Raw genomic sequence first — 248,705 nt, 5'->3', positions numbered from 1 at the left:
CCAGGCAGGAATGCTGCCGATCCATGACAGTATTCCCCATGGACAGGGTGTGACAGACCAGCCCTGGAATCTGTTAAACTTTGGACCGATTTGGTTCTTATCTGCACTATGGAGAAATCAGCAGTTGGCTTCTGTGAACTGCCATTCGCACAATAATAATAATAATAATACTAAAAAGCCTTGCATCCCTGCCATGTTGCCTAATTTAACTCCCACCCTGTGGGAAAGGTGACCTTTTCCAGAGTTTTCCCAGCTCTGCAACACACTTCCCCATGAGGAGAGCTCCATCAAAGTCACGGGCAGCTTTCTGCAGGGCCAGAGGGGTCTCACGGGTGGGAAAAACCCCCAGAAAAGCTACCAATGTTTCCACAGTCAAGGTTACTTTAGAAGTTTAAGCTCAAACATCACACACCTACTCTTACTAACAACCTAACTCGTTTGGTCATGTCACTGCTCTGGCTTCTTCCTGCTGAGGTAACCTGTGAAGTATTATCATGTGGCAGTCAGAGATGAGGATCCAGCTATGGATCCCCAGCACGGGATGAAAAGATGACCTGTGCTTCCCTGGGTTCATCCTGTGCCTTCTACACAGCCCAGGAGGTTTTCTCTCTGCAGTTCATGGAGCTGAGCTGTAACCATGCCTTGAGTGGTGCCATCCTGGCAGAGCTCAGAGCTTGGGCCTCGTTAATTCAAACCTGGGCATGCAACTGATTTTTTTTTTTTTCCTCCACTGAAGGCCTTGGAAGTGCAATGTGGTTCTCAAAGCTTTCCTTCCATAAAATGTGACCTCTCCTATGTTGTACATGGGGACTCACTTCCTATTCCTCCCAAAGTACCTTAAGTGTCAGGTGGGGATTTCCAGTGGTGGTTCTGCTGTTCCAGTGTCACTTCAACAGGAGCAGAGGAATCCTGGGATCCTTTCCTTGGCCAGGGCTGTGTCTGTCCCCTCTGCCATCAGCTGTTTGTCACAAAACTAGCAAATGTTAGACACCAACCTCCTCACAGCACAGGCAGAGCACAAGAGAAAGCATTGGTTCAGTGCTTCACCACTGGCTCAAAAGAAGAGAATCTGAAAGAATTAAATTCTAAGCAGCATTTACTGCAAAACACAAAATACCTCTGGATTTTATGGCTTTACATTGCACTGAAACAGTTAAGAAGTTACTTTGTAATGGTTATGTAAATTCACACACACCCCAAAGACATTCCAGGTGTCCTGATTCTTGCATTAAAAAAAAAAAAAATAAAAGAAATATCAGCATTTGTAATTGAAGGTCATACTATTAAAGTTTCAATCTGTTACAAATTCACATATTCTTTTCTCAAACCAAGTATATAAAGCAAATGGCTGATGGTTTGCAAATATTGCAACATTACCTGGCCGCTGAACAGAAAAAGAAAAATATAAAACTACTTTTCACATACTTAACATATTTCTAGATTTTTCCTAACATGACATTATTCATTTCTGGGGTCTTGCAGTGCACTTTGGACCCAACATTCAATAATTCTGATATAATTTGACAAAAGTGCCTGATGTTGTATTAAACACAGAATTCTTTTTACATGATCTTTTTCTAATGGATAACTAGTGTGTCAGACATTAATTGAAATGCCAATATTTAAAAAAACCCTTTGGGATTAAATACAGTATTTCATTGTTCAGTAGTTATATGAACATTTTAATGCTTTCATTAAAAGTGTTTTTTAAAGGTCATGAAGCATACTTGGTTTCAAACTGCTTTTCAGAAAGGAACTTGCTGAACTATAAATTTTTCTAAGGTTTTTGGACACGCTGCTCACCTTTCAGTGAAAGCACTGTGATATATTGCAAGTATTAGAGCATTAACTGACAGTCTGTGCATTTGGGTCAGCATATAAAATGTGCTGTCTGCAGGATGGCTGCTACTGCTGTGCATTTTTCTTTAATATGTGCCCTATTTGATTTTATTTACTTAATTTTTAAACAACCAACATGACTTGAGCACTTTAACAAATCCATCCCAAATACATCAGTGACACATGGGACAGTCCTGTACAGCAGGTGGGTATTTAAGAGAAGAGGGGCTGCAGCTCCCATCAGCCTGGCAGGGCTGGGTCCCAGTTAGGCCAGGATCAGGTCCCCTTGTCCCCAAGGTGGGGAGAACGACCTGGACCAGGCTGCCCTCGGACACACAGAGGCACCAGGTGCCAACTGCTGCTCCCTCCCTTCTCTCTGTCCCAGGGGCACACGGGCTGTGCCTTGGCTGTCCCACAGCTGTTTGAGTCCTGTCCTAGCTCCCAGTTCTGTTGGGAAATGAGGATTTTCACTCACTGTTCCCTTCACTGAGCAGAACTGCCAGGCAGGATTTAAGCTGAGCACCTTCAAGATGTGCAGGCAGCAGATGAAGGGAAGCCTGGCAGAGCACCAGCAACTGCAGCGGTGTAGGGGACCAAAGATGCTGGCAGTCCCTGGTGGTTGAAAGTGCTGCTTTCCCAACCAAAGAATCCCACTGGAATGTTATTATCCAGAGATTCTTGAGCCAGCACTATCCCCCAAGTTCTCAAAATATTCTCAGATTGACAGAATTGATGTCTTGCTGATCCTGCTTTCGGTTTCAGAAGCCAAGAGTTTGCGGCAAATCGTGTCTTTGTGCAGCTCCATTTCACTCTGTGCAGGGCTGATCCTGTGAGAGACAAGCAAATATCATCAGGGCTGCTGACAAGAGCCCCGTGCTCCAGAGCAGGCTGGTATCACTGAACAACACATCCTTTCGAGATGAGGTAGCTCGCAGGGATCCGCAGGGATGGGAGTGCCTTGCATCACCCTGCAGATCATTCTGGATGACAGCCTTGCTGCTGGACTTGGGAGTTCAATCCAGCCTTCTTCAGGCAGAGCTTCACAGCTGAGCCACCCTCTAAAGGAGTGGAGGAAATGTGTAGGGAAGGGGCAAGGTCAGGTATCTCTGGGGCACCAACAGGGTGAGGAATCCACAAGGAGAAAATGATAAAATAATTGGTATCATTATATCATATCATTATATCATATCATTATATCATATCAGTGGTATTGGTGTCATATGAGTGAAATTTTGAAGAAGCATTTAGAAATACAAAAAATTTCTTCTGTTCCATGGCTGCACAAAAAAGGGCCTCGATTTCTTGAATTTACCAAGAGGAAGAAGGAGAAGGTTTTGCTTTTCCAGGTAGTTCTCAAAGGATTTAGTGGTGATGGACACCAGGAAATGTGTACTAACATCTTTAACCAAGTAGTGTTCATTTTCAGAAGATGGTTGTAGTTAATTTTTAGAGGTAAGGTCCCCCCCATCTTTAGAAATGGAAGAGTGTACTGGAAACTCATTCCTCAGCATGTGGAATGTGTTCAAAGCAAATCAACATTTAAGAATTACATTCCATTTATTTCTGCATATAGGTTTAATCACAGCACATTCTTTCAGCAGTAATGAGAGCTGGCTGGTATTATATCACATTCTCCCCCAGTTTCTGTGAAGGTATCAAGAAAGCAAGAGAGCTCTGCCCCTATTATGATGATTTTGTGAATTAATTAAAGGGTTAAAACTATTTTCCTGAGACACTAAAAAAAAATTAAATATCTGGATTTTATTTTCATCTACTAGCCATCATTTACTAAATTTCCCAGAGCCTGACATGGTTGACATTATAGACACCATTCCTGGAGATCATGGAGTCAAAGATGAGTTGATCAGTAGAGAACTACACCTTCATTTCTTCTTTCTCTATGATGTATTTCCATTGTATGTGCAACTGATAATGCTAAATGCCTATTTTGCCACCTAATGGTGTAGTTCTGAGAAATAAAGTACTATAACAGATTACATCTAGGCAACCCCAAACAATTTTAATTGATCAGGTTTTATTTCATCTAGAAAGAGATACATTTGAAATATTTATGAAAGTCTATTCCCTTTCTTATCACATCAGTATTTTTTTTTTTTTGGTGAAGCTCTGTTAATCTAGCCAAAAAAAAATTAGAAAAATGAAATTGTGAAGAATGATGAATGTTTCTACCAGCAGTTTTCTCTGCCTCTTTGTTAATTTGCCTGGTTAATTCATACCCTTTCAAAGCATTCATCCACACCTTTGCTTGCAAAGGACATTGTTCTCCTTGTCTGCCTCTTTGGCACAGGTTTTTCTTCTAAATCTTCCCTAAGTCAATCATAACTTCTTACTGTAGCTGAAGTGCTTCCTGAATTCATTGCAGATCCATCACATTTTTGTCCTGTTCCTGAATGGAATTCTGTCCTCCCTGAGGCTTTCTGTTACCTTCCTGCTGCTCTTCTGTGCTAAAGGAGCAAACCTTACTGCAGTCATGAATAAAACACTTCTGCATTTCAGGAATCAAGATAAGGAACAGAAAATTTCACCTTGTACAAGATTCCTTTTTTTACCTTTGCAGATGATGAAAATTGTCAGACTGGAGGATTATTTGTGTTGCTGCTGAATGGAACAACCTACATTAAAGCATTGAGATGCACATGCTTAAATATCTGGTTTTACTCTGTCTCTGCTGCTGCTCGGAGACAAAGAGAGTTAACCCAGCAGAGGAGGACAAACCTATCAGAGCTCTGGGATGAAGAAACATGTCTAGACAGGGGCTCTGGTTCTCACTAAGGCTCCCTTTGGCATGCAGAGACAATGTTTATGCAAGAGGTCAAGAATCAATCCATTTCTCAAGCTGGAGCTGGAGATGAAGCTTTTCAGGAGAAGAAACTAGGAAGGAAATCTCCACCCATGTGCTGGCTACTGCGAAAGGGGACAGCAGCTTGGAGCAGAGACACTGTGGCCCTCTGAGACAGGATGTGTCTTGGGGAAATGATGTGTCTCTGAAGGGAAATGACTGCAGCTGTGGCTACAAAAAAAATGCATGAGCTTCCATATCACAGGATTTTCCAGTGGTTAGTCACTAAGATAACTTCTAAGTCCATCCATCCAGAACAGATTAGTAACTGATGCACAGATATTCCATGCAGTTCTGTAGCCATGTTATTTTCTCATCATGTCCTGCAGGACAGCCCTATCCTAATGTGACTTTAGCAGAAGAAGAAAGTGGAGATTTTAGAGACAGGCACTGAACGTGGAATAAATAGATGTGTTGTGTTTTATTACTAGACAGGGGCTGTAAATCCACTTTCTGAGAGGGTTAAATCTGTTGTGAAAAACCATGTCCTGGTGCCTGGGCAAAAGGTTGGAAGTGACACCCATGTGCCAGCCCAGCTCCTTGTCCAGCTCATGTCACCCCTGTTCTCTGCTGCAGGATATGTCTCACAGCCCAGAATCTAGTGGCAGGTGCTGCACAGCATTTTAGGAGCACAGCACAAAGGACAGAGCCCAGCTTCACTCTTCAACCACAGTGATGTGTCTTAAGCTTAAAATCCATTCCCTGACTTGTCTTGATTCAAAATCAATGAGATTGCTACTTGAAGTAAAAAATCGGCCTTCAAAATCTTGGGCCAAAAAAAAAAAAAAATCTCTGTCTGAAGAATATTTCCTTTATTCTTCCATGATTTCCACTTATTTATCCATAGGACACTATCAATAATACAACTTCTTTTCTAGACTCTTGGACAATTGGCTTTGTCAAGTGCTCTGAGAGGTACATGCTAAATATTCCAACTGAAATGAAGGAGGTTTCCTGAAAAACCACAAGTTCCCTTGTGCAACTGCTCTGTGCAACTTTCTTGTGTTGTAAATGAAGCAACTGTAGAATCTCATCTTTAGATTTCCTTGGCTGATACAGAACAGGTTCCTAGAAGACCTTACAGAAGAAGACAGTTGGAAACAGCCTCCTCTGAGTGACATGCATCAAGAACTTAATTTACTGCTGGGCCACAACCTCTGTCTGCAGATAGGGTCTGATTCAACTTGACACCATGTGCATTGTCCCAGAGCTCAGACAAATGAGGTGTTTTGAGGAAGAATCTCTGCACAAGTAAGTATTTCAAGAGTGGACTTACAGCACTGTTTTAAAGCAGCCACATTATTTAGCCACTAAAGGAATATCAAACCTTCTCCAATCTTTCTTATTCCCTGTGACCCAGTGTCAATTTGAAGTAATTATTTTGTCATCTGCAAAAGGTGAGCTGTAAAATCTCCTATATTGAATTATGGTGGTGGTGCTGAGGGCAGGGTGCCACTGCTGGGATGCCAGGGGCTGACTCAGCCCTGCTGCTGTGAACTCACCCTCAGCCACTGGTGATCAGCAGTGAGGCACTGGCAGGTGATTGCCCTGTGAAATCAGCCCTTGGTCTGCCCAGGTAACACCCAGCTTGCACCACAACCTCTGCTTAATACTTTGAAAGAAGTAACAGATGCTCTGTGATGCAGCTTCCAGCCATGCAGCCATGGCAAGCAGAGAAGCTTTCCTGGCTCTCCAAAAGCCCTGGAACATTGTCTGATAAGCCTTGAAAATTTGGCATAATTAGCCAGTTCTCTCTGGCCATCATGACTTATCCAAATATCCAGGGATGAATGTTCCAAGCTGTACAGAATTCCACATGTCAGGGCTTATGAGGAGGTTTAAGAGGAGCAATTTATCCCATTTTAACCTGTTGCAGGGATTGTGGCTGTTAGAGACAAATGCAGCCACAGACAGGCAAGAGGCTGGCAGCAGACTCCTCTCATGTTGGCAGGGAGAGCATCTTGGGGCAGTGTAAGCCACTAAAAACAGCCCCCACCTCATAGTTCTGATCCTCTCTGTTTCTTCAAGCAAGTGGAAGTTTTTCCATGTGTGTCACTCAAGTTACTTCCAAATATTTCCATTCAAGAGAAAAGATTAATTCCAGGAAATGTATCGAGCTATAACAATATTGTCTAGTCCTACAGGTAGTTGAATGTGCAAGGTTCAAACCCAAAAATAGCTCACAAAGCCTTAACCCCATGGGATGATTATTTTCTGCCATGGGGAAGCAGGCACTAAGAGTCAGATGAGCTGTCTCAGGCTGTGCAAACCACATCTACTCACAGTTCTGGGAATTGCTGAAAGGAGCCTGGGCAGTCCAGCTTTGGAAACACTCTGCTTTGTCTTACATGAGGTCTGGAGATATTTATAAACATGCTACGTGAAAACTAAATCCATAAATAAGCTCAGTCATGACACAAAAGCATTTGCAGGTTCAATAAGCTCAACAATCCCTCTTTTTTAAAAAGAAATCTTATTCCTAAAACCTTCTGAACTGCAGAAATACCTAACCTATCCACAGGCTGTACTGGCTTCTTTTGTGCTTTCTTTTAACAAAATCACCTGCAAGTCCACTGTGAAATCAATTTGAGAGGATTTAAGATAAAGTTATCTCTAAAAATACCTCTAAAATATTTCATTTTAAAAGTTACAAAGCAAGGCTTTTATACCAGATAAGAACAGCGCAGATACTTAAGTAGGTTAGTGGGTCTAGTGAAGTGCTAAAAGTAACCTAAAGCAAAATCTGTCACCATGTATCTTGATCATTCCTTTATTCCACTCTTGAAACCCTTTAAAATAGAACTGGAGGAAAGGTAATTTTCTCCTTTTCTTTTTAGCATTAATATTGAGGGGCAACATGTCTAATTAGGCAATGTGTCTAATGAAAGATGGGAGGGCTTGGCTCTTCAGTCAGATATAATCACCCTGCAAGCAGACACATACAGCCCCTCTGTGCACATGTTCCCATTCCCTGACTGCAAAATTCAGGCTTTTTTGAGCAAATGTCATCTCTCATTTGTCCTGCAAAGCGCTGCACAGTTTGGTTGCTACAAATGTAACAAACCCTTGGATTATGTTGCTAGAAAGACATTATGTTCCAATTTGGGTCTAATACACAGTGGGTTGGCTATGAGGAACTCAGTTTACCCTTCAGTTAAAATGGTTTTTGTTGGGTTTTTTTATGTCATGTTTATTCCTGGGTTGCTTTTTTCTGTTTGTAACTACAGCACACTGAATTTTGTTGACAGCTGCAAGTCCACTGTGCAATGCAGCAGATTGAATTTTGTGTCCTGCAGCAGGGTAGGATATCTGCACGAGCTCTTGGTTGCACTGAACAGAAAAGTTTTTAAAGACAGTTTGGAAAAAAGCTGCAGGAGTGGGCTACCCTGATTTTTCTTAAGTAATTTCTAGGATCATTTGTTATTAAAATTGGATTTATTAAAAATTATTAGGTCCCCATTGTCAGTCTCCCTCAGTCCCCTCTGTTTTGCCTTTCTGAGTTAGTTTACATCTTGCAGAGTTGTTCCACTCCCCCTCTGCTTACATTTTCCTTCCCTAATCCCTGTCTGGCCCCAGACTGCAGGTGTTGATATACACTTAAGTACAGATGGGGTAATAGCTTCAGTTGAAGGAACTACATAAAACAGCATTTGTACACAGATGAAAAATTCCTGCTCCATTCAAGCCAAGTTTGCAAAGCAGTTCTTCAGAAGTGGAATGTGGCTGTCCTGCCTGTCCCATCCCCCTGCCCTGATTTCCCTAGACTGGTAATGTTCTCTCTCTTATATGTTATATGAACTGCAGCAATTGGGGTTTTTTTAGCCATTAGGGGAAAGGAAATGACATATGGAGAGAATTCAAGTCCCTCCTCATTCCTAGAGAGTCTATCCAGAAAGTCAGAGTGCTGAGCTCCATCCAAGTGTCGTTTCCTGCTCAGAATTGGGAAGGGGAGCTGGAGGTGGGAGGAGAGATGGATACGTAACATTAAATTGCTGCTTCTGATTAACAGCACATTCTGCACACGATTTCACAGTATTGCTTTGAACAGAACTGAGCCTCTGCAGCCCAAATATGTGTAGCAATCCACTGATGAAAGAGCTATTTTTACATCTGTTTCATATAGTGGGTAAAAATGAAGTGATTTGGATGGTGGAAATGTGCTTTGGAGATTACTGAGGATTTTCTGATAACTTTGTACCTCCAATCTTCCATATGCCCACAGAGCATTATTAATACTCCTGGTGGTTACAGCTATTTTACCCCTGTGAAGCTGCACACAAAGCAATCTGTTACAGAGAAAAAATTAGGCAGCTTTCCACTATTTTATATATATTAATATATAAATGGATGTATGACCCCATGATTTCTATATATATTTTAAAAAAACCTTCAAAAGATGACCCCATGATTTTCATTTCACATTGCAATGCAAATTGAGAAAGATATGAAATAAAGGAGAATGATTCCTCATTACAAGCTCAACAAAAGAGGCAGTGTAGTTGTGATCCAAACTCCCCCACAGTGAAGTCAGTGCCATTGATTTTGCTTCCAGCGTGTCAGTCAATTGAAACTCTGTTCCTGGTATGTGATTTACACATCACCTCTGGAGCTGGCCCATTGTTTTATTCAAATGATCAGCACAACATTTTAATGTGCTCGAGCAAGTTGTGCTTGGTCAGAACTAACAGGATTTTTCTCCATCCTGCTTTATTTTTTCTCTCCCTTCCTCACCCCTTGAAATCCCCACATCACTTCCCTCCCACGGGTGGCACTCCCCAGAGCAGTGGGTGAACTGCAGCCTGGAGAGGGGCCACGGCTCTTCCACGAAACCTCCCGAAATCTCCCGGCTTCAGCGGAAGAGCGTCCATTTCCTGGAGCCAGCCTGAGACAGACAGTGCTCTGCAGTCAGGAGCAGCCCTGCAATCCAGTCACCCTTCATCCATAGGAAGTGCCATGAAACTCACAGCAAATCAATTCTCCCTCAGCTGTCCACAGGCTGAGTTTCTGCCCGCCTCGTGTCAGTGCCCTTCCCTGCATCAGTGAGTTCTACAAACACAAGGGACCCCTCTGCACACTTGGAGTGGGAATGTTCTTGTGAATGGATTTTCCTGAAATTTCCAGTTTCAGGGGGTGCACCCCTCCCAGCCTAAGGTGGGGGTCCCCTAATTCCCTCTTAGCCTTTTCTCCTAATGTTCCTCTGAAGGCCAAAGGGTTAATGTGTTTCCTGTTAGGTTTTAAGTGAAAGTCCTAACATTTTCCTCTATGGGTCAAATGTAACTAAACATAATTAACCTTCATTAATTACTTCTGTTTTGACTAACAGTGCCTCTTCCCGAATTTACACACTTTCCAAAGCTTAGACCTGTACTTAAATCTACATCATACCTATCAAAACAGAGCTCCAGTACTCCTGGGATAACCCCATATTCAGCAAAAGGATAAGAGTGACCAGAGGTACCATGGGTTAACTACAGGGACAGACATCAGGATTCCCAGGCTCCAGGTGAATTCTGCCAGCAGCTTTCTGAATGCCTGTGGATAACTTTCTTGTGTCTCAGTTTGCTCTGCTGTAAAATACATTTAGAAACAGAAGAGATCTGTGAAATATTGTTGGGTTGTAGTGAATTCCTTTTCCTGCAGAACTACAGCTGCTTCTTGCTGCTGATACACCACTGTGGTTCTGTGTGCAATTTAAATCATTCTGGATAGGGTAGCAGGAAGCAGCTTTGCTTAAGAGAATAGTTCAGTCTAATTCACAGGAAAAGAAAAAAATAGATTTCTACTGATTTAACCATTCTTAACTTTCCCACAGTTTAATCTGTTTTTCCTGCAGGGGAAAGTGAACAGAACTGCATGCCTGCAAAGCCCCAGCTCTCCTTCCAGAGCCTGGCACCTTGGGGAACAGCAAATGGAACAATCAGCCAAGCAGCATCTGCTGCCATCAGAATTTCAGAGGCAGTTACGTTTGCTGAGATCTCAGACTGCAATCTTGCCATCACTCCACAGATAAAATAACATTAGCAACAACTGCATTCCAAGCCAGTTGATGTCAGCAGGGGTCTGTTATTGTTGCTCTCAGCACAGAGGAGTTGGCAGACTGACACACAGGCCACCAGACATTGATTCCAGCCCTTGTCCTGAATGAGGCATTTAACACATAAAGAGGACAAGCTCTTAAATCTGACAGGGCCATGTAAAAAAAAAAAAAAAAAATCCCCCCCAAAAAACCAAACCAAACAAACTAAAAACCAGGAGCAATAACAATTCTCCTCTTCTTTTTAGCTCCTACCACTTTTCTGAAGCTAGAGATGCATCCTCATGGGCGACTGTGATCCTAACCTCAGAAATAGTTTGCATTTTCTTAGAATAAGGAGTGACTCACCCCAGTCACTTACTCATAATCATTGTAGATTGTTGTTTGTGGAAATACATGCTGCCAACAGGGCTCACTGGTGGATAGGCTGAACACATTTTTCTTGGATAAAAACAGTCTCTGGCCCCAAAAAGTTAATTATTAAGCCACTGAGCTGTCAGGCATCTAAAGATCTTGCAGTGTTCTATTATTAACTCAATATATTGGATAAATCTGAAACAAGAAAAAAAAGAAACTGAGAGAACAGTGTTGAACAAGTGTTCTGCATTTACCATATACAGAGACACAAAAGCCAAATTACTTGCATATGCTAAAGGAGTTGTTTTGACGTAACAGCGCTTTGATTTTAAAGGGGCTTCTAAAAGGTTATATTTTATATTCGATATTTAACCTGGCTAAACCCTTGGCAGTTCGCACACGGATGCTCTGTGTGAGCACACGGGGCCCCCGCAGCCGCAGCTCGGCGCTTTCCACAGGGACAGCGGAGCGGATCCCACCTGAGCGCTCCCGCCGGGACCGTCCCGCCTCGGGCAGCGCCCTCTGCCGGCCCCGCGCCGCTCTGCAGCGGCACAAAGCCCGGGGCCCCTCGGCTCTGCCCCTGCGAACCCTCGGACAGCAACGCTGGGGAATGAACGATTCCTTCATTAAAGCTGGCTTTGCGTAATTGCTTTCATAGAAATTAATTCTTATAGTTCTCTACAGTTACACGGGAAATCAGGATTTTCTAACTGATGCTTTTAGGTCAAGGGTGGAGGTTTGGCAGTAGAGCAAAGGACAAAGAGGTTTCACTGCAGGTGCAACAAGGCCCTGTTTGGTTGCTTTTCCCCCCAGAAGAGTAAAGGCTCCAGCAGTGTAAGGCTGGTCTTTTCCCTGTGCACAGGTATGCCAACACCAGACTCTGGCCCCGGGAGCTGTGGCACCTGTGGTGGCACTGTTCTCCATAGGCCCTGGGTGCCACCTGCAGCCTCAGCTCCCCGTCCAGGGCAGGCAGGGCTGGGAACAGACCACAGGCACAGTTCAGCCTCTTTAGAGACACCCACAGAAAGGCTTAGTACGTGCTACAGCTTCTTTGCAGGTAAAGAAAAACAGTTAAAGTGGTGCAGGCCAAAGTATGAAGGTAATCGTGAATCAGTTGAGGATGGTGTGGTTTTTACAAGCCAGTCTCCTTTGTGACAGGTAGAATCTGCAACCCCTGCTGGTGCAGCAGTTGACAGGGATGTGGCACCAGGACCACGTTCTGAGCTGGATGCAGGATCTCCCACAGCCCAGCAGAACAACCATCACAGCAGTGACTCAGAGATTGCTCTGCACAAAGCATTATTGCTGCTAACAAGATGTAATAGGACTGTAAATATGGACAAATTATCTGCTGCCCTTTGTAACTTTGTCACAACCCAGCAAGACCCAAGCTCCAGAGAGGTCCCAGGGATGGATGTCATCACCAACTTCCAGTCAGGGAGGGAACCATTTGCCAGCAAGTGTGGGACAGGGAGCAGCAGACCTGCCCCACACTAATGAAAGCAAGAGTGACATCATCTACATTAGCAAGAACACATTTGAAGAGATCTTTGTTAGCAGCACACAAGAGTGAATTCTTCATGAAGCACACCTGATCTCCTGTGGATTACCAAAGAGTTACACCCAAATCCACTTTTCTACACATCTGCATTTCAAAATAAACTTGGAAGCATACAAAAGTGACTAATACAGGAGACAATACCAGATTCCATCAGGTTCACCTAGCAGAAGGATAACCCCCTTTTTTTTGTTTGAGTTTTTATTCCCCTCTACCCACAACGGTGGAAACAAAGCCAAGGGGAACTCTGGGAGAATTGCCTACATATCAGAATTTTCCCCCTACCTTTAATTAATAAAAGTGACACACTGAGGTCCAATTAAGTCACATTTATGAAACATCTATCCCTGAACTCTGACCTCTCCTACACCATCATTGGAGCTAGAGACACTCAGTAAGCTGAGACAATATAGTTATTCCATCACATTTGACTCCTGGGAGGTTCAAGTTAAATACCTCAATCCAAGTTTTTCCAAAAAAAACTGGAAAACAGAACTACAGTTCTTCCTCTCCACACAATACTCTTGCCCCCTGCAAACCCCATCCTGTACAACCCCTTTGAGGGACAAAATGGGTTCCTGTAAGTAATGACTTTAGCAATAAAGGGACAGCTGATTCCAAGACAAAACCTTCATTTTTGCTTTCAGGGACAGGCAACTGTGTCAAAGCATTTCCCGTGCTCTGTCAAAAGGGTACCTGAAGGTGTATGGAATTGCTGTACTTACCTCTCCTCCAAACTACTACTTACAGTTAAGTTGCACTACTAGTCTTTAAATATTCCTCCAAGAGGCTGAAGCTAGTTTAGCTCAGCTATGCACACACAGGGCAAGATTAATCAGATTTCTATAGGAAGTACCTGGAAAGAAGCAGCAGTTCCTTAGTCCTGTAATAGAAGGCTGCTGCATGCAGAAGTGAGAACTTGGGGTGACCAAGCTGCTTTAAATCCAACATCTTCAGCATTTAATCTCTCATGGTTTGCACCTGCATTCATGCCATTAACTATTTTTGTCTAAATTTTACTTACCCCATCAGTCAGCTTTTAAGAGAGCAAGTGACACAGTTCAATTTGATGTATGGACAACATTTTATTGAGCTTCAAGTAAGTTTTCCTTAAAAGCCTGTTGAGTGTATTTATCACTGCAACAGGTCATGTAGAAGGTAAGAGGCTAGGGGGAGGCCTGCAGAGCAGTGGCTCAATGCTTTGTGAGAGGCCTGAATTGCCCACATGCTCTCTTTCCCCAGACAAGGACAGAAACAGGAAGTATTTACAAGCATATCTCAAAGAATGAGGTTTACATTTAAAAATTCACAGATACATGTAGAGTTTGAACTGTTCAAGTATGTTTCAGTTGGACAAAGTGCTACAGAACACAGAAAAACCAGTAAAGGCAAGAGGAACTATTAAGACAAAGAGGTGGCAGTCATTTGTGTGCTAAACCACTTGTAGGTGGTTGCAGTATATGCAAGACCTAGAAGTTGAAAGAATTTGGGGTACTGTCCTGAATTTGGAAAGTGTAGCTGTCAGCAGTAGAGTCTGGTACAACATTCTGGTCTTCCTCTTCCTAGAAGGAAAGAAAAGAAGAAGGTTGGAATGGCAGTAGCATTTGAATCTAGTAGTCAGTGCTGGAATAGAAAATAAAAGTAGAAGAGATCCCTGAAGCCACTTACTTCTGCTGAGAAATATTTCTCAATGATGGTGGATGAGGCTCTGTACACTTGTTCGTTTTCATGTGACTGGAGAGCTTCAATTCTGTCTAGACCCCCACACTCCTCAATCATGAGGCAAAGCTTTTCAGTCTCATTAATTTTCTCAGCAGCCTGCAACAGGAAAGTGTGGAATTACCTCTGGAAAGCTATACAGCAGCAGCTACTGGAGAGCCATTAGCAACAACATGGACAATAATCAAGTATAACTGCATCTACATACCAAGAAGATGTTGGAAACTGCATCCAGGATAACGAGCACAGTTTTGCTGTCTTTAGTTGAGAGAAGATTCAGCAGGGGTTCAAGAACACCAGCCTGAACAAGGTACACAATCTGGTCAATTGTTCCACCACTTGTGTAGTTTGTCACAGCCCACACAGCTTCCTTCTGAGATTTGAAATCCCCCTGTGAAGGTAAAAGCAGAGTGTTTGAACACAGAGAAGTAATAGAAAAAGGCTCAACATCGTAAATATAGGCTTTATTTACCTTCCTCAGAACACCAATGAGATAAGGCACGAGACCGTGGTCTACAACTCGCTGGATCTGATCCTGACGCCCAGCAGTGATGTTGGACATTGTCCAGGCTGCTTCTTTCTGAATGTTGTTTTTATGATGAGAAAGGAGACTTGGAAAGACAGCCAGTGCTCCTGAGTCAATAACAACCTGTGTCTGCTCATCAGTACCAGTGACAATATTTCCTATGGCTCTTAGTGAAGGAGTCTGAAACAAACATGAATGGAATCCTTAGGAAAATTGTTCAAAACCGGATTAGATTATAGCAAACACAGCTACACTTGATGGCCACCCACTCTAACCTTCCCAGTTAACAGCATGACCTGCTGTATACAATTGGGGTTTGTACTCCTTGTTAGCATTCCACAGGCAGACACTCTTGTCTGCATGCAGAGACTGCACACCTTCCAAGGTCAGTCTGCAAACAACCACCCATGACAGAGCTTAGGGAAACTACCTGCTAAATACTAATGCAGTTTTATTATGCTCTAATTATAGTGTGTACAGAGCACACTTGTGAACACTGTCCCTAGAATTTGGATCTGAAACAGCAATTGAAAGGCAAGCTTTAGTGAATGTTGACTGTTGTGCTGGCCTGTGAAGTAAATTCAATGATTATATAAAGCAGCTCAATAGTCAGCAGCAGCAGCGTGTCTCATGTAAGACAGCACCCAGGCAGGAGAGAAGCTGATGTCTCACTTCACAAAAATTACAACAGGCAACTGACTCACGTATGAAAAGAGCCCTTCAGTTCCATGGACACTACTCTCCCTAACTTGCTTGATTTGAATCATGGCTAGAACTGCACAGCAGCCTGCATATCCAATCACTTACCATTATTGGCAGTTCACTACATCCCAGGAGTCTCACAAGTTGTGGCACCAATCCAGTTTTCACAACAACTTCTATCCTGTCATTGGAACCGTCTGTGAGGTAGGAAATTGCCCAGCATGTGTCTGCCAACACCTCAGGGTCATCGTGGTGCAGGAGCCGGACAAGAGTTGGAAGGATCTGCTGGATGGCTTCTATGGGAGGCGCAGGATTCTTATTGCGACACAGGTTTGAGAGGGTCCACGTAACGTTGCGTAAATATCCGGACTACAACGGTTAATAATAAAGAATAATAGTTAATAATAAAGAATAAATGGCTAGCAATAATTCAGTACTCAGTAATTGTAACTTGAATCACTCTGCACACTTACAGCCAGGGAAGAGAGGTCAGGAACAGCAAGGAGACTCAGCAGTGGCTCGATTGCACCATATTTAATAACCAGGTCTCTGTAGGCAGAACCATCCCCTGGAAAGAAACAAGAAAAAAAAGCCAGGTGAAGACCAGGAAAAAAGGAATATGTGTACACAGAATTGTTGTGTGTTAGAGGATTAATTATTCTAGTCCTTAAGAAAGGCTGGATAAAATCAGAAGGAATGAGAGGACAAAAAGACTACTGCTATGGTTCAGTCACATGACAAGCATGTTCAATCAAGCACTGAGCTTCACCTTTTGCATTGGAAGAAGAGGTAATGTAATGTAGAATGTTTTCTATGCAGCTTTTCCTAAAGCTGTATAGCTCATAACCATGCAGGGTCTTGCATGTTTCTTTGGAGACAAATCTAAGCCCTACACTAGAACAGAGCTTTCTCCACAATATGGGTTTTGAAATGCATTATAATCATCAGCTGCATGATTGGGTGCTACAGAATAAGGCTGATGGCATGTCAGAGTTTGACTGACAATTCAATTGCAGGGTATAATAAATACCATATAATTGATTTTAAAAGTCTAAGGACAAAGTTTAAGAAAACCCCAATTAAACAAGGCTTTTAAACAAGATAATAGTCTTTGTGTGAAGATTCACTGTCCTCTAGGGCACATCCATTGGGAACCATAATACAGCAGGTACAATATTTAACTATATTATTTATTTTGACCAATTTTTAAAGACTGGGTCCAACACTGGCAGATCAAGTAATCCTGAGAGAAGCATGAGAAACTTTGCTATACCAATACTTATCAGCAAGGAGCTGTTTCAAAGCAAGGAATATTGGCCATCACATACATAATTACTTGAGTCACTGCTTCCTGCCTTCCCCCTTTTAGTCAACACACAGAGCAGAGCTCATTACTGAGTCACAAAAACACTGCAATGTCTGAGAAAGGTTTGTGTTGTGGCATGATTAGAGATCAAATCCAGCAAGCCTGAGCTGAAATCTGGAAGCAGTGCCCACAATACAGCCCACAGGTTGGGCCAGGCATTGCATGAGCTCTGAAGACAAAGTTTCCTGCAGCTTGCTCTGCAATGCAGGGCATGTCATGACTGGAAAGCCATTGGGGCAGAGCTCCCAAGCAGCTCAGCACAGGGCATGGCACAGCAGGAGTGATGTCAGAGTGATGCCCTCCCACATCAGACAAGGGCACAGGTCTGACTGAATTCCAGAATTCACAGAATCACCAGGTTGGAAGAGACCTTAAAGGTCAAGTCCAACCCATGCCCTAATACCTCAACTAAACCATGGCACCCAGTGCCATATCCAGTCTTTTTTTAAACACATCAAGGGATGGTGACTCCACCACCTCCCCAGGCAGACCATTCCAGAACTTTCTGTAAAAAACTTTCCTAATAGCCAACCTAAATTTCCCTTGGTGCAGCTTGAGACTGTGTCCTCTGGTTCTGTCAGTTGCTGCTGGTGAAAGAGACCAACCCCACCTGACTATGACCTCCTATCAGGAGGATAATTAGAGCTGTGCAGTACATGGACATACCTGCAATATTCCCCAAGGCCCACACAGCCTGCTCACTGATGTGAGTGTGTGGAGAGGCCAGCAGGGAAATGAAGGCTGGAATTGCCCCTCCATCCACCACTGCCCTGGTTTGCTCTGACGTGCCAGAGGCAATGTTGGTGAGTGCCCAGGCAGATTCAAACTGGATGGGACTGCAGTCTGCTCTGCCCAGGAACGAGACAAACTTCGGAATCAAACCAGCCCGAATTATGTTGTCTATTGGGGGTTGCTTCTCTCTTGAGAGGAGTTTCCTAAGGAGGAAGACAGGAAGCATTATTTTTGCTGGCAGACATCTGAACAACAAATTAAAGTCTTAAAAGCACTATAGGTAAAAAGTTTAACATTGTCTTAACATGCAGAGAAGGCAACCAACACAGCATGAAAGAGAAATGCAGACAAGCTGGACACTGGCTTCCTAGGCCTCTGTTAACACTGGGTTTGGCATGTCTTCACTATGTGAGAGGTTCTGTTCAGACTCTGAAGTAAAGCAGACCGGCAGGAGTCATTACACATCTGAACTGCCAGAGGCTTCTCAGCAGAGAGAGGTTAGTCACTGCCAGAAGCAGCACTGCAGCAATATGCAAGCTTATTAAAGGATATTTTAGATTTGGAAGAAGAAACAAACTTGGCAGACTTCAAACCCCAGTCATCTTACTGTTCACATTATTCTAAGGTGGATTGCCACACTCATACATATCAGACCTAAGTGTTAACACAGTTTAAAAGGTACCTTACTTTGCTATAATAAAGGGTTTGCTATAATTACTCCTTCAAATCTAAGGTGACTACTATTAAATTTGCCACCACTAGAGCAAATTACTTCTTCCTACCAAAATATTCAGGCATTTTAAATATTCAAAAGCCACATGGTTTGAATAAAACTATGCCTAAGTTATGGGTACCTCAGCATGCTATATAAGATGGTGTTTGTTGAAATACTGCCTGATAAGAAAGACCTAAGCAGCCACTTAGACTCTTAAGTCAATTCTCTCACCTTGCCCAGTTATTGGCTTGCACAGCTGAGTTGGTTTCCTCTGAACTGCTTACCTGGCAGCTTGAGTAGCCTGTAGCTGAAGCTCCATGTTATTACTATTAACTCCTTTGACTATTTCTTCAACTGACCAGTGTGCCAAAACCTGTACAAGAAAATATTACATGAGTGCTTCACTGGGACTGTGTATTCCTGACCACTGAGAGCTCTTACACAACACCATGAACAGGCCCCAATTTACAGCCACTTCCCTTAGTTCCAGCACCATGAGATATTTCCAAACCTCATCAGCTACAGCTTCATCCATAGTTACCAGAACTGCTGAAAGCTTTTTTAACCAAGTGCTTCATACCAGTTATGCTAGGCTTAAAATGTAGCTGCAGCCAGTGATGCCTTGAGAAGCTAACTCGGAACAGAGGCTAAACAGAGTTAAAAAATAAGGTAAGTATTTATTAAAAGGCCTCAATGGATACAGCTTGGGCAGTACAAGAGCCTGGCAAGGGCTTCACCAAAGATGAACCCAAAATAGTCACAAAATGGACCATGGTCATAAATGGTCATGAGGTCTGACACTCTTATAAGTTTTGATCCATTTGCATATTGGAGTTAATTGCCCAATTATAGCTTCAGGTTATGAAGTTCAATCCTGTTTATTTTTCTCTCTTCAATTCATTGTTTATAATTTTTGGGCCTAGAGGTTGTAATCACTGTCCTTGGACAAGCTGGAAAAGAATTGTTTTGTCTGCCTAGCCTGTGAAGTGAACTTGCCAACACTTAATATGAAGCTCAGAATTACACACTAAAGCAGTACAGGACCTGAAAAATATGAAAGCTAAAACTTAAGGCATCCCCAGTTGTGTGTAAGAGTGCTGTCCATTAGAGGTGATAATACAGCCCTGAGTTGATAATGCAGATGTAGTAGTGCTGTCCTGCCCTTGAGAAGGGGTTCATGCTGGCCTGGCTGCAGGACCTTAGATGGTAAGACCCTCCAAGTGTGTCTGTTCTGAGCACTCACTTACCTGGTTGCCTTTGTTTTCCTGAAGGGGAGAAGTAGCATCGTCTGGTAAAGTGCTCACATTTCTTCTTTTAAGCATCTGGTCATCTTTCTTAGCTTTCCTCAGCTCCACATTGACTTCAATACGCCGCCTTCTCATCTCCTGGAGAAAAACCACTCAGAGTAAGTTCTTGGCTTTCAAAACTTAGATTTAAAGAAACAATGGCTGGCTAAAGTACTAATGGCTCCAGAGTACTCACTGTGCTGTCCTTTCCTTTGTTCTTGAATCTGTTCAATCGAGCTGATGGTGTATTGGCATTCTCATTAGTAGACATCTTGCTTGTTAGAGTTTCCAGCAGGACAGATAAAAACAAGCCTGAAAACAGAGTAAAGGCAAGTTTACTCCACAAAAGTTAAATTTTAAAAATTGGATTCATAAGAATGAGAGGCACTTGATTGTATTAACACGATAACAACATCTGACTTGATCAACAGCTGTCTCTTTAAAGAACCAGATGTTACAACAAGCTCTAGCATCAACACAAAAGCAGAGGATACAGTCACACGATTTTAAGACACTTTAAACCAAATACTATTAGTTATTATTTTCAGGAGCAACACAGATTTTCCTTTCCACAGACAACACACACGCGCTGTTAAATACTATTTTCACGTACCTGTGCTGCACAGGATCCCACCCAGCCCCACCCCGACCTTTTTGGACGAGAACGTCGAGCTCTCGCAACGGGAAGGATCCCGAGGAACGTTTGCAGAGCGGGTGCAGCCAGGAGCACATCACAACGGCTACAAGGGTAACGAAGAAAACCCTGCAGCTCGGCCACCCCCAGCTTAAGAACCGGCTTCGTTTTGGCCATAGCCCCGCGGGACCGACAACCCGCGCTGGGTTACACCAGCCCTATCAGCCTCAGTGCAGACAGCGGAGACGCGGGAGGCTCCCGAGAGAGGCCCCGGCAGGACTGCAGGCAGAGCACGGCTTTTTCCAAAAGGGCAGCGCAGGGCCCGCGTCCCCGCCACCCCGGTCCCAGTCCCCGCACCTCGGCCGGAGGTTCCGCCGGTCGCTCCGCCGCTGCCGCACGCTGCCACTGCCCACGGCCGCCCCACGCGGCATTTAAATTTCCCGCGGCCGCGCCCTGCCATTGGCCCGTTCGAGCCAAAGCAGCCTTCTGATTGGCCGGTTTGAAAGCAGCCCGGCTCGCGATGACGGGGAATGCCCTCCCGGAAGAGCCGGTCGGACATGACGTACTCACAAGGTCCGGTACTACAACTCCCGGCGTGCCTCGCGCAGGTAGTGCCAGCAAGCCTCTGTGGGGCGGCGCGGGGCACGCCGGGAGCTGTAGTGCGCGGGGCCGGGCTCGGTGATATCCCGGGATGGGAGCGGGGGATCGGAGTGGGGAATTGCATCCCCGGAGGGGTCTCGCTCTGAGCGGTTCGGGGCAGAAACACCCATTCCCTCAAGCAGAGCGCAGATCCTGCCTCAGTAACCAGCGGGGCACCGCAGGCTTCCCCTGGGACAAGGGCGTGACAAGATGAGGGGAACAGCTCATCGAAAGAGAAATCGAAAGAGAGTGGGTTTAGATGGGATATTGGGAAAAAATTCTTTCCTGTAAGGGTGATGAGGCCCTGGCACAGGTTCCCAGAGAAGCTGTGGCTGCCCCATCCCTGGAAGCATCCAAGCCCACACTGGATGGGGCTCCAAGCAACGTGGGGTAGTGAAAGGTGTCTCTGCCCATGCTATGGGGTGGAACTGGATTGCCTTTAAGGTCCCTTCCAACCGAAACCATTTTGTGATTCCATGTCTCCATGCCTCACTTATTGTCTCCTAGAAATGTGGTGCACAGAAATGCAAAGAAAAGGGGATATGAAATTGCAGTTGAAAGCAGTTCTGCAGCCATCCGGGCCCCTGTGGCATAGCCTGAAAAGGGATGAGATTGTTTCTGATGGGTTTGGCCTGCTCATGAGGGATGGAATACAAAAGAACACTGATTTTCACAGGAGATATTCAAACCAAACAACTGTAGGGAAAACACGACTGACAGCAACTCTGACATTTTGAGACACCTGTAAGGTACAACACAGAGAAGTGTCAGATATGCACATGGATATGTCCGTGTGCTAAGCCATCACATTAAACCACTTATGCCCATCTGGAGGTGCATACAATTGTGGAGGCTGTTTGCTGAGGAGGAAGAATTACCAGTGACATCTCATATCGCTGGTTTTGGGCCTTACAGTGCTGAGCTTTGTAAAAAACACCCACCAAAACAAAAGCAGGGAAGCCAAGAGAAGAGAAAGCACATAAATGGAGATATTAAACAAGAGTAGAAAAGGCAGTTCAAAAGCAGAAATGGAGGTAAAACACCTGCTTTCCTGAAGGACTGGAAGCTGGCACGAAGAAATTCCATTGGGTCATGAATCGCTGGCAGTGCATGGTCTGGAGCAGTGACATCTGGGCGCAGGGATGGGTGCTGAGGGCAGGAAAGGACTGGCAGTGCCTGAGATGCCCGAGGGGGAGTGTGCGAGGTGCTGCTGCAAGCGGTGTGAGGGAGGTGATAGCTCCGCAGGCTTTTACCAGCACAGTGAAGCGACAGAGAGGTGGAGGCAGACTGGGCAGTTGGGGCAGGACGGCGGCCAAGCTGCGGGTGAGGTTGTGGGGCAGCAGAAGGCGTGTGTGAGGCGGGCAAAAGGGCCGTGAGGGGTCACAGAGCCCTGGGGGGGGGGAGTTCCCTGAGAAGGCCAAGTGTGGAGCCGTCGAGACTGGAGGGAGTTACCGGTACCGTGAGGGTGAGTTTAAGGACGCGGGACAGGACGGCGGCGGTGGCCGGGTGTCCCCGGGACAGTGGGGGGGCCCTGGGCGGGTCCCCTCAAGCGGCCGCGCGAGGCTCTGACAGTAACGCGCTCGCGCCGAGGGCGGGAACGCGCTCTGAGGGGCGGGCGGGGCCGCGGGCACGCGGGCCGGGGCGGGGCCTGGGGGACACTGCGGCCAATGGTTTGCGAGGAGGGAGGGGTGGGGCCGGCCCGGCAGGGAGACCGTGACGGCCCGCGGGGGGCGGAGCCGGGGCCGGCCGGGCGGGGCTCTTACCAGGCGGCGCGCGCAGACAGCGCTGGGTGACCCAGTGGCCTAATGGATAAGGCATCAGCCTCCGGAGCTGGGGATTGTGGGTTCGAGTCCCATCTGGGTCGTGCCCTACTCGTTTTGTGGCGCTGCCGCGGGGCCACGCCCTGCTCGGGACCCCCGACTCTTTTACCCGCAGCTGCCCCGGGCCCGGCCCCCGACCCCTGCTCTGTCTCGGCGCCGCCGCCCTCTCTGCGGGGGTCGTACGAGTGGGTCTCGCTCCCTTCCCGGGGCTCCGGGACGGCCGCAGCCGGGGAACACCCGGGCCCGGACGTGGCCGCGGCGCTTTCAGTCTGTGTTTCACCCAGCGCCGCTGAGAAAGCTTTTCCATCTCTGCTGCTCGAGCACCGCGGGGCTGCTGGAATGCTGTAGTGCTCCAAGTACCACTACTGTGCTCTTAATGGAGATCCTGCCCAGGTAGAGAGTCTGGGGAAACAGCACAGACACAGCTGTTCATGAATGAGGGTTGAATTGCACCACCAGCTATTTAAACAGAATAATCCTTGGCATACAGGTCTGTGGGATGCTCACGTGTGTGTATATCCATCCATCCATCCATCCATCCATCCATCCATCCATCCATCCATCCATCCATCCATCCGTCCATCCATCCATTCTCCTCCTAACCCTCCTCCTCCCTCCCCAGCTCCTCCCTCACCCTCCAGCTTCTGCTTGCTGCAGGTGCCTGCTGCTCACCAAAGCAATGGAGGACCCCTCCTCTCCCTCATCCTCAGTTTACATTCCTGTTCCTGTAATAGCTATCTTGGGATAGTTCTGTAATCAAAAGGTTTCAAATAACAGAGGAAAACAAGAATGAGTAAGTGCTGCAGTAGAAATGTAACTCTTTGAGTAATAGATGTGGTGAAATGTCATTTATTTTTCACACTATTCTGATGAATTTTCTTTATCTTCACCCGTGGCTGCTGGAGACAAAGCCCTGAGCTTTTGGGAATCCTATTGAAATGCTTAATTAAAGAAGGACAAAACAAACTGCTTAAACTAAGCAACACTGAATCCCATGCCACAGGCATTGCTGAGGGTTGCATTTTCTGTCAAGGGTGGGTTTCAGGAGCCTTTCAGTGCCTTTATGGAGTTTTAAATTGTTGATTGTCCCTTAAAGTCATGAGCAGCTTCCACAGCACCCAGCAGCAGCTGGCGAGTTAAACTGTCACAATGGAAATCTTGTGTAGCAATAAGGTCACTTAGAAATAAGCCTTCTTAACTCAGGGTTCCAAATCAGGGTTGGCTTGGCGTGTGAAAATTTGCAGAATTCTTTATGATGGCAAAGAGATTTAAAAATAAATCTGTGTGGGATCAGCAGAGCTTTCCCTTGGACTAGACAGTCACTACTGCATTTTTCAGTCTGAAAAGAATCGCAGAAACTGGTTCCTGAAAGTAAAAGAGGAGATTAGCAGCTGTATCACTGGAGGTGGCCAGAATGTTCCATTGTCATGCACATCCTTTACAGACCCTGCATCCCAGGGCTCTGGTGTATTCCAGCATCTCCCAGCTCCCCCCAGAACACAGCTCTCCATAGCCAGCAAAACCAGCCTTGTTCCCTATGATTTTTCCCTACAGAGTGCCAGAGGAGGGCAAGACTGTCCCCAAAATAAAAATCCGCTGCCAGAGCCACGTGTGGGTGTGTTATTCCCAGGACACAGGTGATGCAGCCAGGGGGTTGTTCCCTTTGGGAAGGAGCACATTCCTCCCAGGCAGGGCTGGTGGAGGCAGCAGCTTGGTCTTGCTCCAGTGGGTTGTCCAGCCAGTGATTCCCGTTTCCCCTCAGGCTGCCTCTCATTAGCATGGATCGGGGGAAGGGCATAAAAGACTCCAGTTCATTTTGAGTCTGGAAAAACTTTACTTCAAAATGACAACCCAAGTGTTCTGGCTCCTCTGCTTTGTCATTAGATCATCTTCTGGTAAGTCCGTTACCTTCCAGCGGGGCTGGGGCGCGTCTGCCTCGGGAGCAGGGCAGGCTGAGGACATTCCTTACAAACCCTTGCCCGGGCAGCCCCAGCCTGCAGCCTTTGCAGCAAGTAAGGGCTCGAGAAAGAAACATTTCAACGTGTTTGTGGGATGGGAATGTAGATGGCAATATTTAATCTGCCAGCACTGGGAAGAATTAAGAGCACCTGGCAGAACCAGGCGGGGAGCTGGTGCTCCTCTGTCCTGCCAGCCACCAGTGGCAGGTGAAGTTGGATTTGCTTCTGCATCTGGGATTTTATAATTTGTATCAGGTGAAGTTGGATTTGCTTCTGCTTCTGGGACTTTTATAATTTGTATCAGGTGAAGTTGGATTTGCTTCTGCATCTGAGACTTTTATAATTTGTATGTGATCTTTCTCTTTTAGTCCCCTTCACCTGTAACTCCAGGTGTCTGACTGACTTTAACGTGTTCAGTGTGCCCTGTGTGCCTGCAGCAAGCTGTCCTGAATGGATTTATTTGGCTTTTAGTGCCTCACTGACAGAACAGAAATAGCATTTACATCTGTTCCACTGAGATTTGGTTATGTTGCAGTCATATTTCTTAGGTTGCAGCAACTAGACAGGAATATGTTGGTACAGAAGGAGGAACCTCAAAGTCCTGAACAGATTGAGTAGAGAAAAATTAACTATTTCTTGATACAATCCGTGACTGAGAAGGCGTGATAAAGTGGTGGAAGAGTTTATTTACACACCCAAGTCTGAGACACCTGTTCAGAGGGCACAGCTCCACACTGAACCATCTCCAAACCCCCCTTGCCTGCTGCTTTCGGCAGCTTGGACTTCTTCCACCCCTCTCTCCATGGACATTCTTTTGACTTTACGTGTGGCCAGCCCAAATATCAGGGAATCTTTCCCATGACAGCAGCTGGTGAGAGCACAGGGGGAGAAGTGGCAAGGTCAGCAGTTGAGTCAATTATAGGAGATAAACCAGGACGTTGTTCATCTGTGTATGTCAAATCTCTCTTTTCACACGAGGAGCTGGGATCAGCCTCCTACACAGGATAACCACGGCCATGAGCACCAGACAGAGGCTGTGTGTGGGTGAGCTGTGTGAAAACTCTGCTGGCTCCCTCCAAGCCTGCAGGGAAGGTCTAAAGGAAAAGAAAATAGACTGCCAGGGGAAATTTCTCTCCTGTCTGGCTAAATATTTTGGTAATTTTTCTTTGTGAGGTTCAAGAGATCAAGGTGAAGGTATAAATGAAAGTGTAGGTGATTGCCCAGCTTGTGTGAACAGTGCCATTAAGTTATTTTTTCCCTGGATTTCCAGACACTTCCTCCCTTTCTCAAATGTCCTCTCAAATTAAGCAAAGCCTTGAAATAATTGTTACTCAGCAGCACTAGCCTAATTACTACTACTATATGCTCAAGTCAGAGATCCAAAACTGTGGATAAAAACCTTTCCAGTAGCATCCAAAGCTGCTGAAGAGTCTGGATGACATTGTCAACAGGCATCCCATGGATGGGAAAACCAAAGAGTTCTGCTGTCATGGGCTCTTAAACAAGCATCCCAAATGGCAACGTGAACCTTGTTTCCTCAGATGCTCCCTGGAGATTCAGGGGTTTGAGAAAAGGGTTTGTTTTTAATTTGCAACAATAATAAAGTAAAAATGCAAATCTCCTGTTTTGCTCACACAGCTGCATTCCCTGTACTGGACCTTCAATATCTGAGTAGAGGAATGAGGAGCTCTACTGTGCTTCATCTATTGAACTATTTATTTGTTTCACATCTTATTGTTGAAGGCCTCACTTACGGATTCGAGCCTCAAATCTTCTAATTTTGAAACATTTGGAATAAAAGACTTAAAGCACTGATTTTCCCTCTCTTTTTTTGCCTGTAGGATCCCTGCCCTATGCTGAGAAACCCGGCCAGGCCCTGAGCAAAGCAGTTTTTAGTCCAGCAGCCGAGGTTCAGGCGAAGGAGCCAGCGCGGGGCACGGGCAGTGCCAGCGGGAATGCCGGGGAGGCCCGGCTCCCGGGAATGCCCCCCAGGCCCCCGGGCATCCCCTCCCTCGGCCCCGAGAAGAAGAAACGCGCGGAGCCCTCCCTGGAGAACAGCACGGGGCTGAGGAAGCAGCCGGGGCAGCGCGGAGGGCTCGGGGCGGCGGGGCCCGCTCCCGGCCGGGCCCACGGGCGGGCCCCGCCGCGGCGGCAGGCCGGGGCTGCCAACAGCCTGGGGGCCCTGCGAGCGCCTCCCCGGCCAAAGGCCGCGGGCCTGCTGGAAACCCATCCTTTGGACTCGGGGACGGGGGAGTCCAATGATCCTGACACGCTGCACCACTTCAACCGAGCCGGGAAGGGAAGGCCCTACAAGGAGCCCGAGCCGCCCGGGAGGATCCCCAAACCCTCGTGGGCCGCGAACCGCTGGGCGCCCAGGCCGAGGCACCGCGGCGAGCCCGGGACAGGTGAGGGACGGGACAGGGGAGGGACAGGCTGGACAGAGAGGGACAGGACAGGTGAGAGACAGGCTGAACAGAGAGGGATGGGACAGGTGAGGGACAGGCTGAACAGAGAGGGACAGGACAGGTGAGGGACAGGCTGAACAGAGAGGGACAGGACAGGTGAGGGACAGGCTGAACAGAGAGGGACGGGACAGACTGAGCAGAGAGGGACAAACTGAACAGAGAGGGACAGACTGAACAGAGAGGGACAGGACAGGCTGAACAGAGAGGGACAGGACAGGCTGAACAGAGAGGGACAGGACAGGTGAGGGACAGGCTGAACAGAGAGGGACGGGACAGGTGAGGGACAGGCTGAACAGAGAGGGACGGGACAGACTGAGCAGAGAGGGACAAACTGAACAGAGAGGGACAGACTGAACAGAGAGGGACAGGACAGGCTGAACAGAGAGGGACAGGACAGGCTGAACAGAGAGGGACAGGACAGGTGAGGGACAGGCTGAACAGAGAGGGACAGGACAGGTGAGGGACAGGCTGAACAGAGAGGGACAGGACAGGTGAGGGACAGGCTGAACAGAGAGGGACGGGACAGGTGAGGGACAGGCTGAACAGAGAGGGACGGGACAGGTGAGGGACAGGGTGAACAGAGAGGGACGGGACAGGTGAGGGACAGGCTGAACAGAGAGGGACAGGACAGGCTGAACAGAGAGGGACAGGACAGGCTGAACAGAGAGGAACGGGACAGGTGAGGGACAGGGTGAACAGAGAGGGACAGACTGAACAGAGAGGGACAGACTGCCTAGAGGAGCGAGACAGGCTGCCCAGGGCAGGACAAGGTGAACAGAGAGGGACAGACTACCAGAGTGGGACAGGCTGCCCACCGGCAGGACAGGGTGAACAGAGAGGGACAGACTGCCAGAGCAGGCCAGGACAGGCTGCCCACGGCGGGACATGAACAGAGAGGGACAGGACAGGCTGCCCAGGGCGGGACAGGGTGAACAGAGAGGGACAGACTGCCAGAGCAGGCCAGGACAGGCTGCCCACCGGCAGGACAGGGTGAACAGAGAGGGACAGGACAGGCTGCCCACGGCGGGACAGGCTGCCCAGAGCTGCCCAAAGCTGGGGCACAGCGGGGGCACAGATCCCCCAAGGGCCCCGGGCTGTCCCTCAGGCTGTGCTCCTCTTGCAGACGGTGACAAGGAGAAGGTGTGTCAGAGCGAGTGCAGGAAGGAGCGGGATGAAGGAGAGGCTTTCTGTGCCAGCGAGTTCGGTAGGTGGTGTTCCTCAACCCACAGGGACAGAGCCCCTTCTGTCCACTTGTCACTGCACTGCTACTTTTAAAATACTGTGATTAGATACAGTAAGTGTGTTCTATAATTACCAAGTATTCAAAAAGGACCCATCACAACTCTTCATAAGCATATTTACATTACCTTTTCCCTACCTTGGGCAAGTACTGCCCTTTTTTCTGTTTCCTCTGGAGGAATGGTGTCCTTGGGTCTGGTCAATGGAACTGAAAAGACCAATTGTTTTAGATACTCTCACATTAAACATTGCAGCTGGGTTATTTATCTCTAACTATTTAGAGCAAGTTTGATTTTGGAGATTGAAGTTTGAAATTAAAATAAAATAGTGAACCAAACAGAAAGAAGGCTGTGATCCTCTCTCTAGAGAGGATTCTTCTTGAAGTTCCTTAGGATTCAGTGTCTTTAGTCCTTATGTTCACACTGATGTAACTAAAGGTGGCAGGAAACAGCCTGGTATTTTTGTACAGACTTTGTTTAAGGACAAGCATTTTCTGACTGAAGCCCTGCCTTGTGCTTACGGAGTTGTGAAACAGATACCAACTTTTTCTCACAGTATTTTAAGAGATAAGGAAAATACAAACCCAGTGGTAACAGATGTTTCCATTTGTAGAACATAAACACGTTAGGAGACATCTGTTTTCTCTAAATGGAGAAGTCAGGAAGTGCTTGCTACAAATGCTGTCCTGCTTTGGTTTTTACCGCTCTCACACATTCCTGTCCAACAGGGGCTTCACAGCAACCCGACCTCTGTGTGTTTGAGCCTTAACAAACAGCTCTGCTCCTAAATTGAAAGGACAGGTAGGAAAAAGTCTGAGCAACAGACGAGCCAAGGTTCCACAGCAGCCATCAGAGGGAACTTTTCCTTTCTTTACATTTACAGTGCAGATAAAAGAATGACTGGATCAGAGCTCTCCCCCTGAGGCAGGTGTAACACCAGGTGCAGTAGCCCCATAACAAAGAGCTGTTTTCTCAGCCCTGCATTTAGCTCAGCACTTGCCAGAGCCAGAAACTGGGAGAACAGCATGAAGTGATTGTCTGAGCTCCCAACACAATCTATTTGTGCCACTGTCTCTTGGTATGACAAGGGCCTTTTATTTCAAAAGCCAAAGTGTTTCATTACCAGCTTGGCTTTGTACTTCATTGGGAAGTTTTAAATTTGAAAAATTTAATTTATTAGGTAAATATGCCCACTTTTTATATATCAGGATAGAAAATGGTACTAAACCCATTGCTTTCTTCCCTAAGAAACATCTCAAACCTGTAAAGCACAAGTTTTGCAAAGCAGCCAAACTTTAGGCAATGATCTCACCAAATGTGATTATTTGAAGCAATTCCTACTGCCCACTCTGGAGCCAAAGGATTCCTGCTGACACTTCCTTTACAGCATTTCAAATGACAGCCTTCACACATACCCTGAGAATTGCCACGATATAAAATCTGATCCTATTTTTCCCTCTCCCTTAAAACAGCAGTGAATGGAATTGTTTATAACCTGGAAAGCCTGGGGAGTGGAGTGCAGTGGATCACCCTCCTGGTGGACAGGGATGGGCTGTACAAGATGAGCCGCCTGTATGTCACTCCTGACGCCGCCTTCTTCCGAGTTCACATCTTGGTTGTGGACACTTTAAACTGCAGTAAACCCTGTCCAGACTTTAAACTTGGTAAATCATTCCAGCTAAATCCATTCTGCTATTCCTCTGCATGCACTGCAATCTCAGTCTGCCCTACTTTAATAGGCTTAGCCTGGGTTGTTGGGAAAATTTGGAAGAAACGTATTTACTCAAAGTTGAGGCCTATTTTTCCATCCAAGTTTCTTAAAACTTTCACAAGAGAACCAACTGCATGAATAAGTCAGGTACCAGGGTAGCCCTTTCTTAATTCTGTCCAGTTCCAAAATTATGGCAAGTTTTCAGAGTTCCTAAAACAATACATGCAAGAGCTTTACCTGGTGTCTTTGTAAGTTGTTCAGTTTTCCTTTTGTGAGAAACAACTGCTCACTTAAAAAAATTAAAAAAGGTTTATTAAACCTTGACAAAAATACAACAAAAGGACTATATAAGGAAAAATTCACAGTGCTGGGAATTGCCCTCATGGATACCATGTGGTTGGTTCATCTTTGAGATGGGTGCTCAGTCTTTTATACCCCTGGGGGTTGCATCAGCCAGCCCTGACCCCTCCCAGAGTCTGTCAGTCAGCTCTTTGCCATTTATCAGTGCAGACTGCTTTCTTATAACTGGAGGTCAGGTGTTGCCATACTCACCCCCTAAGCACCAAGGTTTTCCATTCCCAGCTGCCCCATGCAAGGGACACACGTGCAGCTTCTTTTTACCTGTCCTAGACAGCCCAGGCTGTCTGATGGCAACAATGCAGGGGGGAAAGGGAACCATGGGGAGAACAGAGGGCATCTGAACTACAACAACATAACTATGCATCACTAAAGCTTTTCTTAGTAGTCACACAATAGTCATCCCTTAATTGTGAGAGCCAATCATCTCCATCATTATCCATCCAGAACACTTTTAAGTGCAAGTTTATCAAATACCAGCATTTCCCCCAAGCGTAAATCATCATTTCCATGCCAGCACCACCCCCAGGTCCCAGCGGAGCTCAGAGTGCTGCAGTGGAAGCCCCGTGTCCGGCATGTTTCCATAGGCACAACTTCACGTTGTGAAGAACAACAACACGGTTGTCTGTTCCCAACCCCGGTGCCCTCGGAGTGACCCCCCACTCGTTCCCCGAGGCTCAGCTCCCCGTTTGTTCCGTTTCTGTCCTTGCAGGCAGCAGGTACATCGTGATGGGGCACATCCACCACAAGCGCCGCCAGGTGCCCGCCGAGCTGCTGCCGGCCCTGCGCGGGCGGCTGCGCCCGGGGGACGGCTGGCTCGGGAGCGGCAGCGGCTACGTGAGGAGATTCAACAGGAAAAGGGACCTCAGGGTGAGGGCAGCGCGCTCCAAGTGTCCTTAAGGCTCCGCGGCTCCGTCCAGGACGTGGGAGCAGCGGGATCCACCCTCGGAGCGCACCTGGCCGTGGGCAGCGCTCCCGCCTGGAGCCGCCATCCAGCAGCTGCTTCTGTGCTTCAGCAAACACTGGGTGCCTCGAGCAGGCACCCCGGCGAGGCTCGGCACAGAAGACACTCTAGGGAATGGTGACTGGCCGGGAATTTGCTCCAGCTGCTTCCAGAGCCACAGGTTATTGTTGCTTCCCCTGCTGCAGTGTGCCCCGAATAATCTGTAGTAACTGTAATGCAAAATTCTGGCAGTTTCGTCCTCAGTACACAACAACTGCACTTTGAACCCTTCACCTTGAACACATTAGATGATACCACAGCTTTATCTACACAGGATGTTCACTGTGCTTTCACAGTTCTGCCTAAAGTATCACATGCATTTGATTTCAGAGAAACCAACACCACTAACTACCATTTGCATTATTTTTGTCTCCTCAACCATGTCCATGGTATTTCTGAAAATGACACCATTCTTCCAGCAGAGCTGGATGTTCACACAAAGCATATGGAATAGAGTGTAATAATTTGAGTATATGAACACACCGATTGAAAGCAAATCAAGACCTGCAAAACACAAATGCCCAGTTACATTTACAAGTGACACTGCAGGGAATGCAAAATGAGCAAGGGCTGCACAAACTGGGTGTGCCAGGGCACTTCATCCCAGAGCTGTGCTGAATGCCATTCCCCAGGAGAAATATTGCCAAGCTTGTACTTGCACAAGAGTAAAGTTACTTTTTAAATCAAAAAGACAATATTTTATTATCTTCAGTGTGGTGAAATTGAGATGTTTGTTGTTCCCAGTCAGTATTTGCAAATAATAAGTCTGTAATAGAAACTAATAAATGCTCATGAGGTTCTGCTTTCACTGTCTCTGGGGTTCTGGAAGACCCAAAAAACTTATGTAATGATGTTGCACAAAGGCATCTCCTTGTGTGACAGCTGGCTAAGGATTTGATACATATTTATATTAAGAAAGGTAAAAAATGCAGTAGAGCTTAAAACACCACATACTCAGGGATATGATGTGAGCTGTCACAGGAAGCAGTGGCTTCTATAGAAGCATTTTCTGTTTTGAAACAAGGGAGTTCTGACACCCTGTACTTGTCACACACCTCTGCAGCTTCATTTGGTGTCACTGGAAAGCCACGGAGCATGGGATGGGCTGTGCTGCATCAAGTATTTCTTGATATGGAGCCAGATACCAAGAGCAAACATCCTTTATTTGGGACCCAAAAGGCTTTATTGGAGGATAGAAATTTACTCACAGCATGAGTCTACCTAAAAAATACCATGTCTCACTTTTTATATGTGAAAGACTTTGCATGCAGCACAGCATGGATTGATGGAATTTTCCTGAGAAAATCTGAGGGGGTTTAGATTTGGCAGGACTGTTCTGGCAATGAATCAAAGCTCTGGAGTGACTGGGAGGGACAGAAGGAGGAAGGGTTACATGTGCATCTCGAGTTTCTTTGTTTCTATTTTCAGGGGAAGTCCAGGGATTAAGCAGCAACTCCTCCAGGCATCCCCCACCCCGAGCAGTCCCCAGCCCCATTCCCTTATCCTGCTGCAGCCCAGGGAAGTGTGGGCACAAACCCAACCTGTGCCTCCCTGGGGCTGTCTCTGGGAAGACAAACACAGGTCACCAGTGCTAAGGACATCCTGAGCCCGAGTTCAGTGCCCACAACTGACACAAAACACTGGGATACAGATGTTGCTCTGGGAGCCTGAAAAGTGATTTATCCAATGTTCTCCTCCTGTGTTACCAAGCCCTCTTACCTTTCCCTTCTCGATTGGAAGGTCCCTCCTTAAAGTGTTCCCACAGCAGCTGAGCAACAAATCCCTGTGTGCCACAGCCCCACTGAGACTGCTGGAGCAGGAGCAGGACTGTTTGCAGCAGGCTCATCACATCCTAAACACACCTCCTGAACATCAACAATTCCCAGATCAAGAGGATTTCCAGTCTTGCACTTGCTGTTCCAAAACCCTCCCAGCAATAACCACACTGGGAACAGGATGGCACTCACATTCAACAGCTGCCACGGTAGTTTTGGTACCTCACAGTCAGTAATTTCCTTTCCAGCAGGATAAGTATGGAAGATTCTGCTGCCACCACAGAGAAATCTGGATGCAAGGGAATAACTGTTCTCATTCCATCTGTCCAGGAGTTTACTCGAGGCTTTTGGGTAAGCCCAGCTTCTTACTGTACTTTAAATCTCCATTAATTTCTGCATGAACTAAATTGAGATTGAGGATAATTGCTTCAAACTGGAGGAGACACAAAAGGAAAATCAAGCTGGCACAGCTCATATTATCAGTATCATACAACATATGACCATTTCAAAACAACTGTTGCAATACTTTATAAAATACAAAGAAGACAAGGATTGAGCAGAGATCGCAAATCTTATGAACTTTATGCTTGATGGCAGGTGGGGATTAATTACAAGTGATTTATTTTCTGTAACACCATTTAACTATAAAACATCACCACTAGTAAATCCAGAGAAGTACCTTGACCTGCTCAATGGCAACTGACCACACTGAAACAGGCCCTCATGGAATCACAGAATGGTTTGGGTTGGGTGATTAATCAGCAGCATTAAATTGCATGGATGGATTTTTTTCCCTAATCAACCTGATTCACAGTTACATATGATCTGGCAAAGCCAAGACCTATATCCAAGAACATTATCAATGTTTCATTAGAAACACCACCAAATCCATGTCAAACACATTACTTTATTTGTCTAGGATGATGTGTCCTATAAGGTACAAAAAAGTACTCTTCAGTTTGCCACAATTTTTTAAAAACAGCAATCTATTGCCTACAGGTAGGAAAGGTTTAAACCATGTCAATATGGATGTAGGTATGAATAAATAGTACAGAAATGCTGAGAAGTTGGGATGAGATGCAGGATATCTCCCAGTGCTGTTAAAGGTGAGATTTCTCCTTGTCCCATTAAAACACTATGCTTACAATATGCAGCATTTTTAAAAACGTCAAAGGACAACATAACCTAAATGCAACTACTCTTCTTTGACTTTCAGAAGCATAAATGGATTATTGTTTCCACACTGAACAATTAGTAATTTTCACAGATTGGTTAAATGACAACATTTGTATGTACAAAAACACACGGGTTTTTAGTAGATAAAATCCCCCCAGAAGAACCTGAACACCTGAGCTGGAAGTGTAAGAAAGGGTGGTCAGTAGCAATATCTTTTTTAAGAAAAATAACAGAGGAGGTTCTTGCATAGCAAGGTGTGAGGTTAAACCCAAAAGGAGCTTATCCATAAATCAGGTAAATCCCAGACCACTGTAGAACAGAAGTTGACTGTGAGTTAGTGCAAAAGCTGGTCAGGCGGGTGAGGAGCTGCAGAGAAACCAGGGCTGGGAACTACAGACAGCTACCAGAGCAAGTCAGTCACACACAGGGAAAGAAAAGCCTCCTCATCTGCAATTTGCATCTTCTTGGGCTCCAGTTCACCCCTCTAGGCAGCCCAGGAGCCCCCCAGGGACACAATTACAGGTGGTACTCCACATTCCCAGAGCACTTGGCAGAGGTCACTGAGCTCCAGTGGGCAGGAACACCTCACCAACACCTCCTGCCCTGTCCCAGCTGGACAGTCAGGGCTGGAACCACCAACAGCTCCTGCCCTGTCCCAGCTGGACAGTCAGGGCTGGAACCACAAACAGCTCCTGAGCTCCTGCCCTGGCCCAGCTGGACAGTCCCTCAGGCACCCCGTGGGAATGTCTGATGGGGATGGGTCCCACTCCCTGGCCATTCCCACCCCTGCTCCTGGCAATCCCTGCACTCCTGCACGGATCCCCAAAGTGTCTCACACACGTGGCAGCGCACACTCAAACACACCTACTGCTGTGGGGAGAACAATGATCTCCATTTATTTTGTTTCATATACATCCATATTTTGAATTTTAATACAAAAGAAAAAAAAATTAGAATCTGACAAATGTTTACAAACAAGATACCTTCAAATAGATTTTACTCAGTTCAGTCTGGTGCAGAGTAAATGACAAATTGTACTGTTTGTTATATTCAAGGCAACAGAGTCTGTAGTCCATGACCACTCAGCCCAAATTTTATGCAAGCTTGTTTTTATCTACCATGAATGATAAACTCCTTGTTGATTCCCAGTCCTGTGTGTGTGCACATGTGTACATAGCAGCTCCTTTCATAGAAAGAAAAGACATCTAGAGGTCTTCTTGTACTTTTACCTACAGGAATCATGTTAAGATACAGAATGGATTACATGGAACCAGGGCTGGATTTTATAAGAAAAAATAATTAGCTGACAAATGAGGGCAGCAATAAAAAAGCGTCTTTTTTGCAACAATAAATAAATACAGTCAAAGTTTTCTGTGTGGACTTTAAACCAGCTTCTTCACTGAAGAACAGACGTGGCATTTCCATGGAGTTAAACGTGACCCCATTTACTGTATCTTTTTTCTTGCTCTCTTTCTCTCTCTCCTTCAACAAAACAAAGTTTTCCTGCTTCTGCCACAATAGTACAACAATTTGATCTTGACAAGAAAGTGGTGCTGCTGATTTTTATTTCTTTGTCCTTTGGACAAAATAAGCCAAGAATATAATTTGACTGTTGTGACCAATAAAAACGCAGTTTACATCAAGTCTTGTCAGGATAACCTGACTAAAAACATCTGGCTCCTTAATTAAAAATTGTCAGACAACCAGATCCTTGCTTGTGTGTTTGGTTAACACGCTGAACTCTAAGAAGCTGTAGACTGCAGTTTGTTGTTATGGGACCTGCAGAATACAGAAGAAAGTGAAGAATTAAGCACCCTTCAGTTTGGAGAATACAGTTGCTGCAAGGTGTAGCCAAAAATAAATCACAATAAGGCAATTACCACCATGTTGCTTTCATTTATTTTTTCCCCCTTCAGAAAAAATAATAATTCTTGCTCTGAATTGTAAGCCCATTTTCTCCTCCAGAATACAAATATTTCAGTACTTGTAAAATGCAGTGTGTCACTGGGATATTCCAAAATGCCTGAAATCAGTTTTACTCACATATTTACATAATAATAGTCCAAAAGGAAAGAAAAAAAGACATTTTTAGTTTTTAATATTTATAATAAGGTCTACTTGGCTTAAATTTATTCAATAAGTCTTTGGATTAACTTAATAGGAACAAAAACTGAACAGGCGTGTTAAAATCACATTTTTCTAAGCACAGTTCAGCAAAACTCCTCTTTGACATTCACAGTTTTATTAGTGACTTAAACTAAAACAATAAAATACAAGGTTTCCACGACAAATTTTTCATTTTTCTCAATACAGTATTTGAGGAACTGAACATTTTTTTGTTAATACAATTACGTTCACCAGTGTGACTGCTGGCAATAGAAACAAATGATCTGGATTTTTAGGGTATTTTAATGTCATTGGATTGTACAATAAAAGAAAGTGACCCCAACATCCAGTTCTGATTCCAGTTAAAAAGTTCAGACTAAAGATATCACAATCTGCAAGAAAAGAAAGAAGATGGATGGTATAAATGAAAAACAAGAACAAAAAAGATGCAGGAGTGAAATCAGTGTGCAAGCACAGGGAGTGCTGGGGACCCAGCTAATGGCAGTGACACAAACATGGGTTGAACACTACCTGACAAAAATCATTATTACAGTACTGAACTGGAAAGAAAAATGCATATTCTTTTTAAGGAATGCCTATGTAAGGGAAACACTCTGTATCAGCCCTTCTTCAGGAAAAAAAAATGAAAGTTTAATTTTGAAAGGTAAATTTTGAATTATGATTCATTTTTCATACCCTACTTTAAACCTTACTTACTCCCCTGTTTCAAAGGTGGTATATTATAAAAAGATGAGAGAAGGAGTAACACTGAGGCATTTTAATTTCTTTCACTGGATTATAAACTTCACAGCAGGATTGTCTCTTATTAGCATGAGAATATTTACTGTAGAGTAGAACATCAGCACAACTCAGGCACAGCATTTGCCCTGATCAGAAATTATTATGTTTTCTGCAGCAATGAGTTGAAGTATCACTCAAACTTTGCAAATGCATGATACCACCCAAATTTTTAACAGCTCCTTTTGAATAAACATTCCAAAGTAACCTTCATGAAATCATATTTAAGCCTTAATTTTGATCAAATTTTCCAGGAAAGCGCATGGAGCAGCAAATCCCTGTGCAAATACAAGATAGGCTTAGAGAGGAGATTTCAGGGGCCAACACAACACCTGTGGTTAGGAACACTCCAGCTTACCTGCTTGCCTTAAATCCTTTTAGTTTCTGTACAAAGAAAGACTCGAGAACTTCTGCACACTGGTAGAAAGGGGAGTCACTGGGATTGTAGTAACGGCAGTTATCAAAAATTTTGGTCATGTCTGCCACAAACTCCGTGACCTTTTTGTAGTAACGCTTCAGGATTCTTTCTTCCATGGTAGCAAGGTCTTTAAAGAAACCAAAGATTATTTAAATGAGAGAACTTTCAAGCTAAACAGAAATCTATATTGTCAAGACTGTGGGAAACAAGGCATTATCCAGATTAGAGGCTTTTCCAGGAATTCTGCTTGTGACTGGTGACAGCAGCAGGTCTCCCTCAGAAGAGACCCTCAGGCATGAATATGTCATGTGCAGGTAAATTCAATAAAATGCAAGAATCACCATGACCAGAGAAAACCTTTGCAAGGAATTCCCACCTTTTCTGAAGAAATGAAGGGAAAAGGTCAGACAATCAGGATCCAGGTACCCTGTACATGTAACAGCCATCACATACTGATTATTTTTTGAATTCCTGCCTTGCTTTAAATGAGCTATCAACTGAATGAGTTGAATGAGCTATCAATTCTTGTGGGCATGTGCACATTACCTATGGCACAGATGAAGGGTCATGCAAAATGCCAGAGCTCTCATCCTTACTGACCAGACAAGTTAAGGAGACAGAAATGGTGATGTGAGCAGTAATTGTCCCATTCTAATGCAAATATCAATTAAAAACAGGGAGAGGAACAAAGCCTGTCAAATATAAATATAGCTGAGTAAATGCCTAGTGGCACTTTTAGCCAGAAAAACAACTGTCTGCCCTTGGAAAATGCCTTGAGGTGCTTATTTTGAAATACCAGTGATGCCAGAACACATGCAAACAACTGCAGATGGGTCTGGATTACCTGGTGTATTTTACTCAGATTTACTTGTATTACCAATATCTTCTCCTCCTACTTAAGTCAGAAAGGGCTAAATGCACTTTTGTTTGCTCCATCAATAATACTGTTATTTGAGCTTTCCTTGTTCAACATTGTCATAAAAGCACAGCCCAAAACTTTACAAAAGGGAAAGGACACAATTCCTAAACAAAATATTATTTTCAGTCAAAGTACCAAAACATTTTGCCAAGATACTAAACTGAACATTTCTGTTTGTAGGATGAGTAGGTGAGAAAGCTCAAATGACACGCTGGCTCTCATTTAGAGATCTGGAAAGGTATTGGTTCAATTCCTCAACCTGAGGAAAAGAATAACATTCCAAACACCACTTCTGTCAGGAGGTAGATTTTCCCAGGAGGTTTCACATGCAAGTGCTTATCCAGTTTTAACTTATCAGAGTAAAGCACTGGAAAGCTGCAGCATCTCCCCTTCCACTTTGCCCACATTCACAACATCTGAATCCTTTTTTCCCTGTAGCTTTAAAGACAAATTACACATAATACAAAATTTACTATACTATCAAGTCAGATGAAGATAATTTTGAACTCAATCTTAAGGTGCATGTCACACTTCCACAGCATCACCTCCTCCTCAGCCTCTGGATTACATATCCCAACCTTTGGAAGAGGAGCTCATTACAAAGACAGAAAAAAATAGTCCTCTTTGAATACAGAAATTTAAACCCATGAATTCTCTCCTATTGCTGCACTGACTTCCACATTCATCTGTGAGACTGGCAGCATTTAGGGTGAAGGAGCCAGGCCTAAGGGTAGACAAAACAGCCCTCGTGAACTTCTGAATGCATCAGTGAGAATCCCAGTGTTTCACCTGCCTAACCCGTGTACTTTGCAAAATATGGCTGCAAGTGGTCAGCAGGAAATGAATTATTATTAAATTACTAACTTGCTCTTCCAAAACCCAAACCAACTCACTCAGGCTGCTCTCACCAACACTTACCCATTGGTTCTTTGATGACACCATAATAATCTGGGGCATCGTTGGGATCTACTGGTTCTAGGAATGGCCATGCCATCTTGTGAGCCTGCCAAGGAAACAGGAGAGAATGAAAACATACAATTAAGTTAAATTAGGCCCTACTAATAGGTAAATATTTTCATCCTTTTATCTCTTGGGGTCTGGAGTTGTATTTCAGGAAGAAGTTCAGCATTATATGAAAAGGAACCAGTTCTCATCTGATGATTGGGTAAAGTTTTAAATGTCAGTGACCCAGTAGTTGGACTTCAAAACAGGAAACTGAAATTCAGACATAACAGGATACTGTGCTGAACAGGCTGAGTGGAAAAGTATGGAATGAATTTACTGAGAGTGCTTGCAAGTACCCTGAAATCAATACACTTTTATAAATGTATGTAAAATACAGGACAAGGCAAAATATTACTTACAGGATTTCTGTTATCATAATTTTAAGAATTTTACCAGAATTCTTAAAAATTCCTTATAGTTGTAGTAGAAAAGCCTATTTGGGAGTGACAGACAAACCAGAAAAATCAGACAATGTACATAATTCTTATTATGAGGATGCCATCATTTACATGCTGATAATGTTCCCCTGTGAGAACACTCCTGAAATCTGGTAACACTCAATTAAAGTAAGGAAGTGTGGATCACAAACCACAGCAAACTGATCTGAGAACAGAACACTGCACCTTCCATACCCTGGGAAGTTGGGCTTCCACTCTGCCTTCTGGGATTCTAAACCTGCTTCCTTTAAAAGCCTTTCACTGAAGGGATTGTTTAGTTTCACCCACCCAGGAGCAGTGATTTTTTAATTACTGTAAATACTCCTCAGCATAATAACACCAAGCAGGTTTGTAGCTGGCACAGCTTTGCTATTCCCTCAAACCTCAGAGCTAATAAGGAAAAATCTCCCCTTCCTCCCAGATCCACTGGGTCTGTCACACTCCCAGTGCTGCCACCATCATCTTCACCTGCAAGGAGCGCAGGACCCTCCTCAAGCCTTCATAGTCTTTATCTGTGAGTGGGCTGAGCACAGTCATGGCATCCTCTGTGGACTGGCACTGGGGACACACGTACTCATCGATGAGATCGGCCTCGCTCTGCAGGATGCCCACGCAGCGCCCGTGGTACCAGTTCTGACATCGGTCACAGCCAATGTAAAATCTGCAAGAGCCAAACCAAGTGTCAGTGCCTTCATCTAGCTCAAGTCCAGCTTACATTTAAGCACATCAACCTGCCATCCCCTGCACACAAGCAGATACTTGGCATGATTAAAGACAACAGGTAACGTCAGATTTCAGAGTGACAAATTCTACTCCAACTGCTTTTGTATTTACAGACCATTTCAAAACACATTCCTAGATTTTATACTTTCTAGAAATCAAGATTTCAAAAATAATTCCTGTGCTTTAGAGATGAAAGGAACAGTGTAAAGCCAGAAGCCTCACCCAGCCAGTATCCAAAGCAATTCAAGATGCATTTTGCACAAACTGGACTACAACTAGGGCTTGTTTCACTCCATACAAGCACTTTTCATATGGAAGCTTCAGCCTTGTAACTGAATACAAAGGGAGCATTCTATGACACAAAGCCTTACAGTAAAAGATGTATATAATTCACACATATATGATCATATACCAACCATATACCCCCCCATACTAAAATTATATTCTCCAGCCAGATTAAAGCACAAAAAAATCCACTAAATAGAGCATTTGTCTTTTAGTCTTTCTAACCATCCCCTGTTAAAGAAAATAAAATAAAAAAAGAAAATAACCCCCAATTTAAAGTACATGGTGTTTTAGTAGTTTGTTAAAAATAAAAACCACAATACATTTTGACTGCCCTGAGGGACTTGACTTTTCCTAAACATTTACTGAACAGAAACATTTGGGAGGGGGAGACAATTACTGGAAAGCAATTTGTATTACGAACGAATACAATATATGCAGAATAACTCGTTTTTTACTCTTTGCAAGGAACAGGAAAGCACAGTCAGAGCAGTTTTGCTACCTAGACATGGAATAAGAGGTTCTTATCCGAACTCACTGCGACTCATCATAAGGTGTTCTGCAGATACAGTACAACTCCTCACTGCTGCCCTCTTGTGCCCGTTTACACTCATTACAGATGTACACATCCATTTTCTTAGCCTCCTTTTCTGTGATTCCAACACATTCTCCATGATACCAGTTAGTACAAAGATCACAGCCAATATAGAACCTAAAAGTGTTCACAATGAAAATGACAATGTAATTGTCATTTCAAATGGCATGGCACTTTTCCCTGCATTTCTCTCTGATGTACTTGATGCTGGGCTACTTTCTGTCTCAGTTTCCCTGCTCCCTATTCCTTACAAACTAACAACTCATGCTGCAGCTAGACTGACAGTAAGGTCACTTGGGTCAATTTTAATTTGATAATTCATCAAAATGCACATGTATTAATATGTACATATTAATATGTAACCAGACTTTGACAAAGCTATGGGCTAAAAATCTACTGACTTCAATGCGTGTGTGAAAAACTGTCAAAGGCACAAAAAGACAAGGCCAAAGGAAAAGGTTTACATTTTCAAAATTGCAGCTCAAAAGCCACTGAAACATTTCCTTAAGGTTTGAAAATGTAGGTCTCAGTTAATTTAAAAAACAAAAGCAAAGCGCAAACACCAACTAGGAGTTACGAGTACACTACAAGAACATGCAACCAGCAGTGTGTAGGTACGTCTTGGTGTAACATGATACCAAAGAAAATGGGGTCAGGGCATGATTGTCAATTTCAAATCTTGGTGGTTTCTTTTTTGGGGGGGTGTGCACTGAAAAACTGATAATAAACTATTTAAAACTGTGACAAAGTGAGATTTTGAGTGAATAATGTCTCCTCTCAGACACAGCCGTGTGACAGAACCAGGTATGGTATGACACAAAGTGAAGGGAACCAGGGACAGATTCATGGGGATGGGACCTTGCACAGAATGATGTGACAAAAGTGTAAAATATTATGCCAGGATGTTTGTAACTCGTGTATGGATCTCTCAGAACACACCTATGACCAGTGACAACCAGATGGGCGACGCTCACATCCATTCTCTCTGCCTAAGCAAAAGCAAGCGGACTCAGAACCTCCATCCTCCTGCATTTTGGAGACCTCAACCCCCTGCCAGGTGCTGCTGGAGGAATTCCTGCCACCCTGACAGCCTGCAGGCAACACCACAGCACCAACAGGGCAGTAGCTACCCCATGCTCCAGAGGAAGCATCTCTGATTTCCTGGGCCTCTGCACACACCCTGGACACTCAGATCCTGCCTTTTCTCTTGTTTTTCAGTCAGGCAAATCCTAAAATAAATATCACACAACCCAATTTCCATAAAGAACGGCTAGACATGGATTCTGACAGCTATCAGCAACTCAGCCTGCATCCCCTTCCCAAGAGGGGCTGTGGCTGCTCCTGGTGATGTGGGAGCACATTTGCATCCAGGTGTAGATGCTAAACCTTGCCACTGGAATGTGGAGCAGGTGCCACATTAGGATTTAACAAATAAGTTGGAATCTCAGTAGGAATCTTAGAAAGATATCCTTACTGACCATCTCTGAAAACAGTATCAGCAAATCCCTACAATCCTGGAGTAGCATGAATGAGAACTAAACATAAGAGATCTGCAATAAAATACACAGCACCAAACAACTTACAAGATTTTACTAAAACAAAGAAAATACACAGGGTATTCATAAAATACCACAACCTGGCTTTTCAAGTAGCACAACCATCTTTTCTGAAGTAGAAAAGAGACACCAGCACAAAGAGGATGATCCTACACATACATGAAAAAATGTTTTTTAAATTCTCAGAAAACTATTTTAAAACTTGACTAATTCCTTTCCAAAGAGCAAAAGTATTCTGTACTTCAACAGTAGAGACATCATTTGTAGGAACATCAAATTTAAAATACACAAAAAGCAAAGCAGCAGAGCTCAATCATATTGCAAAGGATACTACTGAGTTAGTAACATTTCTTTTTCTTGAACTTTCATTCAGTGCACTGAAGCACAGTTCTCAATTCAAGCTACCCAAATTCACTCTATGAGCACTGGAGTCAACACAAAGTTGCACAAACAAATCCCTTTGCTCAGCACTAAGTCCAGATGCAGTAACACACAAACCTCTGGTATCACAATCAGAGAATAGGGTCCCTCCTAAGTACACTGGATGACAGAAAACCTGACACAAAGTTAAGTGAGGCTGGGGACACCTCTCAGAGGTGACAGTGACATAACAGCCAGAGCATCATTCTGCTCTTCCTGCAGCACTGGCAGTCCAAGGAGCAGCCCCATTTCCCACACTGAAGTCATAGTGCAATGGTCAGAGGTAATCAAAACCAAGGTGAAAAAACCCTCAAATATCTCAACTTTGTTAAAAGATATAATTAAAACCCAAACAAGGCTAGAAGGAACCTCAAGAGGTCCCCTAGTCCTGGCCCTAAACTTGGAACAAAGAACCATGACCCATGGAGTGAATGCACCACTCCAGATCTATGGTTTCCCTGTTATCAGCCCTTAAAGTACAATCAGATGGTACCAGTTCTTACTGTTGGGTATTTACACTTCCTTGGAATTGGTCTGAAGTCAAATTTATTGTACATACATCTCTACACAGCTCTCAGATGTGAGAAAACCATTACTAACTACTGCTGTTAGTCACCTCTAGCTTAAGCAGCCACATGTAACACTATCCCCTGGAATCCTCTGGATTTTCCACTCCAGCACTTACACCATTGCTTCACAGCATAAATACTTTTCCTCATTCACAGTCAGAATCAAACTACAGAGAACTGCAGTTTTCACTTTGTCAAATGCTTGAATATTCATTTTTATCAACCCTGGCATACAAATAATAACACATGGAAACCATTTCTCCCTGAAACATTGTCCAAAGTGAACTGCAGTCCAGTGACTCGGAGCCCCCTTTACTGGTACTGCCTTACAAAAAAAGTAATTTATTGGAAGACGGTACTGAAGCTATTTCTGAAGAACATCAGCTACTTCTTCAGAAGAAATAGCTCAAACCAAATTGTCACTTGCTTCTGAGGCAGAGGCAAAACGGCAAAAGAAAGAGTAACAGAGCGGAGGGAAAAAAAGAAAGGAGTATGTGCATGTGAGACAGGAAGGTCACACAATGGAGACATGCAAACAGTCAACTCTAAACCACGCACAGTAACAGTATCAATCGAGTATGTTAATATTTGTAACTGCTAGTGGAAATAGAGACTTCATTCTCTACACCTCAGTGAGCCCTGCAATAACCTGCCACTAGCTCCACTTCTAGCACTACCTGGCACTAAGAGCTGGCACTCACCCTAAAGCTAAGGACATGCAGGAGGGGCTGTGGCATCGCTACTCACTTGGACTCGTCGTAAGGCGTTTTACAGATGCAGTAAAGCTTTGTGTCCTTTTTCGTTTCCTTTGAGGTAGTAGAAATCATTTTCTTTTTCTTGGACTTGGAAGCCGAGGAATCTTTCTCCTCCTCTCGTTTCCTCTTCTGGGAGGAGACTGGCACGGGGACAGTGGTGGAGGAGGAGGAGGTGACACTGGCTGCTGGCAGCTGTGGCGGTGCTGGTGGCACTGGTGGCGGTGGTGGCGGGGCAGCGGCGGCGGCCGCGGCGGCCGCGGCTGCTGCTGCAGCAGCTGCTGCCTGGGCTCTTTCTTTTTCTTTCTTAATTTTAGTCAAGTCTTTCTTTAGCTCCTCCTGAAGTGTATTAAATGAATAAATAGAGGGAGGCGCTTCATATAATTATTGCAAGACAGGGTTAAAATCTAGACAAAAATCCCCAAGTTTAACCAAAAGAAAACAATTAAATCCATTTAAATATGGCTTTTTCATGTTCTGAACCTACAACTCACATAATATTAAGGGATGACATTCCTGGGCTACAATGGCCCACTGTCTGTAAGTGATCAGAAGCTGTTTTATGAAAGAAGGTAATTTCAGTCCAGAAGAAAAACAAGAAGCCCTCAAAGGACATATGAGCAGCTTTGCAGAGATTCCCAACCACAGCTTCTTCCTGAAAATTTCCTTAAAATCTCACTAAATAAACAGACAAAGATTAACACAGAGATACTCTCCCCAACTTAACATCAAATTAGCCTTTGAGACTCTGTCCTTACCTGCACTTCAATCTGCAGATCTTTGTCCAGAAGTGCTCTTTTTTTCAGTATTTCAGCTTTCAGCTGCTCTTTATGCTTGAAAAGCAGAGCTGAGAGCTTGGTGGCGTTCTGTTTGCTCCGCTTCTGCTCCACACTCTCTTCTCGCTTCCGTTTCTTAGCTGCCTGTTTTTCTTCTTTGTCTATCTTATCCAGAATATATTTCATCACTTGGTTGCACACAATCATTCTGGGGAAGGAATAAAGGAAAAGGACATTGTGCTGACCTGCCTGTTTATTCCCAGTTGAGAATGCAGAATCAATTCTCCAGTCACTGCAAGCTCATTATTGTATTTCCTAAGATGTACAAGGTAAATTTAGCAACACCCAGTGCTTCCACTCCTGCTTATTTACTAGAGCACTGCTGGGAGAGATCAAGTCCCTTGTTAGGCTCAAGAGGGCCAATCCCAATTTCACTTAAATGATCTGAGTACTAATTGTTCCTCCCCTCCCCCATCTGATTCCCAACAAAGCTTTGGCTTTAGTAGGATGAGAGAGATTTTTGCTCAATTCAGTTTCCTCAATTTGTTTGAAAGAGCTGGATTTTTATTCTGATGCAGGATGAAAGTGAGTTGGAAGCCTGCAACTTCTTCAAAAACAGACATTTCTATGCTCCAGTGACCATGAAGCACAACCAAGATTTTGTGTTTTGGCATAAGGACTGACAAACACTTTTCACTGTATAGAATTCACTATAAACAGTTCGCAATTTTTCCACTAATGACAGCTCAAGATGAGTTTTTTGTCTGCTTGTTGTACCTTCAGCTATAAATCTATTTTCCTGCTCACTTGTTTTGCACCTTTCATTCATTTTGCTTTATATTTCAATTAGAAAATGAATGCATTTTGGTTCTTCTGAATTTACTTTTCCCTTCCCCATTTTTTTCCAAAATCATTAGAAACTAAATGCTTCTTGTTGCCAGAGTGACCATGAAAAACAACTCCCACTGAGCTGAGAGGGAACAGCAGAATAGCAATGGCCAGGACAAGCAGCTGCTGTGGTCTCAGATATTTTGTCCTTTGATAGGCAGCTGGATATTGATGACAAAGGGAATATGCAGATAAATATTTGTAGGGTCATACAATTTTGTTTAGTTTGCTCTTTATACCTGCCCTGTATCTACTTGGTTTTGTCTGTTTTTTTCACAGACTAAAGATCCCCATATTGTATTTTTGAAGAATAATAAATCAGTGAGATGGAAAAGCAGCTGTACCACAAACCAAGCCAGTCAGAACTATTTTTTTCATCTTTCTCTTAAATTGGGCTTTTGTCAGTTGAAACACCTATTGGGTTATCTGACACCATGAAATGAAGAGCATATCCAATACATCTTTTTCTTTATGCAACTGTGAACAGTAAAGGAGTGGCATCCAGGGATAGTGTTGTAATCAACTGAGCTTGTGATTTGATGATCAAAATTTTATAGAACATACTCTTCTTTTTCTTAGTATCTGACACACACTTGTGATTATCTAATTGGAGCAACTGCATGTGTGAAAAGGAGTCAAAATAATCCCAAGACAAATGACAAACACTCCAAATTTCTGTTTAACAGCTTCAAGCATAAAATCTCTCAGTTTGTCAATCTGTCTTCCAACTCTTCAGCTCCTTCTGTAGAGTGGGATGTGCAGGGACAAGAATGGAAACACATGGCCATGATAAAGGACAAACAAAATCCAGGCTTTTTTTTGCAGTAGAGGCATTAATTCTCCATTCTGTGCTTCTTTACTTGAGTTTAAAAACTGGCCAGCTTCAAACACAATACTTAACATTACTTAAAAATATATTATCAAAATAAAATTGAGCTTATACAAGATGAAATGAGGATCATTATGAAAGCTACTTTTAGTATTACTCTAACCAATTTTATATTGCAACACTTCTTTAAGCAGATTTTTATAAACTAGCATTTCATTATGAGACCATTAAAAGATGTAATAAATGAAAAATTTGTTATCTATGAATGCAGTGTGATGCACATTCACCTCTGATTTTCTTCCCTTTCAGCTGGAGTCAGTGTCTTCTTCTGTTTCAAATGTTCTATGACAGCATTCTGCTTCATAACCACCTGTAGGATGATACAGAATCCAAAATAAAAGATGAAAACTTAGCCAGTATTTCACAGTATTAAGGGGAGAACCAGGATATTTCCTAAGTTAAAGTGTCATTTATTTCACTGAGTGACAAAATAAAGCTGATTTTATCAGGGGACCAGTGCTTGTTTAAAACAACTACTTGAAAATTTAAAAAAAAATTGAGAAAGAACACGACCACCCCCAGAATAGGAAGTTTTGCTTATGTCAAGTTTGAACCCAGGAACTAAATGCCAATTGACTGTATTTCCTCAGTGACTGCTTGTTTTATTTGAAAAGTGGTAATCATCCATTAGATATTTTTAAGCCCTGCAGCCGTCCAACAGCGTCACATTTCAGATACCTCTTTGGAACCTCAGTTTTCAGGTAATGAAAGTACTGCACGTGTGTTCTGTCCATCAGCTCTCCTACATCTGACCTATCTTTCCTGAATTGAGAATAGAGATGGATTTGTCCCAGTAGCTAATGGTAAACTGAATCTAGGTGACAGAAGAAAGCAAACATGGTACGAGTGACTTGATGTGCTGAATTAACTTGGAACATGTCATTAAATTGCCAATAGCAATCGTGCACTATCTTTGAAAGAATCAAATTAACTGCCTATCAAATGTATTAACATTGTTAACAAGAACAGGCATTTGAAATTAGATTCTTTCATTCATTAAGTGTTAATTTCCTTCTGTTAACTTTACCTGTTTCTGGATAATGTCACTTTGATTAGAAGCCTGAAGGGTGTGCTCACGTTTAATTTCTATCTGTTGCTGCTTTTTCTTCTGCTGCTGCTCCCTGAGCTGCTGAACTCTGTGCAGCTGCTCCTGCACACTAGCTGCTTGCACTGCCACCACACTGGCCATCTGCTGAGCCTGCACTGGGCTACTGGGCTGGACCTCAAGGGGTAACTGAAGCTGGATGTGGGGCACACTGTGGATCTGAGCCACAACACGGGGCTGCAGCTGAAAGAGGACTTCCACTTGCTGCTGGAGCTGAGGCACTGCAATAACACTGGTTGGAGGCTGCTGAAGTGGCAGCTGAGGATGAGCTGGGCACTGCACAGGAACCTGATTTGAACTTTGAGTACTCGCAAGGGTTGTGCCCGAGGTCTGAACCCGAGGCTGCGATTGCTGCAGCCGAGCTGGAATTTGTATGGGAGTGTGGGGCCACATCAGAGCGGGCTGTCGGGTTGGAGTTTGCACCTGAGCTGGATGCTGAGCCTGGGCCTGGCCTGGGGACAGCCCCGCGGGCGGCGGCTGCACGGGGCCGGGCGCTGGAGAGAGCCCCGGAGCCTGGGCTGGAGACTGAGCCGGAGACTTGGAGGGCTGAGCGTCGGGAGGGGCCGCGCCGTCAGCGGGAGCCTCGGGCTGGCTCGGGGGCTCGGCCTGGGCGCCCTGGGGCTGAGTCCCCGCGGGCTGGGCCGTGGGCTGGCCCTGGGGCTGCCCCTGCCCCACGGGCACGGCCGGTGCTGGAGGCGCCTGCAGAGCCGGCTTGGCTTCCCCCGCAGCTGTGAACACACAAACAAACACAAACCAGGAGGCCATTAATCCTAAGAGCCTTGCTAACCCAAACCCTCTGCAAAGCTCTGTGCAGGAACTCGACAGACTCTGCAATGCACTTCCAACACTTTTACTGCAGTAACAGACAACCTCCAGCCGCATAAACACTCCCATGCAATTGAAATGGAAGCTTTTTCTGCTGAACAGAACAGTGCTTACCCGAGGTGGAAGTAGAAACGGTGGTTGTAGTTGTGCTAGCTGTAGTAGCAGCTGCTGGTAGTGGGGTGAACAGAAATCTCTGAATTGTACCATTTGGCATGGCTGCTTGCATAAGCTGCTGTCCTGGACCAGGTATTACAGTCACACCCTGAGGGATTAATTGCAACTGACCAGTAGTTTGACCTTGTCCCTGAATTACCACCGTTAGGCCTTGACTGCCACCCTAAAAAAAAGTCAATATTGATGTATTAGTGATGTAATTCTTCGACAGACTTTGCTGAAAATCAGAACAATTAGGGGTTTGGATTTCAGAATTATCACATTCCATATTCCTAAGATCTAAAACCAGCATCTGAGCTCACAAAATACTCAAGGATTCTTTCAACTATTCTATCACCAACAGATGACTGGGTTGGAGTGACACATTTTGTGAACCCACAGAACACAACACAACTCTGAGTCTTTGGTGCAGAAACCCACTGAATGGTTTAGGTTGGGAGGGGCCTTAAAACTCACCCAAATTCTACCCACACCTTCCACTATCCCAGGCTGCTCTAAGCCCCATCCAACCTGGCCTTGGACACTTCCAGAGACAGGGCAGCCACAGCTGCTCTGGGCAAACTGTGTCCTCACCCTCACAGGGAAGAATTTCCTCCCAATATCTAATCTAAACCTACTCCCCCCTTCAGCTTAAACTCCAAGTTTTGCTCCACCTACAAAAAACCTTATCCGGCAATGAGCAGTCTGTACATCGCAATCATTTATATGAATTATTTATAGTTTGAGGAACAGATGTTGTGGTAAATCATAGACATTTATTTTTTACCCAAAAAATGACTCTCAACTTATTTTTTGCCAACAGACCTTCATGATCTGAGCAGAAGTTGTAAGAACTTTTCCCTCCTCTGCTCACAGAGATTGCAACTTTTCCTCTGAGATTCTGGATAGCATGAATGAAAACTAGATCTTCACATCAAATCAAAAGACAAGTAATCAAAATTATCATCTGAATGTCTACAAAACAGACCATACAGAATAATTATGTCCCTTAGAGCTATTAAAGATTTTTTTTTCCATGCTGCTGAGCACTCCTGATGTCATTTACCTTATTGGGAAGTACAACAGGAAGCAAGAGTTAAAACTTTACTATTAAAATGACTTACTTTGTATTTACTATTTATTATATTTATTTACTATTTAAGCTGCCTTCAGTCTGTAATTATGCCAATGCTCATCCTAAATGAAGCCAGACACATGGATTTAAGGGCACAGGCACTACACTGCTGAAATGCAAAGGCAGGATGGGTTAGCACACTCCACACCCAGGGCTGTCCAGTGCTTTACCTGCCCTTGTGTGAGCTGGGTGAGCTGGGCCATTGTCAGCTTCACCTGGCCCTGCTGGGGACGAGGGGGTGGTGCTGGGGTCTGTGGCTGAACTTGTTGAGGGGCTGTCCCAGAACTTGTGATGGTTTTCTGCCCAGTGCTGGAAGAAGCTGTGCTAGTACTAGAAACTGCTGTTGACACAGGCTGACCCCTGATTATCTGAGTCACCACTTGCTGGGTCTGACCTGTAAGAGAAGAATTTGAGCTAAGAAACACATTTTCAGCTTTTTAATCATAAACACAGCAAACTTTCAAGTCACAAATTGCAATGGGGTGTGATGGTGATCAGACAGGTGAAGCAAACACTGCAGTTTGCACATAAATTCTCTTTACAAACCTTTTTTGTGATGGAAAAACGTCTGCAAAATGTTTCCTATTTTAACTAAGGTTGCATGCATATGGAGAACTTCAAAACCCCTGTTTTTTCTCTTTAAGAGAAAACATTGAAAAAGGCTTTCTCAATGCACGATTACTCTATATGTTTTTAGGGTTTTTCAATTGTGTGGGTTTTTTTGGTTTTTGGGTTTTTTTCCCCCAAATGAATGGACTTAAAATTAGGTACTACATTTCCTGTTGTCAATGATGAATAACATTGACAAAGCCTCCAACAAACACATCCAAAAGCTGAAAATGGCATTAGTTGAGCATCAAAACGAGGGATTTTTACATTGGGACACAATGACACACAAGGAATTCATGAAGAAACAAACCATGGATTTCACACTGGGAATTGAAATATTAAAGTGAACCTACTGGCTGGCAGAATACCTTGTTGCACCACTACAGGTGTTCGAATGATGGCCTTGCCAAGGGTGGACTGCTGCAGCGGCGTCCGGATCACCGTCATCCCGGGGCGCAGCGGGGTCCCCTGCACCACCTGGGCACACCAGAGAGGAGACCACCTGTCAGCTTGAGGAAAAAGCCCCTGGAGTATGCCCTGAATGGTTTTCCACGTGTGTTTTCATTTTCTCAACTGAGGGGAACTGTTGTTCCTCTTTAGAACAAAGGATCCATACACACCATTGCTGAGACGAGCCAAACCCATTGAAAAGCGATTTAATATCTGCCAATAACTTAAATTCTACACACTTACATTTTTATGAGTTAAATAACATACACACTTACATTTTTTGAGTTTAATAACAGTTAAATAACATTGAGAAAAACATCTTACTTGTGAAGTGCTTGTCGTTCCTAACGTCCCTGTGGTGTTTGGCCTAATGGTTACAGTTGCTGTCCTTGGCTGGAATGAAGTAAAGGTTTGACTTGCACCTGTAGTTGATGGAATGATACCCAATACCTTTTGCTGAACTTGAACCACACCTAATTAAAGAAAAATTGAGAATTCATTAATGACATAATGGCCAGCAAAAGAAGTAAATGCAACTCCAGGGTGGCATTTAGAACACAAGTCTCCAGGTTTCTAGAATACCTTTGAGCCTTTCCACATTTATTGGGAAAGCCTTTGTCATATTGTAAAAAGAAGCAGCATTATACTTTGTCAATAGTCCGACTACTTTTAAGTTAAGAAACAGATATTTTAGAAAAGATTAAAGAAAGTGTGAATCTTCACAAAGATCAGTTTGATGGTAGCTGCAAAGAAGTCCTTGCATTGACAGAGTGCCACAAATTAGTGTCATACAACCATTAAAAGCTATAATCTGATTAATTTCAAATGTAGGAGAGCACTTTAAACACTTTTCACCTACAACACTGTGGTGCTGAAGAAAATGGGCAATGCTTCTCCTGTCACCTATGAAATTTCAATACAAAATCTGCAGCCTTCATGTTGTGCTCAGATGCTAAATATAATGGAGACAGAGAATTGAGTTTTTCTGTTCAATATACATTCACAAATCTCAAAAAAAATTAAGTCCTCTTCTTGAGGCAAGAATCAAAAATGCTAATCTTAGTCTGGAGCCAAACTCCTGCTCATCAGTGAAGAGCAGCTGTAGGCATTAATACTTTTGTGAAGAAAGTTCTTTGATGATTTAGATAACAAAAAAAAAAAAAAAAAAAGCCATGCTTCATTCCACATTGTTCAAAATAAAGCTCCTAATTTTGTCCTATGAAATGCAGAATAATTTATAGGCAAAAAAACTTGCATTTTTTTCCCCTTACAGACACAAATATGCAACACAGGGGGAACAAGCTGTAGAAACTTGTATTTATATATATATATATAAAATATATATTTTTCCCCCTTCACGTCACAGTTTAATTCACTGGGAAAATAGTGTCAAAGGAGAATGAAACAGCAAGCTGAATACAGTTTTTATTCAGTTCCCTTTGCCCTACCTCCTTGAGTTGATGGCACATTGACGGCAACAATCTTGCTGTTTGCAGGGAGTGGCAGCTTAGTTATCACTTTCCCTGCCATCGTTACTGGGCTGCCTGAGAGCTGGAAGGTCTGCCCTGTGCTGGCAATGGTTGTGGCTGAGGTGGCAGCTGTGCTAGTGGCTATTGAGGCACACAGAACAGGCAGGTTTAGAGCAGAATCATTAGTCAATGAAATGACTGTTTTTCAAGCATGAAACAGCAAACTACAGGATTACTTTAACTTTTTTTTTTTTTTTTTTAATGTGTCATGCTTTCCTTGGTAAAGGTTTTTTATTGGAAACAGTATGTTACATCACAGAATGCTTTCATGAATGATACTGGTACAAAAACTGTCAGTAATTAATGAGACAGGTCAGAAATGAGTCTTCCTATTAGAAGTCAGAACAAGGAAAAACTAGACAGGTATAATCTCAGAAATGTTCTTCTGGCATAGCAAGAATTGAGAGCAAAGATAACCAGAAATGTAATAATGCTGCATGTCTGGAGAAGATGTGATGTGTACACAGGATGTGATGCACACACAGGATGAACTCCAGCAATGCTCCTTCCATGACAAATGATCCCTTACCTGTTGAAGACTGGCCTTGCTTAACCCAAGTAGCAAAAGTCTGATGGAAATTCTTGTTCTGTTGGAATGTTACTGTAGCTGGAGACCCCACTTTAGTGGTGAGCACTACTTTGGTTCCTGTGGGGACAGGGCCTGTCAGAGGGCCCACCACGACTTTCTGGGGTGTGGAGACTGTGGCTGCAGTGCTGCTGGCTGTGGTGGCTGCAGGGACCACACCTCCTGCAGGGATCTGCTTCTGCTGCTCCAGCCGTTTCTATTCAGAGAAAAAAAAACCAGAATAAAGAGATAATTAGTATTTTCAGATTTTACAACATCAACATTGTCTCTACCCAGTATTGAGAGATAAATGTCTCTGGTAGGATTTTAACTCAAATTAGGATTTTAGTTCAAATGTAGAGGATTGAAGAATAGGCTCCTTGATCTCCAGAACTACAAATCTAATTAGAATACACAGCCAGAAATTTTCCTTTATAACAATTTTTAAATCCTTGCCTTATGTTAATTTCACTGCACATTTTACTTAAAAAAAACCCTGCACAACATATTAATTTGTCTCAGATTAATCAGAAAGATTTAAAAAACTTTAAAAAATAACCACCTATATTTGGCTTTGACCATGTACATTCATCTATGTCAGTAATTGGTACATCATCATCAACACAGAGTTTACTATTAGCATTCCTAAATTTAGAGCTTCCTGCACTGATATTCTGCCAGTTACAGAAAAAAACCAGACTGTATCATTCTGTTTCACCACTGAGAATGCAATTTTAAAAACTATTATTTTAAATTTAAATCCAGTTTTCAGCCTGCTTAAAAAAATTAGGTTCAAAATCCCTTACCTTACCCAGTGACCTTCTGTGCTGTAACTGTTGAAAAAGCAAATTTAATCTAGAGAGCCCCTTAGTGAAGGGATGTATCAACAGGCTCTTTTAAAGTGTCAACTAATCTAACATTTTTTCCATTGTTACTGGAATGATATCTGTATTTATCTAATTTAAATTCCAGCACTATATTGCAGTTATGCCCACAAATCAGAAGCACTACAAATGGGTTTTTGTCAGGGCAGATGAAATGAAGGAGGAATATGTTGACTAAAAGCACAGTTCTTAATAATGTATGTGAAATACCAACATGGCATCAGATTTCCTAATTTTAATTGCATACATTTAAATATAAATATATGTACATATCTACATATAGTTAAATAAAATTACAAATGGGCTTAACTCAGAAAATGTAAGATAGAATAAAATCAGAAGATTCAATCTGAGTGAAGCATGAAATGCAGTTGTATTCCCAAGTCAGCTGTACTCCAAGGCAGCTTTCCATCCCACACAGAACACTGAGAAGCTTACCTGGAGATGGGTGCTTCCCAGCCTCCTTTAAAATGATAACAAACTAAACCTTTCTAAAGTGTTAGAAATGATGTGGGTGAAAAACAGGCAATCCAGAAGAAACCTTTGCATTAAGCCTGTTTCAAAATAACAGATGCATACAGTAGCAGCAGCATTGCTTGATGGCTTAATCTGCAGTGGGAACTATTTGAGAGATGGTGTAAGCAAGGGCTAAAACTTCATTTCCCAGGCTATGATGCATGTGGTGAGCAGTGCAGTTGCTGACTGCTGGGACGACCAACAGCTCCCCACCTGCTGGGCAGCCAAACGTTGGTGTTTTAGCTGAGCCTCCAATTGGGCCTTGAACTCCTCTGCCTTCTTCTGTTCACTAACCTTAGCCTGTTGTTCAACTGCCTGTGCCTTTTCCTTCTCCACCCTGCCAAAGACACAACCAAAAGTCAGTTATACCACCACATAAAATCCAACCATCAAACTGCATTTTGTTTTATTCAGTTCAGCTGCTCTTGTATGAGCAACCATCGAAACAGAAGATCACTGAAAAACTGGTCACAGCTTTAAAAATATTTTGAAACAAACTACTGAAGTTGCATGCAACATCCCTGAAATATCCTGATCCTAAATACTGCAACATCTTACAGGAAACTATTAATCAAAATTGGAATTTATAATTACATCTGAGACTGCAAGGAACCCATGTAATAACATACATTTAAAATTGTTCTTTCCAAGAGACTCAAAAATGTTGTTCCAACTGTAAGCACATGATACTGAAAATATGCATCTTATGACTTGAGTATTCTCAGGCTCAATTTACTTGTACACAGTCATTTTCTTTGGATTATAGAAGTATTTAACAAATACTGTGCAAAGTCATGCCAAAAGCAGCCTACAGCCTTTTGATGCATTACAGTAATAACCTTTTAGCATTTAAGAGTAGTTAGCTCATAAGCATGGAAAAATTAATAGAATATTAGCTCAAATGAATCTGAAATATCTGCATACCTTAGTTTTGGTACCAGCAAATAGTTGAGCTTTGTAACTTTAAGCTTGACTATCAGTATCAAAAGTCCCAGTAAAAACACAACACAGCTGTGTTTCTAGTGATCACAGTGACCAGGTTTGTGCTCTCTAGGGGAACTTTTATTTAACAATCACACAAATGAAGACTACTTTCTTTAAAAGCTCACTTTACCTTTCAGCAAATGCCCTGATCTCCCACAGTTCCAACTCCTCCTCTGCTACCCAAGTCTCCATTATAACAGGGCCTGTTTGCTTGGGTGTTTCTGGCCTTTTGGGCCTGAGGGCACTTGATCGAAGTCCCTTCCTCTGGGGTGTTGGAGTTTCTTTAGAGAGCAGTCAAAACACACACATTAAGCTATACTGTAAAACGAAACTGAAGTGTAAACCAAGATTTAGTGATGTTTTCAGTCCCATTTTATAAACAGGGAGGCCTTTCAGCTTCAGATAAATCATGTCCACTTGTTAAATGCAGCATTTGTTTCCCATAGGTAAATTAATAGTTCCTGGCAAGCTGCATTTGCTCCCTTGATGGGCTGAATTAGCATAAAGATCCAGTTACCTTAATTTCTCTAGATTACAGGGGGGGTGAGGGGCAATGTCTAAACAAGAAAACAAACAAACCTTTTGGAGCCTCTGGGACACCAATGGGACAAATGATTTTTCTTATACAGTACTCTGAGCGGATCCCATACGGACCGACATCTCTCCGCTTGATAATTTCTGTTGTTGTAATTTCAGTTTCAGTTGTTTCTGCAACAAATTAGTCCCAGCACATTAATAACAGAAACAAATAAAGCTAAATCTCCAATCAACACAATGTACTCAAGGCAAAGAAACAGCAAACAAAATTCAAATGCCACAGCTGACAGCGAGCCTTTATGGAAATGCTTTGAGGGAGTGTGACACTCAGAATTCACAGCAAAAGCTTTTGCAAATGAAAACCAGAAATTGAAAATAACAATACCTGTCCTTGTGGTTCCTCCCCCAGGGGGAGCTTTTGCTGCCATATCATCCCACTTGAGACATGCCCACAATAACCTCAACATCAGGCTCACTCCAGCCAATGATTTGACTGTTTGGAGTCGGTACCTAATAACAGAATATAAATTATATTTTAAAATAAATTTAACATACCAGGACAAAAGATTTCCAAGCTTTTTTTTACTGAACAATACAGAAAACTGAATAATAAATAGCAAAATTTGCATATTTGGGAATAAACATGTGTATCACTTGTATTTTAGAAATAAATTAATTTCATCACATCCTTGATTTTTTCTCAAAAATGCAAAGTATGTACCTCCAAGTGATCCCAAATGTTGGTCTTGGGGATGGATATGGCCAGATATCCAAGGCAGGCTTTGCATTGTAATTGAAATAAGGAACCTCTCTGATCCCTCCTCTCCTGGCCAGCTTTTTTAAGTCATCATTGGGTAAAACAAATATGCTTTTTTTACTGCTTTTGGTAACAAATTTCCTATAAGATGGCAAGGCAGTTCCAGAACGAGTTTTTTTGGGTCTTGTGAATTTCATTAACTTCACTTTGTCTTTTGTGGAATATTCTTTGCTGACAGTCATGGAAGTCACCAATGTGCCTTCTGGGGTGGTCAGCGAATCGGTGACCGTGGTTGTAACCACTGTTTTACTGTGCTCCTGGACAGAGATGACATCAGAGTTACTCTCTGAGGCTGGAGTGGTGAGCTTGGTGACAGTGGTGGTGGTGGTGACAGTGGAGATGGCACAGTTTTCTGTAGAGGAAACAACTGTGGTCTTCTCATCATTGACAGCTCCAGTCTCTGCAACCTTAAACACCGTTTTGGACTCTGTGGACACAGTTGAGGTTGTGGTAGTCACTTCAGTAATAACAGTCTTCATTTTACTTTCTCCATTAATATTTTCCATTTTAAATGTCTGTACCCCATTCTGGTCAGCAAAGTGACTGCTCAAGCTGGATTCCTCACACGAGGTTACAGGAGATGGAGCAACTTTCTTCTCCTCACTTGCTTCAGTTTCCATAGATTCTGTTTCACTGTTCAGGTTATTTTCTTTACAGACAGGCTGTGCTGGCAGGGAAGCAGAGCCCACACTGGCAGATCTTTCAGGAGAAAGCTGGTTTTCTTCACTTTTCTGCACACATTTGGGCACTTCATCTGGTGGCTGAAGACTCTCTCCAGGCTCAGACTCAGGTGAACTCTGCAGATGTGACTTTGAGTCCACGTTATTTTTATCCTTTGTGTCCTCTCCCATGATGTCACCATTCATGAATGGTTTTACTGAAGATTCCTTAAAAGTCAATGGTTTTATTTCATGTTCTGGAATGGCTTTATTAATATTGTTAACTTTTGGTTCAATATCACCCCCTGCCTTAGCTTCACAGGTATTTTTCACTAAGCAGTCATCATTTGCTAATGCTTTAATGTCATTGTCTTTTCCATTCATTTGAAATGATGATTTCTCTTCTCCTGTCTCAGTTTCTTCATCTTTATTATTCTTTTTGTCAGTAATAGTATTTACATTTGTCTGATCAAGATATTTGTTCATGGTACCTGTCTCCACTTTCAGTTCCTGACCTTTCTTTCGACCATTAGCCTCTGTTAGTTTAGAGCTCAGTAAATCTTTGTTATCATTTTCCCCATCCATGTGTTCCTGACTTTGACTTTCAAGGTTTCTTTCAGAAATCAGCCCTGTTTTAAATGGTTCTAGATCTTTATTAGCTGATTTTTGGTGAAATATCATCTTTTCAGATTTACTTTCAGTCTTTACAGGAGCAATTTCTTCCTCCATTTCACTTTCTTGAGAGGACATGGTTTCCATATGGCTTTTTATCATACAATTGTTTTCTGCATCTTTGCTTTGCTGTTCAGAATCCCCTTCTGAGTCTGGTTTTTCAAGAGTGCCCACAGCATCTCTTCTACAGCTACTTTCAGGTACCACTGGTCCTAAGTTTTCAAGTTCTCGCTGAGAAACTCTGGTAATAGGTAGCTTTTGTTTCAAGGGTTTTTCAGTTGTTTCTGAAACATCCCATTTCATTCTGCCTTCTGCACTGGTTTGTTTCAAGCCATCCACTAAAGAGCTCTCAGACTCTCCAAGAGCCTCTTGTCCTTGACACTTATCAGCAGCGGAAGGCGCAGGGTTGTTTTCTCTGCCATCATTCTGAACAGAGCTGTCTCCTTCAGAGGATTGAGGGGAGTTCTCATCCAGCAGCTGCCCCTCTTTTGAGAGCCTGTTTGACAAAGGCAAAGAAGGCTCATCTTCATCCCCAGTTTTGGTAGAGGAAATGCTGCTGATGGGCAAACAGTCCTGTTCTGCATCTTCAGCCTGGTTCTTGTCTGAACTGTAGCTTTGATCCTGGCAAGGAGAGCCAAACTGGCTTCCTTCTTTCCCATTCCTCGCCTGCAGCTCATCTGTGTTTTTCTGGGGGCTCACAGATCGAATGCCCCCAGCTTTAGCACCAGCCTCCAGCTTCATCTTTTCCAGACGCTGTTTTTCCTCCAGTGTAAACTGTTTTATTCGCCGCTCCAGGAGTCCATCTAATTTTGATGATTTTACTTTCCTTTTGTAGCAAGTCCTTAAATGAAATCCCTCACTGACATTGATTATATCCCGCTTACAATGACTTTCCTCATCTTTTATGGAGGATTCAATTTTCACATCATCCACATCCATAGGTTCTTCTTTGATGACTTTATCATTTTCACCATCCATGTCTTTTTCAACTGTGAAGAAGAAGCAACTCTGAGTCAGTGAGCTCCCCAATAGTGAATACAAATTAAATTTTTACATTAAGTACTAAGAAATAAATGGGGCTTTTAGCATATAAAAGATTTCAATTAAGAAAGGAACAAAAGCTTCAGATACTGCTACAATGGATAACAGGCAATCATTTCACTAAGACATTTTAGATTTCTTGACAAAATCTGTTACACAGTTTTTCACTAGTTATTTCTGAGATTCTATGCTTTTACTCATGCAAGAACATGAGTTTCACAATAACAAAAGATTATCACCTGTGTCTTTTGCATGACCTAAGTTTTCAGAAATTGTGTCAACTTCTAATTTGTCATCACGCAACTTTTCTTCTTTTACTTGTACTTTCTCCAAGGTTTCTGAAACATCTGCTTTGTCTTTTGCTTGCAGATCTCGAGAATCCTTTGCTCTGTCTTTCTCTGGTTTTACCTTAGTTGTACCTTTTCGTTTATCCAAGTTGCATTTTTCATCTTCGCTCTTTGCTATTAACAAATTAAATTATTTCAATTATCCAGAGTATTTTTTGTACTCTGCCACATTTGAATGCATGTTAGTTTATCTCTCAAATCATTTGCACACCATTATGAAATTCAGAAAGAGAATTAAGCATCTAGTGGTAACACCATAGATTAAACAGGGCACTACTGCATATATATATACACACCCCCTCAATATTTAAGATGTTATTTTTTGGTTTTGATGCTCTATGTAATTTTATCTACCTTTAATTTAAATAAGGTTATACAAAGATGAACAAGTGTTACACAAAACATAATTGAAACAATTTAATGTAACTACAAAATGTCTGTGACAACTAAACAGGTTACACTGACTAAGATCACCAGATATCCACAAAAGCTTTGCTGGAAAATTACTCCTAAAGTCTCCTTAAGAAATATTAACTAATAACTGCAATTAAAAAAAAAAAAAAGTAAGCAATGCAGACACTTACTTGATAGCAATTTTCTGTAATTTGCATTAGTATTTCCTGGCAGTTTGGGCATAAACCTGTGGACATGGGTTTTACTAATCCAGCTCCAGCCACCATACCCTGTTACTCTATATTCCTCTCCTTTTTGCTTCCAAACCTGTAAATATTTTTTTAAAAGTAATATTAATGATGGTATTTGCTGCTATTAATGTTTATAGGAGTTTTTGAATCAACCTGTATGCTTGTTAAAACAAGTATAGAGCAAAGAACTACTCCAAGAAAAGTATTTGATATCTGCTGTATCTGAGAGGTTTCTACAGTAGTTACCATCATATTGTTCCACCTTCCAAAGGCTGGATTTTCTGGGGAGAGGGAGTGGGACAGGGACAGACACACAGACAAGATTCCAAAAACCCCCTAGAACCTTCCATTAGGACAGGCTGCATTTGCAGACCAGTATCTGTCACTCAGGCAGTGTCAATAAGAGCATGACAGATCAAATTCAGTTCAGACCAAGATAATGTGCTTAAACACACAGCCATGGTTCCTACTTCCACGTAGGACTAACACAAGGACATGAGCACTGTGAGCTTAAATGTAAACAGAGAGTCAGAAATCAACAGTTTCTGTGCTTTCTTTGTACTTCCCACAAAAGAAATCCTCACCTGGTGTTTGACAGGAAATGTGTATTTCACCCATGTAGCTTGCTGCATTGTTTCTTCTTCTTCTTGTTTTCTCTCTTTTTTTTTCACTTTCTCCTTTTCTTCTCTTTCTATTGCTGTCATTCTGCGTAATCTAATCCATACAGATTTAAGTACATTTAAATACAGGATTTTGCAAGCAAACATAAGATGTCAAGAGCACATAATACCCCTTTGAATAAGTTTAAATATCTGAAGTTAAGAGGAATGTCCACTATCAGGTTTTAGGTATTACTTGTAACAGCAACATCATTTTTTTTCCTATTTCAGTGAGGCAAACACAGCTGGATGCAATTGTGTCTAACACTAGACACATCTGTTTTCTGCTCCTATGACAAAATGAGACAAAACCCAGACTCCACTGAACTGAGATGTTGAAATTTGCTCTTCTACTCTCCCAGAGTTTCAACAGTTTTGAGACTGTGGCTCAGATAAAACAAATGCAGGAGCAATGACACTATAAAAATATTATCATGGTTTTTTTCTGTGTTTCTGTTTGAGAAAATACACTTCATCAAGTGCTGAACAACTATCTCAATTTGAACACAATTCTTACAGGCTTAGAAGAACTAGCAATTGCAACCAAAGTAAAATTCTCATATTCAACAATATTTTAATATTTATTAATTTTACCTTGTATGCCCCAAGGATTCCCGCCAGATGGGCAGCATTACAACTGGTTTGATTGCACACTCCAAAATAGCCAGTGCTAGTGCAAATTCTCTGGGTTTGCTGCACATCTGAACAGCCTTAATCCAGTTAGACCTAAATTGGAAAAAAGAGAACAATCTGAAACATGTACATGAACTAACATAGCGTGCCATTTAAAGAAGACTTCATGGTAGGATAAAAACTCCTGCAATAATACTTTACTCAAATGTACAACCCTTTTAGCCTCCATCATAAACACACATTATGTTTTATTATGGTGAAGCACAGTGCTTGGAAATCACAGATTTGAAAAAACAAAGACTATTGTTTATTAACACTGCTAGCAAAACCACAAATAAAATACAAGAACATGTATTTCCATTTATTCATTTACCTGTGGGAAGCCCAATTAGGGTGAAGGAAGGACGCTGGGATATTATTTTCTAGCTGAATAATGGTCAGCCTCAGGGTGGATATGGTGAGAACTTTGGAGCCATGCACAGACCCGTTCCACTTGAACTCTCCAGCTGGGGTCAGGCAGAATTTGTGGGAGAGGTGTCGCCTCTTGTCGTGGTCCTCCCTGTGCTGGTGCTTGTTCAGAGCAAAGGAATTGGTGGCATATTGGTTGTGATAGACACGGTACTTCCCCTCCTGGCCCAGTTTGAAATAGTTGTTGATGTTTCCTTTAATCACAACGTCCTTCTTGGCGCTCACTCGGGAGACTTCGCCTTGGGAGTTGACCACCAGAACCTTATAAAAGAAATATTGGAAACTTTTCAGGGAATCTGTAAAGTAATTCCTTCTCTTTATTTATTTATGATTTAGGCTTCAAATGTCTATATTTAAAAGAATAAAAACACCCTGCACCAGTGTGTAGAAACAAATAACTGTTTATCCAATACACCAATACATGTACTTCATCACTGCCTGTCTACAGAGTTAGGATATTCCCAGATCAAATTTAACATTAAAAACACCATCCAGGCTTCTCAGACCAAACAGGAACCTGTTTTGCTGTTCTGATTGTGCCTATGGAGGTAGAGAGCTCTGGGAAAACAGCTTCACTAAACTCAGGTAAGCCCTCTGTGAACCCCCTCCTTGGTACATCACAGAATGCAGACATGCAGCTTAGGAAACAAGTACCCTGGACTTTGAAAACATGGCATAGTGAATGTATTGACAAACAAATTCCTAAGTGTTAGGTCATATGGAATCAATTAACAAAAATAAAATGAATATACAAAATAATATGCAAATAACTGCAAAAAAAGTCCCAACAGTTGAGCATTTCCTTCCTGGAAAAACTGGGCTACTTAAAAAAAAACAGAACCAAAACAACAAACAATCCAGTCATAAAAACAACAACACCAGTGCAGTGGGTCACTGTCATCACTCTGCAGAGAGCACTCGAGAGAGCAAAGGAGAGAGGGGAAAAGCTTCCTGTGATATTACAATTTCATCATTTGCTAATTTATTATTACTGCCATTTTTTAAAATACCTCCATTGCCTAAAAAAAATCACTTTTAAAAACTTTTCTGTAAAACCTAGTATCCTTTAAAGAAATTAGCATTTTTTCAGAACATTTTTTGTAGTTCTTTGAGTTTTCCAAGATGTGCACAAACCTCTCTGGTTTCTTTATATAACTTATTTGCTTCATTTGCTGCAGCAGCAACCTGCTGGCTTTTCATCTGGCTCAGTTTGCTATCTGGATTTCTCAATCTGGTGAGCATCCGTGTCGAGCCTGGTGTGCCCTTCCCTGCACCTGGAGAATCACTTCTGTCACCGTTGGATTTCTCTCCTGCCCAGGAATAAAAAAGGCTTTTAAAACAAATTTAAGAATTGGAAATTTTCTATTGATGTGTGGAAGTTATAAAAAGAACAGCAAGTTTAGTGAGAAGATGCATTAAATGAAAGTTGGAGATGTCATTACCCTTATCATCCTTATTATCAATTTAATTACCATCACCATTATTATTACCTATATCCTCTGAAGCCTGGGATCCCCTCTCTGCATTTTCAGAATCATCAAGAGTCTTAATGGAGTCATTCTGGCCAGAGCCCAGCTCGCTGCCACTGCTGTTCTCGACATCTGCCTGTGGAGGTGCAGCAGAACCACTGCTGGGGATCATCTGACCAGTTTCTTCTACAAAAGAACAACTTCAGTTTTAGTTTTTTCTTTTGAATTGGATCAATGCAACTTTTAAAAGTTTTCATCAAAACAAGGCAGATGAACATGTTTTGCTGGACTGGAGGGAAACACATAGAAAATATTAATTCCCTTCACAGCACTGTATCCATGAAAGTTTTTTTTTTTTTCTGTTTCAACCAGTTCAACTTCTGCATCTCTGAAGAACTGAAATTCATACCTCTACTTAAAATACATTTGTATTTCATCCAAGACAATTTTTTTTCTATAGATGCACACACAGATAACCCTGAGACCGTTTTGCATTTAGAATTCGTAACATTTGGTCTTCCTGAAGCATCTGATTTTCTCTCTTTTAATTTTCTTGTGCTTTAGCTGTTCCTCAGAGCATACACCTTTCAATTTCCCTTGTTTTCCAATGAGTCTTTGACTGTCTCTTCCTCAGCACCTTAATTCTCAGGAATCCCACAGATTTCTGTTCCATTGGCACCACTCTAAATATCAGCCCACTTAAAATATCAGCCCCTTCCTGATCAGATGGATCTTGATGTGGCTTCAAATGGGTTCCTGGTCCTCAGCTGTCCTTCTTACTGTCTTGACAGCTCTGGACTTTGTTGTCACCTCGTCTGTTGTGCTGCCCCAGTAGGAATTTTTGACTAAATATCACTGAATTGCAGCTACCTTGAAATAAATCCCTCCACCCAGTAGCAACAAGCCCCCATCCCTCAAAACAGCAAACCCAGCAATGTCTTCTGGGCTTAGTGCCAAAGGGAGACAGTTCAGCTGTTTAAAATCTACAAGATCTGCCTGTTTCTAGAATTCTTCCAAAACATCAGGGATTCTGATGTTGTTAAGAAGAGTGAGAGAACAAAACTTGTTTTTTGTGAAATATTCACTCCTAGCAGAAGGATGGATCAGATAAATACTCTGGAATTCTTAGAGGATCCCTAATCTGAATGCATCTTGATTTCTGACTGTGCCAAATGGGTGACCACCACTGTTTGATCCACTTCCCTTTTTACTATGAGGAAAAATTGACCTGTTTCCATGGCTGCTATGTGGAGGAGAATGGAAGCATCCAAACCAGACTCTTAATAAAGATTATTATCTAAATTGCATTTAACAAGGATGGTAACAGACATTCTCATCTCTCTCTGCATTTTACTCATATTTCCCCCCTCTTTTGGAGATAACTGCCTCATTGATCCTGGTTCAGTATCTCTCCCTCTCTCTGACAGCCTCAAACTGAATTTCAAAGTAAGAACACAAACATTGCAGTGAATATAGTGAATCAGACATGAGGAAAAACCTCCACACACACTTTCCTATAAAAAAAGAACCCATGAATATACAACTCATTCAGAAGCTTTGGAAGGAGAAAAGTACTTGTGAAAGTATAATAAATAATGATAAATATATAAGCAAATCTTTAAAATAAAATACAAACCCATAAAGATGTCTGAAACAAAATTATACTCTGTATCTTTTCCATTAAATCTTTGCACAGTTATTTTAACTTTAAAAGGGAATAAAAAATAGGAGAACTGGCAAAAATATCTGGTCATGTATCTAAAATATATGGCTTTTGTCTCGTACATCAGGACACTTTATGTACTTAAAAAGTGTATTATGAGGCTTGCAGATTACAGATTAATCTTAGCTTTCATTTTGTCCTCTTGTTCAGAAAGTTTATTACAAGGTTTGGATGCATTGACTTTCATAAGGTGAAAAGCTGCAGACTGTGACTGCACAGAGAACTGTTTCTGTAGGAGAGAAAACATTTACTACCCCTTTTTAAAACATAACACACCAAGTATGTTCACATCACACATGTTCAGACTTTTAAGAACTGAGAATAAAACTGAAAAGAAAATCCTGATAATTTTAACGGTGATCAGCTGTTTAGAACAACATTTAGTTAAGTAGTAAATCCTGTAATAGAATAATTCTAAATGCAATATAAAGTAATTCTAGTATAGTACACTCATACTTCATGTTACACCTAATCAACTCCCACTTATTCCTAAAGCAAAAGTAAGTTTGTCTGATTTTAAATAGTGTATATTATTACCTTTGAGTCACTGACATGGCAGAACAAAACATGTTAAAATACAATAACCCTTGTGCTTATACTTCTGAAATCTGTTTAAAATTTCCAGCATGACAATTTTAATCTTGACATTTCAATGCAATGGTTTATTCTTGTGAATGAAAATGCTTTGTTAGTAATTTACACAGTAAATGAGAGGTTAAAATAATAAACAAGCCAGCAGCAAATTAGATTTGAAATAAACTTTGAGAGGATGCTAACAATCATTACGGATCACTATGGAAAAATAAAATATACAGAAAACAGAAAATAAAAAGCTTAGCCATAGTTGTCTTTGGAAGGCATGGAAACAAATGCTAATGTCATGGAGGACCACAAATTTCAAGCACTAGTTGCAAGAAAATTAACTCTGAAATGTTAATAATGACAACGTAGCAGTAAAGGATGGCACTGCAAGCAAACAGCATGAGTGATGTACGCTGGGAACAGTTTTAGTGGACAAATCAGAGAGAAAAACAGATTCCCCAAATTACAGAGGCATTGGTAACAGTGCCTTCTGTACCTGAGAGTTCCAGAGGGAGCTCTGATGCCACCTTCTTCTCTGCCACGTTGTTGCTATCAAGGGTTTCTGACTGACACCCCACTGCGTCCTTCCCTTCAGAGCAACTATTCTCTCCTGCAGAAGGATTTGTGGTGCTGTCATCAGTGCTGGAGGTCACAGAGTTACTTTTATCCCCAACGACTGTTGCCTCTACAGTAAAACGCACAACAAAACTTTAGGGATGTCCTTAGGATGTCATTTGGCATCATCCATAGAAAGCAACTTCAGCAGCTTTGTTTGTTTGATAATGCTGAAAAATGTTCCCTTCTTTTTTTTGGCTATGAGATGGTATTGTCTCAGAATCAAAGAACAAACCAACTGTGAGTAGGAAAAAGTTAAAAATTGTGGCTTACTACAAACATGCTGATCACAACCTGTAAGTGCCACCTGTACCTCAAGGCAGGGTATCTAGGAGCCAGCTGTATAGAAGTAGGAAAGTTGGTGAAATTACTCAACAAGAACAACTCCAACAAAGCACAAAGGAACTGAAATATCACCTATTACAGAAATATCTAGGAGAATCATACAAAGAAAGTATTGCATCGACACTTAAATAAATGGGGGGTTCACGTCACTTCAATGGAGCTGTTAAAGCACAGTCAGTTTCTTTACCTTCTGTTTTCTCTTTTTCCACATCTTGCTCACACTGCGTTTCCTCACTTTTATCTTGGTCTCCAGATTCTTCCTTGTCTCTCTCAGCATCTGTCTGGTCATTATCAACATCACTTTTGGCCTTTTCTGCTTCCTCATCTCCTGTGTTTTTATCTTCCACTATTTCTCCTTTTCTTGCTCTGATAATGTCCAGAATTTCATCTACGACATAAAGCATGTTGTCAGCATGAAACAACAAACCACCTACAGAGCCACGGAGCACAAATAACACGACATAAATCCTGCTTCTGATGTAAGATAAACCAGATTTGATTCAAAGTGCAGCACCCATTCTCATTACACAAAATATTCCTACCATTTGCTGCAGAAAGGAAAGACTTGTTGCTGCCCCTTGCTTTGTTTGTAAGGTCCTCTGTCACATCCATGTGCCGATGAACTTCTTCACGCATCTCGTCCAGGGTTTTGCATAGGTCAGCCTCCCAGTAATCCTTGTCCAGGCATTCAATTAACTCTGCCAGCTGGATCTTTGTGCTGTAGTACCAGATTTTCTTATCCTTCTCACTTTCTGAATCTTCCTCTCTGTAGGAGTATTTAAAAAATATTTTAAAATATCTGGATAAACGACAAAAATTTCTATCACCTGCTTTCTGCAGAGCACTATGAAATGTCAATACCTGAGTGTGAATAAACAAATCACATTGCTACATTGCTCATATGCACCCAGTTTAATATCAACATTCCTTTCTTGTTTCCTTACCTTTCTTCATCCCCTCAGTTCTCATGACAACTTCCTCAGGAAAGCTTTGAAGTCTCCTTAAAACTCGTTTGTCCAATCTGACAACAAGGTTTATTCTTATTATAATTTTATTTACTATTTCTTTAACCGGTAATTTACTACTAAGTCTGAAACAATTTGTAAGTCCAGAAAATCCATAATGGTAGTTTCTGACAGCATATTCAGGAAAAAACACAGTCAGAAAATTCGAAGTATAGAATGTCACACTCATAAAATATTTTATATTGGCATCCTACGTGAGAGCATCCACCTGTGAGAGCACCAGTAAGGGATGAGTCATAATGCAATCCCTTTGAAAAGATCAAGGGATTTCCACATTTTTAATCTGCAGTACTCCATGAGCCCAGAATTACTGCTGCCAACAGCACCTCAGCAGGGCCACAGACCCAGGGGAGCCCCACCAATACCCCAGGTAACAGGCTCTCCTGGAGCCTGCAGAGCACGGGGAGGATGCTCCGAGTATTTCTGCAGCTGCTGGATTTCAGCTCGGCTTGGTCCATCCTGGGGAGCAGCAGCAGCCAGATCCAGGCTGGCATGAGCCAGATCCAGGCTGGCATGAGCCCATCATTCCCACAGCACATCCCAGTGCTCCCCACACTGTGTGGGTGCCACTGATTGCCCAGTCTGGCTCTCACCTGGGCAGAGGAACTAAACTCCTGCTGCACTTGCACCCCCTGTTCCAGCACTGCAAGCCTGTGGCTCACTGAGAGCCCTAGCCCAGGGTGCTGACAGCAATGGGAAGCTGACTGTAAATGTCAAACCTCTGCCCTTGTGGGGTTTGTTGCAGGTTCCTCTCTACTGGGTCCCTGCCCGTGGCTTACATCTTAAAAATGGCACAAATTGGCTTCAGGGATCCAGAAAGACAAATAACCTTAAGGCAACGTGATCACTGTTGTTCTACTGCCTCCCACTCTGTATTTGTGAAACAATTAATATTTGTAACTCAAACAGAACACTACTGAAATAAGGTGGTTGTGAAGTTAATAGAGGCAGTATTACACAAAATTCAACTACTAACTTGTCACAAGCATTATTACAGAATAGACTTTAGGTTTTTGATGATAAAACCTGGTGTTTTGCAAAGAAGCTTGCATCTCTATTGTAAAGGCCTTTGCTCATAAAAAACAACTAATTCTGCTTTATCCATTTATTCCTCTAAACTGCCAACATTCCATTAGTTTTAACCACACCAACCTGTTAAGTTTGACAAGTTTTCTCAGAAAACAGCTGATTTCAGGAAGACCATCATGTACAACACACCAAAATGTAACAGCTGAACACTGACAATCATTTGACTCAATGGAATATTCTAGGCCTGTAAACTTCCATGTTAAAGAAAAATTACTGTTTAAACCACATTTCCTCTAAACCAAGAGTTATTTACTAACAACAATAGGAATGACAGCACTTTCATTAGTGGTGGTGAACAAAAGCCACAGAAGAGGAAGATAAAGGCAAACACCCAAAAACCAAGATGGAGGGGGAGATGGGAATGCAAGAACGGGGCTTTACACAGTGAGAGGAAATAAAAGGATGAAATAAAATGCTTAACTCAAAAGGACAGGGAATGGGTGCCTTCTGAGTTTTCCCTGGCAAGTGCCCAAGGGAAATGGCAAGTGCAAGAGCAGCAGTTGTAAGGCTGCTGTGCTCCTGGCAAACGTGACTGTAGAATATGATGCTGTTATTACTCTATTTCTGAACTGACCAAAAAGGGAACTTGAATCTTTCATTTTGAACCCCTCTGTTGTAGCTGTTACAGGATTATTTGCTAGAGAGATAATGCCATTTATACATCCTCTTATATGACCTAGATATGCAACAATATAAACACTTTATGAGAGAGTCACTTTGGCTGAAAAGGACCTTTGAGATCAAGTCTGACAATATATACTCATCTCTCCATGAAGAAAGGCTGTGCCTGCATCCATGTGCCAGACAAGCATCTTGTACACATTGCTTCTATTTTCATGGTGACCATCCAAGTGTTTTCTTATTTTCATGTATCTCCCCCCATTCAGCAAATATGAGACTGCTCCAGCTGCACTAATGCAGCCAGGGTGAGCATGTGTGTCACCTGAACACAAGCAGCATCTGGCTTTTCCCTTCCATCAGCCCTTTCTAGTCTGGGTTTGCAAGGTTCCATTGGACTGAAAGGCAATTAACTGCTGTTTTCAGTTTTCCTGGATAACTCAAGAAGAAGCCTGCAGCACCAGTAAAGGTCTGTTGTACTGCAGACCAGTAAACCCCAAGGCTCAGTGTGCAGAGCTGAGACATCAAACCACCAAGAGTATTCTGCAGAAAGCACCTGGAGCTGATCTCTCCATGTGTGGTTTGAGTCCTGCCCATTAAAGAACTGCTCAGATAATATTCTAGAAACAGGCAATGAGGTTATCCCAAGAGTATTTTAATACCCTTCTACTTTATTTATGTCAGGGTTTGAGCATAAAGTTTGTTTTGAACTGAAGACTATCACAACCTTAACAAGAGAATTTCAGGAATTAAAGTTTTCTCTGGAAAAAGCACAGACAGAATGGTTGGTCTGTGTGCTTACACCAAGCTCATCTCTGGCCAGACTTCTCTCCAAGACTCAGATGTGTGCCAGGGGAAGACTTGGAGCACACAGCAGGAATCATTCCATGCAATTCATTTTGGCCAACTTAGATAAGACTTAAATTAACAATTATATAATTCCAGCTAACTTTCCCTTAACATCATCTTGTGTTTACTAAAGGGACTCGACTTTTACCCTCTGAAGAAATCAGAGGGGCTGTCATAAAAAGATGGAAATATCCAAGGCTGCACAAGGACCAGCTCCCAGCGCTGCTCTCGGCCAGTCCAGACAGATTTGCCAGCTCGGTGCTGGACAGGGGGACTCAGCTGAGTCACACACAGTGTGTGAGGCCAAGGAGGGAGAAAAGGATCACATGATTATTTCCTACCTCTTTCAGCCTCCTTTGCTGCCAGGAACTATTCACTGGCAAGCTGCAGAGACAAGTTTAAAACCTGAATAAAAGCAATGTAGAAGATAATGAAAACTTTCACGTAAGGTGATAACAAAGTATTTAGTACTAAGTAGCAGATAGTTCCTGAATTCCATGATGATACAGTTAGAAACTGAAGAATTCAGGAAATTGTTTAAAACAATCTATTCAAATGAAGATCCAAACCCTTGTTAATTAACTAGAGAAAATAGAGGAGGACCCCCTAAGAACACAAACAGCATGACAAATCTTGCAGACAAAAAAAGCTGAAACTGCTTTTGACTGTCGAGGAAGATCCATACAACTCAAGAATAACAATGTGTGTCCTATTTCTGCTATCAAAATGAAAGCCAAACAGTGTTTCATTATCTTCTTTCTCAGATAATTGATAAATCCAAAGCATCTCAGTATTTCCATAAAGATACACTTGTTAAAACACTGCAGCAGTTTGGAAGGACAATGCAAGTCAAAGTCCCAAATTTCCTGAGTTAATAACTTGCAGAAATAATCTTCACGAGTAAAACAAATGCAATTGACCCAGAGGCATCCTCCTTAATTTCTAAACAGCTTGAAACAAGAACGTCAGGAATTAATTTGCTCTTGGCCTGTTTTTTGTTTTAATCTTGTTGATATTTGTTTATGAGGAGACTCCTTCAGTGTCCACTTTTCCATCTCTGTAAAACAGAAGAGGTGGAAAAGAGAAATAAACCCACAATGATGGGCTTAAAAAAGGCAAGTGATGGAAATAAAAGTATCAGGGAACAAGCCTACAAAACCCTTTAAAAGGTAGAACCAGCAGTAGGCTGACATTTAAAGGGAGAGAGGGAAGAAGAAGTAAAAAGCTCTGAAAACCCTTTTGAGAAACAAAACCACCAAGAATTTAGGATTTCAGTTCTCTAATCCTCCTGGGCAGGATTTCAAATTGGTATTTGTGCAGATTATTTTTAGAGCTATTAGTTTCCTCTGATACATTTGATCACATGGCATTAGGGAATATATTCTATTCATTTTAATAAAGTTGATATGATAATATAATTTCACGAATCTCAGGTTTTGGAATTTGGCAGTTATCCCTTAAGTTATCCTTCAGTTATCCAAGATCTCAGGTGTGGTTTGATCCTGTTCAGTGTGTATATGGAAATAAATAAGTAAATAGATGAAAAAAGTTGGGTTTGCGATACAGCATGCTTAATGAATTTAAAAGTGAAACCTTAACGTCTATGTGAGGTATTAAAGTTGCATTTCCCTGGAATTAAGTTGCATACTACTTTTAACCCCTTATGATATAATTTGCCCACAGAACACCTAAAAGGAATGCAAAATACTGGTTTTTAGAAACTCAATACATTTAACTTTTGAAGATGTCTCTTCTAAGTGCAGTTAAAATTACTACCAGTGTGCTAGAAAGAAACAACTCTCACATGTGCAGATTTCAAAGGATCACGAAGCACCTGCATGATTCATTTTAGTTTGAAGTATGTTGAAGTACTGCCTGTATCAAAACCTTCTGAACATCAAATACTCCACTTCACTGGGAAAAAAACATTGTTTCACAGATCAAGTTTGGTTAAAAATAATTACCTATCTGCCTACATACAGGGAGGAAACAAAGTCTGCCCATTTATCTCAAAATCAGCTCCTGAGTGATCTGGATTTTTTAATGTTAATTCCCAGATCTCTGCCAGTACAGGACAGCAGTGAAGACAAACCCATCTTTAGAACAACATTTTCCTCAAGAGTTTGAGGAGGAAGATACAAAATCAAGGCAAAGGTAACCCTAAGTTATTAAATCACAAGCAACTAGAGCAAAAAATATCCCAGTTACGTGTCCTTCACAACCAGGCTTTTTGTGAAAATCAAAATTTCAACACATTTTCTGAAAACAAAAGGGAGGAAATTCAGTATGAAGCCATGGAATAATTGGATATCAACAGCTTCAGGTGCCCATCACATCCTGGTGAACCACCTGAATGATCCACCCCTCACTGTGGAGGATGTGACTGAGTATAAACACGGAGCACATATATAGGGAAAAAAAGAGAAGAGTATAAAAGATTCCCTGTATCCTTTGAAAGGTTACTTGGCATTACTGTGACATTTATAACCCAGAGAAACTAAAAAAGATCAAACATGGACTCTTTTTTTACGAATATGAAAGAACAACACAGGAAACAGAGCAGAGATAATTAATACTTAAAGCATCAGCTGACAATACCCCAGAGAAACAGCCCCACATTTTAAAGGAATACCATGAGCCCTTAGAAGTGTCTTCTTTGCAAGATGTAACACCATCAGCAGACCTCACAGTCCCTTTTAAACACGCTGGCTACTATCTTAACATTCACTGTAACCTGCTTTGTATGAAATTCTGTTAAGGTACCCAGCTGTGGTTTATTTTCTCAGTAACATTGAACAGGAAACTGTCTTTCTGTGTTTTCAGAGCTCTGCTAAAATCTCTATTTCTCCTAATTTAACAATAGCACTAATTTCACTTAAATATTGTTTCTCCTCCATCATGAGAATAATTGGGTAAGAACAGTCTTTTATGACAAAACCAATCTTCAGCCATTTTCCTGTGAAAAATGAATTTCAGATTGAACTTTTCAGGTAAAATCCAGGGCACAATGCCCTCACTAGCAAAGGTTTGATTCCTATTAATATTTTGAGGTACATTTGCATCTTGAGACGAACCAGGAACAGGAAATTATGTGAAACACACACAGTACATCCCTCAAAGACAGGCACAACTTTCTATGGTGACTTTCTTTGCACTACAGAACAATGTTCAATGCAACATTTTCTGCATTTCTAGTAACAATGAATCCTTCTGAGAGCCTCTGAAAGTTTCAGCATCAAAGGCAGAGCATCAAACTGGCACCAGAACCTGGCAGCCAAACACTGCTTAAGCAGGTGACAGACCACAAGCAGTGTCCTACACACCATATGATCATAGAAAGAATCAAACTTCTCTTCAGTAACCTCTACAAGAAACTGGGGAGTTCTCATTAATATTCCCTTTCTTTGCCTCACATTCATGAGTTTTAGGCACATTAATATTAAGCCTGTTTTTATGTATAGATTATGAGAATATTAATTTTGGATAAATATGGATTATTCACATGGTCTTTAGTAATCTCCTTACAAAACAGCAAGCAACAGCCTTATCTAAAGAAAGAACAAGTTTAAGATGGCAACAGCAATTTAGATGATGCATTAAACCCACAACATGACCGTTCAGTTTGGATGCAGTGATCAGCTCACTTACATGATGATCCTCCTGTTCAGGAACCAGTATTTCCGCCTGTGCCTGTCGTAGCCGATGGGCTCGTGGCGGATGTACGGTTTGTTTTTTTGGATTTCAGCCACACAGTCAGTCACCCCAGGCACCTGATGTGCCACGCAGACCTCGCACTGCCACTCGTCTTCGGGCACCTCCTCCAGGGGGGGCTTCACACACTCCAAGTGGTACACGGCCGAGCAAGTCTCACAGCAAAGCAAATCCCCGAGTTTGTGACAAACCCTACAATGATCATCGTACTGAATAACACCTTCTGACATTAACTCCTCACGTGCAATGTTTGTGGTAAGAAACTGATCCACTAAGAACTGCAGAACTTTGATTTTATTCTCTACTGGTCCATAAGGATAGTCCTCTGTCTCTTGGTAAGGAAGAACATGATGGTATTCCTTGTCACTCTCACAATATACCCGCAGAACCTCTGGCCACGTCATTCCATCTATGAAATACAAAGTGGAATTAACGCTATCTTTGAGGTCAGCAGGTCCAAAGGTAGTATTTGAAGTGTCTTCTTCACGTAAAACTGCTTTTAACAGCACTATATGCATCTCTGCCATAAGTGTGCACTGCTCTTGACTTACCAGAGCAGCACAGAAGTCCTCAAAACGAAAAGGAGAGAGGCGCAAAACAGTGCCAAAGTTCCTTAGTACCTCATAGATGGCAATAACATTCATTATATGCTCACTAGGCACCATTAAGTCCTCTGAGGATTTAGGAAACTCCAAGGGTGGGATATCTTTTTCTTCCAATATTGGAGAACGAGGACGATGTGCTCTCTGTCTTCTCCTACCTGCAATAAGAAACAACAGTAAGAATTTTGCTGCTCACAGGTCAATGTGTTTGAACATCTATCATCAATCACTGTGTTAACATTCTGAACTAATGCAAATTAAGGCTTCACAAGCTTCACAGTTACATAAATGTGTTAACTCAGCTAATCATCTTATACTTTAACTAACAGTATGAAAATAAACCACAAGATATCTGAAGTATTGCTTTAGACACATACAGGAATTGCATTTCCCATACAATATACATATTTTGAAGCTTTAAAATGATATCTAGAAATGCAATTGTTTAAACTACTTAAAAAGAAAGACATTTCCTGCAGCCAAAATCATAATTTTTCTCACTTTTATTTAACATGACCAGTTTAAACCTGAAACATCATGCTCCAAACAGATATTTTGTATTAAATGATTGCAACTTATTCTCCTATCCAGCAAGGGCATCCAGGAAAGCTCATTTCAAGCTGATGTCATAGGACATCAATTACAACAAAATTAAAATACAAAAGAGAACCTAAAGCATGTTGCCCACTATATTCTAACTAGAATGTTTCTCGTGACTACCTACAAACCAAAACCAGAAGGTAAATGTGATGTTTTATGAAAATATTTCAAGTATTCTCAATTTCTCAAAACAAACAACCCGCCCAACCTCATGCTTCAATAAAACAGGGGCCATATCTACAGAATGAGGAGGCAAAATTACAGAAGGATGAAGTTTACCAGTAAAAGCTAATCTAAAGAGCTGTTTTACTACCTAAAAGAAAAGATACTGAGCATAATTAATTCAGTCTCAGATGTCAATTTAGATAAGATGCTACATTTTCTTTGCTTAGATTCCACTACCCTTGATGCCAAGCAGAAGGAAAAATAAAAGAGGAATGTTTTTTTAAATGACACTACCTGACAGATGAAATATTTAAATCTTCTATCAAAATAACCAACTACATGCAACTATTTCTCAGCTATCAGTTAAAAGTTTTTTTAGGTGCACTCATTAAGCTTATTTCCCTTCAGAGAAAAAAACAAGTTCATAAAATCTCATAAACTATCATCTAGGTTTAATCCAAGAACTGAGATGAAACTGGTTTTAGGTCCTCTTACTAAGCACACTAAGATTCTGGTCAACAACTAAAATTCAAAATTATCCACTGTCCATAGACAAGTGTCAGCAGGACACTTCATGCACAGAGAAAATCCAAAGAAAAACTGCAGCTATCCACAGCAGCCATTTCCCACACACACTTCATTAAAATGGGACATCTATTAAACTTTGTGTGTTCTGACGCTGAAGAGTGACACAACCAATAGTCTGGAATTTTAAGATTCACATTCATAATTTCTTAACCACATTCTGCAGATAACAGACCTCCCCAAAAACGGGTTCAAGGAAATTAAGAGATAAAGTGAGTTCCAGTCAGCTTGGATGTTACCATTAAATGGAAATAGTTCTCTGTGGCATTTGTTCAACCCATCCTACTCCCAGAATACTCCCAACCCATTCAATACTCCCAGAAATACAGAAAATAAGTCTTATATCAGTCTCTGCTGAATCTGAAACACCATCATTAAAACATTAATGCATTGAAAAGGGGAAAAAAAAGTTACCAGAAAGAAAAGCCACCTCTAAGAAACATCTTGATGCACAACAAATGATTCCAGAAAAATAAATCAACCCCTAGACTGGTATGGCAAGAAGGCACCAGACACAGCTCTCCCTTTCCAGTGGTAAAGAATGAAATCTTGTACAACTAATTACACACCCAAACAATATAGAAGATGAACTGCAAGATGTTTCCATTACAGAAGTAACAGGTCAACCTCATCTGTGGATAAAAATAACTTTCCAAGTTTGAGTTCTGACTGTGGAAAGTGAAGGAATGCTTCTATGACTGTCTTCCAACATGCCTCTGCACTAATCAGTGGAAAATGTTTAATCATGGCAAACACACAAAGACAAAGGAGGTTCACAGCCAGGCACAAAGCAAGTGTTCTCTAGATTAAACTCAACTTTTCTACCAACATGACCCAAAATCATACGTGCATAAGCCACAGCTGCTTTAATTAAAGGACCCCAAAAGCAAAAGTAGCCATGCCCATACAATAAACCACTCTGGGGTGCTGAAGCTCCCTTCAACACTGCAGTCCTGGCTGGCCATGCAGGACAGCACCACAGAACAGATACTCTGAAACCACTGATGGCCCTCACAGAGTCCAAATACCACAAAAGCCAGCAGAGCTATCAACCAGGATTCTTTCTGTAGCAGAAAAATGTGTCTGTCACACAGTAATGCCATGAAAGAGCCCTTCAAGAAAGAGAGCACCAAGGACATTAACTCTGCTTTACCTGAACTAATGAGAAGTGACAAATCCCCCCAGTAACCTTAGACAAAGGTAAACCAGAGTGAAGGACCACTGCCAGAAAAAAAATGGACTCCAAACACCAATTTTGCTGATGTCTCTTTACCATGAGATAAGCATGGGATGGAATCACAGAATCAGTAAAGTTGGAAACATCTCCAAGACCAAGCCCAACCATCCCAGCCCCACCACCACATCTCAGAACCTCTCCAGGGGTGGTGACCTGCACCAGTTTCCTGAGCAGCCTGTTCCAGTGCTTTACAACCCTTCAGCAAAACAAAGTTTCCTAGTATGTAATCTAAACATCTACTGGTGCAATTTAAAGCCACTTGTAGATTTGTCACATGAAAGTAACAGGGGAATAAAAAAAGAACTTTAAAACAAGGCATTCCTAATATGTTCTGAAAAAGTTAATCTCTAACACTTCCTCTTACAAAGGGAGCAACATGGGTGCTATTACAGATCTAGAAGAAATGTGTTATCAGGATATAAATGTGTCATAATAACATAATAAAGAATTGTACTTTGGTGCAAGCACAATACAACCTGTGCCTGCATTAGTCACACCATTCCATCTCCTACTTAAAGTGAATTCTGAATTTTCTTGTTTGTTTTGGTATAAAGAGCAGAAATTTCAAAAGCAGTGATAAAACAGACAATAGGAAAAGCAGAGTGGATTATAAAATGTGTGCTTCACTTGTGTTAGGCCTTGCAGTTGCAGCACATTATGATACTGTGCACCTCAACACTCCCCATCCACACTGCAAACCACACACCACAGCTCAAATAATTTCTGGTTTTGGACACTGAACTGCTCTGAACAATTCTCAACTAAATATAAACTGCTTTCCAGAGCTAAAAAAGGCAAGTATTCAAAGATGCAGAATATTTTAGAAAGAAACTGTATTTTTGTCGAAAGACTTGATGGCACAGCATTTAAAATCTTTCTATGCTGGCTTTTTTTCTTTCCAATTTCACTTTCAATTTGTTATTAATATTCTTTGTACTGGAGATGAAGAGAATTTGAAGTTGAGAAGAGAGTTCACAAAGTGTGATTTGGTTATTCAGAAATTCCCAGCAATTTGTGCTTAAATGTATTACTGGCCAATACATCAACTGTGATCTCAAGAAACATTCAGACACCTTTAAAAAAAACCTCAAAAGCCCAAACCAACAAACCCAAGCAATTTAATAATCTCCAGTGAAAAGGATGGACATTCTTTGCCAAGCTGCTCATAAATCTTGAAACATTGCAAGTGGCTGCACAACTGAAATTAAAAGTGCAGGTCAGTGGAATATACAATGATGTCAAAGGGCTACAAGTCTTTTTTTGAGCTGAAATGTTGGTATTTTACTGCTGATTTTTCAGTCTGCTGACAAGCCACACAGCTCACCCTGCTCTGGAGCACTTCCCCCTCCTGTGTGGGGGTTTTTGAAGACCACAGTCCATGCTTACCCTACTGTGCCTCATAAACACAACAGAAAACCCCTCAAATGTTGAAAAATATCTCCCTACAATAAACATATGCAATTTTTCAAGCTCTTCACTTTCAAAGACAATCTTCTTTTTCATGAGGCAAGCAGGCCAATATTTAAATTCAACATTCAGTGGCAGACACAAAAAACCCACAGCCCCACAAAGAACTCTGGCCACTTCAAACACTTTAGTTTAAATTATTTAAGAGATACTAGGATTTGAGAACCTTTTTTTTAACTTGCTGTCATTTGTCAAGGATTTGGGCCCCCCAGGGAAATTTTGTTTCAAATAGAAATTGCAGTATGCACTGCTTTGTTTAACTCCAAAACCACCAAGGGATTGCAGAGCAGGTGCACTGGCAGGTTACTTCTCCTTTAAGCACCACCACCTGACTGACCAGACTTTAAACTGAATTTTCATGTAATTACTCTAAATTCAAGAAATCTACTCTCAATTTACCCACACTGAAGTTTCCCAAAACATACTAAAGTTTTATTATATGCAAATTAGATACTTTGAGATAGTTTCTGCATGTTAACTAAGTCTCTGAATCAAATTTCACCTCTGAGGCAGTACAAAGGCAGAAAATGTCCATTTCTACACCACTCAAATGCCATAGCTTTATTTGGTGGAAAAAAATTGATTTGCCAATAGCCTCCTGCTGCCACAGCTGGAATATTGACAGAATCCAGATCCCCTGGAGTGTCTGAGCACTGTATTTCTATCTAGCACAAGTCCTTCACTGGCTCTCTCTCCCCAAGTGCTGAAGCAGTCTGCAGTGGTTACCTGTCCCTATTTTGAATTCTCTTGTGGAAGAGGTGCCTGTAATTAAGATTAAAGAGTAAACAATTCTATTTCCATGGCACATTATAATTATCAGATACTGATAATTATAGTCTACACTTAGAATAATCTACTAAAATAATTTCTATTACAAATATTTAAGCAAACACACTAATGATATTTGAAATAAAACAAAGTTACTCAAGTAACAGTCTAAACACCCAAAATCAGAATTTGCTTTAATAACCGAAATAATTGCTTTTTTTTTTTTTAATTTGCATCTACTCAACCTACTTGGCTCAAATGCTGACCCTTTCAGAATTCAGAAATGAAAAAGAGTTTAAAAGGACCAAAAACCCTGTCACCACTTTGATTCACAGACTGAAAGAGGAAATGGGAAAGTCACAACTACTCTTTACCACAGGAGAATAGAGAATTTAAAACTACTTTAACCACCCTTAACAAATCTGCTGGTTTATGTAAACAGAGTATCTGAATTAACTACAGACATCAGTGTCCAGGACACAGTTTCATGCTCTTCAGCTTTAGTTGTATTCAATCACCTTACACATGTAGGCCAACAAAAATCACAAAAATCCAGTTTTGCCTTGTCTCACTGATATCACACATCCCTCCCCTCCAGCAAACACAGCCCAACATATTTCAGGTTCTGGACTGGTGGATGGATGTCCTACAGAACAAATATTCTGAACCACTGTCTTGTTTAAACAGGGCAGAGTGGTGGCTGCATTGGTCTGACCTAAAAAATAAACACTGGTTCCAGTCTCTCTTGATCTGAAAGTTCACAACTGGTCTCATTTCACTTGTCTTAGAACTTTCCCTTCCCCATCATTTCTGAGCACTTGGGCTCTCCAGCTCAGAGCTCCTGCTCACAGTTGCCATGGAGAGGATAAGCTTGGTAGGAGCACTGGGGAGAGAAAAGAGACCAAGGAGTTTCAGATACTTCAGCAACCTGACACAGGAGGGAGGAAAATACAGAACAAACCCCCACCCCTCCAATCTCACTCCACTAACTGACCCCAAAAAGGACTTTCAGTTTTCCCCAAAAAAAGATTAAAATTTTGGCTTCAAGTTCCACAAGGCAAGTCAAACCACACTTCTCTTACATGAAAGTCCATCTATAGTAAAGTAGAACTGGGCTGGTTTTGTTTTCCAGATGGTGAGTCACTGCAAAAACTTCTCAACATAAAGACCAGCTGCCAGTTATATACAATGTCCTGGGAGCACGAGCACTCCTTAGAGGAGATGCCCTCTCCTACATTATCCTTCCTTCTGGAAACTTTGCCTTTTTACTGCCCTCAAATTCCCTCCTATTTTGGTTTGGTTTTAATAAACACACACTTGCTGTCCCATATTATTGCTTTGCACCAGGCACGTTTCAAATGGGACTGTACAGCAACACAGGAGTTTTTGTTAGATATCACTGAGAAAACTGGAAACAGTTGATGACAATGTGTAAGAGAACCTTTTTTGGGTGTTCTTTCTTTCCTTTCACAGCAGAATGCAGAAACTGGATAGAGCTGCATGTTTGCCACAGCAATAAACAAACTGGTTCTTTAATTAAAAGTCAACCTCTTGGGAGAACATTTGCTCAGCTTCCACCAAAGAAAAAACAGCAGTAAAATGAATGAGTTCAACATAAAATAAGAATATATTATGAAAAGTAGTGCCAAAATAGAAAAATCTAAATATTTTTCTTGGGATGGGCTGAAATTAAAGGCTTTGACTTTCACAAAACAGTTTCTTCCCTTTTAAAATGCCAACATGATAATCATGTTTCTAATATTCACAGTCAAACAGTTTCTTCCAGAAAAATTTTCTAAAAGAATTAAGATGCATTTGTAACTACCTGTAGGTGCAGCTCCAATTTGAATATTACTCTGCAGTAATCACACCTAACCCAAATTTATTTATTTAGTCTGGAGAAAAGAAAAATCCAGCCATAAATAAAACTTAAAAACTAAACAAACATTAAAAATGAGGCAGTCCAAGCACCAAAAAAGCTTTGGAAGTTGGAAAACAAATGAAAAAATCACTGGTTATTAGACTAGATCCTGAGTGCACTCACACTCAGGAATTCTCACACATGTTCCCAAGTAAAGTTTGACTCCTGCCTTCCCTTGTACAAAAGTAGGTCTTTATGTTCTTTTAAAACTGTAAAACTTTTGGCTGCTTCCTTTTTCAGTCTGCACACCTGTCAGTATACACTTTTAAATCAAACTAGGGTTCTCAACTGATTTCACTTTTAAGAATTTAATTTCCTAACATTATGGCCACCAGCACTCCCTCAGGAGCCAGGAATACAAACCCTCCCATGTTCTATGGAATCATTTTAACATTTGGAAAACTAATGCAAATACAAGACAAGCAGCAGGTGAGATCACTCTGAGAAGGACTCAGAGTGAGACCCAACCCTTTTGTGCCTAGAACCCAGGCAAAGGAAAAAACGCAACAAAACCGCAGGCAGCACAAGCAAAATGATTCTCAGGAACAGTTAAGACAATTTCTTGGGACACACTCAGGATAAGCTGTAAGTAATTTAATACCTTAGTGAGCCCTGAGAGCCAGCCCCAACCTACTAAAATCCACATTTATTCACCTTACACCTGTCCTATGCAACACAATGAGCACTTACAGAATTTTACTGCAGATCTACAAAAAAAGTTTGCCCAATAAAGTCATTGTAGCACATTATCTCTTACAACACACAAACTTCGATCAGGGCGAGGTATTTGCTGCTCAGAGCTTCTGAGATGACTGACAAAGCTCTCTTCAGATAAGCTGCCAATTTACAAGTCAATGCAGCAGATCAGCCCCAGATTTACTCCTTTGGCCTTCTACACATTTTCTTTGTTAAGAATTGTCTCCTACATTTTCCAAGATCGGCATGAGGAACTAGTGATCCTTCCCCCTAGAGCACAAATCAAAGTGCAGATCAGTAAATGGTAAAATAAGAGCATGCCAGGTTTAATTTAGAGAAGAGGGTACCCCAGGTAAGATGTTTGGGAGGCTGATAAATCTTCTCCCACGGCAGACAAAGGAGGCTGAATATCTTAATGTTGTATCTCAGTGTCTCCACTTAGACAATTCTTCAAGAGCATGAAAACGTGTTCAGATAAAAAAATTACTACAGACACACCAAATGCAGCACCTGGTTCCCAGCTAAATCCTTTCACTCTTAAGATAAAAGCATGTGAAGTAACTGGGTTACTGAAGCAGTGCTCAATCCCTGCAAACGCTCAGACAAGCAAAATCCAACTAAAAGTATTATTTATTGTATTTTAAGATAAATATTGTGTATTTGTTTGTTTGAAAGACTGATGATCTCAGCTGAAGTCTAGATGCATGGGTCTTCCTAAAACTAGTTTTCTGATGAAGCAAAATCAATAAACAAAACCTGAAGGACTTCTAGGCATCCCGATTAAACCCTCCTCTTAAAATTCTGCAACATATGAAAAATACTCAGGAACTATAATGCAACAGTGACAAGCCTCAAGTGGAATTTACATTGGACAGGGAATGGCAAAAATGTTTAGTGATACAAGTTATACAGGATACCTGTCCCAACAGTTCATCCACCTTCTGGAAATGCAAGGGGTGAGAGGGAAAATCTCTCTACCAAAACTATACCCAGTAGAATAAAAAGTAATAATTGCTATTCACACAGTATGTTTTTACTGTACCATGACTAAGTGGTATATCAGGCATTTTATATTTACTAAGATTCTGCTTCTTTAAATAGTTTAATAATATTATTTTATATTTTTATAATAATAATATGAATTTACTACCATATTATAGCAGAAAGTACTCCTACATCTATGTTCAAGATAAATCATAAGCTTCCCACCAGAGCACAAAACTTGAGGCTTTCTTGGCCAGAAACATTGCTCTGTGATCTTTTAATTCATTGCTATATGTAAGTTAGAAAAAACTGTAGCAAGTCTGTCCCCCATTTAAGTGGGATGAAATTTAGGTGTAAAAGCTTGGTTGGCAGGAGAGTTTGACTGGGATGGCAATTATTCAATAGCCAGCTCTCAGAAATACTCTTCAGCCCCTCAGAGCACATCCTGGAAGTGGTTGGAGGGTAAGGGGAGAAGAACTGTTCATCATCTCTTCGGGTAAAACCTGCACAATTCTGTCAGGAGCCAGCTCAAGCCAAGGGAGGAGAGGCTCCCTGGAGCCCTCCAGCCCGGCACAGGAGCTCTGTCACTGTGTTACACTTTGCCTGGCTGCAAGACAAGGCTAGGAAATAACCCCTGTATCTAAACACAGGGCTATGAAATAACCCCCCCTGTATCTAAACACAGCTAAGGCTCAGGGTGCACCGAGTCCAACCAACAGCTCTGGAGCCCCTGGAGGAACACGGGAGACAAACTCCACAGCCCTGCCCTGCTCTGACCTCCTCAGTGCCCCGTCAGACGCAGGGATCCTGGTGAGACAGCCCTGCCCTGCCTGACAGTGCTGCTCTGGCCGGCATCTCTTGCTGATGATGCCAGGAGCGAGATTTCCATCAGTGCCACCGGCACTGCCTGGCTCCCAGAGCAGGTGTGTGGCCAGGATGAGGCACGGACGGAGCTGCCCCAGTGAAAACTTTGCACCTTCCTTGCAGAAAGGCAAGAGCGTGTCCGGGAGAGAGGAGGAGGGAGGGAGACCTCTGGGCAAACACTGAACTAATGAGAACCACCAGTAAATTGCCAAAATAACAACACAAACGTTTTAACTCTCAAAAACTCGGTACGGAGCAAAGCACCTAAGGATAAAAATGCTTACACTTACACTTCTCTTAAGAAAGTTAAGTGAAGTCATCCTGACCAACTCAGAAATAAACATATAAATTATCAAAATGGTTTCTGATACACCTAAATACCACATAAAACCTGTCTATGCTTGTACAACAATGCACAGAGAGCTATCTTCTGATTTGCCAAAACACTTAGCACATTTGAAAAATGGCATACACCCATTCTCTGCAGAACTCATTTGAAATCTGGATGCTCATGTAAAAAATATTATTCTGACCTAGCCAGTTAAAATCATAAAAATATTATTTCCCTGACATAAGCACTCCTAAAAAAGTAATAAAAATGAAAGTTATCACAACTGAGAAGAAAATGGAGAGTTAAAAGTCAAGAGAGTATTTTCGAGCTTTCCTTCTGTGAAGCCAGATCTCAATCTTTATCCAAAAAATTCCAATTTGATTGCAGGACATTCCTGCAACAGGTAAACTAAGATCTTCTAAAAATTATCTCTAAATAAATTTAGTACTGTATGTACTTATTTTGATTCATTTAGGTTCTGAAGCATAAAAAAAATGAAGTTTAAAAAAAATATATAGACAGACAGAGCTTTTTAAAGTACTATTATGAAGTCACAGAATGAGCTGATATCATTAACTCACCAAAATAAAAACAAACGACACATTTAGCAGCCAGCACTTCCCCCTTTTAAATAGTCATCAGCTAACTACTCTACTCGGAACTACATTCCTTTTTTAATTAAGATGCAATGCATTCACTCCAACAACCTGTTCCTCCCCCCTTCCAAACTGGCCAAATACTGGAACAACAGTAGTGTCTGCCATCCTGTAGTCCAAATTACCTATAGGTTGAACTACTCTCTTGGTTCAGAGACTTAAAAAAAAAAAAAGGAAAGAAAAGAAAAATAAAATTTTCTAAGCTTGAATTCCATTCTGGAACAAGTTCAAATAAATTCAAAGTGCTTAAGTTTAAATAAAAGAATTTTTGAAGCTTGGTGAATGAACCAATTAAGGACAAACAGAAATGCAGGCCTTAAAATTTTCCAATTTTTCCACTAGAATGAAAAAAAAAACCCCCCACAATTATGTTTAATGAATTTTAACCCCAACGTGAGTTTTAAAGGTTGCCGTATCTTATGATAAACGCACTGTTTAAATGCAAGACCTCTGACTCAACCTCCACCTTTTAATCTTTGTGTTGAACTCAAACTAGGTTTACATCCTTGCAATGAGGCCCTCTGCACTTTTCCCCAAACTATAACAATGCAATCTCCATTTTGAACAATGCACCTCATTTCCCTCCTTGGAAAGCTACTTTTGTCTTAAAGCCAGTAGATGCTGGATCCAGTTATAGCTCTGACCTCAAGAGCCTGAAAATTCTCGGTGTTTATAGTTTTTTGGTTTTTTAAGCCACTTCAACTTACATGTGCTTCCTTTCCTTTCAACATCAAGTTGTATTTGCAAGCACAAGCCAGCCTTTCCTGTATTTAATTGAAAAGACCTCTTTGCAAGGCATGCCTCTCGTTTCCCTCGTTTTTAAATTTAAAGTGAATGCTCCACAACACTTCTGACATTGTTTGCAACACGTCCTGGTGGATCGCGCGTTTCTGCGGTCACCAGGTTCCCCATGAATATTTGCAAAGCATCCCCTTGTTCCAGCAAGTGCCGCCCGCCCTCCCCGCTCCTCTCCGTGCATGCGTTTGCGAGCATCTTCCAATGCTCCCCGCGTCCCCGGGGTTGCCAGCGGTTATTTGCATACCCCTCTCCCTGGGAGCGCTTACGGGCATCCCTCACATCCTCGCATGGGAGTGCGGAGCGTATTTGCCAACCTAGAGGGAGCATGTGGGGTGCCCTCGACTTGTTTGAGTTCGCCCACGGACTCTCTACCTGGGGTGCTGCTGTAGGTGCTGTGGCTCCTGAAGCTGCTCTCAGTGCAATAACTGGCATCGTCTTCATCCTCCATCTCTTCGGGGTAGTCAGAGTCGTCGTCGTCCTCCTCCTCCATTATCTCCTCCTCTTCCTCCTCGGAGTCCTGGTTATCCTCGGGGTCTCCCTCCTCCTCCTCCTCCTCGGACACCATGCTCTCCTCCTCCTCCTCGCTCTCATGATCGTCGTACACCACTTTGCTGATGCTCCTCCTGGACGAGGCAGCCCTGCCTTGGCTGTTGCAGCTGCCTCCTGCGCCTCCTCCTCCCCCTGCTCCTGCCGCCCCGGCCCTGCCCCTGCCCTTACCGCCGCTGCCTCCCCCACCGGGGGTGCTGCTGCCGCCGCCGCCCGCCTTCCTCTTGCCGCCCCCCCTGGGCGAGGCGGCGGCGGCGGGCGACGAGGCCTGGGCAGCGCCGGCTCCCTTCTGCTTGGGCCCCGCCGTCTCCGCCTGGGCCGCGGCCGCCCACCTGCCGCGGCTGCTGCCGCGCTGCCGGGAGCGCAGCCCGCCGATGGGGCCTGCCGGCGCCGGGGCGCTCGCCGGAGCGGCGGCCGCCGCCGGCTGCTGCTGCTTGGGCGGCCTGCCGCGCCGGCCCCGCATCGCTGGGCGCTGGCCGAGGGGGAAGGGAGGGGAAGGGCGGCTCGGGAGGGCGCTCGGAGTCCGGACAGGCGGCTACGGGCAAGCTCCGCGCCCCGCGGAGGGCGCGGGGCCGGGGCGGGGGGGGGGCCGGGCCGAGCGGGCCGCGGCTCAACGCGAATCGCCGGCGCCCCGCTCCGGATCGCCGCCGGCCGCCATCTTGTTCCCCGCCTGCGCCTCGGCCGCTCCGCGCTGACTGGGGGAAGCGGCACCAGGCCCCGAGCGCCTCACGTGACCGCCGCGCCGGCCGCCGCCGCCAGGGGGCGCGCCCGCCGCGGCCGTGAGGGAGCCGCCGCGACGGGGCGGCCCCGCGACCCCCGGGCCCGGCACCGAGCCCGACACCGGCACCAAACCCAGACCTAACCCGAACCCGGCACCGACCCCGGAACCGACATCGACGCCAGGCATCGACAACGGCACCGACACCGGCACCGACCCCCAACCCGAATCCGAGCCAGGCATCGGCACCGCTCCTCGCCCCTTTTTGCTCCGCTTTCCCCGTTCCCCTCCGCCGGCACCCGGCGCGCCCCCGTCCCAGCTCACGGTCCCGACACCGCCGCTCCCTCAGCCGGCCCTGCCCCGGACTCACCCTCTCCCCACAGCGCAGTCGCTGGGCCCGTGGCCGGGGTCTCTCCCAGAGCTCGCTCCGAGGGATCCCCCGGGCCCGTCGGGAACAGCTCGGAGCGAGGTGCGCGCCGGGCCCCGGGCAGGGGCTCCTCACGAGGGTCTTCATTCCCCGTCCAAATCAGAGCCCCGGGTGTCCCCTCGGGAGACGCTTCCCTCCGCCATCGGCACCAAGCAGCTCCTCTGACCACTGACACTCGTCTGTGGCCGTGCTTTGACTCCTCGCCCCTTAAACCCCTCTTACAGCTCGCCCTTAGCCAGCGCCCGTGTAAAGCAAACACTGAGATCACATACGGGCCCACCATCACCATTTTGCCCATCCGCTTTCTCTATTCTCTGTTTCCACATTTCTGTGAAGCGCTAGGAAAAGAGATGGGCTCCGTCTGCTTTGTATTCCCTCTGGTTGTCTCATTTGCCAGAGCCTACAAAGAACTAAAAATCAACGAAAACCAGTTGCACAGTTTGGTTTCCAATACCACCACTTGAATTCAGGTCATCAGTTTTATAAGCAAAAGCAGTACAAACTGAAAGTCAGCCCAAGGCACGCATCTATCTTGTATTTCCTACAACCAGCCTTCCTTTTCATTGCTAGATGGAGACAGCTTCAGGACTTCAGAGAGCCAGAAGTCTTATCATTAGAAAATCAGTCTGTTTACATGTTCATTTCTTTCAGTCCCTTGCTTATACAGCTGAGCTAGGTAAAACCCAACGCTGGTCATGCTACAAACATGGCAGTGGCATGTCCAATATATCATTTAATTTGCATTCTTCAATAGTAATTTTTGAAGTCCTTTTGTTCATTAACTTGTTGCTCAGGCCGAGCACCTCATTAAACCCACAAACCTGCCAGAGCATCAGGCACACAACAATGGCTGCAGGGTTTAGCCCAATTTGCACTCTATATCCAGCTTTTTATCTGCAGCTCTTTTATATTCAGTGTTGCAGCTGCACAGGCCCAAAGCCCTGAACACAGGATGACACACACAGCAGCAGCCAACATTGCCCAACCCCATTTACACCTTTCTTTCCACTCAATTTGTATTCTGAACCTTTCTAGGCTACCTTTAGATTGCTAAGGTGGGGCTGATTTTTGCTACCTCTCACAAGGTGGCCGAGGGTTGTGGTAACTATTTAAATACATGAATATACAGACACATTTTCCATTATCTCCTTCTGGTATCATGGGAAAAACACCTGTGCATTCTGCCATCTATACACTGAGAATCTAGCAAAGGCACCTGCTGCACCAATCACACAGCCTGCAGCATTCTAATAGCATTAACATCTCCAAAATACTGTGGATTTTGTGTATTTGTGGTAGATCAAAGGTGCTGAGAATCATGTGCTTCTGAACTGTGAACCAGAGTATCTGTCTCTTAATCCCATCCCTTATCAGTTGGTGATGTGGAAGTGCTTACTGAATTTTCATTTTGTAGGTGGAGAAATGGGTGCACAGAGAGCTATGTTACCTTCAGGGACGGGATATAAATTAATCCTTTCCAACACACAGCTCAGTAGAGAAATCAACCCCAACCCCAAAACCTGTCCCCATTCCACTCAGTAGAGTAGAATACACTGATTTGGAATTTGGAGCTCCTATTTGGGGTCTGCACGTAGTTACATGAGCATGTTTATAAGTGAATTGAATACAGCAGGAAGAGGAATTTTTGGGTGGAAGCTCTACCCTGCTTCCATCCTTAGGACAGATGGAGAAGAAGCTTCCTTTGACAAGGCACTTTGGAGAAGATGAATAGCCCAGGTGTTCCAAGCTGTTGTCTGGGTGGGCTCCTTTCTCCAAGGATAAGGTAAGAACTGAACCTACAGCTGGATGGCATTCAGAACAAGTGAGCATATGCTCTTGCTTAAATTATTGAGATGCTTTTGTCCAGTCCTTCACTCTAAACTGTTTCATAACTTGTGTTAGGAATTGTATTCAGGTGTTCGGCTCTCAAATCAATTCCACAGACATTTTTCTAAGACACCACAGTGTTGCTGAGTAATGTTACACTGGAGCTCAGCAGTAGATGGGAAGTCAGGTGTAGGAAGGAAGGAAGGAAGGGCTTACATGACTTTTGCTGAGGTAATTCAATATAGTTCCAACTGTCATTTTATTTAGATGATGAAAACCAGAGTATATCAGTATACTGATATGCTGAATTCTACTAATATTCCAACACATAATTAGTAAAAATAACATAATATTTGCTGTTCTGAAAATTTACTGATTATCTTGTCCCCAACAATCCACCTTATACTTGACTCCAGGAAATTCAGCATTATGCACCTGTCCCTTACAATTCAGCATTATGCATTTTTCCTTACTCCAGATGAATAGTCCCACAGGTATCTTGTAACAAGTCAGCTTTAAGTGAAGCCTCATCAGAAGAATAAGTCAACAGCTACCTGTAAAATCTTCAATGTTGTCTGCATAAAACTTTAGTTCATCACTTTGTATTTCAAAGAGAGTCAAAATCAATCTAAGATATACTTTGAAATGCTAGAATTCAAGCAGCATAGGTGACATTAAGTTGAGGTGTTCAGTAGTTGAAAAAGTACTTACAGAAAACAAACTGATACAGGTAAGAATGTTCTTATTTTAAATTCAAGATAAGTTTTCTTGTCCAAAATACTGAAAGCAACTTACTATCAGTGCCAAGAAGTCCCGTCTATAAATCTTCAGCTGCTGCTGCAGAGGTTTTTTTCAGACTTGTACATACATTTGGTACTGACAGTGTATAAATACAACTAAACATGTCACCTTGCAGAGTGACTCGAGCCTTTTAACTGTGTGCAGCTCTTTCCAAGTTACACAGCCCAAGACAGCAAGTTATGCCCTCAGCACTTCTGCCACAACCATCTTGTGTTTAGCCAAGAATCCTGTGGTATTCTAGGAAGTTCTCATGATCATGTATCAAAATTCTACATGAAAATATAAGCAAACATCCAGCTTCTCATCAGTCAAAAAGAGAGATTTTAATACACAAGGTTCAAACTTACAACTCCCATGTAGCTACAGAGTGACCAGGCTCCTCCTATGTAGAAAACAACTTTTGACAGCCCCAATATGGAGTGCTAATACATCCTTGTCATAAAAGGAATCAATACAAAATAAATGTGTTAATGAGCTTCAAATTCAAATGATTTCCAGCACTTCAATAGAATAGGTCTGAGATTCTCTCAGGTGGTTCAGTCTTTGTAATTCCTGCAAACTTCCTTCAATCTTGTTGAGTTCTGAGTAGAACCGTACCTGAAAAGGAAACAGAGACATTTATAGTAAAACACACTTTAATTCTTTTCATACATCATCACATTGTGGAACTATCTGTGGTTCTGCACAGCTTAAGACATTTAAACCAAATAGAGCAGCTTTTGAAATCCAAATGAGACAGAGGCAACTGCAATTCATGCTCAGGAAGGAGCATACAGAAGAGGACAGCCATTATTTGATTCACTATATAATTTGTTGTCTGTCTTCCCCTGTTCTCAACAGTCATATTCTGAATCCAACTGGAAATCAAAGAATTATCCCAGAAGATGCAGCTTACTTGGGCTCTCACAAACTTATGCAGGTTTGAAAGCAAGTCCTTTGCTTCTGGAAGCATCACCATGACAGTGAATTGAGCGTCAAGCAACAGGCACATCCAATCCATGATCTGAAGAGAAACAGAAAAGTACACTTACACTTCCCAGTCTGGAAATAACACACATTTGCCTTTAAAAGCTGAACTCTGAAACATTAACTTCTACTGCAGAATGCATGTCTTCATATGTTCAGGAATATTTGAAGGTATATTTGTGTTTTGATAGTTAAAGTGTTGCATCTGACTTCACACAGGTTACATTGATGGACAGCTCTTTGCAGCACAAATGCAGATGTCAGCTGATTTTAGATGTTCCCAACTTCTCCCAGTTACACACCCCAGAAACAGAAGGAAGCACAGCTGATAGAATGAGCTGCTCACCTGATTTATTGTGGGAGAGCGTATTCCAGGAAGAGTGGTGTTAACTTTTTCACTGCATTTCACATACAGGTAATATAAATACCTGAGAAACAGCTGAAAGTAGAAAAGTCAGAACATTTGTAAAGGACAAACATTTAATAGACCAAGGGGCTTTGTCCTGCACATGGTAATATTCATAAGGATTTTTAAATTCTATTTTTTGTTTTGAATGCAAAATAGATGCCTGTATACTACACATTAAAAACAAGTTTTATGGTTCTCTTACACCACCCATAGCTGGATGTTTGAAAATTCTCAGCAATATTCAGTGTAAATTACATTCAGGGGTAATCACTGTTCCAGGAGATGTGTCAGAGCTGAGATCAGCCTTGTTTTGATGTGTGGGATTTTTCTAAAATCACTGGAAAATCACACAGGTACACACAGTTCTTGAAGTTATATTTCAGATTTTGAGAAACAGGGGAATTTGGTAGGTTTTTTCCTAGACTGAGGTGATCTAGATTTGTTTTACATTTGGGTTTATACAGAGTTTTTTTCTTATATTTTCTACACTTCTGTTTCTGATAGGACTGACTAAATTACTGTGTCTTTTTCCTTTCTTAAAAAACATCTAAATCAAGGGAAGGTATTATTACTTGCTAACAGAATATGAACTTTTTCTAGGTATGCTGGGTCATAAAGAGAGTTTCTTACTTACATCTTCTAAAATAACCAAGGACTAGAAATATCAAGAAAATTATGTAAGTATATGGGAAAAATTGATATTCCTTAATATTAAATCTTATTAGGCATCCTAATTTCATTTTTGTGCATTAGTTTGTTATTCAGACTCCTGAAAGAACAGTGAATTTCTCATATACAATAGAAAAAATCTCTTCCCTTTCCTTTACCACAGAACAGTAAGTGTTTTTATACTTTTTAATGTTAAAATACTTACAACAGCTTGTTGAGCTGGCAGGTTTTTCAGGTGAGGCAAAAGAAATGTTTCAGTGTAAGCTGAATGGAGAACAGCATTTCTGTGTAGTGCTATTAAGGGAATAACATTGCAGGAAAAATACCAGTTTCTTCAAACCAGAGTGAATTCTAAAGAAAATATTTCTCCAGGTTTTTGAGAGAAGTTCTATTTCAATCTTATTTCTATCATGAAATATCTACAGCAACTGAACCATTACAATAGATTTAACTTGAACAGCTCTGTCCACTACAAGAGTGTAACTCCCTGATGTGTTTTAACAGGCAAATATCCAAAGCACTGATACCTTTGCTCTGAAGTAGAGAAAAATTACTGCAGAAGTGTAATAAAACTAAGTTTAAATTGGTGTAGATACATTCTTAAAAGCTAAATGCTTCTATTTGTATTTGAAACAGTTTTTCTACTGAGTAGGAACATCTCTTATGAGAACTCAGAAATTTTGAGCAATCAGAGGGTTTGCCTTTTGGCAATAGCAAATATAAACAAAGGATACAGCAATGCTGCCTTCTGAAGCCCAACAGGGCAGGATTCACCATCACTCTGGCTTTCCTTTGGGATTTTGGTATCACACATATCCTGGTCCATCTCTTCACTGAAACCATTTTCTAGAATTTCAGTCTTAACTTCCATATCATTGAATTCAACATCAACGTAACAGATGGCGGAATCTAGATTTACATCTACACTTTTAAGATCGTCTTCACTCATGCTGTAGATGAAAATTTCAGACATTTAACACTTTTAATTATTAGCTTTAAAATCAGCAATGCCATCAACACATATAATAAACTCTATGAAGCTTATTATGAAAATAAAAACAGACTAAAATCTGGTGAAGAAAAAAAGGAAAGACTGATTTCGAGTTACCTTAAAAATGCTTTCAGGCAAGCATAAGTAATTTCTTCAGGAATATCTGGAAACCGTTCTAGGCAGATTTGTAAGAGATGCAGGTCTTTTTGCTCCAAAGCAACAGCCATTAAATCTGGACATAAACTATAAGAATATGAAATTAATAGGTTACACAGTCCACACTGAGAACTACACTGGCAACTAAGGAGTAGTACTCATCTTCCTCCCCAGATGGAATTTTATGTAAAACACCAACTTCATCAGAAAATAAACATCTTTGGTACTAAATTCTGATAATTCAAGAGCAGCTTATAAAGAACTTTATTTCTACTTTTTTAATTTTAAAGACTATCCTTACACTTTAAAAAATGCAGAGTCACTACCTGTAGGACAAGTCACGGGTTTCGACGATCTCCTGCAGTAAATTTTGAGGGTAGAACTTTGGATTTTTTTTACATCTGTCTGTAAGGGCAGAGACCACACAGCCAATGGTGGCTTGAAGATCTGGGGTTGGTGCTTTTGCCATTAGTTTTTTCAATTCAGTTTCCAACACATAATTAGAAGCATCCTGGAAAAGACAAATACTGTGCAACTCAGAAGTACGTGGCACATGTTTGAGAACTACACTGGCATTAATTAGAAGTTGGCATTAAGAAGAAGCAGATCTATTTTGGAATTCAAGTTACAAAAATTTACAGAAATCCCTCACCACTCTGTGTTTTGCTAGGATAGATTCTCTCAAGCATGAAGGAGCTAAATGAGGAGATTCCTCCCTCTGAACTCAGGCAAGCAGTAGCTGCTCATTAATAACATCAGTGACAATACCAAGGTGTCCAGCCACAGCTGAACTGTAGATAAGCTTCCCTTCCTGTGTGACCTATCACAGCACTTGCAGCAAGTTCTAGAAAGGAACTAAAGAGCTTGTTGCTGAATTTACAGTGGAATTCCTGACAATTCCTCCGACTTCCTACAGCCAAAATGCCTTCAACAAAATAAAGGCCATAAATAAGAACCTAAACAAGCAAAGTTCAGATGAAATATCCTCCCTTATTTACTGTAAGAGACTGTCATTAAAAATGAACAAATTTGTGCAAGTTTCCAGAGCTCAGCTCTTATAAGCCATGTACAGTTCTCAAAACACACTCCTATGACAAAACTTAATTTCATCATGCCCAAATGCTGTTCTTGCACAGTAATGATAATAACAATATCCTTCAGCTCACCTGTTCAAGGCAGCTTGGTCAACCTGATATGTGCAAGAGGACATGGAAAGAGGTAACAGCTTAAGAGACACCTAGAATATTCTGAGTGTTTAAACACTACTTGAGGATATTTGGGTTACTTACTTTGAGTCTTAGTAAGAGCTGCCCAACTGATAAGGTCCCTGACTGTCCAGCAACAGTGCTTCTATTTGATCTTAACTGTGGTGAAGAAAAACACAGAGTTATTATTCAGCTCCAAAATATTTAAGAATTTCAAGCAAAAGGACACTTCATGTGCCAACTTGCTGTCCAGACTAAAATTCCTAACTCTAAGTCCAGAAACAGTGTTAGAAACAATCAGTAACAGATAAAGTGAAATTTCTTTCTGCTGCAACACCTAAGAGTAGCAGCATGGGGAAGAGACAAGACAAACAACCTCAAACAACCCTAATGCTAACTTACATTCATTCTGGACTCTGCTTTCAGAGCTACAGACTCCTGGGACTGAAAGGAAACCACCAGCTCTTCATCTTCCAGGGTATTCCAGTTCACAAACGAGGACACATCTGAGAACACACAAATGAAACTACATGAAGATAACACTTACAGCACATTTATTGAAGTATGAATATTGCATCAACTTCTTATGCTAATAGATACTTTCTAAACTATAATGCAAGTGATTTTATGCCAAGAAAGTTGCCAGTTTTATTTCAGCAGCGGGTAATTTTATCACCTTTTTTACGCTGTTCCTCCATTTTGCCTCTGGGAGCAAGAAAAGTAAGTTATTACACAAATTATCCTGAGCATTACTTGCAATGTTTTACCACTGCAGTGCTTAAAACTACTATGACAGTACAATTTTAAACTGAAGTTCACAAACTAAGGTTTTACATTGCCCTATCTGACCACAAACTCTTTGAAAATACTTTTTAGGAAACAGCACTTCACTTTGTTCTCAGTATTCATCACCAGCATTCCAGTGTTCTCAGTAATTCCAGTATCTGAATGACAACCCAGGTTAAGTGAAGCCACAATAAATTCAGACATTTGTGTGCTTTGGTGTTCTCAGCACCAGTAAATTTAGCAGCCAGGAACACAGTACAGTGGGAAGTTGCTTCAAGCTGTTTAGATTCAATGAATTAATTTTATAGGACTGTGTTAAAATAATTTTTATACAATTTCAGACATCTTCCTTTTACGAGATCTTTTCACTGTAATTGTAAAAAAAACAACAAAAAAAACCTTACCAAGGGTTTGACTGTCCTTGAGCTTTCCCACAGCAGCTGCCAAGGATGATGTTTCACACTTGTACATAATTACAGTCAGCACTTTCCCATGAATGAGAAAAAATTTTTCCTCATAACACCACAACTGCAAAATATTAAAATGTATCATAAATGAGATAAGCAGAAAAGTGAATTCCTGCACTGATGGGTAACTCCTTACTGTAAGCTTCAACTGGAAATTGGTAATCAAAACATTTTAAATTATTTGTGGCAGGTTTAATATTTGTTAGCAAACCTTCATTAACTGCTGATTTTAAATACAGAAATTACAAGTGCTGAGTATTTTTCCAGGGATGTCCTAAAATACAGTGGCTGCTCCAAGGCATTAAGTCCTCTGAAAATTTCACATTTTAAGTTTCCTCTTGTGCAATTTTAAGACAAAAGCAGTCAGCTGTTCTAGTTCACTAGTGCATTTATTCCCCAGGTGTTATTTCACCTATCTGACTCTTGAACAGCTTGAAGTGCTGCTCAGGTGTTCATAGAATCATTTAGGCCTTCAACTGCAAATTGCCTGAACAGAACAGACACTGCTGGGATTTGTGTTCAGTGATTTTATTCACACCAAATAATCATGATCATGAGAAATTACAAAGTACTACATGATCACAGAAATCCCTACAGGCCCCCAGCCTCCCAATGAATATTCTGACACAAAGTGCTCATCAACTGGTCAGCATTAATTTTGCTGCAGAAGTTGCAATTACTGCAGAGCTCTGCAGCCCAACAGTCCCCTCCCTGCTGCCAAAAGCACAAAGCCCAAGGACCCCAAAGCCATGGCTGAGCTTTACCTGGCCACTGGTCCCCAGGGGCAGCTCCTTGGAGCTTTGCAACGTCTGAAATTTTGTATTCCAGATGGTCAGGCACTCTGAGGGAAGTAACAGAAAAAGAGCAAAAAGCAACATAAGCACTACATTTGCCTTTGCTACTTTGAATTACAAACGCTGGAGGAAACAGAAATAACTGTTTCAAAACAGCTCAGCCAGTATTTAGCATTAGGAATTACATCACTCAGGTTAAATCTCAATTCAAAGAAATGTTGGTTTTCCACTGAAGAGCTTTAAACCAGAGGCTGGGACAAGAGGGACAGCACAGTTTTCACACCCAGTGCTTTGCTCAAGGAAATTTCAGACCTTACAATATCTTAATATGATTTTTCAAGTTACCTTTGGGCTTTTTCCCAGGTTCAGGTAGACTGCCCAACACTGCAATGTGGTCTTTGTCCAGGACAACTAAAGATGTTCCTTTCAGAACAGCTCCAGATACTGAAAGGTTTAGTAGTAGTGACTTAGGCAAAATTTCTTCTTCTTTTTCCTCTTCTTCTTCAGTATCTTGCTGTAGAGGTATCAGAACCTGGTACACAGAGTTATTGGAATCTGTCAAAAGAAAAATAATAATCACTCTTTTACAAATTTTTTTTTGTGGAAAAAATCTGATATCATATGGCAAAAGCACATCCAAAAAAACCCCAATGTCCAGTGAATGCTGAAAGAAGAATTAATGCAGGATATTTAAAGGACTTATTATCATCCAAAGCAGCAAAATAAAAGTACAGCAATAAAGGTGCAGTGAGATCTGCAGGGTACACGTGATCACACGTAGGAACAGTTGCAACCATTAAAGTATCAGGAATCTTTCATTACTACTTGTAGCTGCTTTAGAAAGTTAAAAACACTAAAAATATTAAACAGCATTTCATGAAAATGAACATTTTATGTCCTTTCATACGATTCTTTGCTTCATTATCACAACCCATTAACAAATATAACTTACACAGACACAGCAGTGTGACAGTTTGGTTTGTTATATGTGCTGTGAAACACAGGGGCTTGGCTGATTCCTGTTGTTCAAGCTTGTATTTGTGTAGACTGCTCAGCTTAGGCTTCTGTACATACACAAAAAAATTCCTATCCTAAAATAAAAAAAAGAAAAGAAAATTTTCCCTTAATTTACACAAAGAAGATATAACACAAATTCAGATATCAGTACTGCTTAACTTTGGATGTTGTGCAAAATTAGGAAATTGTGTTTTCCATAGGACATACAGAATTATTTGGAGTAGTCTGCAGAAAACTCTTATTTGATGCCACAAAAGGATTTAAAGGAAGAAGCATTTGCATAAAGACAGATTCAGGTATAATTCCTTTTTTAAAAACAAACATCCTATTCAATAGATCTTCACACTGAGCAGTGAAGAGTCACACAATGTCTACTGTACTTCATATTATTAATTGTTCTCTGCAGTTCTGAGAGCCCAGCTTCTCAGCCCTGAATGCAACACAGTTTCCATTTAACTGCTGTGTTGATTAAATCAGGATAATGATTCTACTAAAAGCTCTTAAAACCAAATTAAACCAGTGATGGATTTTGAAAAAAGCACTCAGGTCTTCTTCTATGAGAGTTTTTTAAATAAAAAGTATTTAACTCACTTTCTCGGTAGTGAAAATTAAGACAGGTTGTTGGCCTTCCATAAAAGCTCCACTCCACCTAAAACCAGAAAGCTGGATGAACATCCTCCAAATTCTAGGTTTATGTATAAAGTCTTATCACTATACATTAGACAACTTCTAGGAAATCTTTTTAGGAAATCTCTATAAATAACTCTAAGATTTTAAAAATCAAGTGTTGGAAAAAACCCACTGAACTCCACGATCTCGGTCTTTGATTGCCCCCATCTCCTCAAAAGAGGGAACAACTTTCACAGTCCCAGTCATTTCCCCCGAGCAAGAGCCCCACAAAGGGGCCCCACTGACCTGATGGCCTCAGCTGAGATGAGGTTCTCAATCTCCTGCTGAGGAGCCTCCAGGAGCACATCCAGAGTCCGAACTGCCCCTCCCCTGAACAGCACCAGGGCCCCACCCTGGGGAAGGGAGTGGATCCTGTACACATCTGCTGAGAGCTGCAAGAACAAAAACAAATCTCTCTTCTCTGCTAAAACTGACTGCTTTGTTCATTATTCTCACTATTGCCAGTAAACTTTTAACAGAAAAATGATGAAGCTTTAAGATTCTTAATAATATAGATCTGAATGTTGCTGATTTGCTGAAATGCCACAAATAATGCAAATCACTACCAAAAAAAAAAAAAAAAGTCAGGAAAACGTCCTGATGAGCGTCACATTCCTGAATCACATCAGAAAATACATGACAGGGTCAGGAGGTCACACAACAAAGTGATGTTTAACACATTAACCAGCAGAGCATGAAGATCTGTAACTGAACACAATTCATCATCTTTAGAAAGTCCTCAGAAATGCTGGCCTTGGCATAAAAATCACTTTAGGAGAAATATTCTGATGATAAAATCAGTGCAAGTGGGTTCCTTGCAATACTCCACAACATCATGAAGCACAAGTTCAGCTAAAATGTAATACAGCCAATACTATGAAAATTGGAGCAGTTTGTCCCTCCACCAGGATCCAAAACACATAGAAGAGAACACCTGAAGGACACTTACTGTTGCTTTAAAGGCTTTGTCCAAGTTAATGTCTTCATTCTTCCATATTCTTAAAACCTTTAAGAGAAGCATAATTTTTAGGTAAAACAGTAACACACAGACTTCTCACCACTCAAAATATCAGCAATTGCAACAGGAGGAAAACAAACAGGGAGCATTCACAGCAACCTGAGTGGGAACTGCCCGAGGGGGGAGCAGAAACAGCAGGAATAGGAACCAAGCTCAGAAATCCTGAGTTGGAAAGAAAGGACAGGAGAGAATAAAGAAAAACACACAGCAGAACTCTGAATTAAAGTAGGTAAGAGTGATGGAGACAGGTGAGATCCAGATGGCCCGATTTTCACAAGCAGGGCAAGGCCAGGAGTGATATTTCATCAACAACAATGAAAAGCCAAAAGTTTAGCATGATCTAAGCAAATGCTACATAAACACAACAGAAAGTTCTAACTGTGAAACAAGAGCAGGAAAACAAGGATGGGGATGTGAACTCCCATAACCATTCCAGTACCATCATCCAGGAAACAGAAGTAACTCATCCTTTGGGAGTGCATGCAGCAGGCACTGAGCATCTCCTGTGTCTAAGGGCCACCAGACCACGGTGCTCAGCACAGATGCTGCTCATGTCACTGTGGAACACCAGGACACTGGGAATATTTCTCTGTCTGCTCTGGGGTGCCCTGACCCCCAGGGCAGCACTGACTTTGACCCTCACTCATGGAGAGTTTCCTAGACTTCAAGATAGACTGGAATCCACAAAAGTGTAAAATAGATTATAGAGAGCAGCGTAGGTGTATCACTTGGTGAGAAATTGAGGTGTTGGGATTTTTAGTATGTTGTGGATGGAAGCAAGATGGAGGGCACAGGGTGTCATCCTGGGTTTCTTCTTCATGCTTCCTCTTCCTTCTTCTTCATGGGTTTGGGTGGCATTTTGTAATTGGGCAGAAAAGTCTGCACTGGGGGCTCTGTGGGATCAGTTATTGAGTTAAAAGGGAAAATAATCTAGGTGTCAGTTCTTAATTGGATAGTTTAGTCTTAAAAGACCTTGGAACAACAGACTGTTGGCCATTTTGGCCTTCTAATGAAAAGCTGCAGAACTCCCAGCAGTGAGACTGTTTACTGATAGGAAATAATAAACACTTGAGTCTAAACATGAACTGCTATCTCAAGTGCCTTCAATCCAGACCCAGAGAAACCCACAACTGGTACCTCCACATGCCACCAGTGCTGAGAGCTCGCCTCACTCTCAACCAGAAATGTCACACTGCTGATTTTTTCCTACCTACACTCCCTCAGGAGGACCCACCAACTCCTTTTTCCCTCTACAGAAGGATGAGGCTCTCACCTTGTCATCATGAACTGCAATGTACTCATGGGTTTCAAAGTTGCACACGACAGGACAGGTGAGAATCTGCCCATGTTTAACCGACCAACAGCCCAGGGGCTTCTGATCCGAAATCTACAGAGTCAGAACAAAGACAATGCAATTCAAATGTAACATGTGAAACACTCTGGGGACTTCTCTCATGACAGAAAGGAAATGTGAGGTAGTCACATCTGACCTGAATTAGAATATTGAAATATGGAAACTGCTTTACTCAGAAATTCCTCTTGAGCATTCCTGCTTCCACTTCTAACACCAACAATTTCAGAATAACAGGAAAGAACTCTACATTAACTAGATTTCTTTTCATGTAAGAAATAACTTTGACCTGTAACAGTCTGAAGGGTTTATGCCATGAAGCACAGGTACAAGGCATGGCTTATTCTGACCAGTACAATCACACACAGACTTGTGCTTTTTCTCTTCCATTTTCAAGGTGAGTTATTGTGAGCAAGAGCAGTGGATTTTGTAGTCTGAGCTCCTGTTCTGTGTGATTCACAGCCATGGGCACTCGAGCCCCTCTGCCTCCTCTGGAGTACACTGGGTGTATTTACAACACAGCTGTGTTGTCACATATGGTCTTGGCAGTGGGAATAAACAATCCAAAGGAGGTTGTATCAACAACCCACTGAGATTATGGAATGATTTGGGTTGGAAGGGACTTTAGATCACCAAGTCCCACTCCCTGCCATGGGCAGGGACACCTCCCACTGTCCCAGGTGCTCCCAGCCCTATCCAACCTGGCCTTGGGCACTGCCAAGGATCCAGGGGCAGCCACAGCTGCTCTGGGCACCCTGTGCCACACCACCCTCACAGGGAACAATTTCTCTCCAATATCTAATCTGAACCTACTCTCTGTCAGCTTAAACCCATTCCTGCTTGTCCTGTCACAACAATCCCCAACTGTGTGGCTGTGACAGTCAACTGAACACAGGAACTCAAATACTTGCCTTAAAGTTTTTTATTATGGTCTCTTGAATAACAGAGACCAGAACACATTGTCATTTTCAGGTGCTGCAAACTAAAGTCTTCCTGCTGCCCGCAGGACGGCAGCTGACACTGAGCTGACAGCCCAGCATCTGGCACTGCAGGGACACGTACCTGTGGCTTCGGGAAAGTGGTTTTTTTGGGACAGGGAACAGACAGAGAATATCAGCAAAAGGAGAAATACCCGAACAAGCGCCCGAGCCGCCCCGCGCACCCGAGCGGAGGGAGCGGGGGCAGCGGGGAGCGCAGGGGGCAGAGCATGGCCGGGCTGGGTCAGCGCCGCTCCCGGGCCGGAGCCGTTCCCCGCCCCTCCTCCCGCCGGGGATGGCGGCCGGGGACAGCGGGGCCTGGCCCGGACAGCCGGGAGAGACGGAACACGGAAACCGGCGCGGCCCCGGCCCGGCCCGGGACGCCCCCCATGCCGGGGCTGCCGCCGCCCGAGCACGCGCGCGCGGTACCTTGAAGAGCGTGGCGGCCCGGCCGCGCTCGGTGAGCAGCACGAGGTCGCTGCCCGGGCCCGGCTCCAGGCACAGCCCAGGACCGGGACCGGGGCCGCCGCCGCCGGGGCCCGGCCCGCGCAGCGTGAAGCTCTCGCACAGCGCTGCCATCTTGCCCAGGCCCGGCTCTCGCGAGAGTTGGCGCGGCGCGCGCGCCCCCGCGTGACCCGGGGCGGGGCCGGCCGGGGTCGGGCCGGGCCCGGCGCCGTCGCGACAGGGAGCGCGCGCTGCTGTCGTGCGGCGGTGCCCGGGCGGGCCTCGCCTTCCCCGAGCGCGCAGCGCGGCTCCGGCTGAGGGCTGCGAGCTCCTGCGCTCCCGAGGCGTTCGGGGCTCTGAATACTGTGAGAGCCGAGGAGAGCGACAGCAGCTGCCCTCGGGACAGCGCCCCACGGCGGGACGCTCCGGGGGCCGCGGGCACTGCCCTCACTCAGGTGTCCCCGGGGCGTCCCGCGCTCAGCGCCCATCGCTCCCGCGGCCTTCCCGCGGCAGGGCCGGCTGTGTGCTAACGAGGGCTCCGATTGACGCTAATGAACGGGTCACTACACGCCAATGAGCGGGGTCTCGTCTCTGCTATTGAAAGTCACGTGTACGTTAATGAGGCGGTCACGTGCGCGCCGATGTGCCCGGGCACGGGCGGCGAAGGCTCGGCCGGGGCTGACGGTGCGGGCAGGCCCCTCCGGGCTGCGGCTGTCCCGGGCAGCGGCCCCGCCCGGGCGAGTGCCCTGTGAGGCACGGGGGGATCGTCCCCCGGGTAGCGGCACGGGGCGGGGATTGTCCCCCGGGTAGCGGCACGGGGCGGGGATTGATCCCCCGGGCAGCGGCACGGGGCGGGGATTGATCCCCCGGGCAGCGGCACGGGGCGGGGATTGTCCCCCGGGCAGCGGCACGGGGCGGGGATTGCCCTGTGGGCAGCACAGCCTGGCCCCGCTGACAGCGCAGCCAGAGGGTCCCATTCGGGTTTTCACCGCGTTGTGTTTTCCTGTGTAGGATTTGAGTGTGTGCAGATTTCAGTGCAGCCCCACCCGAGATCAGGAGCCCAGGTTGTGAAAGGTCAGTGCGGGTCCCTGGGGTCACTCTGGGCCTGGGCCCTGCCCCGCCTGCCCGGGCACGCCTGGCTCCGGTGGCAGGGCCGGGCACGGTGCCCCAGCGGCTGCCGAGATGTCCCCGGGGCTGCGCGGGTTCTGTCCCCTTTGAGCCGTGCGATTTCCAGTTTAAAGCATTTCCAGTCCCCTCTTTGTTCCCCCTGCCTGTCCCACGCTGCCCGGAAGCTTTTCTCTCCTCAGTGAGCGCTGCCGTTCCTCTGGAGCTGGGAAAGCTCCGTTTCTATGGAGGAAGTCTCTGTGTAAGAGCTTATAAAGAACCGTTGTGCAAGGGAAACTTCTGTTGACTAAAATTAACTGACTTGGAGACAAGCCTGAGAGGATTCGAGCGGTCTCTTTTCCCGTCTTTTCCAGTTACTTGGTACAAAACTGAGCTGCCAAACCCTGCATAAAGAATTAGATTCCCTAATGAAAAACTTCCTTGTCAACCAAATGGTCATTTACAAGTGAATGGGCTAATGCCAGACCGATGGGGCACCTGCCCCGGTAAAACCTTTACAGAGCTGGGGCACAACAGAATCCAGGAGAGGCTGTAAGTGCTTTAAATTTTCCTCACAAAGTTAATTCTTTGTGCTATTTAATTTTGAGGAAGTGACTTGCAGAGCTGGGGTAGAAATGTCAGTGGTACATGTTAATGAGGAAGTTTCTGCCTACAGGAGACCCAGTAAGAGAAAACAGCCACCGTTGTAAAGAATAATTGTTGGTAGTTTATTTACAACAAAATGCAACGAAAAATACAATATTAAAAATAATAAATAACTTGGAAAAAAACAGAAACTAAGTGATATGAGAAAAATGACAGTCAAATTCTCCTGCTGAGCCTTGCACTATTGAATGTGCAGAGCAAATCAAAACTTGGTCCTTCTTTGATGGTGGTGATGCATTGCCTGATGTTGCCATCAATGCTCTAAATAAGAGAAATTAATTACTGGACATAACAGAATCACGTGGAATTATCACAGAAATGAAAGAAACCAATAAAACCTGCTTTAGTGACACCACAAAACTACAGGAGATCATAATTCAATGACCATGCTGTTCATTTAAAGCAAAACATTGTTAGACTTATTTAGCAATTTTAACTTACACATAGAAAACCAAGTCCAAACAATGGCAACAGAAAATCTCCTATTGACAAGATTTTGAATTCTCTCTTACTGCACTCACTAATTCATAAAAAGCATATACATTTGGCTTATTTCAAAGGATAACACATTTTTTTTGAAGTTATAGTGCAGCAAGCTTCAAAGCAGTTTTAGCAAAGTATAGCGGTCTTGTTACAAACTGAAATTCAAGGAACAAATATTTCAGTTTCAAAGTCTCTACAGCAGCAATTAATGCAAATTGGCTACTAGATGTCACAAAGTCACCTTCCAGAATAATCAAAAAAGCCAAAGAACAAGGTCAAATAGTTTCTTTCCATAGTATTTATCCAGTCCTTTACAAAATTAACCATTACATTCATAAGAAATCCCATGTTTCAGGAACAACTTTTGTGGGTCCCTCCCTTTTTGATTTTTTAGGAGATTGACCCTTCTGAAGCTGCACTGAACTGCCAGTTGTTTTGTAATGATTGTTCCTTCCAAAATACACAAAAGTACAAGCAAAGCCTGGAGGTTTTCATAGAAACCTGAACAAACTCATCACAGTTTTTGCTCTGAACTGTATTCTCCTTGATAAAAAATTCCTTGCCAAGTCCTAGCAGGGCTGCATCACGGGATTCTTGTCACTGTGGTAGAGAAGAGGAACACAGGCTGTGTTCACCAAGCTCTGAGGCTGCACCCAGTAAATAATCACAGCGTTTATTTTTGCAAACGAAGTGAGGAACACCTGCAAAACTCTCTATTTTAATCCTAATAAACATGCCTGAAAACACAACAGAAAGGAGAAAATCAGCACTGAAAACAACCCCTTCTCCTCAAGGTGTTACACTGGAATACTCAGACCTTCCTTCTCATTTCATTTCATGTGTGCCTGCTGGGAATATTCTAGAAAAAGCTATCTTACCCTAAATAGCAGCCAACCAAACAGAAAAAGACATTTAAAGATCCTGTCATTGACCAGATGGGTGATGCCTGCTGGAGAGAACAAGGCAGAACTCAGCTCTGGGCACTTCCCCGACCCATGAAAACCTGGGGTACTCTTATCCAAAGCAGGGACACATTACAGATCTTTTAATTGGCCTTGACTGGGCAGCAGCAGAGGCAGAGTGGCTGCTCCTGACCCTGACCCTGACCCTGCCAGTGGTGGATCCAGTGTGGGGACACTAAAGCTGGGCACAGCAGGAGAGTCCTGTCACTCTGACACTCCAGGATCCCTGTCTCTCTCCTCCATGTCTGCCAGGCAGATATTCAGATCTGTCCTGGTCAATGATTGCACAAATGACTTGTCCCCAAAACTACTTAATATCATGATCAATGTATTGGAAATCAATCAGTTAAACATGAGTAAAGATGGAACTGCTGTGATCCAATAATCTGTGTCAAACCCAGATTCCAAAATGTGAATAGAAACAGTGGCATGTGAGCACCAGGACACTGAATATTGGCTTGGACAAATTAAACAGCCATTGAAACAGACTTTCAGGTGGAACAGACCTGAACTATTTCTGTATGGGCCAAACTCAGACAATGAGAAAAGAACCAAACAATGTTTTATGTTTTTCAAGGTTTCCCTTTGCTGCCAATGTTCCAATCTTGATACTAAATCAATAATAACAATAAAAAATTCCACACGATCCTATGATTCCATAATGTGCACCCTTGTTAATCTGAAATCATAAACCAATGTAGGAAAGTTTTGTTTGCAGTATTACAGCAGCTTCTTTTTAAACAAAAGAGCATCACCCATCAGGTCACTAATGAGTCAGAATTACCAGCTCTGGAAAGAAAAGCAAAGCCAAGCATGGACAAAACCTGGGAGAATGCAAGACCACAGCAAACCTGCAGGGAGCTCCTGGATTTTGCTGGCTGCAGGATTTTCACTATCAGACAAATGAACACTTGTTTCATTTGTGTGCAGGTTGGCAGTGGAGTTACTTCTGCTCCTAAAATCTCTCCCTAAATACCACTCATTTCACAAAACTTGTGCTGCAGCTGCATCCAGTGAGGAGCTCAGTGCATTTCAGCCACTGTACCCCAGGTTTGGGCAAAATTGAGTGCTCAGTATTCAGGGACAGCTCAGCTCTGGTGAAGTCTCTTTTTCCCTCCATCCATGAACTGTCAGTGGTGGCACAAAGTATCACCCACTGGGATTGTGATTCAGGTAGGAGCTGTCATTCCCTGGGAACTGGACAGTGGCTCACTGATGTCACCAAGGGAAGGAGCTGCAGCAGCCATCGAGTGTGGGGGAGAGCAAAGTGTCCCACAGAGGGGGCAGCGAGGAAAGGCTCTCACCCAGTTCATGCTTTGGAGAGGAAGGAAGGAAGAGACCACTCCTGCCATTTATTTTTCTCCTTCCACCATCTACACTTCCCTCTGGGAAACATCCTTGTCAACAATTGAATTCCTGAGATTGAGGAGTGATTTCACACAGACACACACACACCAGGAAGACCATTTCTGGTTCCTCAACATCACCCACCACTGGTTTGCTTTTTGAAGTGACTGATTTTGTCCCCCTTCCCCAAAGGAGGCAGTGCCTGGGCCCAGCTCTCTGTCAGATTGTTCTGTTTAGCAGAGATGCGAGGCAGGAAAGAAAAAGGAGTCTCCTGTTTTCTTCCCTTTGCATTCAAGGTCTCCCAGCCTGACTACTGCTCTTCTTCCAGCCAGGAACAGACAGAATTCATTGCTTTTGTTTCTCAACTGGCACAATTCAGCTGCTTTCTCCAATGTCACAGAACACCACTGATGAACACCAACACCAACACTCTGTCACAAAAGGACAGGGGAGAAATAGTAAAATACATTATCTACAAGAAATAGGTGGTTCCTGTTACAAATTCTGTGCAAGGTAGAAATAGTTCAATGGCCTCAAAGTCAGTATAATTAATTACAACTGGGGCTTTGATACAGTGATATTTTAGGTTTGAAAAGATTTGTGTTTTGTGTTTTAGGCCCCAAATCCTGAGTCATATTAAGCAAAATGTGGATTTGTTGGTGTTCAAGTACAATGAGTTACAGGTCAAAGGTTTATGAACACACAGGAGAAGCCTGAGAGTGGGAAAGATTTTAAAATTGGTTATAAAAGAAGAAAATGGGAGGGTTTTTTTCTGTTAACCCTGCATTCTAGTTGGCACTAATTTGCCTCAGAAGTCCTTGGCAGAATTACTTAATACCTACTCCTAATTATAAATGCTGTGACCTAGATGAGGGTTTGCAGGCAGAGTACTGCTACAGAAAGATTGGTTTTCGTTTATAGCATCCCCTCAGACTGTTCCATTGGTGTCACTAAGATGCACCATATGGCTTGAAACACTACTTTAGGAATATATAAACTACTTTCTCTTGCATGCACTTTTCATAAGGTTTTAAGGATCAAGTCTGAGGAAAGGAGTCATCTTTCCACACCGGAAAGGTTATCTGAAACAAACAAAAAAACCAACCAACAAACCAGCACGACCTTTGTAGCAATTGAGTTATGTCACTCTTGCTGTGGCAGACATGGCTTATCAGGAGGAAACATGCAGGGTTAATTTAGAAGGTTTTTTTCGATGGATCTGGAAGAGTGAGAGTTTCTGGAGCAGACTTTTTCCGAGGCCGATCTTTGGGAACTGTTAGGAAATCAGGAGCATCTGTGGAGAGAGGGGTTGATGGAGCACTAGATGGAGCACTGCGGGTTGAGGAAGGCATGGAAATGCTAGAGATAGATATTGCCGGTGGGAAAATCCCAATCTTCTTGTTGGTAGCTTCCTGAGTGGCTCGTTCAAACTCTCGGACTTCATCCATTGTCATGTCTTCAACCAGAAGGAATGAAAGACAAAGGCATGTTAGAATAATTTCAAAGAATCATTTCATTAATTCAGTTAAACTACTTCCATCCCAATCCTAAAGCAGGGAATGATTGCTTATCACGCATCTCATTAAGTGCTTCTCCGCATGAATGCCTCCCCATTGTAGGCGCTGACTGGAGCACAGTGAGCACAATGTAAAGGAAACAAAGTTTTAAGTACATTAATCACGGACTAATGGTTCCTCTACCTGGGTTAGAGCTGAATAAAGATTGCTGCCTCTGGAATTGCTGGGAAAATCCAGCTATTCCACAGGCAGCTAAAGAGTACATTTGGATACAGTCAGCAGGTAGCATTTTTCAGAACTTCAAACACAATGCAAGTGAAAGGGGTTTTTAATTATTCACTTAGATTATAAACCCAAGTGGGCAAAGGGTTGTCATGGTTTGCTCATCTGCCGTAATTATCAAAGAATGAAAAATTCTCCCTCCTTCCAATGACTTGAGCTGCAGCTTCGTGCAAGGACCGAGCCTGTTTTGCTTTTCCGCCAATAAAGCCTGAAGAATTCGCTCTCCCTTGACAAAGCCACGCCATTCAAAGCCGTGCTTCCAACTTTCCCTCCGGAAACTTCATGAAACGCCGGTGGGCAGGTGACAAATGCACCGCTCAGTTCCCTGCGAAGCGCCGGCAGCCGAGAGGAGGGATCGGAGCCCCGGGGAGGGAAAGGCGGCCGGGCCAGCGCGGAGCTGCCGGAGCTGTCCCGGTGCTGCCGGGCCCCGCAAGAGGGCAGCGCGCTCCCGGGCTCCGCCGGAGCCGTGCGGAACCTGCGATAAACCCCAGGGAGTGACATCTGCTACCGACGGGGAAGTTGAGCAGAAAATCAGCAAGGCTCTTCTGGAACCTGCTGCTCCATGTCTGCAGTGCCTGCAAGACGCCCACCGAGCCAACTGAAGGCAATGTTAAGATTTTTGTTGAATGTCAAGTTAAATTCATGAATTTGAAGTATTTCATTAGACCATTTATAGATTCTTTGAGCCACGAAAGCTCAAAAATATAGAAATAAAACCACGAGTCTTTTAATCAATTAAGAAGTCTCACATATTCGAGTGTCTGAAGCACAGGACTGGCAGTGGGGATTATCAAATTTGTGACAAAATCCTGTCCTTCCAGGGCAGTGATGCTTTTTGCCCCTACCCAGCTGCAGACATGTGCAACCTTGGCTGTCGAAGCAGCTTTCTGTTGTGTTCCAACATCACATGAAATAAAGGAAAGCGTGCACGGTGCTGCTGCCTTCGCTCCCCCCTGCACCGCATCCCAGGGACCTCTCCAGCCCACACTGGCATCATTAGGAGTGAGAATCTGCCTGTTGCAGATCTGACAGAAGTGCTGGCAACAAACAGATGGTCCCAGGGGAACTGTACCTACTCATGTTGGAGAGAGGTTTGAACCTGTTTTGCTGGTTTACATTTCATTTCACACCCTGTAACAGTGGGTGAGAATTTCTGCACTCAAAGTGTCCCAAATTCTGCTGAAATCACAGGGATTTTGATTGAGGAATTCTGTACAATGTGAACCAAAAGCTGTCTTGGACAAATGAAGGGGACAGGAAGGTTTCTCAGTGCACTGTCCTTTGAAGTGAAGTCTTACTGAATGGAGCCTCCAAGACTCTTCATTTTTAATTCAGACATTAAGCACTTCAATTGACTTTTACTTTTTAGCTTATATTTGCTTTAATTTCCTTCTGCTGTGATATAAACTCAAGTCAAACAGTCCTTACACTGAGCAAGGCAGACTTTCTTTTTTTTTTTTCATTAATAACAACTTCTGTTCTGACCTCAATTTTTCCACATGGAAACTACAGGTGGCAGACTTCATTCAGAACCAAATCCTGAAGCGTGGAGCCAAAATCTGAACTGATTCTCTGCTAAGGAGTAACCTTGATGTCAGTGAATGCTGTGTCACAAGCACAAGAATTACCTGCCTGGGGACTATGCAGACAACATCTCCTCAGGCTGGGGCCAGCTGGCACTGAGCAAGAGCCAAGGAAAGACTTGGAGCCCTTCAAGCCTTGCCCCACACTGATTTCATGACTAAACCCAGCCCTGAGTTCCACAGCACCATGAGCAGAAATAAAGGAATAATGACACTGCAGGGGCAGGGGCCGCTGCATCTTCTCTGTTTGCAGAGTATCAACCTCTAAATTTAGGCCTCTACTTGTGGAGCCCAAATTAGGTAATTAAGTACTTTGTGAAATCTCCAGACCAGAGAACTTACACAGAAACCTGCCCTTTTCCACAAACCTCTGCTACATACTTCTGAAAATACTTCCCACCTTGTTGGTAGCTAATCAATGACAGTAACATTAAAGTTACCTTGAAAAGAGTGAATAACTCGTTTTCCTGGTGAAAAAAAGAATTTTGTGAATCCCATAGAAGTTTTCCACTCCCCATGTTCTTGGCTTTTTGACTAGACCGCTGTGAACTCCTGCATTTTTTAACTATTCAAAGAATAGAAAGTAAAAATCCTCTTTAACCTCCTCTTTATGTATCCAACTGTGTTTTCCTGGAAGCCAGGGAGGTGTATATGAGCCCAACCCCACCCTCCCTTACATAACTGGCAGGGTTACAGTGCAAACCAAAGGCAGGATTGCACTTCATGGAGAAAGGATTCTGTTCTTATTGAAGCAAAACCTCCCCAAAATTCCACTGACTGATCAGCAATTGGTTGCTCCTTTCCGGTCTGTGCAGATGTATTGGCTGAGGATGGGCAATATGTTTTAAAAATTGACATACTCTTGCTTTGGCATGGCTCTCTATTTCATCCACAGTAGATGAATGTTGGTTGCAAACTTTAATGTTGGTTTTTTCATGCATATTTTTCTCGTATTCTCGAACATCATCCATAGTCATATCTGAAAAAGTTCAAAATTGTTGGCATTTTCCATTGATTCAGTGCAAACTTAATTTTGTTTTCCAAAGGAGAAGGTTCTAGGAACACAAAGTCTTTCAGCAGAAGCCAACAAAGGATTTTTTAAAAAGCAAGGAACAACTAGCTTTATGAAAATTGCCTCATAAAGGTAGTTGTGTCAGCCAAGGAAGGTGCAAGGTTAAGTCAAAGGGAGTCAGAGAACAGGAAGGAGTGGAAATTGTTTAGGAGTATCTGTGTAATGTAAGGGAGGCACGAAGTACTGAAGTGCAGGCCTTGGCAAAGGCCAAGATCTTCTAAAGAGATTTTAGAAGATCCTTTGGAATAAAGGATAGATACAGAAATATTATAAATATGTACTTACCTTTCCAGCACTTGCAAAAAGAGTTTTTGTTAACTTTGCATTGTACATCTCATAACCAGCAAAAGTCATAGTGTTAGAGCCCACACCACTTTAGATTCCAGAAACTAACACTTAAACTGGTAAGTGAATTAATAGTGACTATGTTAATGGTTAAGTAGCCTCAAGCAATTGAATGAATGATGAAAATTAGAAATATCCCAGAAATGAGGCTGCTCCCAGCAGCAGGATCACTGAGCACTGCCCAGCCTGGCTGGGGGTGTCACCCCAGGTGCTGTGGAACACCAGGCAATGGTTAACACCTTTAACAGGATTTGTCATCAACCACAACTCCAGCAAAAACATAAAGAATCCAGTAATTGACCTGTGACTCATCTGAGTATTCCCATGCTTTCCATAACTGCCCTGGGGAGGGAGGAGTCAGGACGGGAGCAGTGTCAGGGTTTGGGCCGTTCTTTACGATGCTTTGGTAACTTCAGAGCCTCGTAAAAACAGCCATCAACTTTTGACTCAAAACACTCAAAGAGCATTTTATTAGCACAGTCTGCTTGCAAGTGGGTGCCCCTTTGGTCATGCACTGTGATCTGCTCTTGAGGCTCCCGTATTCCTCAAGTTTATGATGTGCCACTGGGATTTGGGAGTTCTTGTATCACACTACTCCCTGCTCTGTGCTGTGAGGATCCTGCTGCATTTTATGAGGCAGCTTTTAAGGAAAGATACAACTTCAGCTGTTGTAGTGGCAGTATGATGTCATAATTCATCAGTAAAAACAAATTCAGTCTAAAATTTTGATCAAGGAATTTGAGAAGGAAACATGGAATACCCCTAACTCGTACTCTTTCAGTCTTTTACTGTTGTCTGGAATGAGAAACAAGCTCAGAAGCTGTGTCAGTAACATGCTGGGATGCACTTTGCCAGGCACAGAACATGCTCTTTATTAGTAAGTAACACTGAGACAATAGAATTCCTTAATAATAAAACTAAATAGAGTTTAGTAAATTAAATGACAAAACACATTCATACTTACAGGGTCAGTAACAGCAACCAGTCATTAACATAACACATTGTTTATTACACTGATTATTGGATTCAGTTTAGCTGACTGCCATCATCTCCAGGTCTTTCTCAAACTATCATTTCAAAAAGTGTTAATAGACACTTAAAAATGATATTTTGGATGCTAGATTATTATATCTATTTTATTAAGCCCAGATTTTTTAGGGTTTATACTTAGGCTGATAATTAAGCTCTTAAAAATACACTATATTAGTTAGTAAAAAGGTTCACTCTGACAAGGAAAAATCCACAAGATAATTGTGTAGCACAATATTTCATTTGTGGAAAGAGTATTTTTGGCAGGGAGATTTTAGACTTAGGAGGGGAAAATCCATAGTGAAATGTTTTTGAGCTAAACCTGTTTGGTATGTTTGACTTCATGGCTATTCATTTGTCATCATTATCAGTAACTCTGCTAAAGTGCAGCTGACACTTTGCTCCTCAGTAACATTCTCCCTCTCTCACTGTACAGGTATTTTGGGTAGACTGGGAGCAAATTTATGGGCTCACTTTTTACATGAAGTCAGGCTGTTTTATTTAAAGTTACCAGTTTCCCTGACTTGGTACAGGGAAAAGAATGGATTGTTCTATTTCAGGTAAAAAAAGAAACAAATCTAAAATTTAAAATAAAATAGCTCTGAAGAACTCTCTCACTGGATATAAAATTCTCTCACTAGTTTACAGCTATCCCAATAGAAAAAGATATTTTTAGCAGCTTCAGTATTTTTATGACCATTACAGCACAAGATTTTCATGCAGTATTAAATTTATAAGAACACTGTGATTTCAAAAGCAATTTTTTCTCTATTTCCAAACAATGAGCCCACTGAGTTGGTGGCTAAATTCCAGTGCAGGGCTGTGACACCTCTGAGATGTGTTTGCAGCAGTTACTTCCTGAGCAATGCACAATGGCTCTGAGCTCTGGTGAGAGAGCTGTCCCTCACCCATGAAATGCCCAAATTGGTGTTTCCTGAAGCTTGAGGAGGGCCTAAACAAAAATTCTAAATATATTGTCAGATTCCTATGGTATTTCCATGGCCTGTCTCAGAGCCTGTTTAAGAGTAGCTGTGGTGATGGATATGTCTTACAGAAAATGCATGTACAAGGTACCAAGGCAGTGAGCTCCCCTTAGGCACTGTGGTTACTGGTTTGATTTTCAGATTGCTCTGTCCTACTGGAAGTGCCCAGATTCCCACAGCTGCCTCATGGATTCCAACACTTTTTGCAAGCAGCTGCTTCTGAATCAGACCCCATAGGATTTATGCTTATCTACATATTTTTTCAGAAAACTCCAACTTTTCTTTGTTGCAATCCATATCAATAGCTTAAAACTTTCCTAAAAAGCTGGAAGTGTGTTGGGTCAGAGGCCTTAGGAGTCTGCAGTATGGAAATGGCTCCAAGTTAAGGCAGCCTTAAGAAGAAGCTTTATTCAACTTGGACAAGGTTCTCCATACAGACAGGTCCTGCCTGCAGGGCAGGTGAGGGCACTGGGGCAGGTCCACTGACATGCTGGGATGGAAAGGCACCCCTGGCTGCTGCCTGCTGCCCAAATCCAGCATCCCTGGAAGTGTCCAAGGCCAGGCTGGATGGGGCTTGGAGCAGCCTGGTCTAGTGGAAGGCGTCCCTGCCCATGGAAGGGGGTGGAAGGAGATGATCTTTAACATGGTTCCACCTCCCCCATGAACAAGTCACCCTAGGACCTGAGGATCCATGAAAGCAGATGGGAACCTGCTGTTAATTGTCCCAGGCTTGTCTCAGCCCCCTGGAAGGGCTGGCCCTGGAGGACACTCACCATACCACTCATCCACCCAGGCAAACGCCTGCCGGTGACCGATCAGGAGGATGTCTCTGACCACCTGCAAACAAGGAAAGGGTTAAAGGCCTCAGCAGCAACAAAACATCTCATCTGTGTCCTTCAACAGGACTGAAAGTGAGAAACCCTCTGGCAGTTCTGTGTCTAAAAAGTAATTCTGGCCCTGAAGGGCTCCCAGTCCCACTGGAACTGGATCTGTTGCCAGCACTGGACCATGGCTTTGACTAGCATGGGAGTCCATTTGGGAATGTGTAGAGATACCAATAATCTTTGGCCAATTAGACATTCTGGATCTCTTCTTTTCCCTTCTCAGTTTTTTCAAACATGTAGAAGGTCAATACTATGAAAAATTTTATCACCTCATAGTTATGTTCTTCATGAATTGAATTTTTAGTAGACAGATTGGAAAACTTTCCCACTGTCTGTTTCTAAGGGATTCTTCACCTCACTGCTGTGGTATGGGACCCCTGTGTACTCAGAAATACCTCAGCTCATATATTGGTCACAGCACTGAAAATGTTATTGATAGTTTTTCTCAACCTTAGGCCTGAGCAGCTCTGGGCTTTGTCACATTTGTACCCAAAGTGAAGTCCTGGGCTCTGCTCCAGCTCTTTGAGACCTTGTGAGAGGTCTGAGCCTGGGCTGAGCTCCCAGGCTTCTCCAGCCACAGCCACATTCCTGTGAGTGCTCAAGTTCTGCCCATGTGAAGGAACAGCTCCTGTTTCACTGACCTTGTGTACAAATTGCTCTACTCTGGTTTGAAGTCCCCAGACTTCGAATTTCACAGTCACAAGTTTATAGGAACACATAATTGGCTGATGGGTCTCTCTCCAGCCTTCTTTCAATTGGCCTCTCCCAGTTTTCTGTGACTTGAAGTATTTGGGATCCTGCAAAACAAAGAAAACATACAAAGAAATGCAGGAGGGGAAGTTGTGTTTGTCAGTTTGCTAAGGTAAAAGTTGTGATAAGATGCAAAACATGCTAATAAACATTATGAAAAGTAATAGGAAATTGACTTTTAAAATGCACTAGGATATCCTAAAATCTAAGCCTGGCAGTGAGTCAATGGCAGCATATTCTTGGAGATGCATTGACAATCATATCATCCAGGAGGTCTTTACTGTAAGAAAATCTGTTATTGCAAGTCATTACAGTGCAGTGCACTCCAAGGGTTATTTATGGCCTTGGGGGAAAAAAAAATAAAAGTAGTGGCTTCTTCAGAGGCTGTTTTTCCACTGCCCCTTGGTGTGAACTGCTTGTACTTTCCACCTGTGCCTGTCTCCTGAAATTGTGTCCAGTTGGAGCTTTGACACTTCAACACTGACCCTGACAATGCCACCTTCAGTTTGAAGTGCACTTGTTCATCCTAAGCTAAGTGGGAAACTCCTGCAGTTTATCCATCTCTGGTTACAACTAAGTTATGAGCAGACACTGAGTAATCCCAGCTCTGTTTCTCTTTCAGAAACTGGGAAATCAAAGAAACTACAACATTGAAATTACAACATAATTTCATAAAGCCATTAAAGGCATTAATTCATGTTTTTAAAGTTTACAGTCATCTGTACAAGATACAGTTTTATCTATGAAAGTGTTATTTTCCATATTGGTATAATTCTATTTCCCTTTATGTCCAATCCTGCTAATTATATCTTGTAAATAGAAATAATTTATGGTTAAGCACTGGTTGTCAGAACTTGAAAATTATGTCATTTCAGAAAATTCATTGTGGAGCTTCTAAAATCTGTCCTGAAGAGTAACCAGCAGTGCTCAGCTGTGTTCTCTCCCCAGTGCTGAGGTCTGTGAAGATCCTTTGTTATAAAAGTAGTTAATCATGTACCTAAATAGTGCTTAAATTATGCATTAAATGGATGACAATCAGGAGAAAAAACACAAAAAACTGATAATCCCTCTGATCTTCTTTTTGCTTCATTCAGTGTGAGTTTATGTTTCACCCAGCATTCATGTTCCCTACTGTTTAGTTATCTCTTGACTTCTGGTTTTATCCTAAACTGAAGCTCTGCCACTAAAGCTTCTCTCCAAAGCTCTAATGAGGTGATAGAGGTGATAGTCTTTCCTCCCTGTGAAAGTCACTGCTTTTATTGCTGACACAGGCTTTGCAAAGGGGAGACTTTGAGCTCACAGTATAATAAGGTTTCAATGTTAAATCACCATAAAAACAGTTCAGCATCATCATTTATCAGAGCAACACCCCCTGTACAGCACAGCTCGTGGTCACAGGGTGCTGCCAATCTTCTCACCCAACAGAGCTCAACCACAGATGGATCTACACATTTTCTGTTTGAAAGAGCTGTTTAATAATTGATCATTGCGTGAAGCAATCAATATAATAATAACACCAATAAAAAGAAAAAAGGGATGAAAACATAATATTCAGAAACACATAACATTCTAGTTGGAGGTTCCTTCAAAAAAGGAATCATTACAGAAAATATTATTTCAAATATGCCTGCAAAATATTCCACTGTGAAATAAGAATCTCTAAAAAGGAGAAGAGTTTCCTGTAAGTCAGGGTCTGCTATTTCTTACACACACACACAGTGCTGGTGTGATGGAGCCATTGCCTCGATTCAGCATTTCAGATACACACTTTAATAATTCTGAGTGTTGTGCTTTACAATCCTTCAGAGATAACCAGAACTAAAATGGAGAAGCTTCAGTGCAGTCCAAAGGGATTTAATGTAATCAATTTGAGTGGGTATCAATATCAAGAAATTCTAACTAGAAATGAAATAATGAATAACTGCCCTGCATCACTGCTCATTCCCAAGTTTTATGGGTTGGTTCTGGTTGGGTTTGGGGAGTTTAACCCAACAGACAAGGGGACACACAGTGGGAATCACTCTGAACTTGGTGGCCCACAAATCACCCACCACCTGCAATGCAACTGATCCATGACATCACTCCCAGGTGCAAATTCCCTTAACAGCACCCAGAGATGGGACCTCTGCATCCCTTAATTCTGTCCCTTTTTCTTGAAGGACACGAGGATTAGTCACAAATTGGCTGGAGAGCTCCATGGGAAGAGCCAGTTCAGCAACTCACATCAAACAGCTCTTAGGGAAATTCCTGCCTCTCTGGAAACATTAACATATTGATACTATAAAACTGCAGACTGATGAATGGAAGCCAGACCTCAGAGGAACAGATTTCCAGCCTGCTGTATGAAAGATCAAGGTGTTAAAGACTTTCCTGAGTGCTTGCTCAGGGAGCTGAGACTCAAAGGCTGCCTGAGAGCCAAGCAGGGGGATGCAAGGCACACTGTGACATTGGGCAAAGTCAACTGGAGAATTCCATGGCTGGGCCATCAGCTCAAAGGGCACAAACGTTTGACAGAGGTGAGCTCTTACAAGGAAAGCTAATATCCTTGGGCTTTAACCCAGCTGCTAAAACATTACATGTTTAACAACATCTTGACTGTTTTAGAAACACAAAAATTCTGTCTCAGCAATTGCTTGTGCTATGGATCATACAAGGAAGTCTTTAGGGGAAGAATCTCTACATTCACCTCTATATTGTTACACCTTTCCTAAACCTCTGCTATTGACCACAGCCATGCCAGAGGGACTTTGGTGCAACCAGGACTGCTCATCTTTAGCTCTTCAATGCCTGATCCAAAGCCTACTGAAATTAATGAGAACTTGGACAACAATGATTTTATGTGCATTACTCATGGGTTCAAATTGCTAAATTTAGATTCACAACCTGGAATTGTTTCTGCAATTAGGCACACAAGGTCCTTCTATAACAAAAAAATGAAGCATGGCTGATAATTTTCCCTTAAAAGCAAACAGAAATTATATTGGTACCCAGCACTGATTCTCTCAGCAGCACTTGTGGCACATGTACTTGAAGCTTTTCTTCCTGTAACTAGAAGCTGAGCAAGCTGAACTTTGCTCTGACCCCACTTTTATGTTATTATTTAGATAAACAATTTTGTGTGTTCCTTGTTTTTGCTTTTAGACACCCATGCCTTTCTTCCCAGAGAAGGCAGCATCCAAAGAATACCATGTCTATTCACTGTTTTCCCCTTGATTTATCTACTGGCAAAATCCTCAATCTGTTTTAAATGTAATGGCATAGCTAAAATCTTTTTGTTTAAATAACCTTCTTGTCCTTTTATCAGACACAATTTATTAGGAAAGCCCATCTGGCAAATCCTTTTGCTAGAGGAGCAAAACCTACTCTGTATTTGCAATACATTATTGCCAGGTGCAGAGTGATTTAAAAATAGCACTTCTGCCAACAGAGCAGAAACATCAGAACCCGTGAGCTGGGCTTAGTTGAGAATGAAATGTAAAATTACAATGAAATAAAAGCCTCTGTATGTGGGATATGGATTCAAACTAGCACTCTCCCAGGTTTTATTACTTAGACCATGAGTCAATGTGTTTATTGATGGAGTCTATTATTTATCATTTAGCATTTATTTATTTAACTTTCCTCCCGGACGTCACGAGCATCAGACGTGGAGTGGTAAGGCCCTTTCCAGGAAGCAAACCCAGCCCTGGGTTGTTGCAATGCCTTTTCACAATTAATTCTGACCTGTTCCTTTGTACTCAGAATTAAATAATGAAATACATTTGTTGTTTACAGAAAGCCTCCAAATCTGCCTGGCACACTTGCCCTCAGCTCTGCCATGGTACCAGGCCTGACTGGGAGCTGCCACTCTACCCTGGAGCTGGCAGCACCTCCTTGTGTGTGCTGGCAGCCTGCATGGGACACCTCAGCAGCCTTGTCACCCTTCTGTGTCCCCTGGCTGCTTGGGTGGCCCTTCCAGCACAGGCAAAGGTCCCCAGGCTGAAGCTGCTGCCAGAGGTGAAAGTGCACCCTGCTTGTGCCACAATCTGCCCCCTCCCTGGAAGTACCCAGATGTCCCTGAAACAGATCCTTCCTTCTCTTTAATGCCTGGATTAATTTTTTTCAGACTCCTATGGCAATATCATGGTGCTTTTGAAGTGCAATAATTTTTTCCCTCTTTATGCTGAAAACCATTTTGTTTTATCTTGAATTTCAGAACCAATCATGGGTTTAATACCTGTCATCTGGCATTTCAGCATCAGCTGTAGTTGCTAGGTTTTAGATTTCAGCTTTTTTAGGCAGTGCTCAGGAAAGATTTGTTGATGTAGAGATGCTACCACAGACATTTATGTAGAGCCATTTTCTAAGGACTTTAAAAAAAATTTCCATTAAATGGTATTTTATGGATGATCCAGCTAAATACTTAAGAACTGTAAATATTGGGACAGTTGTGAGGTGTTAAAATATGATAATCCAGCCAGCCTTTATGTGAACTCACACACCAAATGAGTAAGGAAAAGGAAATGTTCATACTTTTTCATATCCTTCACTGAACTCCTGTGCTGACATGGTGCCCACACTTACTGGGGGGCTGAGGCAGCTGGATTATTTCAGCTGCCATCATTTAGTGAAGTGACAGAGGTTTGTTACTCTGAAAGCACTTGGACAGGCCTAAGGTGGACCTGTCCCAGAGCAGCTGTGCTAGAGGAGAAAAGCCAGCAATGGAAGAAGAAAACTGCAGCAGCTGCATGGAATCTGTTTGGAAGCAGCCTGGAAAGTTTATTCCATTTGTCCAGCTCTCTGTTGCTTTGTTATAAACAGGAAATGAAACATTGTTCATTCTGAGAACTTGAATATGTTTGCACTGAACATTTTGCTCAGTAGCTCGCAGCTACGGTAAATGTTTCATTTCATGAATGATTCACTGGAGGCCCTCACTCCTCAGCATAGCTCAGCTTTGTTCCTTTCTATATTTCAGACAAATATATCTGTCTATATAGCTGGTGCTACATATTCATTGATGCTAAAGTCACAAGGAAATGACTTCACAAAATGTACAACCACTCTTACCTGGCTGGTACATTCTCTGTACAGAAACACAAAATTCTGTACCTGATGCAATATGTACATCCAGGTTTGGAAAACACATGGCTCCTTACAGACAAACAGGCAAACTTGTTAGCTGGGGTCTAGAATTAACCCTTCTCCATTTGGAACCTCACATATAAGCTTCTCAAAACTTGAAAGATTAGACCCACACGTGTAAAAAAGCCCTGTATTTGAGATGTGGCTACCTCACAATGGAGTTTGTAGATGGTCATGAACTTAAAGGGAGGTGACCAGCTTTAGGATACCTGAATTGCTGCAGTTTCACCTCCTCCAGCCTTCCACAAAGGCAGAAATCAGCTCAGCCCCACAGTAGAGCTGGAGTCTGTAAGTGTTTGTAAGAGCTCCCAAAAGTGCCTTCTGATTCACTACTGACCTGGTGCTTTCAGCCCCTGTGCACACTGCCAAGCCCTTCTTCCTTAAGGGCATCCCAATCACTGGGATGATTCTGTTCAACACATCCCTCAGTGTCCCTCCCTTGAAGTGTCCTGCAGTGAAGCAACAGCTCTCCTTAAGCCTCCAGCTAATTGGATTCTTCACTTTTCAATTTTAGTTAGTATTTAGAAGGAGAGAAAAGCAAATATGCACAAAGTTGAATTCAATAATTTTCCCTTCAGCCTGGACATTTTCGTGGAACACATTTTCTCTCTCAGCACCAGTGAGAATGAGCTGTTCAACTCAAATGGAATATTTTACATACAAGGATTATTTATATATTTTGTCTTTTTATGTGTGAATCACTATTATGGAAATGAAAATGGAATCTGGTTTTAAAATTCATGTCAGGACAACTGAAAAACTGTTTTTTAGATCATAGGTGGGAGGACACAGTGGCTTTGTCCTTCTACCATCAGACTCAAGTCCCAGCACAGAGCAAGCAGAGAAAGTAGTGTGTGAAGGCTTTAAATTATTTAAGCCACTCTCTAGTATGCAGTATTACAGCTAAATAATGACATTTGCTGTTAAATCTCAAGTGTATTTTTAATTGAAGAGGAATGAGCTTTCATCAGGGTGTAAAGAACACTAAAGCTCATTTCTAGAAGCTGCCAAACATGCTGACCCTGGTAAAGAACTTGCTTTATTTTAAGGCTGTGAAAGAGCCACTGAAATGAAGAGATTACTGACATGCCTGAAGTTAAAATTGTTCTCATTGGTCCTTCTGGATGGGAGTCAGGACATTTATCCTGTGGGATCTAATTGTTAAATCCTGAGGATTGCACCTTCCTTTTAATCTTTAAACTTCGTATCAGTTCAGATTATATGATTTTAAAGCAGCCAAATTATTGTTATTAGTGCAACTACAATACCTTTCAAAAGCTTACACAAACTGGGTTTATCTGAAGCTGTTATTTGGGAAACACAAACCCTTTCTCTTTTGAATAGAATTACTGTTCTGATTGAAAGCAGACAGAAATTACATTTACAAACATAAAAAAATCTTTTCATAGTCTCTAAATTATGAAGGAGGCCTCATCAGAAATGGGAATTTGGCTTCATGTTCATCATATGGTAGCATAAAAACCCCACACTTTGTAAACTTTGGAAGATCCACTATTTTCAATTATTATTCACTATCAATTATGGCATGTACACAGTTAAATACTAAAGGTGTTCTTACTGCTCTGTATGAATTCTGAAACAGAATTTGGTAATCAACAGAAAAATCATCCATCAGTGCAGAAAAAAACAACAGATGCTGGGCTATTTTTGTTGTTTAAACCCATATAAAATTCCATTTCACTTGGAATCTGGTTTTTAGATTTGTCTTTGAAATAGCAACACAAAGACTCTGAAATGCTTTTCTCCTTTAAGATGAGCCTGTTTTTCTGTATCAGGAGATTAATCCCAGGGAAATTATGCTTAATAGTTGGCTATTAAAAATGAGCAGGAAAGTTGCAAAACTGGTTGTCACCTTTGTGTTTACAATTTCTGAAGTGCAGAGAATGAGATGAAAAACCTCACAGGATTTCTTTAAAGTACAGTCAAATGCTGACCTGTTCCATTAGCAGCTCATTCCTAAATGGAACCAGAAGCCGTGGAGCTCAGATAAGATGATGGGACCAATAAGGTGTTTTATGAGGTGTTATATAATTTTTGGTACTAAACAGATAGGTTTCATTATCTAAAGAAAGTCATAAAATTACTTTTCATTCTACTGTAGGCTCAGTTTTGGTTTATGACCTGTACATAACATTCAAAATAGGATCTATATAAATGGAAGATAAAAAGTACTCGATATTTTTAGTCTGAAAATCATGTCTCCTATAGTATAGAAATATATTCCTTGGCAAGTCCTCACTTCTATCCTAAAAATGATTATGTAGTCTCGTTTTAGATAGTTAAACAGCTGCCATACTCACTGCCAGCTATGAATATAGACTTGGCTCCAGAGGCAAATCATATCTCCAAAATTAAATGCGAGCATAGATCTGATCATTCCTCTCTAGCTGCTCGTTGTGAACCATCATTTATCAACTCTGAGATTAAAACATTGAGACCTCATCTTCATTTGCATGGTGGCTGCTGATTTCAAGCAGTGAATTGCATTGACCTAGAAGAAGCACGCTCTTCAGAGATGTGCTCCATCAAATATACATGGGAGCAATTTCCGAGGGAATTTTCTGAGTGACTCTGCCTGCTGCCATTGATGCTTTTTGGCAGATCTGCTGCAGTCTGCAGTGTGCTCCAGTCCCTCTTGGTCTTGTGACATTGTTCCCTTCGAGCAATTGTGCATCAGCCCCTTGTCACTGCAGCACATCTGTCCTTTGCTGGGCTTGGACACTTTGCAGGACTCACTGGTCAGGGTGGGATACAAGTAAGGACAGCAGGGGTGTTTGATAGTGCTCAGATCTGCAAACTCTTCTCTGAGCTTCATCATGCAAAGGAAAGGCCTTTTCTAGTTTGGACTAATTCAGCTGAATATCAAGGGTCTGGAATAGGGTGTGTTCTGACAAGGGTAGGAAAGCATTTCAAAGAATCATCTGCAAAAGAAAGCGTCGGGCAATCTAGACAGAGAGGCTGCTGGCTGCTTCCCCTCTGACCAAAGGCTCTTGAGATAATACTGACCAGCAAGATTTTATACAAAAATAAAATGGTTTTGATTTCTATGCAGGCTCTTCTAAAGCCTCTTACCTTCCCTCCCTCACCAGTTCCCAGCCAAGTTGCCTCTTACCTCTGATTCCTTGTAATAGCGCTCGGGAATCTCATCGCTGGCAATGTCAATAAAGCAGACTTCTCGCTCCAGATCTTTAGCTTCTTTGTCAAAAATCTGCAAGAGTTAAAGAAATTCAAGGCTGTTACAGAACAACACCCTCACAAAATCCACCTGGAATAACTGTTACAAGCAGTTTCAATGACTTGTGCCACAGAATGTATTTTAGGCTTGTGCCTGAACAGCTTTGTGTAAAACACTCGAGTTTTTGCAGGAACACATTCTCCACCCTACTGCTCACATCGTGTTCAGCACTTTCTGCTCCCACTGCTGCTCTTACTTGGATTTTTTTGGAATGGAGACTTTGCTTAAAAACAGTAAGGTCAACAATTTGGATTGTTTTTACTGTATTCTCCAGTCTTTGTACTAGAGTCTGTCACTGTAAAAACCCAACTCTGGTCTCAGGGGGTTTCCCGCCTCTAAGGACTGCAGCAATGTGCAGGTGTTTGCTGGGAACTGTCAGTCCGAGGTGTGTTACACTGAAAATCAAAATTGTGGTTGAACTGCCCCAGTGGAAGCTACAAGCTTCCCCAGCCCGTCCATGCACACACATTTCAATCCTTTAGGACCTTGTTTGGAACAGCAAGCCTCCTGTTCTGTGCAAGGTGAACGATGGAGATATTTTGAAAATCCAGGTCATTTGCAGCTCCAGCACAGTATCCTTCTGTGCCTGTGTCCATAATTTAATTATTTAGGCATCTCAGTGACCCATGTGACTTACACTGTGTCTGCAATACATTTTCCTCATGATTCTGAGACTTGGAAACAGCGCTGAGCTAAAAGGCTACCATGAATTAGTGCCATGAAATTCAGGGCAGTTGTGCATTCACTGTCAGGATCAGTAATAAGCTCACAATGTGCTTTTTCCTTCAGGGCACAATGTTCTATAGCTGATATTTCCAGGAAGCAAAAATATTTTTGTTTTCTTTCTTTTTTTTTTTTTAAATAAATGCACTGAATGCTCTCTTGATTTAATTAAATTCTAGAGGAACAGTTAAAAATACAAAATGCCAGCAACTCTTTAGTAACAGAAATGCTACTTCATTATTTCTGAAAGCATTGGGGCTGCCCATTTAAAGCATTCAAAAAGAGCAATGGACTCCAGGGAACACAGGAACCAGCTGGTAGGAAGAAAATTGCTCAGGAAATTGTCTTTCAAATACAGGAAAAGCTGAAGTTTGACTCTACAATTTTAACTTATCTTGGTAGTGAATAAAACAGGCAGCACTGAATGCTCACTGAACTGGATGTAACATGTTCACACATCTGCAACTGCTGAAGAACTGAGAAACTCCAACCTGGTTTTATTTGTATTATTATCCTTCTCCAATTGTTGTTTTGCAAAAAAGTTATGTTAATTATTTGAACAGAGTGGAACTTTGAAGGGAAGCCCTTGTCCTGTAGTGCTCCTTCTCTGGATTGGGTACATTGGTGTAAATCACTTCTGTTTTTATATATATAATATAGGTCACCTTTTATAAGCTTCCTCACTTGCTTTTTTCCTAAACAAATTCAGAAATACAGAGCAGCCCCTGATGAAGATGCATTTCACCATAATCTCTCTAAAATAATGGAAATGGCACTTAAAAGGACATTAGCAGGTCAGCTGAGGCTTTGAATCTGTCCATGGTTTAGGCACAAGCCCCATAAATTCAAGCACATGCAAATCTCTGCCCATATGCAAGGGCCTAAATGGAGATTATTACCCAGTATCTTATCCAAAGAAACGTGCCCTGCTCTGTCCCAGACTTGATCCACATATTTCACCTCATATGAAAATAGTTCTAAATTCCTTTCCTCTCTTTAAAATGCTGTGATGGAAGTGGGGGTGACAGATGCCTTTGCCAATCTGTCAAAACCAGGAGGAATTTTTCAACCATTTCAACGATGCCTTATTTGCTGCCGAGGCTGTCTGTGACCATTTCCTTTATTCCAGAAGTTTGCTGAATGACATTCTTACTTCCCTTTGCCAGCAGAACTTGTTGTCTAATCATTTATGCTTCTCCCTTTCTCAGATTGTCCTCACAAGATTTGCAGCTAGAGATTTAATCTTCTCATTCTATCAGCAGTTGAAAATAAGAAGTCATTAGAGAACAAGACTGATTTCTTTCTTAGCTCTAATTCTCTTATTGCCTCTCTTAGCCACAGAATCTTGGATTGCCTGAAACCCTGTAGGGAGGATGGGTTTATTGTGGCTGGGATCAAAGACACTAAAGAAACTTAAAAGTTTTAAAAGAAAAGATTAAAGGCCACAAAAAGAAGCATAAGGCTCCCAATCTGTGCAACTGTATTTGCAAATGTGCAGAAACTGAATGGTGAGAACAATCTGTATCCTTAAGAAGATGATGTAGAAGATAGATTATTAAATATTATATTGGAAAGAACTGGACAGGCTTTACATTTAGAAGCCAAGTAATTAATTGAGATTAAAATACACAACCACATGGAAAACAAAGAGCAACATTCAGACTGAAGTGGCCTTTTTGCCACGGGTTTTGGGTTTATTTTGGGGGGAGTAACGTGCCAGCTTTCTTACAACAAACATTTATATACTTCCCTTTCCTAAGAGGAATGAAAACTCAGCATGATTTAGACTACATCACCCACAGAATGACAGAAAGTGGGAGAAAGGTTTCAACTGGGTCTTCTTTATGACTGTCAGTGGTCTCTGCTGGTGAAAATCGAAAGAAACCCAAAAAATAAAAACAATAAAAACAAAATCAAAAGACCCCCCCCCCCACCCCAAACAACAACAAAACCCCAACAAACAAACACCCAAAAAAACCCCCCAAAACACTAATCCCCCTCAACCAACCTCAAACCTAACCAATCAACCAATCAGAAACCAAAAGAAAAGTACAACTCCCCCCCAGGCAGGTGATTCCAGAACCTCAAGAATAACAGCTCATGCAGGATATTGCAGAAATGTATGTACTGGTGAACTTAAATTTTGTTCCTTTGTTTCCTTCCTGCCCTACCAGAACATGTCCTGGCACATGCTTTGCTAGCAACTTCCCTTCTCCTGGTAGCCACAGTCAGAACAGAAAATCAGGTTAGGATATGATGAGAAATTTAATATCCTCTTTTCTGCAAGCATTTTTTCATATTTGTTTATTTTTTTCTTTGTTTAGGCTAAGTTGCTGGCTTCAATTTTATTCAGATGTAGTTAATCTAAAATATAACTTTCTGGCCAATCTGCACAGCTGACCTGGATTGGGTATAAACAGCATAAAGCCAATTTCTGCAGAATGTAGAAATTTATTCCATCCACATTGGCAAACTCCTCACTCATCTGCACCACCAGGACTCCAAGAGTCACATCTGTGCCTCTGGCTTGGCTTTGTTTCATAATACATGATTCTCTCTTGTGATTTTGTTTTCCATCTTCAAGAGCAAAGGAACCATCCCAGGGATTACCAGCTGGAAAGGTGTTTGGCTCTGTCAGTACTACAAAATGCATTTTTTTCCCAGCCTAAACACAAGGAGTTTGTGGTCAGAAAGGCTGTAAAGAGATAATTCATGGCAGGGCTGTAATTGTGGTGAGGACTGCAAAAATAATTCCTTTTTTGCATTAGAAAAATGCACAAGATATACTCTCTACCTTGAAATTCTCATCTCTGCAGATTGCCATGCACCACTGGCTGCTCCTCAGTGTGTTGCTGCCCACCTTGAGCAGGTTGTGTCACCTGCTCCACTGAAGCTCTCACTTTTCTGATGGAAAACTCCTCAGAACTCAGAACTTGACCCATGGAGTTTATTCAGTGTGTAACTTTTCAATAAGTCATGCTCCAGCCTCAGCTCCCTAATTTCCTTTGGAGATTTATTTGGGCAAAGATTACAAGAATTGACCAATTTCAAACCTGTTCATGGGATAAAACTACTTATGTGGACATGCATAATTGGGAGCAATTTTTCTATGGAAAAAGATTGAATCTGTCTTTGAGAAGAGAAAATTTGGCTCCCTGAACTGGCTGGGAATATCCCTGTGTGCCACAGAGTGGGAGAGGCAGTTATATATTTATCTGCAGCCTTGCTCCCTGCTCCTTTTGATCTCTATGTCATGACTCCCCTATTATTCCATCTCTTATAAAATATCTCATTAAGATTTGTGCTTTCTGGACAGAGAACTGGATTTTTATGTAATTATGTCAAAGTAGCTGTGCTTCCAAGACCTCAATAGACTATCTATAATATTTACTGGGATTAGTTTTTTAAGTCACATCCAGTTCAAGTGCCAGATTTACAGCATAACTTCAGTAGTTCATTTAGAAAAATGAAAAAGTAGAGGCACAACCATCTCACTTGTTCACACTCTGTCAGTGTGGGCCTTGTCATATGTTCTGTGATAGCCATATGTGCTTGGGACACAGGATCTGCAGTTCAACAAAGAGAGCTCTTCCCTCAGGAGGAAATTTCAGACCAACCTTTCCACTTGCTTGCCTTTATCTTTTCAGACTTCTTAGAGGGGAGGAAAGCATTATAAAATCATGATTTTTCATTGCAAATTATGGGATACTCAGTACCACCATACAGGAAAAGTCCAGGTGCAAATAAAATCACCCTAAAAGTGTCCCTTGCTTTCACTTTGCCATATTTTGAGTGATGCCCAGCAATCCTTTTGACAGTTTCCAGAATGAGATCTTGTGGTGCAGGTTAAACCAGGGCACAGCTGAATCCTTTTCAGCTGAAATCAGTGTTTCATGGCAGTTGCCTTAAATAGTGAATTTACATTTAATTTCCATGTGCTATATTCAAGTTTGTTACAACCTAGTTCCACATTACTAAGATAGGAGACTAAAATAGAGGAAAAAAACACCCTAAACTCAACCAAAGTAGAAATGGATTTTCTTGTTAGCTGCCATGTCTGAAATTTATTTTACTTTAGTTTCATCATCAAGATGCACACACTGAGTTTTCCAGAGAAAAATATTTTGCTACGAAGAGCAAGGCAGAGGAAATTTTAGATACAGTGAATTTTCATTATTGACAACCTTTGAATTATTTGACAAGCTGTATTTTTTTTTGCTTTCCCCAGACACCATCAGATGGCAAAAAAATCACTGCCCAAATATCAGCAGCAATTAATTCTGTGACTAAAAAACAAAACAAAACAAATCAACAGAAATCAGTCAAACATAATGATCCTTGTGCAACAAATAGGAAAATTGAATGTCTCTGTGATTCAGTGATTTGCTTGAGCAGTGTCTGTCCCCAGTCTGCCTTTGCTGTCCCTTCAGCTGCCTTGCAGACATTTTCCCCAGTAGCAGAGGGTGACAGGCAGGGACAGTGTGGCTCTGCCATGTGTGACATGGCTGGGCACTGACTGCAGCAGCCACTGCAGCCATATGGTGTGGCCTGTAATCAACACAGCTGATTGCAAGGCACAGTTGGTGCATTCCCCACGAAAAGGAAAAAACCAAAACCTGTGTCTGTAGTGCACACTGAGACAGTAAGAAAAAGAGATGGCAGAGGAGTGAGAGGGAGATGACAGTTCCACTGAATTAGTGCTTTGTGACACAAATACTGAGCAGTCAATGGACTGTTGAAAGAAAATACCTGTCCAAATAAAAAACCAGCTTAAGGAAGTGTTCTCATGGAAGGCACACACCCTATTTATTGACACACAAGCAGTACCTCCCACCCTCCTGGCCTGCATTTCTACCATTTCACTCAGTAGATACCTGTAAGAATTCTCTCTGTAAGGATGTCCCTTATGTTTTAAATATGCAGAATACAGACTTTATCTATCTATATTCAAATTCCCAAAGTGCAAATTTTGCTTTGGGAGGAGGGTGTGATTGCTGTGCCCTTTCACACTGAGGCTTTGGGCTGTAGGCACCTGCTCTTCCCCCTCCCAGCACTGCCAATAGCAGCAGCTCAGGTACAAAGGGAAGCAATAATTTCAGGGGTTCTACAGATGCCACCTCCCATGTCATTTCCATCTCATAAAACATTCACATTTTTAAAAATTTTGTAATGTAAAATAAAAGTCAAATCAAAATAAAATTTCTCTTTAAGAAGTTCACTTCTAATTGAAAAGATCTGCACGAGGAAATAGTGAGGGGCCTGACTCACTGGTCCAGTTTCTGACAGTGTTAATGAAGCTGTAAAGCTACAAGGTAGCAGGGACAATATTTGATGTACTCACATGCTCATCCAACACTGGCTCTGTTTTTCTAAGAATAGAGTTGCCATGGAACAACTACATGGGATACATTAAAATCAGCTGCTCTGAGCACTGAAATCACAGCTCAGTGGATTTATGGTTCTGCACTACTACACAAGGTTGCCTAAATAAAGACATTTATTGTCCATTGTTCTTTCTGTCAGTATTTATATTTGTGCAAATCAACTGCAAACTTTAACAGATTGGAACAAGAATGCTTTAACACATTTAAAATAGCTTAAAATGTATTCTAAGATATCGAAAAATCAGATTCCAGACCAGATACCATCTTTCACTAGTATTACTACTATCTTCTGTCATGCCAAATGGGAAGAAAGATCAGTAGGAACTTTGCATCAGGATATATTGCAATAATTAGGTAGAATTATACCAGACAACACAACATGTTAAATGAAATAATTCTAATAACATCCCAGCCTACCAAATGACAGGAACCCAAGACCATTTATATTGCTTTCTTCCATGGATCAGTGGAATTAGCTTTAGTATCCTTATGCCTAAGTATTGCTGTTCACAATCAATATCTACTTTATCAGACAGTATGGAAATGAAGAACAGATCAGAGTGCAAAGATTTAAAAAAATCTCTATGATCTAAAAAAATACATTGAGAAATAGCTGAGTTAAAACCAGATGTGTATTATTGCCCTCATTACTGAAACATTAATATTCATTCAGTCTATTTTGCATTACAACTGCAAAATTTACTGAAGTTTTTTTTGGATTCATTATTTCTTCATCAGACAAGGCTGATAGTTGCAATGAAGGAAAATACAGTGTATCTATGGAAATCTATAGGAATGGGTGCTATGCTTCCTGTTGTTTTCTACCCAGACAAACAGTGACATTTAATCTAAACTTGTCTGACACAAAGGAGAAATGCACTTTGCAAGTTCTTAAGGGAGGTTTAAGCCTGCCCATTGAGCAGTGGAAATGAGGTTGACTCCTGCTCCTAGTTCCAAGGTGTTTGGATTAACAGAAGCCTCTCCATATTTAGGAACCTTCCAGCATTTCAGTGCTGTACCAGTCATGTCTGTGGTCCCAGATCAAGGTCATGGGAGCACAAAAATGTAGATCTTCCATTTGTTTACTGTCTTCCCACCAGGGAACAGCACAGCTCTCAGGATTACAAAATCAGGGAAATTAGGGCTGGAGTGCTACCATCTAATTCAGCTGCTCTTTCTCCTCCTCAGTTCAAGCAGGGGTCAGTGAAATCTCTTAATCTAGGCAAACACTGGCTTAGTCTGTGATTCAGGTGCTGCAATAGAAAGGTAATATGATATTACCCCACTGGCAGTCTGGTAAAAATGACATTGGAAGAGCTGGATTCAAGCAGAATAGAGTTTCTTTGATTTACATCACTGGAGTATCCCACCTCTGTGCCACTTTCATCTGAATTCCCTGGCTGGATACTGTTCAGGGCTTGATTCACAGTATTTTAGCCACAAGCTGACACACTGAAAGAATTCACTCTGCTTAAATAGCTTCAGTTCTTCCTCTGTCAGACAGCAGCCCATGTCTGCTCACTGCTGACATTACAATGCACCAGAAAATTAGTCTGTACCCTCCCAAAACCAAAGGTGTGGGCTTGCTCTGAATTAAAGTGCTGCCAAAAAGCAGAAGTGAACATTAAAAAGTGCATAAATTACACAATGTTCATCTAGCTGGTAATGCAATACACTTTTTAACTCACACACTGCTCTGACTTAGAGAGGCAGCGACTGTGAGTGGTTGGTATCTGGTGGTTAATAGATGATCCCTGTCATGTTCCCAGTGGGAAAGTGTCTGCATGCCAAAAGCATCATTCCAAATTCCACCTTGTTCTTGTACATGTAATTATTCTGCCATAAGCAGTGCAACAGCTGTCAGCCTCGTGAACAGGCAGCCCCAGGGGGTTGAGGGAAATGTACCTCCCACCTGGAGAACAGAACACCTTCCTCTTACCAAGGCTGCTGGAGGGACACCCCAAAACACTGGAAGGCTGTGCTCAGACCCCTTAAAATCTGCTTGCCTGCCTTTTTCCTTTTCAAGAATGAATTCAAACACCCCATCATTGGGTCTCTGTTTTACAGATCAAATTTCCAGACATTTAAACTTTGTTTCATGCCTACAAGAAACCTCTTCCCATAAGTCTGCAACCAGTGCATGCCAAAATGAAACAGGAAGAAACATATTTGTGTATGAACCCAAGGGTTCAATCTTTACATGCTGAGCTTTAGTGAAAGTTATTCTTATTTTTTCCAAGGTAAAAGCAGACTCTGCTCTGCTCTCTGCACAGCAAAGTCTGACTGACCTCCTGCCTTCTGCTCCTGAGCCTCTCTGATCAGCAGCTGCTGGCTGCTCATTCCCACCCTTCCTCTACAGAGGATTTTACATAGTTAATTGTCCTTCTCATCCCTAAGCTTTAACTCTGAACATTTTTAACTTCGGGGAAGTGACTGCCAAAAGCATCACCTAAGTGCACAGCCATTGTTCCCCAGGCTGCTTACTGAGCTCTCATCTCTGACCATTGTTTCGTTTTCTGTTTGTTCTTCCTGACACCTCCTTGGAATTCAACCCTCTTCATTCAGAGATAATAATGTGAAACACAGAAAGTGCACACCATACAAGCACACCAAAAAAACCCCAGTCATCTTTTTTTTACTTTCCATAAATGTTTGTCACATCTAAATTCCCATATGTAAATTATGCTGTGTTTAGAGCAGGAACAAACAGGATAGAAGAGGCAGAAAGGAAGGTGTGTACATTAGTCTTTCATCTCCTGGTACTTCAGAGGTAACTCCTCTGCAGCTGCTCAAAAGCTGGACACCCAGGGAGGGGCAAAGTCACAAATTTGATGGGGCCTTTTTCCCAAACTGAGAGACCTCCAGGCCCCAGACAGACTGTGCTTAACAAAAAGGATTAAATCGACTTTTGCACAAGGCGCCATACTTACACTGTCATTGCTTCCTTTGTTGTCCTCATATTTTGTCTCTATATGAATGGAGAATTTAGGCAAAAACGAACACTGCAACAAAAGAAAAATATGTTTAACACAAGAAATATGCCTTGCTTCATCAGCTGACATATTCAGTACATCCTTTTTGGTATCATCTTTCTTATTTTTTTCAGATTACTTCAAGAAAAAAAGTTCCCAGAACATTAACCTGAAAGGTTTGGTGATTATGGAGGGATCCAGAGATTCTATCTAAAAGCTGAAAATTATAATGAAGATATAAATAAATCAGTATAAGCAGTCTGGAATAATTAGATGTAATGGTTTTCATGCTCACTATGCCCAAGAGTATGAATGTCCTGAATGTCTTGTTAGAAATTCAATTCACTAAGATCTTGAGAGCAACTGGATGTCCCTCATTATAGACCAGTCTATCCCCATGTAGAAAAACCCAAGGACTCTTCACCAGATGCAGGTCCTGACCAAAGAGACAGCAATGCCTTCATATGTGAGGGCTTTTTCTTAATTTTTGGTGAGAAATAATTTTAGCATAACTTCCTATTAATGAAATTAATATGGAATTCATGGATTATGAACCCCTGTGAAAATTTATTTTTACTAAATCCAAATAAATATTAAAAAAAAGAAAAAAGAAAAATACACCAATGTTTTCCTGTTAAAGATTAATAAGATTAATATTCTGTATTTACATGGGAATAAATTTATTTTTCTGAGGATTGCTTTCCTTAGTTGGCTTATGAAGGCTAGAATTTGTAATACTAGGCAATACAATCCCATCATAATAAATATTTCAAATATATTTTATTTATCATTTCCCAGTTCTTCTTTCAAAGCAAGTTTTCAGAGAGGCAGACAGAACAGCTGTCTAACCAGCTCTGAATGACAGTAGTTCAGCATCTTTCCTTTTAGTCACCAAGGCTTTCCCTGCATTAACTGCCAGCTCCTTGTGTGATGCATCACTAATCCCCTATGGCAAATGACTCTTCCAGGGGCTGTGCATCCAGGTTATACAAGGAGGGTTTTGGACACCTCAGTGCTCACACTGCTGCTGGTCCAAGTCCAGGCTTGAAAGCATTCAGAGAGTTCCTCAAGGGAGGGGCTGGTGAGTAGGGGAAGAGGGCATTTAGGAGGCCAGGTGTAGTGCAACAGCTGAAATCTAAGGCAGCTCCTTGGAGACTGCAGCAAATGCATCCCTCCCTCACTGGGTATCACCCAACAAATCATTGTTCAGTCTCCTTCTGATCACAGGACAGCCACTATCAACAAGCACATCTAGAATCAATCCTTGTCGAAAAAACAAGTGAGACAAGGTCTGGTGCCATGGAAGGCAGAACCCCCTTCATGCTGTTATCTGAAGCACAGTTGCAGTTTCAGAGGGAATTATGAATAAGACCAAATGCCAGATTTCCCTTTGACCTTGGTATTAAAGCAATGGCTGCTATTTTCAATCACTGTCAGGAGGTTGCCAGCAGTGAGTCAGGTCATGACACTGAAATGTCACCGCTCCATGTACTGAACGTGAGGCTGCATTTGGGCTGCCTGGAGCAACTCAGCAATCCCTGCTTGAGTCTAGCTGTGATTCCTGTGACCCAGAATCTAAACTCTAATTAAAACAAGAGATCTTCTAACCTTGTATTTCAACAAGAAGCATTAAGAAAAGACCAAGGTTCCTTAGACTAGCATAGAAGAATGGTGCCATTTACCTCAAGCCACCTCATTAGAGAGCCACTTTCTGTAAAGCCACCCACAGGCAGCCTCCCTGTGTGTTTAGCATGAAGGAGAGAACTGTAACAACCTAATTTGAGAATATAAATGGCAACATGGGTTTACCCCAAATGAAAATTCAAATTCACCAGAAATCCTCCACCACAAAAATCTCTCTCAGAAACTCAACTGACAGGCAACCACTGCTCCAGCAGCTGTGGGGGGTCTCGCTGCCTTACAGGAACACTTAGCAGGGTTCAAATTTTTGAACATTTCACAGAATGTGTCTCATGATTCATCAGCTGCACTCTGACTAATTGGCAGAGGGCTCTGGCAGAACCAGAAAGCTGTTTATGCATCATCCAAAAGACTATTATTCATCGTGCAAAAAGTTGGGTTTTCCCCCTCAAGTGGCGGCGTATTTACTTAACTGGGGATTAAAATTGTTATGCAACAGTCAGAAACAAACTGGGGAGTGAATAGTAGGTAATAAACCTTTTAGGAGATTCTTATTTCTTCTGAGCACCACTCCCTCTCTGCTCTGCCTCCTCTGGGGCCCGTGTTCTTCCAGCACTGACCTGGAGGCGATCGATCCCGAGCACACACACACACAGGACTGCACAGGGCACTGTTTCCAGCTCCCCATTTCACTGCCTCTACAGCTTGCAAGGTTCCTCTTGGGAATGAAATAGTGGCAAATTCAATCTTTAACTTGAAATTAAACTTAAGTTCTACAGCATAATTCAAAATCTTCAGTCCCAGTGTCTTCAATGATAAGGTGTCTGTGTGAAAAGCTCTCAAAGGAGCCATCTTAGGTATTGTCACCTCCAGATTTTTTAGATGTCTTATAAACTCCTTTAAAAATTTTTATACCCTAGCACACCTATGACACTCAAAAACAAATAAGGGGAATATTCAGGGTTTTTTGTTTGTTCTCCTAAACTTTCTATATTTGGCACCTCAATTTTGGAAGAGCCAGGAGAGGTTTAAGGCTCAAGAGAGCATCAGTGCAATAACAGGAGAGTGAACCAGTAATTACCAGCATGAGCAGGGGTATTTCCACGTTAGAATGAAGGGAATGAGAGCAGCATATGGAAAGCACAGCCCCCAGTTTCACTTGCAATTCCCTACATATAACCTCTTGAAAAACGCAAGGCCTATTTTTAGCACGATGATTGATTAGCGTTGCCATAGCAATAAGCAACACTTACAAGAACAGGGTAGGACGGAAGTGTGCCAAAACACTCGCCAAAGTCTTAAAGAGACAAACACATGCAGGCTGTGACACTCATTTAATGCAGAGGGCTGTCAAATTCACCTCTGTGTAGTAATTACACCTGAGGTGGCTGTGGGAATTACTGCAGTTATCAGCAAATATGTTGGTCTGAGAGAGACTTCTTCAAACCTGCTTTGTGTGAGCATGCCAGTTCATCAGTGCTGTTGCAGCTAGTTTCATTTTCCATGTGGATCCTGCCTGCAGAATGTTCAAAGACCTGCTAGAGACCTCATCCTTGCTCTTCACCTCTCCTGTTCCTTGTGAATATTAATCCACAATCCTTGGCAGTTATTTCTGCACAGTAAAAATTAATCCCACTTTTTTTTTTTTTTTTTTTTTTTAAGCAGCAGAAGCATATTTCCCTAAATCTTAACATAAAAGCCCAGCAAGGCAGACATTTCATGTAAATGTTCTCTCTCATCTTCCACCACTTCTCAGACTGATGATTTTTTTTATGGTCACATATGCATTATTTGGACAACACAGGTGGAACTGGATTTTTAGAGAGTGATCTCCATGGAGCCTAAAGACAAAGTGACTGCTACAATGAGGTTAGAGTGTTCAAGCAAATGAAATCTTTTCCATAGGGCAACTCCCATATATCACATCCTTTAAATTAAAAATTTTTGGGCACTGTTTTGCTACTCAGGGGGTAACAACAGCATTTCTTTATAGAAGATCAAGAACCAGGGAAAGAGAAATGAAGTCCCAACTTTGTTGTGGGCAACAAAGGGGATGTGGGACTGTGAGGTGATGGAAGGTGGAATATTGAATGTTTTTTTGGAAAATGGACAATGGGGAATGATTGACTCCCCTCAGATTGCTGCAGACAGAAGTGCTGTGTGATCAGGTCACCCAGGCACAAACCAGCATCAATCAGGGTGACAAGGCTGGGAGAGAATAGACGGAAAGGGCTGGGCAGGGTGATGGCATTTGGAAGATGTGACTCAGTGAGAGGGAGGAGAATTTGGAACGCAAGATAAGCACAGGAAGGTGGCAAACAGCAAACAAAAGTGGTGTTGAGTGGAAAGGAAAAGAACAATGCAAAAACAGGGCTTGAAAATAAACAAGGGAGCAAAACTCTCATAAACAAGCTGAGGAAGAAAGCCACTGTTTGTATTGTATACAATAACCTGGAGATGGAACGATGAGTAACAAGTTGCCACCACGGCTATAAAACTCTTATCTCTGGCTCTGCCTTCCCTTAGGATCTCTTTCTTTGATACATGGGAACAGTAACCTGCTTATTGAAGAAGAAATGAAGTGAAAAGCAGCGTGCACAAGTGGAAATGACAGTCCCATCCATCAGAGAGGGGGCTGGATTGCTTTGGAATAAGGCAGTGCTGGAAAAAGGGGAATTCTCCCAAGCAGTTTGAGTTACTCGTTTCAGTGGGATTAAGCTATTAAATGAGAATACAGGTTTGCAGCTCTCTAAAAAATGTATTATTTTTTTCTTATAAATACTACGGAGGTCCTTCCTTTTGCTGGAACCTCTACTAAGGGAAATAAATCTGTGCTTTCCCTGGACAATGGCATCAGTGAGCCTGTTTTCTGAGCTGGGGGGATAAGATGGGAGGATGCTGGTAGTAATTTTGCATTAGGCTCTAATCCTGCAGTATGGATTCTTTGCACTGCATTTTTGATGCAGACTCTTAAAATCTTCAAGCTGTAGAAAAGTTTTAGCCCTGAAGAATGAGGGGTTAGATCCAAATTTCAAGGGCTGGTAATCAGATAAGGAGAACACAGGAAAAAACTCTACAGCAATGTTTATCTGAAACAACTGTTTTCCTTCTCAAGTCATCTCATTATAAAAATAACAATACAAAAACATTCCTTCCAGATAATTTACTTCATGGATAAACCAGCAGCTAAGTGAAGCACAAAACATGCCTGTTCTCAAAAGTAATCAGAAACCAGCAGGTCAGTAATGGACCATTTAGCAACTCTCACTCTGGGGCCTTGACACATACCAGATGACATAATTTTATTTTCCTCAGTCATTTGCTCTAGAAGAATAAATGTCATTGTGATAAATCATCAAAGGAATTGTTGTCTCCTGCTTTCTGTTCCATAACTGACTTTCATAAATATTCTGGATTTATATTCTATTCATGAGGATGTTTGGGACATTGTCATGTTGAAGGAATGCTCCTCCTCCTTGCACAGAGCAAACAATGCCATTTTAATGTTTGTTTTGTCTATATAATTGTGAAACTAACAATTGACTATAAATTATGCACAAAAAAATTATCCAGCTGTTTTTAAATTTCAGCCCCAGAACTGAAATATTGCTAACACCACCAAAGCCATCCAGGTCAGGCAGATCTGTTTGAACTGATCCCTGGTAAACACTTGAACTGCACCTTCAAACCTAGAAGAGTTTGCTTAAATTCTCTTTGTATTTTTCCTAACCACGTTCTATTCCAGCTTGAGAGCTAAACTTTGGCTCATTTTCAGTGGACTTCAATCACATGAAGATTTTGTACCATGGTTTAGTCACCAAACATGATCTGATTGTTTGTTTGCTTGAGGCTCCTCTCTTTTTTTGTCCAGAATCTCCACTGTCTCTTGAGCAGGTCGAATGGATATTTGCTCTGTGCTGTTTATTTTCTAACAATATCCCAATGCAGGTAAAGAAACTTAGTTCTATGCAATTCTTCTTCCTTTGGTTTGCAGTAGACACAAGTTTGCTTTCTAGTTAATTATTTCTAATCTTGCTGGGCAACCTCAGAAATAAAAAAAACAAAGCCTCCTGAAAGTTCAGTTGTTCTTGCCGCTGTGAATAGCATAAATATTTTCCACTAAAGATACATATTTGCAAAGGCTGTGATAAGCACACAAGGGGTTGTTGAGAGCTGCAAGGCATCTTGTCTCCATCCTCCAAGAGAAAAAGGCCCCAGGCCCTGACTAGTGAAGGAATTCTTTCCAAAGGCAGCAGCTAACAGCACCCATTCCCCAGCACCGGGGGGAGCTGGGCAGGAGGCACCTGACCACACCCAAGTCCTGGAATTGCTCATGGAGTGGAATCCCCTGGAGTTACTCCTATAGGGCTGCATTTCTGCTGCATCCTAAATCACAGGTTTATTGTCTTAACATCAACCTAATCCCAATATAAATGGATTTTCAGATAAAGCCTAAGTATGTATTTTAGCAGGATATCTTGTCAGGTTTCTAACGACAAGATCAAGACCAAAGCAGCTCCAGTGTCTATCTTGAAGACACTTCCTCACACACAGGTCTGAAGAAACACCCCAACCACTAAGACTTCAAACTTCACAGGAATATCTTATTCCCTAAATAGTACCCCCAAATCTGGATGACTTCCTTTGGCTTCAGCTTTGACAGTATTTTTTGACTTCCTCCTCCCTCTCCATGCCAGCAGGAAGCTTTCAAGGACACAGCACTTCTTGGGACAGTCCCCATGTGTCACCTTCCTGAGAGGAAGCCTTTTGTATGGCAGCTTTAACCAGGTGCATTTGCAAATGCTCTCCTGATGTGACCCTAAAGCACAAATTGCACCTCACAAAAGCATCACTTGTGCAATAGTTCTGTTAAATTCATTATCTCAAGTGTGGCTTTTGTTTTACATGTTGTTAACATGGTTGTCAATACCCAGTAGCAGATGTGGTGTTTGCTGCCAGATTTAGGGGGTTGCTGTGTAACAAATACCATTGCTTAAAGCAGATGCCATCATAACTGGATCCAGATTAGAGAGGACTAACATCATGACAGTGTAATTTCCATTCCTGTTTTCATGCATCCAATTGCTCTTGGCTTTTTATACAACCATGGCACAGAACAATATTCTCTAAATTATTTTTCAAAGCCTGATGAGCATTTTTTCTTAGGTGTCCTAATTTCAGGTCTTTAGGAAGATCGTATTTATGAATTCCACAATATTCACAGGAGAATCAGATTGATGAAATTATTCCATACTGCATTTCTAAATGCCAGAGTATGGGCTTGAATGCTATTTCTCAACAGCTTACATATTTTGCAACTGAAAAAACCTTAAGACTGTCAGTAAGGTTCAGTCTGCTGTTCACATCCTCTTCCAAACCACTAACACACACTGAAATAACATGCTGAGCCTTTAAGGTCCTTCTCTTTATTTAGAGTGGAATTTACAAGGTTAATAAGGTGTGAACATACCACAGAGCAGAACGTACTTGACTTGATAAGATTATGCTTTATTTATCCAGTTATTGGCCTGCCTTTAGAATGAGTTTTCCTTGAAATGAGGCTCAATTTGACTCTCACCATTTCCCACAGACCCTTCAGAAATAATTTATGATCTTTAAGAAAAGAGTTTCTATCTTACATATTTTGGGCAATGTCTGTGGGCTTACTCTTCCTTTTAGAATTCTCTAATGAATACAGAAGATCAAATTTAGAGAAATATTCCAGACAAGGATAGCAATTATTCCCAGTGGTATGTTTAACATTTTTGTTCTAGATTCAACAGTTGGAGGCAAAGGCACTGTCTCTGTTTTCCATGAAGATAAATTCATAGCTATCAGCTCCATTAATACATATTTTTGATTTTTGTCTCAAGTACAGTTTCCCTTATCTCCTCCCAGTACTTCTAGTTCTGTTTCCTTGCACCATGGTAATTAGTCCCCAGCTCCCCTAGGCAGTTACAGTGTCACTTAGTGATTGTTTTGCCTACCTTCCAAATTTCTGGACTGATTTAATTTTTCTTTACAAGTCTCTTCAACTCTGCAATCACTTCTGCTGATGCTCTTGAACATTTCTGTAGCTGTACCTTCCTCCAACCCGCACCAGGTGTTGTTTCACCAGCTCAGACAGAGATCACCTCATGATTCAGTTCTCTGAGTACAGCACTGCTGTTTGGCTTTAATAATGTATTGCATTTCAAATTTAGACACATATTTCTGTCTGCCACCACCCTTTGCATCATCCCCACTTGTCTCTCTCAGTTAAAGAAAAAAAAAAAATCACATGAAAAGATTTAAATTTACTTTCAGTTAAAGAAAAAATTTACCATGGAGAGATATCAGCGCAAGACAGCAAATGTCAACTTCCCAGCCTAAACCTAAATGTGCTATCAGAGGTAAGCCTTAATTAATGTGGACTCTGACAGACCCTACCAAAAGTCTCTCCTGGCAAAACCAGCTGAGAATCTGTCCCTCATCAGTACCTGTAGCACAAATTGGAGAGCAAAGTTGGTTGCTTTGGGTTTTCAAACCTTCAAACCTGGCTGTTACAGTTGCAACTCTGGGTCTCTAGCTTTCAGATCTAAGCCTTAAAATCCCTTTTTTTTTTTTTTTTTTTTTTTCTCTTTGTGCTTTATGAGCTTTTAAAAAATCTGCACAAACATTTTGAGCACTGCAGAATTAAGAGAAACATCTGCATTATGTTTTATCTGCAGTCAGAAGTTCATGTTAAATCAAAGGAGGAGTTTCTGAAAGGTCCCTTCACGTAGAACCTCCTCACCATTCCCTCCTCACCTTCCAAAGGCTGCTGGAAACTTATTGCTATTATTGAGGCCAGCATATTTAAACAATTTTTCTCATGATTTATGTGCTATATTTTGCCTATGCAAGAGGGAATAGATGATTTTTCTGGGCACTGTGCCCAGATTATCTTTAATTTTGTCTACAGATTGTACAGTTTCCCAGATACTATACCAGAGATGAGCATTTTATAAGTTAATAAACCAATAAATAAAATCTGTTCTCATATCTCCATGTAACAACTGGAATCTTAAAAGCCTCACCCTTTTTAATAGAAGGTTTTTTCTTAGAGTCAGTAAGTAAAAACATATCAAATTATTTTGAAGTGATAAAGAAAAATAATTTATAGGATCCCCTTAGAATTACTTCAAATTTCCCTTTAAATTGCTTAAACAAATAACTAAAATAAGGTTTCACTATTGAATGCATTATAAATAAGTTATATTAAGAAGGGATCTGATTGGATTCCACTACTAAATTTTGCATCAGTTTTCTATTTTTGGAATAAAAAGAGGAAGAAAAACTTACTGTGTATTCTGATTTCCAATTGTCCATTTGTAAAAAAAAAAAAAAAAAAGAAGAGGGAAAAGAAAAAAAGAGAAACATGAAATAAAACAATGATGCAAGATCCTTACAGTAAACACACATTAATAATAAAAATGATTGTGTCAGATAGTCTGCAGATTTATATTTGACTAAAGTCTAAGGGACAATAAAGGACACAAGTCAGACAGAATCCAAGCACCTGATATTTTCTTTGCAAGCAAGAAATTGCATAGATATAACACTCCAGATTTACCTATCCTTACTGTATAATCTTTATTTCCTGTCACCAGTAAATATAAGGTGAAAAATATATCCAGTTCAAGAGCAGTTGTTAAAGAGACTTGGTGCTTGTAGTTCAATGTATAACTTGGAGCTTCTGAAGATAAACTAAACTATCCCCAAACCACAAAGCAGCAATCATTTCTGCCACATTCCTTACCTGTGATTGTGTAAGGATAATAATTCCAGGCCTTCTCTGTAACGTAAAATATTTTGGGAACAACTGCTCTAGCCCAGCTAGGCAGTTTGCTGAAAGTAAAAAGAAAATATAAAATTAGACTATCTTATGACTTATGACTTATATTATCAGAATATATTATGACTTGGAATATACTAGGACTATTTCTACACTTCCAAACGTGCCCATCATCTGTGAGGTGTTTGAGGGAGACAGCAACATCCAGACTCCTCAGGAACATTTTCATTTTCTGCCTCAGCTGTGCTCCTCTCTCAGAGGGAGCAGAGCAACACCCTTGGAGTGGGCTGAGAGGGGCTGCTCATTTGGGGCATTCAGGGCCTGGAACCTTTGGCCACGCTCAACAGGTGAGGCCAAACAAGGTGTCCCGGTGGCACCGCGAGCTCAGCCACAGGGAGGCACTCTCTAACAAGAGGTCAGGAGGAAATGTGGGATTTCAGTGCACTTCCATCCCGAATCCATTATTTCTTCTTACAGATCCTTTTTTCTTCCTTCATGTTCTCTGCCAGCACTGAAAGCCTGGTGCTCAGCTCACCTGGCACGCAGCTGTTCCCACACTACCAACACCAATTCCTGAGTAGGAAGCTTTTATATTAAAATTAACAGATCACTCAAAACACCTCGTGAGGCTGGTAGGCAGCATTAGTCCCACTTTGCTGATGGGAAGAGTAAATAACAAAAGTGAAGAGAATTAATGGAACTGATGTTACAGCTCAGAGCTCATTCTGTCAGGAAAACTCACCAGTGCAGTGGTGCAAAGGCAGCAGAATCAGAAATCAAAGACATGGATGCACCATGGGAAGGGATCATTAAAGGGTAATTGAATAATATTACGGAAGGGTGGCAGCATTTTTTTACCCCAGCTCCTGGATCTCTCATTTCCAGCACTCTGGTCACAGAGTGTACCAAAAAACTGATGAAAAAAGGAATATTCAAAAAGGCAAGTTCACTATAATTCATCTTTCAACCCTCTCTTAATGACTTCAGTTACAAGCACTAAGGCTGCCAGGAAGAAAAGATGCAGAACTAGTTATTCCAAGGACAGCAGACCTTGGACACCACAAATATCCCTGTGCTAGGGGAACTCAGTTCAAATGGTGTTGGTCTGGCAAAGCTTTGAGCAGAGCACCCAGGCCAGGACTGAATCCGTGCTGAACTGCAGGAGATGCTTCCAAACCTCAGTTTCCCAAGTGTAAATGTTTGAAATAGTTCTGTTTAGATAACTGTGTGCAGGAAGTAAATTAACTTTCCATATTAGCAAAATTCTGAAGAAAATACATTTGGGATCATTAAGGCTTATTTAACCATGATCTGGCTACATATAAATATTTTATTTGTCCAGAGGCAAAATGCAGATGTTAATACATTATCTACAGATTCAAAGCCAAGTGTATTGACTTTTGCTCTTTCATGACATTGCTCAAAACTAGATTATTTTCTTTACATAAACCTTTCTTGTGTACAGGCTTTTAAGCAGTATTTACATCCTGCATAATAGACTTCCCTGTATCAGATCTGTTTATTTTGTCAGCCTCTGTCAGTCATTTTACAAATGCTTCCCTTACCCCTGCTAAACTTTGCTCTGATGCCTAAATTATAAATACCAGAAGATGCAGACTTTCAGCTTCTGAAAACATTGCTCCAGCAGGAGAGAGAGGCAATAAACAATTCTAAATATAACTAAGGTTATAATGACACTAGAAAACATACATCTGCTCATTTTGCACTTTTTTTTGTTATTGTTGTTTTTAGCATATTTGCCTGTCTACCTATATTCACCAGTACAGAACATCCTGAAAAAAATAACTTTATGAGCAAAACACAGATTATACTCAGAATTGCTAGCAAGTCCCAGTCACAGACACACATGAATTCTTCCAAGGTCAGCAGCACAGGTATGAGGATCACATTAGCTTTTTTTCCTTTTCCTTATTTCTCCTCCATCCAGATGAAGTTCAGTCTCAAATTTCTTTAAGAGATGTAAGTTCAGATCAAAATAGAGCAAAGCAAAGTTTGTTAGGGCAGGGGACCCAGGAAGAAGAAAGGCTGAGGGAGAGAACTGTGCTGGTGGAAGTTGTGTTCCTCAGCAAAGAAGGCAGAGGAGAAGTTTCCAGCACATCCTGTATGGGAGCACATCTCTGTGAGTGAAATCCTCCAGAGACATCCTGGCCTCCCAGCAAAATCCACAGCAGCCTGAAAACCTCCTGATCCTTTCCACAAAGCTACAGCAGTACTGCAATGTCTGGTGGCATTGTGATACCACACCCAGATTCAAATAGCAAACCTGGGGATGGAGGGTGCAGAATTATGATTAAACTCAGTGAACCTGACTTCAAACATCCACCACAGCTTTAGGTAAGTGTCCTGAGTTGTTGCAGGCACAAAGATCTGCTTTGTCAATGTTTGTACCCATCTTTGGCTAAGAAATCCTGTGTTCCATTGCCTGCACTGCCAGGAATCAAGTGCTTCTCAAGTATGGTTTGTACAAGGCTTCTAGGTTCTTGTGGTCATTCTGAATTGCCCTGAAGTGACAATTCTGAATATGCTCTTCGGTGCTTAAAGCCTTATTTTTAATGTGCAGGAAAGAAATACCCAGAAACATATTAAAAAACCCCACAACTTGTGGGAGCTCTACTATGGGAACACATATATTGATTTTTCCCAGGTCCTGTATCTAGCCTGTGAGAAAACACAATCACAATGATATTAAATGTTGGCAAGATAAACATTATTGAACTCTTGTGTGTCTGTGTGTGTTTGTGTGTGTGCAGCATCACTGGTTATTGAATTTGGCCTGAATTAAGGTTAGATATGTCAGGTTTGCAGTGCAGGAGGAACTTGTAATGTAGAAGCAATAGCCTCAATGTTTGTATGCCCACTTCAAAAATGCTGCAGAGTATAAGTTTAATACAATGAAACAGGTCCAGGGGAAAAAAAGAACTTCAGGATAAGCAGTGGTATTCAATTAAATCAGCAGTAGTAAAAATGGGAACAGATTGTGCAATTTATCTCATATTGCACAAATATATATATATCTGAACATCTCCAGCCTGTGAGTGTGGAGACATTGATCCCCAGCAGTATCATTTCAGCACAGGAAGACAAACACTTCACTCTAAGACATGATGGAACCTCAGGGAGAAAACTCCCAAATTTTCCACCATGTCTTAAAGCTGATATTGTTCAATGGTCATTCATAATGTCAGTTAACTTTGCTGGGGCAGAATACAGTCAGCAAAAATGCTGGCTTTGTGACATGATAGTGAGGTGAGAGAAACTTCAAGCTTTTAAATGGTTCAGTATTGTTTTTCTTGGAGGGAGTGTCTTTGCTGGTTTTGTTGTTCAGTTTTTTGGCTCACCTCCCCAACAATTTTGGAAAACAGAATGACAATTAAGTGTAAAAGAAAACAAAAGTTCTGATTTTCAGTGTATCTCTAACTCCAAGTTATAAATCCTTCTTGAGGAGAAGATGCTCTAGAAGGAATAGCAGCCAACTCCTCTATTTCAAGCCACTGCTCTGTCCCACCTCCCCATGGCTACCAGGAAGCAGCATGTATTCATGGGAATATCTTCTTTTGAAACAGAAAGGCTGTTGCCTGCATTCCTTGCAAATTTTTCTTACAGTCTGTGTTGGGAGAAGCAGTTTGACTGCACTTGCCTGTTGAGATAGACACGTTTTTCTGTTAGCTGACCATTGCCATGGTTGGGATCTTCATAGGGCTCATTCTGCACCACTTCCACACCCTCCCCTCGGTCACTCTGCTCATGGCTGTGCTTGCTGATCATGTACAGCTGTCCAATTCTGTACTGCAAGGCAAAACCAAAGAAAAAATATATTAGTTTTATGTTACACGTGTATTCAAAAGCCAATCTTAGTCAATGATATACTACTATGCGTAAATAAAAAGAAGTTTGAAGGTGAAAACCAGCATTTTTGGGGTCCTCCCATTATCTTATGAAGTCCATGGCATCACTTGTGGAAAAAATAACAAAACCTGTGTGCACACAAATGTAAAGAATTAGGCCAGTCCTCTATTATTAGACTTTGTATTTGTAAGTATATTAGTTAAGACTAAGTAAACAGTTAATCTGGTTCTTCCACATACTGAAATGTAAAGGGACTTTAACCAGCAGGTGAACTCTAAAATTCTGTGGGACACAGGATTCTCCTGCCCTGCCAACACAATGAAGTCCTGCAATAAGATTTGGGGTAACTGTGGCTGGTCCACACAGACAGGAGCACCAGCTCTTAAGAAAAAAAAAACATGTGGACTCAAAGTCCTCTGAGAAAGGAAGTTTGAGTCACTTGACAATATTATTAAAATGCATTTAAGCACTTTAATGATAATTTTTCTATAGACTCTCAATTTCCTTAGGAACCCAAACACTCTGAGGATTGGCCCAACTTTGCTATCACCAAAAATGAAATTGTTGCACTTGATTTTTTTTTTCACTATGTCTTATATCTACATCAAAGAAATTTAACAAAAATACATTGTTGAACTTTCATTAACAAAGGTTTTAGAGTAAATTGTATTTTTCCAATCATATTCTGGTTTGAAATTTTATTCTCAAGTCCTTTGCACACTCTTGAACATACCAGGGTTCTTCCAACCCTAATAGGTCTTTGGACCTATCCAGTTTTTGTGATTGGACCCCTCTCTCCCTCAGAGCAATTTGTTTAGGCATATACATGCTAATCACTTCAATCACATCAATCCCCCTTCAAATACAAAGAACAACCTGTTAATTTAGAGAATGGCTGAGCTACCAGACAAGCTGCCAAGTACCAGCTCAGCACAAGCAAACAAAAGGCTTGTGACAGTCTGTCCTCAGAAAACTCGATGAGATTCTTGTGGTTATTGCATATTATAACAGCAATCCTATCACATACTTGAAAGAGCCCAAATCAAAAGATCAGTTAGCTCAGAAAAAACTCCAAACCATCACAAACCTTATTAGCAACTGGCAACAAGACAGTCTTGCTAAACAAAACGATAAGGAATAGGAGGATGGAGGGCACCCTGTATTAGTTCCTCAATTTTGCAGAAACCAAATTTTTTCCCCTACAGCAACAGGCCACAAAAAGGTAAGAAATTTGGAACTTGAATCTTGATTTAAGTAAGTCCTAGCATTGTTTTACTTGCTAATCCACTTCTCTACCTTTGTTTCTACTGAATCCTTGCTCTCTATCTCATCATATTTGAACATTTTTTCCTAATTTCAAAGGCTCTGAAGAGCTGCAGACCTCACACATAGCTTTTAACTAGATCTATGACAAATTATTTTCTCTTTTTCTCTAACAAAAATTAATGTATTGGTGCACAGTGAAGGCAAAGTTTGTAGTACATTTGATTTGACCAATTAGTACACTTTGAAAAAGAGTAAATTTCAGGCCCACAAAGCTGTTCTTCGGGTCTGAAATCAAAGCAACACACTTAAAAGCTGAATACAAGCTGAGAAAAAATGCTTTGCCTTTAATTAGATATGTATCAATTAGACCACCTGGGAGCACAGACTTCCTGCCTGTAGAGTGATAAGGATGGCAGAAAAGAGGAAAGGTGATAAGGTCCTTATCTTCTAATGGAAAGGAAGAGGCCAGTAATTTGTATCCTGTGGAATATGAAAAGGTGAGATGAGGAGTAGAGAGAGGAATTACAGTTTGACATAAAGTCAATATTTCGATCATGATCTCAATTGGGATTTTTGTTATCCCATAAAGTTATGAATTTTAGTTGCCATGGACACCTCTGGAAAGTGTTTCATAATTGCACATATCAATTTCCTACGTCCACGTAGTCCTTTGCAATTTTGCTCTCGGTTTTAATGGTCAAACACAAACACCTCAGTTTCTGTTGGAAATGTTGGCTCAGAAATATCAGGATGATTGTACTTTCCCACTGACAACCAAATGTGGGGTTGTACTGATGCCTTCATTTGCTCCAGCAACACGGACCAGAGACATCCTCACAACAGCACATTTTGTTAACAGTGGTTGTTATTCTTTCACGGACCCACCCCACCATAAAATGCTTGCAAGATACCAAATCCCAAAGACTGTAAATGAATCTGAGCAGAAGTTTGAGGGGGCTAAGCCTTGTGCCCACTGCACTCTGCAGATGAGGTCCCTGCTGTCAAAGCAACTGCTTTCCAGATGCTGCACACTCAGTGTCTAAAGGAAGGTTTTCCTCTGCTGAGGCTCAAAATCACAAATGCTCCAATCATACCCACGATCTCACAGAAGGTATCCAGGCAGCTCAGCATGGTGCCTCCCATTTGGAAGATGCTGAAGGGAACAGAAGGCACCACTGCTGGACAGCTCTCCTGCAGGAACCCCGCTGCTCCTCGCCTTCTGCAGGCGATGACTTTCCATAGCTGTGGATCTGACACCAGTCCAGTAGAAATATCCACCTTCAAAGCCAGCTTGAATGGGGCCCTGAGCAGCCTGGTGCAGGGAGTGACATCCCTGCCCACGGAGGAGCTCTGAGCTCCCTTCCAAGCCAGCCCATTCTGTGACCTTCCATAACGACTGAGGTGGCTGGGCAGTCCTGCTGGAAAGCAGCTGCATTCAGCAAAGGAAACATATTTGTACATGTACTTTAAAGTGGCTAACTTAGCACTTTGGTGTGCTATTCATTTGTTTCTACCTGCTGTACAAAATGTTAAAATCATTCTAGAGCAGAATGGAAAATGTTAACTTCCAAAATAATAGTACTTTACTAAATCAGGGAGTGCACAACTATTATTTCAGATAAAATAGCATTTTTTCCAAGTGTATGTTTCTATTTACATCAATAAAATCCAAGGCAAAGATGTGCCTTTTAGAACTTGCTGGAACTTAAATGCCTAAATAAAAAGTCACAGCTTTTTCTTAATTCCTACAGATATTGTGGAGAAATAGCACTTAAGAATAATTTCACAGCAGTAATTGATACACATTATTCCTGCAAGGGTAAACTGATGTGCCACTACTATTTATGTTGCTCTATCACAGTCTGAATTTCTGTGTTCTTAGCTGTAAGATAATTTTCCAAGACCATCTACTGTTTCAAGGAATTCTGTAAAATTTCACACAATGGCACCTGATATGAATTTGGATCTGGAGCAAAACTCTTTGTAGATTCTTCAGTTTAATAGGTGAAAATTTATTCAATATCAGAGCAAGAACTTCAATAAACAAATCCACAGAATGTGGAAAAAGAGCCCTGATGTTTCCCAAGCCCTAATGAGTGAGACTTTGTCTCGGTGGTGACTTGCCTGCTCCTTCAACAGGCAGATGGTGTTTGCTGTTGGGATTTAGTCACACAAGAAACAAGGTTCATGCTAGCAACACCAGAAGGATGGTCAATCTGATTTTGTTTAAAATTATAAGTGAGACCAGAAGCATTTTTATCCCTCAGATAGGAGGGGAAAAAAAAAGAAAAAAATTTTAAAAGGGGTCCACCCCACCCATCTTACATTTGTAGAGCTCCCACCATCTCCAGCAGGAGCTGCACAAGAAATCTTTGTACAAACATGTCTGAATTTTTTCAGCCTGACTGCCTATTGCTCAGGTTTTGATTTAATGCAAGTCTCAGAGTACAAACTTTCAAACTTCAGGTGGAATAGAAAAAATAAAACTCTCTCAAAGAAGAAATTATGCCTAAATGATCTTTTATCTGAAATTTTCATATGACTCTTTGAAATTCTAATCTGAATGCTCACAGAAAATGTAACAGATTTATCACTGGCTTCGTCTTACATAACTCATATTCAAAAGAATGGTTGAACACTTTCATCTACATTTACTTCTCTGTAACCAGACTAAACCATCAGGGATGGTGCTGCCATTTCAATTTGTTTGATTTTTTGTTCTAAGCCTGTAGTGAGATCCCTTCCTGCAGAGAGGAGCTGGAGTCCAGAAGACACTGAGTGTCTTTTCTGCCTGCTCAAGGTAATGATTGTTTGGTGAGCTGCATTTTGACAGTGCAAAGTATTTCTCAAGTTCATGCTAAAACACGCCAGTGGTTTCTTGTTCTTTCTCAGAAAATTGCAAAGGTAAAACAGAAAAAAAAGAAAAAAAGCAGCAAGAACTACAATGAAACAGATCTGTCCTCATGCACAAAGGCAGCTCTGAAGGTTCATCCCTGCCTCCACTGACGGCAATAGTTGTTCTGTCATTGACCTCAATTTAGTTAAGATTTATTTCTAGCAAGAAATACAATGAATCAGTTTCATTACCAGTTGTATCAGTCCAGCTACACTGAAACCAAGGGCATTGATTATGGCAAAAGAGTAGCAATTTTATTAAGGAATTCTGATTTATAGAATGCTGTCTCATTCACAGAAAACAATCTTAAAATTGATGGATACATTTCTGATCTATTTTTAAGTCATAGTCTTTGCAAGATGCTCCGTGTGCTCCTTGTGAATGTGTTCCAGGACTTAGTTTTATTTTTCTTACTAAAAGTATTAATAGGAATATTATTTATCACTTTTCCACATTTTGAATTGTTTAAAACAATTGCTGATTATTCCTCAAAGGACCACCATGAGACAAACATGGTGATCCCTAGGAAGTTACAAGTCCAAACACACACAGCCCACTCCCAGCAATCTCTTCCCAACAGTTTTTACAGAGATATTTTACCTCTGGAATAAACTGTTTGGAAATGTACTTGCTTGAGTAAACATCTTTGTTTAGGAGGATGCACTGAGGTTTCCTATTGTGTTTGTTTTGAGGTTGAGGGCATTGTTTTCAGGTCCTGATCAAGACCTAAGCCCTACACTGCTATAGATATGAAAGGATTCCAGTGAGACACTGAACACAGGCAAAGAAAGTATTAACCTTATTTCATATTTGATTAATTGAAACAGAAATTAATACATCAACCTTAAAAAATATGTCTGTGGTAGAGCAGGGAATTCAACCTCCATGATTCCAGCTCAGTGCTGTTACCACAAGACACACCTGTAATTTCTTTTTAATTCTTAATGATAATTACTTAAGGAGAAGTGGTTTCTCTAATCTCCATCACTAACCATAAATCCTTCATGTTAGTGTTCTTAGACATCATTTCATCTGCAGTGGGTGAATCCTGATGCATCCTCATTCCCTCACGTGTGGGGAATTACAGCCCTGGCTGATGGAGCACTGAGGTTGTGCCCTCTGATCCCCAAACTCCTGCAGGTGATGATTCATGGCTATTAACAATAATTTCAGGAACTCTTTTCCATGACAGAAGCTCCAGCTTTCAACAAAGTGATTTGTTTGCCTTGTTATTAACATTCCTAGATTGGTTTTAACAAGAATAGAGGAATGTGCAGTGTGCTGGTATTTGATTCTTCATGTATGAGTGGGTTTGTATTGGCTCCTCCTTGGCTGCTTTTGGAATTAGGCATTTGGTTTGGTTTGGTTTCAGCTGGGGCACAGAGCCACTACCTTGCAAACAGTGGAGGTGGGTGTTTCTTGATAACCACCAGCTCAAGGTTTGACTGCAGGACATTGCTATGGAGAGAAGTCAGACTTGTAACCTGCAGAGTAAGAAAACTTGCCACTGAAATAATCCTTTTTTTTTCTAGAGTGGCAGGAAAGAAAGCAGGAAGAAAATAAATTCAATGTAAATTTGAACTTGGAAGTCTCTCTTATGTCGCACAATTTACCAGTGTGAAAGTAGTAGTTTATATTTCCAAAATAGTGATTTCCTGGTAAAATAATGACATTGTGGGCTAGGGTCCTGTGAAAGGAGGACTGCTGGGTTTGACTGCTTGGGAAATTCTGCAAGGAGAGCATGAATAGTAAACAGAGAAGGCAGGAGGGGGTGGATCTTACAGCCCAGTGCAGTGCTGTGCAGAGATTCCCAGCTTGCTGACCTGACCCGAAATTTCCTTTAGCCTGGCCACAAACAGCGGTGTGGAGTCTGCACTAATGCATTGTTTGACTTCTTGTTTCTCAGTTAAGATGTTTAGAGCAAACCAGGCACATTTGCACTACATTCTCTTTGTCATGTAGAAACATCTGAAGTCCAAAGAAGTTTTTATGAACTGGCATTTTAAATGGCTGTCCCCAAGGCACAAATATGAGAAAGTAGCTCCAGGAGCAAAGGTAGACTTCTAAATGATTGTCCTCAAAAGGAAATCTGTTTTTATCTACACAAAAGATCAATCAAGGAATAACACCAAACATCTAGGTCCTAAAGTCTAAATCTTTGCATAATTCACTGTAGTGATTTCAGGCCCCAGCAAATCATGCAAATTATTTGGTGGTATAAATGTCACTCCCTGCAGTAATTTATAAAGAATCTGACCAGTTAGAGTTGAGCTTGAAATTTTTCTTTCAACTAATTCATGCATGCATCTGTGAATCACAAAGCACCACACATCTGCTGACTTGCATCAGCAGTATTCTTTACTGTAGCCCAAATTCATGGGAACATGCTTTTGTAGCCTCACAAACTAACAGTTGCAGTAGGAACAGTTGACTTTTGCATGCTGTGAAGTGCCATTCTTACTGCTTTCATGTTTGCTTTGCCTTTTCAAGGAAGAAATTACATCCTTAAGATACTTTATCTGCCTAAATTCCTGTGAATGACAGTTCAGCAATGACACACTGGATGTTTGAAGTCAGTATCCTCCTCTGGTATTTTCAGCTGAAGCAACATGGCCCACTCTAAGTTTACAACAGCCTGGCACATAGTGGCTCACAGCTAAACAAGTGCTAGTGAAACAAATAGGAGCAGGTCTAAATCTCTGCTTAATAGGTGTACAATGAAAATGAAAATAAATGAAAATTAAGTTGCAAATGTTCAGCTTTCATGCAAATGGTTTGCCAAATATAGCTCATGTCCTGTTCAAATTGTAGTCATTTATGCTTCTACACCAGCTGTGCTATTGAGAAAAGCCAGCTGTTTATCTGGAGTGTACAAGCTCATACAATTTTTAAGAATCAGTTTTTATTAACAATATTTTACAGTGAGTCAGCTGGTTACATTTTTCAAGCATGTACACTATGTGCTTTGTACATAAATACTGATGATATTCTATTATGTAGATGTATCCATGTATTTCCTGCAAGGAATGCAGATACATTTCCGGAGGCTGTCTCAAAAGTCCTCTGTGCACATAAAGAACAGCTAAAAGGGATTTGCTGTGTGTCTTGAGCAGTCTGTCAGTGCTGCACACTGACCACACTCCACATCTTCTCAGCCCTGTTTATGAGTACCTGCTCTGATTGTCTGCAGACATGCCCTGCCTTGATTACAGCTTCCTGCTTTTCATGCACAGCTCACTCTGCTTCACAGTGTACAATCAGTATCAAACACTATTGAATCTTTTTCTAAGGCAAAAGCATATTTTATTTGTTTGCCACAATTCATTCATGAGGTCGTTGTTAATCTAAAGCATGAAGTTCAAGGAGCTGTTCAGGAAATATCTTAAAATTTTAACTTAGAATGCAGTAAAATGAAGTAAAACAGCAACAGAATTTTTGTAGAGGTTCTCAAAGGTTTTTTAGTGACAGAAACTCTTTTCTTACATTCCAGGAAAACACTATTTCCATTTCATATATTCCAAGAACAGTCAGAGTGGAAAAGCTCAGGCATTCTTCTTGATCCCTGTCACCAATCTCTTCCCAGCAGCAGGCACGAGCCCTGCACATGGGGTGGCACAGGACTCTATTTCACTCACAGTGAAATGGAACATTCTCCATGGCCCAGTGGTGCTGATGGAGAAGCTTGCTCTATTAAACCTGACAGCAAAAGCTGTTACCAGTTTTTCCATTAAAATGAACAGGATTTGTGGGGGGGAAGAGAAGAAACTGACTCGTGTGCCCTGCATATTAAACACATTTTAGCTGGCCAGAGCTGGGATGTGCTGTGGCCAGCCAGCCACACAATGTGTCAAAGGGCTGGGCTGCAAAGCTGGCTCTGAACAGGGAGGTTGATTTCTGTGAAGTGCAGGATTTAAAAAATTTAGTTATTTTAATTCAGTTCAGTTTAAGCTGGGAGTATTCAGAGTTTCATATGTCCTTTGACCCTTTCAAAATTCAATGAGGTGCAGAAATAGACTTGAGAGTTAGGTTTATCTTTAACTATAAATGGACCAAACACGTGTGCATCTATTCATGCTTTTAGAAATTATTTTCTCTTTTTGCATGGCTAATGGTATTTGCTTAATGTTTAAGTAGAACTTCTTTCCCCTCAGGCTTCTTTTCTCTAATTACTCTTCTTCAGTAATTACTCATTTTTATGACTTGAAAAATCTCTCTCATGCCAACACCATCAACTTTCAAGTGCAGAGAATTCAATGCTTTCAGAAAAAAATTTGAGTAAACTTTGAGTTTAGAAGCACCAAAGAGACTACAAAGGATTCCATAAACTTTGTCAGAATCACAGCAGGGAATAATTCTGCAATTACATTTTTTGGCAAGCAAGTTCCTTACAACGCATTTTAGGCAATATAATTCTGCTTATAAATATGGAAAAATGAGAACTTTCTTAGTATGCACAATCTACAATGAATAAAACAGCATCAGAATTTAGTAGTAACAAGCTGAACAAGACAAATCCAATCTGCCTTCTGATATTTTATTCAGAAGAAAATGAAATTTTGTTTGCTACTTATAGTGAAATAAAAGTATATTCACAGTCCAGAATATTTCATTTTATTATCAGAAATACTTCATTCTACTTTCTGATCTTCTAAAATAAAACTTACTTCAATTTAATTTTTAAAATGCACTTGTTTTATTCCTGCATCCTGTAGATAAAAATAATGTTATAAAGAATCCAGTGACTGTAAATAGTTGAGGTCACTCCTGCATCTCTGCATCTCACACAGGGATCAGGATAATGAAAATATTAAGGTTATCTGAAGTCATCTGATGGAAGGAAGCACATGAGAGCAATTGCATAAGAAGGAAATTCAGATATACTTTCCTCCCCAGATTTTTGAGATACACTGAAGTCTCAAAACTAATACTGAAAGAAGATATAATTTTTCCATTTCAGTTAATTAGAACAAGCATTTGCAATTTAAGTACCTCCTCTATATATCTGTGACAAAATCCCCCCATGCTGAAATGAATCACTACCGTAGGAACTTATTACTTTTGTACCTATGCCTCTGTTACATCATGAATCTGTAATAAACCTGGGGAGGACATTTAGGGGAGAAATTTGTTTGCCTGCTACTGACTTATGGAAAATCAAAACTGCAGCCAAATAAACTCTCAGGCAGGAACCTGGGTTTTGCTGCAGAACAAAAGGCAGCTGTGACACCTGGGGGTGCACACCCTGGAGGGGTCAGGGTGATCATGTGTTTGTCTAGAGTTAGAGCACACAACCTCTCATTTCAAACTTCTGCACCTTGAAGGTGCAAGTCTCTGATGATGTACAGCTGAGCAGAATTGCTGCCTTCCAGCACTAGGCAGAACAGAAGCTCTTACGTAAGTATAAGCAAAATTTCCAGGAAGGACCACACTACTGACTGAAAAGCTTCCAGAGCAGACATTCCTTCCATACCACATGTAGACTAAAGGGAGGATGAAGGCAAAGAATTGCTGACAAGGGACTCTATAGGCTTAATTCAATTTTATCATAATCCAGGAATGTGAAGCTGTATGTTCTCCAGATGTTTTTTCCAGCTGGGGCCACAGCATTAGGCATTCCAGCAGTGCTTATCAGGTTTTAGTGTTCTGTAAGGGAAGTCTAGAACATTACACAAACACAGCATCTCCTCTGGGACAGAACCTGGAAACCATGCAGAGGGAGGTGCAGGAAATGAAAACCTGCAGATTTTAACCAACACAGAAGGATTACGTGGGTTCATCACACTTAGGAAGATTAGAGAGGGTGATAATGTTTAGGCAAAATTGGATATAATTTCTCAAGCTTATACAACAAATATATATCTCTACATTCCACAGAGCTACCTGCAGTCTGATTATGCAGGGGCTGTAAGACACAACTGACAATTTATCAGTGCAGATATCAGCATCTGAGATAATCCAGTGGGACTAAGGGAGCCTTGACCATGCACCAGGGAACTAAAAAACTCTTCTAGGACAGGCATCCTTGCCTTACCCCTTGGGGACCAAAACCAGAAGTAATGATCAGCAAGAATAGCAGAGGAAGGAGCAGCTCCTGGTTCTGTGCTGGACTGTGCATCCTTCTGAAGTAGCTTGCACACCACCACTAACAGATAAATCAGTTTCTCAGTACCTCTAAGTGGGAATATCTTTCTTTCCGCTATGAGAATTTTGTTTTGTGATATGGCCTTTTGGAAACTTCCAAGTACAAAGAAGTTTCCAAAAGGCCACTTCAGCTGGAACAGATCCTGTTGAGTCCAATGGAAAGCCTCTCCTGTTGACTGCAGAGAGCTTTGTACGTAAGTGAACAAACAGCCTTCCTGCACTCCCTTCTCCAGTTAACCACTTCCTCATTAGTTAGAGCCAGCTGCGTCACTTGGAGCTGATCCTTTGGGTATAAGAGTTCATGGTGTACTGCAGCACCAGGGAATAGAGCTGAAAGCCATAACAACAAAATGTATAAACAGATAAGAATTCTGTATAGAGAACCTGGTTTTCTTCCTGCAGTCCCTCAGACCAGCACAGTGCTCTGAGACAGCACTGCTTATGTGAGTACTCCAGGCTGGAATCTGCTAGGACACATGTTTGAAATGGAAAACATGTAGCTCAAGGACTTGAAATGCACACACCCTGTAAAAAGCTGGGTTTGGAAAAAGTCAGAGAATTAATGTAAAGCATTCTGCTGTAGACTTCAATAATTGACAAAACTCTAAACAAAAACCACACAGACACACAAGCTGAACAAAAACCTCTCCTCACCAGAGTCTAAAAATACAGTTACAGAGAGATCATCACTTCCTTTCCTGCCACCCAGGGCCTTCTACTCCCCAAGTGCTCCTGTCTCTGGTTCAGACTCAGAGAGGAAGGGATGCTGCAACAATGGCAACCCAATGAAAGCTCTTTATCTCCTACGTTTTTGATTTTTTTATAGTATGCAGAAAAACCAGACAGCAAGACCAGAAACTTGTTGCATGGCAACACAGCTTGACCTTCTCTATTACTTTCCATAAAAATAAAGAATTTAGACAAACTTAGAGAATTCTTTGACATATGTCATGTGCCTGTAAATTATTCCTTGGGAAACATAAAAATGTATAATTGCAGAAAAAAATGGAAGAAAATATTAAAACATGAATGAAACTCACTAAAAATGTCCATGCCCAAACAGGTCTCCCAGGTTGGTCAGTAATCTAATTTCAGTCTAACATACTTTTCAATGCATGTGGTTCAGTCAAACATGTATAGCAGTACATGTCTGCATTACTTTTAAGTTAAAACATTGTTTTTATAGCGGTTTAGATAATTTCTACTATTTTTACAGGCTTGTGATTGTGAAACATTCTTATGACAAAATTTTTTAGTCTAAACACTTTATGAACACTCAGCTTTTTTAACCAGATAATGCCATGCTTTAATGGGAACACTCAGGGATTTCTCCAACAGCCCAAAGGCTGGGTAAATGCCAGTTGAAGAATTTCCTCACTAACAAATCAAGTGCTCTTGTGGACAGTTTCTCATTTGTTTTAAATCTCTCTCCTTTATTTGAAAACTTTTGGGGTGGGAAGAGAGGGAGAGGATGTCACACTGCCTGATAGGTGTTACCAAAACAGTGAAACCTCTAACATGTGGTATTTCATGCTGGGCCTGGGAGCTTGACTAGGAAGATTTTAGCAAAGTAGTTCAGGGAACAGCTTTAGTGGGAGCTCATGGCAAACTGTTCCTGCAGGATCCACATTGTCACTTTCCAGACACTTGTTAATCTTTAGAATATTCCATTCCTCTGTCTCTCACATTCATTCACAGAATGAATACATATAAGGTATGTTAATGGTTAATTATCCAACCTGGAAACCTAAATTCTCTATTTCTCTTTCTCTTTTTTTTTTCTGGTGGTTGTTTTGCCTTGTGCTCTGTATGGACTGCAGGATTTTCCTGAGAGGCAGATAACCATCTGGGCACTCTGAATTCCTCACTGCCACGGCTGAACTGTCTCCAGCACCTCAGACACACAAATTAAAGCTACACAGTGGAACAGCAGAGCAGGGATATTCCTCAGCTGCACCTTCCTTGATCCTCAGCATCTGATACACCTACATCCCAATCTTGGATTAGCAAAGCCACTACAGACAACCTGTCTAAGCAATGCTTCTTTAATATTTTCTTCTATCCAGGCCACAGACAATTAGTTAAGCCCAAACAAATTAATGCATCTAATTCTACTCTTTGATTGAAAGGATGGTAATGAACAGTTTGCTGCCTCAACTGGTCACAACTGTCACTGAGAGGCAGCCACCAGTTTGGCTCTGTGGGAAGCTCACAGTGTCACTTCTGTTGGAGCCAAGTGGTCATCTTGCTGTGAGCACAAAAGCTGGCAAGTAGGGCAATATGTGGGAAGAATTTGGCATTCCCAGTGGGATCCATCAATGCATACAAGGTTTGTGTATATTCTACTATCTACCATATTCTTTAGACTCTGTATATTCTAGCTGACCACACTAATTCTGCTGTGTGCTCATTCTCTTGTGATTCTGAGCTCCACAGCCACCTGATATAATCTGGATCATCAATAACTCACTAAATAAACAAATAACACACAGAAATGAAGTTACTTTAGAAAAGAAAAAGCACTCCAGGTATACAATAAAATAGAACAGATAACGCAGTGGTCTTAAAAATAATATCTAATGCAAAAAAAGGGGGTAGAAATGAAAAAATAAAAAGGAACTTTTTATTCCAACTTGTTTCTTTAAATTTAAATTGCAAAACCAATAATTACTATTGAAAAATATTTAAAGTGTTTAAAGTGAGGCCTAAACACAGAAGAGAAGTTAATGTGGCAAAAAAGCTGGTTTAGGGCAAGGAAAGATGGAAGGTTGTATTCAGGACTGCTGGATAACAAGTGCTTTCATGTCATTTTCCTATGGCACTTAGTGACATTAAAACTACAGAATCTGGCAAGCACGACTGATTATCGCTTTATTTTCTCATTCTTCCAATAATTTTGAACACACAAACACATAATGACCATCATCAGAGAGTACAAAAGCTTAGATCCAACCAAACAGGGCTTCCAAAAGGGCGAACTGTGCTCAATTCAATTGGTTTTAGTGATGGGTCAGAGCTCTCCTTTCACAGCTCAGAGGATTCCCATTGCCCAGTTCTTCCTGAGCTACTGAGAACAAATAAAAGATTTGTATTCTGGCACCTGAATTACAGTGAGTGGAAGAAAGAAAATTAAGTGTGAGTTTCAGCCTTGGGTTCATACAATATTTCCTGTATTACCTGTCGATGCTGTCTTCATGAAGGCCAGAAAATTCCACATGGAGCAAAAGTGCATCACAGTTCCCCCCAAATGTACAAATTCCAGCTCTCATGGCAGTCTGCTACCTTCCTCTATTTTCTTTTTTTTAATGGGCAAAAGAAGATAGAACAAGGATGACTACGCAGCATTATGGATCATTATGGACCTGGCTCTTGGTGGCCTCCTAACAAAATTTAGGAAACTGCTTGAGCAGCAGCAAGCACAGGACTGGTAGAGAACACCCTGACTGCAGGTGACTCCCTGAAAATCACTTAACTTTTGGTGCCAGAACTCACAAACTGGAGACTCAAACTCTCATGCAGCTGCCTTAACTTGGGAAGGCTCTTTTTCTTAAATATAGACCTTCCATTTTTCCTCCCAGACCTGATGTGTGCTACAGAGACACAAAATCCTCTTCTACAGCCAGAAGGTTTGAATTTAAGGCTTGCTATTTATATAGTTATTCCAGTCCTCAACTGTGCCACAAAGCCCTGACAGCCCCAGCTATTCAACAACTGACTTCCTGACACAAAGACAGCCAGGATGGCTAAAGGTCATTCATATCAATAAATACCTATGAACAATCAAGTTTATCTGGTTTTTATTTTTTTTTCATCTGTGGACTTGAAAGGATAATTCAGTAATTTCATTACAACAGGGAGATCAAACTAGCATTGGTTTTCCACTTACTATTGAAGGCAGTCCTTCAGGGCTGAAATATTACACTATTCCTTGCCATTCTATTTTTAGTTCCTTTTCTTTCCTGTCCTTTTCTATCCATTGGTGAGATTTATATCATGAAACTCTCAACCTTTACAAAATGGATGCTTTTATCTTTGCAGCTGAGGTGCCTGTGAAGTCAGAATGATGTGAAAGGTTTTCTGCATTTAGTACCTTTGCCACGTGAGTAACTGGCAGACGTCTGTGGTGTCACTGTCCCAGCTTTGGAGGACACACATTTAGGGAAACAATGAAGCTCAATATGCACTTTCTCAAGTCTAGAAATACAATCCTGAAGGGAAACTTGCAGAGACAGGCTTGCCTCTCCACTCATCCATAGTCCAAATGTTTCCTTAAGGCCATTTGAGTGACATTTCTTCTTCCAATGACAACAGAAGGAAAAAGTGACATTAAATGAATTCTCAGTTACCATTGCATATCATCCTCAAAATGATTTTCTACACATCACAACAACTTCATTGAAATTCCTAAAATTGCAATTGCCCCTGCAAGAATTCAAAACTATGAACAAAAATGTGCTGGTTTAGAAATACAGTGAAAGATAGAAGAAATTAATCTCAGACAGTGTCTCAGAGAACACCATCAGCCTGAAGATTTGTATGAGTAGTTATTAAGTGAGAAGCTCAAAGAAGTGGAACTGCCTTGAATTTTCTTGAAATGAAAGATTAGATGTGGGTTTGAAGGTTATATGAAAAAGATGCTGAAAGAAGATGAGTTTTAAGAGCTCTCAAATAATTAACCTGTGAAACAAGATGAAAAAAATAAAGAATAACACAGACATGGACTGCAATTCAAGCTCAGTGTGGGCTGGCTTGTTTGGCTGAACTGCTCTGTGCTCCCATGGTGAGATTGCTTCCAACTCTCAGGCCAATGTTTGCAGGTAATCCAGGTAGAGATAACCAACCCAATATTGCCCTCAGGACTGTTTCTATTCTCTTAGCTCTCTCTCAACTTTTCTTAACTATAACTTCTGTTTTATTACTGGTTTTTTGCAACAAATGATAAAGGACTTTATAACTGAAGCCAAATAACCGTTCTCATCTCCTGCTGATCCGTATTTGACTTGACAACGGCCACTGTCCTGCTGAATCTGCTCTGAAATATCAAAAGCAGCTGGCAGTTTGACTTAATCCAGTCTTGCTCTGACAGTAATTTCAATGAAGGCACTTGAGTGCATGTGTTGTGTATTTACTAGCTGTCTGTTTATATTGCTAACAATGATGTTGATACTGCAGCAGGTTACTGCCAGTTAAGTAAAACAGAAGTTTATGTTATCATCAACTACTTCTTTTAACACTGACATAATCAGTGTATTGTGTAAATATGTAGTGGTATTTTTCTGTTAACAGAATTGTATTTAAAATTAATATTATCAGTAGCAGTAAGTGGTTCATGTAAATGAAAATGAACCACTTCCATTGAAGAGATTTGTATCTAAAGTATGAGCAGAGAAAGTAACAGATGACCAGTCATTAACTGGCTAACAACAGCCAGTACAAGAGATTCTTCTCTTGCTGGTAAAAACTCCACTGAATTTTAATTGCATGATGTTTTACTGTGTCTACTTCAGGCTCAGAAAGCCACAATGAAAATGGCTCCGGAATGTTTCAGTTGCTGGTAAAAATAATAGCAATTATTAAATAAAAATGATTCATTGTATTGGAAATAAATGTCAGATTTTTTTCCTTTGGAAGGCTCTTATGCCTACAGGGAGCTAGGAAAGGGATTTGAAATTCAACAGACATGTAGTCTTTGCATAAATACTTATGCATGAAAATCCCTTGGCTAAATAGAAACCTTTAAATTTAAGTCTTTGCAAATACAGCTCCATATTCTCAAAGAAGCTTTTTAGGACTTTCCAGAAGAATTATCAAAATACTCTGTTCTTACTGCACACTCTCACGGATCCTACTATATTTAGGATATATGTTTCTCACGTTCTTTATCACAGACTTATTTCTATTGCTTATTCTCTTCCATCATATGGCACTGTGTACATTTGAAATGCTCATTTTATCCATTACTTCCATTATCTCAAGTGCAGCAGCCTGTGCAGTGCATCCCAAGGTTCCAGCACTGGTGATAAGAGCCAGCAGCTCACATGAGGCAGGATGATCAAACATCACATGATGGCACTGCCCATGGCAAGGGGTGGGGACCAGATGACCTTTAAAGGTCCTTTCCAACCCAAACCATTCTGTGGTTCTATGATAGTCAAGCTCTTTTTTTCTCAGAAGTTTGCAAAATCTCCCAAGATAATTACAAATAAAAACTATGCTTAAGGAAATCTTACTCAGCTTGTAAAGCCAGGCAGTCAGGAGCTACGGAAAGGGATGGGTGTCTGATTGGAGCTAAATGCACTTGGGTACCTAAACACTGGCACAATTAAATAATCATGTACCACTTTCTCTCCCTATCTGAGGCAGTTGCATACTAATGTGGATGATTTTACGTAGGGCTTCTGCTCCGTTTGCTGAAGTGCTGAAAAACATTCTGGGAAGGGCAAAGAGCGGCAGCTCAAGGTCACACAAAGTGAGGACTGCACATGAGCGCAGATCCTCTGGGCATCGCCTGCGCGAGGGCCCGGCTGCGAGGCAGGAGGATGAGGAATGACGGCATTTAGGCAATGGAGGGAACACAAAACAAACCACCTAATCCCAAATTTTTCACAAGCAATTGCTATTCCCTTGTTTCTCGTCATCTTGACACAAGAAATCTGATTTGGAGAAATACTAAATATTTACCAGATTGCCAGCTGCTAAAGGCTATGAGAACTCTTTTTCCAATTCCAACCTGCAAAATAAAGCTCCAAGAGTTAAATACTCAAAAAAAGGTGAATATTTTCAACTATTGTCTCAATATAGACTTTCGTCATCTGCAAAATTATAGAATTTGTCCATTTACAAAGTGTAATGAAAATAAGTTGATTAACATTTAGTAAATCTTCAGACACTTCAGTGATAAGCATCACTCAAAGCCATGGTAGACACTGGTTACAGTTTCAGAGATGTAAGTTAGCGGAAAAAGAGACAAAAAAATTACATGGTGAAAACATGGTGTTCACACCAGCCACACCCAGCCTTTTCAGAAGCCAGTTTTATGGAAAATATATTCAAAAAGCAGGCAAACCAAAACTTTATGGGCAATGTCAATTTTGGCACCTCCTAATTCTAAGTGTCCTTGAACTCTTAAATAACAATTTTTTTAATCAGTCTACATAGATACTGATATTTTAATTTCCCTGTGTTTTGGAATCTCTGGTAAAGGACAGAGGCTACTGAAATCTTTGCAGACAGGTGAAAATGAAGTGAGGTGGCTCTGAGCTCAGAGTGGCAGCTTGCAGATGTGCTTTTTCCTGCTTGTGCTTTTTTTTGTGGTTAAATAAAAGCACTCAGCTTTCAGTTCTTATCTTTTCAATGTGTTATATTCATGCTACAGGAAACAAACATCAGTATTTTGACCCTGTGGGTTTTTTTTTTCTGAAAACAAGACATTAATACAGGGTAGAGCAAGCAACAGCAAAACATCATTTTTTTAAATTGGAGAAGCAGCAAAATTAATTTTGAAAGCTTCTTCGTTCACAGCTGAAAGGCTTTGTACAAAACTTCATCCTGGAGTGATATTTTCAGCTGTAATATAGGGGTTAGTAATGGAAATGCTGACAGGCCCATAATTATGGAAGTGGAGCGGGCACCACTATAAAGTATATCAGATAGGCAACTGCTTAAATTCAGTACAAGGTATCAAAAGATGTTCCTGTCTGTCCTCATTAAAGCAGCACTTGAAATTCCTTTTAACCTCTGTGACCCAAACTATTAATTTGATGTTCATCAGGACACATACATCAGGATTAACACTTGCATGAATACACCCCATTTTGGGCTTCAAACTGAATTGGTGGATCATCCTAAATGGTTAAGCTCACAGAAACTGAAAAAATAAGTGGCAAGGCTCAAATATGTTATTTTACAGAACACAAACTGAAGCAATGTAAAGTAATAGAAAAATGACAGCCACATTCCTGTGTTCTGTGAGGATTTAAAGCTTCTCTTTAGAACCAGATAAGCAATGTGTGCAATTACACTATGGGATACTGAGGGGGGAAAAGTGCCATCACCTCTGTTCACTGGATCTTGTTTGACAGCCACCTCATCTATTGGCATGAAAGTCTAGATGCCTGCACAAATTCCATGCATGTAAAGGAAAGAAGATCAAGCCTGAAGGTCCAGGAAGGCAGGTGGGTGAATAATATGCTTATAGGCTGTATGGATTTTAATTTATGTTGTTAATTCCAGCAAAAACATTCACTAAATCGGTAGCATGATTTTTAATGTGCACAGTATATTCTATTTCTGTAATATATAAATTCTGAAATATCATCTGACCGTTGTCTGCTGTAATAATGTTCTTTTCTTCAGCAGACACAAAGAGCAGCAGGAGGTTACCTTTGAATTATTTCTAAGCATACTCTATATCATGACTCCAACAAACTCATCCTACTTCCTTCTCTGCATTAAGGTGCATGAAAACTACAGAAAGAGTGAATTGACCTCTCATGCATCTAGCCAGAAAATCAAAATTTTGGGCCAAGTTCTTCTGAATAAGCCCTTTTCCAAGCATAAAGAAATAATTAAAAAAAAAAAAAGTGTTGCATTCTGTACAAATCTATGTCTAGAGCTCTTATCAAGTAAGTGAAGTAAGGAATGTCACATTCTACAGAAGCTTGCCTCACTGGAAATGGGATTGATGGTGTTTTTGATGACTAGGTAGAGAAAGAAAACATCTCACTGAACAGAAAGTACTTTCCCATGGAAAGCTGGAATAGTACTATTTTGAGTAATGCCCTACTTAAGCACAGGGACACCCTCACTGTGTCACTCACACAAACGTGATTTGCATGTTTTGATGGTTTAAAACTCTGCCTCAGACTACAGCAATGCCTTCTACAAGATGATTCAGAAGATTATTATATTTGCATATTTCCCCCATTCCTGGCAGCAAAAGCTTCCACGGGCCATCAATTCCAGGACTGCAGCCACTACAGGAGAGCACGAGCAGCAAAACAAAAAGGTCCCAATGTCTGCTGATGTCATTCCTCATAAAATGCGGAGCACAACTGGGGCTGCCAGGATTCCTGCACTTGTAGTCCTGGGATGTTTCAATTTTCTGATCAGGAAAACACATTTTCTCCTGAGGAGGACAGGATTTCAGATATCAACAGGAGACAATGTAATTTTGTAGTTCCAGAACATGGAGCCACGTGAGGATCTTTGATTATTAACTCTCTTGCTGAAGAAGATGAGGCAGCAAAGCAAGAAGTGCCAGAACAGAAAAATGTACTGGCTTACCAAGGCAGGCTCATTCATCCCAGATATCTAGTGACCAGAAAAAAACTTCCTTCATCTTGTGCCATTTTGTCCATATTATATATCATTTAGCAAATCATTGAGTTTACAATTTTATTAGGAGTCATTAGGAAACAGTTTAAATTTTCTAACATAATTTGGTCCTCTGGTAGCAGAGTTTAAAGAACACATAAATGTGAATGTCATATGCAAAAATGATTTATGGTACTTTGTGGGAGAGTAAGACAAAGCACTTTACCTAAAGCCAGCAGAGATCTACAGAGTGCAGTTCAGGACAGAATTGTCATGCACATCACACACAGCTCCTCATTCAATGAATTCTCTCTTAGGTTCATATTTTTGCATTCTTAGTGCAAAAGAAGGGAAGCTCCCACTGGCTTCACTGTGTAGAAGTGGACCTGAGAAGGGCATTAATCTTGCTGACCAGCATGTATAGGAATGCTGTCAATTAATTACAAGCATATCAAATGCTTGACTGCAGATCGTGTACCTGGTGTGCTTCTCATGTACTGATTTACTGTCAGGGAGGAGGTTAGAGTGAAAATGTAACTACAAATCAAAGTTAAACAGGGACATAGAAATGGATCTCTGTTTTCAAGATGGACAGTTCTGTGTGTGCTGGGCATGAACCAGGGCTGTGGTGATGAAACAACAGCAGAACTGTGTTTGCTCCTGGCAGTGACAAAGTGGGGAATCACTCCTGAGCACAGGACCCTGTTAGTTTAGATGCTGTGCATCCTACCAGAGCTAGGATCTAAAATAAAGCAAACATTAGTTCCTTTCAGAGATGAAACAATAAGAAGAGTTCGCAGCTCCAAATGGAAACCAGGGAACATGAAATCCTGCCAACCAGCACTTGGCAAAACAACTTCTAATATAATATGCAAATACTGGTGCACTGATATTACTTGCAAAAAATATTAATAAACTGCCTGAAATCCTAACTATTAGCATTACTGCTACCTCTGTGATTCTCTTTAAGAAACAGTCCCCAAATAGTTGATGGTTTAAAGGAATAAGAATTTAAAAAACAGTAATAAAAAATCCTCTATTGAAGTTTAGTGCTTACATGTAGGAAAGCAGATAGCCAAGGTAAAAAAATCTCAGTTGTATTCTAAAGATTGCATCTTTGCATTTACAATTAATTCAGTATGTTCTGTTGGTATTAAATTATAATTCTATACTTTCACCAAGTAAAGACAGGAGTTGTATTAATTTGCTTTTCGTATGCTTTTCATTTGCTATCATCTATTCAATGTATTGAACAGAAAATTGAGAAAGAGCATATGAGAGTGGTTCCTATTACTCAAGAAAAAGGAAAAAAAGTATGTGACTAGCAAAGCTTGAATGCATAAACACAGAGTGAAATTTAAGAGAGCTTTAGTGAGGAGAAGTCATGTGTTAATCTGTGTTTGAAGAGGTCAGCACGTACACAGCCAGAGCAGACCCAGTGGATAACGGGCAATTTAATATCAAAAGCCCATTTTGCCAAGGCCACAGAATCACAGAATATTCTGGGTTGGAAGGGACCCACCAGGATCATCAAGTCCAACTCAGCCCTGGGGATGTACAGGACATCCCCAGGAGTCACACCACATGCCTGAGAGCACATTGCCCCATATTCTAAAAGAAACAAATTTCCCATAAGGAAGGTCACTGCATGGACAAATTGTTTACAAGGTGCATTAAAAAGTGAAATAAATAGACAAGGAATTTTTAACACTGGAGAGAGGGCACCAGCTAAGTCCCAGAGGAATTTGTGGTGGGTCTGAAAGTGTTCCACTCCTCATTAACGATGGTTGTAGCAACTTAAGATAACTTGAACTCAACAAGGATGGAAAGCTACATTTTCAAAATTAACCTCCCACAAAAAGGATTTAAAAGAGGGAGTGGGAGGCATATTACAGAGAGTACAAAGAGAAAAAAGGAGAGAACACAGAGGATACAGTTACAGTGATCACTTGCAGCCTGCAAGGCTCAGAGAGCAACTCTTGATTAGATGAAAAGCTCAGTAACTTTATCTCCTTGACCTTACAGGGAATGAACACCTGGGACGCTAGCTTAAAATTCTTTAGCCCCAATTCACCACAGGGTCACCTCAGCACTGCAGATGGAAGAGTTCAGGGATGAAAACTTAGGCTTCACTGTGGTCTTCTACACACAGAGGAACCCAAGAGCTCCCAGTTTCCCGCTGGTTAGCCTGTGTCACCCAGCTCTGGTACTGCTTCTACTTCTGAAAAAGAGAGATACAGCTGAGCCCCAGGGCTGAGCAGTGTGAAATTACAGAGGAACATCTCAGAAGGTCAGCTGAGAGGAAACCAGACCTCCCCTATTGGCAGTGCAGGAATACAGGGAATACAGGACATGAGCCTTCAATCTGGGCGAGTTATTTCTCCTTCTGATGAAAATGCAGTGCACATCCCAGAGCTATCCTATCTCAAGTAATGATTAATTTGTGGAGTTGCACAGAGTCTGCCTGAAAAGGATCCCATACTCAGGATGTCAGAATGGCTTTATGCCACCCACAGGGCTTTGCATTTTCATGACAGCCATTCCCTGAGCAGCTTCATTAGACAGATATGCTGAAACGCTGGCTTCTGTCAAGAAACCTTTCACAGAAGAGTTTGCGTATTTTTTGAGTTTATAAAAATTGTTGAAGATTTAACAGGAAAAAATCCCAGCAGCTTGTTATTCCATCAGTATAAATGCAACATATGAAAAAATAATCAATCTTTGAAGCCTCAGAAACTGTTTAAACTAGCATCAATATGCAGGTATGAGAAATAGTAAAAAAAGTCTACAGATGCTCTATGCCGTTTAGACTTTGATGATATAATTTTTCTTTCCCTGTTTTCTAGAATATCATAAGCAGATGCAGTACACCAATTTGCTACAGAAAGAACACAAGGAACCAAATTTTCAGCTGACTTACCGAGGTGAACTTCATATGTCAACTTGCTAAGTTTGCTGTGCCTCCAAAACAGTTTTTGTTTAAATCTGACATATGCAAACAATTTGCACACATAAATCAGTGGGGTGATGAAATGTTGATAGAGCTGAAAGACCTTTTACTTTGAAACTCTTGACTAGAAGAGTCAAAAGTCCAACAGTAAAAGAAGGGTTTGCAAGATAAGACAGGCAAAAATGTTCCTCAACAGCTCAGTCATTATTTTTATGTCAGTGATTGCATGATCAAATATTTAATCATCAAGTCTATTTCTTTTCCTACATAGTTTGCTTATATTTCCAATTTCCAAAAAATGGAAAATACTTTTAAATGTCACCTGATGGAGCAAGTGAATTCTATTGCTTTAAACCTTATTATTTAAATTACTTTCTCTGAAAAATGCATTCTGTGTCCTTCCTTTTCCCCTTACTTTTCACTTCTTTTCTTTTAACTGACAAAATGGGTAAAAAATGTTTTAAACCAAGAGCATTTTCACTGCAGTGTAACCTGTATTTAAAAAGCAAGGTACTAGAGAAATGAACACAGCACAGGAGCAGGGAGTATCAGGAACCACCCATCAACACCAAGATAAAAATTCATGCTACAATTTCACACAGAGAATCGTGACTGTTAAGAATGAATATTCATAGGTAACTGCTTAAGAAAAGTGTGAAATAACCTGATATAAACTCAACAAAATGGAGCCTGGTAAAGCACAGTGGCAAAGCTTTCAGAAACTTCAAGACTAAATTCTGGTTTGTGGCTGATGAAGACCTTGGTGAAGCAGCAGCTTGACTCCAGACTTGCTCTTGTGCCCACACAGGCAACACTGGTTAGAAGAGGGAGGTAGTTATTTCCCAGGTCAATATCTATTTAGAGGAGATTTAGGCAGCTCCAAGGCAGAGGTTCACACAAGGACTCTGGGACTTTCAAACTTAGTACCAGCACCAGAAGAAAGCAGAGGTCCCACATCTCCAAAAAGAGGTGAAGGGACAGCTGAGCTGGGAAAACTCAGAAAGGCCAAGAAAAACCCAAGCAGGAGACTGAATTTCCATTAGATCTGTGAATCCAAGACATGGTCCTTCAAACACATGATCTACTAATCTACATTAATCACCTTCAGCAATGCTTTTTTAATTTCCTTTGATCAAAACCATCTTGCAAACTCATTTTTTTTTCCTCGACTCACTGTTCTTGTTTCTTGTCAAAGTTTTGAATTGGCTACAATGCCGAGTCCTCTCCTTCCCTTACCATTAAATATGCATGAATACTTCAAAGCCTAATGCTTTACTGCACACTTACTGTTACATGGAAGTTTGTGAGTGGCCCTAGGGAATGTCTGTAACAATAAACTCAATCAAGTGCTACCTATAACATAAGCCTGGAGTAGCTCACTTAATTTGCAAGTCTAACTTCCAAAATTGTGGAAAAGGCCTGCAAACAAAGATGTTAAGTATAAAAACCCATGGAAAGGAATGCAATTGCTGTGAGCTTGTAAAAGGCCTTAAGGACCTCCTTGCAAAGCTTTAAGACAGTCTCTGACTCTTGGTCTTGTGTACAAAGCAAGTGACACTGGTTTAAATAACATGGGCATTTCCAGCCAATGTAAACCAGCTTAAAAACCAGAATATGACAAAACATACCATCCATGAAAGCTATTTTGTTTGGCTTTGCTTTACAAAATGGTAAAATGTGAAAGGAAAATTGAGAAACAAGAAACAACCCTGAGTTAAAGAGAAAACTCTGTGTATGCACACATCTCCTGCTCCTAAAAATTCATTTTATATCCTATAGCTATAGGAAAAATTGGAGGATCCAATAAGCCAAACTTAATAAAGACCAAAGTCTGACAGCTGCTTCTAAAAACAGTACAAAAATCCTCAACAGGAGACTGCTGAGCAGAACTCAGGCAGCAAGCTGCACTCTGCACTTCACTGCTCACACAATTGCACCAATTAGGCATCCTTGGTATGGGTCTATTAACACATATTTTATAAATGCCTTTGATAATAACCACACTACCCTGACTGAAGTATTTGCACCTGGTTACTTTACACTCCTGGGCATATGGCTTTTTGCAGTAAATACAGAGCATGAAATTATTTTGAATTATTGAATTTTCACATCTTAGACTATTTTAGGAAGAAAAATCTACGACACCTTTTCCCCCCCACCTAAATGTTAAGAATAATTTAGGATCGTATCTGCGTGTTTCTGCCCTATTACTCTGAAGAATGGAAAAATATGTACCTATTCACATGTGAAAACATGTATTTATATATTATGTGATTCATGTATGATGTATTGTAGAAATACCATTTAACTGGTTCTGTTGGAGTTGACAAAATTTATTTCTTATGGTCATGAGAGGGGGATGCTTTGAATAGTTGTGATAGTAGAATGTGTCTTGCCCACATGGAAAATGTGGAAAACTTTGGTGGAAAACAGAAGGAAAGGAAGAGTTGAGATGAGGTAAAGGGCTAACGTGTGGAGATCACAAGCAAACAGCAATTGCTGCTCCTCAGATGCTGGTCAGGAACCAGAGTTTTAGCAGAGCTCAGTCCCCAGGGGGAGGGAGAGACAGAGACTTGGCCCCGTGCACCAGAGCAGCTCCTTCCCTCCTGCAGAAGAACATTTGCTTCTGAAGTCTGAAGTGGAGGATGCTCATTGATGGCCACTGACATTCCTTGGCCTGTCACAAGACAAATCACTCATGTTGTTTACTCCAGTCCTGGCCACTGAAGACAAACTGGCATGTCTGAAAATGTCTTGGCAAAGAGGCAGGAGTAGAGGTATCTACATTTAACTTGTAATATGCTTGCAGCACGATTAAATAAAAACATAACCACCTGTTACCCTTAATTCAGTGGGAGTATCAATTTTCAATTATAGCATTTACTATCCACCCTCAAGTATGGCAAGGAACACCATAGCAACATAAACACAGTCGTGGCTGCTTGAGAAAGTTAAATTATAAATAGCAATGTATAGCCCATGAGGTCCTGGAAATAAACTAACTAATCCATAGGCATTTGTTACTATGACATAACATTTCCACTCAAATGCTGTTTGCCTCATCTCAAACTCCCTCAGAACAGATTTAGAAGTTTGGCATCACTTAACTCCAAGCAAGTTCAAGTTCAGACATGAAAAAAAGCAGAGATAGTGGAGAAAATAAACTATAGCAGAACTGTGGAGAACAAATTAACAACAAAACCAACAAAATCCCTATTTAGGCTTTATTCTGTTTTCACTGAAGTTAATGGGGGAAAAAATCCCAACATATCCCAAATGTATAACAGAATCCCCTTAATATAGACAAACATGTTTTTATACTGAATCATCCCTGAGGAGAAAAAAAAGAACAAAGAAAAAAAGAAAAAGAAACAAAAAAAAAATGGGCTTAACTGAATAGCAAATAGTGTAGAAATGCAAATAAACTTAGTAACCCTCTGAGACATTGGAGAAATTTCGGAACTTGGTGCTCTCTTTAGCTTCATTCTGGGAGAAAGGGCCATGGTAACTGCAGGAACACAGGGGTTCAACTCGAGCTGAGTACTCAAGAGGGAGCTGAATTATCAATTGTTCCAGTCTGCTGGGCAGTTCCTTATTCCCTGCAAAGGCCAGGCCAAGCAAGAGCAGCAGCTTTTTGCCAGCTGGCCACATGCCTGCTGGGGCTGGAGAGGCTTCCTCACTTCCAAGGGACCCAGGGCTCAAAGTGGGAGAAAGGAGAGGAAATCAAAGGCTCTGTAAAACTAGGACTTGGTGAGAGCAAAGAGGTAACTGAGAAGTCTGTGGTGTAAGGACAGCAAGAATTTCACTTACTGTAGGCTCAAAGACATTTTAGAGTTTTGACACAAATCTGGGGCCTTAATCTAAGCAGGTGATAATGTTATTTAGGTTAGGCAAGAATAATAAAGATTTAGAGACATCAGCTTGGTCTCTTTCTTGTTCAGAACAACAGATTTGAGAAATTTTTCTTTTAGTTTATAGCCATTGGTTAAAGTCCACTTTTGATGAGACTGATAAAAATCTGTAATGGATCTCCTGAGATCAATGGAATTTTTTCAGATTTACACCATGCAATTAAAATGGAATTTAAATTCTCAACATTTCTGTTCTAAAAATATGCTGTGTTTTATCACAAATATTTGGTGAAATCTTGGTTACTCTGACATCAGTGACTGCACTCATTGGTGTTACTATGGTCTAATTTTCACTGACTGTTTTTCCGTTCACCCAGAGTGAAGAAAATAAAAACTGTCCCACTGAAGGAAGATTTAAATCAATTTTATATCAAGTCTGTGGGATAAAAGAAGCAAGCAGGTTATTTAAGACTGTAATGTGTGTATTTAATGTGCTTCATTTGGCTTATTGCAAGTCATTGTACAATAATTTATTAAATGAAAATATTACCTAGAGGTCAACTAATTTGCACTTTTGAAGAAAACCTGACAAAATCAGAGAATTAGCTGCATAAATGTGTCAAACATCTTTCAGAAGATAAGATTATACATACTAGGGCCAGTGTTCAAGTGAGACTATTTAAAAGCATCTATGTATGACCAGGAGAGATCCCAGCTTGGCATGGGTAAGCAGTTCAATAGAATTGTCATTGTCTTTACCTTTCTGATAAAGACAATTTTTTAGTTCATGGTAGACTTCTGTATTTTGGGAACCTTTCAAGAAGATGGTGCCACTAGCACAAAGTTAATAACTTCTATATAAAATGAGAGCAAAAAACCTGAAAATATATTCAAAAATTAGTTGTATTTGTCATCAGTGGCTGATTGTTAATCAAGCACTTGAGCAACAGTGTGTGTCACACTGGAGTGTCATTATCACACAATTATTTTGTCATGCATTGTAATAATATTTTTACAGAAAAAAAAATGAACACAGTCATTAATTGGTCAACACATTAAACCTAAGATGACATTAAGTGTGATGAAATGGAAAATAGGGCATTCTCAGCATGCTCACAGAAAACAATTCCCACAGAGTCTAAGTATTCCTAAATCACTTGGGCAAGACTAATCTTAGAACAGACACGTAAAAACTCCTAAATAAAGACCATGATTTTTCTGGAGAGCATATGAAGAAGTCTTTTACTAAATCCACAAACATTCATGTCCTGTGACTCACATGACTCCTGGTGCTTTAAATTAAGTGTGTGTGCAAGTTATGGATGTGCTGGAGCTCGGAGGGTGTGCAGCAAAACCAGCTTTGGAACTGCAAAAGTACGAAACCAATAGGACCCAAGACTACTTCAGCATTTTCTAACCACAAACAAGAAAAAGATGGAAGATACATATTTTTTTCCCCAAGAAGAGCCATTAAAATGTCATTCCTACAATTTAGCACCCTGCATTGTACTTTAGAAAATTAAAAATAACTTTTTGATACATATCCAAGGATTCAAAATTGGCTGATCACTTATAACCAAAATTGGAAAGAAATTATGAACTTAGAAGGAAATAAACAAGACTAAGCCTAGACTAAAATCATTATATATAAACACAGGTGAAGTTCAAGTCTGGTTTCTTCCACCTACAGAGTGTAAATCCATCTGTTAATCCAACTTGAAATCTAAATTACCTTTTCTTCACTCCTTTTTAAACACAGTCAATAATCCTGGGGAGCACCTTTCTCCTTGCTTTTCAGATGCCTGCAGACACTGGCAATTACACTTAAATACATGCACAACATCCCTACAGAGAGTTCTTCAGGCTGCACTGGAGGGCTCTCACAGCAAATTTGCATGAAATGTCATTATCTGCTTTATTTTGGTATAAAGTCTCACTAAATCTACTGCTGATCATGATAGATGCTCTATGAATCAATGAAGATAAAGATAAATAAAAGGAAAATTATAACTCAGTGAAAAAAAAATTTAAATCCAAGTAAGTTTTCCATTAAACAGGATACAAAGGATTATTCCTTACCTACAATGACTGAGAATATTCAAGAGTTTGCATGTGTGTGTTACCCATCCTCAGAGTACATAATGGTTGTTTGTGTGTTAGGTTGGACAGCCAAAATGCAAAGCCTGAGTGAATTTTAGCATCCACAACTGACTTGCTTCTATAAGAACAGCCCGGGGAACACATTTGTCAGCTCACACAGAAGAATTTAGTGAATGAATCATTGTTATAAATGATGGATTTTCCATTATCTGACTGGGCAGCCTTTTGTACCCAAGAACATGATCTCTGACAGATTTTAACATGCAAATGCCTATCAGACTCAAATGAATACTCATGAAGGAAAATATATTTTGTAACCTTTCCTAATTAGTACAAAAATCTTTGTCTTCCTCCAATCTAAAGGGCTTTATAGACTTTCAGAACTATTCATCACCTGAATTTTTTATAATATATGCAGTCAAGAACATGAACATTTGTATAGTTATTTTATTTCTATATAGTTATATTAGTTATATAGTATGTACTATATAATGTATATAACATTATATCTATATCTTTTATCTTATATAATATATATATATTCATTATTATTATAGTTATATAGTTATATTATTTCTAACCTTAAAAGTATGAAGAATGAAGAAATCAAACAGACTGGACTATGGGAAAATGTATTTGATATATCAGAGCTATCAAACTTCAAGACACCAATATTGACACCAACATTAGGTACATAAACAGAAGTTGTCAGGTATTATTAGGAACATAAACAGAAGTTGTCAGAATTTCAAAAGTGCTGATCATTCAACATTAACATCAACTCTTACAAGAACTTCAGGTTCTCAGCAAGATGAAGTCCTCCCCAAAATACTAACCCCCAGAAAACTCTAAGTTTTAAAAGCCAGTATTGACATTCTGTGTTTTCCTCTCCCTGTTCTTTTGTTTCCAAATCTACATTATGTTTCAAAAACAAACACAGCTCATGGAGTTCTTGATAGCATCAAGGTTCTGTAGAGTGCTTTAGCTACAAAATGTCCTAAAGCACCAACAGGCTGCATTTTCTTTTGTGTGAAACGGAAAACTGGCCCTGTATTTTGCTAACAAAGCTCTCAAATTAAATGTGTGGTATTTTTTGCTATATATACACACACATATATATGTGTGTATATGGATACATATGCACCTTAGTGTTGACAAGGAAAGACAGAACAAGAGAGATAGAGAGATGGATGTCAAAGTCTGGTGTTCCTTGGATAATATCTAATCTTTTCCACTGAAAGATTTTTTTAATGATTTACACTGAAGTCTGCAGAACAAAGTTTGTCTTGTTTCTTTCACAGAGTTATACTGAAATGTGCAAACAGGAGTAAGGGGGAAAACTGCATATTTTTGGATTTCTATTTGCAGTGGAAATCAGTGAAGGTTTGACATCTGCTCTGCATTGCTGTACTTTTACAGCTGACCACAACTAATGTAATAGGGCCAAACCAAAGAAGGGTATTTATTTTTTCCCATGCTAAAAACCAGCTCTCACTTTCATCTGTTCATTCTTTCAACTAGACCATGGACCAAAAGAAAATGGAATAGGTATTCTTCCTTGGTGCTAATAGTTACCTTCTGGTGCTTTCTCTCCTTTATCTGTTACAATGATTCTTCCCAAGCCATAAGATTTAAGGTGAATTTAAGGTCACATTGTGTGCAGCACAGGCCTTGTGAGGAGAGTAGACATGACCCCCCACCAAAGACCACATCCAACCTCTTTGCTGATAAGAGACATACACGAGGAATTCTTTTAAAGGGTAAAAATATGCTCAGAATGGTGTAAAGAGGTTTTCTAGCTCAATAATTAACTCTGAATCCTCCTCAGACAAACGTGTCAGGGCCTCCACTGTATTAACTGCAAAAGGCAGGTGAGCCTGCTGATGTTCTCAGAAGGCATCTCCTGGCAGAATGATTAACTACAGCAAAAGGTCCTTTATGTTTCACAGCAATTCAGTATATTGTACAGGAATTGGTGTGAGATGCATTAGAGCTGTTGATAGCTTATATTAAAATAGCACAATAAGCCTCTGTTTTTGCTGGGCAACCTCAGCTCAAAAATGCCAGATAAACATTTTCTACAGAGGTCATGGGCATGACACAATCCAACTATAGTTTCATTTACAAGTAATTAAAATAAATTAAATTTGATAAGAATACTTCATCTTAAGTTTGTTTATAGTCCTCTTGCTTTTGACCAACATACTGCTTTTACAAGTGTTCCATACGTTTATATAGTCCTGAAAATATGTTCAGTGGCTATAGTTGGGAAATGAAGGAAATGGGCACAGTTGACCATTATTTAATCTATCTGTTTGCAGGATGAGTAGATGTAGTTTGCCCTGCAGCAGATCACTGTACTTAAAAAAATTATTTTACCCTTTATACCCAACTAAAGGCTTTGCTGTACTACATACATATAGTTATGTCCAAATATTGTAACACTTGCTGACTCTCAGGGCATAACAAGCCTTTCTCATATACTTTCAATGAGCTTTAAATCTGTCTGAATAAAACATGTTATAACGTGTACCCTTTGTACACAAAATGGGAGACTTTGAAACCTTCTAAAGAAGAAGTGTACATAAGATTCAGAGGATACAAATGCTGTTTACACAGATGTTGTTGAAATAATTTTATGTAAATAATCCACACTGGGAGAATTCATAACGTTTGAAACAAGAACTAAACAATGGATATTTTTATAAAGCAGCAAGGATAACACCTCTAAAACCAGAATTTGTTAATGCTGAAAGGACTTTTTGTTGAAAAACCATGATCTGCATTTACAGACATTTTGCAGGTCTCTGCTTGTTTGTATTCATGACAATACAGCTGTTCCTCCACACCTCATGTAGGCAGTGCTCCCCACAGATTCAACTTGACTTTTATTTAAAACACAGAGTGGGAGTGATTCCACCAGCCTCAGCAGAGATAATCTTGGTTGAAATAAAGAACAAAGGAAAGAAAAACCTGTCAGGACTTTAAGTACTGGCCATGCACATACAGTTACAGAAACCTTAATGGCCATCCCTGTTTCCAAGGAAAAAACCCTATGACTTCTGTAGTTCATTTGATGTTCAGCTTTCAAATTTACACAGCCCAGCTTCACATCACTCACAGCATTTTATAGCAGTAACAACTAAATTTTCAACAGGATCCAGCAAAAATGTCTTTCCATCTATTTTCCTAAAGAATGATCACTGTGCTCACAAATCAAGAATTTCACTGTACTTTGCCTCTTCCAGAAGAGTTCAGTACCACACTAACCTATCACATTTGGTTTACATTTTCAGATATAGGTATCTCTAAAGCACAAACCCATGTAATCCTTCCTTTGAAAAACTGTGGAATTCTGATTGCAGTAAGCTTAAAGCCTGAGAATTTTTTAGCATCTCTGCTCTTTTCAATTGCTTGGTGTTCTTTTCACTTCCTTGGGAATGTGGTTTTTTTACTGATGATATTTAAAACCTACAATGCAGCCTATTATAATATTCTCTCATATGATGTAACAAGCTATTTGTAAGAATGAACTAACACATGAAAATGCAAGGGGAAAAATAACCAAGCAGCAGGCTTATTTATTAATTGCAGCTGGAATGAAGACTGGTAACATATCCTGTGGAATTGCTGGAACAGTTTTTACTCGCTTTATGTACTCACGCAAGGAAAGGCTTTTTCTAATTTAAAAGGTCTCAATGTTAACAAATGGATTGAATTTGCCAAAAGTACCATAAATGAGGTAAAGAATGACTTCTCATTGGCGATCATATTGGTTTTGTCAACCAACAGTCCCATCCTGACCTTATTTGCAAAGTTCTTACAGCAGATGTTATTATTTTGCTTAGCAGTCAACACAGTGCACCCTTTCTCAAAATATTTTAAAGCTGATCAGGCAGCTTGTGACTATGCACATGAAACAGACCTAAACAGCTGTCAAAAATTCAATTTACTGAGGAAGGCTCAGCTTTGAATAAGAACTGTAGTGTGGTGCCACTGCACCTCAGCAAGAACTCTTGGAACAACTCATCTTTCCTGGTGCTCATGGACAAGGAACAAATATGCATCTCCAGCTCCTGTATCCTGGCTCAAAATACACCACTACAGTTCAGTCTGCAGCAAACTGCATTTCCTAGGAGATGTTTTCTTTGCAAGAAAGCATTTGGCCTCCAAGCAGACAGGTAGATAAACAAACCTCCTATAAATATTTGGGTATCTTATCTAATAAGGGCATCAAGGAAAGAACGCCTCAGGAACAGGATCTGCAGTAGCTAATGAAGGAATTTCCTATCCACAACAGTGCCAGAAACTCTTTAAACCTGGAGACAGTGCTGCTGTTACACTGACATCTATGAGTTTTCAACTCTTCTCTAGAGATAAATTTAGGTTGTGATAGTCAGCCAGAGCAGCACGAACTCCTCCACTGCTGCCTGCACAGGTATTTACACGCGAGGTCACGACTTCCAGTTACTTGCCTGGACATTACACAACACTTTACTGCACATTTTTTCACATTACACACAAAATCTGACTACAGAAGATTGGATACAGGTGCTTGGCTGACTGAGCTAACACTTCATCTTCCTGCCTGTGTGAGATTATTTTCACAGGAATGATATGGAGACCACTGGTGTTGGTGGCAACACCACAAATTAAGGACATACTTCTTTCTCATTCATGTTGTGAGACTTCTATGGATGGATAACTGGCAAGGCAGTGCTAAAAAAGAAAGCTGCTCAAGGAAATGCTTTTGGATGTATGTATAAAGTGCACAGGCTGAAAGGCAGAACATCCAAACAACAGAAAAAACAGAGTTTATTAAGTCTACGTAAGAAAAACAGCACAAAAAGGGAAACCATGTTGTTGTACTGCATTTTTCCCACACCTGTTGAGACAGGACCTCAAAAATTCTTGGGTGCTTAACTGCCAGTGGTGTCCATGCAGGTCAGGTACTCAAGTGCCGCTGCACAACAGAGCCCAGCATCCCAACTCTGTGGGAAATTGCAGCTCCTGTGGAATCTGCCTTTCCCTCTGAGCCCACTGAAAAACTGAACTTCAGAGTGACTTTGCACCCTGCAGAAGGCAGTTTGGGCCTCTTAGAACCAAAATGCTCCTGCCTTTTGAAGGGTGAGCATTGCCCCATGATGTTCTCCTGACAACAGCACAATGCAGCACCTTGTTCTACACAGATGGCAAAAAATCTCACTGTGTTGGTAGTTAATGTGCAACTGAGGGTAAAAATAAGATAACAGCACCTTCCTGAGACTGCAAGAAATGTCACAAAGATGAACCACTATGAGAAATACAGTGTGGGACTTCTTTAGTGTGCAAATACTATAAGAAAAATAAGGTATTTGCTAATTTTAAAGTTTTGTACTGGTTCATTTTATGTTAAACATCAGACATATTCTAGGTTCCTCATTCAGGCATCTCAGCTACTGTGCTTGGATTAAATAATGGATGATTCAACATAAGAGAAACTACAAAATCGAGTATCTTTACTAATTCTGTTAACATTCTAGAGAACAAATGACATCCACCATTGCCTTCTGCCTCACCATGAATCAACCATTCTTGTTTTGGAAGATTTTTGAACTTTTCTGCATCTGGAAATCTTGTTTAACAATAATGTTTCAAAATAAATTAGATCTGCTCCCTTCTGATGATGTAATGAACTGTTATTAACTAAGTGTGCTAGTCTAAGGGCATCAGGAACTGGCTTGGATAAAATGTTGTCTACATTAGAGTAATGCAATAAACAAAGAAAATTATGTATTAAAAGAAAAATGCCATCCAATATCACAGCATACGATATTGGATAACTTGGATGGAAACATGCTAGAATTAAAACTATGTCTATGTAACTTCATGGATATGGTGGTTTTAGCTCCTGCTCCCAGCAAAAGGAATTTCCTGAGCAGCCTGAAGTAAATATTTGGCAGTTCCAATTCTGACTTTTAGAGAACTGTTAATTTGCCAAATCTGAAGATACGAACAAAAAAACCATTGAGATGACTACTCTGTCACACCCGCGAGGACTTCTGCACATATACTGGAAAAAATAAAACTGTGCGGCAAAACACTCGCCTGGATGGAGCCAAAGAACAAATGTGTACATTAATTAGCGGATTAATGAGCGAATTGGGGCGCTCCGCCCGGGAACCTCGGCTGGGACTCTCCGGCGGGGCCGGAGCGGGGCCGTGGCACGGTCGGAGCGGGGCCGGAGCGGGGCCGTGGCACGATCGGAGCGGGGCCGGAGAGGGGCCGTGGAGGGGCCGTGGCACGGTCGGAGCGGGGCTGTGGCACGGTCGGAGCGGGGCCGGAACGGGGCCGTGGCACGGTCGGAGCGGGGCCGGAGCGGGGCCGTGGCACGATCGGAGCGGGGCCGGAGCGGGGCCGTGGAGGGGCCGTGGCACGGTCGGAGCGGGGCCGTGGAGGGGCCGTGGCACGGTCGGAGCGGGGCCGGAGCGGGGCCGTGGCACGATCGGAGCGGGGCCGTGGCACGATCGGAGCGGGGCCGTGGAGGGGCCGTGGCACGATCGGAGCGGGGCTGTGGCACGGTCGGAGCGGGGCCGTGGGGGGGCCGGAGCGGGGCGCCCCCTGGCGGCCCCACCGCCGCTCGCGGGACCAGCGGAACTTTGCGCGCAGCTCGGCGCAAAATGCGCGGTCAGAGAGGGCACGCTCCTCTTCGCGATGCCAAATCCGCAGCAGAAATGACCAAATAAGACAACACCGAGGTTTTTTTGTACTTGCAGGACACGAAACCATAAAGCACTATCTCCTTTCCAAACGCCATCGGGCCTTTGGACGCCTAATTGCACCCGCAAACACTCCCTGAGCCCCAGTAACTCCAGAGCACGCGTAGTCCGTGTAGGTATTACTGTCTTAATTAAAACAGTGAGCAGGTGGGATGCCTGCAGATAAATAAAAACATAATGCTCCTAACACAGAGTTCAGAACATCGACAAAGAGCTGTTTGACTTTCAATGACTTCTTTAAATGACAACAAAGTTTTACGAATAAATGATCTCTCTTCCCCACCTGTACTGGAGTTTCAGGCCACGTTCAGCTGCGAGGGTATTTTAAGTAAAGGTGAAATATGTTTAGAATCTGGGTTTTGGACAAACGCTTTATCAGATAGAAATTTCAGCACAAAACATTCCCTTGCAAATATGCATGAAATTCCTCTTAAAAGTCTGGTTGGAAAATCTTTATAAACAATATTTTGATGACACAATGCTTTTGATACACTAAAGTTACCTTCGTTCCTGCAGGATTCCTATATTTTCCAATAAAAACATTCCTCTCTAACCAGTCATCTCCGACTAAGTTCATTACACGAAGAAAAAATATTCAGCAAAACAAATATAACCTCAATTCGCCTTGCAAGAGAAAAGGCTCGGTAAGGAACAGCCTCTCCGGTACGAGCGCGGATCTTACCTCTTCAACTGTCAGAGGCATACAGATCCGGTACTCCTTCATGAGCATATTCCTGCTGCTCAGTGCGGACCGGCGAACTGGCAGAAAAGTGGTGATTTCTGCACAGAGATCACGACGGAAACCAAACACCGGGGGAAAGAATTAAGCCTCTTTTCTCTGTGCGCGCTTGACAATGTGTTCACAAGACAGTAATGCAACCATCCAGGAAGGCTGACCCAGCAAGAAGAGAAACCACCACAACCGCTTCTTTCTCCCAGTTCTTCCTCCTTCACACTGCGATCATGGGAATCTCACAGACGCTCGCACCGAGATACGCTACAAAGTCTCAAACCCCCACCGCTCTCGCCCCAGCCGAAGACATCCGTCGGAAGTGCATGGAAACGCCGAGCTCTCTCGCGGCTGTGTCAAGACATGCCTGGGGCGGCGAAAAGAACAAACGAGCCGAAAATGTGGCTTTCGCCCCCGCCGGCAGCACGTCGGGCGGCAGGAGAGATGCGATGCTGATTCCCAAGACAAAGGCTTTTTATAACGTTGCCTTCCCCGGCTGCCAAACGCGGCTCCCACCTCCCCGCCGCAACGCGGCTGCGGCCGCCGCGGCTCCCGCTGGGCTCGGGGGAGGGCACGGGGGGGCAGCGCGGCGCTCAGGCGGGCGGCCGCAGGTTCCCCGGCGCAGCCGCGGCCGGGGGTGCTCACGGGCGGGCGGACTCCGCGGGCACGGAGCGGCTGCAGCGGCGGCGGCCCCGGCGGGGCTCGGCTGACATCAGCGGGGCGGCAGGAAGGAGGGAGGGGGCCGGCGGGGGGGCAGCCGCCGCCGCCGCTCGGGCGGGTTCAACGGGGCCGGGCCGCGGAGCTCCGGGCAGCGCCCGCCGGCGCCTCCCGGCAAGGGGACACCGGCAGCGTTGAGCCCCAAGAATTTGCGATTTCAGTTAATTCTGCCGTGAAGACTTCTCGGGTTTTGGAAGTTTATTGCCCTACGCGTGACAAGGCACCTTGCAGAGCATTTACACCCCGGTGCAGGAGCGGCGAGCCCGTGAGCCTCGGGCTCACACCCGCCTCCTGGTACAAAAGGAAAGGAAAGGACAGCGTGGGCTCGGTGCGGACATACACAGGATGTGGAGGCCTCACCCATTTCCCTTTTGGTCAGCCCTCCGCTATCAGCCAGCACATTTTGCAGCACAAATAAACCCCTTTTTTCATATCGTTTTTTTACTTACAAATGACATGCACAAAGTTCAGTGAGAAAACGCCTTCCTCCTAGCTGAACTATAAAGCCAGAACCGTTTTAGGAGGTCTCCCCCCCTCCTTTAGCGAGGAATTTGTTAGCGAAATAGTTTTTTAATATGCTTGGGGGTTGTGTTTTTCAGAGAAATTTACCCATCATTAAGTTACAACTTGAAATGCACAGGAACCCAATTCTGAAACTACGTGGGAACCCTGAATTGTTACACAACCTCAGCATTTCATGTTTAAAATAATCATCCTGCTGTTTCTCCTGTTCTCCCAGTGGCTATAAAGCCACTTCTCTGGATTGCAGAGAAGCACTCTAAGAGCAAAACACAAGACACTGTACAGATAATGGTAAAATATACATCTGCACTCACATACCCGTTATTTGCAAAATAATAAAAGTGATGAAATACTGTATTTGGGACAGTTAAAGAGGAATTTAGGTCTAGAATGAAACGTGTGTTTCATAACAAGAAAGAGCAAAGCCCCTCAGAATTTCATTGGTTCTGGATGTACATTTCAGAGCTGTGGGTATAATTCTCAGCCCAGAGGACACAGTGCCATCTCCTGGAGCCAACAAGGTCTGTTTGCCAGCCCCTTGCAATAATGGCACAATATTTCACATCCCTGCCTTCCCAGGGAAGTGCAAACACCTACACAAAGAAATAAAAAATCTGAGAGCTCTATTAACAGTCTGGATTTTCAACTGAGGTATGAACAATGTGTTTAATGAGACTTCTGTCTCAAATCTGACACAGCCATTTATAAATATGGAAACTGTGGCTGTAATTCATAATATTGGTACTGTATGTTCCTGGAATTCCAGGCAAAATAGCAAAACAAGGCAATACCTTATGATATCTCACTGCAGGAAGGACATTGAGATGCTGGAGCGTGTCCAGAGAAGGGAATGGAGCTGGGGAAGCCTGGAGCACCAGATGTGGCTGAGGGAGCCGGAGCTGGAGCCTGGAGAAAAGGAGGCTCAGGGGGAACCTTCTGGCTCTCCACAACTCCCTGGCAGGAGGGGCCAGTCAGGGGCAGGGGTCGGGTTCTTCTCCCAGGGAACAAGTGAGGAGAGGAAATGGCCTCAAGCAATGCCAGGGGATGTTTAGATTGGATATTGGAAAAATTTCTTCACAGGGTTGTGTAGCATTGGAACAGGCTGTCTGGGGAGGCGGTGGAGTCACCATCCCCAGACGTGTCCAAAAAATGTTGTTTGGATGTGGCACCTGGGGACATGGTTTAGTGGTGAACATAGTGGGGGTACTGCGCTGACAAGATGGACTTGATGATCTTAAAAGTCTTTTCAACCATAGTGGTTCTGTGATTCTGTGGTATTACCCACAGATGAGAGGCAATCCTCATTCAGATCTAAAGCATTCTTCAGTTTTAAGTGCTTTTTTAGTGGTTTCTTCCACTGGGAACAATATTTCTAGTTTCTGCTGAAACACATTGTAAAAGAACCTGAACTTGGCATGGGGCCTTGATGCTACCCAGCCATAGGCAAGGACAGTGATTTCAATAAAACCAGGAGAAAGACTCATACTAGTTTATCACCTATCACGTGATTTCAACATAAAGCAAACCTTACTGCTCTGTGTACATTAACAAAGGTCTGCAGAAAGCAGTGTGTCAAATACAGAACCCACTCAAAACCAAGACTAATTCCCATACCTGCAGCAAAACATTCTTCAGTCATGGGGAAAGCAGTGACCCCAAGGATATCCCCTTACAATTCCCTGCTGGGAGTGCCCACACTCTTTCCAAAGCACACTCCCCAAGTGCTTCCCAGGGGACATGCTGAGACAGAAAACTTCCAGCTCTCACGAGCCAGGCACTGCCTGCCAAGCATTCCTGCCTCAGTTTTGGGTTTTGATTCCCATGAATTGGCAGAAAGTTTTAGTCTTACCTCTGCAACATGCTCTCAATGCTCTGTTGTGAAAATGAGACATTTTTCACTCATTGTTCCTTTCTGACCTGGGGGGAAAAAGCCCATATGTTAAATTATGCTGAGTATGAACTCCAGATGGACTTGAGTCAGCAAAGTGTCACTTCAGAGTAAGAGGCAGTTAGAGCCAAGATGTTTCTTTGGGTGTTTCACTAAGGACTTTTGAATAAGAATTTAGGTTTTTTTTAGCCACTCAGGGATTCTATATTTGAGGCAACAGCTGCTTCCTCCTTTCCCAGCATACCCATGCAGGTAAAGAAAAACAGCAATTGCAAAAGGCATTTATTTTCTTCCTCTTTCACTCACTTGTCTAAACCAAATTACTGTGTATGAGACTATGTTCAATTAGATTAGCATGTGACTTTTAACCTCCCTGGAAGCCAGCACTCCCAATCCATCACCTGTAAAAATATACTAATATTACCATGAGCTAAAAGAATGAGATTGTAAAAATAAAAGCTCTGTAAAAATTTGTAAATGGCCAAAATTAGGGAAGAGCAACTGATACACTCTGTGTGATACATGCATGTATTTTCAGTATCTAAGTCAACTGAAATTAAGTTAAAATGATTAAGGATGATGGATAAATTCTGTTGGCCGACTTTTCAAATCAAGTTTGTGTTCAAACAGAAAGTGATTCAAAGCCCATGATCTGTGCTGTGCTAATTGGAAGGCACATATGAGACACAGTTGCAAATATACAGTATTGGAGCTCTGTATTCTCTTAATTGAATTACTCTGAATTTACACCAGTGCAGCAGATGTAGGAACTCAGTCTTAATTCTGTCAACAAAACGTTTAAACCAGTTATCTCTAATACCCCTTTGCCATGTTAACATGTTGGTCTGTGCACAGTATGATCTGAAAGTAACACAACACAAAATGTAATTTCATGGTAACTTTTTTCTGGAAATCCTAAATAACATCCAAAGATTCCCATGGCAGGTGGTAGGAACTAGGTGATCCTAAAGCCCCTTCCAACCTAAACCATTCTGTGATTCTGATTCAGGGTGTTCCCTGAGTATTTGAGGTGTTTGCTTGCATATGAGAGAGTTTTTCTGGATTTCCCCAGAGAACGAAAGTTCTGTAGTGTAAGAAATTGTGCTGGGAGATGAGGGCAACCTGAATGCAAGGGGTTGCACCAACATTTCACAACTTTTCAAACACACTGATGGTACAACACTGTCTAGATCAGGATCCTTGTGCCCTTAAAACCCACGGTGTGTCCTACCTTTCCTCCACCTCTCCAGCAAGCCTAGATCATTAAAAGACTTAAGGCTGGAATGAGATACAGTGAAATGCCCAAGGTGAAATCAGCAGCACAGAACCCAGAGTGCTCCACTGCAGCCACACCTGAGGTGTGTCCACATGGCCCGGCTGTCCCCAAATGTGGGAGAACACAAACCCACCATCCTCCTGCTTCACCACCCCCAGCTCCGAGCAACGCCGTGGCTGTGGGAGCTGTGTCCCCTCGTGGCCGTGCTGAGGGGCTCACTGGGGGCCGTGACTGCACTCCGGATGTCACTGGGACATGTCACCGCCACATTCTGGCACCAACTCACAGCTGCCCTTCGTGGGTGCCGGGGAATCCCCCGCCAGACTGGGGCTCGGAGGTGCGGATTGAGGAGCAGATCCATTCAGGAGGGAGCATCATGGTCCAGGTCCCCTGAGAGGGGCGGATTGAGGGGCAGATCCATTCAGAGGGGAAGATGGCGGTCCGGGCCCCCTGAGAGGGGCGGATTGAGGGAGAAACCCATCCGAGAAGCGCGTCCGCCGTCCGCCCTTCTGAGCAGATCCCCTCAGGTTTGATCGCGGCTCCGTCCCCTCGGAAGGGCCGTGGGCGGGGCGGGTCCCCTCAGACAAGCAGGTTGAGTGGCACATCTCAGAGGAGAGGGCTGAAGGGCAGATCCCTTCAGAGGGCTGGGGTTGAAAGGCAGATCCCCTCAGAAGGGTGGGTTGAGGGGCAGATGCCCTCAGAGGGGCGGGTTAAGGGGCAGATGCCCTCAGAGGGGCGGGTTGAAGGGCAGATGCCCTCAGAGTAGCGGGTTGAGGGGCAGATGCCCTCAGAGGGGCGGGTTGAAGTGCAGATGCCCTCAAAAGGGTGGGCTGAGGGACAGATGCCCTCAGAGGGGCGGGTTGAGGGGCAGATGCCCTCAGAGGGGCGACTAAGGTGCAGACGGCCTCAGAAGAGCAGATCGCGGTCCCGCTCCCCTCAGAGGGGCCGCGGGCGGTGGGCTCCCCTCACAGGTGGCGCCTCCCCCCTGCGGGTCCTGAGGAGGCCGGGGCTGGCCACGGCAGTGCCTGCTTGTCGCGGCGCGGGGCCCTTCGGCGGGCCTGCCCCCGGCGCGCCTGCGCGCGGGCCCGGCCGGTTCCGGTGAGCGCTGAGGCGGCGGAACGGGCGGACATGGCGGACGGCGGCGCGGAGCGGGCCGATGGCCGCATCGTCAAAATGGAGGTGGATTACAGCGCGACCGTGGACCAGAGGCTGCCCGAGTGCGAGCGGCTGGCGCAGGTGAGGCGGGAGAGAAGCCTGGCGGGGCGGACGGGCTGAGTCATGGCGCGCTAGGCCGCGCGTGGAGGCGGCGCGGAGCGACCCGCGGCCGCATCCTGCCCCACGATGCGGGTCCGGTCACGGCCTCTCCGTGCGGTGCTGAGGAGAGAAAGGAGTGAATGGCCCCGCCGTTTCAGGGCAGTGTGGAAGGGAGAGCAGGAGGGAGCTTGGTGGCCGAGCACTGAAACTGCTCTCCAAGGCAGTGGTCACGGCCCCAACGCTGCCAGAGCTCATGGAATGTTTGGACAGCACTCTCAGATACGTGGGTTCTTAGTGATGTCCTGTGCAGAACCAAGACCAGGAGATGGACTCGATGAGCCTTGTGTGTTCCGTCCAGCTCACCTATTCGGTGATTTTGAGACGGGACGAGGTTTCGGAGCGCAGCCTCCCGGAGAGGGAACCGGAGGGCCCCGGTCCACCACAAGGGCCGTGGCTCTTCCCTGCTGCCCTTGCAACGCGGAATTGCTTGTACATCCCGGGGCTCTGTGCGCCAGAGCTGCCTTCGTGTAACAGCTCCCGGGTCAGGTGGGACACGCAGCGCTGGGCATCCCTAAACTCGGTTACATGTGAGCCCCGGGGGGCTGGAATGGAGGGGCAGAGCCAGGACGGGCTCTGGGGCCGTCTCTGCCTCCTTCGGCTCAGTAAACAATGTCTGTGCGCACGCCCTGGGTGACCGCAGGATGTGTTCCACGCGGGGTCATAGTGATGCGGCGTCGGTGTCTTACAGAAAAGTTCTGTGGCTTGGAGTTTCTTGTGCAGCTCAGATCTCAGAAAAGACAGAGGCATAGAATCTCAGAATGGTTTGGGTTGGAAGAGGCCTTAATCTCATCTCATTCCACCCGCTGCCGTGGGCAGGGACACCTTCCACTAGTCCAGATGGGCCTTGAACACTTCCGGGGTGGGGCAGCCACAGGTTCCCTGTAGTTGCTGTCACTTGTGGGCCAGTGGGATGGCATCTGACACTTTATGTGCTGCAAATGCTCTGCTTGATCCGCGTGTCTCATTGTGAAAGACACACATGTTGTACAGTTCTGAAGGCAGTAGCCTTAAGATAAATAAATGACGTCTTAGATTATTTTAGGATTATTATATGGAGAGCAGGCACAGGGATTTTATCCCACAGACACAGCTCTGCAAAGGAATGGACACCGTGGCCATGTTTCATTGTGCAAAACATATAAACTCTGTGGCAGTAAGAGTACATCCTTGACAAACCATTGTATGTAGTCTAAAATATTTCAGCTGGGATGTTTTAGAAACAAATTTCATTTTCTTTGGTTTGTTACTAATTTTTGAACCATTTTTTGTTTCTTTTCTAACTTTTTTGCAGCCTCACCATTGCCATGGGCTGTTACAAACTCACCCATATTAACTTTTTTTTTAAACTAGATATTTGCTAGGATTTGTGACTTAGGACTAAAAGTACATTGTAGTATCTTACACTCCTCCAAACAAAGGCAAAGCCCCTCCAAAACCAGAACAATTAGAATTCCATGCTTAGCATGTAAAGCTTGTAATTAATGCTTTGTGTAATACACTGTAATTAAGATATGAATATGGGTGAAAGTAATAGGAGAAGAATTTTTTTGGCCAAGATATTTAATTGCATATCTGATCTCACTGAAAACTCTGTTTTGGGCAGAGAAGAAATGAGTTTTCCACGAAGCTCAGTGAACATGAGCTCACCAAACCTGTCTGAAACTTGCCAGGTTTCTTTCCCAAGGCAGGCAGCTTAGAGCATGTGTTGTGTGAAAATGAAACTGGTACTTGTTTTATCTCGGTGTAGAACCGTGTATTTAAAGTAAGTGCTATGCATGCATTTTTTAAAAGAAAATAAATTAAAATTTAGTGTACAGGCTGGTCTGTATTTTTATTTATGTGGAAATTTGAGCTACTCTCAGTTTAAACTGAGAGTTAACTGAATTATGTTCTGAACTCACTGAGATAATTGTTTGCCTGTCTTATTAGGAAGGAAGATTGCAAGAAGTCATTGAAAACCTTCTCTCCCTGGAAAAACAAACACGGACGGTGAGTAGTGTGTGGGGATGCTGGGATGTGCTACACACCTCACGTTCCACTGGGTTGAAGTCAAGGGACTTGGAGTATCCTTGGAGTATCAGTCCTTCTTTTCTTTAAAAAGCAAATTAGTGAGACCAGCTACAATGGATTTTTCCCCTTTGTGCTGGAAGGCTGCAGGTTGTTGATCCTGTCTCTAACACACTCTTGGTTTGTTACAGGCTTCTGACATGGTCTCCACATCCCGAATCTTAGTTGCCATAGTGAAAATGTGTTATGAAGCTAAAGACTGGGATGCTCTTAATGAAAATATTATTCTTCTATCAAAGAGAAGAAGTCAGTTAAAACAGGTGAATTTAATTGTTTGAAACAAAAAATGAAACTCTATTTTGGAGCTGTATTATGTCTCTGGTTCCCCCATGTGTGTAGGGACTTACTGTGTAAAAAAGGTGGTTCATTTTTCCACTCTCCTCAGTGTGTATTACAGACATGTTCCTTATTCATGTTCAGATGTCTATTAAACAGTTGTTGTATTTTATTGTACTGGTATGGAATGTTTGCTTTGCATGCTTGCTTTTGAAACTGGCATACTTTGGCATAAAGCGCTTGCATTTAAGGCAGTGCAAAGTTTTTTGCACTCTGTGTGTTCAGTTTGAGGAACAGCTGATTTTAATGGCATCATTGCTTTGGGAAGGAAAAGGTTACCTATGATTTAGTGTGCAGGATCTTCACTAGTGTGTGTAAAAGTAGGAGCACAGTTTAGTTTGCACAGACTGTTGCTGAAGGCATGGATCATTCCAGCTGAATTTTGAGGAACTTCTTGAGGAAGACATTTCTAGAAGTTTAATTCTGGGGTTTTTTTAAGAAGTAGGTATTTTAAAAATAATTTTACCAACTTTGCCAGCATTTTTACTGGAAGTGCACATTCCCATACCTGTGTTTGCTACTGCAGGAAGAAATCCTCCCTCTTCCTTCTTTTCCTGAGGAATCTACAGCTGTTCCAAGGAGAGAGGGTAGTGCACACAGTTAAGAGAAGGTACAGGTCTCTTCAGCCATGCAGGTTTTAGGGCAAGCAGAGGAGTTCTACCAGTCCATGTGAGTCCTGTGGATTTGGCAGAACAGGAGTTGCTTTTTAGGACAGAATTGCATGGCATGGATTATTTTCAATATTGGAAAAACTGAGATGAAAAAATGACAGAACAGCATCACATTTTCTTTATAGCATGAGTCTATAGCATCATTGTACACATCTTCCTGAATCAAAGAGAGCAGATGTGTCTTGTGTGCTTTTTACTGAAATGAGTCTCTTCAGTGTGATGTGAGACTATTCATTACTTACCTCTGAGTCTTACAGCTTCACTTAATTAGAGAAATCTGAAACCACAGTATGTTTTTCCCCTCTGTTTTCATACTAGGCAGTTGCTAAAATGGTCCAGCAGTGCTGCACTTACGTTGAAGAAATCACAGACTTACCAGTCAAACTGCGCTTAATCGACACGTTGCGTATGGTCACAGAAGGAAAAGTAAGGTTTTGTTTTAAGACTCAGTGTCTAAAAGATAGAACAAAAATGTTTGCCTTCTTTAAGAATGTAGTTTCTTATTTTTTAATCTTGTGCAAGTAAGATTAAAACTAATTTTTAAATTACCTTGAGAAGCCAAGTAGTTTATTTCCTTCCAAAAGACTGCAGATATTTTCCATATTTAAATCGTATGCTGAAACACTGGTCATGTTCCTATGATGTAGGTATCTGGTTGTGTTATTGATTAATATAGTTAGTAATACATTTCAAAATTCTAAAATGCCATTTCCTTTTCACATTTTAAAATATTATGTATTTGAATTTGTCAGGGAAATGAGCAGGTTTAATTTAATTTCTCCTGCACTTAGCAAGGAGAAACATAGAGTTATGATAACCAGAAAGTGATACCGAGTGAGTTGCTTATATTGCTTTCCTTTTGCTTTAAGAAAAGAAGGAGTTCTGAATTAGGCAAATTTGTGTAAATTTTACGAGTTCTGTCTGTTAGTCCAAATAGTTAATGATGAAGTCTTGTTGATTAATGGCTGGTTAGGAGCAAGTGAAATAATTCAAAGGGTAGTGCTTACTACACATTAACCATTAAAGTCTAACTTCCCAGATATTTTGATATATTCTAGCAGACAAAATATGCAATACTTTATTCACAGTGCTTATCCCTTGTTTGATGAAAGGGCAGTGTAGACATTAATTTTTAGATTAATTTGGGCCAAAAAAGTTTGTGAGTTATCCATTGTATTTCATCAGTGTGTATTGTGGACCAGTATAGGGAACGGATACACAACAGATAAAGTGGTCGTATGATGACAGCATAAAGTGTATTTCCCAGTAGGGTTGCAGTCTCAGAGTTTGCACTCCTCTTTAGAGAATTCCAATGGTTAAACTCTTCCTTCTGCCCTCAGATATACGTGGAAATTGAACGTGCTCGCTTGACAAAGACGCTTGCAACAATAAAGGAACAGAACGGGGAGGTGAAAGAGGCTGCCTCGATTCTGCAGGAGTTGCAGGTAACACCTCAGAGCTCAGAATTGCATCAGCAATAGCAATTAATTCTGACTCTTCTGAGATTGTTAGAAACTGAATCAGGTATGCTTGCAGAAATGCCTGGAATGAGATGAACTGTTATTAGTGAAAGTGCACTTCAGCTTTTAACTGCTTTTATTAATCTCATGGTTGGGTTATGTAGAATATCTTCCACTTGGAAAGTAGGTTTCAATTCTCTACTTAGTGCATTGAGTTTAGTGTTGGTGTGAGTGGGGGCGATAATTAAAATGGAATAACCTTTATTCCATTTTCACTTGCTCTGAAATAGCTTTGCTTCTGTTGTTTTGTTTTGGTGTGTTCCCCCTCCAGACAGCCTCCCACTCTTCTAGCACAGTTAAGCCTTCACTTGATTTGGCTTTGACAATATTAAGTAGTTATAATTTCATTTCAGGTGGAAACCTACGGTTCAATGGAAAAGAAAGAACGTGTAGAATTTATCTTGGAGCAGATGAGACTCTGTCTAGCTGTAAAGGACTATATTCGGACTCAAATTATCAGCAAAAAAATTAATACAAAATTTTTTCAAGAAGAAAACACAGAAGTAAGTAACTGGAGGATTTCTTACTCTTTATCCCTCCCCCCACCCAAATTTTAATCTGACTTGCCTCTCTTCAGGTCCAAGTGTGTTTATTTAAATCCCTCTGTTTTCTGGAGTTCAGTTGAATTTCATTTCCGTGTCATGGAGCTGTGTTAATTTGACTTTTTGATACTGTTTCAGAAACTAAAGTTGAAATACTACAACTTAATGATCCAGCTGGATCAACATGAAGGCTCCTACCTCTCCATCTGTAAGCACTACAGAGCCATTTATGACACTCCCTGTATCCAGGCTGAAAGTGAAAAGTGGCAGCAGGTAAAAAAACTTTCCCCACAAAATCACTGTATTTCCATGTGACAAATACCCATTTCTTACCACATCAGTGTACAGAGGATGAAATAGCTCATCAGTCTGTTTTTATTTAAATGGTTGTATTAACAAATTGGTTAGTTGAAAACAGATGATGGAGTTGATTTCAAAAGAATGTTTGTAATCAACATCTTCATTTTATTACCTTTGGAATTGACAGTGTCTGAACTGTTTCATACAAGTGTAGATTACAAACAGCTGTGCAAGTGTGGTCTCAGTGGTGCTGTTGTTTGTGCAGTACAGATGTCTTTCACATTTGAAAAGTTTTTTTTCTTCCTGTATTTATTTGAAATAATAGAATTTTGGTTAACCTGTGTGAATTTAAGTGTACCACAGTTCATTTCTGAAAGATAACATCAATTTCACCTTAATTTCTTAATACACTGAGCTTAAATCTTCTACATATTAAAATCTGAGCTCTGTATCAGTTTTGGCAATTCCTCTGTTTAATTATGGGAAAAAAACCACACTCTTTCCTCTTAAACAGGCACTGAAGAGCGTTGTTCTTTACGTTATTCTTTCACCTTATGACAATGAACAGTCTGATCTGGTGCACAGAATTAGTAGTGACAAAAAGCTAGAAGAAATCCCCAAGTATAAGTAAGTATCCTTTCTAATAACCAATTCTTAGATTCAAAAGTGTCTCTCTCTACCAGTGCAAGTAAATCTCTTTATGTGAGTCTGCTGTAAGCAACTCTGAATTTAATGCTGCATTAGGAATACTGCAAAAATGTCATGGTTGTTCTATGTGAAAATAAATGTAACTAAATGTATGTAAAACTAATGTTCTTTCTCTTGTAAGAGAATGATCTTTGTTAGAAAAACAATCTGACTTTAGCTGCCCCTGTTTTTTATGGTAATAAGAATAAACCATTTAAAATTATGCCTTGGATCTATTTTAAGTATGAACCAGGCCTTATTAATACAGGATTGTAATCTAACTGTACTAAACCATTTAGAGACCTCCTAAAACTATTTACCACCATGGAGCTGATGAGGTGGAGTGCCCTAGTTGAAGAATATGGCAAGGAGTTGAGAGAAGGATCCCTTGACAGTCCTGCAACAGATGTTTTTGGCTGTACAGAGGAAGGTGAAAAGAGATGGAAAGATTTAAAGAACAGAGTCGTGGAACATGTAAGTATCAGTGTCTGTGAACATCAGCTGTTTACTCAGTGCCACAGCTAAAAATGCTTTCTGCTTGCCGTATTTTAATCACAAAGAAGACAAAAAAGTAGCTAATAAAGCAGCAGGTGAGGTCTCTTTTCTGTTGCATTTCAAGATTTTATTTGCTGGCATATCTTTATTGATTTATTTTCTTAATAATTTATCATGTAGAGACTTCTATACCTTCCACCAGCAAAAGAGCTGTTTGTTCACAACCCCTGACGTCCCCCATGCTGGACTGCCATTAGAGCACTACAGTTCCTAATCTCCTTTTAACATGGACTTTTATATTTTTGCAGCCTGCTTCAATTATTTTTTGCACATAACCCTCTACTCTGAACACTTTTATTCCAGAATATTAGAATAATGGCTAAGTATTATACCAGAATTACAATGAAGAGAATGGCACAACTCCTGGATCTGTCCGTTGATGTAAGTCTTGCTTTGCTTATCCTTCTTTCATAAGGGGGGGTGTGTTTGTGGCAGAGATGTGAGTAGTCAGCAGAGTAATGTTCTTGTTTGATTTAATTTTCTGCCTTTATGGGAGTTAGAAAACTATTCATTAAACCTTAAACTCAGTTTCATGATGCACATGCCCATAAGGCAAAAGCTGCTCTTAGAAGTTCATTTATGTTCAAGGCCTGGTGTAAATGCTGGAGCTTCTGGTCTGGTGTTTCAGTGTTAAAAGTTTCTTGTTGATGAGTGATGAAAACCAGCTGAAGAGAGGGTCCTTCACCTGTAAATGTCCCTGTTCATGGGTGGTGGCACTGTGGGAACAAGGGGTGGGGGGGGTCTTCCTGCCATCCCCCTTTGTGTTTTCAAGAGCTTTCCAAGGAGAATGACACATCCTGGTATTTTGAGTGCAAATGAAAAGCTTCACCCTTTTCATGGAATCTGCTTTTCCCACAAACTCAGAAAAAACTCTTTTTGACAGTAGCCAGGAATTCACTGGGATTTTCCTAAGCCTTGCTCGCCACATGACTTGTTCTGACGTCTGTGTAACCAAGTACTCCAAAGCGTAAAAGTCTGTTGGAGTCGTATAGTAAACTTAAATTTTATGAAAGGTAATCAGATATAGGTCAATAGAAAACAGTAAGGTTTGGGTTTTTTTTTTTTAATAGCTTGTGCTAGTACCTTGCATTGCCAGCATGTGTAATATTAAAGTATCCTGCATTTTTTAAAGTACAATATTGTTACAGCTGTACTCCTGTGTAAAGAAAATCTTGTTCCTGGTGCTTTCACGCTGTTTGGGAGGAATTCTGGTGGTTTGTGGTAAAAATGCTATTTTCTTGACTTAGTGCTGTTTGTCTTTACAGGAATCGGAGGAGTTCTTGTCTAACCTAGTAGTTAATAAAACCATCTTTGCTAAAGTAGACAGGCTGGCAGGAATTATCAATTTCCAGAGGCCTAAGGACCCAAACAATATACTCAATGACTGGTCTCACAAGCTCAACTCCCTCATGGCCCTAGTTAACAAAACCACACATCTCATTGCCAAAGAAGAGATGATCCATAACCTGCAGTAAGGTGCCTCAATAATCTCAGTGCTTTTAAAGAAGGCATTAAATCTTCATAATAGAGACTATTATTACAAGTGTGTATATGGTTTGTTTTCTCCCTGTCAAGCCTTCCTGGTCTAAAATTTAGAACATAATTCTGAAATTCCTGTTGACAATTAAGTTCCCTTGATTATTCATTCAATTGTTAAATGTTTTTGCTACAATTGGTGAAAGAACAGAATAAAACTGTATTGCCTGTATAATAATAGTCTTGTGATTTCTTTTTTTCAATGTGAACCCTTATCTGTCTAACATATAATTCTGTGGTTATTTCATTACAGGACTATTTTTGAGGCTGTGATTGAGAGGATATACTGTAAATAATAAAATCCTAGGGTTTTACAAAGAGGTAACTTAAAATAATAATAGTGTAAAGTTATGTCAAGGTACTCTTTGAACAAAATTATGTTTATGCTTATGAATAATGCTATTTCTTATTATTTGGTACTACAGTTGGAATTTATTAATTATTGTGAACTGCCAGAGCAATCAATACATGAGTAAGTACCTAAACCTCTGTCTGCCTGCTGCAAGTCACTAATTTTGCCTGTTTTGTTGGTACAGGTAAGGGCTGCAATGGCAACTAATCAGTTATATAAGCAGATACTTGGAAGCTGCTGCTTCTCATCATGAGTGTGTTATATTCTGAGCAGATAATGTTCTATTATTTACTTTAACCTCCTTGTAATAGAGAGAAGCTGTGGACTTTTCCCCCTGGTTTGTTTTTTTAAGGAAGTAAAATAGTAGAACAAATAGTGTAGTGAGAATCAATGGAACTTCTATTGAATTTGCTCTGGTTTAGAATGATTTTTAATGCTAGCTATAACCTTTCAGTTCATAATTAATTAAGTAGATACTGCTATTGCAAATGATGTATTGAGACATACATAAATCCCATCTCTTTACAAGCACACTGAGCTTCATTCAGACTAATGCTCTCTTCATGTGAATACACAGAAATTGGGAGGCTCCAGACAGGGATTTTGAGTGAGGGAAGTCTGAAGGGACAGGAAAAGATGGAAGCTTGTAAACAGTGATTTGCATTTGAAATGCTGACTTTGGACATAGCTGATGGGAAGTTTGGGAGTGTAATTTGGAAGGCTGTTAACTTTCAAAGCCTTACCAATCCAGCTCACTGCATTTGAACAACAAAAAGGCAGCTGAACTATCAGTAAGGGAAGGAAGAGGAGCAGGTATTCAGAATGCGCAGAATGCTTACCATCTAACTTCCTAAATTGTATTATTATCCCAGCTGTACAAGTTGTTTAACATTTTCATGATTATTTGTGAGCATGGATGTTCTGGCCATTGGGAGGTTTCAGTAGCATGAGCAAAATTGGCTGCTGTCAGAACAATGGACAAAGTAGCTTAGAAAACAATATATCATCTGGAAACTGAGGCAAGAGCTGTCAGAGAGGGAAACAATGGGTCATCAGGGGAAGTGGGAACTTGCCTCTCCCTGTTCTTATCATAAACATTTTCCTTCCAGTTGAAGTCTGGTCTGGAATCTTCAACCCCAAGCATTTAAACCTCTGATGCTTCTACCAGATATGTTGGACCTGTTTTCCCAGCCAGCCCTCTTTTCCTTTTTATCCTAGAGTAGAATGTTTCAGTGGTTCCCTGGCTCTTCTTTCTGGATTTCTTGCAGATTCTCCTCCCTCTCTGTCCAGGCTCTAGCCCTCTCTGCTACCTTTGGCTGCATTTAGAGCATGAATTTGTTGGAGAGGGGAATTGGTTTCTCTCCCCTCACAACCACCTTTTGCTGTCAGCATAAGAAAGAGCATGGAAGAACTCTTATCTTTCAACAGCTCAGATATCTCCTTAAAAGTCAGTTCAGAAAGATTATGAAGGTTCACTTCCATGGTCTGTATTTGTGCCGAAGATCCGCAGTGATCAAGCTCTCTGCCTTTGGATCTGAAAGAGATTTTGTTTGCATTTGGAACACCTTAGTCTTGGTTTGGAACATAGTGCCCAAGGCAGACTCCCACCCTGTCCTCGGGGTGAGACTTCTGCTCTGAGTTCTTGTTGCCAGAAGCAGGAATCCCTCAGGGTTTCCCTCCCCAAACATCACAAAGTTAAAATAGAAGTTTTGAAACAAAACTCTAGAATTATTAAGCTATAGGGTAACTACAAGTAAGTGGAAAATAATCTATTAAGTCTGAAGTTTGGGTTTGGTGGGTTTATTTTTTTTTTTGGTTTTTTTTTTTTGCTTGCAGACTGCTATTGATGAAAATGGAAGTGTCTCTTGAGTCTCTCTGGAAAAGGTTGTCACATTCAGGTTGCTAGGAAAAAAGCTCTAAATTTTTGGTGCCAGTTCATCTCAAGAATGCAGCTATATGTCATCTGTAAGTCCTCCATGAGCAATTCAAAGGTCAGCATAAAGATGTGCCAGCTTCTTAGAAAAATGAACAGAGACTGAAGATCTTTGATCTTGACAGTGTGGGATCAAACCATCACATTACTTTGACCTTTGTAGTTTCAGTCTCCTCAGTGTACCCTCAACATCCCCTTGTTGCTGGTTGCTTCCCAATGCTCTCATTTTGTGGATCAAAGGAGAAATGAATTAGTTTGAATATTACTTGCTCTAGAAATTACATGTGCTTAAGGAGTCCATGTTGAAATTTACCCGTGGATAATTATGAAGTAAGATTAAAGTTGAGATCATCTGTTCATTAGAGGACTCTGGAGGAATTCCAGGGGAATTTTCATGCTGGAAAATCAAAACTTGCTACTCTTCAGCCTAATAACCAGACATTAATGGCTGCTTAGAAAGAATTTGCTTTATTGTTTACCAAGACTAAGAACTACTGTTGCTATCTAATCCCAGGTCTGCCACTGCCTTGTTTGTGGCAGAGGCTAAACTTCTAAGTAACTTCTGTTACTTTCCCATGATTGCTGCTTCTGAGGGAGTTCAACAATTTGTAAAGGTCCAGTGTGCTAAGACAATAAAAACATTGCTCCTGTTGCTGCAATCTGTCTGGCACTTCCATTGAGAAAGGCCTCCTGTTGTTTTGTTGCTCAGGGGTGAATGAACTGTTTGAGAAGCCTGCTGGGATGTTGGGTTGCAGGGTCAGGGAGGCAATTCCCTGCTGAATGTATTCTGTTATGTCCTTATTACTCTTACATGTTAATTGTAATGTTTTTTTCCTGCATTCTGGTTAGACATCATGAGTGGAGCTGATTGAAAATGGAGATTTCTGTATTCATATGAGTTCCCAGAAATGGGAGTGAAGTAGAATGGAAATTCATTTTCTGAATTTCCTGTGAAAGCAGAAGAGAAAGAAAAAAAGTAACAGTATAAGTTTCAGATCATTAGAATAGTTTTGTTTTGAAAATGTAGAAACCAAGCTGCAGTTGTGATTCCAAGTGCAGCTCATGGGTGAGTCAGAACTCCAGGGCTTTTTGGCTACCAAGTCTCCATGAGGCCTGGAGCAAGTGAGGGTTTGAGAGTTCCCGACTCTGCCAGAATCTGTGCCACACCTTTCAGCACTCTGCTCAGATCTCTGCTTCATGGCAGAGAGCCTAGCAGCCCTGAATGGCCCCAGGTTTTCAAACCCCTGGTTTTTGGCAAAGAGCCTGGATTCTCCAAGGACCAGGGCATGGCTCCTAGCTTCACAGAATAGGGGGAAGTCCTGTGAGCCAGCATCATTCACAGGATCCTGACTGAAGTGTAGGGAGACACAATGTGTTAGGGCATCTGTACAGGGATTCCTTGCACACATGGTCCCTAGCAGGGTGGACTTTTTAAATATCCAGTAAGAAATTGCTATTTTCAGATTTGAAAGGTTTCAAAATCCTAAAAAATGTACAGGTGGAATTGAGTTTAATATTGCTGCATTCATTGGAGGGTTTTTGAAAATTTTATCATTATAATGAGTCCCTAGAAATATCACTGTTAGGCTTTTGAGGATCTGAATCCTATCAAGTCTAATGCTGAGTGGGAATTCCTTGTCTTTGTTACTCTCTCATGCTTTCCCATTATGTCTTTGGTATTTCTTGTATTTCCAGCATCCACTGTTGCTTTTCTTCTCCTCTCAGACTCCGTGTCACCCCCTGCTCCCTGTCTTGTTGGGCAGAAGTCTAGCACTGCAAACTCTCCTCTTGCCATGAAACCCCACTGGATTCCAGGAATTTAGGAAGTCTGGACAATTCTGGAAATGCAAGGCAGTAGTCAGCATGTATCACATTTGGTTCTGTGCCTTGCCCAGGGCTCAGTCCCAGCCTGGCTGTCAGCTCATCCTGCGGGGCTGTGAATGATGTGGTGGAGAGCAGAGGTTGGAAGGCAAAATTGCAACTTCCATTGGGGTAATGCATATCAAGGAAAGAGATGTCTCATATAGATAGATACTGAGTTCCTCTCAGAGTAGTAGGAATATAATAGTCTTATATAAGATATAATATTATTTGGTTAATTTTTCCTTTAGTACTGTATTGAAACATGTCAGTGAAAGCTACAAGAAGTCTCTTTCTTCCCAGGTAATCTGTAAGCAGTTCCTGGGCCATTCTCTGCCTCCTGGGATGTTACCACAGAAGTGTCTTTAAAGTCAAGTTTAGTTTTTTAAGGCCCTTTGGATTTGGGATCTAATCCCTTTAGCCAGTTGCTGTGATTCTCACCTTGAGCAGAATTCCCAAGGTTAATGAGCCCTTGGAGCCCCATTTGTTTTGGACCAAATTTTGAAAATCTTCATCTTTTTATCTAGTAACAAGGACCTTGAAAGAGCTTGGAAGGGGACAGCACATAGAAACAGGAGAGTTGTTCCAAGCTTGCAGGCTCTGCTTGAACAGGGCAGTGTTGGCAGCCACCCCCACCCCAGAGCTCCTGGCTCCCTGTGCAGCCTCTGGCACCTCCACTGAGGGTTTATGCAATACACTTGACCAATGCACAAAATAAACTAAAACCTCCATTTGGAGGCTAAAAGGGTTAAAGTACCAAGAACATTAAAAGCAGTGGGTCCAAGAGCACATCTCCATGTTGTGTTTTATCCATTGGGATTCCCCTGCTCCTATGGTCCTCCCCAGCTACTGTCTGAGCTGATCCTACAGGACAGTTGCCACCTTTTCACAGCAGCCTGTGCCTCTTGGTACATCCAATCTGGAACTTTAAATCAGCAGAGATAGAGAGTGATAACAATGGGGTCTGTCACTGAACAGATCCTCCAATAACTCAATCACTGCCACACAATATTTTCTTAGCACATTATAAAAAAAATACTGTCAGAACAAATGGACTCAAAAAAGCTTATGCGAAAAATAAGCCCCGAAATTTCTGTCTTCTCCAAATTGAACTTCAGAGGATATGTGTTCATATCTAAAAATATGCATACATTGATAATTCTATCTTCCACTGCTTTTTCTAATTGTCATTTATTTTGAAGAAAACCTTTGCATTTTCTAACAGAAAAAAAATGGCCAGTAAGATAAAGCTCACTAGAAACCAAACACAACCACCCTCAAAAGGAAAAAGACTGGCTCCATTTCAACAAACTAGACTGAATGACACAAAGTTAGCTGGATACTAAAGGTGGTTTCAGCTTTCTTTGATGCTTGTTCCTTGCACAGTGCCCATGGAAAACACAAGTCACAGCCCTAGGAAAGGTGTCAGGCTGGCAGCAGGGACAGCAGAGATGGCCTATGGCAAGTTCCACAGGAGGGAGGGTTTTATCCTGAAATGGCATCTCCTGGGTTGAGGCTGGGACCACCCACACTCTTCTCTGTGACAGCACAACTCCACTCCCAGCTAGTTATGAATTAAAAAGTAGACTGATTTAAGACTGGCTGGCAAATGCAAAGGATTTATTTAGATTTATTTCCTCCTGTATTTACATTGTTGCAAGGAGCTCTCTCTATAAATGCATTACTGATGAATATTGAAAACCTTCTTGGGCACAAGTATTTTCTTGCAGCGGCAATGCATCAGAGGCTTGGCTGGTGGTTATTCTTCAAAGAGTTACGAGGCATTAGACGTAAATTTAAATATAAATGTAAATACATTTTACGGCAAGATCCAATACTAAAATGATCTGGATCTTATTTCAATTAGAGGGGAAGGAAAAGTTTTTAAGAAACACTGGAATGCCATTTTGGTGATAAACTTCCCTAAGATCCTGAAGTGAGCTGCTTTTCCCCAATTTCTTGTCCACTTTGCCCTAAAGCACAAGAGCCTATGCAGAGCACAGGGCACCCATCCACAGCAGCTAAGCCGGTAACGCCTTGAAAAAGCCAGTTTGCAAAGCAGCGTAGGTATTAAGAACTGATTGCCAAAGAGTCTGAAAACACAGTTAACAGGGAAGATTATTCCATGAAAATAAAATTGTTATGCAAAGCAGTTTCTGGGATTCATGTGCAGCCAGCAACGCGTTACCAGCAGTCCTTCAGCACGGGTGGATGGGTTTGGAAAACACGGTGACAGCGTGAGCTGCTCCAGCACCTGCGGCAGCCTCGGCACCGCACCCGGCTCCCCCCGAGTTTCTTTGAGGGTAGAAACTTTAAAAAGCCACAGGAAAAAATTTTTTAAAAAATCCCAAACAACAAAATACCCAGCCAAATAGATAAAAAACAAACAAACAAACAAAAAAACCAACCCAAAAACCAACTTACGCCGTAGAAAAACCATGAGAAAAAGTACTTTCCGAGCTTTTCTCAGGGGTGGGCTCCGTGTCCGGCTCTGGCCGGCCCCCCCGGCTGCCGGTAGCGGTCCCGCCAGCGACCCTCCGCAGCTCCGCTCCGAGCCCAGAGAAGGGGAGGGGGAAAAAAAGAGCTAAAATAAAGAAAACACGGAAAACCCCCCGAAGTTGCCGGTTTCTAGCGCGGGCGGAGCGGAGGTGGCCCTGGATGCTGTTCCGTGAAGGGACCCCGGGCTGCGCTTCAGGGGCCGCCGGGCTGAGGGGACAGCGGGTCCCGGTCCCGATCCTCATCCCCTATGCCGGACCGCGACCTGTCCCCACCGCCGTTCCGTTCCGTCCCGGCCCCCACCCGGGCCCCATTGCTGTCCCCGTCCCAATCCCTATGCCGCTGCCGTTCCCATTGCTGTTCCCATCCCCGGTCCCGTTCCCGACCCGTCCCGTCCCCTCACACCGCCGCCCTCCGCCTTCCGGGCCGCGGGGAGGGCCGGCCTTTCCCACAATGCTTTGTGGGACGTTGACAAGTGGATCCAAGATGGCGTAGAAAGTAATGACAGGTAAGTCGGGACTTCCCCGACCGCCCCCGCGGGCACCGAGCGCGGCCCGCACCGGCCGCCCGCGGCCCCGCCGCGCCCTCGGGGGGCCCGCGGGGCTCCGCGGCCGGCGGGGCGGGCGGTGCGGGGCGCGGGGGCCGCGCGGGGCCGGCGGGAGCGGGCCCTGTGTCCGCGGAGGGCCTGCGGCGGCCGCCGCTCGCGGGGTGTTTACGGGGCGCTCGGCCGGACCCCGGCGCCGCCGCGCTCCCCGCGGCCCCCGGGCGGGCGGAGCGGCCCCGCGGCCGGCCGGGCCCGGGGGAAGGGCCGGAGAGCCGGGGATGCCTCGCACGAGCCGGGGGTGCTCCGGGGGGGATGCAGGGGGGGTGGGAGGCAGCTTTGTTTTTGTACCGGGCGGGGCGGGAGGGGATGGGAGAGACGGCCAGAAAATAACAATGGTGAAATAGAAGTGAAAAAAAATGGGGTAGGTAGGGTTTGCGGAGCGATGGAAAAATAAATTGGAAGAATTTAACAGCTGTTGTAAAATTACCCCCTCGGAGCTGTTGAAGGGTGGGCAGATGAGCTTATGTTTTTGTTTTCTGCAGGAGGCTTTGGCAGGCAGAGTGAACTGAAGTTGGGAGGTTTAAGACAGGTCCTAAGAGCAGCTTTTATACCCTGGATCAGCTCTGAGACTGAAAACAGGAGAGTTTCCACTGAACATTGTAACACAGCCCTTCCAGCAGACACTTATATGTGTATTTTTAGGGCACATCCCCAGGCAGGAGAAGGATCTGTGTTACCCTTCCTGCGGTGCGAAGTGTCCTTTTGTTAATTTCAAAAGGAGTGCAGTTGTTTTGGCTTCAGCGCTTTGTTAGGCAATTGTTGTTCGATTAGGGTAACATGATTAAACATATCATTGATGGAAATTAAGAAATAACTGCAGGGAAACAGTTGCAGGGCTGCTTCCCAGTTAATGACAAAATGAGTAAGAGTTAACAAGGTAATAGAATTTCTGCATTATCAAAGGTACAGCGAGCTTGAGAGGAAGTTTTAAAATAATCCATTTCAATTTTCATTGAAAAAACAAAATAATTCAGTTGTGAGACAGAAAAATACCCTGAAAATGGATATCCCCATTGATAGATTGAATGTATCACCATGGCTGGTCCTGTTGGGATGGTTTGGATTGTTGACATCGTCTAATGTTGTTGTTCTTAACAATTAGCGTAATTGAAGCAAGGCAAAGGATAAAATACACCACCTGCCGTTCTTTATATAAGAAAAGGCATGTTCCTTTATAAAAAAAAAATATGCAAGTGATACTTGGCGAGTTTGCATTATTTTCCAAGACTGATCGATAGGTCAGGGAGGCTTTAAAATAATGTGTGTTAAATTGGGTTGTTTCAGTACTTTTGAACCATAGCAGATTGTCAATGAAAACTTTTTTCTTTTTTTTTTTTTTTAATTAATGGAAAAGCTTTTGTGATGAGGACAGTTTGGGAGTGCTGGGCAGGTCTATAGGGAGGAGCTGATTTTGAATATTCAGTTCAAACTTAGAGGAGGGGAAAGTGTATGAGGGCCCACCACATTCCCTCCACCTCCTTGGGGTGCAAACCCAGGGAATCAGACTTTGATAGGCTTGGCTTTTACTGTGCAGAAATTGTAAGTGGCAGAAGCTGAGTTAAGCTTTTTTTGTTGAACTTTAATTAGCAGAGTAGTTTTCCTTTATTGGTAAGTGAAGGAACATTTAATGTGTTATTACTGATAAATTGAGTTCTCTTTGTAATTTGTTCTGAAAGCAGAAATTACTTCTTTATTTTTCCTAGCTGAAATGACATTTCCTTTATCACTCTTCACCTCTGTGATTTTTTTTGGACTTATGAAATGTACAGTGTGTATTTTCCCTCTTTTAATTCAGACAGGCACTGTGCCTTTTTAGGTGAGCCAGATGAATTTTTCTGTGGTAGAGGCTTGTTAAAGTCATGGCTTAAAGACTTGAAAGGTTGTAATAGCTGATTTTGTTGGGTTTTTTGTGTCTATTTTGGGATTTTTTTGTTTGGTTGTTTGAGGGCTTGTTTTTACCTCTTCCCATCAGACTAAAACTTAAAGTGAGATGTGGAAGCAGCATCTTATTCTCTAATTTGTCCCAGTTCTGCTTCTTGATGTGCCATGGAGGATCCTTTTCCTTTGTGAAATCTCACTGGTTTCACAGAAGTTCCTCCTGGGCTTTGGGATCAGTGTGAGTAGATGTGGTTGTAGAAGAAGGGCTGTGGTTTGCAGAGAACTTCTGCTCAAAGCCTGGATTCGTAGAGGAATTCTCATCTCAAAAGATGTAAGTCAGAATGTCTGGAAAGCTTGAAGAGGGGATGTTCCCAGGTGGGTAAGGTACAGGTCTAGTGCTTGAGAGATGTGGAGAGCCTGATGCAAATCACTTCACCTGTTTGTGCTTCCTTTTGGAGGAATGTAAAATAGGGATGGTGAATCTTACTGACTTGTAAGGAGTCCTGACGCCTGTGGATGAAAGAGCCCATGTAGGAGCTGGGCAATAATATTAATGATGTTTTCCAACTCTATTAATTTAATAGTCTAATGAAATATTATCTCCATTGTTGGCAATTATTTTTTTTTAGTAAAATTCCCTTTGCATTTATAGCTGGATATTCTTTCTGAATTTCAGGGTATTGGTTTGTTTCTCTTTTTATTTGTTATTTACTAACATCTTATATTTTCCGCTGAGCATTATTTTTGGTGTTTTCATTTTAGTAGTGGCAGAAACAGTTGCTGGAGCAATTCAGGTTATTAAAGCCCTTGAATCTCTCACCTCACTGGTATCCCCTCCTGAGGTCAATGGGACCTCACAGATCTGGTAGCAGGAGTGAAATCTAAATTAAAAAAGTCTTCGGAATTAATTTGAATGCATCCCCTGTGTACAGCCTGAGTAACTGGGGAAAGTTGTGGGAGCTGGCTTGGAGCAGGAGAAGGAAGGATGGTGTGCCACTGCTCCAGCTCAGGGAGAGAGTGCTTGGACAGCTGGAATTCCCCTGCCTGGGGGATCAGCAGGCCAAGAATCCCAGCGAGCCTCAATCCTGTCCTGACGTTTCTCCTGGCATTGCTGAAGCTTTCTTCCTGGAAGGAAGCAGATCCCCAGTGTTCCTGTCTGTGCAACGCTGCCAGTGGCTCATCATGGCAGGGAAAATTCCAAATTTTGTAATCCCAACCCTCCCTCTTGCTCGTATTTCAGCTGTTGAATCCTTTCTCACTTCTTCTGCTGAGATGCTGCGGCAAAATCTCCTTTTCAGTATGTATTTTTCCCCCCATAAAAGGCAGGATTGTGAGTTAGATTTTCAGAACAAACAAGACCTTCCTTTTTCATTCTTGTTTGTCTTGCTATCTCTTCCGTGGCCTTTGGCAGCAAGGCAGCATTTGTGTTTATATGTATCAATGACATATATTTAGGGACATGGTACTTTATGTGTTGGATTTCTTCCTGCCCTTAGTGCAAACTTCTGTGGTGTCGACATTCTTTTTCAACAAAGAAGAGAGAATGTTGTAAAAGAGACTGGTTTTTCAAGAGTTTCTATGCAGCATTGATATGGAATTAAAAAGAAATCTGAAGGAATGCTTGATCTTCGCTTGGTCTTCTGGAGATACTGACTGGGAAAATAAACATTTGCTGTCCCCAAATGTTTTGGGGTGGGAGAAAATAACTAAACTTCATAGACAGGAAAATTTGGAGTCTGCAAGGTCAGAGGCTGCTCCCCAGGAACAGGCCAGCTTCTGGGGAATTCACGATGGTGACACTGGTATGTGACTCAGGTTCCTTATTCCAGAACAGTCTTGCTTACTGAGCTTTTCTCTTCACATGAATGTTTGCAACATGAGGCTTCCAACAGCAGCAATCCCTCATGTCTGAGAAACACAGAAAAGTGAATATTACTGTAGGAAAAGAAGGGATTGGGAATTTAAGCAGAGAGATTGTAATTACCCGTGGGTGAGAATTTGTTTTTCTGTTGCATTTCTATTGCACTGCCAGTTGAAGTTAAAGGATACTTAATGGGGCTATAACGTAATACCCAAATATTCCTCCATAATTTTATATGCAAATTCATTGTTGTAAATTAGAAATGGACTGGTTATTTATCCAATCGTTTCTCAGAGTCCTCCATAATACCAAATTACAGCCTTATTACAGGAAAGCCAGATAAGATTTCAATCTTTTTCTCCTTAAATGTAATTTTACAACACTGAGAGATTTCGTTTTGTTACTACAAAGTTTGAGTGGTGACTGCGGCCCCATCCTCTCTCGAAATGAGTACAAACTCTTAGATTTTCTGAGTGGCATAGAGTCTTTGTCAGATGTTAGAAGGCTTGAACCTTAGCAGGAAGGTAATTTAGAATTAATAGCCCTGAACTACGCAGGTTTTCCAAGAATTAGTGGATGCACAGTGCTCCTGAGCTGGTAGCAAGAAGTTTTGTAGGTGATGTTATGTAGAGATATGTTTTGGAGATGTGACTGGGAGCTGTTTTATAATTTCTTGCTGTTAGTCCTGGGGAATATCACTTGCATGAAGAATGATGTGTCTGAGGTGAATGCTTTGAATCTTTGGCTTATGTGTGGTTTGAGGAAATAAGTTTCATGCTTCTGTTTGTAAGCAGCAGCAAGGCTAGTGATTCTTGGAGCTGTAATGATGAAATATTGGAAGAAAAAGAACAGTAGGTTTGTGTTTGGTATGAAATTTTGAATGTTGCAGCGGCAGGAAGTGAAGGATAGAAATGTGAGCACTGTGTGGACTCGTCTGAGCTGGTTTTATGGTAGTTAGGGTAAGTGTTACTTAGAAATGATCTTTCAGTCTGTGAATTTCACAGTCTGGGTTTTTTCCCCCCCATAGTTATATATAGCAAAAATACTGTATTCATCAAAACACTAAAAATTACGGTGCTCACATATGCTTAAAAGGTCTTTCATAGCCCTTCAGACCCCACTGGCAAGAGGGAAATCTGTAACATGAGCTGTTTTCGAGAATCTTGGTTGTTAGTAATGCGGCACGAGTGTTTAATTTGCTGGAAAATGTTTAGTGGTTCAGCAAACCAAGAAGGTAACAAATCTTTGTGGACATCATAAATGGAGAATGCCACAAATGAAAAGCGTAGTGGTTTTGGCACCACCTAAAATAACACTTCTTCTCTATGTTTTTTTTTCACTTAATTTAAGGCAATCTCTATTTTTTTAAAGTGAAAATTTCATTTTATCCTGGAGTAATTTTGGGAGGACAGGGATGGGCAGTTGGCCTCTGTTCCCAAGTAATGTTCCTTCATGGATCTCAACTAAATTCCCCCTCGGCTGGGATTCCCAAATAGTGTTGGACCAGCCACAATAGCTGCCTTACATCTACTCCTCTGCTATCTTGGGAGCCAGAATTTGTTGGATTTCTCTCATTATCTACAGGGGGAGGTCATTAAGGGGAATGTTTTTTGCATACTTGGGAATTTGTGCTGAGGCAGTGCTGTGGATCTTTTATTCCAGTGATGTTTTTGATTATAGTTGTTTGTGCAAATGGTTTTGAGGTAACTGTGCTCTGGCCATATCTTGAGACACTCACACATTTGGAATGGTGCAGGACATTTGTTTTGTCGTTTGAACTGACTGATATTACTTGGCTGTAGCTTTGTTTATATTTGTTTGGCTGGGCTAGACACCGCTCCTCTGCTTCCCAAGTTTTGTCAGGATTATGCCGTTAACCACAGCAGGATCGTTGCTCATTCCTGCTGATGCAGTTCTTTAAGTGGGGTTTCAAATACGTGACTGAATCACTAATGTTCATTTCAAAAGGGATGAGGAGGGAGAGTTCTGTTGGGAAACGTGTTCTGGATACACGTCGTGGTGTTGCTCATAGGGTTTGCTGTGAGGGGAGACCTTGGGAATCCATATTCTGGTCTTGAAAGAGTCTAAAAATGGAACCTGTTGGGGCTACCATGGTCAGGCATTTGAGGAGAGGAAACAGGGACGTTGTAAAAGCATTTTCCATATGCAGAAAGGTTAATGTAATTAAAATACAGAGTTACAACTCCCCAAACTAGGCTTAGCTATATTATGATGAACTATTTGAAGCACGGTCAGGTAAAAATAATTTTCAGCGGTTATTTACAACAAAGATAGCAGTTTTTAGAGGTGGAGGGTTAGTTACTGCTTTGAACTTTCAAAACTGTGCACAAAAATACCATGTACAGTTACATAATAGGCATGGTTTGGGGAAAGATGTGTTTGGAGGATCTGTGGGTGGCATGATTGTGTTATTAAATCTGTTACGGTAGGACCCTTTTGTGCTAAGCGCTGTGTAAATGCGTAACAAAAAACTCAGTCACAGTATTATTCACTACTATAATAAATTAAAGTTCATTATAAAGCTGCAATGAAGGCTGAGGGATATTGAAAGAAATTTTTCCTGTTTTGTGCCACAGTGTTCTGACTGATTCCTGTGCTTAGTTTGTGACCTGTGCAATGTAGCTGATATTCAGCATGAAGATTTTTTACAATCTTTTTGCATTCTGAAGGAATCGAAGGCAAAGGGATTGAAATTAATATTTTGCATCTCAACCAGCACATAAACTCGGGGCTTTTATTTTTTCCCAATTTATCAAACTGTAAAATTGTGATAGATACCTGTAGCATCTGCACTTGCCCTGGGGTTCAAAGTTGTATTTTCAGCTAGATTTACTCCCCAGAGAGTGTTGCCTTGCAGTGTCAGGTCAGGGGTGGAGAAAGTTCTTGTGTGAAAGTGAAAGTTTGACATTTGAGGGAAGACTGTTTCAGCATTGCTACAATATCCTGTTCAGAAGAGAAAATGTGGATTGAACCACTGAGCTTTGGAGCTGCTGAGCTGCTGGGGGTGGGGAAGAGTTTGCATGGGGTTTTTGAAAGGGAATATGCTGTGATAAATAATTTCCTAGTTTAAAAACACTTTTATTCCTGAAATCCAAATACAGCTGTATTAGATGAAGCTGTGAATTGAACATGAGACTGAGAGTTAGGAACTGCTAATTTTGATTCTGTCTCTGATTAAATTGGTGAATTTGGCAAATGAACTATGGTCAAGTGCTCTCTGCAGACGGTGCTGCATGAGTGGCAGGTTCAATGAGCACTGGAAAACTTTGCGACATGTTTTTGCATTTAAACTTCTGAGATATATTTGTAAATCTAGTGATATGCTCTGTGCTGAAATGATGCTTGGGAATCTTCTATGACTCCCCTTTGCATTCCTTGGGAACACAGTTTGGCACTTGCTTGGCATTTTGAAAATGAGGTGACACATGTTTAGTCACATCGACACAGATGTGACTATATCAGAGAGCAGGCATTTCTCAGAGGGGACTTCTGGCACTACCCTATGACTCAGTGGAGAATAATATTAGGAATTGCAGGACTGGGTAAGTCCTTAAGATGAGTAGTGTTCATTTTTTGGTCAAAATTATTACTAAACACTAGTGCAGAGACAGGAACAAGGCTGTGTTCTGTTGTTCAAGTGCTGAGAAGAGAGAGTCTGACACAAGCAAGACATAGTTTGGAAAGCTGTGGATTATGATGTTTAAATTTAAACCAGCTTTTGGAATATGGATATTGTTCTGTAAATTTGAGTTTGAGGTTTGAGTCTTGTAGGTTGGTGCTGCTCCATGGAGAGCTGGCTGGTCGTGCAGTGCTGATTCTTCCCTTTGTTTTTCTCTGGCAAATTTCATTAAGAGAAGCAAAGATTAAATTACTTTTCTAATGCATTTTTTTAAGTAAGTAATTGGTGATGTTGTTATGGGGATAAAATGGTAACCATGGGACAATATTTCAATTAAAATGCCCTCATCTTGGGTAAGTGTGAGAAACTATTCTCAAAAAGCAGTGTGAACATAGAGGTATATGGAGCACAAATTCCTGTTGTTAGCCAGTTATTATGAAAGATTGTTTACGTAAAGATTTTCTATGAAGGTGCCAAAAACTTTAGGTGGGGCAGAAGCACCACCTATTATTATGTTACCTGGTGCTTACTATGACATACTCCTCATTTCACTTGGTTATTGTTTGCCAGATTTTAATTATTTGGGTTGAAATTTCTCATGGTAGGTGTCTTCCATAGTCTGACTTTTTGGGTGCTGTTGAGGAGAGAAAGGTTCTGCCAACGTGATTCCATCTTTTCTAGAAATTGGGCAAAATACTTTCTTGTGTTCATGATAAATTAGAAAAGAAATAATCTAATGACCTATAGTGCTGCTTTGTGCAAAGTTGAGATGTGTTATTGTATAATGTTTCTGCCAAGGATGTACTTGTGATCAACCTTGTGAAAATCTTCTCAATGCTGGTCAAATCAGCATTAAGTGCAAATGTAAAAAAGATAATCCCTGCAGTGAATATGCTTCAGCCTCAGCTAAACAGGATTTCTCTGTAATTTGAAGGCTGGGTCACTTGCATTCTTCCCTGGTGTGATTTTGGATAAAAAAATGAGAGTGCAGAAAATTCCCCTTCTCTTCTCCTGATACGAAGTTCCCCTTTCCTCCCAGCTCTACCTTCCTGCAGCACAGCGGAAGCAGCGACTGAATTTAAACAGAAGGTGCAAAATGCAGATTTTTGCAGAATTACATACAATAAATGTAGAGATGGGGGGTGGTTGAATGAGGAGAAGGAGATTGAAAAATATTAGTATTTGAAAGAAATAGAAGGGAGGCTGTGCAGTGTGGGTACATATGATTTATTTTATAATGATAATACAGTTGTTTGTTGGAATACAGTTTTTCTATCTGCATGAATTAGAAAGTGTTTCTGAAATGTAGTAGGGAATAGCAAAAAAGGAGAAGACAAATCTCAATTCATCCCCATCTTTGCTATACTTAATTTTCTGTATTTTTAATGAATCTTCCCATGTTGTGATGTAGAAAAATGTTGGATGTTCCTAAGTCACTCTGCAGACATGAGGTGCTTTGCATTGGTCATATAAAAGGTGTGTACAATACAGGCAAAGCATAATGGGAAGAAATCACTTCTAGATCTCTTCATGTGAATATAAGAAGTTTGTAGAAACTTTTGCCATGTGTATTCTTATCTTAATTCTCTGTAAAATGGGAATGTTGTCAGAATGATAAACATATTTTCTTAATTTTTGTAAAGTGGTCGGTTGCAGTATTGTAGGCATTATTGAAAAGTTAATGACAACATTCAAATGTTGTCTTTTGAATAAGATTGAGTAGCATGCAGTAAATAAGGCCTGAAGTGCAGTGCTGAAGTATTTCACTGGATGTCCATTAGGCAGCAGCCTCTGTTCTGCCCACTCATTCTGCCAGGTACCCTTGGAAAATGTGCTCTGTGACTAACACAGTTAAAGGCAATATGGTAATAATGCAGGCACACAGAAGGCCAGCATAAGCTTGTACAGATGCTTTTGTCCTCACACAACCTCAGAGTATCGAACTTTACAACCCAGTATTTGTTCTGTGAAGTTAATGAATGCAATATGTGTGTGTATATTTGCTTTGTTTAAGCAGGAACCTTGTATCTGTTGGCCGTGAGTGGCTCTCAGACAGCACCAGCACATGTCACATAGATGCTGTGCTTTGCCTTGCCAGCTATTTTGCTTAGTTTCATCAGGACAGGTGATGCTTTCAGACAGCTGTGTGAAAAAGGATCTTTTTAAAGGCAGGATGGGAAGGTATTTGGGATGTGGTGGATGGATGGGGTTGTTGCAAGTGCTGAGGCCATGAGTTATTTCCAGATTTTGAGCCAAAGATAGTCAGTGTCCGTGTCTGAGTGTTGCTGCTGCTGGCTGCACAGATTGTCCTTCTGCTGCTATTTCCAAAATGAAAATAATAAAGATTAGCAAAGTGTTAATAATCACTTAGTCTGTACAGAAGTCATAACTAGCATGCAAAAAAATGTAACTTGTTAGTATCTGTGATGTATGTAAAATGGTTTAAAGCCTGCAGAGGATCCAGATGCAGAAGGCATTTGCTCTTAATCTCAATTGCCTGTGTCATTATGTGAATGATAAACCACCCACAGGCTCTTGCTGCTTTCCCAAGAAACGTGGATGTGTTTTTTCTATACTTTAGGTTTACAGGATCAGACTCCAAGCTTCATTTACGTGGCCAGAGATCACTTGCCCTCCTCCTTTATGGTGCTGTCTCTGATTTTTCAGTTTGGAAGGATAATCTGAGCATTTAATGGTCGGGGGCATCGTGAGCCTCTTCTTTCCCCATTTTCCCTTCCCCAAACAGGCATATCATGTTCCTCAGAGGCCTTGGAGCAGGATTCTTGCTGCTGTTCTGCTATAGAATAAAACCTTGAGATGTGCTTGCCTCATTCTGTATGCTCCATTTCAGATTTAACATCATTTTTGGAATTGAAAGTAGGGTCATTTTGCCTGGAGTTGTACAACATTAGCCAAAGTAATTCAGTTACTTCAGAAAACTGATTAGATTGTCCTCTCTCAAGGGTGGAGGCTTTTGTATTTGTTCTGTAAGGTGTGCAGTGCATTTCTGAGAACTCCTTAACTGCTATTACGGACTTCAACCATAATTGGAATAAATTAATGCATGACATCTCTCTCTGCTGTTTTATTTTTCTTAAAAGAAAAAAAAAAAGCCAAAAGCACCTTTCATATAATTCTTTTACACCCTGTGTATGAAAGATGCACCATCCTTTTCATCTCTGTTACATAGGTACAGTGCACTGTCATTATCTACTCTTATTTTATTAAATGATTTTTTTAGACTGGGATTATTTATGATGTGTATGTCATGACACTAGGAAAGTGCATTTATTTTTCTGTATGTCTCCATGAGTAATTTCTGTATTTTATTCAGCTCTATTTTATTCCATCCTGGAGGCTTGAATAAAGGGGGTTTGGGTTTTTATTTTATTTTGTCTCAAGGCAAAGATTGGGTTATTTTACCACAGTGGGTAAGGAAAATAAATGGATATTTAATTTTATTTTACTGATCTAAAGATATTTTAGTGGTATTTGGTAATAATACAAAATCAATTGACATGTAGAGATGCAGGCATGACTTAAGATGGGATTCCAAGAGATACCAGAGCAACTCTCTAGTATGATTCAACAGTGGAGAGATACACTATTCCCTATTTTAGTGTGTGGACTGACAAATGCAGTTAGTTTCAGAGTTTTGAATTTTTAGTTGAATTTCAGTGTCCCATGATTTCTAACTGTAAAGTTGACATGTTCATAGCAGCTAACTTTTTAATTGTGTCACATTCAATATATTAATTCACATTAAACCCCACGTCTTTCCATACCTGTATAAACTGAAATATCTTGTCATTTTTTTCTCGATAATTTTGAGTGAAAGGGAAACTTAATCACAGAGTTGTAGCCATACCAACTTTGGGACTTCCCAAATATTACTTGGATATATTATGGAAATAACAAATTCTTGATGTGTGAATTGCTTTCATCTCAGTTTCCCAGTAACAACTTTGAGGAAGGGATGGGATGTGCCCTGCTTGGGTCTGCAGTCTAAAAAGTTTGGGAACTCTGCTTAAACCTGGAGATTATTGGATGGGTCCTGGAGCAGTGAAACTGATGAATGCAGCCTATGGCATTGACTGTTATGGGCAAGAAAAATAAATAAGACTTTTCTTTCAGTGGTGAGTGACACTTTGCTACAGCTCTTGATGGTAAATGGCAGCACGTGGCAGTAATTGATGGGGTAACTGATGTCTTGGTATCAATAAGAGACTGAGTTATAACTTAACCTTTCCCTGGGTCTGTTATCTGTCTTGTTACACATTTTTCATGAAAACTGCAGCATCTTCAAGACCCTTCAGACTTCTGGGAAATTCAGTTCCAATTGACTTGAAGCTCAGAAGTTACTGAGGAAGGACAGAGCAACCAGCCTCGTAAATAAATCTAGTAGGTCTCTTCTTGCTCGTAAAAGGAATTGCTGGGAAGTTCTGATAAACCAGCTGTCTTTTCTTGAGTATTGCCTGAATTTATTACATGTTTAAAACTTCTCTCCAGTTTGGTGGCCAGCCTTTCCACTCTGTGAGATGGGCTGAACAATCCCAAAGGATTGGGAAACAGACAGAGTGCTTGCATTTCTGTAGAGAGGAGCAGGATGAGTGGAATTCCTTCCCTGCTCTCTCTCTCTCTCTCTCTGGGAGCCTGTGCCAGCCTGACCGCAATAGGCAATGGAAGGGCAAATCCATCTCCTGCTTTCCCTTCCCGCAGGACAGAGGGCTGCTAGCAGGAGGACACGGCTGAATGGCCTTGGCAAGGAATATTTTGTGCTTATTTCCCTCAGCAGAACTGTTTGAAGGGTTATGGATTGTAATGGGAGGCAGCTGGAGAGGCTCTTCCCCTGCACATTCCCCATGGCAATGGGTCTCATTCATTTGCTTCACTCTGCGATTCCCAGGATGTGGCTCTTGAAGTAAATTCAATTGACAGTAAATCCCTACCAGTCTGACTGTAGGACTGCAAGTTGAACATCATTGCTTTAGCATAAATCTTTACAAGAGATGTTAATGTTTAGTTAAAATATGCAAATATTTACTGACTTGTCTACTGTTTGTCAGCTTGGCATGCGAGACCTTGGATCTGATCCTTCTGTCTTGGCAGACATTGGGAATTTTGCCAGTAACATTAATAGGAACAGCATTGTGCCCTCTAATCTGTTTGTTTATGAAGTACAGCTAGAGTTATCTGGCTAGATGCTTTACAGTGAATTGAAAAAGCATCTGTTTGAAATTTTTTTAGGAACTGTCACATGCTTTAACTTATTATTATCTTAGTGTATGGACCCTTTGATTCCATGAAACACATCAGTAAGATGTGGAGCATGGAAGTGCACAGTCATGAGTTAAACTGCCATGAAACACTGGATTTTAGTTCATGATGTTCTCTCCTCCTACATTGATTTTAATTTGAAGTTGGACTCATCAGACTGTGGAGTAGTTCTTGAGAGCCTCCTGTGCACCAAGCAGGCGTCGTGTTTACTTGGAAATAAATGACTGTGTGGATCACGTTGTTTATCACTCTTCCTCCTCAAGCTGTCCCTTCTGCCTTTCCCAGCCCCCTCTGCAGCTCTGAAGGGGAAACATACAGCTTTATTTGGAGTTTGGATTTTAGTTCCTCATTTCATGTTTGTTTACAAACCCCCTTTGGCAAGAAGGTGGAATACTCATTAGGAATATTGAGCCTGAAAATCATTAGTTGTAGGGGAAAAAGAAAGAATTGTCAAGGTTAGTTGTAAAAGCCACCAAGGTTTAAGTTACACCAGTTGGAACTAACCAGGTCTTTGAAATAATATTTTGTGGAAGATAAGCTGAGTAGAATTTGGCTTTCAATGAAATTAAAGTTCATTAAGTTCTCTTCAACTTAAGAGCAGGAGTTTTTTTTGAGGTACAAAGTATGATCAGCCAGATGATATATTTATATATATAATTTCTTAGGTATGTCCACCTATTTTAGATATGCAGCTTTAAATAGTGGGAATATGCCTCTTTACTGGTTCTTCAGTATTTTGAAGATGTATTAAACTTCACTAGAGGATAAATGACTTGTCGGAATTGAATTTAGAAGGCTTTTGGCATGTGGTTTTCCAGGTCTCTTTGAGAAAATGAATAATCCTGATGTTTGTTCTGTTACATGTTAGTATTTTAATTTCAGTTTTGTAGACAGAAGTGAAGCTCATAAGTAATTTGCTCAGTTTTGCAAGGAGAGTTGGGAATGTATCACAGACCTTGTGACACTTCAGCTTTCAGTTCTAATCTGTAATAAATTCTACTCTTAGAAATTCTAATTTTATGCCTGAAATCTTGAAAATAAAGATCTGTAGAACTGAAAATAAATTTCTTTTTACAATTGCCTTTGTTCCTTGGCTGTTAATGATTCTATGGATACGTTAAGGTAGGAAAAGACCTCAAATGTTGAGTCCAGCCTTTGACCAAATTCCTCTGTACCAACTAAACTATACTGTGAAGTGCACTTGTATTTCAAGCACTCCCAGGGATGGTGACTCCATCACTTCTCTGGGCAGCCCATGCCAATGCTTAACCACTCTTCCAGTGAAGAAATTTTTCCTCATATACAACCTAAATCTCTCTTGGTGCAGCTTGAGACCATTTTCACTTGTTTGGTCACTTGTTTTCAGGGAGCAGCGCCTGACCCTCACCTGGCCACAACCTCCTTTCAGACAACTGTAGGGATTGAGGAGGTCCCCCCTGAGCCTCCTTTTCTCCAGGCTGAGCCCCAACAGCTCCCTCAGCTGCTCCTGATCCCACTGGTGCACCAGCCCCAACCCCATATCTGTTCCCTTCTTGGGCTTAATGCCCTGCTTGAAGGGAGGAGCCCAGAACTGGACACTGGACTTGGGGTGAGGGATCAGCAGTGCCCAGCAGAGGGGCACAGTCACATTCCTGGTCCTGATGGGACTTAGGAACTGCTCTGAATGATTTTAAGTGGAGATACATCAGATGATCAAATACTGGAATCATCTGCCCAGGGAGGTGGTGGAGTCACCATCCCGGATGTGTTCAAAAAAAGACTGGATGTGGCACTTAGTGCCATGACCTAGTTGAACTGTTAGAACATGGGTTGGACTCGATGATTTTAAAGGTCCCTTCCAACCTAGAAATTCTGTGATTCTGTGATTCTGTACTTCAACAGACTAGATTTTAAGAAATGTTGGTTGTAATTCATGTTCACAAGTCTCAGTTGCTGATTTAGGGTACCAAAACTAGGAAAAAAGGTTTCTGAAGTCATCAGAACAGTCAGGTGTCTCCAAGGAGCAGTGTAGAGCCCTTGGATTGGAGTCTGAAGTAGATGGCACAAATGCCTAATAAATGTGCATGTTTGAGCCTGCATGTATCACTATAGATGGGATTGAAATGAAATCTGAGAGCCTGAGTGCATCATTTTCCATATGTTGTCCACATATTGGTTTTGTTTGTTATAATTTGATTATTTTCCAAACAAATTAGACTGCACTGGCTCCTTATCTGTTACTGTGTCCCATGCACTGTGATTTTGGTGGATTTTTTACACTCTGAGATATTAGTGGTGTGACTCAGTTTAGCCAGTTATCCAGCTTGGTCCTTACAGCTCTTGTTTCCACTTAATTCACAGGATTTAGCTCAGTTTAGCTTCAGTTATATCCTCTGAAGTGCTCTGGAATCTTTAAATTGACCAGAGAAATTGTGTGGGCACTGCTTGGTGTGTAAAATCCAGCTTCTCAAACAGCTGAGTTCTGTATTTCTCCAGCCAGCCAGCATAAGGCAATTGTTAAGGAACATCTTTGTCTTTTTCATGGTGCCATGTTGGAGGAGAAGAGTTTCAAATCTGTCAGCTGTGCTGGCCAGGTCACTTCGGATGGGATCTGTGTTTAATCAGCTCTTTGGGAATAAACACACAGAAGCTCTGCTCAGCCTTTTGGTCAAAGGAATTTTGGTTATATGTCAGCCAGGAAGTGAGGAAATCAAAACTACAGCAGAGTTCATGGAGTCCTCTATTTTCAGTCCCTTAGGAGGAAAACAAAATGTACATGAGAAAAACATCAATTAACTGTTGTGTCACTGTGGAAGCGGATCCTAGATTTATGAAATACACAGTGGTCTAAAATGGTGGTAGTGAAGTGAAAACCAGTGCAATTTTTAGTTGTATCTAGAAAAGATCCTTGCATACACAGCATAAGAATACCTAACGTTTATGTAATTGAAAATCTGTGCTAAGTGATCCAGCAGAATCTTTAACAGAATTACCTCATGAATGAATTTACTCATATGTATGGAAATGCAAAACCTACTTGCCTGTTCCTATTGTTTGAAAGTGCAGACTTATTTTTAGCAGAAAAAGAAATATCTGGATGAATGAGGTAATATTTTGTAAGGCTGTTATTAAGGAAGAGGCACACACAGATTTGTACCAGGATAACTGCAAAATATTCATGCTTGCATTCCTTCATTTTAGAGAAGATTTCCTATTTGTTGTAAATGTGAAATTTTTATATTAGTGTTTTAAAAGAGAAGCTGGTTTAAGTCTTGAAAAATCAATATTCCTTTATGTAATTATTTTGATACTGAATGGAAATTTAAGAATAGAAAGGACACACATAGAACACTATGTTGTACAATATATGAAAAGACTTGTTTACATTTCTTCTGAATGTTGGCTTAGGCATGTGTTAATGGGAAAAGTGGGATAATGGATTATTTTTCATAAGAGGAAAATGCATTTATTTGACTTTAAATTCTTGAAGTTACTTCACCTTTGGTTGAAAATTGGAAAATACTAAGTATAAATCTTTTAACAGTGAATTTTTAAAGTGGACTAAAAGTAGCTATTTGAGACAATTGTAGTAGTTGGTTTCTAATCAGAAATATTGACAATATGCTGCTTGCTAAAAGCAAAAATGAGAACTCTTAAGATTTTTCCTCTTTTGGTTATCAGAACCCATTTTTGTGAAGTCAGCTTTAATGTGCAGTGTCTCTAGGGATGTGTATCATGTATTTAAATATGTTAATGAAGGGAGAATGTGGTCAGGGATTACAGAAGTGCTTTGTTCTTCTGCTGGTGGTTCAGATGTGGATAACCATTTGTCTTAGTTTATTGGCAGATAATGTCTGTCTGTGGACAGATTTTTTTTTTCTAACTGTCTCAGTCCCCCCCAAATAATTACTTTAAAATTATTTAAGAAGTTCTGTGCAAAGGTGTTGGTGTGGCAGGGGTATCTAGACTTTCTCAGCCATAAATGTAGCTAAACCAGCAGAAGGAAGAGACAAATGGTTGGTTTGCTGTTGACCCCCATGTCTTTCCTGTCCTTCTCTGTCCATCCTTGTTGTGCTTCACCCAGAGGAAACATCTCCTCCTCCCGAATGTAGGTGAGAAGTGCTTGGAAGAGAAGGTGTTGTGGAGTACATGGCTGCAGGCTCAGAGACAGCACTTAGGGGATGAGTTGTGTTCCTTCCAAAGCAAAGGTCATGGTGCCATTGAAGACCCAAAAGCCTCTGCTTAAATCCATGCTGACTTTAAAATTTGAAACCCCTATTACATTCTTAAACTCAGTCATGGGCTTTAAGTACCTTCTTGAATTAGAATCCAAATCGAGAGCTGCGAGCAATGGAGAAAAGCCTGGGAAGAAATCAGTTAGTGAGAAGCTTGGTGCAGGAAATGTGACTGGCACAGCACGAGGGGGATGTGATCCAGCACCTTGAGACGGGAATGGAAGTTGGTTGGCAAGTTGTCAGTGCCATTCCACAGCTAACCAACGTTTTATCGTCCCCTCTGCCCCCGCTCTAGGATTTCTGTCCCTGAGTCATGGCAGACAGAAGACCAGAGAAGGCATGTGAACAAGCATGTGAATCCCTTAAGCAGCAGGATTATGAAGTGGCAGTGAAGCATTGCACAGAGGCTCTCCTTTCCCTCAGCCAGTACCCCCCAGCTCACCTCCCGGAGCCCTGCCAGGCAGAACTCGACCGCATCAAAATCGAGACTCTTCTGTATAGAATTGCTTCCTTTTTACAACTTGTGAGTGTGACTCTTTATAGTATCTAGTGAACTGGAAAGAAAAGTCAAATATCTCGTATTGTCAAGATTTAAATACCGCTCAGAATTTTTGGCATGTTGCTCTGCCCACAGAATCCCTCTTGCTATAGCATCTGTGAGGTTTCTGTCTTGTAGCTCTCCCTGATCCATTTATTTTTCAGGATTTGAACCTCTTGGTTTGGGTCTCAATCACAGTTTTCTAAACAAATAAGGAAAAATACTTTAAGCATTTAAAATATATATGTATATATTCCAGGAAGGCAAAACAGCTGGGTTAAGGTACATATGCTGAATTACATACCAGATTACCTTATCTTTTAAGAGCATCAGATTAAAGTTTCTGCAAATAAAAACACCAAAAAACAAAGTAAAGAAATGCCAGAATCTAGGTAGCTGGTTCATACCTGCTTTAGCTCCATTTGCATAGGCCTAAAATTAGTCTTTTTATGCTTAATCCCAGCTTTCCAAGGCTAGGCTAGAGCATATCTGGTGAAAGATGTAACTTTTAGACTCTGGCAAATATTTAGTGGAAAGGTGAAAATGGCTCTTCTAAAGGTTTGTAAATGCAAAGCAAGAGGCATATCCCTGAATTACAGGTGACCCCATTGCCAAAGTTGTGTCCTTCCTTTAAAGCATCAGAGCTACAGTTTCTTAAGGGAAAGGACATTTCAGTGTTTAAGAATAAACCTACAACCTGCTTTTCCTTACCTTTTTGAAATGCTATTATAGATTCACAGCAACCTTGTCCACTCCAAATCTTCATGTATTGAGTAGGAGCAGTTTCATCCCAGGTGGAAAAAGTTTGGGCAAGTCACAAGACCTTGCTGGGCAGCTTTAAGACAAATCTTGCCCATCTGATTAAGGGTGTGTTTTTAAAATAAATGTATTTATTCTTTAAATAAATAGCTGGATTGGACTATTCAGTGTGCCAAACTAGAATTGGGAAACCTCTTAAATGAAGAAGTGATCCGTCTGATGGCTCCTCAGGGGAAGAGATTCACAAATATGTGAGGCTGGATTTTCTAATAGAAGTCGTGTTACTACAGACTTGACCTCTCAAAATTATTTCTGTAAGCCAATATGCAGATTGGTGCTTGGATTATTTAATACATTTCTGACATCACTTTGAAAATCCTCTGAGGCACCTATCTGGATGTTCATCATAGCATTGCAGTGAGTCTGCAGGGACTTTGGAAAAACACTTGAAAGCAAAACCTTCCTATTAAAGACTTGAATTACGTAGCTACGTAAAGTCTTAAAAGAGGAAAACAATCCAAATTTTCCTTCTTGTTTTACTAAATAAAATAATCTTTAAAATCACTAGTGAAAAGACAGAATAAAATAATATCTTAAAATTTGAACATTACTATATTAGTACAAGAATAAAAACCAAACAGTGTCTTGAAAGTTAAGTTTTATACTTTTTCCTAGGTGTTGTGAGTGACCCACAAACATATAGCACACACACCTTTACCCATTCAGCTCCATTTTAAAATGTCCACAGGCTGAGAATTTGAGAAAAAGTCAGCATTTTAACTGAGAATTTGGGAAAAAGTCAGAAATTAGTCTTAATTCTAAGAATTAATTATATTATAATTGACATATGATTTATGTTCTTTACATGTTCTACCCAGGAAAGACAAGGTAATGGTTTCTAAAAAGTTTTTAAAAACTTGTAATTCAAGCATGTAGTTGTTTATGCTAACTGGAATAATGCTATTTTTAAACTTTTCATGTTTTACCTTTCAGAAAAAGTATGGGCAAGCAGATGAAGACTGTAGGCATGGTATGCTTATTTCTTTTTTTATTACATAGTGTTATGAATTGCAGTCAGTTGTCTGAATTTTTAAAACTGATGCCCAGATTTGTTAGTTTGTTAACAGTGGTTTTTTTTCCTATTTAAAATTATGTATCTGCTTTATAGTACTTTTTCTGCTTTTTTTTTTCTTTTTTTTTTTCCCCTTAAAGAAAGATGTCCTATTTTTCAGCTCTTACTCAAGTACCAGGACTCAAATACATGTGTTTGGTTCAGTGGTGCTATTTGGCTAATAGTTATTTTAGTGCACAAATGTAGGAAGAGTTGATAATGTCAGGATTCTCACAAAGACACAAAGACAGCTGATTGTTCTGCCTTTCTTCCCAGGGGCATGGTGGATATTTTGGTTTGCATTTGGGACTTAGTTCAGAGAAAATCAAGATGATGCACTTTTGTTAAAGCTTCCAAACTTGAAATCGAGCCTTTCATGTGTCAGTCTGCCTCCCTCAGTTTGGATACTTTTGAAGGAATTTCAATAATTCCTAATCCTCTGTTGTTCATTTATAATGCAAATTATTCAAAATTCACTGAGAACTCACTGGGTTTGCAGAGTGTTGGAACAGAGTTTATCAGTTACATTTGGAAAATAAAGGTGGGTAGATCCCACCTTTTGATTTTAATTCTACTACTACTCCTAAATATTTAAGGAAATTTTTTCAGGTGACAGTTTTGTTGCAGAGACTGTGATCTACTCTTCTGACATTCCTATGCTAGCAATGATAATCTTTAAATTGTTCCTTTCTGGGTTAGTGGGTTTTATATTGTTTTGGGTTTTTTTTAATGTGCTTGTCTTCACTGATAATCAAATCATAGTTTGGGGAAAATGTGGGGCTCTGCAGCCTGCTTGTGAAGGCCCATAAAAATTGACTAAGAAAAATAAACTTACTTTCTGTAGGCGTAAAATTAAAGTTTAGCACCTTAAAAAAAGTCTGATTGTTGCTTAAGCAGTATCATTCTTGAAATAGTCTGAAATTTAAAAAAAAAAAAATTTACCTTATTGATGTATGCTATAAGGGTGTAATATTCTAACTTGAGAGTTGTCTTTCATGATGGCAAATAAAAGCAAGAGACATATGGAAAGCTGAATGATGGTTAAAGGAGGTAGGAGGGAGGATGCTGTTTTTAATGAACAGTGTTCTCATCAATGAGCTCTGATGGGTTTGTCATGGGGGACAGAGGTGACTTTCATCTGTGGGACTTTTCTTGGTGTGTGTGTCAGTTGTCAGTATCTCAAAGGAACTGTCATGGTAACTGCTTGTCATCTCTCACTGGACAGGCATAGAAGTGGGTGGAACAGGACCATTGATGTCTATCTTCCTTTTAAAAATTAAGTAGAAAAAACAGCCTTTAAATGTATATTAGTTAACAAAGAAATAGCATCCAGATTTATGTTAATTTACTTCATTCGTGCCAGCATATTCTGCACGTGTTATTTGCCAGATCAAAAACTGAGGACAGTTTTGAACTTACTAATGCCATATTTATGAATGTGTATAGAAGTGTTGTGTAGGTGTTTATATATATATTTTATATATATATATACACACACACACACCTATACCATATTTTATGAATATATGAATGAATGATTTGGTCATGATGTATGGTAGCCCAGCACCTGACATTTAGAGTATCTGCATTTATGATTCCAGTAGGTCTTAGTTTTGGTTTTATGTTTGAATTATTGTTGGGAAGAAACTACCTCAGCATGGACTACTTGATACTCACACTCCTTGGTACTCACAGGCTTTTTATAATGGGCAAAGCTTTATTCAAGCTGCTGTTCTGTCTTTTTACAAGACTTGACATGTTCCACAGCTGTGATGGTTTTATTTGAACCTGAATGATCAGTGTTTTCTGGAATAGCTGGAGAAATACGTGTTCTCTGTAGTTCTTTACATGTTCTTCTCTATGCTGCTTGCAGTGTTACAGGGAATGATGATAATTTAAAATCTGTTAAATTACTCCAGAAATCTTTCCCAAGAGAGAGTGCCTAATGTGTTGCAACTTTTTATGTGCAACTGTATGTTTTAGCTGGGTGATATTATGCATATAATGATATGAAATAAAATAATTGGAGATGTATATCTTTATATCTATGGAATATATTAATTGGAGATTTAATCGTTGAGATTAAAATAGCAAACTGTCAGACATGTTAAAGCTATTTTTGGTGCTTCTGCTTCTGATTTGGGAAGTAAGGTCTATTTTTGGCATTGTGGTCTGTACTATCAGAGTGGTGAATTCAGATTAATCTTTGAGGTACTTTATAAAAACAGATCTAGTTACCATTGCAGTTTGAAGAGATGCCTAGTTGTTTTTATTTAAATGTTTTGTGGGACTATTTATTTATTGAGTCTTTCATGCAATTTCTGTTAACGATGTGAACGTGTGTTGAGTGAGGAGTTTTGATTTATTATTCTAAAATGTAATCCTGAAGTTGTGGTGAATGTGAAATTCCTGTTAGCACTGAGAGGGGCTGTTTGCATCTGCATGAGTAGCAGTATAAACACAGATGTTGATGTTGCTTGCAATAACAGTTATTCTATAATTCCTTAATTTTAAACAACTGTCCAGCCTTCTTTTCAATTCACACACTTAGCTTGCTAAGCTTTTTAGTCACTCTGGCGTTGTGTTTTCTGGACAGGTAACACGTGTGACTAAGTGTTGTTGCAGCTTGTCTGAAGCACGTCTGTATGGTGAAATAAATCCTGTCCCTGCTGGAAGTGTTCAGAAAGTGTCTGTTTGGCACTGCTTGCTGCTGATCCCGTGCTAGGAAGCATTCAGAAAGTTTTCTGTTACAGGGAGCCTGTAAATTTCTGGGCTCAGACAATCGTTCCTATATGCCACACTTTGCAGCATAAGTGAATAAAAGGCCTTTTAGAGGAGCAGGAATTGCCCATGAGGAGGTTGGCTATTTTTGGAAACGACAGGGCATGTGTTTTGTGAGCATGAATGGATCTTCCTGAGCATGTTTGTGTTACTGAGAGGTTGTTGGTTGCTATTTCTTTTTTACCCTTTCTGTGAGAGGAGGTCCTTTGTGTCTGTGTCAGATATTTGAGTTTACCCTTCCCATATTTAATTTATGCCTATTTTAGCATGTAAACATGACAACATTTTTTGAGCTCATGTGCAGTATTTATGAGCTGGTGGGAGACAAGCTTCAAGTTAATATTAGACAACAACACATGATATTTAATTCACATCCAACAAGCCATGGATTTAGCCTGAGCTTCAGACTTTGTTTTCTTGTTAAGGGTGAAGGAAAATTGCATGTATGACTTAAATGGATGGTGTGCTGAGGGTAATAGTGGCTGATTTGTGTTGCAGTGCTGGGAGAGGGGCTGGCCAAGGGCGATGGATCTCTCCGGGCAGTGCTCTGCTGCATGCATCTCAAAGGGAAGCTGCAAATTGTGTCTAATGTTCTTTCCAAATCACTGATGGGGGAATCACTGGTAAGTGGGTTTGCTGCAATCTACATCGTTTTAAGAAACAATTTTGTATTTCCTTCTTCTGAAAAATCTGTTTAATAACAAACTTCTGAACATATGTTTCACTGGCAGCTTGCAACAAAAATAGTTTGTGTGGAAATGATAAATATATGGGCACACATATATCATCAGGATGCCAGGTTGTTGCATAACCAGTGTTTCAGAGTTGTTGTGATTTTGAAAAGTTTTTTATTGCTGGCCCTGAATCCTCAGGGAATGTAAAATAAATTTGCATATTTGTGTGATTGACAAGAATAATATAAATCTCAAAGTTTTCCTTGCTTATTCTAAATTGTACCTGACCCCATTTTGTATGGACTTTAAGAATTCTGTCCATTAAAGCAGGAAAAAATATTGATTGGACTTTTAAATAACTGGCCCATGATAACTTGTAAAACAGCATAAAAAGCTTTTCAGGAAAGGAAAAAAAGCTTTGCATTTCAAGATGAAGATAAAGGTTTGAGTTCAAAGCTTCTATTTTACCATTGAACTGTTGAAACTTGTAAAGATGCTTTTAACCCCAGACATGTAAGTAACTTCAGACTTTTATGTGACTACTTATATGGGGAAATTAGGGACATATGTAAGCCTCTAAAGAAGTGTCCTTTTAATTTCTGTAGTCTGGATTAAATAGGCAATTAATCAGCATGAACTGCTGGAATTAATACACCCAGAAACTTGGTCATAGCTTAGACTGAGGGGAACGTGTGACATCAGAAACTTGCAGGAGAACCTCTTACCTTGAGATTGGATCCTGCTGAACTGAATCAGTAGGTTGTTTTTGAGAGTTCTGTTTGTCTGTCTGGTCTGTATCCTGAATTCCCTCCCTCCCCCCCTTCGGCCATTGGCTATTTTTACATAAAGAAAGGGTTTTTTTTCTTTGTTTAGCTGTTTTCTCATGAAAAAATGTTTCATTGAAAAATTCCTGGTGAGGTTGAAGGAAACTTGCCTTCAGGAAAAATTAGTAAAATAGTCTTATTGCAGGGAATGTGGAGTGCCCTTGTTTTGAGCTGTTGTTGTGCAAATAAAGGTACCTTTGTATAGAGTTCCAGAGTGTCATCCCAAAGCAGGGTTTGAGAGGTTTTTACAAGCTTTAGGTTGTTAGACACAGTTGTTTTCAGTAGGAATATTAAAATCAGCAGCTGATTTACTGACTGTGCCATTGTCTGAAAGAAGAAGTGAAACAAAGTTTTGGAATGAATTTATTGAAGAGTTGGAATCCATCCAGTTTCCTCCCCAGTGGCATAAGAGAATGATTCTTGGTAATGTTTTTTTGCTCTATTACATTTAAGCTCAACAAGTTCAATTTTCAGCTTTCTGCTGAAAAAGTGAAAAATCATTTTGGAAAAAGCCTAAGTGTGAGGATTGTTAAGTGTGTAAGTTTTCAGCAAAGAGTAATTTCTCCTGCTCAGTAGCACAGTCTGAATGTGGAGAAGTCTAACAAATGTAGTAGTACTTAATTAAATTTCTGCAAGAGATTATTGAAATAAACCCCACAGGTCTGGGTTCCTTTAATCAAAATTTTGACTTGCAAGAGTGTGAAATTGTTACAAATACCTGTGTATTTCACATAAATTCAGTTTTGAAAGATTTTTACTTCAGTTGTACTTGGCTATGCAGTGAGTCACATGGCTAATCTTTGCTTTTGAGGGAAAACTCCAAAAATTACACAGTCTACATCAGAGCAGGAAGAGTTATGGAGCTGCAGAAATTAGTGATCTGTAAAGTAGATCCTTAAAAAGAAATTAATCCACCGCTGCAACAGCAGTTAAAGATTATTATAATTATTCTTCAGAGCTGAAGTGTTGCAGTAACCATGCTATATTTTTTCCCTCAAGTTCTTCTTAATATGGTGCTTTCCTGAATTGTCCTGTATTGGTACTTGCTGTAAGTCTAGTGCTGGTTTGGCAAGTGAAGGATTCCCTTTTTCACCACAATGTTTACTCAGTTTTATTTAGTGTCATTTAAAATTGGTGTTGTAAGTCAAATTCATTTTTATTTCTCCTGCTGTTGAGGGGGAAATGAACTTGGTTGCTGTGGTTTAATGCACATAATGAAGGTTTATGTGTTCAATAATTAATATTCTTTCTGCCCCCAGAACGGGATGGTAACTAAAGATCTCACACGACTGAAAACACTTCTTGCTGAAACGGAGGTAATTATGAGGATATGATTGGGAAAATAATGAGCAGTACCTGAAGCAGCTGAAGGGCTGCTTTCCATGTGTCCCAGGAGATCCAGGCTCACTGGGAACAGGCTGGTTCAAAAGTTATTGTTTCTGCTGTGTTGGTCTTTACCCACCAGCCCCTTCAGGAACTTTTCATCACAGTCTTGCAGGATGATGAGAAAATAAAAAATAATGCTAATAAGTTGCTGATTCCTGAAGTAGCAAGTAGAAAGAATTCCAAGCATTTAGATCTGCAGCATTTATTTATCTATCACATTTTTCTCTGTTGGAAATTAGTCTGAAGTAATAAACATGACTTCAGAAATTTTTAAAGATTGTAAATACCTTCTTAACCACCTTTTTTTTTTCTTCTTTTTCTTGTACTAGAGGTCAAACTCATGTCTGCTGATTAAATTGTCCTCTCTCTTTTTTTTTCCTTATGCTTAGTTATTTATTTGAACTTTATTTTTGATGTAGATTGAAAGCTGAAAGACTTATCAATGTAGTTTAGTTGTTGGTGCTTCAAAAATTCACTGCAGTCCATGTTAAGTTGATTTTGATTGCAGGGTGGAATTTGGTCTTGTAAAAAATCTCTAAAAGTTTTTTCTAACCAGTTGACTTGGTGTTCTGTCAGAATTCCTGTTATTATCAGAATCCCTGTTATCAGCAGGGTTTGTGACTGGAAGTAATTTCAACTTATGATTGATGTTTTTGTAATAATTGTTCTAAAACCCATTTTGACAGCAGTTCTTGTTGATGAAATTGTTTTGTGTTCCTTTATAACTGTAGGCTTTTTTATATAATTGTAGGCAGCTGGTAAAGTACCATCAGGATATCATGTAGAAGATTTAGAAGAAGGTATGTAACTCAATTTTAAAGCTACATCATTTCCTAGTGAGAAGACTTGGATCCTTGCTGAATGCTCTGCACTGCATTGCAGACAAAAAGCACAAAAGGGGCTTGACTGTTGTGATGAGCCCCAGTGAGGTAGAATTATCTCAATGTTGACTGAATTTGGAGGCAGAAGTTCCTGTTTCTTGACCAGGGGCCTGTATTAGAGCCTGCTGAGTTCTACAGATGGTTTGAAATCCACCTTCACCACCTTTGCTCTAATGAGCTTGTCATGGATTGTAAATCAGTCTGGGGGGAAGGGTGGGGTGGGGTAATTTTCCTTGTGCTCAGATACACCTTGGGCTGATGCTCAGAGATGTGAACCCCTGAGCTGTTGCTGTCTGACTGGAAAACCGAGAATGAGGAATAACCACGGTTCTGTCCCGGCAGGGTCACGGGATGGTTGGCACTTCCGCCCCCCTCCCAGGGGCGTCACCAGCAGTGAGGAATACACACTGTGTAAAAGGTAAGGGCAGTGAGGAATACACACTCTGTAAAAGGTAAGGGCAGTGAGGAATACACACTCTGTAAAAGGTAAGGGCAGTGAGGGATGCACACTCTGTAAAAGGTAAGGGCAATGAGGGATACACACTGTGTAAAAGGTAAGGGCAGTGAGGGATACACACTGTGTAAAAGGTAAGGACAGTGAGGGATGCACACTGTGTAAAAGGTAAGGACAGTGAGGGATGCACACTCTGTAAAAGGTAAGAACAGTGAGGGATACACACTCTGTAAAAGGGATACACACTCTGTAAAAGGTAAGGGCAGTGAGGGATGCACACTCTGTAAAAGGGATACACACTCTGTAAAAGGTAAGGGCAGTGAGGGATACACACTGTGTAAAAGGTAAGGACAGTGAGGGATACACACTGTGTAAAAGGTAAGGACAGTGAGGGATGCACACTGTGTAAAAGGTAAGGGCAGTGAGGGATGCACACTGTGTAAAACTAAGGGCAGTGAGGGATACACACTGTGTAAAAGGTAAGGGCAGTGAGGGATGCACACTGTGTAAAAGGTAAGGGCAGTGAGGATTTTACACTCTGTAAAAGGTAAGAGCAGTGAGGGATACACACTGTGTAAAAGGTAAGGGCAGTGAGGGATACACACTGTGTAAAAGGGATACACACTCTGTAAAAGGTAAGGGCAGTGAGGGATGCACACTGTGTAAAAGGTAAGGACAGTGAGGAATACACACTGTGTAATAAGAGCAGTGAGGGATACACACTGTGTAAACGGTAAGGGCAGTGAGGATTTTACACTCTGTAAAAGGTAAGAGCAGCGAGGATTTTACACTCTGTGAAAGGTAAGGACAGTGAGGATTTTACACTCTGTAAAAGGTAAGAGCAGTGAGGATTTTACACTCTGTAAAAGGTAAGGGCAGTGAGGATTTTACACTCTGAAAGGTAAGGGCAGTGAGGATTTTACACTCTGTGAAAGGTAAGGGCAGTGAGGATTTTACACTCTGTGAAAGGTAAGGGCAGTGAGGATTTTACACTCTGTAAAAGGTAAGCTCTTTGCTTAACCCCCTCCAAGGGAGCAGTATGGTTCCCCTTTCATTCACCTGCTCACAGAATGATGAAGAGGCCAAGAAAGTGGAGGTGCTTGTTAGAAAAGGAGTTGACCTGTTCACAGGTTTTTGGAAGGGTCAGTTTGTCCAGCAGCACTTCAGTTTATAGAGTGGAATCACTTACTCTGTTTTCATAATACAGTGGTTTGAGGGGCATTTTTCTAGTGACAGGTCAGCATCTCTCTTTCTCCCCTACCTTTTCTGATTTGGGTGATTTCAGAGGTGTGAAAAGTTCCCCAGGCAGCAGTGTAAGCAGACTGAAGCACAGTCAAGTTTCAGTGCTGTCTTCTGATGAATGAACTTTGTTGGTAGATGGGCTTCGTCTTCAGATAAAAAACCCAGAGTTTCCCTCAGGTCTCATTATTTTCCCCTTTGCATAAAGTCAAATACACAAAGAAGATCCAGTGGCTTGTATTGGTGTTTCTCCTTGTCTTTTCCAGTCATCTGGTCAATATTGCCTGTACTTTTTGTTGTTAATTGTCATTGCTCTCCATAAAACTGTATTAATATATATGGGGAGGAACCATCATTATGCACTTGGTTCTGCCATTTATGTAACTAATGCAAATTATTTTCAAAAGCTCTGACCTGCTTTTTAAATGGCATGACTGAACTGCTGATTTTGAGCTACTTTTGGCATGATTTTCTAGAGATGCTAAATCTTGGCAGCTCTTCTTGACTCTTAATCATGTCTGGTGCTTATTCAGCAATTTAAAAAAAAAGCAGATATTTACAATTTTTAGCTTGTGGTGATCTTTTGTTGAGTAACATCTATCCCATGTTTCCAACCATTGCTCTGAAGCATTTTTCCACTGAAGCTGTAATGAGCTTTAGGCTCACTGTTAACCCTTCCAGGAAGAAAGATTGTGCCTTGCTCAGCAATTCCCTGTGAACAGCATCATTCTGAGCAGGGACTGAAGATTTTAGTTCCTTAGGAGGAGGCAGTTGCAGGTACTGAATATGAATTTTTGAAGGTCTGGTTTATTTTTCCACTGTGCCATAAAGCAGTAGGAGTGCAGAATATTTATTCTAGATAATGAAGCTATGGAATTGCAGGAGGTATTAAATAAGAAAGTAAAATTGAGGGAGGAAAAAGTGTTAAAAATATGAACAATAGGATCTTGGAAAACCTATATAATGATGACAAATTTTAAAGTAATATGCTTTCCTGTTAAATAATGAAAAGGAAGCTCACTTGATTTTAAATCTTCTATGTAGGTTATAAGAACAGGTCAGCAATTTTTTATGCTTGCACTCCATTTACTTTAGGAAGTGAAATTCATAATTATACTTTAGCATTCTAATGCAGTGGTGAATTGGAAAATTGACAGAAGGAATACTGAAATTGACTGCCAAGAAAAAACATTTTAATTTCAAATATATTAAAAAACATTGCTTGAGAAGGCCTTTAGTGACATGTTATATATAATGTTTATTTTGTTTACAATTTGGCATGCACAATTTCAAGTGCATTTCCTAAAGGAAAAGTGTATGCTAAATGAAATTATAGCCACTGATGCAAGTGTGACCTAGATGTGCAGGTACTTGTGCTGCAAGGTTTTCAATGTCACAGTCAGGGGTGGCTTGGTTTTGTCTCACAGCTCAAAGTTCACAGTTTAATTCACATTATATAACACATGTACTGTGGAAATAAAAAAATGTGATGTTTGCATTGACTTTTTTAGTCTCTTTTTGCAAAACAAACAAACAAGCAAACCACTCTCCTGGCCAAATTTTATTCTGTGTAACCAGTGCTTTCCTGGTAGCTTCAGAACTTAAATCTCTCCCCCTGTTTAATTTTCATTTTGTCATCTATTTTTTAAGGGCTTCAATTTTGAAGAATGATGGAGCTGCAGCTACTACCTTGTGGTTTATAATTTTAATACAAAGTTAAATTATAAAAATAATCCCCAAGTTATACAGGCATTTGCCCAGACTTGCAGTAAATTCTGAGAACTAGAATGCTTCAATTGTATACAGGCCTTTGGAATAGCATTAATTTGATGCATCAGCACATGCCACTAAGTGGAAAATGTATTTCTTTAAGAAATTCTTAGTGTCTGCAAGAATAGATCCTTTTACATTAATGCACGCTTCCAAAGAGGAGGATTAAACCTTTTTCTAGAGGTTTCTGTGAAGGTGTATTTAGTAAAAGGGACCATGTGATGTCACTGTTGCCCCAGGAAAAACTGCTGATTGAGTATTTATCAGCTAATAATGTAATCACTGGAAGAAATTATGCTACCTCTTTCCTTTGCCCTTCATTAACAGGGGGCTTTGTGCATATTAATACAGTGCCTAGTCATTTCAGGGATGCTCTGTGATCTCCTTCTGTTAATTGCTGTACAAACACTTGATTCTATTTTCTTTAAAGCTGGAAATTTCTTAAGACTTCCATCCCCCTGTATTTCTAAGAAGAAATTTTATATATTTTCCTGGGCTTTGCAATGACAGAAGCTGCTGCCTCTTTTAGAAAATGCTGTATAAATATATATATATATTTCCAAAGTAGTTCACAAGGACTAAACTGCCTTTAGTGCCGTGAGAGAAACTTAAAAACTCCTTCTGGCTTTACAAGTAAAATTGTAATTTTTTTTTAAATAATGTTTTTTCCTATTTTATGTAGATTTTTAGAGCAAGGGATCTGCAGGTATGGTGCCCAGTGTACTTCAGCACATTCCCAGGAAGAGCTGACAGAATGGCAGAAACGCTACGCTTCCCGCCTGATCCGCTTGAAACAGCAGAAGGAGAACAAGCAGTGCTCAGGCAGTTACATGGAAACCCTCATTGAGAAATGGATGAATTCCTTATCTCCTGAGAAAGTGGTAAGGAAAATATCCTGCTTCCCCATGTGCTCACAGTTAAAACTAACAGAGCCTGGTTTTGGTCCTGACTACCAGAGCTGGTCGAATCACTCCTCACCAAGAAATTGTCCAAGCAATTTTCTGCCCTTTCCATCCTGCCTTGGGTCTTGCAAAGAGACTTAGGCTGGTTTGTGAGTTAATCACAGTTCTTTCATTTTGCATATTCACTGTTCCCAGTGTAGGATGGGTCAGCAAGTCTCATGGTATTGTCCCTGTTCCCTGACTAGATGGCAGAACTTCTTAAACTGGAGAATAAGTGGTAAAGGTTTCACAGCTTAGTGGGGGATACTCTTACTCTAACTCTAACTCTAACTCTTACTCTAACTCTAACTCTTACTCTAACTAACTCTTACTCTAACTAACTCTTACTCTAACTAACTCTTACTCTAACTAACTCTTACTCTAACTAACTCTTACTCTAACTAACTCTTACTCTAACTAACTCTTATTCTAACTAACTCTAACTCTTACCCTAACTCTTACCCTAACTAACTCTTACCCTAACTAACTCTTACCCTAACTAACTCTTACCCTAACTAACTCTTACCCTAACTAACTCTTACCCTAACTCTTACCCTAACTCTTACCCTAAACTAACAATTCCTACTCTTACTCCTACTATTATTCCTACTCTTACTCCTACTCTTAGTGGGGAATACTCTTACTTGTGTGTGGCTCCTTTCTCTGCCTGCAGCTGCAGGCCCTGGTATGAAGAACAGCCAATCCCCCAAATATTCAGAAGTGTTTGAGTACCAAGGAGTGTGGGATATGGATGGGATCAAAGTTAGCAGCTCTTTGGAATTAGAAAGAACATTTTTTTGTGGCATTCAACCAGCTCTGCTTACCAGTGACCCTAAGGAGTTTTTGGTCCATCCATTGTTGATTAAAATCTGAGGAAAATGGATTTTAGCAAAATGCATTGATGAGTAGAAAGCCTGATTATTTTTTCTTGTTGTCTCAGTAGTCTTGTTGATGTCAGTCAGATCTGGGATCTTCTGGGCCTCACTGTATCACAGATCTTTTTTTCCAAATGAAATTCTGTTCTACCTTAGACATTTACAATTAAGCTGTTTATTGAAAATCAAGTCTTGTGGTTAATTGTCCCTAAATGGTTCTATTCTTCACTTGCACAGTGTGGTCTGGTAGATTTAGCTTGTCTCTCTGTATTAGCACATATTTACATTAATTCCTGAGTGGGACTTGCATTGATTCTGCACTATGTGGGAAACCATTCTTTCCTCTTTCTATTAAACCAAATGCTATCTTTTCCTGAATGTTTGTGTTTTGATACTGCCTGTAGAAATTTAATGTTATCTTCCTCTTTTTTAAATCTAGCTTAGTGAATGTGTAGAAGGAGTGAGAGTAGAACATAATCCTGAGCTCTCAGTAACTGTCACCACCAAAAAGTCTCACCAGACATGGACATTTGCTCTCACATGTAAGGTAGGACTACTTATTTTTTGAAAGTTAGTAATAACTAGAATGCTACCCATAACCTTTTGCAATTAAGATTTCAGTTGCATTTTCCTTAAAATAGAGAAACTTCCTAGCAGCATCCCTTCTCTCTCTTTTTTCCCAGCAGCTCTGATGATTATGTATCGACTGCCCAGATTTCTGGAAATCAGGCAGCACCTGTACCTGCCCTGAGAAGCTGATAGTTCATATTAACCCTTTTAATCTGATTGCAAATGAAGATATTCCTGGAATAATTTCAGTATTTCAGCCTTTGCATTTCTTTTCCAGCCTGCAAGAATGCTGTATCGAGTGGCATTGCTTTATGATGCCCATCGACCCCACTTTAGTATCGTTGCAATATCTGCTGGAGACAGCACTACCCAGGTATCACAAGAAGTTCCAGAAAACTGTCAGGAATGGATAGGAGGAAAGATGGTCCAGAATGGAATAGATCACTATATATACAAAGTCAGTATAGCCTTTAACACAGAAATCTTTGGGACATTTCGCCAAACTGTGGTGTTTGACTTTGGATTAGAACCAGTCCTCATGCAACGAGTGATGATTGATGCTGCTTCAACTGAAGGTAATGTACTAAAACTTTATTTTTTGGTATAGTGGAAATCCTTCATGCCATCTCTTTCCTTTTCAGTTTTGGGCAGAACAGCACCTCTGTCAGCTGCTCACAAATGTTTTGTGCTGTATGTTGTGTTCTTCATAGATATGAATAGAAATAGTGGGCAAAAGCTTCAGAGGGTGCAAATCAGGCAGATAATTGGAATATGATTTACTTTGGGTCAGGATAGGGCTCCTAGGTATGATTAAAATGCTGGGAATTTCTAGTTTGGTGCCTTTATAAAAACATGTTTATGTTTTTATAAGCATTCTTCTATTGATGAAGACATTAAATATGTCAGAAAAGGTCATTAGAGAAACGAAGTGTTTCTGTATAAGAATACACAGGGCAATAAAACAGTAATTAAAACAGACTATCTGAGAAGTTGGTTTGTATTTTTTTCTTCTCTTGTAATACCTGACTAGGTTTGTCAAAGGCAAGAGGCTGAGTACAGGCTTGTACCTCAATAATTTGCTGTTGACATGAATTTTGAAAATGTTAAGAAAGTGTAACTATATTTGTGTTTTCAGGTAAAGAAATGAGCTACAAAATTACTGTGTTTAATCTGTTTCTTAAACTCATCTGTGTCTCTCAGTTCAAACCTGAAATAACTCCAATATGAGAAAAATGTCAAAAAATGGAAAGATGTTTGAAGAGGTGCAAAAAAAGAAGGAAGCACTTTGATTTATGGTGTAAGAGAGCTAAATATAGGTCACTATATCACTCAGCAGTAAGCCATTGGGTGGGATACAGGATTTTAATTTTTAATGAAAATTTGAGAGATAAAAACACCAATGAAACAGAATTGTAGCGCTGGGATTTAAGCAGAAAGAAGAAGAAAAGGGAAAAGGAAGGAAAAAAGATGAAGCTGAGCTGCAGTTTTCTATTCCTGGACTTGATTTCCATGTAACATTTGCAGCATTCATGGAACAAAGCTGTAAATAGCAAATAGCAAAGATCATGATCTTTTGAGATGCCTCAAGTGCCTATAGGCAGGAGCAGGGGACAGTGCATGGTGTAACATCTCTGGGAGCAGAGGGCACAGGGAGTGGGAGCTCCTCCATGATCTCCATGCAGCATGTGGCTCATCACAGATCTCCTAAAACACTGGGCCTGTGCAGAACAGTCCTTGCCTTGTAAACCTGGGCAGGATCAAGGGAACCAAGCCATGAGTTACTTGCAGAGTCAGAGTTCCTGTCACACCAGTCTGTGGTGTGGGGCCTTAAACCAGGTCCTGACCACAGGGATCCCAGGAAGAACCAGCTGAATTCCACATGGAGGGGATGGGTGAGGTGGAGGTAGCAGCCCCAGCATTGGGTGCTGCTGTTTCCTTCACTTGTTGCCTGTCTGTGTGCACAGGGACACTGAAGTCTTTGGGCAGGTCACCACTAATATTTATTTCAAATGGAAAGAGTGTTAAGAGCTTTACAGATAATTCTAAGTACAGAATCTTGGGCTTTTTGCTGTAGGTGTAAGAGGTGTGTAATAGGCAGGGGAAAGGGATCACTACATTGGATCTGTGTGCAATCCCATAATTTCTTTTACTTTTTGGTATATATGAATTGAGATCTTGTGGAAATGCTTTTCTAACAGAAAGATGCCTGAGGTCTCTGTGTTTGCATGTAATTCAGGGCCCTGTCGAGATGTTTAGGCAGGAATGAAAGGTCAACATTAAAATATTTTAATAGAAGAGCCTCCATTCTGCATTTTGGAATTTTTATTTTCAGCAGAAGAAGGGAGCTGTAGGAAGTTTTCTGTGCACTGATTATGTACTAACTGCTCTTAAAGAAAGTGTCACTGTGTGTGCAATCTGTGCCAGGAGCTGTTTATGTCAGGCTTCCAGGGAAAGCCTCTCCAGTGCTGGGAATTAAATGGCTGTTGTTCCAGCAAGCAAGGAGTCAGTCCCAGCATAATTACTGAGCTTTTGGGATCTGAGGTGTGATTTGTGGCAGAGAAAGCTTCATTTATGGTGATGTTATTTCAGACACACAAACCACACAAACTTGGACTTTTTCTTGCCGTACAACTGTAGCTACTGGTATGGTTCAGGCTTGAGGGTTTTATTTAAATGTGTCTTCTTAGTGAACACATGAGATCAGTGAGTAAGATAAGCCATGTTCCTGTAGTCATAGTCAAGCTGAACAGAGATTTCTTTTGCTAAAATGTTGGGTTTTTTCTTATTTAGACTAAAGACAGTCAAGATGATGTTAAGCATTTAATTTGAATTTGAAAATGTCTTTTTTGCACATATTCAGCGTTGGTGTGATATCCTGGATACCTATGTTAAATGTTACTCAGAGATTATACATTAAGATAGCATAGCTTGACTATAAATGCCAAATATTTTCAGCTCTGCAATTTAACTGCAATTCTCTTAACTGATTCACTGTTGTCATAGTGGTTTTGTGGTTTTAATGGATATATTCTAGGGGGCTGTAGACAAGTGCTTGGTCTTCTGTTTCTTATTTAAGTTATGTGGTCCCTGAAATCAGGGTATGCTGAAAAATTAATTTCCTTTGAATTGTCTAATTTTATATCATGTTAGGTTACATTTCCCAAGTTTTGCTTAGTAAAGTAGCTTTAGCTACTTTATGTAACTGTCTGCACCACATACAGATTAGGGGGCTGTAGAATTTTTTTAAAGGCTTTCACAGTGTTGCAAATGCAATGATTCCTTAGCAGCTGTTTTATTAACTTGTTTTTATGACCTTCTAAATTTTGTAATATTGTAGGGTTCCATACTATTAATGATTTTGAAATGAAGGGATGTTGCAGTTGGGTTTTAAAGTGTGCCAAGTCCTTCAAAGCTGTTCAAGAAAAAGTGCTTTTTTGTCTTTATTAATTCTAATTGCTATCTATAGAATATTTTATTTTCTGATACTCTTGGAGAGCCTGCTTGCTCTCTGTGCACACCTGAAAAGTAGGGATAGTAAATACCAGCAGTGAACTTCCTAAAGGTGCTGTGGGCAGAGGAGACTCTGCCTGTGTTTAGGTATCTCTGAGGGGATTGGTTTTACTAACGGGTTTTGTGTGATTGGGTTTTTTTTGGAAATAAAACCAAGCCAGCTGGGGTTTGTAAAAACAAAGCTCCCCTTGCCTGCTCTGTCCATGCAGACCTTGAATACCTGATGCACGCACGGCAACAGCTCCTGACCACAGCCAAGCGTTGGGATTCCACCTCCAAGACTATTGTGGAGTTTGAGCCTAATGAAACTACTGAACTGGAGAAGAGCCTTCTCACCAGATACCAAATCCCTCTGTCTGCTGACCAGCTGTTCACACAATCTGTCCTGGACAAATCATTGACCAAGACCAACTATCAGTCACGGCTCCATGACCTCCTGTACATTGAGGAGATAGCGCAGTATAAGGAAGTTAGCAAGTAAGTGATTCCTTTATAAAAATATTGCTATTAAAATGAGGGTGACAGCTTTTTTTTCATTAAAGCTACCTTCTTCTTTTAGATATTGAGGCTTCCTGTTTCTTTTAACTGAACCTGAATCAGTCTGGGAATAGTAATATTTGGAAAAGGTCACCTAGCACTTAGACGTAAAACTCCTGCTAATTCATTGAAAACAAACAGTCTGTATCAGTCTGTGCTTACAGGTGCAGGCACTAAGCAGCTGTTGGATGTGGTTTTGTTAATTATTTTTGTTTCTAGTTTATTGTCAATCTATACAAAAATATATTAATAATAGTTATATTTTTGTTCCTGTATTTTTGTTCCTGTGAAAGTAGGTTATAGCAAAGGAGTTTATAAAATCTTTGAATTGTGGGTGGATCAGACTGATCCTGTGGTGATGTGGCAGCTGACTTTATTTATTTCCTAAATAGGTTGACACTCAGTTTCTGAATAAAAGTTCCTAATAAAAGGCATATAATACGCATTGTTTGGTTTGTTGTGTCTTTAGGTGTTAGGTACAAATTACCCTAGTGATGTATATGCTTGAAAAATATTAATTTAGGTAAAAGATGGGAAATTCATACATACAGACCTTCATGTGGACTTTTTTTCTGTAGTTTAATATTTGTGATCAAAAATATTTCCTGTATTCATGGGGGTACTAAAGAGTTTTAGAGTTTTGTCATTACTCAGAATGGAAAGTCTAAAAGATATAACATCATTGTAGCCTAATTTGACAGCAAATTTAGTTTTATCAATTACTTGAAGTTCCAAATCAGGAAGTCTTTTTAAGATGGAGAACCATTCCTGGAGCTACAGAGGTTCAGTTGAACCAACCATCTAGAACACAGAAAGAAAATACTGTGAATAGTTGTATTTCCATTGCTTTTAAAGCAGAAAAATGGTTCAATTTCTTTTTTAAATCTCAGCTGAAGGGCAGTATTTGAGCTGTTTCTTATCTTTTATCACTGCTGCACTCTGCTCTTGAGCTGGAGTCTAACACATGGAGCAATCATGCTTGAACATTTTTTCCAACTTACAGAAATATTCTCCAGCATACATATTCATAAACAGGTTGACTCTTCTAAGGCCTTTTCAAACAAAAGTGGATTTTAAGTAAATATTATGAAATACCATTAAAACATGAGCAGTATTTTTACTGATAGAATTTTCACTTTGGGAGTTACACTCTCATGCCTCATAGGAAACCAAAATACAGCAAACCTAGAGAAATGAAAGAAAAATAAGTGTATCCTGTATGTAATGCTTCCCCTTTTGACTATTTGGTGCAGCAGTAATTTATTACTTGAATAAGTTAAAAGTAAGTTAATAATGTTCTTGAAATCTTCTGTTTTGATAGTGTTGATGACAAACATTCTTTTGATCTTGTAGCTGACCCACTTTAGTGCAAGAAGGCTCAAAGCAGCAGACATTTCCACTCCTCTGTGGCTAAGATCACACACTTGGTATTCTCTAGTGAAGTGTCAGGGTTGCAAGCCTGGAAATGGCTGAGAAATCCAGATGCAAGTGGGTTGTAACACCTCTGAAGTGGTGCCAGAGTGCCAGCGTTGATGAACTGTTGCACTGTCAAGGGTTTGTGAATGTACATTGTAAGAGGAGTAGGATTGGCAGCGTGGTCTTCTCACAGCACTGGAGTAACACCAGGGTCAGGTTGAAGTGGATCCTTGGGTTTGAGGAATGTTGATGGTTTCTCACTTTCTAGGAAGGTGCTGGTTCAGACTTTGTGTAGAATCACCTGGGTGGAACTGGACAGTATTGGGTGAAAGTTGCAGTGGCTCAAACATATCTTGAATTCAGTTATAAGGGAATTCTGCACAGTCTCAGAGAACTTTACTTTAATTTGTGTTTATTTTAGTATTTCAAGAGACATTTATACGAGTTATTCCACATGAGTATCACAAAATAGAATAATAAGGGAGTCACTGCTGTTGAATTTCCAAGTGCAAACACACTGTTTTTGAGGAAAACCAAAGCAATGTTCCAATCTTGATAGCAGTTGGGTTTTGGAGAGTCTAAAATCTGTTCATGGTTTTAAAACTCTTCCTTTCTCTCTTGCATATTGAAGAGAAAAGCAAGATATACTTCTTAGAGTGACTAGAACATTTTCTTGTATGAACATTAAAGGGTGTGAGGTGACAGACAGCTCCTTCCATGCTCCCAGAATTGCAGAGCAGATTTGTTCTCAAGGCTGTGAACACGTCAAGTACTGGCTCTGATGGAAAATAAATTTGCTTTTGTCATTACTGTGTGTTCCATTGATCCCTCCCAGGCAGGTGTCCCACTGCACACCCTGAACCCTGCAGGTGTCAGTGTCAGAGCAAATGTGCTGAATGAGCTTTTGCAAAGTGGCACCTGGGGCTTTGGCCAGGATGGGTTTGTTTGCCTTTGGGGAATTTATTGTTTGCATTGGTAGTGGATGATTAATGATTTATGAAGTCATTCTTCATAATTATTCAGTGGTTTTAAATATGAACAACAGGTTTTCTTGTAGCTGCTTCATGAACACTGCAGGTAGGCTGGCATTTGCAGTGCTCAGGAGGAAATAAAAGTTTTTGATTTTTTATAAACCTGACTGTAAACCTTATTTTGTCTAGCCCTGCAAAGCAAGGGTGAGAAATGGATGAAAGAAGCAACTTCTGATTTTAAAAAATCAAATCCTGAGAGGATTTTGTAGTTTTGTAGTTTGCCAGAAGGTGTCAGCTTGCTCAATGGAAATTGCTTGATAATCTAAACTTGAGATTCCCTTTAGCACAGCAGATGCAGTTCAGTCATTTATGAAAACACTAACCTGTGCCTTGTCTCAGAAATGCAATAAAATTGTTTTGCAGCACGTTTTTATGAATCTGAATTTCAGCTGATACATATTCAGCAGCATAGGGATCATCTTTAGGGAAGTTTCAACAAAATAAATTCACAATAGCAAATGATTGTATCTCAGTAAGAATTCCCAGCCCTTGTTACTCAGTTAAATGTTTTATATAGTGTTTTAACAAGGATCTGAGTTCTGTTTCAGATGTGGCTGACTTGCTGATAGCTCCCTTGGAATAGTGCAGCATTTCAATAGAAGAAAACTTGGCTTTTTCTTATGGGGTTTTTATTGGTACATGTGGAAATGGGAAGGATTGGGTGAATGCTTTCACTGTAGCTTGTGCAGTAACCTCTGTGCTCAGTGATAACCAAACCCTGTTAGGTAAGAAAATTTCCCTTGTTTTTGGAGAGTGGAGGACTGGGAAATTCAGATCTGACAATGCCCATATTCTGTAAAGAAGGAGATGTTACCACTTGGGGGCAAACTTGCAGTTTTTGTGCAAGACTCGTGGTTTGGCAGATCTGAAAAAATACATCTGATTGGTTTGGTAGATGTTTAATTACCAAGCTAAAATGTTGGATTTTATTGTTAGAGGCTTATGATTATTGATATTGCAGGGCTTAAATGAGCAATTACCAGTTTATTAGGTTAAAATAGAAATTATAAGAAGAACAGATCAAATCAAACCAGTATAAATATGAAAAGTATTATAAGAAAAGAATGTATTTTTCCAAGAGGTTTATTTCATTTGTGAATGGGTTTTACTTTTTTTCTGTAATTTGTTGCAAATTTAGGAAAAAGTTGCTGATGAGAAAAGAACTGAATATTGCTACTCTACTATCAGACTTTTTCCCCCCTCTGTTCTTTTTAAAACCAGGTTGAAGCAATCTGTTTTAAAAACCCCAACACACTAGGAAGAGATTACTTTTTATTGGTGAGAGGTCAATAAAGTGTGCTAATAAGTCACTTTAATGTGTTGTTCATGTGACTTCTGGAAAATGATAACTGCAAAGGATGAATTTGTTACATCTCTGATTACAGGAGGAAGCTGCTGCTGATAGGAGTTCTGTGGATAGATGGTTTATAGGGCTGAGCCTGTGATGCCATTCCCTCATTTCAAATAAAATGATATCATTTTCATGCCTACAATCTGATTTGTTTGAAGGCATTTTGATCAATCCCTCTGAATCATAGGTATAATACCATTTAGTTTTTAAGATGGAGATTGCCCTCTTTGGTGAGCAGCCTGGAAGAGGCACATGGCAGAAATAGAAAGAAATCTTGCTCTGTTCTTTGCCAGCTTCTCTCCCCTTGCATACCTACCATAGGATTACAGACTGTTTAAATAGAGATTTTACTGCTTTGGGACATGTATTTCATTCACTCTAAGCTTTTATTGGTATCTAGTATTTGTTTCTCTCTTGTGAGGGTTCTTTTTTTAAACTTCATAGATGTTGATTCTTTTAAATATGTTCTTTATAAGCTACAGTCAAGAGGAAAAAGTGTGGATATTTGATAGCTGCATACTTAGAAAGGGCCAGTTTGACTGTACTTGTCCATACCTAAAAATGAATTCATGAAGTGAATCTTCACTCTGAACGCCTGAAACTTCAGAATCTGAGAGCGTTTTTGTGCACTGACTCGATGCTTTCTCACTTAGGTTCAACATAAAAGTGCAATTGCAGATTGTAGCAAGCTTCATGCTCACTGGTGTTTCTGGAGGTGCAAAATATGCCCAAAATGGACAACTCTTTGGCCGCTTTAAGCTCACTGAGACCCTCTCTGAAGACACTTTGGCTGGACGGCTGGTGATGACCAAAGTCAATGCTGTTTATTTATTGCCTGTCACTAAAGAAAAGTCAGCACAGACCCAAGGAACCAAAGAGAAGGTTTATGAAGCAGCTATTGAGGAGAAGACAAAGGATTATATCTTCTTGAGGGTATCCAGGGAATGCTGTGAGGAGCTGAATCTTCGGGCAGATTGTGAAATGCAGGTAGGTCTGCCTGGAGGTGGTTGTGCTGTCAGAACTCTTTGCCTTCTGTTTGTTTTGCCTCCTTGACTGATCTGCTTACCAAACAGAAATAACCTCAGATTAAGGTGACTGGAATTGCCTGGAATGAATGCATTTTCACCCAAGGTTTATCTCATCCCAGTTGTTTTGTTTTGGGGAAACATATGCAAGAATCCTAATGTCTTAATTTAACATGGATAATTGGTCTGGGAAGATTTATGTCATTCTGAGCTCTTGGTTTTGTGTTTGTTTTCTTAAAACAATAATTAAACTTACTAATTGATTGTATTTGAAACTTGACTGGAATGCAAAATGAGCTGGGGCTTCAGGAACTGGCTAATTTTTCCTTGAGTGTCTTAATAATCTTGGCCCGAGGCAGCAGATCTATTCTGCATTAGAAATTGGGTCCTAAAGTTGTTTGTAAAATCATTTAGTACTTTATTTGATTATCACTGAGGTGGTGGTCTGAGTCTTCAAGCATTACCTATAGTTGAATGTATTTTAATTATGAGGAATTTTTTATGATTATTATTAACTGAAATTTTGGAAGGCAATCCTCAGTTTAGAACTGAGGAAGTTGTAATTTGGATGTGCAGAGTTTTTGTTAAAGGTGCTGGAGGTTTTGCTGCTCTCTTCAGTAGAGTTGATATTCCCTGTGTGATTCTTGAACACTGATAAAACTGCTTTGATTTCTGTGGATTTTGGATAAGTTGGGTAGTTTCTTTCCTTGTTATTTTTCTTTCCTTATAATTAGTCTCAGAAACTTGGTAGTCCCTTGTTTACCTGCTGTTCTGGCTTAGCTATAATAAATACACAATTCTGATTTTATCAGGTAAACCATTCATAAAGGTGGGGTGGAGTGAACTTTGAAGCACCGTGGCTGCTGCCACTCTTTTATTTTTGGAGTGGTTCCTCTGTTGTCTTTCCTGCTCTGTGAACCTGGTAATGGAGTAACTTCCTTTCCTGCTGTTTTCTGATTGTGGAATGTATATTAAAGCAGGTTATTTGCCTCTCCTTCCCAGATGGCCTCATTCAGTACTCTGCAACAGCAAACAGAACTATTTGATTCCATCCAAGCAGCATTAAAAGCAAAACAAATCACAAGCTGTTAAGAAAGTGGTGAATGCAGGTAGATAATAGGAGGTATTTAATGCCAGGCACCTTGCTTGGACTCCCAGAAGGGGCTGTTAAAGTGTCACCCAGATGAGCATCACAGCTTTTCTGCATCTAAATTACCCTTGTTAGGTTTTGTGGTTCTCTGTCAGCCTTGGGGCTGCCTGGGCAAGGATATTTCCCTTGGATAGATCAAACCAGGAGTTTGGGACCATTGCCATTTGAGTGGCAGTCTTTCCCAAACATCTGCAGGGTGGGGGACAGATCAGTGCTGGGGAGGGCTGGGTAGGACAGAGCTTAGGGGGGAGCTGGAGGTGCCCATGGGGCAGGATGAGCTGTGCTGTCACTGCTGAGGAATGCCAGCCCTGCTGTGCAGAGTGGGGCTGAGGGGCTGGGTGGCACTAATTGCACAGGGTGGAAAAGGAATTCTTGAATTTTCATGTGTCCTATTAAAAAAAAGTTTTCTTAGCAGCTCCAAACACCTCTGTGAGCTCCATGCTTAACGCTGTCAGATTTGTTGCTGCCCTTGTCTTCAGACTTATGGTTGTACATCTTGCTGTAAAATGTGGTAGTCAAGATGAATATTTAATATCTCTATATCTGCCAGAGATGGAAAGTTAATGGCTACACTCTGCAGGGATACAAGCAAACATTGTTTATTTACAGCAAAGCTAGTGTTGATTTTACATGCCACATAATGATATGAACGCTGTAATACTGAAATAAGAGTACAAAAAAGAAAATGCTAATTTACAAAGCCTTTTGAAGGAGATGATCTGCAAGTAGTAAACATTACTGGTACCCCAGAGTGATCCCTGTGGTGGGAGAGGGGCTTTGTGGGCAGATAAAGGAGTGTCAGGTACAACAAGTAGTTAAATCTGGAAGGATAAATTATTCCTCTGTGTGGGGAATTCTCCTCTGTAGGAGAAGGTTCCTGAGAGGAGTTTATATGGCTTTGAAAGAGAAGTGATCACTTTTCTTTTCCTTCCTTTTGTCCTCCCTTTTTCACTGTCAAGGACTTCTTAAGGTTTTATATAAGTTTTCAAAAGAGAAAATTGTAAAAATATGTTCTAGTATTGCTTTGTGTTTGTTGAACTTTCTGGTTGGTAGCACTAATTACCATGAGATTTAAATGTGATTAAGTAAGAATGGGCTAACATCAGATCAGTGAGTGCTAGAGGAGAAAATCATTAGATCTGAGGCCAGGTTGTTGCTATGGGCATGGGGGCACATTTGGAATGACTTCCACCTCCATGCTTTTCTCTGGGATGACTCAGGGGCTGCACCTTCAGCTGGGATGGTGCTGATGGACCAGGTTCATCTTTGCCCTGGGTCTGTTCTTCTCATCTCCTGTTTGCAAGGACAGAACCAGCTTCTGGCAGCTGCTTGTGGGATCTCTTGGTACAGATGCCCATAGAAATTGGTAAATAATTGATATTTCCAGGTAAATGAAGGGTGCTTTTGCAGACAGGTTGCAGTGATGTGGCTTATGTTGATAACATGTTCACACTCATTGTGAATCTCAGAAAGAGACTTACTTGCTCCTATTTAATCAAAAATGCTTATTAGATTTGTAGCACAGTAATTACATAACTATATAGTGACAGCAGCGCTTTGGAAATAAACCTAAAAATGTATATTAGTCTCTTGAAGTTCTTCAGCAGCTTTTGGTGTTTTTATGCAGGTTTTTATTAGTGCAGATCTGTGTCAAATTTTGTCTAAAGGCTTCTGGTGTGAACGTGGAGTTCTTTGGCATTATACTGTGATCAGATTCATTTGTTTCTAGAGAGATAAATTACTGCAAATTTAAATCTGTGTAAATGATAATCTGAGTGAATTGTTTTTATGAATAATTTCCCCAGGAGCTGCTTTTATCCCTTGTTCAAATTTAGAATGTGCTTTTCTCTTTACCCTTTCAGTGTGTGTGTATGTGTCAACTACTTTCAGTATCCATTGTTCCATCCTGAATTGAATCAGGATGTTAAGTGCTCTGTGTGATGTTTCTGGCTTTGCACCAGAATTTATGTTGGCAATATCTTTTATTTACTAGCATTGAAACACCTGTAATTGAGAGAACAAAAGCAAGAACGTATTGGTAAGCAGTTAATTGTTAGAAATTAACTTTTGGGGAGTCCTAATAATTGAACAAAAATGACAAGTTATGCTGTTCCAGAGTGTTTGACTGGAAATAATGTTTGGGGTTTATCTTTGCTGATTGATGTCATCTGTTGATATGATAAAACTTCTGGCCTGACATTTTCTTGAGGTTATTCTTACAATAAGAGATGAAAGCTTACATTTGTAAAAACAATGTTTTAGGACAATAATATTTTTCAGGAGTGTTTTTTGTATTAAAAAAAGAAAAAATTCCAAGAATGCTTTCCCTTTAATTTTTTTTTCGAAAGTGGAGTCTAATCTTAAAAGTCAAACAACAAAATGAAATTAGAGAAAATGCTGTATTTATCTTTGATTCTAAACAACAGCAAAAACCCCAAGTTAATTTTATCACAGATCTTTGAATTGAATGCTGTTTGCTGTTTTCTTCTGAGAGCCAGCGGTCTGCAGGAAGATAAAAATGTATCATGTACAGCAAAGTCTAATGAGCATTTTCTAAATGAATCCTTTTTATTCACCTCTCTGTTCATTGGTTTGTTGTGCAGGTTGAGCTTCAGTTCCAGTTGAACCGGTTACCCCTCTGTGAAATGCATTATGCCTTGGACAGGATTAAGGATAACAGCATTTTGTTTCCAGATGTCAGCATGACTCCCACCATACCCTGGAGTCCCAACAGGTACACAGACACTTGGAAATCAAAGGTTGGGTGGGAATGCAGCTCTGAATTTCTCAGAGCAGATGGCTGAAATCTGTCCTGAACAAGAAACAAGCCGTGCTGCTCGTTAGTGGTGAGGGGTTCCGAGGAGGGAGGGAAGCTGTGCTGAATGAAACAAGAGCAAGGGTCCTCCCAGGGCCAGAACCCACTGAGTGGTTTTCCCTGGGGTCTGGAGGCGTCACAGTTGTACTGTGGCTGCAGAGAACAAACCTGCTCCTGTTAATTTCTGTGCTGCTGTCCTCTGAAAGCATTCTGCTTGATAGGAATGGCAGTGCCACTTCCAGGAGTGCTCTGCAGGGTCCCCAGTGTGCAGTCCTGCTTCCAAGGGTGGATCCAGCAGTACTTGTTGAGCTGCAGGGAGCCCAGATCTGGACATTTCCCAGAGGGTGTGGTTATGGAAGGTGTGGCAATGACTCCTAAAGAAGCAGCCCAGAGATTCTTTCTATACACATCTCAGTTTCCTTTATGAAATGATAAACCCCTGTGTTAT

The 248,705-nt window shown here is 41.3% G+C and overlaps 7 protein-coding genes across 19 annotated transcripts in view; 3 read left to right on the top strand and 4 right to left on the bottom strand.

Moving 5' to 3' along the window:
• Positions 1–14,117: 14,117 nt before the first annotated feature.
• KPNA2 (karyopherin subunit alpha 2) lies at positions 14,118–19,977 on the bottom strand (the record flags this gene model as incomplete). Its single annotated transcript, XM_084218636.1, has 10 exons — positions 19,891–19,977; positions 19,656–19,793; positions 18,693–18,781; positions 17,628–17,896; positions 16,069–16,163; positions 15,701–15,964; positions 14,840–15,073; positions 14,576–14,758; positions 14,317–14,466; positions 14,118–14,210 (listed from the first exon to the last, which is right to left on the bottom strand). Exons 1-10 carry the CDS (start codon positions 19,963–19,965, stop codon positions 14,118–14,120), a joined length of 1,590 nt encoding a protein of 529 aa, XP_084074762.1. The 5' UTR covers positions 19,966–19,977.
• Positions 19,978–24,591: 4,614 nt separating this feature from the next.
• On the top strand, positions 24,592–31,416 carry LOC311161140 (UPF0450 protein C17orf58 homolog; the record flags this gene model as incomplete). Its single annotated transcript, XM_084218456.1, has 5 exons — positions 24,592–24,682; positions 26,587–27,150; positions 28,334–28,414; positions 29,921–30,112; positions 31,229–31,416. Exons 1-5 carry the CDS (start codon positions 24,631–24,633, stop codon positions 31,414–31,416), a joined length of 1,077 nt encoding a protein of 358 aa, XP_084074582.1. The 5' UTR covers positions 24,592–24,630.
• Positions 31,417–35,349: 3,933 nt separating this feature from the next.
• Positions 35,350–87,716, bottom strand: BPTF (bromodomain PHD finger transcription factor). 10 transcript variants are annotated; one of them, XM_084218781.1, is made up of 32 exons: positions 86,911–87,716; positions 74,802–75,624; positions 68,115–68,338; positions 67,760–67,960; positions 67,109–67,297; positions 64,329–64,493; positions 63,973–64,148; positions 62,744–63,099; positions 62,332–62,463; positions 61,663–61,792; positions 61,019–61,154; positions 60,327–60,548; positions 57,620–60,035; positions 57,284–57,408; positions 56,941–57,069; positions 56,492–56,642; positions 55,591–55,714; positions 53,942–54,194; positions 53,332–53,493; positions 52,208–52,356; positions 51,787–51,910; positions 50,995–51,218; positions 49,651–49,873; positions 49,135–49,439; positions 47,834–47,916; positions 45,812–46,037; positions 45,049–45,392; positions 41,700–41,873; positions 40,622–40,814; positions 39,630–39,714; positions 37,733–37,919; positions 35,350–36,249 (listed from the first exon to the last, which is right to left on the bottom strand). In XM_084218781.1, the coding sequence occupies exons 1-32, from the start codon at positions 87,545–87,547 to the stop codon at positions 36,213–36,215; spliced, it is 9,105 nt and encodes a 3,034-aa protein (XP_084074907.1). In that variant the 5' UTR covers positions 87,548–87,716; the 3' UTR covers positions 35,350–36,212. The 10 variants fall into 10 exon arrangements, with proteins under 10 accessions (XP_084074907.1, XP_084074911.1, XP_084074912.1 ...); XM_084218785.1 differs by having other exon boundaries at positions 55,672–55,714; XM_084218786.1 differs by having other exon boundaries at positions 51,802–51,910; positions 55,672–55,714.
• A 2,580-nt stretch (positions 87,717–90,296) lies between these two features.
• On the bottom strand, positions 90,297–102,917 carry NOL11 (nucleolar protein 11). Its single transcript, XM_084218553.1, has 18 exons — positions 102,762–102,917; positions 101,278–101,391; positions 99,936–99,992; positions 99,233–99,378; positions 98,909–98,966; positions 98,253–98,391; positions 97,646–97,855; positions 97,271–97,347; positions 96,444–96,567; positions 95,656–95,759; positions 95,338–95,412; positions 94,375–94,559; positions 94,010–94,135; positions 93,636–93,851; positions 93,107–93,185; positions 92,170–92,262; positions 91,753–91,860; positions 90,297–91,454 (listed from the first exon to the last, which is right to left on the bottom strand). The coding sequence occupies exons 1-18, from the start codon at positions 102,909–102,911 to the stop codon at positions 91,341–91,343; spliced, it is 2,175 nt and encodes a 724-aa protein (XP_084074679.1). The 5' UTR covers positions 102,912–102,917; the 3' UTR covers positions 90,297–91,340.
• Positions 102,918–104,590: 1,673 nt separating this feature from the next.
• Positions 104,591–183,240, bottom strand: PITPNC1 (phosphatidylinositol transfer protein cytoplasmic 1). Of its 2 annotated transcripts, XM_084218505.1 has the most exons (10): positions 182,526–183,240; positions 146,358–146,506; positions 142,664–142,752; positions 142,207–142,214; positions 133,201–133,272; positions 124,041–124,136; positions 115,675–115,830; positions 114,923–114,986; positions 111,581–111,699; positions 108,655–108,794 (listed from the first exon to the last, which is right to left on the bottom strand). In XM_084218505.1, exons 1-10 carry the CDS (start codon positions 182,571–182,573, stop codon positions 108,789–108,791), a joined length of 807 nt encoding a protein of 268 aa, XP_084074631.1. In that variant the 5' UTR covers positions 182,574–183,240; the 3' UTR covers positions 108,655–108,788. The 2 variants fall into 2 exon arrangements, with proteins under 2 accessions (XP_084074630.1, XP_084074631.1); XM_084218504.1 differs by lacking the exon at positions 111,581–111,699 and having other exon boundaries at positions 104,591–108,794.
• A 4,789-nt stretch (positions 183,241–188,029) lies between these two features.
• PSMD12 (proteasome 26S subunit, non-ATPase 12) lies at positions 188,030–196,676 on the top strand. Its single transcript, XM_084218260.1, has 11 exons — positions 188,030–188,212; positions 190,220–190,279; positions 190,489–190,617; positions 191,683–191,790; positions 192,705–192,809; positions 193,238–193,387; positions 193,565–193,699; positions 194,241–194,353; positions 194,713–194,887; positions 195,272–195,349; positions 196,234–196,676. The coding sequence occupies exons 1-11, from the start codon at positions 188,105–188,107 to the stop codon at positions 196,441–196,443; spliced, it is 1,371 nt and encodes a 456-aa protein (XP_084074386.1). The 5' UTR covers positions 188,030–188,104; the 3' UTR covers positions 196,444–196,676.
• Positions 196,677–203,626: 6,950 nt separating this feature from the next.
• The window catches only part of HELZ (helicase with zinc finger), an 87,107-nt gene continuing 42,028 nt past the window's right edge, over positions 203,627–248,705 (top strand). For 2 of the 3 annotated variants that reach the window (XM_084218585.1, XM_084218584.1), the window contains exons 1-13: positions 203,627–203,653; positions 220,915–221,142; positions 222,910–222,946; positions 226,307–226,431; positions 228,566–228,622; positions 229,444–229,492; positions 229,916–229,991; positions 233,719–233,917; positions 235,292–235,399; positions 235,700–235,997; positions 239,142–239,409; positions 243,921–244,254; positions 248,046–248,176. In XM_084218585.1, the coding sequence (XP_084074711.1) occupies positions 220,933–221,142; positions 222,910–222,946; positions 226,307–226,431; positions 228,566–228,622; positions 229,444–229,492; positions 229,916–229,991; positions 233,719–233,917; positions 235,292–235,399; positions 235,700–235,997; positions 239,142–239,409; positions 243,921–244,254; positions 248,046–248,176 (1,892 nt within the window). In that variant the 5' untranslated portion in view covers positions 203,627–203,653; positions 220,915–220,932. The remainder of the gene's footprint in view (positions 203,654–220,914; positions 221,143–222,909; positions 222,947–226,306; positions 226,432–228,565; positions 228,623–229,443; positions 229,493–229,915; positions 229,992–233,718; positions 233,918–235,291; positions 235,400–235,699; positions 235,998–239,141; positions 239,410–243,920; positions 244,255–248,045; positions 248,177–248,705) is intronic. The other variant, XM_084218586.1, reaches the window with a different exon arrangement.

Source organism: Fringilla coelebs, assembly GCF_963513975.1.
Source record: "Fringilla coelebs genome assembly, chromosome: 19".
Lineage (NCBI taxonomy): Eukaryota > Metazoa > Chordata > Aves > Passeriformes > Fringillidae > Fringilla > Fringilla coelebs.
This window is presented reverse-complemented; position numbering and strand designations above follow the sequence as displayed.

What these genes read in the sequence shown, in the direction of transcription:
- BPTF (XM_084218781.1), bottom strand. Translation starts at nt 87,547, where the DNA reads ATGCGGGGCCGGCGCGGCAGGCCGCCCAAGCAGCAGCAGCCGGCGGCG. An exon ending in GGAAAAAGAGAAAACAGAAG is followed by an intron (nt 67,298 to 67,759) that starts GTAAAGAAACTG and finishes GTTTTACTGTAG; the next exon opens with AGGCAACAGTCGTTGGGGAT. An exon ending in AAAGGATTTAAGGCAAGCAG is followed by an intron (nt 36,250 to 37,732) that starts GTAAGCTGGAGT and finishes TGTATTCTGCAG; the next exon opens with GTCCCATAACAACAAACTGC.
- NOL11 (XM_084218553.1), bottom strand. Translation starts at nt 102,911, where the DNA reads ATGGCAGCGCTGTGCGAGAGCTTCACGCTGCGCGGGCCGGGCCCCGGC. An exon ending in TGTCACACTGCTGTGTCTGT is followed by an intron (nt 97,856 to 98,252) that starts GTAAGTTATATT and finishes TTCTTTTGACAG; the next exon opens with ATTCCAATAACTCTGTGTAC. An exon ending in CCCTGGGGACCAGTGGCCAG is followed by an intron (nt 96,568 to 97,270) that starts GTAAAGCTCAGC and finishes AATATTTTGCAG; the next exon opens with TTGTGGTGTTATGAGGAAAA.
- PITPNC1 (XM_084218504.1), bottom strand. Translation starts at nt 182,573, where the DNA reads ATGCTCATGAAGGAGTACCGGATCTGTATGCCTCTGACAGTTGAAGAG. An exon ending in TAGAGCAATTTGTACACAAG is followed by an intron (nt 114,987 to 115,674) that starts GTCAGTGAAACA and finishes CCTTGTTTGCAG; the next exon opens with GTGGTCAGAGACATCCTCCT. An exon ending in CTGGGTGGATGAGTGGTATG is followed by an intron (nt 108,795 to 114,922) that starts GTGAGTGTCCTC and finishes TTCTGGTTGAAG; the next exon opens with ACATGACAATGGATGAAGTC.
- PSMD12 (XM_084218260.1), top strand. Translation starts at nt 188,105, where the DNA reads ATGGCGGACGGCGGCGCGGAGCGGGCCGATGGCCGCATCGTCAAAATG. An exon ending in AGTGCGAGCGGCTGGCGCAG is followed by an intron (nt 188,213 to 190,219) that starts GTGAGGCGGGAG and finishes CTGTCTTATTAG; the next exon opens with GAAGGAAGATTGCAAGAAGT. An exon ending in AGAACAGAGTCGTGGAACAT is followed by an intron (nt 194,888 to 195,271) that starts GTAAGTATCAGT and finishes CTTTTATTCCAG; the next exon opens with AATATTAGAATAATGGCTAA.